Raw genomic sequence first — 288,358 nt, forward strand, 5'->3', positions numbered from 1 at the left:
CAAGTTGTCATGGTCCTGCGTGCATGTGCCAATGTGGCACCTGGGAGCAATAAGCTCCAGCGCAAATTGCACTGGAGTTTATTCAATCACATTAACTGCATGTGTAGATGTTCCCATTGTCACCCAGCTGAAAACCTCATTGTCACCACTGAAGAACCAACAGCAAAAGAGTTAAGAAGAGTCAGGAGCTTGTTGCTATTCAGGAACCTTTTGAGATGCTAGGTCCCTTTTGAGGCAACAAGTCCTTTCTCAAGAGTTTTAGGCATTGCCAGAAAGCCACCTGTTACTTGGGAGTCATTCAAATTCATATTGAAGTAAAACCAAAAAAACCCATATTGTATGTTACCAGCTAACCCCTAGACAGATGTGTTATTTAAGTGCAGTTACAATCTGTGCTGTTAATTTTAAACAGTATATGATCAAAGATCATGTCTGGCTTTGCTTCCCTTCAGGTTCTGGCTCCTGTGTCCATGCCAGACAATTGTGGTTTTTGTCATATGGAAGGGAAAGATTATTTTACATGCTGCCTAAATTTGTTCTTTACAGCACATTAAAACATCTCAGGCAGGCCATCAGAATGAAGTTATCGCATCGTTTATAACAGCAAGTGAATTGCAGCTGTAGGGAAGACAACACAGTGTGAAGTAATAGGGATTTTCCGGCATACATACCACCAAGGCTGAAGACTTAAAATGGCTGAAGCAGAGACTAGAATATGCAAATCCACCAACTACAACACTTTAAGGGGAGGAACACCTGAACATGCCAGCAGTAGCACAAGGGCAGGGGGTGAGGTGACCAGGACACCAACCCCAGGCACTGATCTTGAGGGAGGCTGAAAAAATAGGAGCAGCTGTGCTGTTGGACTGGCTGTCACCATGTTGCTGTCAGTACTATCAGTGAAGCAAGCTGCTCTATGCTTCACTGATGTTCAGGCCACAAAGGAATCGCGTTACACCTCTGCACACCAGCACTCTGAACCCCATATATTCTAAAACAACAGGTTGAGCCAACACATTCATGAGTCTGATTTAAACAGGAGCTTTCCAAAACAATGCACTCGGGGTTCTTTTTAATCACCTGACTCCAAGAGACAGGGCTTTAAAATGAAAATAATAGAGGTAACTACTTAGGTGTTTCTCTGGCTGTTTGAGGACCAGAATTCCAGCTGATGTAAGCAGGCCAGCTCTACTGGTTTCCAAGGTACGGCAACAATTTATACCACCTGCAGAGCTGGGTCTTGATGGGGCAACATAAGAAGCATAATAGTGGCCAATCTGGGATTTTGAGTAGCGGGGTGCAGATGGTGGATGGAGCAGTGCTGACTGTGCCTGTGGTATACCAGGGGTTGGCAAACTTTTACTGAGAGCAGGCTGCCCCTTGGAACCCAGATGTGGCAGCGGGCTGCCAGTTCCCTGCCGCTGCTGCTGCTGCAGCCATGCCTGCTCTGTGGAGAGGTTTGCTGTCTTGCAGCCATAATGCAGTGCTCACTGAAAAATAAGCTGCTGGAAAACATGATGACCAACAATTTAGAGTGGCAATTTCAGCAGCAGAGGGTGCGCAGAAGTGGCAGCAATGTGTGTGGGGAGCAGCCCTCTGCATGAAGTAGCAGGGGATCATTACCATTAATAAAACAGGCTGGATTGGATGGCTGGGGCAGCAGCATGGGATAAGCATGAAAGCAGGTAGGAGTGCAATGGAATCAGCGTATACTAGGGGTGTTCTGCACAGGTCAGGAAATTTGGTGAAGGGTGAGTGGTGGCACTGCTCCCCTGCTGCCAAATCTCCAGTCTCACATAGAGCCCTGGGCCCTGCATGCTGGATCTGACATGCAATTCCAGTGTACCAGGCCAGTGCTGAGCCTCAGTGCCCAATCCCAGTGTGGGGGGCTGGGAAGTGGCAGTCTCAGGCCCCCAGGATCCAATCCCAGAGTGTAGGAGGCTACAGAGGCCAGGTCCCTAGAGCTCATTTGTAGTGCACAGGGTGTGGAAGAAGGTGGTGCTAGGCCCCAGACGGGCCCTGCTCCACACATCTGGCCACTGGGGCCAAAAGATTGAACACCACTGGTGCAGACACCTTTTGTGCCTCAGTTCCTAGTTGCTAAATAGGGGATTGGCTTTAAGCCACACCAAGGAACTGAAGGGGATGTGGGCATATCACTGTACCTCCCCTGGAAGCATGTAGTTTCCACACACTAACATCAAAGTGTGTAAACAGAGCCTTGGTTCACACTGCCTTCTGCCACTATCAGGCTTTATCCAGATTCTTTCTCCCAGTCCCTTTTGCCTGTTTCTCTCTCTCGCTGAGGCCTGGCCTTCCCTTGATTCTCTTGGGAACACCTGGAGAGAAACCCAGATAGCCACTTGATTCCTTTGAGTCTCACTAGGTGAACAGTAGGCTATCATCATCATATACCACAGTCTTATAATATGACTGTCAGTTATCCTAATTCCCAGCAGAACTAGCTCTCAGTTTGGTCCCTTGATCACTCAGGGGAATTATAAGTCCTAGAACGTCTATTAAGAGGTGTTGAGCTGTCAGAGAGAGCAGACTGCCATTTTACTTAACACAGGATCCACGTGTGACAGGCTAGCTGGCAGTGACTTAGCCCAGGGGTTTTGAAAGGGTAAAAGATTGGAGGACTTGGGATTCCCTTTCCTCACCAATCAGGCCCCAGAGACTCACCCTCTGTGTCCCCTGATTGGCTCCTTGGGTCACCTGGAGGGGGATAAAAGGGGCAGCATGACTAAGTCAGTGAGAGACCAGCGAGGGACCACAAGGAAGGAGCTTCAAAAAGCTGGGCCAGGAGTAGTTGCCCCAGAAGCACCTGAAGGAGTGGGACCTGCAGGCAGCAGTTGGACCCTCAGCAGTGCGGCGTGCAGCCGGCAGGAAAGGCTTCCTGCTGGGCTCCAGGATCTCCTACGAGAGGCTGCAGCCAGCAGGAGAGGCTCCCCTGCTCCAGCAAGGATCTGAGCAGCGACCTGAGAGGTTCCCAGCTCGGCTTCCAGCTCCGCCAATAAGAAGCCAGGCAGCTCGACGTGAGGCCGGGGCTCCTGGAAGGCCAAGACCCCTAGCAGTTTGACACAGTCCCAGTACTGGTGGCTGTGTAGTAGAGTTTCTGCCTACCATGTGGGAGATCTGACTTCAAGTTCTACTTGGGGTGAGTGAAGTAACAGGGAAAAATTCTTGTTGCAGTGGAAGGGGGTCATTGTGTTTTCCCTACTTTCTCCCCCTCCAGGTACCAGGCCCTATATTCCTTGTTATTTGACGTTTTGTATTTTGTGCCTTTTATATCTCACCAACCAGTATTGTTTGTTCTGCTGTTTGTGTTTTATATTTTGTTAACCCTGTCTTTTGTCAACTGGATGAATATGTCTATAATTGTAAGTGTCTAACCTTTGTTGAATCCTGCCCAGTCAGGGCATTGTAGTGTCCCCTATAGCCCCTGGTTTATACTGGTTATGTTCCCAGTACTGTTCTCTCATTAAAAGGCATATGGTTAAGTCCCCATTGGTGGTCTGGCTCTGCTCTATAAGGGGAGGAGAGTCCCTACACCTCCCACAGCACTTGTGCACCTGATTTGATCCCTTCAATTGGAGAGGGGGTACCTTTTGGAGTACTGCCCGGGTTACACATACTATGGTCCAGTGTGAGTCCTTAGCCACTACACAGCTTTACAGCACAGTGTGTACCATGATTACTAGAGCTGAGACTACTTGTTTTAGATGATCCATGAACAGAAACCTAATAAGGATCTTTCCAACTGGCAATGAACAGGATGTGGGAAGGCAATTCAAAGTGATTTCTTGAGCCAAACTCAGCCATGGTGCATATCCACTGACTTCAGTGAGCTCAAATCCACCTTGATGTACCTCCACCTCCAGAAGCTGGATTCAAATAAGGTTTAGGTCCCAGGTGAAATAGCTATATTGTAATATTCACAAATTATTGTAACTAATATGATCTAAGACCCTGATGGAGCCAAGTTCACTGTGATGCCAGAAGCTCCTGCCTTCACACCCACTTTTCAAATAACCAAAAGACAAAAGCCCATCTGGCTAGCTGCCTTCTACATTTCCCCACCTCCTGGAAAAGAGCAGCCAATCATAGCTTCTGGGAAAAAATGTTCCAGTAGGATTAGGGAGCAAGGGAGCAGCCGACACCATTCTCAAATGGAGCAGAGAGGTATCCAGGAGAGAGGAGGTTTACTTCTTGTGTGCATCCTTTGAAGGCCCCCTAGTAGCAATGCACCGAGTCTTATACAGAGATTGGCACTAAATTGACTGGATTCTTCATCTAGAAGAACTGTTTTCTAAAATCAACAAATATTACAAATTAACAAAGGAACATGCACTGAATTGTAATCCTCCCTCACTGTGTGCCCAAGAACCATCCCTAGAAGTGATGTTTCAAGGCAGTAGATGTCACAAAGCCTTACATTTGCATCTGTAAAATAGCAAGCAGAACACTTCTCTGGAGAAAAGCCTACCCTAAAACCAAATACATTTGGAGAGTGGGGGAACCTAGATAAGCCATTATTAGCTAAAGAGGAAGAGCAATCCTGAGGTTCTGCCAACTACTGGATGCCAAATTTATATGCTGCTTGAGTACTAGCAGCTGCAGCACCAAGCTGGGGTTAAAATGATCGCACTGTGCTGATTTAGTGTGCAGAACATACTGTACTTATACTGCTATATTTAGAAGGACGCAGAGTGTACGCACTCACACACAAACATGCACGTGCATACTGTACCAAACAAGAGTTTGTGTGGGGCAAAGGTTGCTAAGGGAGAAGACTGCAGCTGAGGTGACTGTGTGCCACAGAATGAGAGACTTTTAAAGAACAGTCAGTAGATATGGCTCAATGTAGGAACTACTAGGTGTGTCTATACATGCGCATTAATGTGCATTAGCCCATTTTAATGTGCATTAAAGCATCACAAAAAGTGCTCTTCCACTAATGTGCAGTAAAATAGACTCATATGCCTTTTACTAGTACCTCACAATGGAGGTTCTAAATGTAATGTGTATTACCAAAAGTCCATTAATGCACGTGTAGACATGCCCACTGAGTAATACTCCATGGTTTACATTGTGCTGGAGGTCAGCCTACATGGCCTTAGAATCTATTTATTTATACAGGAACCTTAAAATGACCAGATTTCTTAGGAATTTGATTCCTGTTGATAACTTATTTTTACCATACTGTCACACTCAGAACACTCCTGGGTAAGGAGGGAAAGGGAATCTGTGGTGTTAAGTTTTCTTGTCTGGTAACATGATTGCTAATAATACTAAATATTAATAATAAACTGTTGTAAGGGTTCCCCTCCATATTTCAGTTGAAGGAGGTAAATTAAGGACAGTTGAAGTATTTTCTTTTAAAAATAATAAATATGGAACTATCTTAGAAACAAGGCACTGAAACAACCTTGGGCAGGGGAGCCCAAGCAATTTAACACTTGAGTATTTTTCTAATAGGCTTTTTAAACAGCACTTTCCAAACCTTCTATTAAGTAGCTCTCTACTGTCCTTGCAAAGGTCTACAGAGCTAATGATAGCTTCCCTAATTGCTACTTCCTTTTGTCTATTAGACAAAGGGAGTCCCATATTTTGTATTATTACTTCATCATTTTAATTGTGCAAAAAGCTTATGCCCATCACAGTATTAATTATAATAAAACAACAACACAGCATATAAAAATAGCAATGTAATATCAGTATCTATTTAGCACTACCATTACATCTGGTGCTTTCCCATGGAAAATTAGGCAAGTTCACTGTCCCAAGTTGCTTGTCAGTGTAAGGCCTTGCCCTAAAAGCCTGGGACATGCTCCTGCTTACTTACTCTGAGTAGGACTATACTCAGCAAATAATTATATCTCCACCTGCTGAGAAACACATTAGACAAGGTGGACAAAACTGGGTCCTGCTGGATTTCACAGGCAGCTGCTTCAGCCTCTTCAATAGCTCAAACTGAGTAGGGCTTAACAGTGGCTTAAAGGCCCCTTGATCTTTCTCACAGTGCAGCATACAATCTGATCCATAAATTATACCCCCATAATTGTGAGACTACAAGGGGAACAAGTTTTAAACATCTGGCCCTCCTGTATGTAAGCGTGCAAATCCAGAACAGACCAAGTTACCATTGCCTGACTCATTCATTTGCACCTTTCATCCTAGTGATATCCTAAATTGAAGAAAAATTCAAATTAAAAATTTAAGCTATTAATACATCTTTGAAAATTGTAGATGAATAAGATTAAGACCAATAGAAGGCTGCTAATCTTGGTATGCTTCTGACATGGGCCCTTTAAGTCACTGTAATACCATGTTCAAAATCAAACATAAATAGGATTTTTTATGAGGGTGTTACTGCTCTTGCTGCACTGAAAGCCATATTACATTTTATGATTACTAGAGCTGAGACTACTTATACCTGAAATGGAAAGCATCCCCACTAGATGATCTTTAGCAAAGCCAGAAAAATAATATTGGACTGGAACCTAATTCTGTGGAAAGTCAAATATAAATGAGATACACAAGTGCATTTCCCCTCCCAAACTTTTCATAGATGTTCAAGTAGCTTGCATGGCAGATAAATTGCATTTTGCAACTTACGTTTTTATGTCTGGCATAGGTCAGGTATACTACGGAGTAGCCACACCATCTCCCTCCCCCTGCTTCTCCCTTTTTGCCAACTAACTGCAACTCCCCTAGATGCACTGAGAGAAAGACAAGTAGTCAGTGGGAACGGCTTCCAAACTGCTAGCCCGGTGTTTGCTCTTTTTTCCTTTGTTTTAGTAGGATTCTCTCTTTTTATTTCCAACTGTCTGTTTTAGCAGAGAGAGAGAAAGAATTCAGCTCCCCCAAATTTCTCCCAAAGAAAAGGTTCTCCAGAGATCAAATCTTTGATGAATCATTTTCCACCACTCTAACATGTCAAATACTCCAGTGATTCACCAGTCATCCAGCTAGTACAGTATGATTCACCTGCAGTAAATGGGAATGATTGCTTCCCAGAAGCACAAGTGTTTGCACTACCACTTAAAGCACATACTTCCCCTTTTTGGATTGGAGCATACCCAGCAGCAGCTGTGTGCTCCTTAGCTCCTAATGATGAACAGTCTCAATTGACCCAGTCCAAGGAACAACAACAAGCAGCTAAAGCTTTGAATTTTAGCTATGAGCAAATTAAAATCAGAGAGTTTGAGATTAGGACAATCTCATATTCTCTAGATGAACAGTGAAAGCTGAAAAGCATGTAGCTCTATTCCTGAGAAGGCATAAAAAAGAAGGACATAGAAGATGGGATGTGAGTTATTTGGAGTATATTGGCAATTCATCACCCTGCAAGTGTAGGATACAGTTCCTCTGAGAGGGAGTATCAGAAATGGAGCTGACATTACATCTAATGAGACTTTTGGTGGCAAACTGATTAAGCTTGTAAGGACACAGGAAGCATGTGAAGCTCAGCCTTGGAAAGCCTCCAACTAGACCCCTTTGACTCATTAAAAGGGGGAGTGAAATTAACTAGGCCCCAGGGCAATAATAAAAAGTTGTAGAAGCAGGAAAGGGTCAATTCATTAAACTCTCCCACTGGAAAGGAACCCCTTAAATTCCTTCCTGGTACTAGCAGTTCAGGGCCTGCTGAGTTCCAGCAGGTGACCTGCAGCCCCCGAGGCCCAGCTTCGAGATCTGGTTCAGACACCATGGAGTGGGTGCCCTCTCGCACCCCAAGAAGTGCCAAAGTGTACATGCAGTGCTTTCTTGTATGCAAAGTGCCTCAGTGGTGGGGTGCATGTGTTGACAGAGTGTGGAAGTCAAAGCACCCTTAACTTGGGGGGGAAGAGAGGGATGGGGAGAGCATCTCCCCATCTGTCCTGAGCCTTGGCTATAATATGGGGAAAAGTCTATCTTCCCCTAGCCATCTGCATCCACTCTCCATGACTTCCTCCATAAATACACACAATCCCCTTCTTCATTTCTACCTTGTAAAACCACATCCCCCATACTTGCAGCTGATAGGAAAGCAGTTTTGGAAGTGTGGAGAGGAAAGAAAATCACACTCTGACTCTTGGCCCTTACAACTTGGAGGAGGGAAGGGCTCAACTGAGTAACTTCACAGGAGGGTCCAGATTTGCTCAAAGCAGCCATGCCAGCTGCAGTTGAGCCATGAAAAGAGGAGGAGTGGAGACACTGGAGTAATAGCCTGTAGGACCCCAAGGGAGGAGGAAGAGACGCAGGCTGCTAAATTGACACCAGCCAAAAGTTGGCCACATTTTCTTTGAGCTGTGTAGGAATAGCTCAGGCAAGTCATATGTAACCATGTTAAAGGAGCCATGAGAAAATAAAACTAAGTGACAGCTGACTCCTGAAGAGTTTGGGGGGGAGGGGGAAAAGGGGGGGAGGAAGGAGACAGAAAGAAAGAAAGATAAAAATATGGGAGGAGGGGCAGTCTGCAACCCAGGAGCCTTCTGCAGCAGCAGATGGAGAGGGAAGTTACTGTTGATTCCTGCAGAGTCAGGGAAGGGAAGAGAGAACATAATAACGAGGTGATCACAGGAATAGAGAACGAGGGGACAGAACAAAGAAACCACAACTGAGCACCAGGAGCTCTTCTGTCAGGTGCTGCTGCTGTGAATGTGACCTGCTGGCTAGATGGAGGCTTCAAGCAGAAGGCCTGTCAAGGAGTCCTGAAAAAAGGGTCAGAGTGAGACTTCAGTGGATGTATTAGAGACAGAGGGGACTTGGGCACAGTTTATTAGCTGAGGAAGGTCAGAGAAGGAGGAATAGGATAGAGTTTCCTGACACTGCAGAATAGGGATTTGTTTGCCTCAGGCCAAGTAGTTCTGTTATGCATGGCTGGAGGGCCACATAACATGGAGAGTCTTACTTCCCTCGCTCTTTTAGTAGGTTTCCTTGAACTGATTATGGGAAGTTGTAACAGATTTTTTAAAGCATTTTCTGCCATTAGTGGTGGTACTGAATGGGCCCAAAGGTGCAGAGGATTACTGTTATGACAAGCTTTCTTGTTATATTTGGCACCCGGGATTAGATCCGGGTAATTGTTAGAATATGTCTCTTCATTTAAGTGGCTGAATCAGTCAATGACCACAGAACAAAGTTAATAAATTAGGGGTCCAGTTCCACCATTTAGCTCATAATAAGAACTGATACAGAGCCACACACTCAGTAGTATCTGGAAGAAGAATCCCCCCGCAGAGGGTTCTTCCCCAAGAGTATCCACTGTGTACCCTGTCATGAACGCGGGCAGCTGACTTCTTCCTCACATCCCCTCTATCCCTTTTGAGGCACTATGTAGTCCCAGGGATTTAGAAACTACAATAGGGCACAGCTATTATGCAGTGCATAAAAGGGGGAAGAAAAGATTCCTTACAACATTACTAGATTCTAGCTTAAAGAGGAATAAATGTTAAATGGATCTTAAATTTGAAGAAAATAATTTTAATATACTCAGGGGAGGGGAAGCCTAAAACAGTCAGATAAGAACTAACTTCCATTGCAATATGAAGTAATAGGAATTGAATGAGGCTTAGCTAACAACCCAATGGCTTCTTTAAGATAGGGGACCTTAATAAAGAAATTTGCTGGATTTGTAATGGCTGCTGGCACATTTAAAGATATGTAGCAGGGCTTTCAAAGCACATGATTTTTGGGAACTAGCATTCAGAGAAAGCAGCCTGATGCTAGAAGCCTTTACAATACATGGAAACGTATCCTGTTTGAACTTGACACGGGCAACAGCCAACCATTTTTGTGGGTTGACAGTGAGTGAAGCATTGCCACAAATGTCACTTTCTCCTACAATGGAAGAGCAAGCTTCATTAGAAATGAGGAGAAGAGCATTATGTCATAGAGTAGGGGTGTCAAAGATATGGCCCACCTGCCAGAGCTGGCCTGTGTGGAGCCTTCGAATGTGGTATGCACTGGCTCTGACCCCATGCGATGCATGGAGCCAGCCTGGTGCACACAGCACATGGGGCTGGTCTGGGAAGTGAGCTATATGAGGTGACCATGACAGAAGAGACCTGTGTGCCAGCTCAGTGTGTGGGGCCAACCCGTGCATCTGATTTGGCAGACAGAGCCAGATGAGTTTTATAAGCCTGCTATAAAGCTAACCTGTCTCTGATTTCTCTAATGAACTACTACTACCTGGTGAACCTGGCCCTTCTAATCAAATATCTGTGGGGTTCACAATCCACTTGTAAGAACTGAGGCCCCACATGTAGTTGTGACTTTGGAAACTACTAGTTCTGTAGTTTTGAACTACTGCCTTGTTTACCCATTCTGTTATTCTAAAGTGTATTGCATTTCCCCTGACTGTATTTTCCCTGACAACCTCTGTACCAGGTTTTTCAAATGTTATGTGATTATAAACATCTGGCAAAATATTTTCCAAAGTGCCTAAGTGACTTATGCTATGTCTATATGGTAAACTCACTGGCCCCAACAGTCTTAATCATGCTGCCCTGCAGAAGCAGTTGAGTTATTGGCTTCCTGCAGTGGGTCTTTTTCTCTGCATCTCTCTTATTTTTAGCAACAGATTTTGACAGCTCTTGCTTTTGTTCTACTACAGAATGATAACAAATTTTGAACCTTGATTTTTTTTTTTCAAAATTACATTCTTGCTTCCTGGTCAGCCTTAATCAGGAGTAAATCATGTCTGTCCTTTCTGTAAAGACCAAGCTTTGCATTTAGAGATAAGACAGAAAGCAATACTGAATATTTACTCATTGACTCCCATCTATTCCAAGAGAGCCTCTGGAAAAGAAGCTGCACTTTCCCCAAAGGATTTCTGATGAATTGAATATATCCAACAATTTCCAAACATAAAGAGAAGGAAGCCTCACAGAACATACATCATTTCCTTGGTTAAAACATGCTATTCACACAGTATTTTTATTAGCTTCTACCAAATGACTCTGGTTCATAACTTGTCCTGTGCCTGCAAATGCTTATGTAGAAGATCTAGTACAAGTATTACTGGGCCCCATTCTTAACTGGGTTTTGGACACCATTGTACAGTAAATATTAAATAAAAACAGTATTAATGTGAAGTCTTGTCAGGGATTACGAACAACTAGAAATATGTAAATGAGACTCCATCTCTTACACTCTCAGAAACTGCTAATGTAATTTTTAAAAAGTGTAACAACTATTGAGTACCTTTTTACAAACTCACTACAAATAAGAAATATATATGTAATGTACTCAGCATTTCACTCTGTTCTACTACTGCCTAATCCAGGCCAGGACTTAGAAAGACCCATTCTGGTCACATCAGGCACCCACTGTGAGAGTCAGTCCTGGATCTAGACAGCTAGGAAAAACTACAGCTTTGGTCTGTGTCCAGCAGCCTAAATAAAAAGTTTCCTTTGCATTCTATGCATTTATTACCAAAGAATCTTCCTTTATACCATGCATATGCACAACAATATCAATGCAAGAGTTGCTGATGCAACATTTGAGTTGCAGTGTTAAAACCTCCAAGCCAGGAAAAAGAAAAATGAAGTCAAATGGATGTTAACTCGGCAAAATTGCTCCCTTTTGTTTCCTGCGATACATCCAGTATTCTCAACCCCAAATAATCATAAAATCATGAGTTAGGCCTCCAAAAAAATTATAAGGTTACCTTAGAAATAATGGGAGTTCTAGTTAAATAAGAAATTTGGGTTTATTTAAATTTAACTCCTGATTTTTGAGCCCTTAGTTTATATTTGGGTTATTTTACATGCTTCTGCCCACAATCATAGGGGCTAGAAACTTGCATAAAAATCTTAGTTTCTAGGGATGAGGTTTTAAGTAAAATATCAAATATGAGATTCAACACACATTGTGAGTTGGCAACATTGTATATCATACAGCAGAAGAAAATATTAATGTACATATTTAATAAAAACAATATTTGGAAATACAACTCATATACAGTCCCTCTGAATTAGTATTTCTGTTGGAAACTTTAATATTTGCATTTTGTACTGCTGTTCAGGTGGTAACATTGATTCTTAATAGAGTTCTACATATTTAGTTTATTTGTGTTTAAGAGAAAAAAAAGACTAGCTTAATACTAGCATTTCATCCATTCCAAACAAGTTTTAAAGTTCCCATCTCTCCCTGGTGAATGACATGGGGAGTAGTGAATTTCTACCATTGTTAATTTCCATGCTGCTAATTGGGCAGAGGCCATTTCCTGCACAATTGGGTCAAATATGACAGCAACAGATTGGCTTTCATTAAGATAGTGAGGTCTTTGTAGTGGAAAAGAAAAAAAAAGAAAGTAGAATCTACAGAATATTGAAGCTGCAGTGAAAACTACGGCCGCCCTTAAGATCAGCATCCAGGCCTCCAACTCCTATTGGGTCTGAAGTTTGCACCTGCGTGAGGATAGATCTGCTCTTAGGACCCTCAGCCATTTTCAGGTATACATGGTATTTCCCCCAGTAGCTATAAGTACTCTAATAATAAAAAAAAAAAAAACCCTAAAAACCCACACAACTTTATATGCACTTCAGTGACACACTGTGATGCCTTATAGAGAAGCTTTTCCCAAAGTAATCCTTGTATCTGATTGGATTGGATGGGGATTTTACATATTGAAACCTCACAAAGGGGATAGTTTGTTAAAACTTTAGCAGGCAAGAAGAGTTATTTTTTGGTCTGTTACAATTGCTTTAATTTACGTTTCTTCTTCAAACCAAATCCTTAGTGGGCACCAGATCCGTGGAAAGTTGGAAACATCACCCATTATTGCAGCAGCGTTTTGGTTTAGGCCGTGAATGATGAAGATTCATGCTCTTTTCAAAAGAGTTTGAGCAAACCCTTATGCTGCAGGGTTTTCATCAATATCTACAATTAGGATTTAAGAAGACAAGAGGGCGATTTCCCTAAAGATACTCGTGCTGACCCCTATCAGAAACAGGATAGTGGACCAGATAAACCATGGATCTGATTCAGCCATGGCAAATTACATAGGCTTGTTAATCAGCTCAGAATTTTCTTTTTCTTTGCCAAAAAATCATCAAAAGACAGCAGTTTAGTCTACCTTCTGATTATTTCACAGTGATCGCTTTCGACTCAGAAAATAGGTGTAGAGAAAATGCTGAGCAAGAACCAAATATGGAAAAAATTTCAGCCCCCAAGTAAATGTTTTGGAAAACTATAAACACAGAGAGTCCTGGTGATATAATGGAACTCTTTTGCTGTTTGAATTATAATAGGAATGATGTGAACGGCATCATCATTAAAGAAATAGATCTGGTGGCCGAGGTTTCTGATAGTAATCTCCAGTTGCAAACCATCTCATTCTGCCTTTCTGCTCCCACTTACTCTCTGCTCCTGTCACCTGCTCTAGCCACCTTCTCCAAAGCTGACAGTGGAGACAGCAGACAAAGGAGGAGGCGCTGGGATGTAGCCATTCCAAACTGCATGTCACACAGTAGCATTAGCTCTTTTGCATTCCCACCGCTGCCCACGATCCCTTTTGTGGAAGTTATTTTACTGCCTCCGTATTTGTTAGTGCATCTCTTCAAACTCCATTCTGTTCAGTGCTCTTCCTTTCCTAGCACTACCTTTTAAAGGTGTTTCTGTGGACTAAATGTTTAGGCTGCCACAAATCTTATCTCTTCGTTGCTGGGTAGACTCATGAAACACACCACACTAATGGCAGACCTACTGGGCCTGCCTTGATGTTCCATTCGTTGGAGCATCATGCTATAGACAAGCCCTGCCAGAGCACACAGCTAGCAGGGAAGGGGTTAAAGGGTTTAATAACAGAGGCCACACAGCAAAGCAGAAGTTAGACACAGCTGCGCCCCTCCCCCATCCTTCCCTTTGCAGCTCCAGTCCTCCCCCTTCCCACTGAAGAGCTCTGCAGTACTGCATTACTCAAGTGCCTCTTTCACCCACTGTGCTCCTGCCCCACTTGTGTGATGTAAAACAATCCTTTTGTTTCCTCTTTAAGACATTAGCCTCAGGGGCCATTATAGGAAAGAAAGGTAGCTGGGGCTCTTTTATCTGAAAGAATCCATTAAGAGTTTTTCCCTGTCCAGTGATCAGCTCACTCCTATGCACTGTTCCATGGTTATCTGCTTACTGCCCTTCAGAAATCTGGCAGTCAGTCCTCCCAAGTGCAAATTCAGTCCTGCCAACCCCAAGTATACAACAGTCATGAGTCAAGCCCCCACAAAGATCAAGTGATTGGTTTTAAAAATATTGAGATGAAAAAGAAATGATAATATATGTAGGGCTCTGTATATTTGCCCCTTTTTTAAGCCCTTAGGCTTCATGGCTTCCAGCTTTTTTCTGTAAAAATGAGGACTAGAACCCTCCTTTTTTTTAACTAAAAGCTGAGATTCTTATGTAATCACATGACTCCGGAAGCTGGGGCTTGAAGAAAAAATGCAAACTACTGCCAGACTCAGAATTAAACTGCAAGAATTGACAACACTGAAACACCAACATATACCAAACCATGACAATGAAAGAAAACAGCCAATGTTGTGCATTCTTTCTTTGTGTCTCATTGATGATTCCCAGACCAGAAATCACTGAGTAAATATTCACTCTGATTCAGCATTCAGTAGTATGAAGCCGATTTGAAATTCCTGTATAAACCTTATGAAGATGTATACGATAAGCCAGGTATTAGAGAGTAGCAATTCTCAAAGTGCATTAAAAAGGGAAATAATAATTATACAAATAGAGCAAATAAAATAATTTTAAATGACTTATTAAGTAAGCCTGTGTTACCCAGGGTGATATTAAGTTCAACTACATTGTACAATAAACACCATAAAGAATATTGGGTGCATATCTTTCAGCTACTATAAATTGTGTGAGCTCCATTGAAGATCTGCTGCTAAGAGAGTAAGCATTAAGGCCAAATTTCAATGGTAGCTACTAAATATGAAGAGAGAAGCTTACTGAAAGCTTCAAAAGCACCCATGTCCATTTAAATCTATGTGCATTTAAATCAGAGAGAGTTAGGTGTTCGGCACTTTTGAATGTTCCATTAAGCACCTGTTTGCATCTTTAGATGTCTTCGTAAAACTGCCCCTTAGAGACGTCTGAGCTATCGAATGCCCTAAAATAGAGGAAGAGATTTGATTAGATTGAATAAATATGAGCAACTGCTGGGCTCACTTGAGAAGGAGAGAAAGAGGGCCAGTGTGTGCATGTGAAGATGAGAAGGGCGAGAGTTTGTGTGAGAGTATGTAAGATTGAGGAGAGCGTGAGTGGGAATGTGCAAGTGTTTTGTTTTTCCCTCACTGAAAACAAAAATCTTTTTAAACTTTCTTCAGAAGCTGCTTTGCATAATACATTTGAGGAGAGACTAGATGGAAACAACTGGAGGTTTCATGTGAATCATCAGAAAATGATCTAACACTGATTAATTATTTAGCCTGTCCTCCAAATTTGTAGCCCAAAATGCACAGTCTGCATGTGTGCAGTGCATTACCTTGTCTCTTTGTCAAAACATTAAGGGAAAGAAATGCCAACAGGCTGAGAGCGGAGGATCACCTAGTGCAGCTTTGAATTGTGGCTCTGGTGCGGAGGGGAGAGAGGGGAAGGAAAACAGGTTTGAGTCATCACAGCTCACGAGTCTCAGGGGAAGTATATAGCGTAGGGTAGGTTCTGTGTACTCGTTTTTTGATGTGGTTGCTTTAAGAAATGCACCTCAAAGAAAAGGATGCTGGGGAAACATGCTTTTTATTCAGAATTTTACTACTGCACACCCCAAAGTGAAGATTTCTGTGCCGGAATGTTGAAAGTTTTGAAACTGATAACAAAAACAAAAGCAAGACAAATATTCCTCCAATTGATAAGGTTGTCACTGTGTTGCTCATTCTGTCTGCCCTGTCCTGACTGCAGTAAACTCTTTAGGATCATTTTTTGCTCTTTTATGGTGAATATAAATGTTTTCCCCACTTACCATATGTTACGCATGTACTCCACTGAAGCCACTGACACAATTATGTTAGGCCGCAGGCAAAGGGAAAGGAATGGCCTCTTCTAACACAGGGGTGGGGGTGGAAACAGTGTGTGTTTAAGGGACAATGTCACTTTCCTCTTAGTCAAGATTCTTTGTCAATTGCAGGGGAAATAATTGACCTCAAGCCACTTCAGTCACAACCAATAGAAAAATGGAACAGTGATGAGTCCAGCTGTTCAAGGGAAGGCAGACAAGAGAGGGGAAAACAAAGGTAGTAGGAACAGAGCTGACATGAAAAATATTTAAAGCTTCATGTTGGAATTCTTGGGTAGCCTAGGAATTTTGCTCTTAAAGGCATATACCTAGCCAAATCTGCAAATTCTGGCCCCAAAGATATATTTTTGAACATTCACTTCAAAAGACCCAAACCAAAACTAATTTGCTTTTAATAAAGTTGCACTGTTAGCAGCATGAACCATTCACTGCATTTAATACTTCTGTTTTTAAAGAGGTTTTCACCAAATCCCCAAACAGAATTTGCTGCCATGCTATGCTGTTCCTTTCTCTGTCCACTTTCATCTTATACACTAGTTCATAAGGCACGCTCCAATTTTACATTATAGGCCAGATTCCGATCTTCATTACCCAACTGCAAATCTGAACCAGTTACATAGATTTAAATGGGGTCAATCTTGATTTTCCTGAATAAAGCTTTTAAAAGAAAGCTAGGACAGCAAAGAAGAAATAAAAAATGCCCTCTCTCAAATTCCATGGTGGGATTACAGTCAGGAGTGGCTTGTTAAAACATATATCATATTCCAAACCACAAGTCATCCCATTTACTAAGATGATCCTGCTTCAATATAGTCTAATCAAGTAAAAATCAATTACGACATTTGATACCACCAGTGTGGTAACACACAAGTACCAAATCAAACAGGATCTCAGCTAGGCCTCAAACAGGAGAATCTACCAACTCCAGATTCAGAGTCGGATCTCTACTGCTGTCAGTCGATGGGGCAGTGTCTGTCCCTCTGCAAAAGAGTTTATGAGAGTGGGGAATTTGAACCTCATTGTGTAAGTGCTGCTCTGGATTTTAATGTTGTGTGAAAGGCAGGAAGGGAGAAGACAAATTGCTCTGGGTCTCTGCACTGGTATAAATAGAAGCAATGAGATAAAATAAAGCAGAGGAATATTCAGACCATATATTGCATGGTAATCAGCAGTTCCCTCCATGACTGCATGGGCCAGGCCAGCACTTGGAGAGCACCCCTCCACCCACCCTAGTATGTGCAAGTGTGTCACTGAACACATTTGAAACATGATGTATCCAGCCATGGGCCCTGTGTGGAAACAGGCGTGTGCTAGTGACTCTGAGAATGAGAACACTAAAGAGATCTAGGATTTGCATCACTACTAGCCCCAAGAATAATGCTTCGTAGTTCTGCAGTGAAGCCCACTCTCTTCCTTACTCTGAGAGCACAATACAAACACTCTTAACAAGAAGTGCCAACTAGAATGTGAAGGAAAATGATGGAAGCCCCACAACTCCAGACTTGATTGACTGGATAAAACATTGAAAATATGAGGTAGAACTGTCTCCTGTGCTGCCACAAGATTAGATGAGAACATGTCTCTTCTACAGCAAGTAAATTATGTACTAAGAGATTGATTATGAATTGTATATAAAACATACCTGGCCTAGGCTCTAGATCAGTAGCATGTAGGCAGTAGGGATAGTGACACTAACACCTGCATAATTATTCAAGACTATATCCCCATACATTCCTTGAAGAAAATAATTTCACTTCTATTTCATTTTCTTTACCCTTACAGGACCTGAACCATAGTCCTTGAAAATCTATGAGGCTCTTCCCAATAATCTGGGTGGATTTGGGGTCAGTCACTAAAATTGTCTGCCTTTTTTTGGCAAGAACTGTCTTTTTGTGATGTGTGGGCACCATGCAAGCCTGATTCTTGGTAAGGTGTTTCTAGGCATTATTTCAATGCAAAAAAAGAAAGAATGAAAATGGTAATAGTAATGACATTCCACATGGCACAGGCAGATGCATAGCATTATGACACGTGTCACCAGGTGGTGCTATTACACACCATCTCCCAAGATCTGTTTCTAGGAAGGAAAGAAAATGTTCAGTCTTAGGGAGACATGCTGTAGGTGGGTTTTATAAAGAAGTATCCCGGGCAGAGGCGTTAACATATTCCTTGGAGAGAGAGCTGTGTGAACAGCAGAAGAGTTTGTCATCTGCTTTTGTCTTCAGTTATAAGTCAGTTCTTGGAAGAGAGTTGTTCTTGCAGAACCAGGCATTAGTGTCAAGGTGGCCATCCTAAAAGAAGAGACAGTTCTGCCTTCTGCTTGACCACTCCTGTCCTAGGACCATTATGTTTATATAACTAGAACATAAGTTACATTACACTATTCCCAAACCCAATGCTGATTTCTCCCTCCGCAGGGAAACTGGCCCATGAGGTCTTGGATATCTGCTATTGATTAGCTGAGGTGTGATGCTGATATGAGAATGAGACAGATACTGGGAAAGGGGGCTACAATAGTTATCTCCACATAAAAATCCGTGCTGCTTTTAAACTCCATCGAGAAAACTAGGAGAGGTAACTGGTGAGGGACAAACAGGAAAAGGAAGGGATAAGCTAGTCTGATTCTCTATTTCTTTTTAGGCTGTGTAATAAATACAATAAAAAGCTACCATATCAGAATGGTGGCATTTTGTACACACTTTACACCGATATGAGTGATGGTACAAGCAGACAGGCAGAGGAAATATGGGCCTAGGGTACAGTTTATTGCCCCAGTGCAGCCTGAGAGATGCATAGCTAACATGCTTAGAAAACATTTTCGTTGTTTATAAGTCCTCCCACTTCATCCAAATGCACAGCAGAGCTGAGCTGAGGCTACAGGGAGAGCCAAGGCCAGACAGACATAAATGCTTCCAATGACTCCTGTGAAACACTATCTCTCATAGCCAGCTGCTCAGTGCCACATGATGTTTGCTAGGCTGAGGGTATTGGCCAGCCCTTTACCCTGCACATCCCTGTCCCCTGAGCTTACTTCACCTGAATGGATTGCAAGCAACAAAAAACAGCAGCCCCGTTCCTGAGCAGCAACATGCTGCCAATATTCTGTGCCAGTCCTACAAAGACAATTCCCCTGTAATCTGTGAATGATCTAACATACTGGGGTAGAAGCACTTGCAAGGAGAAGAGAGAGACTGGGGAATGTGGCCACTGATCTCTTCACTTAAACAAAAACTGTTCTCTCAAACCCATGGAAGGAGGCAACATTACTGTGTTCACAAACAACACGATTAGGGCTCCCTGGAGAAAGTGTTTCTACAACATTCCTGAAAAATGTACTGGTTATGATGGATATTTGCTTATGTTAAAAGTGCACTGGTGAGGACAGATGGTAGAGATGCATAGGGCTATCCTTACCCGAGAAATATATTTGAAAGTATTTGACACCCACATATTCTGAAAGACCAAAACTAATGCCCTTCAAAAACTTCTTTTTTTTTTTGAGCACCAAGACAAAATCCTGTCAGACCTAGTACAGTAATATCTAGACAGGGGCTGACTCTAGAAGAAGCTGGCAAAAACCCTAAGTCAAGTAGCAGAACTCTAACAGGGGGCTGTTGCATGTCTCTAAGATCTCCATCTAGCATGGCACTGTCCCTGGTTTGGGTCTGCTCCCTCCCAACCCTACTCCACTTCTCTTCAGGACTAAGCCCTTAGCTTTCATTTGTCAGCCTCCACTGGCACACATGAGAGGGGGCCATGAAACTGATTTCTGGAACCAAAGAGACTCAGTCTACTATAAAATAGAAGGCTGGAGCTATAATCGACTTGTACAAGTGCTGGAACGAGCACATTAAAGGATTTGTCAGGACCTCCATTAGGAAGTTTTCCAAGGATTTACAGCTAGGCTATAAAACTCTGCACATGGGTGAAACTCAGCCTACCACAGCACAGGAGCAAAACTGTGGTTTTCTCGTTTTTCAGCAAAACTTGATTTAGCCATTTCTTAACCCTCAGATGGCTAACAAAAATATACTTGTCTTCAGCATTATGCACTGGGACAATAACTTTTATTACGGAAAGGGAAAACACATGCTAAATGTAATGGGAGGAGCCTTAAAGAGAATGAATGTTTTTGGGTTCTATATAGCCCACCCAAACCAAATCTTAAAAAGAAATAAAATAATAAATGCTCATCAGCATCATCGCTTCTGTTATGTATTTTATTGGAAGATTTTGTTGTGATATAACAATGTTCAACAGTAATTTTGCATGGCAAGGAATATTATTTTGCTGCCAAGGAGTAGAGAAAAAGTGATTCTCTGCTCTCCATTTCCTTCAGCCTGTGTAGTAAAGAGCTGCTGGCCTATAACAGTAGCAAGTGATTACCTCCCTCATCATGCTAAGTCAGCACTGCTGGCTGTCACAATGAGTGAGAACATAGCCTCTACCTCCTCTACTCACCTGTTCCAGGGAGAGAGTAGCAGGTGCAGACCACCTGCTTCCTTGAGTGCCCCAATCAAAAGTGTAGGTAGCCCACACAGGGGCTTACCCCACCCACTTGTGTGTCTACATGTAAATGCAGAAGAGAAACAGTCTTGTTAAAGGAACATAGTCAATTGGAAAAAAAATCCCACCCTCCTGAAAATGATGTACCTACTCTGCAACAAGTTACCCTGATGGTTACTCAAACGGAAAAAGTATCTTCTCTCTTCTTGTCATTTTATTTCCTTGGTGCATTGGGCTGGAAATATTGCAAAGGCTCCCAAAGGCAAATTACTCACTCAGTTTCCCCTCTTGATTGTGTGGGTCTTTCACTGCAAACTTTAAGAACATAGGAACAATGTATTTATTAAACCACAGAAGTTGAAAAGGAGACATAGGTGCAGCACCTCAAATTATTTTTACATCCTTTCTTTTTAAATGATTCATATTTCAAATATAAAGGATTCTCCTAGACAATTAAACAGCAAAGCACTCGTGGGAGCTATGTCTGCATTATACCCATTTTAGGGAGTCAGTAAACCAAGATACAAAGAGTTTAATTGACTTGCTAAAGCCACAGAGTAAATAGTGTTAGGGAAGTTAACACCAGCTGTAGCCCATTGATTTCACTAAGAGCTTGCAGCCTATTTAATACTTACCTGGCCTTAGGCACCTGGGCTAGGAACTGGTTTTAGTGATCAGAAACTGGTTTTAACTTGTAACAGAACAGAAGTTTAGTGCACATAAACCAGTTTCAAAATGGCTAAAACTGATTTAAGATAAACCAGGTTGAATGTAGTATCAGACTTAACTGATGTAGGTCAAACTGGTTTATGAAACTTCTGTCCCAGATCCCTTACTGGTTCACGTTAAATCACAGTCCCCAGCATCCCAGCATGCTTTCCAGCCCTGGACTAGACTAGGCTGGGCTGGGCTGAGCTCTGCTGTCTGCTCCAGAGAGCAGGGCTGGCCATACCCCTCTGCTCCTTAGCTGGAGCAATGAGGGTTAGCTTGCTGCCCCACCGCAGAAACCCCAACCAGGGTTTGGGGTAAGGGGGGCGGTTAAACTCCCCTTCCCCCAAGCACAGAGCTGTGCTGCCCTGCTGGCTTGCTTACTGCTGGCTGGACTCCAGAACACCTAGAAGCAGGAAGAGGAAGTGATGAGCAACCTTACAGAGTCCTGCTGCTGTGATTGTGAACTGTAAATCCCAGACTCCTCAGGGGAAGCAGGAAGAGGAAGGAAACACACTGCCCATGCTTGCTATGTGCCAGACAGCCATGCTCTAGCGCCCCCCAACTTCTGGTTTGAGTCACTGCAGGCATGTGGCTGCATTTCCTGAATCACACATGAAAGTCTGTTCATTTGCTTATTGGTTCAATCTTTGCAGCTTAGACTAACCTGCAAAGACTGAATCAATTCAGCCTTGGGGTTTTTGATTGTCTGTATTTAGCCTGAGTGAACAAGAAAACACCCTGACCTTTTACTTGCATCATCCTCCATCTTGAATTTTGTTACAGCGTACCATAAACACAGCCAAAATGCTGATGATTCTAAGAAAAATTCAGGATCCATCTGATATAGTGCTATTTTGGACCTGTCCATGTGCTTTTTATTTTTAAAGCATAGAGATCACACAGTGCAGTATCATTCTTCCTTTCTGCTTCGCTTCTGAAAGCTCAGCCCCAGTTTCATTCAGTCAGAAACCGGGGGAGATACTCACCTTATATACTAACTAAATTTCATACAGCCAAAGCATCTCTCTCTTCTTTCCTTTCAAACCTCAGGCTCCTCTTTCTTTACAATATAAAATCTTTTTTGAAATCAAGTTAACAGAGGTCTGGGTTTCCCTTTTAGACATATGAAATGGGGTGGAGGGGTTGCCATAATTGGATCACTTACTGTGTGACTAATCACAGCTGTCTGCAACCACAGTGACTGTGGTTTTAACCTTACTTGGTCATTTGTAAACCACAGTGATGACCCAGCCATCAGCAGTAAGGCAGTCTCTGTTTGAGAGCTCATGGCCCACCCCCAAAGTGTCTGAGGAAGCTCGGCCTGTCCCTTTATTACCTTCAACTACAACTGAAACCAGCTCACTCACAGTGTACCCTGCAGCAAGGCCCAATGATGTGATAGGAAATGATTAGACTTTTACAAACCCACTCCATGCCGGTCCTTCCCTACTGCTTTGTGATAGTTGTTTCTTTTGGTCTGTGCAATGCATTAGACTGCATCAGAGTTTAGCACAATGAGCTCTGAAACCTGCAATGTGTGACCTTTACTAAAAAGAAAAATAAATGTGTCACAGATGGATTCATTGAGTTAATCTCATACTGTGAGAATTCAGATGTGGATCTGAAGTTTAAGGAACTTTAGTTTCATTGTTCTCAATCAGCCCATTACAGAAATGCACAGTCACTTGGTCATTTGTAAACCACCGTGATGACCCACCAGCCTCTCCTTTTTTCTGAAGTTTCATGGGAAGGTGGTACCTTGCTATCTTGTATTTCTATGCAGCAAGGAAGTGCCTGCTAGAGTACAAATGATGGAAGAGATTAAGCTTTGATTCTCTTTATTTGAGCAAGGACAATCCTTAAAGGCCTTTGTTAGTATCTTTGCCCTTAATCACCCAATTGAAAATCTCGGTAGCCCTGTTTTACCAGATGACCCAATGAACATGAATGGGGTTCAGGGTGGTTCAGGGTTCAGGACACATGGGCTGCTAGTGTTTTTCAGGAAGCTCAAATGCTATAAGGCATGTGTGAAATCATTCGCATTTCTATGTCAGAATTTGACAGAGATTAGGTAAGCTTGGGGGTTCCCCTCTGCCTATGCAAATACAGCACATTGTGATCTGGACAGTTATCACTGGTCCTGCTCATTTGGGGCTTGGAGCAAAATTTCTTGAAATAGGGACGGAAGGAAGCAACAAATGGGAAGGAAACTGGTCTGCTCGTGAAATCCAAAACCGGATTGGTAAGAAAAACATCATAAATTATGGATCCCCTGGAGCCGCCAGCAGCCTGTCATTGTGCATGATCTGTCTCCATTGTACTTTTCTGTGTGGGTGAAACTGTTGTAAACTAACACAGGGCAAGCTTTTTCTGCCTAGGATCACTGCCTGCTGCTCGAATAGACCTGTGCCTTCCAGCACAAACACTCCATTGGAAACCAAATGTTTCATGTAACTGATAGTGGCCCCAGTGGATAGGCAAGCCCTTGAAGAGGATGAAGGGGAATGAGAGTTTCAGCTGATCTTGTTCACTGGAGCTTAGTACTGGTAGAGGCACCAGCTGCAAGGACAGGGATGCAGAGTCTCGGAGAGCACAAGGCTGGCTATTGTTCCATAATATGCTGGTTTAAAAGACAAACAGATTATGGTTGTTTAGCAGCAGCAGCAACAGCACAGAACGCCCAGGTTTAGGAGCAGCCATGACTGACTCTAGCTCTGGCTGGTGGAAATCAGGCACGTTGGAGATGAAGTGCTTCCTGGAGAAGGGGGAGGATAGTGACCTCTCACCACGTGGGAACGAGGAGGGGGGGAAAGACATCGTACCAATTATTCCATGGAATGGTATTTACAGTGCACTCAGGGGAGGCCACCTGTCTACCTCCTAACCAGAGAATGCACACACAGTGCCTTCTGGAATGGCAAGGGTTAACGGGATCAAGGTGGGTAGCTGTGGTTCCCAGACTGTGCGTAGAAAGGAGACTTTTAGGACCCCAGCTGTACTAGCTTGCATTTGATGCCAGATGCAGAAGAGGTGGGGAGGGAGAGAAAGAGAACGAGCTCAAGGTCAGATGCTGAGGGGAGGGGGTGGAAGAGGAGGTGGCGTGCAGGGGGGGAAGGGCAGTCCCCACACACAGAGACTCACTCTGTTTTTATTTACTCTCCCTCTTGCATACGCACCCGCACACAGGGACAGTCTCTCATCAGGAAATTTATGAACACACAAATGGAAGGCAGAAGAAAAACCTACTTTGCTCATTCTCTTTCTTCAAAGAGCAGATGTGCTGTGGCCTTGCAAGCCTGAAATCACCCTCCCTCCCCGTTACTTGATTTAGGCTCACAATTTCACGTGTGTGTTCATTACAAAAAGTTTAAGATTAAAATACATACAAATTTCATGGGATTTTTAATTACTAAAACAAAATGTTTACATGATCTGTTCAGGTCCCTCCTGACCCTAGCTACTATGAAACTATGAAAACAAAACAAACCCAACCCATGGTCCTGCAACCCTTGCAATCCCAAGCCTGCAGCCGGATGCTGTTTCATGAGAGCCGAATAGCAAAAGTAACCAGAAACAAAAGCAAGGCTGACTAAGGAGCTATTTGCATGGATGTGCAAAAAATAAACACCCAGCAAAACCAATTTACATCACACGGTCTCCGGGTTAGTCATAAACAGGCATGTGATTTAATAAAGACGGATTTTTCTCAGGATAATGGAACTTTAAAGGCCTCTTAATTTTTTAAGCTACTTTCCTGCTTATTTTCCATTTTTTTTGGCAACATTTCAATTCCTCATGAGAAGGAGGTCTAGTCCTTCATTTCAAATTCAAACGTGACTCTGTGCCAAATTGACCTGCTGTTATTCCCCCTTTCAGCTACTGTAACCAACACCACACAAACAATGAATTATGAGATTAGAGTTACAGAAAAATGGACTCATTCTGCAGATGTTATGTCTGGAACAGGCTGTTCTGTCTAATGTTTGTTGTGTCATCTTCCTCCCCATCCCCCACACCCCCCTCCCCAGCCCCACATTTGCTGGGTAGTAATTTGTGCCATAAGCCTTGTTTTGTGAAGGGTTAATTATCAGCTTCAACCAAAAAGGGAGAGAGAGAGAGAAAGAGAGAGAGAAACCATTTTTGATAAGAGAATAGCCATTGTAATGAATGGAAGAAAGGAAATGTTGACCTGCAATAAAAACAAAATGTAGATCAGGATCATTTTAATAAGAGACATAATAAGAGTTTCCTAGGCAAACTAGACGAGAACTGAGAGGTAGGAGACAGTCTGGTATTTTTCCAAACAAGGAAGTGAGCACTGAAATCCTGGTTGCAGGGATGGGAGGAGAGGATGCCCTCGGAGAGGTCTGGGAGATTTCTTTGTTTTGTTTGTGCTCGGGAAGAGGCGGGGGCTGGGCTGGGCTGGGGCTGGGGCGAGCGCGTGTACATGAGCGAGTGAGTGTGTCTGCATCTGAGTCAGTTTAGTACTGTCAGCTGTTCAGCACTGTAACAGCTGGTACCTGTAGACTAAAATACACTGTGTGTTAGCAGCCACATGATTTAGCAACACAGCATTAAAAATATAATTGCTTATAAAGATGATTAAGATGCTTCCCCATAATAGATCCACAGTGCCAGGCCAGAGATTGGTGCTTCAAAGCTCAGTTAATTTGAGAAAGGATAAAGATATGGGGTGAACTCCTGGAGCAGCTGACGTGGAGAGGAGTTGTCATTGATTTCAGCAGAGCTAGGATTTTGCCCATGGAGTCTGTGAACAAAGTTGAATGAGTTGTGCTGTTTCCGACTTGCTACTCTTATACTCACATTGTATAACCCCTCCCCCCAAAAGTAAATAAATGAACCATTTATACTTTTTTTTAATTCCCAATTTTGAAGCACACAGGATAGAAATAAATGCTTTCTCCATGCAGAGAGTCAGATTGTGCTTTAGGAAAGAGCTCCGACTTTTTTTTTTCAGATGGATAGTGAATTTTTGTTTGTTTGTTTCTAAACAGATGTTTCAAGTTTCAGGTCAACTGAAAATCTGCCAAATTTCCTGTTGAATTTGCTGAATAGTTTTGGCTGAAGGAAAGTTTTGAAAGAGACAGAACGTGTTGTTTCGCGTTTCGAAAAGACAATATTCTGAGCTTTCATTTTTGAAGCTATGCTTACTTTGGAAATTTGCCTGTTCAAAATGGGTTAACATTAAAACAAAATGAAAGTTTGCTTTGATATATTTTCAGTTTAACTAATGAACTGAAAAAAAAAAATCTTCTGTTCACACGGCTCTGCTACTTGTGTTCATGTGGGGACCCTTTCTTCCCCCAGGGCCAACATGGGTTCTCTGTAGCTGTGGTCCTCTAAGAAGGAAATCATAAGACATGGATGTGGGTTGTTTAGGGTTGGAAAGTACGTATGCATCCCCATTGTATCCAGGGAAAGTGTCATAGGAAACTTAGTAGAGACAGAAGATGTATTAGTTTCCCAACAGAACCAGTTCTGGGCTGAGGAATACCTCCCTATTCAGACTCTATCTTTCTCTGCTGTCTCCTTCTCAGCAAGGACAGCGTTATTGACCCCCCTGACTTTTGAGTTTGGCTGAGGCTGGAGTCGGTGCTGCTTGGAGAAAAGGCCCAGCCCATTCAAAGATTTCAGCCCTATGCCTGCCAAAAACGTTCTCCCCTGGTGGCTGCTTTCCCTACTCTCCCACTTCCTGCTGTTGCCAAAACGGCTAGTTTCGTTCCCCTGGAGGCTTGTTCAATTACCCTCAAGGAAAGAGTCACACATACAGGCTGGGTCCATCTAGGTTTATTGTTTGCAAACAGTTCGACCGAGGAGCAGAGAGCTCAAATCAGGGCCGACGATAAGTCCGGCCTGGAATCACATTTTTATAGCTTACATTCAACAGAGTCTTGACGTACTAGAAGTTTATTGGCTGCAGTACCAGTTCCTAATTGTGATGTCTTATCTTGTAGGCTGTACTTAACTAGTTATTGGTTAATGTGACTTATCAGGGTTAGTACGTGCGCACTCAAAGGTAGAATTGCAGCATGCTCAGAAGAAAAGAGCAATTTCAACAAAGTTAGTTAAACTTTAGTAACTTCTTATCTTAACGTAACCTTAAGGCACTGGACAGAGATGATTTCAAAATGCAAGGCAAGCAGTAAGAACCACAGCTTGGACATTAGACCTCCTGATCTTTACACAAAAGGGTCATAAGATGGTCATAAGACACTTCTATCATATGGTTGTTGCTCAAGCATTACTGCAAAATTATGGGGGCTAACGTCTTTTTACTACAACTCCCCCCTCAGATGCTTTCTTACTCTAAATTTTTAATAAGTGTCTGCGATAGCCAATTTCTGATAGTGTACAAACATTTCACGGTTAACAACTGATCGAACAGTCCGTCTCAGAAGGGTCATGATGCATGGTAGCATACAGGGAAGCAAGCAAAGGATTGATACTAACAAGCATAAGGCCATCAACACTCCCTTTATCCAGCCAGTCTGGGGAAGCCAGGATGTGAACCAGTCAAGGTTCCATCCGTTCCATGTCTGGACTGGAACATGTGCTACCTTCTCCATATCATTTGCTAGGTCTTTTATCAATTCACCATTATCATCAATTTCAACACAACAATTGGACAGGTTTAACTTTTTACACACCCCTCCTTCACTGGCAAGTAAATAGTCAAGAGCTAAACGATTCTGCAGCACCGTGGTGCGTATCTGGGTGAGTTGACTTCCAATTAAGCGGAGGGCTGTGGCAGTCTTGTTAGTGACTATCTCTACTACGGCCTGGAGTCTGATAATGCGGTTAGTCAGATAGGTGGGCTCCCTTCCAACCACAACTGGTTCCCAAGTTGCCGGGTCATAATATTGAATGATTCTTTTGGCTGGCCATTCATTATCGCCCCACCGTTGACTCCCTCCTGCGGCTATCTTTTCAAGGGAGGTATCAGTACCACACTTAGCACGATAAAGCCCAGGGTGGATGGTTTGAGTATCATGAGGTGTTGGCTGCACTAGCCAAACGCCAGGAATCAAAGCCCCTAGATAACAGGTCCCAGCCCAATTGGGGGGAAGCTGCCTATATGCCCATCGCCCACAAATCCACCACAGCCCACAGGTTCCATTTACGATGCTAGAACAGAAAAACATTAAAGCCAAGGTTAGTGAACTCCTTTTTAAAGAGTTTTTCGTACCGTTTTGATAATGAGTGCAATTGTAGCCCCAAACTAAAATTTGTTCCTCACCCAGGAGACAAGGGAGGCTTTCAAATGTATCATATGAAGCGTTTGCATGTGTCCAAGCACCTTGGCGAGGGGCAACCTCCTTAGATATCCATGTCTCTTGGCATTGTGACTGTCCCACCCTAAATCCCCCTCCTTGTTGGGAAATACAAATAGATCCTTTAATCTTCGCTACCAAGAGTCTCCCAGAACCATTAAATCATGAGGAGAGATTAAAATCACGATTAAAGCCCCAGTCAGAGATTAGGCCTGTCCTATTGAGGGGAATAGGCAGGAAAGGGACTCCCTCATCACTAGAAACAGGAGTAAGTGCACACAGAAGACAACTGTGGTTAATTAGAGCGCGGGCTGACTCTTTGAGAAGGGCCACCCATACATTTCCCACCCATGGGTTTGCAGGTGGACCTTTAGGTCTTACAGTTTTATTCATGGCGTAATGATAATCTCCTATGCGGATTCCCTGAGGCTCAACCTCGAAGGGAGGATTTGAAGGCCAATCTCTGAGGATTGCCGACCAGAGTTCTGGTTCTGGCTCTATACATACCGGTGTTGGACCAGCACGGAGTGCATACGTTATTATAATTTCTCGACTCAAGCAGCATTTGGAGAGGGTATGCATAGAGGCATTGATTATAGTAGACTTTGAAGCCTCATAGCTAGTCTTATTTAGGGGCTTAAGCTTTATGTCAAAGGGACATTTGCAACAGTCTGGGTGATATCCTTTTGGGTTTGCTATACCTAAAAGGGACATGAGTCCAAAAAAATAGATTAGAGTCCACATTTGTGTAAGCGTAACTTCAGATCTCCTACTGGTTCACTTGTCCACTTGTCGGCTTCTTGTTCCCGGGTGTTGTCAGCTTCCGGAGTGACCACACCCTGGGAGTTGGTGTCCTCCGGATGAAAAGGCTTCACTCTTGAATAGTGGGTCCACTTGTTGCTGTTTGATAAGCGGACAGCCGTGTGCGTAGTTAGCAACACCTGATGGGGTCCTTCCCACTTTTCCGCAAGAGGATCTTTTTTCCACTTCTGTACCAGGACCTGGTCACCCGGTTTGAAGTTGTGGGCTGGTGCATCAAGCGGAAGGCTCTGGAAGGATGCAGCAAACCTGTGTAGAGAAGACAAAACAGACTGCAAGACAGTAACGTGTTTCCAAATTTCAGATTTACCAAGTTCTACAGTAACTAGTTCCCTCCATCCTGCGGGCAAGACCCTGGGAGGCATACCAAACATCAATTCAAAAGGTGATAATTTAATTCCCCTACGTGGTGTACTACGAATACGAGTTAAAGCCAGTGGGAGTGCCTGTGGCCATTTCAAATGATCCTCAATACAAATTTTTGTCAACATAGCCTTCAGTGTCCTATTCATGCGTTCCACCTGGCCTGAACTCTGGGGTCTCCATGGAGCATGGAGTTTCCAAGTGATATCTAAAGCTTTGGACACTTCCTGTACTATTTTCCCCACGAAATGACTGCCTTGATCTGACTCAGTAGACTCAGGTAACAGAAATCTGGGTATTATCTCGTGGAGTAGCACCCGTGCTACTGTAGATGCGGTAGCTGTTCTCGTTGGGTACGCTTCCACCCACCCAGTTAACTGGTCAACTAGTACCAACAGGTAATGGTATCGGCCGGATCTAGGAAGTTCAGCAAAATCAATCTGCCAAGCTTGTCCAGGATATTGAGCCCACGGTCTTCCTCCCATGGGAGCTGGTGGTCTGGCAGATTTTGGATTCACCTTCTGGCAAGTCGGACACTGAGAGACCACTCTCTGGGCATCCAAATAAAGTCCGGGGGCTACCATTTGACAAGTCAACAAATCTCCCATTGCTGTGCTTCCCATGTGAGTGGAAGAAAGCAATCGGTGGAGTATCTCTCCCAGCAGGGCTCGAGGTATCAATACTTTCCCTCCCGGTACGATCCACCATCCCTGTGAATTTTTACTAGCCTTGAGTTCAGCGGCTAGCTTATCTGACCCTGGACCATATTTTACTTCACAATTTTCTAAATAGGAAGACACTTCATGGGCCGTGCCCTGGAACGCTGCCTCTCCTCCTGTTTGTGCTGCCTCTTTAGCTGCCATGTCAGCCTTTGCATTTCCCCTTTTCTGGCGTTCATCTGCAGCCTTGCCATGGGCTCTTACATGTACCACGGCCACCTCCTTTGGTAGCCGGAGGGCTTCCAATAACATTATTATTTGTGGGCCATTGGCAATCTTTTGTCCAGAGGCCGTGATGAATCCCCGCTCTTTCCACAACAACCCATGGGCATGAACAGTGGCAAAGGCATAACGTGAGTCTGTAAAAATGTTTACCCTTTTATCTTTTCCCAATTCTAGTGCACGAGTTAGGGCCACGAGCTCCGCTGCCTGTGCTGACCATGTTGCAGGGAGCTTTTCTTTCCATACCGTTTCTGTCAATGTCACCACAGCACATCCGGTATATCGCACACCCTGTATCACACTGCTCGAACCATCTACAAAGAATTCCTCCTCCGGGTTCTCAATTGGGTCATCGTTCAAATCAGGGCGAATTAGTACTGTCTGTGTCAATACTTCTAAACAGTCATGACCCGGAGGCCCCGGCTTCGGCAGTAGAGTTGCTTGATTTAAGGCAGTGGTGTGCTTAAAGGTAAGACCTGGATTAGATAAAAGGAAGATTTCATATCTCGATTGTCTGGAGAGGTTCAAAAATTTCCCTCCTTCTCCTCCGAGAATCTGGGGAACCCCATGTGGAGTGTGTATCTCCATGTCAACTCCCATAACAATCTTTTGGGCCTCTTCCACGAGGGTAGCAGTGGCGACGACAGCCCTCAAACATGCAGGCCACCCCTTTGCCACCGGGTCTAAGACCTTGGAGTAGTATCCCACTGGTTTCCAAGTTGGACCAACTGGCTGAGTTAAAACTCCTGAAGCTACCCCTTTTTTTTCATGCACATATAGTCTATAGGGCTTGTGCCCATTTGGGATCATTAATGCTGGGGGTCGCAAGAGGGCAGCTTTCAGTAATTCAAATGCATGTTGTTTTTCCTTAGTCCATTTCCAATTTGTGAGACCCTCCTTCATGAGGGACTCATATAGGGGTTTGGCTTTTCCCCCATAATCAGGAATCCACAGTCTACAAAACCCGGTTAAACCTAAGAAAGCTCGCAGCTCTTTAGGGTTCCTGGGAGCAGGCATATCCTGAATTGCTTGAATTCGATCCTTGCTCAGAGCCCGAATCCCCTTCTTAATCTCATATCCCAAAACCTTTGGTTGGCAAATTTGAGCTTTTTCTCTAGACACCTTATACCCTCTCTGTCCCAGGGTATTCAGTAAGGATTCTGTCGCCTTTTTCCCCGTCTGTAAGTCGGGACTTGCTATTAATAAATCATCAACATATTGCAACAGTGCCACTTCGTGGTGTCTCTCTTTCCAGTGCTCCAAATCTTTTTGCAAAGCTGTTCCAAAAATATGAGGAGATGAAGCAAATCCCTGAGGTAACACCGTCCACAACAATTGGGTCTTATAGTATGTATCTGGATCTTCCCATTCAAAGGCAAACAATTTCTGACTATCTTCATGTAGTGGAATAGAGAAGAAAGCATCTTTTAAATCTAGCACAGAGAATACCTCAGCATCCGCTGGAACCTGGGTTAAGATGGTGTGGGGATTTGGGACTGTATGGTGGTCCACTAAAATCTTTTTGTTTATGGCCCTTAAGTCTTGTACCAGCCTAAAAGAGATTCCATCTGCTTTGGGTACACCCAAGATTGGGGTGTTAAAGGGGGATGATCCCTCTGTTAACCACCCATACCTCTTAAATTTTTCAATTAGTGGCTTCAAGCCTATTCGAGTGGCTTTCTTCAGAGGATATTGTTTGACACACACAGGACCTTCTCCTTCCCTCAGGGGAATTTTTACAGGGTGTACATATTTTGCTCAGGCAGGAGTTCCGTCTGCCCATACACAGGGATCCACATTTTCTAAAATCTCAATCCCTTTGGGTTCTGATCTTGTCTCAACTGTCCGTAAAGCCATCTGGTAGTTTGAGCCTTGCTTTACTGGTAATTGCACTACGATTTGATCTTCACGGAAGAAGATTTCCGCTTGCAGTTTTGTTAGCAAATCCCGTCCCAATAGTGCTACTGGACAGGCAGGTGATACTACAAATGCATGCTCCAGCTTATTATTCCCAATCTTCGTGAGGAGGGGCTTATATACAGGCAATCTGATCCGTCTTCCCTCTATCCCTTCTATCGTTACATACTTTCCACTTCCTTTAGCTAAAGGGGGTTTCACAGGAATCATTGAAAAGGTGGCCCCAGTATCCACTAGGGCCTCATAATCTCTGCCACCTACCCTAATCTGTACCATGGGATCCTTTCGGGCGTTTGCCCGTAGGGCGGTGGCCTTGAATCCCTGGACCCTTCAGCTAGAATCTTCTCCCGAGGATTCCGCTAGCATCTGGCGGTCCCCTCGTTGGGTTTCCCTCTTTTTATCCCGTAGCTTAGGACAATCTTTTTTCCAATGTCCTTTTTCCCGGCAATATGCACATTCATCCGGCTGCGGCCGACCTCTTCCTTTCTTCTGCCCCCCCCCTCTGGTTGCCCTTTCCATCCTCCATTGCCATTAGTACTCTTGCTTAAGGCGGCTGCTAGCATGGCCATTTGCTTCTGTCCACGCTTCTCCTCCTTCTTTTCTGCTATTTGATCCCGGTTCCCATAGACTTTATACGCAATTTCCACTAGCTCTGAAAGGGGTTTCCCTGGTCCTCCTTCAACTTTTTGCAACTTCTTCCTTATATCTGGGGCCGCCTGCCCAATAAACAGCATATTCACCATGCGGTGATTTTCTGAAGCCTCAGGGTTTATTTCACTAAATTTCTTAAAGGCATCATACAACCGCTCAAGGAAGGCTGAGGGAGATTCATCCTTTCCTTGGCGGACCTCGCATATCCTGGAGAGGTTTGGTACCCATGGTACTGCCTTACCCAGAGCTTCTACTATAATCCCCAGATATTGACGATTCAGATCTCTCCCTTCCTCTGAGTCGTTATCCCAATTGGGACTCTCAATAGGACATACAGCACGCAGGTCCCCTCCAGGGGCTACTACCCACTCCTCAGCTATCTTATCCGCTACTTCCTGTACCATCCGCCTTTCCTCAGAGGTCAGGAGGGTATGCAGCATCATTTGAACATCAGCCCAGGTAGGACGGTGGGTTTGCCCTACTGACCGAAACAGATTTTGCATCGTATCGGGGTCTTCTCTAAAAGAAGGATTTTGATTCTTCCAATTAAACAAATCTGACATGTGAAAGGGTACGTAAACGAAGGTTGTTCCCCCCCCCTTCTCCTGGAGTCACTACTTGTCTCATGGGACAATTGTAATTGGTGTATTTGGGGTTCTTGTTACGGGTACTCCGGGGGATTTTATCATGCCAGGATTCCACGAGCTTTAATGCTGATTTGAGCTGAGCCAGCCCCTCTGGGAAGCTGTCCATTTCCTCATAAGGGGGAGCTGTTGGTGGGAGATTCTCTGGGTCTTTTCCCTTCTTTTCTCCTGAAACCCCGAGGCCAGTTAGGGGTACTACTGAGGGACTTTCTGACCTCTCCCTGCCCAACAAGTCAGGATCCTCTCAGAATGATGAGGATGATGGTGATGATTCCTGGCTCCTGGAGCTGGGGCTAGAGTCCGTCTGAGATGATGATGGTGACTCCTGACTCCTGGAACTGGGGCTGACAGGTGACTGTGTTCTAACTCTGTGTCCTGGTCCTTGAATCAGATCTCCCTCACTACCAGAATCAGGAAGGACTTGGGCTGTTCTCCCAGTGTCTTTTGCCAATAACATCTTACACATTTTCTTTTTACACTTCTGAACCCATGGGGGAACAGGATTCATTATAGCACTTATCCAACAATCTATATACGGCCACTGATCCCAGTGGCCATCCCGGGTTATCACATTTGAAACTGCATTAGCTAATTTTACATTGTAAGAACCAACTTCCGGCCATCCAACCCCGAAAGTGGGCCATTCCTTCTGACAAAATATAATCAAGTCATCCTTTGTCATTTCTATTCCATAGTCTCCCTTAAATTTACCAAAATTCCTCAGCATGCATCCTAATGGGGAAGCAGAATCTTCTTCTCGGGAGCTACCCGAACCCATTGTGTCTACCAATATACAAATGCACTCAGGTCCCTGTCCACTGAGTCACGAGGTTGCAGCTGAGCCCCCTTGCGTTCGACTCTACCTTGTTGGGCAGAATCGGTGCGGCTAGGCTCAGCTATAGTCTCAGACTTGGTCAGCAGCTCATTTTTCTAAAGGGATTCCCCGGATCCAAAATCCAGACCAATATGCTGGATACCAAAACCAACACTTAAATCCTCAGGGCTCCCCAAATTCACTTAGAGACCATTCAATTGACACAAGGAAAGCGAATACTCACTCTGCTGGACCCCTGGCGCCGTCTCTTCGGACCCACTCAGCCTGGATGACTCGTTCAAAGGAGTGCCTTTGACCTTTCAGGTGCCCGACTCACGGACCCGGGGGTCGTGACGGACTCCAAGATCAGTCTGGTGGCCACTTCACGACTCCCCTTTGCCGATCTCGTCGTGCCCTGAAGTAGTCCAGAGGGCTCCTGGCTGGCTCGCCAAATTGTTGCCAAAACGGCTAGTTTCGTTTCCCTGGAGGCTTGTTCAATTACCCTCAAGGAAAGAGTCACACATACAGGCTGGGTCCATCTAGGTTTATTGTTTGCAAACAGTTCGACCGAGGAGCAGAGAGCTCAAATCAGGGCCGACGATAAGTCCGGCCTGGAATCACATTTTTATAGCTTACATTCAACAGAGTCTTGACGTACTAGAAGTTTATTGGCTGCAGTACCAGTTCCTAATTGTGATGTCTTATCTTGTAGGCTGTACTTAACTAGTTATTGGTTAATGTGACTTATCAGGGTTAGTACGTGCGCACTCAAAGGTAGAATTGCAGCATGCTCAGAAGAAAAGAGCAATTTCAACAAAGTTAGTTAAACTTTAGTAACTTCTTATCTTAACGTAACCTTAAGGCACTGGACAGAGATGATTTCAAAATGCAAGGCAAGCAGTAAGAACCACAGCTTGGACATTAGACCTCCTGATCTTTACACAAAAGGGTCATAAGATGGTCATAAGACACTTCTATCATATGGTTGTTGCTCAAGCATTACTGCAAAATTATGGGGGCTAACGTCTTTTTACTACACTGCTGAATGACACCCAACCAGAGCTACTGCAGGAAACAAGCAGTGCTCCCCTCCCTCTTCCCCTCCCACTTCACTCAGGAATGAGCACCACTTTCACCAAAAGGGAGAGGGCAGAGGAGCAGGCAGAGCTCAGGGAGTCTCCTCGTCCTCTACTCCTCTTCCTGCCCCTCCTGAGACCAGTAAGATGCCTCCTCCATCCCTCGTGCCACTCCTCTGTCCCTGTAACACTCTGCCTGAGGGCTGGGAGGGGAAAGGGGGCCTGATTACAGCCCTCCAACAAATCAGACAGTGGTGGGAAGAACCCTAGGGGCTGCAAGAGGTTGAGAGAGAACTGGTTGGGGGTAGGGATGTGCCAATATAAAGCAGGGTCCCAAATCACCTCTCTCAACAGGCCAGAAGCATTGCCCCCCCGAGTATGTGGGGAGGAGAGGTTTAAAAAAACCCATGAGACAAATGAATAAACACGATGCAATTACAATATATTTGGGGGTCTGAAGGAATCTGTCTCATGACATGTGAACCTGCAGGGCTGGCAGCCCTGCTTCCTGCCAGGCTGGCTGCCATCATGCATTTACACAGCTTCCCTCAGTCCCCAACAGAGCAGCTCTTTGCAGTGTGGCCTATAACCAGAGAACCAGAGGCGCTGTGTATTATGAAGCGAGCAGAGGAAAGGTGAATAGGACACGCACAGCAGGGGGGGCCTGTAACTCTCAGCCACAGCAGAGGACAATCCAATGGTTGCCTTCCCAGGGGAAGCTGGGAAGTTTGGATCAAATGGCATCATTGCTCAAAACAGAGAGTCCTAGGGTCCCAGTGGAAAACCTGAGTATCTCTGAATGGTCATTGGTTAAAAAAGTTCTCAGTTTCCCCTCCTACTAGTCACGCTGCATAGTTCTCTCTGCAAGCGTGACAGTTGCTATTTCGGTGTAACCAAAGAATGAGGAAACAGCAAAAGCCTTACTGGTTGAGTCAGAGGCCAGCAAGGGGAACCACCAGGGAGCTACTAGATCTGCCCATCAATGAGGGTTTTTTGTTTTGCTTTTTAATCTCCAAATCAAAACAGGTGCATGTGAGTGATGGGCTGTTGACTCAGGCTCATTATCTTTACTCTTGGTGCTCATGCTAGCATCAGGCCCTGTTGCACATCAAGTACTGTGTGCTCTTCCTGGACTTCCTTGGAATCAGATGATAACATCAGAGGTTACTGTTGGGATCTGGTCTTTACTGCAAATATTAATACTTGTAAATAAATCCTTCAAATTATCTAGAAGACAGACACTCACATTCTGGGGTGCTACAACTCTTCTAGGTGAAGGTTTAGGGGCCATTTTCTGTTTTGGTGTCATTCTTCTCTCCACTCTACCAGGCACTGCAGTCTCTTTTTTTCTCACAGACAGACCCACGCTGGGATTAAATGGGGGGGGGGGGGGGGAAGGATGAAATCAAACTGCATTCAACAGGCCTAACCTGATACTAGTTAATCAGCTCTCCAAGATCAGTTTCCTTATGAAAATTCAACTCATGACATTCACCTGCTGCATAATGATCACAACTAAATAGCATTTGCTAAATAGCAATTATTAAGATTAGTCAATAACAAACATGGGACAAAAACTCCAGCAGCTTGTGCTCTCATTCCTATGTTCAGCCTTCTTCTCACAGCAGAATACATCCTGGCTTTCACATGGGATCCTATAAGGTTTTGATGCCTCAAAAACAGTTGCAAGATTTATTGGGCCTTTAAATGTAAAGTGCTTCACAGCATTGCCAATCTTAGAGAGCTTTTCCAGATGAGGAAGAAAAACATCTTTAAGGAGTTGGGTATGTGCACAGCTCTGTGTTAACTGAAATAAATCCTACTGTGTGCTCAGAAAAAAAAAAACTTCCACTGCTCAGAGCCATCACAGATTTCCTTCAAATTTGGATTGTTCCTCGTCTCAGTGAGATCTACCAAACAACCTATGTTTAAACAAAATCTGTTTAGCAATGTTGAGTTAGCTATGGACATAATTTGTCATCAGAACATATGGGATAAATGCTTTTGTTGTGTTTCATTAAATATACACAAAACTAAAAGGGAACAGATTTTCTGAAGCTTCACCAGGAAAAAACATCACTTAAGATGAGACCAACCAAGGAGAATTTAAATTGAAAAGGAATTTGAGAAGATTATGAGCAAACGAGGGAAATAGTACATTCCGATTCTACTGGGCCCTACCACTCCAATTCCAACGTATGTGATACAAACCCACTGTTTTGCATAAGTCACGCTCAGATGTCCATTTTCTGATAGATTAGTCTTGAGCACTATTGGGAAATGAAGACTTACAGAAGATGTATATCTAAGGGTCCTTTTTAAATACCCATCTATTTATCTTGCTGCTGCCCCACAACCACCTAATAATTTTACACTCTTGATGAAAATTATATATTTTTTTTTGCACTGTAAGAAGTTAGATATCCAACCATATCCATCAATTGATAAAACCCTGTTTTAAATCTACAGGAGCTGGCATTTGAATTATGATTCAAACTTTTTTTTCACCATATTGAACTCTTCATGGAATTACTTCATGATCTACATACGTCACCTCAATAACTTTGTATTTGGTCTTATCCTTGCTAAATGTAAAGCTTTAATTGCCTGCTATCTGCATTATTTTTATCTAGGTGCCAGCATGCTCATCCCTATCAATCTCAACAATAAACACCTGTTCATCCACTATACATGTAAGTACTCCAGGCATATAACTCCTGGAATATTTCAATTATGTGTTTACTCTCAAAAGATAAGTAGAAAAATGTGCAACACCTTATCAGCTTCTACTGTATGTACAGCATGGGATTCCTCACCAATTTCACTTACCAGATGTCTTGTTCACTTCAGTAAATGAGGGCTAAGGTGGTATCGGCGCTAAGGTACACAGTTGACTGCCCAGAGGTTGCAAGTTTGAGGCCATATAAGACGCACTCATGGCATGGCCCTGTCAGATTCCAACAAATCTATGAATTCTGCTAAACATCTTGTCATGAAAAAGGATGGGTTTCTGTAAATATTGGCTCACCCATTTTTTTTCCATCTCCTGGAGTAGGCATAGTCTCATGCAGCATGGCAGGGCATTTACTGAGACCCTGAGAAATGAAAATACCATTGTGCCCAATTCTTTTTATTGTCACAGCTAAACTGGTGACCAATCTATTGTCTTCATAAGGTCTATCATTTGTAAATTAACAACTATTCCTTTCAGTTTCTCCAAGTACAGCAAACATATCTTTCTAGAGTTCTGCACAGCTGCTGCAAACTTTACACCAACACAAATGTTCAGCTCTGACTAATGCTTTCACACAGTGTAATTTGTGCTGAGTTCCTCTTTTACAAATTTGCGGTGTCCATAACATTTTGTCTGTGTACTGTCACGTACCTATTTACTTTTCAGTAATGGTACAGCAGCAGCTACAGAGTAACAAAATAACCTTCTGCAGCCGATGTCCTTACATTCATCATTGCCATGTCTTATGTCGTGATTTATTTTCTCCAAAAAAGTACTAAAGACATTTTTGTACTCAGAGCCCCAATATTTACTCAGCAGATACAAATATATTACATTTACCTACACATTGGTGTCAATATTAATGTGATCTGGCCTGTAAAGTACCTTTCCTGCTATAGCTAGTGTGTCCGACCTGTTGGTTTTCACTTTTGTCACAAAACAGTTCTAGAATTGCCCTTTTTTAGTAAAACTGTGGGCATAACAAGAATGACCTTAAAAATTATATGGATGTATTTTTGTTTCCTCATATCAAGGAGAGGGGCTGTGCTAACTTTCAATTATTTTATGTTATAATATAAATAGGACTGAATAGTCACCTTTGTCATGACAGGAAGAAATTTGTAGTAGGCAAGTTCCCTTTTCTTTTTCACTTTCCTAACAAAGCATTGGTCAACATAGTTCATTGGAGTATCATGAGCTCCTTTTAAGGGTGCCACTGGGTACCAAGCAATATTAGCTCTGTTAGATATGCAAACAATAAAAACACAGAGATTTCAAATAGGAATCCATAGTGGCAAAATCATTCTGACATGTTGTAGTCTTTCAGCATTTTTTGCAACAAAAGTGTTGCTTTATTATTTTTCCATAGTCAAAAAATGAATGAAAACAACAAGCTGGCATTTTCTGAGGGGTGCCTTGAGTCTAAAAAAGGTGAGAACCAATCCGTTAGTCTTTGTCTGCTTTTCCATATTTCCCATTGACCAAGCTAAAGTTTATTATGATAATAGTAACATAACATTGTAAACATTTTAAAACTACTATTTAAATGTATGTTGTACAGGAAGAACATTTATGTCCACAGGTAACATTGTTAAGGTGTAGCTTTATAGATGGGTAATAACAGAGGTATTGCAGTTCTGTTCTGGATAGTATTATGGAAAAAAAATCTTCCTCTAACATTGTTACAAAGTCATGGGCAAATATTTGGTGCAATATTATTATATTTCAATAGGTCCGTAAGTATCTGTTGTAGATGGATGGATTTCATAGACAGCTATGTGTGTGTATTTTAGGGACAGAACTGTCATGTTCAAATGACAAGAGATGTGTCACACAGCTTATTGGTGGAAAAAAATAGGATTATTTATCCAAAATTATTTTTTCAAAACCTTTGATGAAAAACACCTCACAGTTTTTCAGCCAGTTTCAACATTTTATTGTGGAAACTTTCCGACATTCCCCAAATTTCTATTTGGCCTAGAAATTAAAAAGTGATGTGGCCATATTAGCCTTTACCTCTTGCACTTTGCCCAGGCTCCTCACCATGGAGTGCAATAAAATGGCTCCTGTGATGTCCTTGGTCTTCAGGGAGTTTCCAGAAATGACATGTGTGCTGACATTGAAATAATCTGCAGCCTGAGTCAAGTATGCAAGCTATTGCCGAGGATGCCTGGCAGCGGCAGCCTGCTCTGTGAACTGTTCCGCTCTTGTTTACTCAAATCCTTTTCCTTCCTCTCTTTATCTGAGAACACAGTTTACCATTATGATGACGTTATCTAATAATGATGTGACACAGAAGCATGGGCCAAGGACTATGGTCTTTTTTTCCGAGGTGCTGATTCCAGTCTGCTCAAGAGGAGCTGCAGATACTCAGTACCTCTGAAAACCAGGGTTCTGATCTTTATTTCCTGGTGCCAATCACATGCTGTGCGTCACCGTTAGAGGAGATTATATCCATCATGTAGCAGAAGTCAGTACCCCTGACCTCAGGTTTCTCCTATAAAAGCCATCTTGTCCAGTTTTGGGGTAATTAATGAGGCAGGTTGACGAAGCTTTAGGTACCTCTAACTGCTACACAAGAAGAAACAAAAGTATCCTGATATTATTGAGGGGAGGGACAGAAGAGCCATGAAACAGATCTCTTTCTTCATTCAGGGAACAGGAACGTCTTTGCTTCTAGGAAGCATAGTGAAGTTCTGCATATGTCAGAATTACTCATGCTTACTCATTACAGCTATGCCACAGAAAGGGATTGAACAGAAACGATGCAAGCTAAAGTCTACATCATAGCAGGCAATGGCACAAAAGTACACAAGGGCATGGTAATGGTAACCAGGAAATAGCCTATTTTGATGGGCAGGAGCAAACCTTTGGGAACACTTGCTCTGGTTCTTAAGTTGATATAACCCTCACAAGACTGATACATCACTTTGTAGTTCCTGTATTATTTAGAAGATGACAATTGTTTTTCAACAGATGTAAGAGTTTGCATACAAAGACATTAGCACAACAGAGACATACAAATGCACAACAGAGAAACCACAGAGAGGTAGTAAGCAGTCTTTCTTGGCTAATGTATGCAGCCTCTTACCCTGAAGAAAGTCCGACCAAAGATCACACTGGAAGCGTACCATAAGTGCTACTACTCTCTGCTGAATGATTCTGGACATTCCCTTTGTTTTCCAGAAACTAAGTCCAACAGTTAGGGAGCAATGATTATACAAACACAGTATTGCCAACTCCAAGTGTTTAAAAAATCAAGACTCAGAGTCCCCATATCAAGAGATTTTAATATAATATAATAATGTATTTTATAATTTTGCTTCTGAACTTTTCCAAACTTTTCTCCACTGCAGCCATAAGGGCTAGAAATGCTGTTTCTTTTAAATGAAAGCTGAGATTCTCACATAAAGAAATGTCACCGTCACATATCTTCATGTCTTAAATAAAATACCTAGTATCTCAAGACATCCTCCCTGTCTTACAAAAAAAAAGCTGCTCTGGAGACATTTGCCATGTAGGATACAGAAGTGTTCCACTTAGTTGGTTAGTGGGGTGAAGACAAAAAATGCTGAAGAGGAAAATGATAAAAAAAGTTATGGTGGACATTTATGCAGCATATAGAGATAATTTTGTTCTAGTTAGAGGTTGGTTTATTCCCTGAAGCAAGAAGATGGATATTTCTAATTATTTTAAAATCCCATTTAATATTTCCTTTTTTCTTCTCAGGATTCAGATAAAAGTCCCAATTTTTTTCTGAATTCTGCTAAGAAAGCTGGCATAGTAATATCTTCTGGCAATGAGTTCCACAGACTAATTATGGAGCATGCGAGAAGGCACTTCCTTTTATTAGTTTCTGATTAAATGTTATTGAACAGAATCTTTTGTCTCACATTATGATGAAGGTGGTATCTTTAGATCATTCATTTTACACCCGGGCTTTCTATGTTTGTCTTACTTCTGGACTATCAAATCTTAGGCTACATCTATTTTGCAGACTTGCTGCATGTTCTTGCCTTATGCCAAAGCCATGTAAGGCAATGAAACCCTTTAAATGCGTGTCTAAAGGCATACTGAATCTGTGAGATTCTGCTCACAAGGCATGTTGTGCTTTGACCCCTTCTTCGCATCCACTCTGCAGTGCAAGAGGCAGCAAAAATGCAAGTACCTGAGCTCATGTTCAGATACTTCTCCAGCACCATTTCCACAAGTGTATGATCCTGCCTTTTTCATGCCCTTCCTGTCCTGTGGGTTACATCCCTCAATGTATATATGCTCATCATTTTTCCCTTTGTTTCCACATGGCTTGCTTCCATTTCTACACAGCTCAGTTCAGCATGGCAAAACAGGAACATGTTCACTGCCTGCTGTGCTGCTGGCTGGCTAGAGTTAGAGCTCTGGTTAATCTCTAGTGCGAACATAGCAAGGAATATGATTCATGGAGAAGCACACAAGGGCCGTGTCCAGATGAATGTGGCCATGCAAACACATTCAGCTGTTCTCTGCACTTCAAGGGAGCCGGCGGGGTTTGATCCCTTGATATCCAACATGATATCCAAGAGTCAAAAAAAGAAAAAGGCAGGGTGGTGCTTGCAGGGGCAGCGCGCACTGCTCAAAACCAGAGCCTGGCCAGCTGGAGCCACACACTGGCCGCCAGCCAGGGTCTGAGCAGCAGGATTGTCACTGCTGCAGCCCCAGGAAGGCCCCAGAACCCTAGATAAGGCTGCTGGGTCCAGCCCAGTGCCGGCCCCAGCCTCCCCTACCCCATCTGCGGAAACCTGCCATACACCAGAGGGTGCATGGCACAGGCATTCCTCAGGGACCTTGCGCAGCTGCTAGCTGTCCCCAGGTAACCAAACATCCACGCTCTTGTGGACTCAGCCAAGGTGTCTAACACTTTTAAGCTGGTGCATGTAAAGCTTTCTGAGGCTGCCACTGGAGGAGTTATAGCACAGTAGGGAAATAAGCCCCAGAAACAGGCCATGGAACCAGAAATTGTTATATCCTGCCTTGAATGGGCAGAACAGCAGTGGATAAACTGAGCCTATTAGTAAGCTAAACACATCCACTCCAACCTCTAGGAAATGGACACAAGACAATTACAACCTGGTTCCTTGAGCATGGTGCTAAGAACCCGGATTTGTTTTACTACTAAACGTAGGTCTCTGCAGCACCAGCGGGATATGGCTCATCAGCACAGAATCCAGAAGGCAGATGTGACTAACACGTGAGCACGTGTGAGCCGGGACACATGGAAGCTTTCTCTACTTCCTGTTGCAGTCAGCACCCGTTTCACAACTCTTCTCCATTCTACTTCTTTTGAGTGACTCGAAACGAATGTTGTTCTGCAATGGCAGTTTAATGGAGACAGATTGCAGCCTGTTTTTCTGGAGAGACAGAGAGATGGACCTGATGATGGAACAGGTCTTCCTCCTCTGGGTCTCTGATCTTACATATTTCTGAACTACAGAGAGACAGCCCAGGAGTACTGGAAGGGCAGGGCAGGAACAAGTGCTGTCATTTTTTCCAAACAAACATTTTCCTTTTTGTCCCAGGCTGCCAGGCAGTATTCATGAGTTCCAAATAGATGGTCTCTCCCTCAACTGCCATTACTTATCTCAGCCACTCTACACGCCTGCAGTAAGCAGTACAATTCCTTGATAACAATGCGCTTTAAAGAGCTGCCCTTTCATATAGAGATGGATGTGCTGACTCAGCTACTGGAAAAAAAATCAAGCAAAATGCGGAGGAGGCACAGCAGTTTGTTCACAGCCCCATGCTTGCCTAGACAGGATAAAAAGGGAGGGATTCTGAGGATAGGAAGACATGCCATTAATAAAGCATCCGCTGTACAGCCAGGTTGTGGAATGCTGTGAACTTGAACAACTGAAGGAAAATACTGACAAAGACAGGAAATGCAAAAGGTCATGTTCACACAGCAATACTAATTCAGCTGTCCTGTCCAGAATTTACAGGTATACAAAAGTTACTCAATGTGCAGTGTGCCCATATGAACATTGCTACTGGAACCTCAGGTTTTGCAGTCCCTGACATTTCCTTTAACTCAGTCTTAACTATTGCACATCCAAGATTTTGCTAACATTTCACTGAGCCCCTCTGTCACAAAGAACTGTGCCTTTTTTTTTCAATTGGAAGGAAGTGTGGGTGCTAGCAGTAACATCATTGAGTTTGGCAGGTATGATGAGGACCACAGCATGCAGAGAACCTAAGCCAAGAGGCTTTTTCACACTGGGGAAGTGAACTATATTTTTTAAAAAGCTAGATGTGATTAAACCCCAAAGTATAGATTGCCCATGTATCTTGTACTCGCTGAAGATTGTTCAGTTTACTAAACGAGTGTTACTGTCCAACTACTTTACTATGACTAAAAATCCAGACATTTTTAAAACATGAAATGCATTTTCCCTCCTACCCACATGTGAGGCCTTCATGTGTATTTAGGGGCCTATCTTTAAGTTTGAGGAGTTTAGCAATTATTTTTACTCACTATCAATTGTACCTTTTTAGTATTATCCTGTAACACAGCAACATACATTTAAGTAAGACCTTTAATGAACCTTCAGTGGTAAATAAGAGAGCAGACTAATCATGTGTATTCATCTCCACTGCAGAAAATTGCTGGACTCTATGATCTTCTGAGGTCCCTTCCAGCCCTAATGTCTATGAAATCTAATGTCTATGAATGTACAACATAAGAACAGCGATAGAAGGAATGGTAATATAATGGTAAATACACATTAAGCTTGACTCCAAAGTCACCTGAAACTTAAAAAATGCTCATTATTATGTTTTAAAACAAAGTAGCAAAAAGGCCCAACTCTCATATGAGAGCGACTTGGAAGTTGATTGCAAATAACTAAATGATATGATTAATGGTCGCTGACTGGTTGGGAGATCATTTTTATGGAAGTCAACAGCACATAGCACCTCACGGCATCAGGGCCTGTAAGAACTATACACCACCGAATGTACTTCAGACATTGAATGTGGCCATTATAATTAATAATGGCATTAACTCAAAGCCCTAGTATACTTGGGGCCTTGCCTCCAAGCAATCTTGGTAATCACTTGGGTTCAGAGGAAGAGAACTATTCCACGTGAGAATGTCAAGGTCCATTTATCCAGTGGAGCTCAACATTTCTATTGGCTTGGGCACCTTCATCCCTTTTTGACAGTTGATGAGGTTGATTCTTTTTTTTTTACATCTTTGACAGTTGTGTAGTTGTCTAAAGCAGAGTTGTATCACACTTCTGTTGCCAGAGCATCTCCATAGCAGGTAAAGAACCAAAATCGCAGCAGTCTGGCCTGCATTGGGTACAAATAAAGAGGAGCATAAGCTCATGCAGTAAAAGCATAAACCCTCGTACTCTGACCCTGGCAAAAAAGCAGGATGAAATGATTTCTTTAAAATAGTAAAATTCTGTTGAATTAACTAACTGCAGAACACTTATCACTTTTCAACAAGTCATATGAAGAGCAAACTGGAGGAAGCTCTTATATTTTAATTGAAGTTTTAAGTGTATTTGGTTGCAATAGAGAATACGTATATGCCCTGTTATTGACTTAGATCAGGGTTTGACAACCTACAGCCTGTGGAGTTATGAGATCCAGCCCATGGACAAGAGGCATTTGGCAGTGGGAGACTTCAGCAACAGCTGCCATCTCTGTTTCGCTGCAGGGTGAAGAGGTGGTGGTGGATGGGTCCTAGTCCCCATCTACTTGCCTCTGTCCTGAACTGGGTCAATCTGACCCGTAACCTTAAAAGGTTGCTAGACTGCTGACTGCAAACAGGGCTCCCTAAGCATTTCCCCTGGAGCATGTTGGAGCAGGAAAAGTTCCTAGGAGGAAGACAACTTGTTGAAAGAGATAGAGGGCTGATAAAGTGGAAAGATCCAAAAAAGTCTATTGCAGATGTCAGGAACTGCAGAAAAAGAGGCCATCTCTGGAAGAATGAAAAGATAAACTGAAGGAGCAGAGTGCAAGATTTCCCTACCAGGGGAAGCACACCTTATCTGTGTTTTGTAAGCTGCCACATGAATTTATGGAAGTATATAAAAATTTTACAACATGGAAGGGGCCAGTGCTGTACAAGGAAAGGAAACAGTGGGGAAGGGAATAGAAATAGACTTGATTCATGCAATAGGCTGGAAAAAGACTATGCAGTGTTCAGGGAGCAATTGTGTTTTGAATTTTTAAATTAATGAGGAGCCAGTTAAAACGTTCAGAATCCCAGATTGTGCCAATGTCCATGTGCAATGAATCTCTAGACACCCTAACCTCAGTGCATGTTACAAATACACAACCCAAATCTGTGCATACTAGTTAGGCTAAAAACAGACAGACTGTTGGATTTCTCCTGGGACAAAGCCTTTTATTCTGGGATCCTACAGACATGGAGACCCATTGTCCTACTTTAAATACCTGTGAAGTGCTAAGATAACACCTTTTCCCTAGGGGCCAGTTGGGGCTTACTTGGAGTTAATTGCCATTCAAGTGTGTGTGCATGTGTAAATGACTGTTCCCACCCTCTCCCCCACTTGGTGTCAAAGCCCAGGACAATCTGTTTTTAGCCTTACAGTTGCTCCATCCAGGTGTACTTTATAAAAAGTGGGAAGTTGTACTACATTGTTCAGTGTGTGTGTTTAAACTCATTATTTGGAAAGAGTTTGATTCTATGCTTGGTTCAAGAGAGAACTTCAGTGGCAGGCAAATAGAAACAAAATGATATATTGGAATAACGAATCTGTTTTAAATCTAAGCAGATGTGGGGCAGTGAAGCAGAACAATTTATCACCAGTTTCCTTGGCAATATGGTAGGAATTATAATCCAATATACTGAGGAACTAAATTAATAAAGTTATCCTTTAGGACCCAGATTTCACCATGAAGATGACAAAGAATTATAGCATTATAGAAGAGTTTTGTCTTTGATTTCAGTGGCTTCAGGTTTCACCTAAAGACTCACCTCACCAGTCCTGAAGCAAACATGTTAATGAAGTTACTCATCCTTTCAATTTTCTATGCCCCATTTATGATCCCATTTTCTATGTCCCATTTTTCTGCTGTCTACTCAGTTGTCCCTATGCGCCCAGGTATACAAAGAAACCTTACCCAGCTTTATCCCAACCATGCAGTTGGTCCTACAAAATAAATCACCCCAAAAATCCTTTCCTATAAGCCCAGCACATTTTTTGAACCATCAAATAAATAAATACAAATGTTAATATAGGCTTGCAATACCTCTCCTTGCAAGCAGAGGTATATATACTACCTAATACATTCTATTATCAGCTTTTGGTTTGCTGATGTTTATGACTGCCTCCAAAGCAGTCCATTGAAGAAAATTTTATAGAGCTAAGAAAGCAGGATATGGTAATGTTCATTACTAGTGTAACTTCCCCCTTTCATCCATCACAGTCATAATTAATATTGCAGTATTGGTAAAGGCTGAGATTTAAAGTCATCCTCATGAAATGAATCAGCCCCATTCTTCCTCTTATTTGGAGTTCCTCATTGTGAATATATTCAGAGTGTAATAGGGAGACAATTTATGGGAATGAAATCTCTTTGGAGTCCTATACCCTGCCTTCTACTCTCCCAGGTGATTCTATTATGCCATGTCTTCTCTTCACATTTGTTTAGAGAGCAAACTGAATTTATTTTTTTATGAAACGTTCAACAGATTGCTTCACATGAATCAGTGAAATGGATGCAGGCCTTCTGAAGTTTGGGCTTCAATGCACATGAATGACTTATATCACTCATGTACTATATTGTCAGGCACATGGATAAAATTAATTCCTGTGCAGAGAGCTGTAGCAGTATCTCAGCACCACTAAAGCCTTCCAATAGGGCTTAAGTGGGATTTAAGTTCTGAAAGGGTTGAAGTGCACCCAGCACTTTGAACATGTGAAACTGAGCATGGAGGTGGCATATAGATCTGTGCCAGGCAGTTTCAGTCTAGTAACTGACACAAAATTACTCATGGGGAACCCTCTGATCAACAGGGATTCAGGCTTTCTGCTACCCATGGAAAAACTGAAACCCACCCCCCACAGATTTCCCGCTTTAGCATAGGAAAATGAAGACCTCATTTTAATGGAGAAACCCATGGATTTTGCAGTTTTGCAAAGAGCTCTCTTCAGGCTGGCAGAGTTCCAGCCTGCAAGGGGCTGCAGGGAGCAGGAGGAAGGTGGTGAGGTAGGGGATGCCATGTGCACGTATATGCACATGGTCACCAGGCAGCCTGGAGAGAAGCTCCCACAGGTAAGGAGGGGGCAGGGATTGAGGCTGCTGCCCAGCTGGGTGATGCGTGGGGCCCGGGGCTGCATTGTGTGGTTGCAGGGCTTTGGGACAGCGCCATGGGCAGCTCATTCAGTGAGTGGGTGGGGGAGGCAGTTCCCTGCCCCTGTGTGCACTCCTGGGAGGGCAGGGGGGACCTATGTCCCCCAGATCTGTGTGCAGGGTTGAGATGGGTGGCCTGCTGCATGCTCAGGCTCCCACCTTGCTTCCCTCCCGTGGGGCCTCTGCAGCCCAGCAGGTGCGACCCAGCACTGCAGTGGGGCCATGTGGGGATCTCCTTGCCACTGCAAGCTCTACGCTGCCCTGGTGATGCACCCCTACATGTACCAAAGCAGCAAAAGGTACAACCCTATGCTGTTCCCCCTGCTGCTGCCACACATGTAGGGGATTCCTCATCAGGACAGCTTGGGGCTTGCAGCAGCAAGGAGATCCCCATGCAGCTTTGCTGTTCCCTACCATGCTGGGTCGCACCCACTGAGTTGTGGGGGTCCTGTGGGGAGGGCAGCAGGGTGGGAAACCAAGCCCGCAGTGGGCAGGCAGCTGGGGGAGACCTGCTGCAGCAGCTGCCGCCTCCTGCTGGGGGCAGGGTGTTGTGGACCTGGGTTCCTGGCCATGTGGCCCTAACAGCTGGGGTCCCCCTCTGGCAGGGCTGCAGGGGCTATGGAGAAGGAGTGAAGGGCACCAGCAGGGCCAGAGGGCTGGGGAGGAGTGAGGGGCCTTTCAATTTAATCATGCATTTGGGGGGGTTTCTCAGAGAATTTGTGATTTTTTGTCAGGGAAAACCAGGATCCCTGCTGATCAACTACCAGCATCAGGCAAGGAGCAGTCTACTTAGAGGGGGTTCAGGTAAGCTGAATGGAAGGAAGCAAAGTGTTCCACGAAGCCTATGACAATATGGGAGGCCTAGTATGGGGATTTCAAAGTACTTGTCAGCAGAAAGTTTCTCAGCAGCATCAATGAAAAAGTTTACATCTTCCCATTGCAAGAGCAGGAAAGTTTAGTAGCTAAGATTTATTTGGTCAGGCAGAAGCAATAATTTCCATATCCCAGGGCTTTAAAAGAAGAAGATTTGAGTGCTGTTAACAATCCAAAATGAGACTGCTCTGTTTGGGAAGAGGGGAGAGAAATTGAACAGCTGTAGTATGCAAATTAATTTTGTTTAAACTGGTTTTTTTTAGTTGAGCCTCTAATGTGTGAGTAGAGACCTTGGCAATCAAACTGTTACTTATTCTTCTCACAGGAATTGGAATCTGCGTGTGTTTCCAACACTGGTTTGGTGTGCTTTCTGCACCTGACAGGCCCTCATTGTGACTTTGCAAAGGTGACTAAATTAAGATTTTCAAGCCTGTAGAATTTCTGTCTTCACTACGGAGGAGTTTCTACTATGTATGGGTGTTGAAAATACATAAATGCTCATATGCAACATATGAGCAAAATGCCTCATCTTGATTTAGCTTAAACTCAAAGTAAAATACCAAGTATCATACTGCTAAGTTTGCATAAACTTCACCTTTGTGAAATTATACATGTATTTTATTATCCAGAAAGCTGGAATACAGCTAATTAAAACAGTGAACATCCTCCTAATGTTGTATCCTCAAGTACTGAACTTCTAACCTGACATAAATACATCGCATACTGTAACCTGTTTCTCCTGATTATTAACCTTGAGCATGGCAACCTATAAATCATCAGTGAAACAGCTGGTGCACAGCATTGCCCCAAAGGTGTATGATTACGATCATTTTATATATATCTTGGTATGCAGACATGAAAAATTCATTGAAGAGCTTGGGATTGCGAGACTTATTGTAATGAATTTTCTTAAAAACATAGATCATGTTTAAAATAGTTGTCTGCTCATAATGATGCAGCCATTTATATCTTTTTGAATTACCTAGTCCATACTTCAGCCATTTTCTTAAAGTCAAACATGATTCCAAAACAGATTTACAGCGGTCAGTTTGCCTGCACTCCACAGCAGGGATTTGCATTTTATCTTCATGCTGTTCATTCCCGCAGAGGCCAGAACACGAGCATGCAAAAATGTTAAAGGAACCAAGAGAATGAGTTTTTCTAGGTTACAGAATCCACTAAGGTGTCTTCTGTGGACAATACTGTATGGATTTAATTACTCTATTCAGTAAATTGGGTACTATGGGAATAACAGTACAGATTTACACAAGTCAGGTATCTAAGTCATTTGGAAAATCCTCAGGTCAGTCCTCAGTAATTTATAAAGGAGATAAGCAGACCCTTATATTAATAAAGCAGGAAGCAGGTCCTCCATGATGAGAAACGTAGAATGAGAGCTTTGTTACATACTAATTTTAGGTGGCTCCCAGAGTTCTTAACCCCTGGATTATCCACACGTTATCACCTGAAACTAGTTTTAATCACTCCTTAGGCAGTTTAAAGTTATGCCACTCCAGGGCAGGTTTATCTCTGATTTATGTTACCCGGCTCGTATTCCATTAATGTATGGCCAATCCCCACAGATAAGCCACACAAGTTGCAGGTCTCCAGCATCCCATAATGCAGTGTCCCCTCCCCAACCCTCCTGTTTTATGTGGACACACTTTCCACCCCTTGAACTCTACTAGGGGTAGAGGTGCACTGATACATCGGTCCATATTGTATCAGCACCGATAAAAGGAAAACTGACATTTATCAGCAAATTGGCTTTTTTTGGCTGATGTGGCTGATAATGTCGCCAATAAATGCTGCATGCATGGGTGCAGCCACAGCATGTGTGGGGCCAGGAATGCAGCCTGGCAGTGTGGAGAGCAGCATCCAGTTGGTAAGTTGGTTGTGGAGGAGGGGCTGGGGGGAAGGGAGGGGAGAGTTGTGGGGGGAAGCAGATAGAGGGCCCACAGTGAGGGGAGTGGGGCAGGGTAGGCCTCAGCTGTGAGCAGCTCAGCTGGGGGGGCATGGAGATTGGGGGCAGGCTTCTGCCATCACATGCACCTCTGGGGTGGGGTATATGCTCTCTAGATCTGTGCATGGGGGGGGGGGGGCAGGCAGGCTCCCACTGCAAGCTGGGGCTGGTACTGGGCTCTTCCTGGCAGGGAGGTTGGGCCAGGGCTGTGCTTGGGGTGGGCAATGGTGGCACTGGAAGTGGAGGCTACAGGGTGGGCTACAGCCACCCCAAAATTCACCGTAGCCCTTCCAAACCCCCCTCTCTCAACACTGCTTCCACCCACCCTGAGCACAACCCTGGCCCAACCCCCCAGCCAGAAAAAGCCCAGCAGTGCCCCTGGCTTCGGCCCACAGTGGCAGCCCACCCTCACCCCACACGCAGATCTGGGAGACAGATGTTTCCTGCTGCTGGACACACCCCACAGATGGCATAGGTGGAGGCAACACCCCCTCTCTGCATCCCTTAGATTAGCCACTGACAGCTCCATCCCACACTCTGCCCTCTCCTGGCTGGGCAGAGCATGCCCCAGCCCCACTCCCTCCCTCACTGTGGGAAGCTTGATCTACCCCCCTCCCCCCCATACCCCTTCCTCCTCAACAGACTTACCAGCCCGACAGTGCTCTCTGAGTGCCAGGCTTGCACATTGTCCAATATGGCTCATTAGTAATCAGCCATCGGTATCAGCCCAAAAAATCTTTATTGATGTGCCCCTACTAAAGGGCGGTTCTGGCACCAAGTCAACTCTCCCTTCTGCCCCCAGGGGTGTGACTTTCCCAACCGTAGGGGTGCAACCCCATGCAAACAGCCTGCATAGCACATGCCAGCTAGCTAGGTCACAGGGCAGAGATGCGTCCAGGAGGGGAGGGGGAGAAAACAAGTTAGGGGGCTGGATCAGGTCCCCATGAGCTGAGGCTTCCTTCCTGGGAGAGGGGCAGTAGCTCACCCCAAAAGTGCCTTCCCTCACCACTCCCACCTCCCAGCCACCCCAGGAAGCATGACCAGTACCCCCCACAATCCCAAACATTCCCCACCACTTCCCATCAGATACATCTTTGTGCCTGCAGTAAATCTACTATATTATTTCATGCTGGGTGCTGGTTATATTTGGCAATGAGAAGCTTGTGACTTGCTTCAGATGCATTCTTTACTCTGTGTTCCAGTACTGCCTTTGCCTTTTATAGGAATGCTTTTGCTGTCTGTGCCCAAAGTTGACCTGCTAATGGGAGGTGGCAGAGGCTGGTGGGAGAAGGCCATCTGCTCCATAGCTGGCTTATGTTGGCAATTTACTGGCTTGCAAAATTGACAATTTTTTTGATGCGATGCAAGGGGCTGCATCTCTCCCACCATCTTCCTCCACTGTACAGTCCTTGTCAGGGCATACTTCAGGTGAGACAGCACTGCAAAGGAAGACAGTGTTTGTGTTAATCAGACTAGCCATTCATTGTGCCTTTTTTTTTTTTTTTTAATTATTACATATCCAAGATGCTTCATTATGGGCCCAAGGAATGAGGAAACTTCTGTTTTCCAGAACAGTGTAATTAACCTTCTTCCTTTACCTCAAAGCCCTTTACAAATATGAGGCCCAATTGATAAAGAATTGAAATTAGCCTAGCTTTTGCCCCACCCTGTTCTACAAACATATCACCAAAGGGTTAAAAAAAATAACCATCAGTCTTTCAAAGCCTCAAGAAATGACAAACAACACAGTTACGAAGCAAATTTGTATACAGTTTTTCCCAGACTGAAGTCCTAAAACAAATCTTAAACTGCAGTGGGTCTAGTCTTCTTGCTGCCAGTTAAAGTAAAGGGTAACATATCCTACATTGCATGTTGACTGGCTCCATGACCAGTGCAAATGTCAGTGTAGATTTGCTCTTGCCTATTTGCAGCATGCTTTCTCAAAACCATCTGGTGAGATAAGGACAAAAGCCTTCAAAAAATCCTTGCCACAAGAGCCCTCAGATTATTTTTTCAGGATAACAGACAACAGGTTATCCCAAATAGTGAACAGTAAGAACACAGCAAGAAAGCCTCTATGTCAGGGGTTATCAACCCTTGAGAAGGCCCTTGGGGGTACACATGGGTGGGCAGGGATGGAGCGCCACTACGCACTATCCCACGCTGCCACATAGGCACTGCCTGCCTAGCCAGACACAAGGAAAGCTTGCATGTGACGGCCACGTGCCACCTCCTGTCTCCCGCTTGGTGGCTGGGGGTACACTGCTCTGCGTCCGGCCGCTGGTGGGGTACAATGTTTCCAAAAGTTTGAAAACTGCTGCTTTATGTTATTAATGCATGAAAAACCACTCAAGTCACAGGTGACAGTCTGCTGAGCTGAAAGCAAGAGACCCACACACATTATAGAAACATCATCTGCCCCAAGTCGCTGCCAATCCTATTAGCATTTCAACTGTAAACTTACTTTTGAAGGTGTTTAATAAGTTGTGGGCAAGAAAACCCCATCCTTGCTTTCAGCCTGATCTAGAAGAAAACCTCCTTGAGAGGACTTGAGTTCCTGCAAGGCCTACATCTAAATCCATGTGAAAGACACCCACACCTCTGAAATGCTTCTAGCCAAATGCTAGACACCCACAGCTGCTGCAGCTGCATTTCCTAGTAGCTACTGCCTTAATGAAGCTAAACCAGCTGCATGAAAGACTGGTCAAGGTGAAACAGAAAGGGCACCTAAGGTAACTAACAAATAAGAACCACCCAACAGCAAGTGTTGATGATTAAATAAAAAGATACCCCTTTGCATTTGCCTACCAAGCAGCACAGGATGATTGATTTTCTGCTGTTATAAAGGAGCATAGGATGCCTGCAAAATAGAAGCTGTCCATGGCATGGGAAGAAAAAGCTTTGACGGGTCAAAGTAAAAAAACAGCATGACTGAAATACTGACTCTTTGAAAATGCAAGATAAAATATGCTTCTTTTAGAATGTACGGTCCTTGAGGAATACAGTAGTGAAGATGGCGAGTTGGACATCCCTAAAGTAGTAGCTGGTAGTAAGACAGCTAAAGGGTTACCTTTATCAGCTAAACCTCCTGGGGCACATTCCCAGGGGAAATGTGTTCCCTGGGGATAAACAGCAGCAGCACATATTTGTCCCCAGGGAATGCCACTGCACATGCTCTGTCTGGCACATGGCAAGTTGTCCTGGGGGGGGGCAGGGGAGACTGAGGCCAGCACCTGGGCTAGCCCCAGCAGCCTTACCTGGAGTCCTGGGGGCCTCCTAGGGCTGCAGCAGTGGTGATCCGGGCGTAAAAGTTCTGCCCGGCAGCTGGAGCATGGCTCTGGTCATCCAGGCTCCAGTTTTGGGCAGCATGTACTGCTACTACATGCACTGCCCCAATTTTTTCTGGTGTGGGTTTTTTTGACACCTGAGGGCATGTCCACACATGCAGGCACATGCTCTTGCAGCAGCACTGATAGGAGTGGCACAAATTGGAGTAGGGATTTTTGCCTCGGCACACATGCCTGGACATGCACTTTGGTGTGAGGCAAGTTGTGCCACTTGGGGCAAAATAACCCTGCCCAGCTCCTACCGGATCTGCAGCTGGGAGAACCAAAAAGCCTGGGGTCAGCACCTGTGCTAGCCCCAGCAGTATAAAAACCTGCCCTGGTGAGCAGCTCAGGGCTACTTGCCCTCAGGACCTTGTGAGCAGAGCCTCTGCTTGAGGTTCTGGTTGAATTTCACCCCCACCTTTTTGTTTTTGGTCACTGCATTCATGGCCCCACCAAGTCCCTGGACCAGGAAGGAGGCTCTGGCCAGGAAGCTCCCAGGAGACCGCAGGCCCGCTTTCTTCTCACTTCCGCACACCTCCAGGTGGAGCACCAGTGGGTGGTGTCCACCAGCTCCTTGGATGCCTTTGAGGACCGATGGCTACGGCCCAGGGGGCTTTGCTTGGTGTCCCCCTCAGGAGCGCTTATTTTCACGTTTTGACCCTTTGACCCACACAACACTCCTATCCTGTTTTTTCCCATTAGTTGTCCCAAGTATTTTGTTGTGTCATCCATCCATTGGCCCCATACAATAGGAGCTATTAGTTAGCTGCATGGACCTTAGAGACCATGATAATTCAAATCATGCCCTGCACCACTTCCCCCTTTGTTTTATTTTGATACCTAGATATCCAGGTATCAAATTCTGAGCCCCCACTACAAATATGCAGCGCAGGGAATATTTTTTTGTTCCCAGCGTGCCTCTTGCTGCGTTTCAAACTGGTTTGAGGCACGGCAAGAGGCACATGCAGGCTTGTCTGCGTGCGCCCTGATCTCCCAGTGTCAAAAAACCCCACCACACTGCAAATTAGCAGCATGGTAAATACTTGCAAGTGTGGCGCATGCAGTTTTGTGGTCCTGCAGAGGGGTTTGCAGTGGCACAAACCACACCCCAGGAGCCTACCTTTATTTACAATAAGACTAGTGGGCAATGGAAACAAATTGTCCTGGACTGGTTTATGCTGTGCAACTGAAAACCAGATGAGATTGTGATAAGGGCATTTTTTTTTCTTCCATGATGTAGCTATAAGCTCCCTGGTGGAAGCAGCTGCAGATGAAACCAAAAAGAAAAATAATAGTCCCTTAACACACAGCTGTGCTGTTGCATGGCAGCGTGACTAGTGAGAAAGAAAAGCTGTTAATTGGGAAAGCCACAGAACCTTCCACATTCCACAGCCTTTTAATGTCAAATCTGCCTGATAAGTAGAGACAACAAAAAAGCCTGTTCAGCTTAATGTAATAAGCAAATTTTAAGGGAATGTGAAGCTGTAATATTGCCTTGTATCTTACTATTAAGGAATAACGTGTGTCAGCTTAACTTTTACCTGGGTGCATATTCTAGTCAGGTTCTTCCACTATGCCCAGCCCAGTGGGATCCCAAGTATCTTCCAATGGTACATTAAATTACATGAATTACATACCCATGCCTTGTTTCAGGGGAAAAATGCATAAGGATTTTTGTTTGTCTTTCATGTTGGTCTCGGTACATTTTTATGCACTTTGCACCTTAGAAGGAAAAAGAACAGAAGATGGATTTGAGATCAGGTGAAAGCAAGTTCCACAGTCTTAGTCTGACCTCTCAGAAATTTCTGCCCCCTGCATAGATAACCGTTACCTTTGCTGAAGGCAGCTTCCTCAAGTCAAATGAGAATAAATTACTCAGTCCTGCCTGTAGAATATGAAGTAATCTTGCAGATATCCTAGAACCCAGTCTCTAAAACAGACTGGAAAATAAGAACTGAAATTAAGTTATATGAAGAACCAGCCTAGTGAGAAGTTAATGTGCTAATTGTCATAAACTTCAGTGTTTTGTTTTATATTAGTTCCAGCTCTCTCAGGTAACTGATAGGTTACTGCAGTCCAACCAAAGAGTAATGTAGACCAGTGGTGTTCAACTACTTTGGGCTCGCAGGCTTGGTGAGTGGCATAAGGTTGGTCTACAGGATGGATCTCCTCCAGGGTCAGTCCGTGGGTGTAACCCCATGCACCACCTGGGATTGGTCCAGTCAGATCCAGTGCGCTGGGCCATGTCATTCAGAGTGCAGGGCTCCCCCCAGGATTAGGGATTTGGCAGCCAGGGAGAGATGGCAGTATTAATTGCCACAACTCCATGGGTTGCATGACACTGTGCTGTGGGCCAGACCACCATTGATGTTGCAACCTCTTAGCTAGCAAGCCCTTGTCCCTATAAGAGTCAGCCGTACAACATTCTGTTGAAGTATCATCATTACTCACGTTACAGATTGGAAATTGGAATGAAACACACTGCCTGGCTTGAACCAGGAACTGAAACCTGAGTCTCAGTGCACTGCTTTAATACAAGGCCCACCTGCTTCTATGCAGGCTTGTGGATATGCAACCTCTAGGGAAGTCGCACCTTTTGTCTGCAACTGAAGGATGCTAGAACTACCTTGCTGTCAGTCTTCAACATCCACTGACATGCTAAAATGGAGATCAAAAGATAAATATGCATGGATGGAAAATGAAACCTTACCTGGGAGATACAAAGCTTTCACGTTAAAATTGGTGTGGGGACCATGACAACTGAAAATAAATTCAGTTAAGTTTGACAACTTCCAGAAAACACTGGCAGATGATAGAGAATCTGCAGAGCCCAGCACACTTTGGTGAACTGATTAAGCCATGTAGCAGATGGCAATCTTACTGCAGGTTGAGAAAACAAAAGGTGGTCAGTCTGCTTGGGACGAGTTTGGGAAACTAAGAATGAAAAGGTGCTGCTTCAAAGCTACAATCCAAAATTATAAAATCAGCAGAACTGGTCAAGACTAGTGGAGGTGTAGGCCTTTTATGAAGATTTCCTTCAGTCACGGCTTCCTACTGTGAACAGCTGTCCTGATTGTAATGCAGTAAAATCATAACACACTATTTGTAGGTCTAGAAGGGTAAAACCAGTTGTCTTAATCTCTCCTTTTCTTTACAAGGACACAAAACAGCGGGAATAACCCCCCCCCTCCCCGTTTAAAAATTCTTTTAGATGGTGTTTTGTTCCTATCTATGAAGTATTCAGGAATTGAAGAATAGTGTAACACACTCTCTCATATATCTTTATATAAATCTTCTGAAAACAGGCTGAGTCTTCAGAAGGTAATTCAGGAAAAATATATTTAGAACACATCTTTAAAAGAGCAAACACTGTGTTTTCAGCCCCTTGCTCTATATCTGGGGGGAGGGGAAGGAAGGAGGGATCTGGATGGCACGTGCTTCAGAAAAATTCATATTTTTAAGGGTTTTAGGAAATGCTTCAGGCTGCTCAAAGCCTGCACAGCTGCTCATCAGTGGCCAGCCATGGCTGAAGGAGCAGAAACTATGAATCGTAGAAATATGCCATCTTTGTCTGGTGCAGAACAATGCCTCTGCAGTGAAATACAATGGCCGTCTCTTATTTTCTGCTCACCCTTAGAAAAAAATGGAAGGGATCATGGAGTTGCCTTGCAGGGCCTCTGAGCTGAGTGAGAGAACATTAGCTCTGCAGTCACAGATATGCAAATCCTTTATGACTCCAACAATAGCAGAAAAACCCTGTGGGAGGGGACTGATAGCACAAACACCAGAGCTGGAGTGGACTCCTCACATGCACAAACGACAGGTTTCAGAGTTCCGTAAATCTGCATGTGAAAGGTCAAAGCATCATCCAAGAGCACCAGAGCTGTAAAAAGGAAAAAAAAAACCCACCAGAGCTGCTGACAATTTCCACTTGAAATTTGATATACAACTATTCCTAACCACTGTAAAACAGTATGTCACCCATACTGTTTAACATGCATACGACTTACACATTTTATCAGAAATTTGTGATAAAATCCACACACAGTTCAGTGCTTTTTTCCTACGTTCAATCAATATTCAAATGCTGCACTATAGATTAATGAGCCACATTTGTAAAAAGCTAGTCTCCTTTTTTAATTCATGTGGGGCTGTATTCTTGTTGGTGGGTGCTCCTCAAATGGAATATTTTCAGGTCAATCTGCACACCTGTATTTTGCATAAAATCTGGAAAAGTGAGAGAGATTTTTAAAAAGCATTCCAATGTTAGTTAGATGGAACACTTACTCATGACAAACTTCTAGACCCAGGCACTGAAAGAAAAGGTATTGCTAGTGCAACACCTAGCATCCTGCCACTGTTAGCAGTTCAGGTCTGGCCTGTTACCAATCCTAATGCCAAAATGTGAAGGGTAAAAAGCAAAAAAACAAATGCAAAACACAACCCCTCACCTCCTACCCTCCCCATGCAAAACCAAATAATCATTCTCTGTTCCTGATGTACCCAGTTCTGAAAGTATAGTTCAGCAATTTAGGTTACAGTGTTTACAAAAAAAGGACAGCTTTTACATAAAAATGACCTGACATGAAACGAAGACCAAGTCTGGATATTTACCTGTACACCTTGATTTTGGAGTGAAATACAGGACTGCTTCAAAGACTTTTTGATTTAGCAGGAACACATTTTTCGATTCAGCAGCTGCTATACAATGTACTCATTCAAATAAGCCAAGCTAAAAGAGAAACTATGGCTCTAGCTGAAATGAACTCTCATCTGAGATTTGCACTATGGTAACTATTATTTTTGGAGTTTAGCTACCCTTAAACTTTCAAACAGTTGACTCCATCTAATGTTAAGCATGCACACTTAAAATCTAATCTCTACTTATAAAAGGCCAATCACTCATCTCTCCCAGCACATCTCAGCCAGAAATCTCACACACAAACTCATCTAGCACCTTCTACATAACCAAGCTCAGAAAATTATGACATTATCCAAGTAGCAACCTCCTTACTGAACTGAATCAGGAACATTCCTTAACTTATGCCTTTCAGATCCCACAAGGAAGAGCTGCAGGTTAGAAGAATTGGAGTCATCAGCTGCCCTGCTTCACTAGACCCCAGACCATACAATAAGGATTCAAAGGTCACTGAAGTGCATGCTGTAGATTAACAGAGCTCTAAATGTCAAACCATTTTGTGTGCAATACCAACATTTAATGGGAACCCTAATAGTGCAAAAATAGGTTAAAATGGTTATACTCAAACTCCCCAAAAGGCCCGTTCTTCAAGATGCTTATTTCATGACAATCCGTGATAAAGGTCCCTAAAGGGCAAGACCTGCACCTTGTTCCAAGGAGGAAAATGAAAATTCTGTAGTAAATTTTACAAATAGACAAGTCATAGGATATGACATTGGTATGAAACAGAGACCAAAGCTAATGGGAGATCCCAGAGACCAGTTTTAAGAGGACCTCTTCCATCAGAGAATCTTTCCATCACTTGCAACAGTTTCATTTACAGCTCACATTCATTAAGTTCACAACCAACATGCGAAAGAGTTTAAATATTTTCCATCATCTCATAGTCTGAGCAATTTTGTACCGTCTGCTTAAACAAGAGTGCATATTACACACAGAGACACTAGTGTACACCATTCATTTTTGTGCAAGGCTCAGAAATCACATCCTCCCCTAGTACTGCTATTTGGCTTCAAGTGACCTCCTACAGACCTACAGAAAAGAGATGCTTTAATGGAAATAGAAGTCTACTAAAAGAGGAACACCACTATACTCCCTATATTTAGAACAGTATCTCATACCTCATTAGGGGCAGTCTTTTGTGCAGGTTTAACTAGATTCCTACAACTTTCAGGATTTTTAAAACTTTTTCAACAACTAACAAGTAAAAAAACATTATCTCGTGAAAGCAAAAAGTTTATTTTCATGTAATACAGTTCTTGGACATTAGATGGCAATCCCCCCCACTTCATTTTTTTTAAACTCAGGGCTGTTACCCCTTCCAAAAACAAACCCCTCAAACAAACAAACAAAATCAAGCATCCTGCCCCTCCCCCCATCCTTTCCTTATGGAAGGTAGGTGACTTGCATTTAAAAATGTAGAAAACAAAGATGTTTGAAATTTACTCTTTTGTTTCCTTATGAATGTTTTCATTATTTCTTTTCTTAACATGTTTCAATTTTTCTTTGAAAAAAGAACTAGAGTTACTATATTAGTTATTGCTATAAAATATTTATAGTGAGGTATGAATTGTGTAAATTGAGCTAGTGAACATAACATGCCATGATTCAGGTTTTCCTGTATTGATGTCCACTGTTGGCAGTGACCATAGCAAAATAAGAAATAAGCAGGAGGGTTTTTCTTTTGAGAAGAGAGTATATGCTGGAATTTAAAAAATAAATTCCTATTCTTGCCAATTGAAGAGATATTCCCAAGAGACATCATTATCCTCTGCAAACTTCTTGCAAAATTAAATAAAAATTGATAATTTTATAATGGTAAAAAGAACATGGAAAAAAGGAACCAGCCCATGATTTTTTCAACAAATTAGCTTTTAAGCATTCAAATAATTTCAAAACCTGATAAAAACGAATGTATGACAGGATTTCATGCCCAGGATCAGACTTGTGGCCCTCCAAGTTTGGTATCTAGGTTTTTATGATGGCCTGTGTGTGATGGTATAGAAACAAGCAAGAATAATGCAGCCTAGTCAACTGTTCAGTGATTCGTATAGGGAAAAAATTCCTTCCTGACCTTCATTAACTCTATGATACATTGAAGTGGCAGTACAAGACATTTTGACATAGATTCATCTCTTCATTTAAACAGTGCATGCCCGTGATTCATTCACACAACATTCACTTTCTAATTTTTCATTTTTAATCTATGTTCCCTGTTAACAAAATGCTCTTTTCAAACAACGTTCTTCCCCCTCATACACTCCCCTTCGTTGAATCTGGCCCTTGGAATATTGGTCTAGCCCTTCTGTCAACATGTACCGGAGTTCAGCTAAGTTCCTACCCAGTTAAAATTGTAAAGGCACAGACAATATTACTTTCTCTAAATGAACATGATGAGTGAGTTTTCCACAGGAGATATTTTGGGGAACATTTTCAGAACTGTGCACCAGGTTTTCATCTTTCACTGAAGTTACCTGCCCACAGGAGTAAGAGATCTTATTTTCCATGCACTGCAGTGAAAGACTACCCCTTTAACTTCATGTCAGGGTGGATGTGGATGTGTCCAGGTGACACAGAGTGAAAACAGTAGTTCTCAAATGATACATTATCTCAAATATCAAAGGTCACAAAAAGGTACAAATCGGTAGCTCTCCAGAAGAGGCTTTGGTTTTATAAAAGTGGGTCAGTTTTAGTTTCATGTAGGTTGTTTGACACGGTGGTTTCTGCCATCACAAGCTCTGGTCTACAGGATACCACAGAGCCTTTGTGTCCCTTGCTGACACTACAGCATTGTGTTTTTCTACCCATTAACCAAGGATAAATGACCTAGATATTGTGCCTATTAAAGCCTCATTTTTCTTTTGCCCTTTTGTTCTTTAGTGTACCATATTATCACACGCTGAACACATTTTAAAGTATTCTCAGTCTCACATGCCCTTTTGAGGGAGTAATGCGGGGGGGGGGGGGGAGGGGGAGGGGTGTGCGTTTCCATAGACTTAGCTACAGTGGAATAATGTGAAGGTAATTCAAAATTTTTCTTCCTGTCTAGTCCCTTGAAGACAATCAGTTTAGAGTATTACAAGTGGTAATCTAGTAAAAGAGGATATAGAAGAAACTGTACAAAAAGCCACAATGCTGTATTTGCTTCTATTGCGAATACAAAAAAAATAGAGTGAACACCAGTTATGATTTCCCTAAATACTACATTCTATAATTACATCTCTGCATATCATGGGTCACTTTTATTAAAAGCATCATTACTACAGTTGGCAGCAATTTACATCTTATCTTACATGATAGCAGTTTCCAAAGAAAAAATAAAAAGACATCACAACAAAGAAAAACAATACATTTACAAAGTCATGTCTGTAAACTTCAAGGCTAGTTTAGAGTTGAGGTAATGCTGTTTAGCTTTGTGGCTAAAGTAACAAAGTCCTTTAATTTAAAAAAGGTACCTGATTTTCTTTTTCCTTTATTTTTTTTTCTTTTTTCTTTTTTTTTTTTTTGTTTATACCAGTGCATTACAAGATCACGAGACGATTAAACTGTAGCTTTATCCTGTAAGAACCTTCTCAGTGGGTTAATTTCCAAAAGGTACTCTTCACATTCAACAGCTGCCTTATTATTGCTGTGTCTCAAGACAGAGACATTCACACTATCATGGAGATTGTCAGAGAGAGTGTGTGTGGGTGTGTGCGCGCACTCGAATGTGTGAACTCCCATACAGTCAAAATGATGCGCAAGTACGATATGTAAATTTCATGTATGTAAATTTCATCTTGACCTTCACAGCAAAAAATAAAAATAAAAAAAATTAAATATATAACTTCATACTTCCTTTAAGCAGCACTTCCTTCTATTAGTGCCACTTGATTACAAATTGCTGCTTTTATAATACCAATGGTACCAAAAGAAAAAAAAAAGCAGAGCATTATGTCAATTTCCTTAAAAAGACATGATCACCTCTCAAATTTCATCTCTCCTAGGGATAATAAATAATGCACTGCACAATACTTAATGACCAAGATACCTTTTGACACATCTGTATAACATGACTTGAACTTTTTTTTGCTACACTATGTTACAGAACAGCTTATAAAAACTAAGTATGGACATTAACTGTGAGTGTAAACAGTAGGACTACCACTTGTCGAAAGTTTAAAACACTTTAACTGTAACTGGTACTGGTTATTCATCATTTTCATTGTTTTCTATTTCTTCCCCCCCATCAAGTGAGTCTAATTCTTCACCCTGTGCTATTTCATCTTCTAAAACAGAGGAATCTGCAGTTTTATCAAGGCTCTCCTCTGCATCACTGCCTTCTAGATTCTCTTCATCTTTAAAGGCAGCTCCTTCAGTTTTGTCAGTAGCCTTCTCTTCATTGGAGCCCACTGTATTCTGAAGTCCTGCTAATGCTGGGAAACCAGGCAGTGTCAATCCTCCCAGTCCTGGAGGTAGAAACATAGATGGATAGAACAGGCCAGGAGCCATGGTGGACAACAGGAAAGGATTGAAGGCCAGAGGGTTTGCTGGCAATCCAGTGTTGGTGGTGGCGGTGGTGGTTGTGGCGGTGGCAGCAGTGGTAGTCACAGCAGTAGCAGCACTGACAGATCCATTTGCAGAGTCAGTAGCAGAAACAGTGTCTGTGCTTTTCTCAGAGTCTTTATTCTCCTCTTCATTCTCGCTTTTCTTCTCTTCTACCTTTGAAGTGCCATCTTCAGTTTCTCCTTGACTGGAAGCAGTAGTGGCATTTCCAGTAGTAGCTGTTATTGGATTATTCAACAATCCACCTAGTCCAAACATATTGGGCAATCCTGCCATCCCTGGTAGCATCAGAGGCAGCATGGCAGCCGGGTTTTTAGAATCACCCCCAGCAGCAGCAGCTGTTGCTAGTCCTGGAGGGAAGCCCATGAGACCTGCAAGCTGGAGAGACTGTAGGTTCTGTAGATTCTGAAGGCTTGTGAGGTCCATTCCAGCAAACAGACTGTTCATTAGCAGTGGGTTGATTCCCGAAGTTGAAGCTACAGCGGCAGCTGCTGCAGCTGCTTTGGCAATTTCACTTTTTGGCCTTCTTCCTCTTCTGCTTGCTCCTTCCTCTCTCACGACTGGTCCTGTGAGAAGACGGTCAAACATGGACTCTGGAACAAAACCCTGGACAAAAGGGGTGCAGAACAGATTTTCTGTCAGTAAACTTCTAGTTTTAAAGCAGTACCTGTTGCTTATACAATTTCAGTACTTGGTAACGAGCCTACAGATCTGGTAGGACCCGTGAGAAAAAGAGCGTATAATTCCTTTCCAAATCTTCTAAACTGTTTATTCAAAGAAGTACCAGTTGCAGATTTTGTGAACGAATAATGGTTAGCTCCTAATACGAACGCTGGCAACTGGTAGAAAACAGAACTAAATGAACTCCAAAGAGTACTTATTCATATATTCTCTATGACAGGACAAAATATGCTAAACAGAATCAGACCTGTAAATACACATATTTCAAACTGCTTGCCAAACTCAATTAAAATAAAGGAAAACATCAATTACATGCTGGTCACTGTTTTTCTATTTATATTGAACTACTGGAGATCAGTTGAACGATATTCTACTTTTTCTATAAGGTACGTGGGTATTTGCAAAACTACTTCCTCTGCTCTGGAGAGATCTTATAAAATGTAGAGCTGTAAAAGTTAAACTCCTTAGTTCTGATCAATAATGATACTCTCATTAAAAAATTCCATTCCTTACATGGATGTGACGAAGCTTCTGATTCATATTCACGTACTGGCAAAGACTGGCATCTAGCAAGCTTCTATGTTATATGAATATGAAAACCTGAATACATAATGAATGCTTAGGATTGCCTTGTTATTGGTAGCACTCTCCTGTCTGCTGCAGTTACACCTGCAGCAGCCCTGTATCATCTCCTCCCTAGTGTTGGGAAATCCATTCTGCCACTAACATTTCCTTAGTTGAAAACAAGCTGCAAATTTAAGGCTTGATAATGAATGCTTACATGGAAAGTTTTCCCAAAAAGGATTCAGAGCTGTGTATCAGTCTTAAATGGAACATGTCCTACAAATAAAGTACTTACAGACTGCTTAACAATATCAGTCCAATCTGGAGCAACAGCAAATTCAGGATTTTCTTCCAGCCACCTTGGCAGGTCTTTCATGGGGGGGGCCATGGCTCCACCCATCTAATTAGAAACATTAATGCCATATAAATAAATATTTATATGCACATATTTTATATAGAGCATTTCCATTTTATTTTCTAAGAGTTGACTTCTAATACATTTCAGAAATGACTAAGAGATACTGCCTTATGGTACTAGAATTGGAAGATATTGTATTCAGATAGTTAAGACTCAAGTTGAGCCCATAAGGAAAAAAGTTAGCTAAATATTCAGTATGAAAAACTTCAGAAAATTGCAAGAAATATAACAAATTGTTCACCCAGCTTTAGCTACTGGTTTGTACAATAGACGAAGGACACAGATCAAGAAGGCTTGCAGATAAATGGCTCATCCTCTCAAGATTAAACCCTTTTTAAAAGCAACTTCGGCATGGAATCCTTACTTTTGGGTTACAAGAAATGTTCTGAAACAACTCTAGGAGAAGAACTCAGAACTGATTTGCTTAAGTTTTACCTTCTTTCCATTTCGTTTATTTACAACGGGTACCCTTTCTTCTCCTGTCAAGGTGTTTATATCCAGTTTATTAGGGTTTCGACATCTGTGTCGTTTTTGCTTCGGCTTCTGAAATGGGGAAAACAGCACATCTGCACTCTTCTGAAAGGAAAAAATAAAATATATTGCATTGGCTTGTCAGTTTTTGGTTAAAAGAAATAGGTATAAACCATGCATCAACCTATTGCAACAAAGACTTTGGCCCAATACCTCTCAAATTCTCTCTCATGAGAAGGAAGAGTTCTACATACTGTAGTTTGATGCATCTTTTCCAACATATAAGTGAAATGTGTATATAAAACAAAGTTAAAACAACATTCCAGTGCCCCATGAATGAAGATCTGATCCATGATCCAGTGAAATTGACCAGAAAGCTCCTGCTAGCATCAATTAGATTATGATCATAACCTAAATGAGTAAGCTCAACCTTGAAAGCCTCTAAAATTAGAAAAAAAATCTTTAAAAAACAAACAAACAAAACAACTAAACAAACCCTTAAAGCCAAACCAATTTGAAATTTACTGAAGTTCTATATAGCATCTACTTACTGGTACATAACTTGGCATATCAACAGTGTAAGTAGGATGCAATTTAAGCCATTCGACTAAATCCTTGTTCTTAGGGGCATCTTCCCCAACCAGCCTGGTCCCATCCTCCAAGTTAATTACAGGGATGCGAGTGTCTGGATCCAGTTGTCCAGGAGATGGAATGTTCCTTACTGATGGGGTCTCCATATCTTCATCAAATGCTTTGGTCACTTCTGCATCCTCCTACAAAAAAAAGTTGATGCTGGTGTGAATTCTTATGACTAGAGAAGCAAGTCCCCAAACTGACTAGTAAAGAATCAGAACTGACCTATCTGGGAATCTCACTAGACATGTGGTTTAAATCCATTTTACCACGTAAAGCAATATTGCTACATTAAAGTAACTTAATGTGTAACCAGAAAGCCAGCTGTTACTAGGATAGATTATCTTTCTTATTTAGTTAATATTTATTAAAAACCTTAAAACTGGATGTCTATTTTATTATAGGACCTGAAGGGTTTTTGTGAAAAATTCTTTTTTTTTTTGTAAAGAGCAATATGCTGTACAAAACTCAGTTGCCAGAATGCAACTGTCACCTGTTCAGATTAAAAGTGTTTTATTTAATCTGAGAAACATTTTGGTCAAAAAAGCAGCAAACGTGTCCCTGACTGAACGGAGACTGACTGAATTACTAAGAGCAGCAAATTTCTACAGTCCCTTGGTGTATGACAATAGCACTTTAAACTGTGGGTCTCGTAATGGAAACAAAAAGAACAAAATCAAAAGAACAAAAAGGAAACCTAGGTTGTTGACTTACTACAGTCAGTGATGTCCGTTTGTTGCTCATAAACAACAGATCGAGTCCTTCCACATTTTTCCTCCTTCCTCTCCTCCTCTTCATGGGTGGTTCTCCATCCATTAAAGAGCCATTTAGCAGATGCCTTGTAGGTGTGCGTGAAAGACCTGCTTGCAGCATCTCCATTTGAGTTTTAAAGGCATCAGATACAGGTGTGGAGACATTAGGCAAGATAAACTTTGAAGTAACAGATGAAAAATTTGAGGTAGAACTTGTTGCCTCATGTGAGGCCTTTGATAAATCTACAACTTTTTCCTGTCCATTTTCTGAGACCACCTGAGACTCTCGTAACTGGGCAACCATTTCCATAAGATTTCTCCTCTTGGCAGCTCTCTCAGCCTCGATTTCAATCTTTCTCCGCCTCCTTCTCCGCTGACGTGGAACTGATAAATTGAGTGCATCTTCCTAATGAAAAATGAGCTTTTTAAATTACTAACATCTGTATTAGGTGTAATGAATGGAGGGAGGGCAGCAAGGGAAATGCTGCACTTAGCAACAAGGGGGTGGAGGGGTTGGGGGAGGAGAAGGGAAAAGAAACTGTATAAACAGAAAGGCCTCATTTCCTATCCCCACCCTTCCAAAAAACAATGTAATGCCTGTTGGGCTAGTCTTTTCCCCACTCTTATCTAAACATTAAATGAGCTCTTCCCTTTTCTATGACATACCAGAGAGAAGCAAACTTGCCTTTGATAACTGAGGAGAAGCAGTGATATCTTCACTGCCACTGATGCTAGCTTGACCAACCATGGAGAGTTCTGCAAAGCTCCTTTTCTGCAGAGGGCTGTCCACAGTTGTTGGAGTATACCCAGGTATGAGCCCCTGGAAATCAAACATCTGGCGTCTATTTACTGGCCACTTCCCTTTCAGCACTGCTTCACAGATGTTGTCTAATCGGTTGATCATTACTCGGTCCTGGATAAAGGAAGGTACATAAAAGAACCTTTGGTGTGAAAAGTAGTCATTTAAACTCAGAATAAACACAGCTATGCAGTCTAGCCTGCAAAACCTCAAAAAATATGAAAAATATGGAACAGAATGCTTCCGAGCTAGAAGAGAAACTGGGTGTTTTAATTATGGTGAAAAAGACTGATGCAAGGCAGAAATATTCTAGGAGTAAATGCACGTTTACAGGGAGCTGTCATTATTGTTTGCATATTGCTAAATTTTAATTGTTCAGCAAAATCAACAGTTAGGACAGGAGAAATAAAACATCTGAAATCCATGTCTTAAAGCCCTGGTACTTCAGATCTACAGGCTGGATCTGCAATTCTGTCCCGGGAAGTGGTTCCTCATTAGCGTCACTATTAATAAATTTCAACATTATGAAATGGGCACCAACCTGGGGACATCTAATGAATGTCAATTTTCATTCCACACCCATTATCACTTCAAATTTCATTGAAGCATGTACATTAAAAAATTCTAATTACAGTTCTTAGTCTACTTAGACTGAATTTACACAGATTAAGGGGTTTTTTTGTACCATGAACCATTTGGTAAAGCTTTTTGAACCTGACAACAGAAGATTTAATGTAATTAATGTTTCTTAAGTTTACCACGGAGATAACACAGCTCAATTCTTTCACTTCAATACTTAATAATTTTCTGTTCTAGCCTGTTTGAAATAGTAGGAACTTTAGAACGAGAGAAATACTAGCTATTATGGAAAAAGGATCATCCTTTAGTTTCCTGAACAGAAGAACAGTGCAAAAGGCACAAACAAATCTCAGCAGCTGCACAGACTGCTTCCTTTCCCCAGGAATAAGCCTATTAGAGCAAGTTTTTCCACCCCCCTAAACCAGATGGCCCTGTTATGGTGATTAGTAAGCTTAAGACTATTACTATGTTATTTCTCTCCCTACCCCCTTTTTTTCCAAAAGAGAAACTAAATTATATCTGGATATATTACAAAGTCACTGTTTCATAGTTTTTATGAATGTTTCCTATTAAACAATTTTCTGCATTGTTACAGAATTAAAACATAGGCTAAAACTATCCAAAACTGCTGCTTATGTTTATAGGAAACCTTAATACAATTACATCTGTCAACATTACATAATAGCTCTTTCATGTAGGTCGTTAGTACTCCCTCTCTCTGCAATCCTCCCTCTCCAAAATAAAAGGTGATCTTATAAAGCCTCCGCTTCTAACACTGCAGGCCACTCTGCAGATGAAGTTCATAACTCAAGATAATAAATTTGCTTCTATCAACAAAGCATGAGGCTGTTGACATATAAGCACATATACTGCAAGGAATATAATGTCTGTTGGTAGTCTATGTCTGCCCAAGAGTCCTCATTGTGATGCCACTCCTGTTTTTCCACCTTTCTAAGAAATCATGTTGGAAAATATTTAATGAAATTTCTAGGGCTTCATTATGCTGTTAATAAAAAGCACCTCATATAGCACCAAAATATAACCTGAAAAAATGAGTAACTTTACTAATTCTATTTAAAGGATACATGCTCTTATATCCTGAACCAACCTTAGGCCAAAAAGAAAAGGCAAATGTTCTTTCATGAAGCAGCTGAGCCACTGAAGGGTCTCCATCCTCCATATAAAATCCATCACGGGTTTCATCCCTTGCAGTGCTCATGGATGCATTGCTTTCTTCATCAAAATTCTTACCCTGAGAAACTGCTCCTGCTGCGAAACAACAATCACCAGGCATTAACTACAAACAGACCAGTCATTCTCACTCAAACTTTGGTTGAAATGTGGAATTAAAAATAATAATTAGTTGAGAAAGGGCCACTTCATTTTCTTATTTAAACAGTGCAACCCTAGTCTTACTTATCATCCTGTAACTTCAGGGCAGAGGCAACATTTGATATAAGCAATATACTTCTTCAGAGGAGCTTTCTAGGAAAACTTAATAGAAAACTATTAAATTATTATGCTACAAAAGGTTGAACAAAAACAGGTGGTATCAATCTCTGGATGTTTCAGAAAAATAAAAGTGGGATTTAGTATGACATTTTGCTAACTGCTCCAGAGAAAGGCAGGCACACTGCTGCTGAAAGATACATACATAAAACACCTGAGACATGGTACCTCCTAGTAATTTAGACATTTGCTGAATAATTGTTCAGACAGATTGTTGGGCCTTCTACTGGGCTTTGGCGGTACACAGAGGCTGTTTTATTTTGTCAATTGGCTGTGTGGATTCACCTGCTATGCAGACAGGGCTGTTGCAGCCACTCTTTGTACTACCATATCTGAGCACCTAGCACTCAGGGTTGTGGGCAGGGCTGGGAAGCCACTTTGTGATACCAACCTTCAGCTGGCATAATGGATTCCTGTATGCCATTTATCAGTGGGTACAGCTTGGAACAGCTGTGAGGCTAATGTTAACTGTTGGTCAAATCAGTTCTGTATGTATGTATTACCTTCAGGTTGGGAGGACTCTTCTGATTTATCATCATCATCAAGTTTTTCCTCTTCGTCCTCTTCTGAACCTTTTTCAGAAATAGATTTTGGATCTATGTCTGTACTCATTTCTATATCTTTCAATTCACATTTAACAAGACCAGGCTCAGCCTCAGCATCACACTCCTGCTTAGTGTCCTTTTCTGCAGTGTCAGTCTCCTCTTTAATATCAGACTTTTCTTTGGCTGCTGGATTTTCAGATGTCTCAACTTTAGACTCTGTTTGTTCTGTAGTCTTTTCATCTTGTACTGGTGTGGATGGAATAACAGATGGTGTTTGACTGCAGCCAGCACCCAGTGGGTTTAGAGAAGACACAGTACTTGCATTTCCTGCCCCTCTATTTTGAGCAAAGTTTTTATGGGCCTCAAGGAAAGAGAGCTCAGGGTCATTCAGGATGTGATAATCTGTCCTACTGACTCCATGTTTAGCAGCACCAATCAGTAAGTCTTTGTCATGTTTACCACACTCCCACCACTCTGGCAGATCCAAGCTTGGCTGGCAGAGTTTTAGCCTCTCTCCCAATTGAGGGTGATGAAGAACCTGCTCGCGGATTTTCCGTAACAGTTCTATGCGATATAAAGTTCTAGAAGCACGCTCCTCTGTAATTGGCTCAATCATGGTAGAAAGATCAGGTGGTTCTGCAACAACATTGGATTTTTATTATTTAAAAGTAGATAAATATCAGATTTGTTTTTTAAACTTACATTAGTTATCTAATCAAGTTGCAACACTTTGAGTATCTTAACAAAACTAGCTAAACATGTGAATTATTCCTGCGAGTAAACTTACCATCATCTGGCTTGACTGGCATTCGGCATACCCGCCTGCACATATTCACAAAACTACTAAAGTATTTCTCCAGACTTTCATCAGACTTCTTATCAAGCCTGGCAAAGGCTCTGAACTGATTCCAGTCAAACTGATGTTTTATGGGGTCAAAGATAATCCCAAAAGTAGACACTACACGGTAAAAATCTGCTTCTTCTCTTCTTGTCCACCTAGTGAGGAAAAATTAAGGCAATTACAAAAGCATCTGGCCATCATTTAGATTGTCCCAAACAATCCAAAATTTCAAGTACTGTTTCAAAAAAACCCTGAAGCAATGGTAAGACGCTTTTCATCAGTACTCAATTGGGATTTAGGGGAAATAAATCTTGGGAAACTCACTTTTGACGTTTTTCAGTTATTATAGCTTCTCTTTCTGCTTCTAGTGCTCGCACTTCCTCTCGAGGCCGACGTCTCCGTCGGTCAGTCTTCATTAGTGCCTCTTGCCTCATTTGTTGCCTTTTATAACTGCGCTGATAGGCAGTAATGAGGCGACGCAGACGGGTAGTCAGGGTTGAAGTATTGGGCCAGTAGAGCTGGCCTAACTCGGCATTGCATTCATTGTGCTTGCCTAGAGAATAAAAAAGTATTTGTGTACTGTCAAGATAATATCAGGCATTTCAAAGATTTTATGACTAGTACAAGAGTCTGATTTCATCCAGTAAGAAAGTATGCTTTGTTACCCTGGGAGTGAAATACATTCATGTTGTTGTTAACAATTTTTGTTTGAAATGAAGTATGGCTAGAATTATTAAAAATTATCTTAAAGTAATAAAAGTACTCAGACTTGCATAGTCAACTGCCTTCCTCTTATTTTTGTCATTCCTGGGTCATTCCTGACTTTGATGTCATGACATCCTTGTATTACAGAGTCAAGGTATTGAAATATATTATTAAATTTATTTTGTTCCTTGAGGAAACACTTCAGTTTATAATTTCCCATCTTCTTATTTTCTGTTACACTGGCTAAGTTTTCTCCATACTGAAACATATATCCTAAGTCATCACAAGATTATCTCACTGAAAAACATCAATAACTATATTAATATTTGAAACATCCAGGACTTCAACCTATTTACACATAAATCCCACTATGTAATCAAGCAAGATTTGTGGATAACATACTATTACTGAAAAGATCTAAAGTAGAAAAATGGAGCTAAAATCTTAATGCAAATGTATCCAAAAAGAGCAAGCTCTCTCCTAACATATTGGCACCAGTATGAATAATCATATTAAACAGAGTTCACATCAGCACATTTCATAAAGCCTTACTTGTCCTGTGGATATCTATAGTTTCTTCTTTATCCTCTGGAGGAGAGTTTGCAAATTCCTTTGGGGAAGATAAGAGAATTATTTTAGTTTTAGATTTCAACTGTGCTTCATCTCTTTAAAGGACAAAAGGCCATCTCCCAAAAAACTGGTAATGAGGTATTGCCAAGTATATTGCTGGCAGCAGGTGATCTTTTATTATAAAATATTTACAGATAAACAGTGTGTCAATGATGACTGTGCACATGTATTAGTATGTTGAGATGCTTACATCAATTTCATCCTTGAAAGGAGTTCTGGTTGGTTTATATTCTGGATCTTCATCCTCTCTGTCAAATTCTCCTCTAAAAAAAAAAAAAAATCAAAACAACAAGAACTATAAAAGCACATTGCTGAGAGATTTCAATAAGCTCAAGAGGAAAAAAAACCCAACAAGGATATCAAGGATGTGGGGGACAGAAAGAATTATGCATCCCTTTACAGCGATGTGTTGGGATAAATGAATAGATTAAGTTCAACTCTGTGTATGCGACTTGAGATACTATTAGCTCAAAATACTTTTGTACCATATTAGCTATGAACTCACCACCTAGTATCCTCATGTCAGATGTAAGCACAGTACAATAAGTAGAAGTCATGCCAATATTTACAACACCGACAACGTTTATTAAAATTTTTTTAAATGTCCTTCTTACCCATCACCACCATCTGCTAACATGTCTGTCCCTCTCTGTTCAGCAGCTATGGCCTTGGCATCAGGCATACCAACCCGTTCCAGAAAGCACAGTGCAGGGTCAGCTCTCATAGAATTGTATTTTTCATAGCCTGCACTCAGAAGGAAGAAAAGAAATCATATTACAACTGCAAATACAGTGACTTATTCTCTAAAAGACAAAAGGTACACATTTTACTTTCATGAAAAAAATTAAAAGCAGCACAAACTTTTCCTCAACATAATTCTGATTTTAAAGGAATTATTTTATAAGGGACACCTGTTCTTAGAAACAATTCATTTATTCCACTAAGGTCAAGTATTTTCTTTGGTAATTTCACCAATATAAAAGCAACATGAAGATCTCTCTACTAAATAGCAGATGATAAATGGAAGGAGATTTTCAGGACTCTTTTTTGACACCCAGTTTTATGAGACATAGGAGAAGCTTCTTAATGGTTACTTTATGACCTTTACAGTAGTTTGCCACATTCATGGCCCCTCCCCTGCCCCCTGCTGGAACTCACATTGTAAGCTGAACCCCCCCCCCACCCGCTGTATACATGGGTTATACGTAAGGCCAGCAAACCTGTCTTATTAGGTTTAGGATGATGCATGTCAGTAAGATGACACTGTTTCCTCTATGGTTTTCAAGCTGCTGTTTGCTTTTTTACTGCCCAAGTTGACTAGATGGAAAATGGCAGATCCCAACAGTGCACTGCAGGAAAATGATTTTTAGACTAGACTTGCCTCAGTTGAGCCCACAAAACAGAGCTGCTGTACATAGGCAGAACAGCACAATTCAATTAGGATTTGTACTACAACACACTGCTCCTAACTGCTGTAGAGCCTCAAGCCAAACTGTAATCATGAAAGGTTTTATAAGCCATCATTCTCCCCTTTAGTCAGGCTGGGCTGCTGAGAATACCTCTGCGACCTCCAGAGAATTGGGATTATAATCAGGAATCGCTCACTGTATATATCATGCCAGCTCTGCATCCCCAGCCTTTCAAAGTTAACAAGGCTGCATCCCACTCAAGGGAGCCGGGAGTTCTCAGCACTGACATTTGTGAAATATTGCTTGGAACAAAGCCCAGGAGGCACTTGTACAGATTAATAGCAGAGGTTAAGCCCACCGTCCACTTTGACACTGGTTGGCAGAGTTAGCAAGTGAAGCCGTGCTGGAAGCAAAGTTTATGGCGATCTATAGTCCTGTTTGGCTATTATTAAAACAAATATGGTTTTGTTTTATTTACAGCCAAGAAAGTAATGCTTTCTTCTCAAATGTTCTGCAAACATTTAAAAACAGCATCTGATATTTACGACTCATATTAGATTTTTTAATACAGAAAAAAAAACAAACCAGGAGCTACCAGCCAACAGTTCTTTGGAACAATACTTGTTAATATTATGACTGAATAGTTCTACACAGAAAAAGCCTTACAACTGAGTTTTGCTCAGACTGAGACATTACTCACCATGTTTGAACACTCCAATTAAAAGGGACTTATCAGCTTCCTTATCCCACCAGTCTGTAGGAACTTCAGCGTGGAATGGCTCAGGTATCCATATATCTACCTCACTGTCAAGAAAAGTTTATTTTTTCTGAAAAAGTACTGTCGAAGGACAAGTCACTACACTTATGCATTAAACCCAAGTGCTTAAAACCATTTAGAAAACATTCATTTTTGGGAACAAATCACCAAAAAAGTTAAAAATAATCAAGATACTCAAAAAAATATTAGTGGTAAAAACATCTTACATTATTTTGCAGGTGGCAAGTCTAGTGACTGCAGAAATGCAATCCATTTAAGTCTTTTAATATTATGCCCCCCCCCCACAAATGTTGTAAACAGAAGATGAATAATCCTTCAGTATTGGCAAAATTTCAGAAGCCCATTTTGTCACTCCACTCCACCCCCGCCCCTCAAAGAAAGCCTATCGGGTATGCTTAATGATTAATAAAGTTGCTGGAAAACAGAGCTGAACTGAAGGATTATGAAGGTCTTTTAAATGCTACACAGTACAGTATGCTCATTTTATGCGATTCATTATAATGAAGCAAAGAATAAACCTATACTTGCACTAACCTTGAGTCAGCACCCTCTAAGATCTTGTCTGCTTGGTCCCCTATAACTTCTTGTCTTAGATAGTACAGCATGCGGACACGCAGCAGGACCCTGGAGAGGAAGGCAGAGGGGGGAAAAAGTTCTTAACTTCAGGCCTGTTTGCCAACAGTGGCTTTTGGCAGCTGCTGCTGTTCATCCATCATCCTGCCAAGGCTGATTAGCCATGCTGTATGGTAGGCTTGAAGCGTGACAGATGGTGGCACATAATCACCTCTGTGTGGTGCTTTCTGCTGGCTTCCAACAGGCCTGCCTGGCAACCGCTTACACTGCACAGAGAGGGATCGAGCTCAGCCCAACCCAGGCGCATTTCATTTAGTTCTACCTAGTGCAGCTTGTGAAGTTTAGACACGTACTCTACCACTGCCTCTGAAGTATTGAAGCAAGTTTGTAAACAACTGAGCAGATGGCTTTCAGTAACTGTTCTGCTTCATTATCTCATAAAATTTCCTCAGCTGCTGCCTTAATACCATTTTTGGAAGCACATCAGAAGTTGTAGGAATAAACGAGATATAAAATCTGGTTTTACTACCTTACAATAAACCCTCAATATGGAATGTCAGGTTTTTCAGATTATACAACTTTTTGCTTCCGAGAATGGAAAAAAAATCCCCCCTTTTCCCTTAGGAAATATTAACTATTTTTACTCTTTCCAATTCAAACCACTATTTTTTTTAACCTGTGCACCTACATAAGTGCTAACAGCAAGTGGAAACTTTTATTGTTTAGGTTTATTCAGTCTTATTTCTGAAACACTGCAGATATTTTTGGAACTGTTATCAAGTGTTCAGTCAAAGCTGAAACCGGCAGGTGGGAGAATGGCAGGGGCTAGATTTTCAAAGGTGGTTGGGAAATCATTCTTTGCGGCAAAATATCTACCTGAAAAATCATGCTCCAATACATTTACCCAATTAGGGCACCCCCTGCTGCCTAATTAATGAAGTAACATCAGTGCTGACTAGGATGGACTGTTCAGCCCACCCTCTTAGCTAAATCTAAAGTCATCACAGCAACTGTTGAACTGCTGCTGCCCCTGAAGCAATGATGGGGACCAGAGAGGCAGCTATCTGGTCAACAGGCTGCCATGAAAAATTCAAACAATTGTTAATTTTGAGAACATATCTCCAGGATTTTGGAGCAACAGCAAAGACCTGGATTTGAGCGGGTTGCTCAAATAATCCTTGGAAAAGCAGCAGGGGTGAAGGAATTTGAGAACGTGTCACATCCAGAACTCACAACACAGGTATCAGACAGTTTCCAAACACATTTGCCTTTGTACATAAGATGTCCTGGAACCAGTAAGGTTCCCCTACCATGTGCATGATGATGTAGATGCACATCATGCAGGGAATATAACTTTTCAAAGACCACTTAACCATGTCAAATAGTAGGTATGGACTACTGTTGTTACATCCAGCCTAATAAGGGGAAGAGAGAAGCTACCACGGGGATGATGCAAGCTCTCTCAGCTTTACTCAGGGTACCACTTTTAAAAATCCTCCTTTTAAAATCCCCATACATCAGAATGGCATGAATTTGTTCCACAAATACATAAAGGCACAGCTCCTTATAAAACTGGTTGATGCTGCTATATCAGCCCTGCTACCCCAGCATCTACTGGAAGGGTCATTCATATTAGCAGTTAACTTTCCTGCCCTCTCCTCCATTTCACTGGGCTAAACTTAGGAACAAGGGACTGGAAGGGCCTTCTTGGGCCATCCTGTCCAACCAGCAACATGTAACCTCGACACTGCTTTGAGGTTTTATGGATCCGAGAAACAAAGTGGGGGGGAGGAAGGAGAAGAAGTGGCACTGAAAAATGCCCCTGAAGACTGTTGAAATGCAAAACTCAAGAACTCTTGGTTCAGAGATGATACCTTTTATTAGACCAACTAAGAAATCGCAAAAAAAAATTCTTTTTCTGCAAGCTTTCGTGCACACATGCCCACCATCAGGTGGAGGGAAAATTAAAGATAGTAAGAGGTCCCCATAGGTAGGAAATAAATAAAAGTTTATTTCTTACCTATGGGGACTTCTTACCATCTTTAATTGCATATTTTCAAGATAAATTTCTTCTTTAGCTTGGTTAACACCTTGAGAACAACTGATAACCTTGCAGGCCTTTTCTCCTCACTACTCTATACTTCATATCAGCATATCCAAGTTATTCTTTTTCATACCAATTATTTCTTTTTTAATAGCTTGACAGCCATAGTAAGACATGCTCATTAAAATTATGAGTACACTTCAATAGAAGAATGTTACATTTATAGGGTATACACATTCAAGAACATAAGAAATGTTGTACTGGGTCAGATCCAATATCTAACCCAGACTGGTGTCTAGCCCAGTATCCTGTCTCTGACAGTGGCAGAAGTAGATGCTATAGAGGAAGTACATTGGACCAGATATCTCTAGAGTGATCTATCCCTTCCCTGGCATCCACCATTATAAGTTTAGTTATAAGTTATAGATACCACAGGAAATAGGTCCATCCATTCTGTTCAAAAGCAGTTAATAAATCTATTATCCATAAGTTTATCCAGTCCCTTTTTTGAACATGACTGTCATCTGCTTCCACCACTGCCTGTGGCAATGAATTCCACAAGTTAACTACACATTGTACAAAAAATACATATTATGAATATAACCACATAAAAATTGTGAAGTATTCTGGGGTAGACATAGGTCTATGATGTCTGCTCTAAGTCTGCATATTCTGCTATAAGTCTGGGACATGTTAAGCATAGCCAAGATGTTTAGAACTAGCATACAATAAAAAGAAAAGGATACAAAATACCCTAAGATACTATTAAACAATACATATAGTACTGTCATATATTGTTTTTAAGTAAATATGTACACAGGTACAAAACCAAATGGGGCAGCCTCTTCTACAAAGGGCTTACAGTTCAATACAAACCTAGAAAAGCTAGATTGGGGTCATGAGTCAGGTAACGGAAGATGTGGTGTTTCAGTAAGACACACAAGATCAGAATTCTTAGAAGAAATAGGTTCTAAAAAGGGATTAAAAGAAAAGAGATTACTTGGTGGACAAAAATGGAACAGAGGACAAACCTGAGAAGGGGCAAGAGGAGCAATAAAGAGAGAGGTTTGGGTACAATATACAGTGCAAGATGAAGAATAGGAAAAAGTAAGAAGAGATTATGTGGGGGTAAGATCAGATGAAGTCTTAAAGCTAGGCACTATCCAGTTTATTTGGTGTGACATGGCAAGCACCTAAACAATGGATGAAAGAAAGGACTAGTGGCATGAACATGAGTTTAAGAGACCAAAAAGGAAGTCAAGGAAAGGGAAAAGGAATTTGGGAAAATAAATTAGCAAGAATGAGAAGACACTCTAGATTTGAATGCTTTGGCTATAAAATGCCTTAGAAGACAGGAATATAGTGCCCCTGGCTTTGTCAAATAGTATATTTTACCAAGTAAGAAACAACATTCATTATTTCCCCCCCCCCTTTTTTTTTTTGCTGAAATGTATTTTTTGAAGTCAATCGTTCATAAAAAATTTACAACCAGGTAACCACCCACATTTCAGATGCTTTATCACAAGTTAATGATAATAAAGTATTTGTAGCTCCTGCTACATGGTCCAATAACTGTTTTGAATATACCCAAATGCCTGTTTTAGGTGTATATTAAGAAGTATAAACTAACTTAATACTTACTTATTACAGTGATGTTTGAGATGCTTCTTATAGCTGTCCTCTTGAAACAAGATATCTGGGTTACAGCTTGCCAGCCAATCTGCATCTTGCAGCACTGGCTGTGAATTCTGGGCTTTTACTTTCTTGCCTTTCCTTCCTCTGGGCACTGGTGCAGATAGACCTATGAAACATCCCCCAAACACTTCTCAGTCTGAATTGTAAAAGCCTGATCTCAAAGTGCAGTAAAAAACAGCCATAAAAAAAAAACAAAACAAATATCACAGCTACCACCCCTGGGATGAAGAGCTACAACCAACCATTTAGTACAGGGAACTGTATTTTCCAAAGTCTGTGGAAACTGTAGAGCAAGTTCATCTCTAAAGAATGCAATTACCAAACAGGGACTCTCACCGGAATAATAATCTAAAATTCCTGTGTCTTATGAAAACTACCAGGAGATCTAACAAGCGGCCTGAACAGGCTCAGGTCATTCATGTCTTGTTTGAAAGACAACTGCTCCAGCACTCTTTTAATGCTGTACCAGAATATTTGTTCAATACTAAGAGGAAGAGTGCTACTCTGAATTGACAGTGCTTTGTACAGCCCATAAGGTATTCACTAGAGGTCTCCCAAACAAAACTAACCCACCCTTACTCTGACTTGCTTATCTAATCTGATCATATCACAGCAAAGTCAGTCTGCCTACAGTTTAAAAGAAATCTGTAGTGTGACTTCAACAAGAGTCCTCTGTCCCAGAGCACTATCATTCAATTGTGGTATGCTTACCAGAATGGTTAACCAAGGCTCGTGTTTGCCCATCTGCAGTTGGAGTGATCAGATCCCAGATGAAACTCTTGATATTTTCATCCCCTTTGTAGTGATTAAGACAATATACCAAGATAGTCCGGCAGATGGTTTCCACATCTTGTTCTGTTAGCTGACGTTTATAGCGCCCATGTGAGAGGATGTCAGTCCACCGACCCCAACTACAAAAAAAATATGTTCAGTACATAGCTGTAGCACTGGAATTTCCATTCATTTTAACCCCTGGGTGCTAGGCAGGTTGGGAGCTCCTGTCTTAGCACTAAAGTATTTTCCATTTGTAGGTCATGTCAGGGAATGGTGCGCTTCCAACTACAGCACCAAAGAGTTAAGAATGTTTATTTTACAGAGCAGGCAATAGGTTCACTGCTCATAAAAGTTGCACTTGAACTATACTGGAAATAATGAAGTACACATGTTTAACACTAAATGTTGCCAGTCATTTATGAATAGGGAATACAATCCTAGAGTGCTTCTGTAATAATGAGATTTTTGGATCAGTTTGACCTTGAAATGCATTATTGGTAATAAGCACAAGCAAACTTCTAAAAAGAATGGGAGAGGGGTGAAGGGTTGGAGGGGGGGTGAGGACATGAACAAGGAAAAAAACATGAACAAGCAAAAAAGAAAAAAAAGAATGCATAGTGACTCTGAAGCCCACCACGAGGACAGCCAAATATAACTGTCTGCCTGCAAAGACACAAAAGCTAAAGCTGGATGAGCTAATGAAAGAGAACAATTAAGCATCCAATGCATCCACCAGAGAAACAGGAATCCAGGGTTCTACTAGGTGGTGCCAAAGCAATCGAGCTCAGGTCTAAGGAAAGAGTCTAAGCTGCTTGTTAATTTCCAAACCAGGCCTGTCTTTGTGCTTCAATTCCCTTATGCCTTAAAGATCTCCAAAACATTTTAAATGGTAAAATATAAGGCTCTTGGGGATTCAAGATGTACCTTGGAAACAGAATGTATACAAATTTCAGCTACCTTTCTCTAGTCACAGAACTGCACTTACCCATAAACCAAAAGGTTTTTCTCTACCCTAAAACATTCGCTCCTTGCATAACCCTGTGACTTGTCCTGAGGTCTTCGGGGCTTTGTGCTGGGCTTTTCTTCTGAATCACTTTCCAGGTCTGAGAACTCCATCAGTTCATCCTCCTTCACTGCACTGTAAAGCCTGGTTTGCTTTCTTACTCTTGGTGTATCAATAACTAGGTTGTTCTAAAATGAAAGCAAGCAAAAAGGAACATATAAATTCAAAATCAAAAGTTCTCTTTGAACAAATCAGGAACTTGTTCAAAGTGCTCACCCTTCCATTTAAAGCGTCAATATCCAGCTCAGCTTTCTTAGCCCACTTCTGCCAAAAATTAGGGTCATCCAAGGAAATATCTGTCCTGTTTCCAGATGCAACAAAACTAGCCTAGTGAGCATGAAAACACATACATTAGCTTCACTACTGTATGCCATCATGAACAGCTTTTCATTTTCACTGTAAGAGCAATGACAATTTATTTTTTAAATAAAAGGTTAAGCCCCCAGAAACAAACAGATGTTGGAGGAAAAGGAACACCATGATTTTCTAATGTGACATTTTACACAGAAAAAATAAAACTAAATCAATGGGGAAGGTAGATTTACTGCTACTTTCATTCATCAGGTCATATTTTTTTTTCTTTAAGTGTTAATGCTCACCTTTGCAAAAGTTGAGCCTTTTCCTTCAGACTCAATAGTAATTGTGTGTGTTCGCCTTAAGAGAATCTGGTCAATGTCTTCTTCACAGAACTTGGAACCTTCATCCTCCTCATCCATAAGAGCACCATAAGCCCCCTTTCTCAGGAGATCTTCTATCTCTTTTTTAGAAAGTTGCTGTACCTGTATTTTAAAGACGATATAAAGTCTTCTTTGATATCCATCATAATTTAATACTAATAGCATAATCTAACCATTCTTGATGTTCTTTAGAGATGACTGCAACAAGTGTGAATGTTTTATACTTGACTGACAGAACAACACTTTGTAAATTTAGGCCTTAAAGTACTAATTAAATGGCAAACAAAGTTCTTAGCTTAATCTATTCTGAAGCTAATTGAAATATTCAACCAGAAAAGCCATGTCCTTCACCAGAAAGGACAGTAAGCAAAAATGTGCTCTACAATGTGAACCTTTGGAAATGTGAATAAATCCATTCTCACCCCATTTGTAGCATTTTCTCTTCCACTCATAGACTGGAGTACAGCTTTATCAAGGCCAAGTTTTAAGCTAGCTTTGTCAAACATTTCTCTTTCATAAGAGTTCCTTGTTATCAACCTGTAGATCTTCACTGATTTGCTCTGTCCTATTCTGTGACATCGGGCTTGGGCCTAAGAAACACAAAATAGGATCTTCAGTTACAATTAGCATAAAGAAAACAAGGGTTATAGATAACGTAAGACTATTTCTTCTAAATTCTTGAAAATGCTAACATTTAAATTCTAAGCTTAACGCATTTTCTAAAGGCCAATAACAGCCCTAACTCTTAGAAAAGTATATGGTAGAAAGATGAAATTCAGTAATAATTGCCTCTTTCAATATTACCTGGAGGTCATTCTGGGGGTTCCAGTCTGAATCAAAGATGATGCAGGTATCAGCAGCAGTAAGATTAATGCCCAAACCTCCTGCCCTTGTACACAGCAGGAAAACAAACCTATCAGAATCAGGTCTAGAAAACCTGTCAATAGCTGCCTGGCGAAGATTGCCTCTTACTCGGCCATCAATTCGCTCATATGGGTACCTGAAATAAAGATTATAAAGACAATTTTACACCAATGGTTTACTATACCTTATCATTGTACCAATTAGTTTTTAAAAGGAACTCAATAATGATTACAGCACAATTACAGCAAAGTATAGAGTAAGTGTTTTTAATCAACTAGATGCATCAGTGAAGGACATACTGCACACACTTCCTCTGAGCAATTTCCATTGGAGAAAGAACTGTTATCCAAAAGAATGAAATAAACCATCAAACTATGGCTAGATATTCTTACACTAAATATCAGGAAAAAAGCCTAGCTGAACAATTAACTAGAAGGTGGAATATTAGCATACTACATGAGAGGCACCTGTACACCCATAAGAAATAACAAACTCTTCGTAATTAAAGGCGTGCATTTTCCTTTCATCGGATCATTCAACAAATTCAAGTACTTAAGTTTCATCTTTTTACAATACAGATTGCTCACAGGTTAAATATTGTGGTCACTGAGGGAAAAACAATGCATTCAGAATTGTATTATATTGTTGCTCTCACCGTCTTTGAATGAGGTAGTCTTCCAGTATGTCCAAGCAGCGCACCATCTGGGAAAAGATAAGCACCCTGTGGCCACCAGCCTTCAGTTTTGGCAGCAGCTTGTCAATCAGTACTAGCTTGCCAGCAGCCTGGATCATTGCCTGGAGCTGAAAATCTGGAGAGTCGGCATTGTGTGTTTCTTTAAACTCTTCCAAAATTTTCTCTTCAGCACCTGCAAAGATTGGACAGCAATACATGAATACTGTAAAGGTTTTATTAATAAAACAATGAGCCTGCCTTCAATACCCTATGCAAGGTACAAGAATGTCTTAAGCATTATATGCATAAACATTTATACACGTTCATTAGCTAAGTTAGCACTAAACACACACGTACACAAAACCAAACAAATGAACAACAAGGGATTTAAGCTTTCAGCAGGAAAAAAAAAACAAAAAACAAAAACCTAGGAAGAGAACCTTTCTAAATAAAAATACAGCAAGGGGGGGAAAAACCCCTAGGAAAAAAAAACCCAAACCCTTTCTATATAAAAGAATACTGAATGAGAGTGATGTATGAATTTTAAGAAATTACCAGGACAGAATTTGTTGCAGAAAGCAGTAGACCAGATTCTAACTAAACAAATTTTATTACATATTTAAGGGAGAGGAAAAGCTATTTTAACAAACTAACTCAAAAGCAAAAGACTGGCCCACTCTGACATTACAGCATGAAGAAGTCTAAATAGGACTTTTTTTTTTTTTTTTTTTTTTTTTTTTACATTAAAGCTTAAAATATATGATTAAAGGCCTGCTTCTGCCACTATGCCAAAGTCCAGACAATGGAAAAGCCAATTTTTCATTGGAAAATTAAAGAGCAAGGAATAGAAGGTAAACTGCACTTATTTTTTCCTGCTTGCTTAGTTTGAAGCTATCCAATACTCAAGGTTCTTTTAGAATTAGCCAACAGTCTTACAGCATGTTTTTCATCTAACGCTATTATGGGTTTAAAAAGAACAAAAGCTTATAGATTATTCTGTTTAACCCCAGGACATTAACTGAATGGGCAGCAGTTCAAGCTTCCTTATAACACCTGTTTAATTTTGCCTTGGCCTGGAAGGTCATGAAGCTTCGTGTCCATTATCTCCTTGGCCTGTTTTCTGAGACTACCAGAAAGAGTGCCATTTAGAATAAGGAGTTTGCTATGTTGACACCCTCCATTCCATGGAGTACTAGACAGACCACTACAAGCATCTTGGATATTTCTGGCTGGCAAAAATGGTAATGCATCACTAGGGATCCAGATTTTCCATTTCCCATGGAAAAACAGAGAAAACTGCGGATTTCCCATTTTTATCAGGGAAAATGCGGATTTTCCCTTTTAGAAGAGAAACCTGCAGATTTCCCCCTCTTGCAAAGAGCTCTGCAGGCTAGCAGATGTCCAGCCTGCAAGAGATGTTTACAAAAAGGGCGGGGAAACCTTCAACCTTGCCAGGACCAGAAGGGAGAGGGGGGAAGGGCGGGGCCGACATGCACTTACTGGAGGCTGCTTCAGGCTCACTCTTCTTGCTAGAGGTAAGTGGGGCTTGGGGGTTGCAGGGAGATCTGCAGCCAGCCAGGCACTCTGACTGGCAGGGGGTTTGCAGCCTCCCCGCTTCTGGCCAGAGTACTTAGCCGAGAATGGTGGGGGTTTGCAGCCGGCCATCTGCAAATGGGAGTGTCCAGCTGGCTGCAAACCTCCCCGCTCCCTCAGCCCCCAGTAAGCTTGGGCACTCCCCAGCCAGGCACTCCAGCCAGGAGAGGGGTTGCAGCCTGCCTGCTCCTAGCCGGAGTACTCGGTTGGCTACAAACCCCGCCTCCCAGCCAGAGTGTCTGGCTGGGGAGTGCCCAAGCTGGCTGGGGAGGTTTGCAGCTGGCCGAGCACTCCAGCCGGGGGTCGGGGGGGGAGGGGTTGCAGACTTCCCTGCTCCCTCAGCCCCCAGCCAACTTGGGCACTCTCTGCCTGGGAGGGGGGCATCGCAGCTGGCCAGGCAGTCCGTCCAGGAGCGAGGAGACTGCAAATCCTCCCTCCCCTGGCCAGAGTGCCTAGCCAGCTACAAACCCTGGGTCACAAACACTGCACTCCCCACCCTGCTGCCCTCCCCAGGCCCTCTAGAGCACAGCGTGTTCATGCATGAAAGCTGCCTGCCACTGCAAGCTCTGCACTGCCCTGGCCACACTTCCTCTGTGTGCACAGGGGCAGTGCACACCCACCCTGCCCCCACCCCCACACAGATCTGCTGTGGGCAGGTCCCTCCTGCCCCCTGGGACTGCATGCTGCCACTGGAAGTTGGCCCCGCTTGAGGCTGCAGCAGGTGGGGGAGCTGGCTCGTGCTCCTGCTGTAACAGCCGCTGCCTTCCATTGGGGGCAGAGGGGTGCAGACCTAGGTCCCTGGCCCCATAGCCATGGTGGCTGGGGGGCAGGAGTGAGGGACACCAGCAGGGCTGTGGGGGGCATTTAATTTTAACCACAGATTTTGGGATTTTTTAATCAGATAATTTGTTATTTTTTTATCACAGAAAACTAGGATCCCTGTGCATCACACAGCAGTTTTCAATTAGTTTTCAAGTAAAACCATGCATGAAAAATAAATAGCTTTTCTGAAATTCTTCAGAGCACTGACTATTTATTTCTGAAATTTTGGTCAAGATCAAGTTTTTTAAATATTCCAGTGGTGTACAGTGGCCATATTTTATATTTTTTCTTGAACAATGCAAGTGAGGGTTAGGCAGGGAGCCAACTGCTACACTACAACCTCGCCCACATTCCCTTCCTAAACTGCCCTGGGAGGCAGGTCTCTCTCTCTCACTCATGCACACACATCAGCTGTCTGATCACCAGTTTGATACGTGTCTGTAGTAACTTGAACTGTCTTACCTAGATACCATCCCAGATCAAGTAAGAATAAGAACTGAATAAGTAGATTACCAGAACGTCTGACAGCTCTATATTAAGCAAGGATACAGTACATGTAAAGGAATTCAGACCAGGTTATCAGGATGGGAGAGTTATAAGTCAGCATACCCACACAATCATGACTAACAAAACTGACAAAAAACTCAGCCACAAACATAAATGTAAAATTGTGCACGAGAGAATAAACAGAAGCATGTAACTGAACTATTTCCTACCAGGATATCACTGCTCAGCTCATTGTTGATCCTTATGGCCATACATATTCAAATGTATGGCAATTCATGAAGTAGCATAACAAACACAAGCAGGACTAGTAGAATTCGATGCATGCTTAAGTCTGATCTGCAAGAAGAACCCTTTCTCACTTTTTGTTAACTATGTAGTAGTATTTAGGTAAGGGTGACTACTACAGGAGTCAACTTCTCCATTGAGCGCATACTCCAAGTATGCGGTGGGTTTCCAGATAGTTTACATATGGCACTCTAGCTAATCCATGGATAGGCAAAATCTGGCCCGCCAATTAACTGCCATGACCCTGCCCACACCAGCTCCATGCCCACCAATACCCACTACCCTGGCCCGAGCCAGCATGTACAGCTTCCTGGCAAGGCTGCTTCAGTTGCTCGGCAGTCACCGAGGTACTGCTCAGCTCCCTTCACCTCCAGCGGCTCCTCCTCCTGGCCTTGCTGCACTGCTCCCAGCAGCAGGTAGCATGGGAAACCGGTGACAGCCATGAGCACGCATGCCGGGAACCACACACCCAGCTAGGTGGGGGGGGATGGGGCAGGACAGGGGGGGGATACTGAAGCTGGGCGGCTCCTGCCCCAGTGCACAGGGCTCCAGCTCAGTCTCCTGGCTGTTTTCTACCCCTTCCACACACCCAGCATGATAAGCAGTCACCTGCAGGCAGCCAAGTGGGTGGAAGGCAGCTGGAGTGGCAGGAAGGCAGCCAGAGCAGCAGGAAGGCAGCCAGAGCAGCATAGCAGGAGGAGCTGCTGTAGGCAGGGGGAGCCAAGCAGTACCTAGGCAGCAGAGAGAGCAGCTCTGCCAGGTAGCTGTGCATGCTGGCTAGGGCCGGGGCCAGGGTGGTGCTATCAGCAGGTGTGTTGTGGATATAGGCAGGAGCACAGTGCAGGCTGCCCCAGGCAGGAGTGGGTGACACTCAGCCCCATGCAGACTGCGGCAGGAGCAGCGGACCACACCTGCACCATACCGCCCAAGAAAGCTTTGCTGGATGCACCCCCACTTTCCCTTTCCTTCTACCCCCAGTTGACTCTGGGACCTAGCACATGGGGAGCACCCCCTACATATGTGCACAATTACCCCCTCCCCACACACCCCATGTTCCACCCCCCCCCCAACACACAATATGGAAAAAGTAAGACTAAGACTTTGTTTTGAGCTATCATGCAATTGCCTCTATATACAACTCCCCTCCTCCAAAATCGGGACTTTTAAAAAAATAAATTAAAATACGTTATAGCAGATGTTTGATTTTTAGTATATGATTTGCTTTTCATCTACAATTTGTTAAAATTATATCTTCCAAAAGATTTTGTGCACAACCCTTGACAGCTCACCAAAACTTGTTAAGTGGCTCTCCAGCTAAAATAATTGCCCACCCTTAGCTAATCCCACACAGTTTTTCTTTGCTCAATTGTAAAACCCAAATTTCTATTATTGAATGAGCAAAGCAAACATGTAAACCTCAGCATTAATATATCTAAGTTACATACGAACCATAACAGAAAGCCAACCACACCATAGCAAGTCTCAATGCAAATCCTAGTAACTAGGGAACTTCAAACAATTCATAATTTGTTCTGGATAACACCTACTGCCATAACAGTCTCTTGTACCTATGCAACCCCGCCCCCACCCCCAATATATTTTACTAATTAAGTCAGTATTCACTCCAATCAAGACTTTTTATAGGGAGCAAAAGAGGAGGAAGGGACTGGATGTGTGGACAGTCAGTTGGACTACTACATTTTTACTCCCTGCAGTCAAGAATGACTTCCAGACACACAAGAGGTCGCGAAGGAAAAAGCCTTTCCATATGCCCCCACAACACTGCAGCTAAGACCAGCACAGAGCCACTCCCTGCTGCTATTTCTCAGAATCAGGGAAGAGGCATGATCTCTGAGTCCTTGAGAATGGTTACTAAGGAAAGCCCAGTGCTCTAGCTCCTAGAAAAACAAAAGATGTTGCTTTGAGACTACACAAAATGTGGCCACTCCCTCCAAGAAGAGTAATCAAAAGAATTTCTGCTGAGTACTACATAGGCGCAGCCAACCAAGAAGCCATAAGAATAACCATGTGGCATTCACCAATCATTTTGCACCACATAGCCTATCAATCAAAGCACAGTGAAAAGCTTCAAGACTTCCAGATGATATTCCACATAATGCAGAATATGTAAAACAAGTTTGGTAAGTTGGTATCAAATAAAAATCACATGCAGTACTACATGCCTGCAAAGACTTCTATGAACTCAAAAACTCAAGTGCACAATTTTCATTAAACATTAAATGCTACTGAAGTAAATGCAAGTCTGGGAGAATTTCACCCAATAACCTAGAAACCAATGATACCTGCACTAATGCAATGAAATGCAAAAATATGAAAAAAATTGCCAGCTGTTTTCTTTTATAATGCTGAGATCTTGCTAGTGCAAAAACTGTTTTTCCAAAGAATTGTGATGCAAAGTTGCTGTGCTGTCATTATAATTCTTTTTGAAGAGCTTGCAATGAGCTTGTCACCATTTTAAGTACAAATAGGTTATTACAGAATAAAAGCTCAAGAAATTATAAAAGACTTTCTTTCCTAGAATGACAAATTTCTTTCCTAGTATCAAAATTTATTTTGATATTTCATCTCTAAAATTTTTCGAAGTCTGAGGCTTGTTCAATCAGCATTGTCATGAAATCTGAGTCAGGCCAAAGCATCCAAACAAAATCCCTTGGGAGAATGTTTTAATAATATTTTTAAGCATTTGTGGTTTTTCTCATTTACCTTCTGGTTTTTAATTTTATAAAGGTACATATTTTCCACATTTCTGGGGGGGCCTAGAAACTTTGATTTGAAAAAAAATAGTGGATATTCTCTCCTACAGCTACCTGACTCCAAAAGATGAAGCTTTAAGGAAGCCACCAAATGTCATAAGACTCATAAAATAAAATGAAGTTACAAGTGTAGACAATGCTGATGCATTATTTCAAAACTCAATTTATTAAATTAAATACCAGCACAAACAGTTCCATATCCTGAACAGGCCGATCTATTTTCTGGTAATATCATTTACATACTTGCTCAAAGAAAGTCTATAATAAATTCTGAAGAGTTCCTAGCACTAGTGTTGCATATGAAACGATTGAAAAATGGTCCTCAAACTAGGGAGTTACTGTAACACAGCATGTATGATAAACTATTGAGAGAAAGTAAACAGGTGGTTACTAGGCAGGAAACTAGTAGGATGGAACTGGATTTATGAAGTTGGAAAAGAAGGTAGGCTTAAATTTGGTTAACATGCATTGTAGTTCAATTAACTGCATTTATCTTTCTCTTCTCAGATGGTATTAAAGGCTATACTGGTCCTTCATTTAGCACTTACTACACTTGGTCCTGATCTAAAGAGCAATGCTACACTGAAAGACAAGTAACAAGTATTTTTTTAGTTAGCTGTTACTGGCTGCCCTAACTGTTAATCTGAAATAAAGACATAGGAGCATAAGAAACCATAAAAACCTGATAATACTCTCATTTCTCAGTCTATCAGGACTAGAAATCTTTTGACAGACCTATACAAATGATTTTATGGCTAATACCTTTTTCTAAGCAGCAATCCAAGACTCAGACCCAAGACTTACTTTAAAGAGAAAGTTGTCACTATGCTGGCTTTCATAGATTGTGCAAAAAAGTATTATCCTTCCCCATCCATCCACATTGGTTTTAAGGGAATTCGATGAAAAGGAGAAGAACTGCAGGATACATACTGAAACCGAATATACTGAACTGCTTCATAGTCATTTTGAGAAAGTGGAGAAAAATGCTGACCTACCATTAATAAGATATGGATGATTGCAGCATTTTCTAAGTTCCATCATAGTGTTCAGAAGATTAGGTACGTTAGCTTGGCCACCACCCTTAGAGAGAAATGTGAAATTCTTTTCAAGAATAGCACGATAGTATTTCTTCTGAATATTTGTCAGCTCAACTTCAATGATGGTTTCTTCTTTTGGAGCCAGGTTCTTTTCTACATCCTCCTTGAGACGTCTTAACATCATTGGCTTCAAAATAGCTTGGAGTTTTTGCACCTGGAACACACACATGTTTATTTATTGACAGGAATAGCAAAGTTTCAAATATTAAGTTTTTGATTCTCAAAAGAATACTGCACCACCTTCAATTTTAAGGAGCAACTGATTGTCATACCCTAATCCTAAAAGAACATGGATCTCTAAAATTCCCTTCTCTCCACAGCTCAAAAGTAGCAGCATTAACATTTCTTAGAGTCAACTAATGATTGAATTTGCCTTGGGTAGCCTAGGGGATACACACTATTAAAGTTTAAAAAAATGAAACAGTACCGTATTATTTCTGTTCAGCAGTATTTTTCTCAGGTGAGATTATGTTTCTGATGTTATGAAATAAGTCTCACTTGGATCAAAATTTCCCAAGCAGGAATCATCATTTCACATCAGCCATGACAGCTGGGTGAAACAGAAGAAGTGTGCCTGAAGACAAACTGATAATGTTTCAGATTTTTTTTTCCTGGGGTTGGAAAGATCCCTTTTCTCATTTCCATTAAAATTCCCCCAAATCAGCCAAATTCTAAGCCTCTGAAAAAAAAATCTCAATCTGTACAAACTCACGATGGGTTTGCTGAAGGCTGGCAGATGAATTCGCTTTAGACCGTTTGCAATGTCTTAGCACACAAAACTCAAAGCTTCAGGGCTTGGTAACAGTACATACAATCACTCTTCCAGAAGGAACTCTCCTAGGAGTGATTTAACCTTGGTAGCTCCCAGGTTATTTTCCTCATGGAGCACCCATTTTTACTCCGGGAGAAAAAGCCTGAACATCTGTATACTTTTGGTTTCTTCTGGGAGGACAGTGACTTTCCCAGCAGAAACTGAAAGCCTGTACAAGACCTAAGATGACCTTGCAATTCCTCCTCTCATTTACTGGGGGCCCACTCTAGTGCAGAGCACTAAAAGTGAGAGTGGGATGACAGTCTTTCCTGTTTTGTCCATTATGTCTAACAAACCAGCATGAAGGCCAACTTTTTTGGCAGGTGTGCCACTAATTAGTCTTACACCCTCCTTAAGTGCATCTACACGTGCAATTAATGCAACGCAATAAATTCCAGAGTGTTTTGAATCGGAGTAAACTGCTCCCAGGCACAGCATCTACTCGTGCACCCAGCACAGTAGCAATTTGAGCTGGGGTAGTGCAGGCCCCTGGCTGGTCTGACTGGGTTCAATTTACAGCCCTGCTCAGTGTCTACACATGAGTTTTGGTACCATAAAGTATTCTGCCGTAAGACAGTACTGTCTGCGACAATACAATCTTACGGTGGAATTAATTAGTTTATTGTGCCCTAATACCGGTGCACGTGTACACTGTGATGCTTTATTGTGGAACTGATTAGTCTACTCTGTACTAAAGCGCATATGTAGATGCATCCCAAGTGCCACTCTGATCCCCTTCTCTTCCCAATCTGCTGCTGTGCTTTCTGCCCTGTGCTCCCTGTCTGATATGTTGCTCTACTTTCTGCCCTATTTACCTACCACTGTGTTGTCTATCCCCTCCCCAGTCAGCCTCTGTGTGGCATGTGGCAATCTGTGCCACAAGCTGACCACTCCTGCTGCAGATTTAAAAAAGTAAGGTTCATGACAAGGGGGAAACAAGAAGGGGGAGATTAAATCACTAGTTCACATTCCCCTCTATTATTTGTATTAGAACCCAGGAGTCACCTTTAAACATTCCTTTGCTATCTAACAACAGCTAGGGAATCCATTGGTGAAGTGATGTTTCTTGTTCCCCTCTAGTGGTTTTTCCAAGCAGAAGAAACTAAGTTTAACTGATATAGGACTATGTTGTGTATCCAAAGGTTACAACTCTTATGTGATTGAGAGAAATTATTATTTCCAGTGATATAATTTTTTTCTCAGTTTCTTCTTTCTTAAAACAAGGTACTTAAAGCTATGTTACAAGGAAGAAATACAGGTCAAAGTCAAGCACTCAACTGTTAAATGCTTTGAAGAAAAACTGAGATCAGATCCTATGGAATGAAACAGTACATAATAATATGATTAAAACAATCATATGTGGATATACACAAATAGATCAAGTTAAGGTAGCATTCATAACACCTTGTGTTTCTGGCATTTCCTAATTTTTGAGTACTTGATTTAGCCATCGTAGCATGATTTTAATAGGACAGCACTGAAGAAATAATTTCTGAATAAAGAACAGAAAGAATTTTCTCCTTACTGAGTTATATTACTTCTTAACCTGGGTAAAACAGGTTCCCGCCCCCACTGGAGCCAACAGCAAAACTTTCATTTGTATCAAGGGAAGCAACTGTCCTCTCTCCTGTTAGAAGCACTCAAGGGACTGTCAAGTGAAAACCTAGTCAGTCTAAACAAATAAGTGAAAAAATTAAAAAACATTCTTTCATACTACATCTGTACTGATCCCTGTGCCAATTGTTTGTACAATCTCCTTATACAAAATATTTGTATCTTCCAGTTACTGACCGACTGGCTGAACAGCAGATAGATTTTTTTTTTTACTAGACAATGTGTTGTCAAATATATAAAACAAGCTTTTTTTTAATCTCCACTTTTCCAGTTCTAAACACACTAAGAATTACTTGTAATAGCAGGAAATAACATTCAGACTCAGTAGCATGGTTAAATTGACATTCTCCCTAAACAGGGAAAGAAGAGTGTGCATGAGTAATTACCTGTTCTTCAGTTTTCAGATCACCAAACTCTTGCATGAATGTGGTTTCTGAAGGGAAGCGAGCTGGTTCCAAGAAATGAAGTAAGCTAAACAGCTCTTCTACAGTGTTCTGTAATGGGGTACCAGTAAGCAGCACCTTGTGTTCCTGCAAGAATAAAACAGTTGCCTAGAAATAAAATCTATGAAGGTTCATTTTCAAAGCATGTCTCTGCTTGTTGTTTTTCTCAAGAGTTGTTTCAATAAATTCTTTAACTGCCTCTTTATGGCTCATCAGAAAATCTTTATGACATTCAACACTGTGGCCTTCCTCCCATAGCACACTGGGATACGACTCCAAATCATTATTGTCAACTTATTACCAAAGTCCGCTGACCAACCAGCCTGCTGCCACTCGGAATTTGCCCCCACTATCCATGTGCCTCCATAAATCAGATGGACTTTTGGACTAGACAAATACAACAGGAATTAACACCTCCACTTTCCCCACCCTCCCAAGTACACAACAGAAGTCTTTGATATGCTGCATTAAACAGTGCATGTAGAATGATTTACTTTCTCTCTAGGAACAGACAATTGCTGCATGTACTAGGACCAGCCTCCTGCCTCCACTCCAGCTCCTCAGGGTGACCTCCTCCTCATCTATCTGCTATGCCTTGATAGAACTGTATTTGATATTTGGAAGCTGTTCCCCAGAGTCCCGGAGTATCCACTGGCTCCCTATTTGGCCTAGCCTTCTGTGCTGTGCTGGACTGTTTGGTGTCTGCCTTGTGGCCATGGATCCCAAAACCCACTACCCCCAGCTCTGTACCCCACTGGCACCTGCTCCTCTGACTGATCAGGCCCTACTGGTCCTGTCAGTGCCTTCAGGCACCAACCTACCCTAGTGCTGTAATTGTGGCCCTCTTAGCTCAAACTGCCCTAAAGAATCTAGTTGTGGCCTCCAGCCACCCCCACTACTATTATGCCCATGCCTTGCAGTTGTTACGCCAGATTCATTTCTTTGGGCCCTCTGGTCCTGTTCATCAGGCCGCCCCCCAGGCACAAGGTCTGGCAAGGCTCAATCTATTTCCCTAGGCCCTGACCCTACTTGGATTCACTTCGCTGGACCCATGTGTCAGACCACCCGGCCCTTGACCTTTTTGGCCTTACACTGTCCCTGGGCCCATGGTCCTGTTCTGGATTCATCCTGTTTCAAGCTGAAGCCCCTCACCCCAGGCTTTTGCCCTTGGTCTCCACCTGCCTCTGGGCCCCTTACCCTGACTTGGCTGCAGCCCCTCCCAGACTCCAGCTTCACCAGACAACCCAAAGCTGAGACAGCTGAAGTCTATATCCAGCCCTCAGCCCTCGAGTCCCTGACCCAGGTTAGGCTGCTATCACAAAATACCCCACCAGGAACCTCCCATGGCCGCCATCCTCCCCTACAGCCACAATTCGGTCCTCTGCTCAAACACAAAACACAAACAGTAACCCACCAGGCTCTAACAATCTTATACCCTAACCTAAACCCACCAGTCTCTGCTTGTTGCAAAATCCCTCTAGGTTCCAGCTTCTCTGCAGCTAGTCCTGCAGGCAAGAGCTCCTTCTCTTCAACAGAGCAAGGCCTGACTGCCTGTTCTGGCTCACGGCTGAGCTTTTATTTCCCTGAGTACCTCCTACTTCTGGTCTCATGCCCCCCCACTCAGCTCCTTACTGAGCCTAGGTGTTCTTTCTTTAGCTCAGTGAGCTGCCTGCTCCTCTCTGCTGCAGCTTGCACAACTGAGTTGCTTACTTAGTAGCTAGCCTAAGCTCAGTTGCCCCCATCAGAATGCAGCTCTAGCCTGCTGTTCTCCCCTCTCAAAGTAGCAGGGCCTTTGGTCCCTGTTAAACTGCCCCAAAGCATTCCTATAACAGAATTTTATTTCTCATTTTAAAAGTAACACATTCTGCATTATTCCTGTAGTCCTAGAAAGGGCAGTTAAAAAAAAAAATGGGGCAGGTTTGTTAAGTCTCAAGACCTGCTGGGTAAACATTTGTTTGTATACAGATCCTATGGCTGTTTAAAAGCAGACCTTGTTTTATTAAATATATAAATATATATATATTAACTGAAACCAGGAGGTAGTACTGCCAGGGTGTAGACAGTGAAAAAGGAAGGAAGATGTGGCAAAGTGGCTGACATATACAGTACAGCCTATGGGAAAAGTTAAGGTGGAAACACAAGTACAGAAAGAAGTAGGATGGAGCAGCAGGAATAAATTTTAAAGTTATGTATTGCTTAAGCAATACAAGACAACCAACTTTTTAAAACAGATTTTATTTAGGTTTTGTGAATTAATGGGAAAGACCATACTTATTTGTTTGTCACATTAATGCCATGAAGCCCATCTAAGCTGAGGCCCTAGTGCAGAGGTTCCCAACCCCTGGGCCGCAGCCTGGTATCGGGCTGCAAAGGTTTGGCTGATGGACCAGAAGTCCGCAAGTGACCGGCATTCTGTGGACCGGCAATGATGAGGAAACCCTTTTAGTATAAAAAAAGGATTGGCTGCCAGTCCGCAATATGCTGGGTCACTTCTGGTCTGCAGTATGCTGGTCTGCAGTTTGTCAGTCTGCAGTCACTTCTGGTCCGCAGTCTAACAAGGTTAGAAACCACTGCCCTAGCATGTCAGGAACTGAACAACAACAACAACAACAACAAAAAAAAAAAAAAAAAAAAAAAAAGAGGCCTGCTCCAAAAATATTAGTTTAAATAGACAACACAGTCAGAAAGAGAAATAAAGTGCCATTAATCTCACATTATAAATGGGAAATGAAAGCACAGAGATATAATAAGTGACTTGCCCAAGTGCAAACAGGAATTTTGTACTAGAGCAGAAGTTGAAACAAGATGCCCCAAGTCCCACTCAACTGCCACAACTATAAGGCCATTCTTCTTCCTCTGGTAACTTATCTAATAAATAACGTCTTTATACAACAGTTTATAAATATACATTGATTAAGCTTCATGTCCTCTGGGAGGAAGGTCAGAAGTGACCTACAAGGAAAAAATTAAAAAAAAAAACTGGTTTGCACACATTAAATTTTGTATTTTTTTATATTAACAAATAAAAAATTACTTCTGTTTCTTGTTGGAAGACAATGTTCAATTCTGGAGTCTAATCTACTACTCATTCCTCTTATGTTTTAAGGAATCCAAAGTAGAAGATAAAACTGTATTTTTATAGTTAAAAAACAAAAAATCCCCCAAAACAAGCCCTCCACATACTATACTATACATACACATAAATGGTATCTAGCTTGACCATGTTCTAAAGCTTATATGCATTTAAAAACAAACAACTGTCAATGTTTAAATAGTGCAAAGAGTTAAAAAAATAATATGAAATGAAAGCAAAGTTACGAATCAAAGGCAAAGATTTCTCTGGATTCTCTCTTTGAAGGAAAGATTTGTTTTCAAGATTTAAGGAGGGAATCAGAGAAGTATTCAGCACTTCAACACTCCCAGTTTAGAGATGTGTCCATATGACTGTCTAGAAAGTCCTTTAAAGAGTTCTCATAAAATTCTCTTAATAGAGTGAGCTGATTAACTGGAAGACAGGAAAAAAGAATTAAATATTTTGAAGATGGTACAGACCAGGACAATTTTAAGTATAGGAAAACCAAAAAAAACACCCACTGACCAGGTCCATCATCTTGAGTCCTTCCAAGAGCTTGCAATTTCTGTTCTTTAGTCTGTGAGCTTCATCAATTACCACACAACGCCACGGAATGTTTCGCAGCTCAGGGCAGTCAGTCAAAATCATTTCAAATGTAGTGATGATGGCATGAAACTTGTAGGACCCCTTTATCACACGACCCTAAGTGAACAGCAGTTATTATAGTGGGAAACCTTACCAATGAACAAAGAAGGTAAAAGTTCAGTTTTCTCAAACTCTTGTTATATTTCAAAAAGTACAAAGATGTGTGTAATGAGCAAACCATTTAAAGTTAATCCAGTCCTTGATGTTGGCAATATGACAGAGGAATGCAAACACTGTCTATGGCTTTATACTGGCTGTTATACTTATTTATTTTTGCCCAAGAAAGGACCAGGGTCAGTGCATGACTGTAGGATCTGTGCATAGTATTTACAAACCTATTACTACACAAATACTTTAGTAGAAACATTTCTTGTTACTATAAATCCCACTGTAGAGATACACAAACTTCATATATGCACATTAAGATGAGGGGGAGGGGTTGTGCCGATTAATGCTCCCACACAAGAACAAAGGCTGAAACAACCACTACTCCCTCCCAATTCAAAACCAGTATTTCTTTGAAGAGGAAGGACTGGTTATGGGATCCACACTGACTATGTCATCAAAGAACCACAGTTACTGTACAGTACGTAACTGAGATCAGTTTTCTATTTTGAGTCAGCTGGATGCCATGGTAGGTGACTGGTATATATAATTCATCCTTGGTTGGTGGGAATGAAGCAGCTTCAAATAAAATGAATGGCAGCAGACACAGCTGCCACGTCAAGGACATAACACTTAACAGACATCAATGGTTTGCATCATGATACTACTGCCTTTAAGGATCTAAAATACTAAGACATTCCTGAAGCAGACTAAAGATGCTGTATATCAAGCCTCCCTTCATCTTTGGACTAAGCAGCTCACCATTTTTCAGAACAGCTGGATGTGCAGCTGTGGTTCAGTCCACTTAGAAATTCTGTGATGAAATGGAGTGTCTTTTGACAAGCCACCAGACTAATGGTGAATAGAAATTCTGTGATGAAATGGAGCAGCCTTTTGATAAGCCAAAAACCTAACGTCTTGTCCAAGTAATAGAGTTTAACTCTGGAATGTAACTTCGTCTCCTCTAGCATCAATATGCCATTGGAAGGAGACCAATATGTTAACCAACTGATTTATGTTAAACTCTGACTACTTCAGGGCTCCACACAGGGCTGGACTTCCAGCAGTTATATAGGGATAACCAGCCATAAGGGCTCAGAACTTGCACTAGGGTAATGACTGTTAAAAAAGTAAAATAAAATACTTGTTTTATGGGTAAATTGTTGTACTGATCAATCAAACAGTGACTCAAATAAGCTCTATGAGCCAGGAAAGGATAATGTTGAGAATCTTCAATATAGCTGAGTCTAATAGATGGGCAAATATGCAGGAAGCCCTTGAGAAATGTTAATTCTATCAGATTTGTGAAGTTTAAGCACAGCTGTGTTAGAGGGCATGACAAGTCAAATATTGCTGCAATGTGGATTTGGGAAGAACTAAATGCCAATCCAGCTTGTTCCAAGTACAGCCTGTAGTTGACGTTCTGTGGTACTACAGTTTCACCTAGGTTCAGATTATATTGACTTTCCTATATATAACATGATTTTTATTTGGATTTGATTTTCCTAATACACTGTTTCCTTCTTTGTGTAAGGATTGTGTGAATGCTAAAAATCAATGTGCTGAGCTAGGAGAGTCTATGGATCTGAATACAAAAAACTGGCTATGGACTATCACTTGTGTCCACATTGCGAGACGAATGGAAGATAAAAAATGGACACACAAAATGGCACACAGTCTGCCAGCCCAAAATTGCCTCCACTAGTAAGCAGCTATAAAGATCACCTTTATCTCGTCAGATCTGACCTCACGTGACCCTGTAGATAATCACTCAGAAATGGGTAAGATGAGCAATTAGCAGGCCTGATACCTATTTTTGCAGAAGAAATCTGATAAGGCACCATCTTGGAAACAGAAGCTCAATTGCTGGATGACATCCTGAGTTCTGTCAGATCCAGCACATGTTCTCCCACTGCTGAAATACTGGCTGGACGACTGACATCTGCAACAACTGCTTAAGGTTGTTACCATGTGCCTGCCTATGAAATGTGTCGTCAGAAGATGGAGGGACAATGGGGTTAAATCTTATGGCGGTGACTCGTGGATTCTAAGCACAGAAGAAATGACAGAGTACTTCCTTGCTTGTTGATGTACAGCACCGTGAATATGTCATTTGCCAAGGCCTGCAGTACCCAAAGAAAGGAAAGCATATAGACTCAAACACATGACTCCAAGCTTTAGCATGTTTATAAAGATCATCCTGAAACAAGGTGCCATGCATCCACTGATGGGACAGATGGTCACCATAATCTGTCCCTGAGGCATTTCTGTCGAGGAAGAGGAATAAGATGTTCTTTCAAACAAGTCCAGCTGCCTTGTCCTTAGAAGCACTTTAACATGACTTTGTTGCACCAAACTTTGTCAGAGAATCAAACAATTTATTAAAGGCAACCATAATCCTGGCAACTATAAAAGCTTTTTATTTAAAAGTTCTCCAGTACTGGTACTAGTGATAACGAAGCTCCCTCAAATAGGTGATAAAGACAAAATAATTTCTTTGTTGCAAAAGGTTATTATTCCTGCTCTGTTTACCCAGATCTGCTCTGAGTTCTGGATCTTCTTCCTCTCATGGTATCTAGCCAGAGACACAAATTCTTGCTTGAATATAGAGTGAACTCATAAAGGCTTCTGAGGGGAGAATACAGCGGGCCCAACAGGGAAAGGTATTATGTCGCAGGCTTCTGGCTGCCTCGTTATGGAGCAGACCAGTGCCATTCCTGCAACAAAGCTATACAGGAGTCTAGACGGAAGCTGCCAGGCTTTTTAATGAGTTGACCACAAAACTCTGAGAAGCAGCATTTCTACTCAAAGGTGGTGAAAAGGTACGTCCCAGGAGTGAGGAAGAAGAGCAGACCTTTCTTTGACTTTTCTTTTGAAATATGGTGCTACTGGCAGCCTAGCAGTAGCATTGACTGGACATATTCAGTCCAGATGAACTGATATTCTGAAGGTTTCATGAAGAGTTTGGTGAAATTTAGCCAAAGCTGAAAAAAGAAAGTTGGACATATGCCAGGTTCCATTTTGTTTTCATTGGCAATATTAGAGAACTGAAGGAAAACTGTAGCTATCTCATTTTTATGCCACTCTTTTGGGAGCATGAGGTGGCAAAGGCACCTGTACAGTGCTAAGAGGAAAAGATGATTAAAAACAATCAAGTCTTGCATGCATGAAGTTCAAGCACACTACTGTGGGATCACACAGACACATTTGAATGACCACCGTTATTACAGTTATTTGGTACCAAACATTTTTTTCCTTTTAAAGCTGAACTATAATTCTGAAAACTGAAAATCACATTAGATCATTCAGAGTCATTCTTGAAAAGGATCAATCCAATTGCCTCTTTCACTTCCTGTTTAATATAGATCACAGTACTTTTCTAAATTTATTCCTGTTTGAAATAGAGCTTTCTTTGACGACAACATCCCACCTAGATTTTGGAAGTTTCTAGTGATAGAGAATCCATCACAATCCTTGCCAAGTTATTTCAATAGTTAACTACTTTAATGATTAAATATTTGGACCTTAGTTCTAGTCTGAAGTTATTTAGCCTCAGTTTCCAGGCATTAGATATTTGTCTATTAAACTGAAAAACCCCTATTACCACATTCCTTTTTTCATATAGGTAATTTTAGACCAATCGAGTTCTCTCAGCCTCCTTTTTCATTAGCGAAATAGATGATGCCCCTTAACAGTCTTAGACTAACTTTGATCCTAGATGTATGAGCTTACATTCAACTGCACTGCAAGAGTTGTCATTTGCATGTTCCATTTTTATCAAGTGATCCAACTTGGGCTATATCTGTGAAATGTCCTCTTCATTGTTTATCATCAGCCCAATCTTTGTGTCCTCAGCACACTTGATCAGCAACGATTGCAAGTTTTCTTCCGTGTCACTGATAAGCATGTTAGGTAGCCTAGGGCCAACTGATGCCTTCCAGAACCTGCACTGGAAATGTACTTCTCAATGACTATTCCTCATTTACAATTACATTGAGACTGATTGGTTACAATGCTTTTAATCCATTTCATTTTTCCCATATTTGCTTTTTAGAATTTGAGGTTATTAATCGAAGTGTCATGTGGTACAAAATCAAAGTCAAATGACTTATGGAAAGTCTATAACATCAACAATATAGCCTTAATCCACCCAAGCTGAAATATCATCAGAAAAAGAAATCAAGCTAATTTGACCAGATATTTTCCATAAATGCATGGTGATTGGCATTAACTATAAACTGGCATCCTATTATTCAGAAAACAAGTATAATTTTAATATCCTTGTAATATCTTAAAACTGTCTTGCAAACATCATTAACTTCTATAGAGTCAGCACTCAAGACTTGCTAGTTCACTGGCTATTAAACCAAACAAACTATCTTCTGGGAAATGTAGCCTCACACCAATTTTGTATAATAATGGAATGAACGTAGACAGATTTGTCAAAAATTAAGAGGGCAGTAACTGAACTATGCTATCTCCATCATGCTTCAGCATACAGAAAGATGAACCGGATTTTCAGAATTAGTACTTCAGTGCACTCTGAGTAACTACAGCATTATGTTCTAAAAATATTGCTTTGTTGCTTCTTGTACAAAAAAGGTCTCAAATATTTTTATTTCTAGCATGAACTATTCACCTATCCACATTTTGCTGCATGTACTAGAATTACCAAGATCATAGTCATGCACTGATTCCAAGAAAAGTCATACAATTCACAAAAGTTAATAATGAAATTGACAAACCATATTTTGAAAAGTTATGAAATATGATCTATTGCTAGAGCTGTGTAAAATGCGTAGCAGTTTATGTATAGATATAATTAAAGAAGCCTCCCCATTGAGCTGCTCTTTCCCAGTTCTCTGTAAAAAGTGCAAACCTCGTGCAAGTTACTGATATAGTTACATGGCCCTTCTTCATTTTCAGACAATTCCTGGTTATTACTATAAAAAGAGAGCACTGTTGTCATATAACATAGGTATTCGCCACTGGCTGGAATCTACTCTCTACCAGCAGAAAGTATCTAATTAATTATCATAATACATAGAACCCTGTACAATACAATGTTGTTAATTTATCCTAGATTACAACTTTAAAAATAAAAAAAATAAAAATCAAAGCCAGATTTTACCTGTGGATCTTTGAAGTACATTTCATACAACTGAATTGTCCGCCGGCTGGCTTGACTCCCATGATACACAACCACGTTCAACTCTGTCCAGGTGCGGAACTCCCTTTCCCAGTTGGGAATTGTTGACAATGGTGCAATAACCAAGAAAGGACCATGGATTCCTTTCAAATATATCTCATAGAGAAATGTAATGGACTGGATAGTTTTTCCCAACCCCATTTCATCTGCTAAAATGCAGTTTCGTCTGAAAATAATAATAAAATGCCTTATGGTTCTATTCCAAACATGGGTACTACAGAACAAAGATATCTATAAAGTTAAAATCTGCATGATTTTAGATTACTAAACCAGCATGGATTTATGCTAGAAAGAAATCATACCGTCTCAAAGTTATGGTCAACTAGTATCATCTATGGATGCATTAGAAGCATTCCAGCTGCACATGTTTTATTTCTCTGTAAAACTCTCTCTCAAGGCTATTATTATGACTAAATTATACAAATTAATATAATCAAATAAAATATTAAGTAAAAAAAATATAAATAAAACCAATGTTTTATCGTCGTACATAATTTAAGCAAGATAAATAAAAAGACTTTAAACAATTTTAAAAATCTCATTGTAACATATGAACATTAAATTTAAATGATAAAATCTATTCTAAAGCAGTACTTCTCCAATAAAATTAATTTACGTACGTGTTGTACCAATTGAAAAGAAGCCAGTTTACTCCCTCCAACTGGTATTCCCTGAGTTTGTTATTGTTTTTATACTCCCTGGAACTCTCCGATTTCTTCCAGTCATCAGCAGGAGGTCGCTCCTGTTTCAAATACAGAAAATCCCATTAGTGGTTTCTGAAAAACCACATTACTTTGCTATTTTCAAATAAAATCTTCTGTACAGAGCCAATTCTTACCACACGCTCCATTTCTGGCTCCCTAGACATCAGTTTCTCAAATTCTTCGATCTTAGCCTGGTCTATGTCTTGCTTTAGCTCCCAAGTGCTGTCTTCATAAGGAAGTGAACACCACTTCACCAGATAATGAGTCACAGGCTTTGTTTAATTAATAGTTAAGAAAGAAGATTTTATTAATTTAAAACAAGAAAAGATTCAAGTTTAAAAGGAAAGCTGGAGTACTGAACAATACATATTCTAGATACAAATTTGTAAGACTTAACATTTAAAAAGAAATGTGATAAGCAATAACAGCTCCTATCTCAGCAATTAATGATGTAAAATTTTAATGAAGGAGATGAAAGTTCACCATCAAGACAAGTAGCAAAGTGAAATTTTAGACCACCAAAATTTTAGAATAAAAATCAAGCTGCCTTTACAGGTATGAAAGTTCCTTTACCACACATTTATACAGTGAGCTGTATTCTTACAGTCAATGTGCGATCAGAAACTTCCCAGCAGTCAACCCACTATCATTAAAACAGCAGCTGTCAATAGGAAACACCATCATTCACAGATGCAGCAAAACTGAAACAGCAATAGGTGCGACTAAAAGCCTTTAATTCTCCTCAAAAACAGAATGGCTTAGTGGAATTTGCTCAGAACACAACCATGTAAGCAAATCTTGCTCAGGGGAAGAGGTCATAACAAGCAAGGGACAGGCAATTTAAATACTCATACAATGACAATAAAATAGGATTAACAAAATGCCCATTTCTTTTGGAGAGGGTGAATTAGAAGGTGGGATCATCATATTTAAATAAATCATTACGCAAAGTCTGTAACTTCAATTTTCCTTAAATCTAGCTTTTCTAAGTGAACATGAATTATTAACATTAAGAAGTTAGTTACTGCATTATGTTAAAGGGGGGGAGCAAAACTTTCTTGTATGCAAGAAAAAACCTTTATCTTTTGTAAATTCCTTTTTTTTTTTTTTTAATTTGCTATTTTCATTTAGAGGGTTATCATATGAAGATAGTCATGTTGCATAAAATATAGATACATTTAAGTTAACAAACATACAGATGGCAAGAGCTTAGGAAAAATATTGTGTATTCTGAATACTAAAAAGCAGATGACCCCTAAAATCTTAGATCCAGGAATTTAGACGATGTGTATATATGGTTTCTTGTCATAATATTCTCCATCAACACTTTCAACTGGGTTAAAACACAACATTGCCAACAAAATCATTAATATTTAGAAAGACAGATAACTAAAGACTGAAGATGCACTGATAGTTTCCTTTACCTCTCCATTATCATCTGTGCTATGTGAAATGTCCATGATTCGATCAACTTCCACATAATCTGGATTAAAAAGCTCGTCATCAATCTATTTAAGAACAGCCAATGGAAAAAAGGAGAAAAAGCAATCTTTTATTAGCACTTCTTTTGAGAAGAAATATATTTTTCACTAGTCAATAATATTTTAGGTCATAATGACATAAAATTTATATTTGGCAAACTTCAACATGTTAATTGAAATGCTACAATTCAGCAAGATCATTCCCCGTGAGGAAATCAGACTTCTTAGACTTTGTTAACTGGGCCTCTTAATTACTGTGTGAAACCTTTTACTGTGAGAGAATGTTTAAGAATATTTTAAATGAAGTGTGAAATTACAATTCACTAATGAGCAATCGAAAAGGCTTGTGGCATGCAATACATTTAGCATTCTTGAAAACTACAGCTTGCAATAAAGAAATTAGAGCCATGTACACTGTGCCATTAGATTATCATAACTACAGTTGTCTGACTACTTTATTAACAAGAGATAATTATTCCAAAAATGGGAATCAAACCAAAAATCTCCCCCTCTTCACTCATCCTAAAGTTCACAATTTGGTGGAAGTCCCTCTTCCATTCAGTAAATTGTACTTGCTGGTATGCGTGCAAAATAGTTAGAAATTATAGAGCAATGAATAAAAAGCTATTTGACTGACTGTGGATAGTGGAGACGGAGGGCAAAAAAAAAGAACAGATCAGTAATAATGTATATGAATATTTGATTAGTTAAAACACAAAAAACAACCCCCGCCCCCACACAAAAACCCAAAACAAAACCCTGCAATCATCTGTTAAGCAGACAGGACAGGATGATTCACTTAAAAACAAGAGCAGCAAAAAGTGGCCTAGTCAAGGAAGAATAGTCTTATAGGTAAGATGCATAAAAGTTTATGCATTATATTAGTAATATACTATATTAGTCAAATTTCAACTTAGTTTCAAAAAGTTTGACAAGTTATATGGGTTTTTTGTTTGTTTTTTTTTTACTATTCATTTAATCCAATTGCTCCTTAGTTATTAGAATTTCCTGATACAATTTATTCTTTACAGCTATCTTCCAACTTTCTTTTCTTATCCCAAAAGAAACTTGAGATGTTTTGACCTAGAGTTCATAGATGTTCATACATACTCTTTACCTTTAAAATTGTAGAATTTTGGTAAGTTTTACACAAAGATCCTTGTTTACTTATTTGGTCAGAATCCAATAATGATTTTTTATGTAAGTTTCCTATTTGCTACAGGCCTTGCTTAACTTGAACTACTATAATAAATAAAATGTGTAAACCAGAGTATGTCACTAACTCTTTTTGGCCTAAAATAACCCAATTTTGCTGAAAGATAAGCTTTCACAGAGATAGGTAAAAGTCAGGAAAATCTAACCTTTTTATTGGCTGCACCCCAACTGCGCTAGGGCTTGTGTCTAAGTGAAATTAAATTGAGGATCAAAAGCTCAGAATCCCTAGTGGGCAGTAGTCCATATCAGTAAAATGCTATGCATTTTTCTGGCATAATTGGCTGCTCAGGGGAGAGATGCGATACAGAATCTGAAGAGGACTTGTACTCAGCCCTAGATACAGCGGTCTTTTCAAGTCACTACAGATAGCTAAAAGTAGGGCTCTCAAGTCCAGGCTTGCATTATATTCAAAATTCTAAACTCTATGCATGAACACAAACTGCTAACTTTAGAAACAAAAGCCATAAATTTATAAGGGAACCACCCCATTTTTTATTATACAGAGTTTTTGTGCTTTCTCCTTTGGGTGCTTTAAATAGCGAGTCTGTCCCATTTTCACATTCAGAAGTCCACATTAAATTGTGAGAAGTCCCTTACAACAACCAAGCAACAGGAAGACAAAGAAACGTCCTGTTTACAAAAGTGAGCAATTAACCATTTAGCAGTAAGTAAGAACCAGCAGGAAAGAATAAACTGAGAAGATGATTTACTTTGTATAACTGAACTTGAAAGCCTCTAAATTTAGCCCATGAACATTTTTACCCTGGGATGAAAGCTCATTTTATATCAACCACATGTTCAAAATCTTGTGCATATGTAAGATATATCAGAATATCCCTTTAAAAAAAAATCTACAATTCTAAATCTAAATCAGTCATACCTCTGAAAGGAACTTATTCTGGCCCTGCTTTGCCTTAAACCGCTTAATCTTTTGCTGAATTCTCTTGTCTTTGTCCAGGTCTTCCACAGATGCCCACTGACAATGAAGATAAGAGCTAAAAGATGGAATATAGAAAAGCTTGTTCAAAACAATACATGTCCACATGTTTTTACTGCATGCATTCCAGCTTTCCCACTACTACCCCTCAAATCTTCACAAATTGATTCATATGTTTCTTCCTTTCTCAAAAATAATAATCTACAATTCCCTGTAAAGTAATAAAAATAGTTTAACAAAATCATCACTGGAAAAAGTGCTATATAAACATTAAACATACATTTAATGGTACGTTATATTAGGCAATTTTCTTAGCACTGTATTATCTGGAATCTGAGCTACCACCTTTTTCATTAAATGAAATGTTAATGAATTACCTTTACTGACAGCAAAGGCACTTACCAGCTCATAATACTGCTGGTCAGAAAAAGAAATCAATATAACCCATATATACATACCACACATATAGTCCGAGTCAGAGTTGTGAATACAGTTTTTATTGGGAGCATTCAGAATGCTTCAAAACACATCGCATAAAATTCACTATTTTACATTCAAAAGTAGAACTGAATTTAAATTCATTGATGGTATCTAAAAATACCCTTAAATCCATCACTTTCTACACTGCATATTTCCAATGTAACTAATTAGAAGCCCTGTGCAAGTCAATTAACCCTAACTATATGGCAACATTAGTTATACTTCAGGGATATTCAACAGTTCATAGTTTAAGCCTATCACATTTTTTAAAGATTTAATATTCTGTTGCCATAAATCTACCATTAAGTTGTTTTTATTTTAAGATTTTTATTTTTTATTTTTTTTAATAAAAAGGTCCTCATGATATTACAGTTACTATTAAGTAACTTAGAAGCTTTTATCACACATGGTTAAAGTAAAAAAATTCAAGTTAAATTAAACAAAATAAAGAGGATTCAAGCTATCAGCATGATGTAAAATCAACATGATACAAAAGGCACAAAACAAGCTGCACGTGTAAATGGAAGTCAAATACCCTCAAATTAACTATAATGTGAAACAGTTCTTAAATGAATTTTACCCTTTTAATTTAATAGGTTTCCCCAATTCTTTGTCTCTTCTCTAAAAAGGTGCATCAGCCGACAGTTTGTCCATGGTGTATACAAATTCAGCACACCAATGGCTCTCAAGTTTTTTAGAATCAGGGCACCCCTCCATTGCTCTTTTGAATATGGTGATACCCTGGGTTGAAAACCATTGTTGGAGCTGCCCCAGCAATTCTCAAAAGAGTGACGCCACCTCCAGGTACAACTGCCTGCTGCACAGCCAGACAGGGAAGGCCTGCAGCACATGCATGCTCTCACTAGGATTCTTTGATTAGCCGAAAGCAGGCAGAAGAACAAGCTTGTGCTGCAATCCTTACTGGTCCAGTCCTGCACATGTTCTCCTGGAAAGAGGCACATGGGATATGTGATCTGTCCTACGTGCCTCTGTTTCCAGGAGAAGCATCTGTGGGGGAGGAAGGGTAGGGGCACAGGGCCTGGAAAAGCTGCAACCCAAGCCAGCTCCCCTACCTGCTTTAGGTTTATCAGAGAACTCTAGTGCAGAAGTGTTTGCCCATGCCACAGTCTTGCATGCAGGGCAGTTTTTCCTGGCTTCTATGGCAGTGGAAACAACACCTGGACTGCTCACAGCATCCCATTGGGAACCACTGTAGTACACTATAGCTCAGGGCCCAAGTAGCATTATAATGTTTCTGTTGCCCACACTGGAGCTGCAAAATGTAACTGCCAGCAAGACTGCTGAAAACAATTGATTTAGGAGTCAAATAAAACATTTTGTTGTACACTCACCTTGTTTTTAAAGGAATATTAGAAATAACTAATTTTGATGAGCAAGACATTTATTCCCTGTTGTCTACTATTTATCTGCTTTTTTGTCATAGGCATTAATAATTCTTAAAGCAGGATGATAATGGTATGTCACATTCAAACTGCAATTGTTAACAAGTATTTAGAACATATAGACACACGTTTAAAGAAAAAAGTTATAGTTTACTTACAAGTTTTTGTACTTTACATAAAATTCCTCTAGTTCCACCTCCTCTCCATTCTCCATCTGTAATAAAATAAATTTTAAATTGTGTATATAACTATAATTTGTAGCAATTAAAATCATTTCAAGCTAAAACGCAGAAGGTTTCCCCAAAGCAGCACTGATTAAGAAGAGTGAGAATGTGTGTGCGTGGGGGGGGGGGGGGCAAGGGTGGGACAGAAGATGTGTCTGAAGGGAAGTGGGGGAAAGTATACGGGTAAGGAGTTTCCTCTATCAGCTTACCCAAGTACATACTAGTATATACTGCACTGCTTACTACAACTTCCAAGACATGAATCATTTTAACTCCTCCCTAACCACATGCAGCTTCATTCACAACCTCACCCCAAATCTGGCTTTCTGCCAAACCCACAGTGTTAAGTAGAAGCCAAGTGTACCATTTTCTCAGGCAGCAGCCAATTAGCAACTGCACTCCTGAATACCATATGTATTATTTTTGGCTGGCTCATGGCAACTTTACATTGTGGGTTTTGTAATGTTTTAAAATAGAGTTTTAATGGGGGTTTATGCTTCCATATAGTTAATAACTCTAAACAAGAAGTCATATAAAACTAAACCTTATACTTCTGTTATAATTTTAGTGCATCACTGTTCATGGTTTTAGTTTTACTCAATGGTGCAATTAAATTCGTTCAGGCAAGATGTCTCATATACAGAGCAGCCAAATTAAATTAACACCCCTAAAAAAAAAACTACATTTAAAAGCAAGGTTAAAGTTGTGATACAAACCAGCACAACCAAGGGTATTCACTGCTGAGGGTCAAGACAGCCCTTAACCCATCCCAGTACTGTAGAACATATGGCAGTAATTCAACAAAGCATTATTCCTGAACCTCACAATAGGACAAACTAGGCACAGTGCCTCAGCCTCAAAGTTAGAATTTAGTTCATGTCACAAATTAAATTAAGTCATCTTTGCTGCATTAACACACTGCAGAAACACTACAGAATTTTCAAAATCAATGCATGTGGCACAGGTAACCAGAGTCAGCAGAGGGATTCTGTGCAGAGCATTATTTGCAGAAGTACATACACCTATTTTCCTACTAAAGGTCCTTCATTCTCCTCTGCTCTCAAATCTCAGAGAACAGATTTTTAACATACTTACAGAAAAAAGACTATCTGGATACTAGAATCTCATATCTGTCAAATACCCATATTAGCAATATTCCATTAGGTAGGTAATTCTATCTTTGCTGCTGCTGCTCCAAGTTCTGTTTTAGTTCACAGATTTTTTTAATCCCATTTCTCCCAGTACTCCCATGCTCTTCCAAGGGAGAAATGTATTCCTTTCCCAGCCCACACTCCCTGTGCTTTGGTCATGGAAAGAAAGTAACAGTGCCCTCTACCAAGATCACTGTGGGGGAGCTATTCTTGATGCTATTTCCAGCTTGGTTCCCATTTAGAAGAACAATAACCCTAACCTAGGGAGCAAGTCCCTAGGGGTCAGTCACTCATGAAGACACCTCCAGTGGGGATACCTGAATATTGCCATGGTTTTTCACAGAAGAAAAGAGTGATTATCCCTGAATCCAATATTCACACTTAGAGGAGCAAAGTGAAGTATGAGCAAATCTGAATCTAGTCTGCACCACTATGCCTAACCAATCATTTAGAAGAGCACTTCCTAGCAAACAAACAAACAAATTAGGGTTTACTCTTTGTTGTCTAACCTCTTGATTTTATTTAAGGGCAACAATCATTTTAAAAGCAATTGGTAAATTTAATATAAAAAAAATCCTGACTAAGCATAAAATTTGTAGCACCAGAATGTAATACTACATCATTACCTAGTAGACTACCAAACCAGTTAGAACTGTATTTATTACACAGCATTCTACAAACCTCATTTCTAAATGACCCTTTAAACTAAACACTTTGGGGAAAAAATTGGTTAATGATTATTAGATAGTTATTTTATCTGTAGTCCTTACATTAATAAAAAACAAACCACCTTTTACAGAGGTAGGCAAAGCTGTAATCTGTATGCTTCTTCCCATTGAAACCCCCGCCACAAGCTTGCCAATATATTAACACATGACCAATTCAAAACCAAAATATGCATGTGGTAGAACTGCTCACTAAAGTGTGATCCTGAACTCTGTCATGATTTATTAAAAAATGTCAGATTAAGTATATTGTTTATATGCTATATATACACATATATACATATGCATGCATGCATGCATACATACATACATGTTTCTCAAGGTAGGGTGATTAAAGAGATGAACCCTAAAATAGTACATATCAGGTTTGGAAATTAAGGGTATATAGGACAGATGAGGCACTAAGGAGGCAACTTAGGTTACAATCTTAGCAGAGAGGCCTGAATTGACAAAATGATTGAACTGTATGCCACAGAATGATTCAGGTGACCACTTCCTCCAAATGAAGATTAAAAAAAAAAAACATACTAGTGAAGCACCTTGGGTAAATTTCCATTGCCACAGTATAGGAACAGAAACATTTGCTGATAAAATAATTTAATTTACTCAGAAAGAGAACTTTCAAAAATAATTGAATGCTAGGCAAATGGTCAGTACAATGGCAAATAAAATTCATTGGTGACAAAAACAAAGTAAGGCAGACTGATAAGAATAATTTTAACTATTCATACACATCACTGGATTCTAAGTAAAGCCATTTCACAAAAGATGTGGGAATTGTGGAAAGCTCAATAAAAACATCTGTTCATCTTATATTAGCAGAAGAAATAAAAAAGGTTGTGTCAAGAGTTGAAAGAACATGCTGAACATATAATGCCTTCCAATAAATGTACATTTTTATCTTTAATAATATATTCAGTTCCAGTCATTCTAATCTCAAGAAGATGCAGCAGGAAGAGGGATCCCAAAATGGGTGGAAAAATGATTACAGCCATGGAAGACAAAATAAAATGATCAGAACTGCATGTAGAGAGAAGACACGACAGACATAACCAAATTACTACATAAAATATCTAGGCTAATTTATTTTCTTTGTTTCCCTTCTATTATAGAAGCATTCAGTGCAAGAAAAATAATGAATTTAAAATGGATAAGAGGAAATAATTTCTATACCTGAAGGATAAAGATTAATGTAATCACATGTATTTTACAATTTGTTATCTATAGATTTGAAAAGAATTAGTTTCAAGTCCAATGTCATAGGCTTCTTAAAACAGACATATGTGTATGTGTACACACACGTGTGTGTACGCGCAAGATGCATATATTATTTGGCAGCCCCCAGACCATATTCAAAGTACTGTGTCAAAAACAGTATAATTCTATGACAAGGGGCTGTTCCAAAAGAAATGTCATTAACTAATGTCCTTTGCTTGGACAAAGTCTTTGTTACACTCTAATTTGCTGAAAGGTTTCCCAGTGAAACCTTTTCTCATGTTTGTTTTATGTATCGGTCCTGAACTCACCAATTTTACTTTGATTACTAATCTAGCAACCATGGTTTTGATGACGTTAGCATACAAGAGAGCTCTAATAAAAGCACAGTTGGGTACTTCAGATGTTTAATATTAAGCATTCTCAAATCCATTTTTTGGGATAGGTAGCAGGGCTGGGATGGAAGAAAAGGGAAAGAGGAGAGACACCCCTCAAACCTGCAAATGCAATCCATAAAAAACATTAAAGGAAGAGCTCAAAATAGAGCTTGCCTCCAGCAGAGCTTGCAATCAAAGACATGCAGGCAGCAGACCAACCACTTCCCACAAACGGCAGCAAAATACGCACTCCCCATGGGTAATCACACCTTTGTTTGCAGGGAAGAGGAAGAAGAGAAGAATAATTGGTGCAAAACTGCCTCCAACGTAAAGACATTTATGATGAGACCACATTCTCTCTCGCTTCATGGACCATCAGGACAACTAATTACTACATTTTGATTACATTAAGTTTATCTGAAAAATAAGGTTATAATTTGAAATAAGTAATACAGTTATGCACTATAATAAATCAAGAAGATATATGCTGTGAAGACTAAAGGACGAGGCCAATAAAGAAATTCAGCCAAATATAGGCTTATGAAATGCGATAGGGTTATGTTAAAGGCCAGTAGTAAGGGTCAATAAAACATTAAAACATGCTAAAACACTTCAGCAATGAAGGCAAAGTTTTTCTTCTCTGTTTTTGGAGTAAGCACTCCTGGGTAAATATCATGTTATTAAGTGAGGATGGATTTCAGCATTATATTTCTATGAAATATAAATTGAACTTTGGCACCAAACCTACAGCATAAACACAAGTAAAACAGAATATTTTTTGAAACTATAATCAAGCTTAGAGGCTCATTACATCAGCCCATTTCCAGGAGAACAGAAATTATTCAAGGCAACCTAACAGTTTGGAATTAGTGTTTTACTTTGCTATACAAAACAGTCATGTTCTGAAGTAATGCAGGGATCCTGATTTGCCTAGTCAGAGAACTGATCGTGCAACTGACATACTGTGGCTGGGGGATTTGAGGAGATGTGCGATAACTTCACAAGATCTTTTGCCAGCACCTACCATGGCAGCGTCAAACATTTATGTGAGTGGTTGTGTATAATCACACGTACATTGATTTTGCTGGCTGTGTGGGGAAAAGGTATAAAAACGAAAAAATAAAACCTGCCCAAAATCTTAATACAAAAGTCAAAGATTTAAAACATGCAATTCAAGACCAGGGCATCTTTCATTTCATAATCAGCCCAAAATCTGTTACTCAAAAGTGAAAAGCAGAGTAATTCTGCTGTGCTGTGGAGGTAAAATTCCTTATTTGTACATTTATAGAAAATTATATGAAATGGGTGACGAGCATTAGGTTATGTGCATATTCATTCATCTACAATACAAACAAATCACAATATGTATGCATGCTGACATGCGTGTGCACAATCCCTTCCCCACACACACTCATCTAAACACATTTTAGGGAATCCTCCTCTCCTCAGGTTGGGAACATTAAAAGCATTTTGAAAATGAAAAATAAAAGCTAAACATGGGTAATATACTCCTCTGTTAATGAAAAAAATATTACCTTTTTCTTTACCGAACGGCTACTCATAATTTTTTCTACTACAGGACCTTCCGCATCAGCAGATTCCTACAAGACAAATATTGTATAACCATTACAAAAGTGAAGATTGTGTTTGCTCTTTATAAGTTCTCTTTAATTTCTTTAACACTCTCTAACAGTATTCCATCATGATGAGAGTTCAATTGCATGACATTTTTTTTTTTACTAGGTGGACTGAGGTACTCAACTGCATTGTATGCTTTCTTAAATCCAGTGGAATTTATGTTCTTTGTACAGCAAGAGGCTAACTATACTCTTCATCTACATATGTAATGAGAATGAACTGTACAAACGATGCACTCTGAGCCAAAGATGTGGGGTGTTTTTGTTATTTAATTATATAGGAAAAGTAACTGGCCACAAAGTTGAACATGCCTTCAGTAGCCCTATGTTCTGAAAGCCAGAAGATGTTCCAGTTAATAATGTAAAGAAACAGTGTCTATGTGACAGCTGTCAAAAATATGTTGGTCCCCACCATTAAAGCTGCAGGAAAACATACCATTCCTCTTCTGCAAGAGACATTTAACAATGGAGATCACATACTACATTTCAAAGAGCTTAACACAGCACAAATTGCCAAATGAAGGACCAAAAAGCATGTATACATTCACCAATAGATTGTCAGTTAGTTAAGTGAAGTAGTACTATGAAAAGAGCACTACAAAACAATAAGATTGTTACAACAGTCATTCCTACATTATTACCCTTCATTTTATTCAAACTATTTTATCCATCATTTACATTGCACGGAGAATAAAGTGTACCCTGCTGGGTACTACAAGGCAGTAATTTCATAAAGGGGTTCTTATGGTGCCTAGCAGCAGGAGACAAGCTTGAGTGGTTTATTAAAGTCATAGAAGCCAGACCACTGAATTCACAGAGGTAAATTCAGTCTCCTTACAGTCTAGTTTCAGGCTTCAACTTAGCAGAGACCATTAATTTAACCAAATTGTATCAAATTACATATTGTAAGCTTGTAAAAAAAAATCATGAATGAACGTAGCTTTTAAAGAACCTAAACAACTAATTTTGCTTTGTACAGTGAGCCAAATTTAAATGAAACTCCTTGTGGGAGGAAGGTGGGGAATGAGGTGGGAGGGGCAACACTTATCATTTTTAACTACTTAGATTTAATTGGTTGGCTATCCATATTTGGAATGCTAAACTGACCTGCTGCTCTGACTGAGAAGTATTGGAAGGGGAGTCTCTTCCAGCAGCATCCGCATCATCCGCTTCCTCATCTGAAATCTTAAACTCCAGGTCTTCTGTGTAACGCTTTCTCTTAACCTGCCGGCTAGAGCGCCTCTTCTAAAAAGAAACCATTGATTTTCTTTGTAAGCAAAGTTGGAATGAAGAATAAACAAGAACAGTGCATCTTTACTGTTTTCAAATGTACTAGTACTTTAAAAAAAAATAATTACATGAAACACCCTGATACTGGCTCTAAAATTAAAATGGTACTTTCATACTAAGTTCCTTCTTTTTAGGAGCCTAGACTGGGGGTTGATGAGGAGGAAAGGAAAGCAATTAAATGGTTGTTCTTGAACTGGACAGTTTATTTTTTTGAACCAAATGCACTTTTTGCTCTTTCCATGGAGTTCTGTAGGTTTTTCTCAACATAATTTTTTTTGCGGGGAAAAATCATTTCCCTCCTTAGAGGGCGTGTCTACATGTATATTTAAGCATTGATGCTACCCCTCTATCAGTACATTTTTTAAGAATCAAGTTATGAGAGTTACTCTGAAACTATAAGAAAGTCAGTAGCTGGATACTTGATAATGGATACCACTTGGCAATTTCACACCTTCATTTCCATAATCACTGAAGGGAAAACATCAATTTTCCTTTGGCTCAATAGGTAGGACTACTACTAATTCTGAGCGCCAAATCTCTTCCATTTCCTTAACAGAAAGGATGCCTATCAAGTTAAGAATAATCCTTCATTTGAAGTTTATTTACTTGGTTGGCTTCCTGTTTCCTGTAATGTCCAATGGGCTTTGCAATTTTTATGTATTTTTGCCAAGACTGAGCATGCATGCATGTATACGCTTTCAGTTTAACGTTTCCTTATTAAAAAACTGATTTGCAAGTGGGAAGGCAACTAGTCAGAGAACTGCTATGGAGACTAGCATTCATAGTTATGCTTTCATTATGGAAACATTTACTTATTGTAGTGCCTAATACAAATGCAACCAGACTACTCTTTCCCTACCCCTTCTATTCCCTGAAATACACACACATACACACACTCTTATAGGAGGGGTTTTTTGGTTTTTGCTTTTAAATTGTTGCATAGGCACCTTACAGTTATTATGAGGGTTTGATACTAAGAATAAAATAAAAAACTTCCTCATTTTTTATTAAATTGGATAATTTATAAAAGTGATCATGTACAAGCCTACTGTTAAACTTATTAAAAAAAACCCCACTTGAACAAGAAAGTAAAGTTACCTTGAGTAAATATAAGTCAGCATAGGAAAATATACAGTGTAAGCAAGCAAAACAATGTTAAAAGCACAAATGAAATTTCTCACTGTTACAAGAATTAATGCTTATTGCCAAGTATATCCTCTTGTATCATTTGCCAAAAGAAAAAACAAGAAGTCCTAATTATTAAAGTTCTCTCTCAGACTAGATTAAAAAGAAGTTTTTATCCCATTAGTTCTCAAACTGCAAATACCATAAAGATAGGTGTCAATACACTGCTATTATAGAAACTGGTCAGCAAAAAACACTGTCCCGAGACTCCTCTTAAAGTATCTTTGCATCAGGAACACGTGCTAAATTCCGCCATTAACCAGGTTAAAAGGAGCACTTGGCATATAATTAAAAATGTACCAATAAGTTATGCTAATGACATACTTCTATATCCATGCTTCTGTTTCAGAGTACATTATCCCAAGATGATATTGTTATAGAGGAGTGCCATCAGAAAAGTAACTATTGTTGGTTTTTAAACTTAAATTCTTACATGTTACTTTTAATCATAATAAATTCTATGAGCTTTGTGGTGAAACTTGGCGAAAGGGAAGTCATGAACTGTGGCAGGCACTAAAGCAGTGGGGCCAAACTTTTTGATGGGTGTGTCACAAATTAGCCTTACACCCTTCCGGAGGACCGCTGATTCTCTTCCCCTGCTTCATCTGTTGCTATGCTTTCTGCTGCCTGTCCCCTCCCCAACGTGCAACATGCCACACACAGAGACTACCTTTGCCGCTTGCGGCACCCCTGCCACAAGTTCGCCACCCCTTCACTAAAGGACCACTGACTGACAGCTTTTCCATTCTATATCATGTCTTTTTGGTGACATCACAGAATGCTATAGTCTTGGTATTGCTGTTGAGGGAAGCTACTTAAATTCTGAAGGGAACTTACTTGGGACTCTTGAAGTAGGCGACTTAACAGTCCTAGAGATCAACGCCTTCTATCCACTAAACAAAATACAGTACGTGCAGCAGCAATACAAGCTGCCCCTACATTCAATTCACTCTCTCTCCTTTGCCATGCTCATTCCTAACATACAGAGCTCATCAAGAAAAAAGAACTAAATAAGCATCTCAAAGTTAGGTTACATTAAGGCTTTTCATTATAAATATAAAACAAGATTAGATAACCCAGACTCAAAATGTAGTATGGGGACTGAAACTAAAAAAAAAAAAATGTGCAAGTCACCTGTATGTATACAGAGCTGGCAAACTAATAAAACAAAGATGCAAACCAGGAAAGTTTCTTTTAATAAACAATTTACCACTAGGATCTCCAATTCTCACCTTTCTTGGTATACTTCTCCAGCCAACAAAGAAAAAAAAATAAAAGCTTCTCTATAACAAAGGTGAAGTGACTGTTTGTGTGTTACATACATATAAGATTACCAAGTGTTAAATAATTAGGGCCTGAATATCAGAATGATGGTATTACCTGAACACCTGGATCATCATCGTCTTCATGAGGAGATGCTGGTGGTGTTTTTTCCAAATCTGAGTTTTCTGAACCTTCCTTTCCCTTGTTGACCTTTTTCTTCACAGCATTAGTTTCTGAGTCAGATTTCTTGTTACTAAAATTAAGATATATCTGATCAATGCTTGAGTCAAATGTATTTTAAGAAAAGTGTACCATGATATGGTCAAACAACAAAAACATTTTTATTATTGGTTTTTTCATTATTTTAATTCCTTTGCCTTATGCAAGGAACTAAAGTACATCAATGACTTCAATCATTTTAACATAGTACTGCACTTCCCTTGTCAAGGTCAATCTGCTGATCTGGCCTGTCCTTAATCTTGGATGTACTGAGTAGCACACTTGGCAAGAATCTGAAATGGGAGACTAAAATAAGAATCAGACTAGCAGTCTAACCATTAGTCGAACACCCTAATACACAGGAGGGAAGGTACCACATGAACTTTTCTTGAAACAAATGCAAGCCAAACAGTTAGCTGAGCCGAGCCAGAAGAATTTGCCAAAACCTCTGAATGAATGAGATCATCCTCCATTTTATACTGCACTTCCAGTGTTGTTCCTCAGAAAACTAAGATAAGATAGCAGATTTCATTTCCACTCTCAGAACCGATATACCCACTCAGTCGCTACAACCAAAATTTGCAGGTGTTGATTAATTTGTGCAGACACAATTAATTACATTTCATTTGGCCACCCCAGATTTGTAGAGCCCACAACAGCCAGACAGATTATTTTCCCAAATTGCTCCATTTCCCATTTATTCTCTGCCCATATATTCCAATGATTTTCCTTAAAAAGAAAAAAAAATGCCAGTAGCCTACAAACCCAAACTAATATTCTGGAAGAAAGAGTGATGAGGGGGTTCCCCCCTTGAATTGTCAATCTCTAATTGTATTTAAAACACTGTATATAACATATATTTATTGTATTTAAAACACTGTATATAACATATATTTAAAGCTACTAGCTGGCAAAGGAGACATGCATCAAAACACAAGTTTAGATTAGAGACCCCGTATTCAAACTGTATACAAAGATCTGGAATATATATGTAATTTGACATATATAATGATATATATCACACTTGTAAAATGAAACAAATTAAAAACTGAGGAAAAGTTTTAAAGGAATTGTAAAATGTACTCATCTCCAAAGCTTTACGTAGGTTGGGGGGGGGGGGGGTTAGGTGCTCAACCAACCTCCTGATTATTGCTTATTTGACAAACTCTTTGGGCTGGTTTGTTTGTTTTTAGAGTTGCAAACATTTTTGCTAAAACATTCATAGGGTGTCTCTTAGCATAGAATTACATGTTGGTATTTGACAAACGAAACATTTAAATAGCCAAACCCTATCCCAGGCACTTCTGAACAGCTTCATTTTTCAATACTATATCTGAACCCATTCCAAATTTTGGTTTTAAATTTTGGTTTTAAAAAGACAAAACCCTCCAAAAATCTTTATAATTCTAAACCCCGTGAACCTCCAAAACAAAAGTCAGCCTTAAACTTATTGTGATAAATAAGCATATTGAAATGAAAGCTCATTTGCGGAGCTAAATCTTAAAATGTAGTTATACAATGTTTTGACTAGTTGCCTTTTCCCTCTGTTTAATGCGTTTTACATGTAAAAACAATGTTCAAAAGATGTTTAATGTTTACATTTAAGCATGCTGGGAGCTTTAAAAATACAGTTAAAAATCACAGCAAAATTCTAGGGCACAATAATATAGCTCAGCTAAAACCCTGTCAGTGCTCTGAAAAGTTTGATTCAATTGAAAGAGCCACATAAGACAAATCATTTAAAAAATAATAATAATCTACACAACAGTTCCCCTTCCAACCATCTTAGTGTGTATGCTACACATGGACAGAAGTCTCCCCTACTATGAGGCTCCATTTCCAGCATTTATTTCCGCTCTAACTGCCACAAATTATACAATACTACAGCTGAACACTGGGCCCCTTTCCTTTCATCTGCACGCCAAGAGCAATCAGATTACCCTGGTAACCAGCGGTCACATGACCAGCACCTGCTCTTTTGGCTGGATGCCACTGACTAAAGCCATCTGCTTCTCTCAATCAGCTTTCAAACATTCTCAACACCTGCGCTGCAGCGTTTTGTGGTTTCTTTTATCAAATCAGTGCAAAACTGCTTCCAAAACTTTACATATTTCTCAAATTTGTTTAAATCAAAGGTAAGCCTGTCAGGGATTTGAACCACTGCCAGGTAAAGTGAGTTGACAGGCTAGTGCTTTTCACTGGTGACCTCTATAAATCAGAGCAAAGCATACAATTAAATTTAGTAGTAGTTACTGTGCCCTGGGTGCACTATCACATATGAATAACAGGCTTAATGTCTTGAAGAATAACATAGCCTAGGTTTGATAAAATACCAATTTGCTGAAAGGCAGGAAAGTGCTAATGATTGTCTGTCTGCCCCTCCGAAGAATGCTCTATGGAATGTCCACAATTGTTTGAGTCATACAGCATCTCCAAGTGCTTATCACACAGAAAGATTCAGACAAAGAACTTGCAACCAAGTGAGGTACTTGTAGCAGATCTAACTGCACAAAGATTTCTTTCTAAACTCTATCAGACCTTTCCCAGGTAGTAAAAATAGGGGATTTGAGCTAAACACCTTCATCTCTGCCTTTGCTGACCTACGTGTACTAGATGTGCTTTAAACTACCAAATCTTGCAGGAACAGAGATATGTAACCAAGTACTTTGGGCAGTATTTTAAACTGCCCTCAGGCAATATCAGTGCAATGCAAGTATACACACCAAGTACTATGGATATAGGGAAATAATCTGAATTGGTCCACAGAGAATTTTTCTTAATCTCCTATGTTTAGCTTTAATGAACAAATAATAACTTTTTAACTGCAATTTAAAAAAGCTAGTGATCTAGAGCTTTCTTCACACAAAGGAAAAAAGGTTAAAAGAAAAAGCCACTGCAACAAGGCTCTACAGTACACGAAGATCTGCATCCAGGTTCTTCATGCCGTAGGCCCAGTAGGATTAGACTTCACCTGGTAGGTCTGAACATCAGCTTCCTGCAGCTGTCAACAATTCTGCTTTGCTCTCTACTTTTGTTTAGAACTGCTAAGCAACCCTTATAACCCCACAGTAAGTACCTAGCTAAATACACTTTACTAGTCAATCAAACAAAACCATTTGGCATTTATGTAGTTAAGACAGAGATGATTAAAATTAGTGGCTAATACAAATTTAGGTACGTAAAATGTATTGTAGAAAACTAAACACCTTAAGTGCTTGCATTTGTATGTTATAACATCTAATACATACTTGATAGGTTTTTCCTAACTTTTTTGGAACATGTGGAAAGCACTATAATAAAATGCAAGGTAACTGTATACAGACAAATTGTGTACTTCAGTCATAGCCACTACTTGGTTCCTAGCATCAAGCCATCAGCCTAGTGCAAATTAAATTTGAAAAAAATAAAACAAAACCACAATTTACTCCAAAAAACAGACCATTTATGAGAGATGTCATCAGATAGTTATATTGTTTGCAATCTGGGTATCCAAAATGGACTTCTTGTTTTACATTCTTAACCCTTGGGGCAACACAGTATGCTGTCCAAAGGGAATCGCACTAGGACCACAACCCACAGAATGGCACAGGAAGAAAAAAAAAAAAATAAGGAAAAATGAGGGCATGGGAACAAAAAAAAAAAAGAGTAAGCAGGATAACAGGGAAAAAAGAAGAAAGAACTAAAAGTCTGAGACAAGAATGCAGTTCTACAAAACAGCGCTTTGTGTCATTTTGACAACCAGCAGCCCAAAGGAGTTAGGTCAAGCATTCGGACCTGGGAAAGCTGAATCACCTCATTTAAAAGTATCAAAAAACGTGTCATCTTCCACAAGACTGAATGAGGAGGGCAACAGCTCTTCTCATATTAATATTGTTGTGTTTTTTACTCTGCTCTGGGATAACAACCAGATATGTTAATTAGCATAATTTTAAAAGGGCCACCAGCGCACTGATTGCATGGATGCTTTTACACAGTGGTCTAAAAAGTTCCCAAGATGAATAACTCCAACCATTAAACCGCTCATCTTTTTTCCCCCATTTAATTTCATTATCCTTCACACAAATTTCTGATATAAGGTCTGCGGTAAAAGGCAATACTCAATATAGTATGCCCATCCACCTGCTCCTAACAAATAGACCTAGCAGCCCACCGTGCCCAGCAACTGAGTTCAACTGCCCATTCCACCTGAACAGCAGAGCAGAGAAGTGGCACACCAACTGGGCTTACCACATTCTCATTCTCTGATATCCTCAAGAACATCAAATGATTCTTGCAACTGGTTTGCTGTGTTTATACTTGAAGGCAGAACTAAAAACAGGCAAAATGGAGACCCAAAATGGAGACCCCTTAGTTTTGGTGGGAATGGGAGAAGAAAATGTTTGCTTTTATCCTCTGTTGATGAGAAGATGTTGCACTACCATTTCCCATTCCAGCAGCTTTCATGTGCAGGTGCTGGGGGCTCAGGAGGAGTGGAACTTAATCTCAGAAAGCAGCAAGAAAGATGCACACAATTCAACATTTAAGGTGTTACAAAAGATGGTGATCCCCCAGCAAGCTATGAGAAGCTCAGAGTATAGAAAACTCAAAAGATTCTTTTAATGCACCCAGCTGGAGGCTGTTCTCATTTTTGTTATAGTTTGTTTAAAAGGTTTAGACTTCCCCCTAGCAAACAGGCAGTAGGATAAAATACATATATGAAATACCCTGTATTACAAGTTCTCTTGACATACAGCTTTTCGAAGCAGTACAAATGCAAATGAGTCAGGAATCTGTTTGCTCCTTTTCAGACATAATTTATCAATTGTACCTGTGTTCACCAAAGTCATTCTCTACAGTTTTGAACCATGTTTCAAATGGATCAAGAAAACAACTAGATAGATGGCACAAAATCTTACAGGATCCTTTTAAGAAAAGCTGCATGGATCTAGGCTAAAAATACTGGACAACATAGAAAGATACATTTCTCATTTCTTCTCCTTCCTCAAGTTAAAGGGAGTTTTCCTCAGAGGTAAGAAACTTTCTTACAACTCCTCTAAAATACTGGAACTGAGGAACTTTCTCCACAGTCCGGGGTGAAGCAGTGTGAAGACTCCTCTAGAGTAACCTAAGCCTTTTCAGAGATTTATACAGTTAATATGTAATAAATAAATAAACAAATTGAAGGAGGGAAACAAACTTATTTTCAGCCTGGTAGCTCAGCAAATTATTGATAGAGAAACAGGTAGCAGAGTTTAGCTTTGGTGCTGCACATAATTCTTGGTACGTGGGCAGTTAATTCCATGAAGCAGACTTCTGTTTTGTCATCTGCAGTTTTATTTGTAGTAAAATATGTGCAAACTCTCCACAGTGCTCCCTTTAACTCCATTTCTTCCAGCTGCCATTTGCACATCTTTTCCTATTGCTGTTAGGGCCATGCTATTCCAAGTTTCATTACATCGAGCTAATGGATAGACTAGCTTTCCAAAGACACCAACTCTACACTGACATTTGTTAGCAAAGTGTTTTGAAGTTCACTACATTTCTGTGGTGTTACTATACCAGAAGTACTATAATGTAAATTTCTGTTGTCCTCTTTGTTTACCATTCAGTTAAGGTGCACCTCTGCCAAGTCAGTGAGGCAGGTTATACATTTCTATGAGGCTTGTCCCAAAGTAAAGGCAGAGTATTCTTTTTTAATAAAACACTTCCATGGTCAATAAAATGATCATGTCATCTTATTAAAAAAAAAATACATATTCATTTAAATAATCTGGCACTTTGCATATTTCATCATTTTATACTTGAATACAATTCACATTTTCCTATCCTTTTGGTTTGAGTGGGGTGGGGGGGCTGTTTTATTTCCCCTTGTACTACTTGAATCAACTTTTATGATGATTCTGAAAGGAACTACTTTTTTCCTGAGATTATGTACATACCCACATTTCTCTGTTTTTTCAATCCTCTCTTCCATCCCTTAGAAAAATGGATTTTAATATTGAGTAAAGTTAGCTTATTATACGATGAAAATAGCCAATATCACATTAGCATTTTATAACACAAAACCACCAAGAATGATACTCAATGCTCAGAATCAAACTACTGTAGAACTATAAACACTAGTGCTAAAGTAATCCAAACACTTTGTTACTTGTACCACCACAAATTCTGTCTACATGATTGTGCAATTCAGAATTTACACTTAGTTGCATACATTTTAGACATCTCTGATTTTGTGCTGTTACGTCCTTCCTAGTGACAGCACCATGAAATCTTCACGTGTCAATAACGATTCCTTTAAGCAGGGAGAATACTGACCTCAGATTAATAGTTCAGGGGTTGAATCCTGTTAAAATCCTGGCTCAGTTACCTATATGTCACTAGGCAGATTCTTTAATCTGTGGTATTGCCCCAAAATCATAGGCAAAATTATTTTGACAGAAGTTATATTCTTTAGCAACATGTCCCCCAATAAGTTACCAGGTCTATCTTCCTTATAAATCTGCTTGAGTACATGGGTTGGAAAGATGACTTGCAATGGCAAGTCTAGTCTGTAACTATGAATGTACTCTTTTCCTAAGCCATACATAAGCAAGTCCTAGTGGCTGTTAATATTCCCCAGTTCATGTTTCTCACAGAACAGAAAGTAACAGGTAGTAACTAAGAGAAGTACCAATGATTTAAACTCTCCAGTTACAGACGGCATGTCTACACATGCTATTAATGGGCAGCAAACTGCAGAGCTTACTGCTCCACAGTTTATTGCTCCCAGGAAGCTCCCAGGTGCACGGTTTACACGTGCGCCCAGAGAAGGGCACACTGAGTTGGGTAACAGCAGCCCCAGCTGGCAGGGCATTCATGGGGTCAGCCTGCCAGTCTAGGACTGTTCTGACTGGGCTCAATGTGCTGCAGAGGGGCTGGCTGGGGCACAAGGTGCTTCAGTGCAGATCTAGCTAACAGGCAGCCTCATGCACAAGCCAGCCGGCTCAGAGTCTACACATGCGCTGCTGTGTACAAAAAACCCCCTCTGCAGCAGGGTAGGATTTGTACTTACAAGTCCTACCCTGCTGCGGAGTTCATTAGTTTCATGCACCCTAATAAGGGTGCACATGTAGATGCTGAGATGTTTACTGCACAGTTAATTAGTCAACTGTGCAGTAAATCTTGAGCAGAAGGTTGCAAAAGAAGCGAGAACAAAGCCTCTCCTTTACACATTTAAAAGGAGCAATATGTTCTCTGGAAGGAAAGGCTACTTTCCCACCACCACAGTTAGTCCCATTACTTAGACTTGGGGTGACCTGCAAGGCTTTGTTAGGTATAGCTATGCAGAGCCTGGTAGATTCTGCAGCCTGGTATGAATCACAATTAATAGAAATCTAAAAATCATGGGCGACTGGTGCCTCCTGAGTCTGGGGGGGCACCAGATCACCGACCGGGGCGGGGGGAGGGCGGTGTCCCCCAGTGGCTGATCACCAAGCCAACAGTGAAACTGGAAGTGCACTTCCACTGGCACTTCCGGTTTCGCAGCTGGGTTTCCAGGGGGTGCATGGCCAATCTCACCCTCTACATGTCTTCAATGTTAAAAATTTATTTTTTTTAAATGAATTCTTGTTAGCCTTAGTTTAATTAAGCTAGACTTCACTGTATTTGTTAAAATAATATTAATAGCATTCAGTTAATAAGTTGTGCAGTTAAAGTGTACTTTTAGAATAAAATATCATGTCTTCCTCTTCTGATGCAAAAGCTGTTGTTAGGAGTATGTTATGCAAGTGGTCAAAATAAAAGATCAACACTCCCCTTCTGGTTTTAAAAATCTATGAATGTTTTCCCCTATACAAACAATTAACCTGTTTAGGTAGCTGAGACAAGTACTGTTTCTAAAAACAATAGTTTGAGATCTGGTTTAAATTCACCACATACATTCAAGTAGAATCTACTGTATGCTGTAACTAGAATGTTACTGTTTGCATAAACTGATCAGTAGATTTCAACAATCCAGAACATAACATAAATATTTATTTTTGCCTCATTATATAAGCAGATATAACCATCAAGTTTACACAGATTCTTCAATAAGTACTTCCTCTGCTTTCTGTCCAGAGAAACTATCCCTCTTATTAGAAGAAAGTCATATCTTGCTACTTGAGCTTCATGTACTCATAAAGCTGTATCAACATATTAAGAAGTAGTCTAACTTTGTAGAATAAACACAAAGCTGATTTGTTAATTGCAATTTTTAAAGCCCTAATACAAATCACAAACTGATTCAGATTAACCAGGTCTGGCTGTGCTTCCATCTGGAAGTTATATTTTCTAACGTTGGCCACATCTTGAAAAACAGATTCAGATGTTTGGAACAGGTTCAGAACAGTTGTAAGAAATTTTAAAGTACAAATGAAAAAAATCAGTTTTAATGCTTTTCCCCTCCTTAGTTCTCCTTTCCGAAAGAACATTTGTATTCATACTTGCATGTGTCTGTATGTGAACGAGATGCTTTGGAACCCCAGGTTCTTGTTATTTATAAACACGCCATTTGATCTCCCTCATGCTGCCTAGTAAGATTTTAACTTTGCCCCTTACAAAAATATCACAATAACAGAGTGAGATACTTAATTTTTCTGTTCCAAATCATAAAACAGGGTTGTGAGATCAGATCAACAAAGGTTTGCTTTATTTTGGTGGGAGGGGGAGGTTTGGTATTGGAGATTTTTTCCTTTTACTTAGGAGCTCAATTTTTTACTAAAATAATCAAATCAAATAATTAATGTGAATATAGTTACATAAAAATGCCATATAGTTTATGGGACATAGTATATACTGCTATCCCAGTATAAATGTGTCCATATGAAGGTGCTATACCATTTTAACTATGCAGGCAGAATTCATTGCTAAAGTGGCATGTCTAGACAAGGCTTTAGTAAAAACAGTTCTTTAGACCTACCTCCCATTTAAGTTAAGCTTGTATTACTGCTGATAACAGAAGTTGGTAACCTGTTTAAGTGTGATCCTAACGTGACTGCATTTCTTAATGCTCAAATTAGTACGACAAACACCATTGATGATAATAAAAGGAGTCAGTTGCAAAATCCAATAGATCCAGTGATTTTGAAGGGTTAAAAAAGCAAAATTAACTACCTTGACTTTGACCTCTCCACCCATTTAAATTAATTGCAAATCAATAAATTGGGAATCTGAGCAAACATATCTGGAAATTCCTTAGCAATATTAGAGTAGATAACTGCAAGCCAAGAAAATGGGATTTTTTTCCTTTCTTCTTTCAGTATGGATTTTTAAGACCGCACAGATATATATAGTACATTATTTTTGCTTGAATACAAACCCACAACACATTGTAAAGATATTTTCTGACATACCTTGTCTTTTTGCTGGTCTTGGGTTTTGGTGTGGCATTTTTTGCTTTCTTTTCCTTTGGCTCTTTGGGGGTCTTGGGGGTTTTGGGTGTCTTGGGTTCCTTAGGCTCCTTCTTTTCCTTGGGTTCCTTAGGATCCTTCGGCTCTTTTTTTGCCTTGGGCTTTTTCTTTTTCTTTTTTTCTTCTTGTGAGCAATCCGCTGAGTTCCTGGTTAGATCCTGGCTGTCAAGACCACTAGGAAAATCTTCCTTACCAAAACCTTTACTGGGACCCTCTGCAACTATGTGATTATTTTTCTTTTTCTTCTTCTTTTGCTGTGGCTGCTGCTCAATCGATGGCAGATAATCATCGCTTTTCACTAGCTGGGTATTCGGTCCACTAACCTGAGTCATATCCGGCACTGGTTTCTCTAAAAAGGGTTCCGATGGAGAATGCTAAGAGATAGAAATAGATATTAAATTAGTAACTCATAATGAAGAAAATCTCTGATCTCTTTAAGACTGCTTGCTTAAAAAGAGAATTTGTTGAGTTACTTTGGGGTAACAGATCATGAGGGAGATAGGAAAACAGAAGAAGTTAACCTGTACCATTTCAAAACAATATTATACAGTGAAATACAAATATTCCTACATTGTGATTAACACTGTGGCAGGATATTTTTAAAGTACCATCTATAGCAAATATAAAATTAATTTGCACTAAAATGCAAACCCATAAAAAAATCCAACATATTAAAGTAAAAGTTGAATTCAAAAGTAAAAAAAATAAAGATGCCCAATTCAAGATTTTTCTATATTCTGGTAACAATTCTTTTTTTAACATAATCTGGGTCAAGTGATTTTTAGCTACGTGGACCTTGTGTTATCTGGGAACAATTGTTAAGGTTCACTTCTATGTATGCAATAGGAAAATTAAAAGGGCATAGGCTCAGGGCAAATTTGTACCGACAGTCATGATCTCTGCCAACATACCAGGGGCCTTCAGAGTTTGAACGGTGAGCTGTTACAGTTCAAGCTAAAGAATCAAAACCTGATAGCTAGGGCTGTAACAAGTTTGTATCCTCTGAACAGAGCACAGCACAGTGAAGGACCTAAAACAAATGCAAGTGAATTACACATGCATCCATGCTAAGCATTCAGTTTCAAGCACACACAGAGCACTATGTTCTTGCCCGAAAGCGTTGATGCACTTATGCATTGTTGCACCTATCCCAAAGTTTCTAGAATCAAGTGTACAAGCTCTATTTGCAACCACACTCATTTTCAGTTCAGTTTCACTGAATACTTCAAATGGTGCTGTCCCACAGTGTCTATTTTAACAAACAGCACCTGGATGTTGATAGTGCCCTCATCCCACTGCTTTAACCTTGGCCTGTGAGGGTGTTCTTGGGGGTTTTGTAAGCATATTGTGCCTGGTAGTTGTGCAAGAAAAGTAGCTCATGCAGTTTTAAGAATAGATTAGATAAAAACTTGTATGGGATGCTTTTGATGATGATCCTGCCTTGAACAGGAGGTTATGACCTCCTGAGACCTACTTTTCCTAGATCTCTACACTAGCAAGGAACACTCAATCCAGATGCTCACTCGTGTTCTGCACTCAATCCAGATGCTGTAGCAGACTCAGTAACTTCCATCTACTTACTCCCTGTCTGCTAACAGGGACTTCAGCTTAAATAGCCCAAAACTTTCATGATACTGTCAAAGATGTTAGGTGCCCTATCACTATTTTTATCATGTGTAAAATTGCATACTTTGTTGTGAACCTTTCCTTATTTTCTTTTATTTACTTAAACTGTTTCTTGCTTTTATCTCCCCTGAGGAGGGGGAATGAGATAAAAGGCCAAATTCCAGATAGTGGAGATCCCCATTCCAGCTTCCACTTCTACATGCCAATCTAACATGGTATCCAGTCAATGGGGCTTCCCAGATGTCCACAAATTTGGCAGCAGGGGAATGGCAATTGCTTACCACCATTCCCCCACAACAACAAGTGTTCAGACCCAGAGAGACCCCTGTGGGCTATGGTCTGGATCTGGCCTTCAGGCTGGGGGTTGAGCAGCCCTCGACTAATGTGTGTGTATATAATATGGGTAAATGTGTATCCAAGCAGTGCTGTTTTATTTATTATACATGCACTGCAGCTTTTCAGCAGCTGTCCCCTTAATGGCCTACCAGTGATGCAATTTCACCAGTAACAACAGCTGAAACACTAGAGTAGACCTGTGCAGGCAGCTTTCCCACAGCACAGACATACAGTAATATACCCAGTACACAATTAACATTGCTACCAGTGGAACTGTGCCCTTGCACATTTTCAATGGAAGCTGAAAATTCTTGTCACAGATGAAACCCCCACCAGTAATGGTACTAAGTGCTTCTGTTGCATAAGCAGCAACAGCAAACCCACAGTATATCACTTTCTTTTAACTTACTCAGGAAAACCTTGAACATCAGTAACTAGGCAGTGAAGCTCTTTCTGAAGAGATGGGGAGAAGACTGGACTGGAAGATGGAAGATCTATGTTCTATTTTTGCATAAAAGTCAGCGATTAACTGTGAGACTCGGGGACAATTCACCTTTCATTTGTGTTTCTATTTCCTCTGACACCTTTCTCTAATAAACTGTAAAAAGTGTTTCTTCATAAATGTTTGTACAACGGAGCTCCGATATTCCCTATGATCTCTAGGTTCTATTACAACTGCTAAATCGAAAGAAAGATTTTCTGTTACAGTACAAAGAGGGTGGAGGGAGAAATGGGAGACAAAAATAAATTATATAATTTCCTTCCTGTCTGAGAAAATTCAGGGGGATGGTATGAAATTTAAAACACCTTAGAAGTCAACTGCACAAAGTTTGGCATGCCTAAGCATAGTCCAGACCTGAGATCCAGTTTCCTGCTTCTAAAAGACCAATAACATGGCCAGAGCAACAGATACATCTGAAAATGGGAAAGCAACCTGAAAATACAATTACATAGCAGTAAGTTTTTCCCCACTGAACCATTACCTCAACCATCTTTGAAACTGGCTTCAGCCCTGAACTCAAAAAAAAAAAAAAAAAAAAAAAAAAAAATCCAAGTTCACAATTACTATAATTAGATATTCTTATTATTAGGAGTCTACTTAACTTGAGGCAAGACAAAGCCATTTTCACACCTTGGTTGCAGTACAAAGAGCTGATTTTGCGGGGATTTCCTCACAGCCCCACCCCTTGCCACTGATCAGTGGAAGGGCACTGGCATTGCATTTAACGTCTTATAAGATAGTGCTGAAACGCTTTCACGTCACTGACTGGCGCTTTCACTTAGTCTATGTCAATAGCAGACAGTAACTCTAAATCACATGATCTACAGCTGCAGCAATTGTCCTGCTGTCTTTGTATTGCAGTAAGCATTGAGACATTCTAAAACAGTGTATTATATGAATAGTATGTTGGGTGGGTTTTTGGTTGATTTTGTGGGAAGTTGTGGCCAAAGCAGTATTTCCTGGCAATTGCAGACAACACAATTTTTTGCGGTTTCCACGAAAATCGACATACCACAAATTAAGTAGACCCCTACTTATTATCAACCAATCTTTCAAAACCTTTCTGAATTTTTGGTTTCACTAACACCGAGTCAATGAGTTCCACGGTTTAAATCACATGGTGTGTGAAAATAAATGTTTCCTTTCATCAGTTTTGAATTAGCCATCTTTAATTCAGCTGAATGTCTCCTTGTTTTTTGTTTGAGACAGAACAGATTGACCTTCCCATATCATTTGCTTTTACATATCTGTCTCGTATTTCATCTTATTTCTCTCCTTTTAAAAAAGATATACCCCCTGCTTGTTATGCAGCACATTTTACCCATACCTTTCAAAGGATAAATCTTAATGTTATTGATCTTCATGGGATATTTTTCCATGAAAATTATTTTCATTACCCTTCTCCGAACCCCTTCTACTTCTGCAATATTCTCTGAGATGGATCAACCATGCCATACTACACATAGCATTCCAGATGAGACATCCCTTCAAGTTACATAATAGCATTATAAGACTCTCTGTAACATTCTCCATTCCATTCCTTTTGCATCCTAAAATCTTACTGGCTTATTTTTTCAAACTGCAGATGCACAAGGAGTCAAAATTGTCACTGAACTGTGCAAAGCAACATCTCAGTCCCTTTCCTGAGCTGAAACAGTTAATTTAGATCCCTGTCAATTAGCTGAGTTAGCTTCTACTGCAAGGTATAGAAGTAGTTTTAATATCCCCTCTACTATGTGTTGCAGTTAGGTGTTTTGGTAGGCACCCCCTGCCTTTTACTTTCCTAGCGGACTGGGCCAGAGCAGATGGTCCAGGATTCTCTAAAAGATCTGACCTTTCCATATCACTACTATGAACTTGGCTCCTTAAGAAAAGGAAGATGACTCAGTTTGGATAGCACTGAAGATGCCTAAGTACTTGAAATTAGCTCTCATATTTCCTTGTCAATTCTTATGCCATTTCACTGCATTTTTGCACCATTCCTGATCTGCAGAATTAAACTCTATTACGTCACTTCTATCTGTAGGTACTTGCATACCACTTACAGCATTTAGATTTAAACTACTTAATGGAACATGTTTAAAAACTGTGTTGTGGGGCACTTCACTGCCCCGCTCCTAGAGAGGGGAAAACTGCTGGGGGAAAAGCCCTAGAAGGGATAATGAGCGCAGCTGTGAGTTGCCAGGGCAACCCCAGATAGATTAACTCACACCTGACGGCAGTCAGCTGGTAATGTAGGGCAGGGCCTGGCTCCTATAAAGCCTAGAACCAAGGCTAGGGTGGGAGTTCGCTACCAGCAGCCAGAGGGGCAGGAGCTAGGATGTGAGTACTGCTCGAGCAGACTGAAGGGTGGTGGCGGCTCTGGGACGTGGAAGTTATGTTGTTACAGCTAGACGGCCTTAAGTTAAGTTATAGCCAGGAAGCTTGTGGTTTGCTTTGTTAGTGTTGGTGTTTATTACACTGGTGGCAAGGGTGAGGCTATAAGGGGTTGGAGGAGACCTCATAGGGACCCCCAGAGGGGTGGGGCCCCTAGCGCCAGAGAGGGCGCAGTATTCTCAGGAGGGGAACCCCAGCGGTGTGGGAGTCCCGGTGCCAGTGAGAGCGCGGCATTGTTAGGGAGCCCCAGCAGGGGCACAGCGAGCCCCAGAGAGGGGGTGGCATTATTAAGGAGCCCAGCGGGGGCACAGCAAGCACCAGAGAAGGGGCGATAGTATCAGGAAGCCCGGCGCGGGCATGTAAGGACCCAGAGAAGGGGGACTATTGAGAAGCCCGAGACGGGCGTAGCGAGCCCAGCTGTAGACTAGTACAGCAATAGGGGCAGGGTACTGTGGTGGACCCCGACAGAAGGAGTTAGCAGTACAGCACCCCAGGAGAAGGGCAAGGTGCTGCGGTGGTCCCCGGCAAAAGGGGATAGCGGCACGGCGAGCCTGGATAAGAGAGGGTAGCCGTGCGGTGAGCCTAAAGGATCAGAGACTCAGTAGAAAGTCCCATAGTGGGCTAGATTATTTTAGAGAAGGCCCAGAGGGGGCTCAATGGGAGTCCCCTTGAGGGGCCTTATATTAGAGAAGGCCCAGGAGTGGGCTAGACCACAGAGGAGGCCCAGGGGAGCGGGCGTGTATTTCGACAGACCAACGTCCAGTACATCTGCGAGGCTTGGTGCGTGGTATTAGGGGTTGGTAGGAGCCACACATAGCCCATAAGGCTAGGGTGCCTGGAACGCACCACCCAGTGTACAGGGAGACCCCCAGTGGGTCCAGGAGAACACGGGGACGGAGGTCCCAGCTAACTGTGCCTAGGAGACGTAAGGCAGCCTCCCAGTTTAACTCGAGATCAAAGATGTGGCGGGTGAGAATCTGAGGGTGCCCTTGGGCCGACTTGGCACAGAGAGGGGGCCTCAAGGAGATCACGGCCCTCCTGGAGGACCCCGCCGTGACAAACTGTTATTTGAATGAAAATTATTTTTAAAGAATCGTTTCTATTGGTCTTGATATTTTGCAGGAGCTGTTTATAAGACCTACCCTTTACGGCCAAATTGGGTCATAATTCTCCAACCCTCTTTATCCTTAATGCCTTGGAAAGGGCTAAGATCGCAATCATAATTTTAACTTTCCAACTTCACATCAAGACATTAAGATCAGTCGTCTCATATTACTCATGACCTACTACACCCTTGAAAACCACAATGAACTTATGCATCAACACAGATATTCAGGTTTGTTAGACTCTACTCTACCTCAGAAAGCTCTTGCACAAGAATAATTCACTCACTTGGCATTAAAAGGTATGATACTTGTACATCATGTATAGATTATATGTATGAAAATGGAAACCAATCTTTTTAGAAAATTAGTTCCACTTCCTATTCCTGAGATCAAATTGCATGAATTAAAAAAAAGCCATCCCAATTCAAATAAAATACCTGACATTTAAATATTTCATATTAGAAGGTATCATTAACCACAAAAGTACTTATTAATAGAACAGCCCTAGGTCTGCCCTAATTAGTTCTCATTTATTTTTGTCCCAAATGGAAAAAAAAATAAAACATATTATTGTCATCTAACTATGCTCTCTTTCAGTTTTGTATTTTAGAATTTGTTACTTAGTTATGATCTTGCACATTTTTATACTTTTCTTTTCCAAGTATATATGACACAGGCTACTTTTTGGGCACAGTTTGTCTTTATTTTTGCACCTTTTTAAAAACTGTATATTCCTGACAGCCCCACATTGCTCCCTAGTGTGAAGCTGTGTAGGAGCAACATAAACCTAGTAAGAGACAGAGATTGGAAGCTGTCTGAAAGGCACATTTCTCTACTCTGTAACAGTTGCCTGCCATTTCTTAGGAGGGGAGGATATGGGAGGGAAGACAAGGAAGCAGGGCAGGCTTTGACTGGTAAATATTAGTTTAAGCCTGCCACAGGGACTTATTTCAAATAGTACTACTTTTTAAATCTACACAGGATTAACTCTAGTTACAGGGTCACAATTTCTAATGAGAGAACCCCATTTTCCATTTACAAAATTCAGATACAGATTTTAACAAATTTTTTTTTTTGTTAAATCCCACGCTATCTGTATACTATAACATACAAATCATTTTTTCCTGCTGCTTTTAGTAATAAATGGGGCCATAATTTAGCAGGTTGATACAGAATTTAATCTTCATGGGGGAAGAACTCAGTAAAGATTAAACAAATGGGCATTAATCCTGTTTGATATGCAGCAGAATTATTTTTGGTATTATCTGAAACAAGGTGAAAAAGGTGCTCAGAAATATTGGAGTGTTTACTAGACCCACATCTCCTTAAATCTTTTAGAGAAAAGCTGTTTTTGTAAACATTTAACAAAGAACAGATGGCCTGTTTTAATCATGTGAAAAAAAAAAAACAACAACCTGGAGCTCACATTAATACTCCTACAACAGACTACTGGGTCTAGTCACCTCCCTAACCAACAACATGGTACAGTCTTCAGTAATACCATTTAATTTTACAATGGACATTTTCTCATCAATACCCATTGCTTGACAGTTAATCAATGCTATTAACATGCAGTATCACGGTGCAGGACACTCCTAAAAAAACATCTTGTATAACAGAGCAAATGTGGAGACTGTCAAGTCTTCCAAAACATGCTTTGCACAAATGATTACTTTCTGAAATAACCTGTTGAGCTACAAGTTACTTTTGGTGCCAATATTTTTTTTGTAAAAAAATTAAAAGCTAGCCACGCTTCAACGAATTTCATATTGAAAATATGGCATTCAAGAAATTTCTTTTGACACGTAACACCTCATCTCTCTGGAGAGGATATTTATTTTTAATTTGCAGAGACACATAAAACTGCGAAGATTCAATACATTAAAAATAAAGATGGTTGCACTTCATGGATGTTTACACATTTAGATTCAAATTCATTTTCCACTGCTCAAAAAGATAGATGGCTCAAATGAGGCCTGTTATGTAAAGTAGCAAGATGGACAGGATATAGAATTAATCCAATGAGGGTTAATGTGGGGGGAAGGGAGTTAAGGAGGAAAGACTCTTTTTGTTGCTTGAACAAAATTGAACCAGCATGAACTACACTTAAGGACTAATAGCAGATGAGTGTCAGTTCCGTAAAAAGAAAAGAATCTCGAGCCATTACCGAGCTTTGCAGTTCTGAAGTCAGAACAGCAAAGCATGACTCAGCTAGAGTATTCTGTCAAATATAAACAGCAACTTAAATTACAACTAGCACTACAGCTGTGAAAACCTATTCTAATGTACATCAGATGCATTCCCAAACTACCTGTACCTTTGAACACTCAGAATCAGACTTACTGCAATCACATTTTATTTAAAGTTTCCAGAATCTCAGTTTGTTAACAGTGTTATATAATAGGAGAGTAAAGGCCCAGTTAGTCCATTTTGGTTCTAAAATCTCAGCTGCACCCAACACTGTCCCCTAATTCATGGAACAACTGATCCAGTTCCAACATTTTTTTTTTTTTAGTTCAGGCAAGTGCCTAGTGAATACTTTCCTGTCAGAAGTATGAATCTGTAAAGTTTTATCTCCATCTAAAATGATGAGAAAAGGAGCAAACGGCAGTAGTGACTGAAGACTGAGACTTTGTTTTAGAAAGGGGAAAGGATGAGCAAAGTATTAGAAAGGAGATGGTGGGGTGGGCTGGGGACTGTGGCATTGACACCTACAGAGTCAAATGGGTCGCTAACTGGCTGGAGGGCTGCACCCAGAGAGTGGTGGTGGATGGGTCATTTTTGACTTGGAGGGATGTGGGTAGTGGGGTCCCCCAGGGCTCGGTCCTTGGGCCCGCTCTGTTCAACATCTTCATCAGTGACTTGGATGAGGGGGTAAAAAGCACCCTGTTCAAATTTGCAGATGACACTAAGATGTGGGGGGATGTGGGCACGCTAGAAGGGAGAAATAGGCTGCAATTGGACTTAGACAGGTTACAGGGGTGGGTGGATGAGAACAGGATGGATTTCAACACTGACAAGTGCAAGGTGCTGCACCTGGGGAGGAAGAACCAGCAGCAGACCTACAGGCTGGGGAACTCTCTTCTTGTCAGTGCAGAGGCAGAAAAGGATCTTGGAGTCATTATTGATGCCAAAATGAACATGGGCCGACAGCGTGGGGATGCGGCCAGGAAGGCCAACCGTACCTTGTCATGCATCCACAGATGCATCTAGAACAGGTCCAAGGAGGTGATCCTTCCCCTCTATGTGGCACTCGTCAGGCTGCAGTTGAAGTACTGCGTCCAATTCTGGGCGCCACACTTCAGGAGGGATGTGGACAGTATTGAAAGGGTCCAGAGGAGGGCCACCCGCATGATCAGGGGGCAGCAGGGCAGGCCCTACGAGGAGAGGCTATGGGACCTGAACCTGTTCAGCCTCCAAAAGAGAAGGCTGAGGGGGGGATCTAGTGGCCTGTTACAAACTAGTCAGAGGGGACCAGCAGGTATTGGGGGAGTCCCTGTTCCCCCGAGCACTACCAGGACTGACTAGAAATAACAGTCACAAGCTGGCAGAGAGTAGATTCAGGCTGGACATCAGGAGGTGCTACTTCACTGTCAGGGCGGCTAGGATCTGCAACCAACTTCCAAGAGAAGTGGTGCTGGCTCCTACCCTGGGGGTCTTTAAGAGGATGCTAGATGAACACCTTGCTGGGGTCATTTGATCACAGTGCTCTTTCCTGCCATGGCAGGGGATTGGACTTGAAGATCTGTCAAGTTCCCTTCCGACCTTACAAATTATGAAACTATGATGCTTCTCAAGCAAATCCCTGGACGTCATTCTCCTGTTGTACTCGGCCTTGGTGAGGCCGCAGCTGGAGTACTGCGTCCAGTTTTGGGCTCTACAATTCAAAAAGGATGTGGAGAAGCTTGAGAGAGTGCAGAGAAGAGCCACGCACATGATCAGAGGTCAGGAAAACAGACCTTATGATGACAGGCTGAGAGCTATGGGACTCTTCAGCCTGGAAAAGCGCAGGCTCAGGGGTGATCTGTTGGCCACCTATATTTATCAGGGGTGACCACCAATGTCCGGGGGGAACGATTGTTCACCAGGGCACCCCAAGGGATGATGAGGTCAAACGGTTATAAGTTACTTCAAGGCCGTTTCAGGCTGGACATAAGGAAGAACTTCTTTACTGTCTGAGCCCCCAAGGTCTGGAATAGCCTGCCATCGGAGGTGGTTCAAGCACCTACATTGAACACCTTCAAGAGTAAATTGGATGTTTATCTTGCTGGGATCCTACGACCCCAGCTGACTTCCTGCCCCTGGGGCAGAGGGATGGACTCGGTGATCTTCTGAGGTCCCTTCCAGCCCTAATGTCTATGAAATCTATGAAATGAAACTATGCGATAGCTGCCACATATCTAGAAAACAGAGCTCTGCATAATGCTTTGGTCAATCCCACACTCGAGCTACATGGCAAGGTCATCAGAGAGATAAAACTCTCTCACATAGAATATGCCCCCACCATACCCCCCAGCCTGAATCCTTTCATTAGCTTCTCATCTCTTACTGCATTAAATGCAAGCTCCTAATCTTCACCTACCTCTATAACATGGAGCATGACTTCTTCCCTGCATGCCTTCTTGTTTCCCCTTACTCTGCTATGCACTCAACAGGTTCTACCTATAACATCCTACCTGTTCTTTTTAGCCTTGAAGCGCTCTTGGCATCAGCACTTCTATCACACGGCTCACTACATCTGGGAAATTTGCCTTGTCTATACTAGCAGAAATAGTACCTGCAATAGTACTGGTAGTATCAGTAAAAACACTAGGGTAGACAGACTGCTGCTGTGCCACAAAAGCCTTGCTCTATTACTCCTACAGCTGCACCATTTCTGGAATGTAGGTAAAAGTTTTTCTACTGTAGAAACAGCTTCATGATCTCCCTTAAGCATGTTATTTCTTTATATTTCTCTTCATAACTACCTCTAGCACGTTTTCCATCCATCTCATCAATGATGGGATGGAATCTTTTAACCAATTTTAAACTGTAAGGTCTTTGGGCAGTGCTATTTAGACTCCACAGCTTGTAAATACTTAGCAGCAATGGAGTATCCAGTAACATCAAGTACAGGGTAGGTACCATGGGGATAGTTACTACTAAAATATTTAAAACACCCTGGCATGAAAAACATTTGATTGTATGAAATACACCCATGTTTAAATGGGTCACATTTGCAAAACAGAGAGAGACAAAAAAAATTTTTCTTATAAAGAACATCTCTCTCAAATACACACACACACACACACACACACACTTTAAAAGAAGAAAGTATTAAAAACTGTTTGTACAAGCACTAATGTTCTTCACACTTCTCTCTGAACTATTATAACAAATTTTCTTCTACCCTCCAAACCTGCCCAAGACTAGCAGAGTTTATTCAGATAAAAGATTATGGGAGGAAGTAAAACTGAAATAGAAAAGTGCTGACTTAATGTAATCCAATATACTGCAATTACACTAGGAAAAAAAAATAGGAATTTCAAGTTGGCTGGACCTAATGATCTATAAGGTCCCTTCTAGCCCCTAACAACTATGAAACTAAGAAATGTCCTGATGATCAGTTGAGAATGATTGAGAGAGTCAAATCTTTGGTGTTGGAGCCAGCGAACCACAAGATGCATACATTCACTTACTCATTTAGTGGTGAAGATATCACTCAGTCATGGTTTAAAGACAAGGTAGCCTCAATAAATTAAAGTGCTACGTGACAAAACAAAAAAGTTGGTAATGCACCCATTATTCTACTAGCAACCAGTAGGAAGAATCAAAGAAATAAATTACATTAACTAATGCCTACTCAAACAAACAAGTATCCTGTTATATTTTATAGTATAGTTGCTTTGGTAACTGTTTTGATGCTTGCCTGGAGTAAGAGAAAATTTACCTAAATTGTATTCTGTGAACCAGTGGTAGACTGCTGAGCAGTGAGCATTTAATGATGGTTCATTAACAGCTGACTTGCCACATGACATTGGCACTCCTTGTTTGCTGATGAAAGGATAAGAATTAGGGTCAACTCTCAAAAAGGACAAGAGCTTTCCACACCACAGATAGCCAACTACCATTTTTTAAAATTTCTTTTTCTCACATAAGCAGGTGCTGCGGGAGTGATTTTACACGCGTGCAAATGGGACATTCTGCATTCAGTCCACAAGACAGTTACTACTTGATATCATTCATTTTGCTAAGTGATAAACAATATGAAAGCATTAAGGACTCTTGAAATACATAATAGTGGCAGATCACTGCTAAAGTGAGACTGTCTATAAACCTTATCAATACACATCATGACCGACATGCAAGTACTGAATTCACAGCACCAATCCCAGCTCACCATCCCATCCACCAAATTTGACACTAAATGCATTTTTCTCACACCTAGCCTACAGTCAGTCACTTCAAGACAAATCCCTGACGGTCCCAGACAGAATGATGGAACAGATGCATTTTAGTAGTCTGTGGGTTAAGATGTAGAAATATACAAACATATTGATGAAATTTTATTCAAGACCTTTACATATGTTTGCCTGAAGGCATCATATGCACATTAAGCAACAGGAGGTTAAAGGATGGGCACATTAAAAGCAGTGTGATGTAAAACTAGTCCATCGTTACTTTTTACCTCAAATTTCTTTCAAGTATGACTTAAACCTATGTTGTATGTTTAAAAATAGCTTTAGATATCATTTTCCTTAAAGTAAGCCAGACTTTTTTGCTGCTCCAACAAAGGAATAAAAAAGAAGGTTAACACTCCAAGGTAATTCCATCAGTTCAGACAACATCCATGAACTCTAGGTACTTTATTCTCAACTTAATTTACAACTGAAATTATCTAACTCCTATTAGGTAATGAAAGTCATCTGTGTGAGATTTCATCCAGAAAAATGAGAAGAGGATCCCATCTATTCAACTTGATGCATGGTTGGTTTTTAAAAACATTTAGTATTGGTATTTAGATGTACAATTCCTCTAAACAATAACTGAACATTTTATAGTAAACTAAAGCTAAATTCTTTATCCTATACTTGCCATATATTGTTCCATTATAGCACAGAAAAGTCAGAATGTTCTTTCATCAGAGCTACTTGCTCTTCTCCACCCTCGCTTGTCCTGTCTAAACAGGGTCGCTGTTGCAGATCTTGGCTGTCCACTGGCTTCAGGTCATATGTATCTTCGTCTTTCAACTTCTCTCTCATGTCCCTCTCCATCTCATCTTCAGTCTTCCTCTTTCTTTTCTCCCTGGTAGTACCATTCTGGTAACTTCTTTTCCCATGTATTCTCATCATAGCCACTTGTTATGGCCACTTTTTGAAGCAAAAAAGCTCCTTGGGAAAGATTAGAATTACACTGTTGGTTTTTTTTTTTTCACATTCTTCTCCATCTCCCCATTGTAAAAATATGTTCTTCCACGGTAAGTACCGACTTTCTAGTGTGCAAAAATGCAGTCCATTTTAGAGGAGAAAGTTTTCAGCATCACGTTCATAGTTTTGACAAGATAGTACAGTCCCATCCCAGGTTTCCTGGATTTTCTTTTAGGAACTAACAATATTGACTTGGTATGCTCAACAGTTTTACAGGCAAGCTATTGTAATAAATATCTTCTAGGCCCCCATCTGTAAAACAGGAATATCACCTACTTGACTGATGTATTGTGAAGTTCTCTCTTTAAACAGTTTTGAAATATTTAAATGAATGATACTTTAATATTAAATGCTTGGACTATAGATTGTGTTAATTAAATAGCTTCAAAATTTCGTTCATAGAAAATGATACCATTCACAAGTGAGATTATGGAATTATAGATGATCGATACTAGGATTTTATTCAGTTTATATGAATTTTTAATTTAATTCATGTTCATTTAACAAGCTCCCAAAACTGCAACTAAGAATTGAGATAGGCCAAACATGCACTATTACAGATAATTTTTCTGCTACCATCTCTTCTTTAGGTCCTAGACTTGCTAAAAATGACTTCCTTTTGAGAAAGTCTGAACATCAATAATACATTAACATACAGGTGTAGTAACAAATGTTTATGCCATTTACTGGGCCACTGGAAACAGAGTATGCACAGATCACACAGAACATTTCATAAGGCTTGCCAATTAGAACACCTGCAGGTCACTGTATAAAAAAGAGCAAGGCTTCTTTTTTCAAAAATATAAATGTATCATGCATTCTAAAACCCAAGGTGTAGAGAAATCTGTTGATAAAAGATAATCTAAAGTTCTCCTCTGCCTTCCAAAGTGAATCAAACACACATTTAAAAACTTTACTGAGAGCAGCATTCCATTTCCCTGGAACTCCTCATAAAACTTTACTAGTGGTGAAGCAGACAGTTTAAGATTTTTTTAAAAAGAGGATAATCACATCCTACAGAGTTATTCCAGTTGGAGCTACATATAAATTAAATAGTTAATAGCTGGAGTTTCATATAAACTCTTAAAGGGTCAAAAAGTGTTATTTAAAAATCAGTAACAGATTAAGTGTTGGGTAGATGAGCAACTGATATAGCTGTTCAGACATGAGCAAGGGTAGTATTTTAGAACCAAAGAGTTTGTATTTATTTATTATAAAATAATATTAATATAAAATAAATAAAACTGGTTCTAAAATACTACCCTTGCTCATACCTGCTTGACATAGATCTATCTATGCTGTTGGACTATATATTGATATCTACAGATAGATATCTATAGGTAGATATATAGTCACCTATACATACACCTGCAAAATTTTTAGGACAGCAGAAATTACACGTGGTTAGGGCTGTGTAAAACTTCTATTACACCAAGTTTACATAACTTTTTTGAATGGCATTTCCCTGGTTTTGGCAAGATTTTGAAATTTAGCAGAGGCAAGTCCCACAGTCAGATTGCTGACAATGAAAAACAGTTCACGTGAAGCTGTCACCCAAAAAAGAGAGTTTCACTGGTTGTTGTTGGTCTGAGACCAGAAGCCAGCAACATTCTATTATTCTGTTTCTACCCATGTGGTGTCTCATATCACACAAGGAGCAAATGGTAGAAGCCCAAACTCTAGATATGACAGCCAGAAATATATTCTTCTCTTCTTGCTTCACTCCCAAGATGTAAGCTTACAAAAAGCAGAAAAGAAGTTTGAAAATCCAACACAGAAAACCTGAATGCTGTTCTTTTAGCACACTGCACTCCCTACCAAAAACAGACTTTCAACTGGCATGTTTTTGTCTTGGGCTATCTTTTCTGTACTAGGTACTGTTTCAGCATGCTATATTACACTATTTTTTCCAGTGACCTATTCACAAGGATAACAGGCTTTTCCAGGCACCAGTTAACAATGAGTTTTACAGCTCAAGTGGCAGAGAACTGTGCTATGGGGCAGGATGTTGGGCGTTCAAATCCTGATTAGAACAACTAAAATGAGGGTCTTGATAAGACTTGCAGTTTTAAACGTCTACCTGAAAGATACTTAAATTATGTAGGTTTCACTGTCAAGCAGCTGAAAATGAGAAACTGCCAGAACTATGGTCACCTATGAAACCTGCTTTGTTTCTTTATAGATGCATTAAGATACACACTCTAGATTTATATGATCATGTACTTCTCTCATAACCCCTAGGATCACTATTTCATTCAATGAACAGGATGGGTGGTTCTCAGGGAATAATTTGATTTCTGTAAACAAGTCTTATTTTTAGGACCTCTAATTCATTCCCCCTTGAAGCTGGAAGAAGCATACTGGAAGAAACAGGAGATTTCACATCTTGATGATAGGAAGGTGAATGCCACCCAGGAGAATGCAAGCCCTTCCTCTACCACAGGCTCTTAAGTATGATGCTTTTATAGTTACTTAAATAAAACTTCTGCACAAGGTCACTAACTGTCTATAGTACCTCTGGCCAGATCTTGAAAAAGTACTAAGCAGTCAAAGTAAATGGAAACTACAGCTATTTGGCATTTCTGTATTGAATGCTGTGTAGACTGGAGAAACACATACACAAGGTTAAACATCAACTGTTTCACTGTGTGGCCTTATGCAAATCATTGCATTTCTGCCACAGGTTCCCCACCTGTAAAATGTGAAGAAGAGTTATTATCATCTTGTAGAGGAGTTGAGATGAATTAATTACTGTCTGTAAGTCTCTTAGATGCTATTGTAATGACTGCAATAGAAGCAATCACATAGCAGTTAATTGATTATTCAGAATAGGGTTTGGTTGTTATACAATGAATAAGTCATACGGCTATATGCTAAATGAAAATAGGCATATAAAAATGCTTAAGTCCCTGAATGAGGATACTACGATCATATGAATAAAGTTTGCATCCTAATGCAACCTAAGAAACGTCAGCATTTAACTTGAATGCTTGACCATGACACAATTCTTTTAACAAAATTCTATCTATCTAAATGAATGCATATTTACAGATACCTTGTGCAATTTGAGTCGAGTTTCCCTCAGCTTCCCTTCTTCCTCTGTCTCCCTCCTCCCCCCATCAGTTTTAGTCCTTGAACACTCACACCGCTGGATTATAGTAGATACAAATAATAAAGGAAAAAAGTCTAACCAACAACCAGGTAGGTATTTTTTTTATGCATACAAACAAGATGGATAGCATGTGGTTAAGCACAGTTACATCTTCCTGAGATGTCCTCATTACATATCTCTTCCAGAGACATTTTACCTTGTTTGTTCACAGCGATATGAATAATTAATGAGTGTGACACATTGGTGTAATAAAAAAACAGAAGAACAAAGTAGCTTTCAACATTTGAACATTTAACCTTCACTGTGTTCTTGGAATTTCCTCTTTGCTTTGATTTTTTTCCCTCATTGCAACAGTTCCAGTGTCCACCTTTTCTACAAATCTCAAGCAAGGAATACAGAAAAAGATCAACTGTATCGTTTCAATACTTACCCAGGAACATGTTCAATAACTAATTTCTCTGTAAGGTCCTGACTTTAATATAGGGAGGTCATATCAAAGATGCATATTTTCCCAGGAGTAACTGAGAAGTCCTCAGAAGGTAGTTAAAATATAATAGAAAAATGCTGTTTTTAATTGAAGGGAGCCAGAAAAAAAGGAATGCAGAATGAAAATCTAATTCCTTGTGAGAAGATTTTATCATGTGTTGATTTTAAATAAGGTCTTAAATACACAGGACAAGCAGCTAATTCTGGAAAGCACACACGGTTTATTCAATGTAAAAAAAACTTGCCAACCTTTTAAGTCAAGTGGTTTATCAACCAGTAAAAATGTAGGGGCAAAAGATACAATATATCTTCAACAGTGATATGTTTTACATCAATGATATCTATTTTATGAGATAAAAGTACTAAAGCTTTAATGGTAGCAATTAAAAAAGCCAAGAGTTTGAGTGGCTCAACAGTTAAGTCATAGACCTTTTTACCTATAATGGTTTCCATTATTGCCCTGAACTCAATTTGGGGGTGGGTATAGGGAAAGGATTGTTTTAAAAGATAGTTGTGAAATAAGGTATCTTTTAAGCATGTTGCAGTTTCAGCTCAAATTGCAGGGTCACTTAATTTGTAGCGAATCAAATGGATATTTGGACTCCTGTTTAAAAAAAAAAACTGCACTGAAAGGTATAACATGCTTGACAAAATAAAATTCCTTCAAGTGATAATAGACTTTATAAATCATTAAGATGACAAACCTATAACCATTTAAACTGCCATTTCATGTATACAAATCAAATAAGACTTTGGAGCCCGGGATCTCTCTGATGGCTAGGCACACAGACTATAAATTTGCAACATAATCAGATTTTTTTAAATCATCTTGGAAAATAACTTTTTGTGCGCAAAAATATGCAGTTTGCATATAGTTGAATAAAGAGTACAAATATTTGGAAAAAAGAAATACAAGTCTGGTCTGGAAAAGTGCATAGGAAACCATCTTTGAATATCAAAATTAAGTCAACAATATTGTTCAAGACCTGCAGGTTACTTAGCAATTACACTAAAATAGGACCATCTTTGGAAAAAAAACGTAATGCTAGAACTAAGAAATGCCACTTATAAGCAGTGTTTATAGGCTGATTGCTTTTCTAACATTAATCTGTAGTAATGAATCCTCCTAATATCCATGGACATAGGAAGAAGGTAGGTATTATTCCTATTTTCAATCCAGAAAGTCAGACATAGAAAGGTTACCTAACTTGCATGGCATTATAGCTTATGAAAATCAGAAAATGAATTAAAATACAAGAAATCCTAGCTTCTTATTCTTTTCTCAGATTCAACACAACTCACCACCTCTCTAATTAGCATGTAATTTTTTTTTAATGAATTAAGTAATATCTTCTCTTTTCTAATGTCTTCATAGCATGTCCATTTTTTTTTTCATTTTCACCTGTGAACAATGAACTACAGAACCAAAATTTTGCCTAGTTGCAAGAAGGTTTTCCCTGACAATTCCGCTTTTGAGTGGGGGAGCAAAAAAGAAGGAATCTAGCTGCAAAACTGCACTCTGGCAATGTTTCAGTTTTCTCCCATTTAGTTAAGACTAAACAAAACAAAACAAAAAACCCCATTCCTCTTCTAAAGTGGTCAGACCTGATCTCCACAATAAAAAAGGTCTGAAACAACAAATTTAAAACGTCCAGATTATTTTTAATTCCTTTAAAAATAAAAAAAAAAGAGGGGGAAACTATAAAATCATGTTTAAAACCACTATCATTTAATTACTCCTACTACTCCTGATTACTAAAATTTCTTCCCTCACAATGGTCACCTACATAGTTTGGAGTTCTCCACAACAGCTCATTTAGTTAGCTTTGGGTGCCCCAGAATTGAGGCTGCAAAGCTGTCTTGTAAAACCACTCTCCATCTTGTAAAGTCACTCTCCATCAAGAGTGTGTGCTACTTTCTCAGAACACTAACAGAACACAACAGACCACACTTGCTTTTCTAAGAACATGATGCATTTTGTTAGGTGCTCTGTTCTGCTGGAAGTTTGTATAAATTTGTATAACAATAGCACAGAATAGATACTATGACAAGTGCAAGTTTTTTTCCCTCTGTATCACTAGTTATACAATTAAAAGATATCAAAGTTAAGGAGTTAATCACTGGGAAGACAAGGCCACAAGTAAATTATTTTTATGAAAGTACTAGCTGGGAATCAGGCATCTAAACAACAGCATTTTTAAGATCACTGCACTGTTTGTAGTTGCTTTATATAACTGCACAGAACAAGCATCTTTATTTTTCATTTAAGCACTAATTGTAGTTGAAAGAATGAGTCTGAGTGTTGATAGATATATCAACTTTTGTAATACAAAGATTTCAAATATCAGTATTTACATATTTTTACATTAAAATAGCATTATTTTTTATTGTGCATGCACTGATTTATAAAGGTCTTGGAATAGATTAAAAGTGAGTGGTACACTGCAATAATATTTTTTGTTACCAAGAGGAGAACAATTAACAACATACAAATAAATGCATAGCAAAAATCACTTTACAGCACCAAAGAAAATATATTACAAAACAGGACAGTAGCCTGCTACTTTTAAAAAAAGTACTAAAAATACTTAAAGTAAATTATTTTGAAATTTGAGCATCCAAGGAATTTCTATCCAGAGTGAAACCCTAGTCAGAGCTATCAGTCTGGGACCAGAGACGAATGGATTTGTAGCTAAAGCACAGGACATCTCTACCAGACTATGCAACCTTGGACATACTGAACCTTCATGCCACTTTAAAGGAACAGAGGGAGGTAGTTAACAATGTTAGTCTGAAGTCAAGTAGAAGGCAGAGTAGATTTGTACCTGACTGAGAGAGACAAAGTATTGGACAGACAGGCCAACAGATGGAAAGGCCTATAAAGTGCAAATCAACCTGGTCTTCCACTTCAAATGTCTCACTTACTTCTCCAAGTTGTTACTGATACTTGTAATACTCAGATCTCCTGACAAAATATACTATAGAAATACGATGTCCACAGCAAATTAAACTGGTCTTTCTCCAGAAGGCTTACTAATATGGTAAGTCAGCCTGGCACTAGCTTTTGAAAAGACTGCAAATTTTTGTTTCCATAGTTTCTGCAAAAAATTCTAAACTACACAGAAAGTTATGCTACTGTTTCTTTCAGGCCTAAGCACAGACATTACTACCTCTTAATCCCAAAGAAACAAAGCAAGGAAATAACACATGCTGTTACTTTTAAGACTAACTAACGAATCACTAAAGGTATAGACAGATGTGCATTTGAACCCGAATCCCAAGTCCATTTCAACATTGCGCAGACATGTGACTCCCTACCATAGAGCATTTCAAAGTGGCCACAAAGGCATGCAGGACCCCTTGCATGCCTTTTGGCCTCCAGCATTTCTGAGGACAGCCAGCACACAGGAGAGTGCTCACTGGCTGCTGGCCTCACTTCTCCTTCAAATCGCTTCACCTGTGGGAGTAGCAGAGCACTAGGGTATGCCAGGCCTGCTGGTGTGTGCAGATTTTTCAGAAAGCACCTCAAAAGATATTCCATTTTTCTAGGGTCAGTTGTGAAGTGTTTCTTTGGCTGTGAACATCTGCACCCTTCCTGTTTGGAGCGCTTGAAGCATTCAGAACACGTGTACCTATGGCCTAACTTGCTAAAACCTAAAAGGGATCTGGGAAAACTGCCCGGAACAAGTCACTGTCATTCAGCTTTACAGTCAGGTTAAGCTTTCTAGTGCAAAAACACTCAAGAGCATAATTTCAGTTATTTTGAAGCAAGATTTCCATTCAGCTTGGAAGAACAAGAAGTTCCAGTTGATGCATGTGAAATACTTAACCCAAACAAGTTTGCTGGTAAACAAACATGAAAATTTACCTATTCCAGATTCTTCTTGGTGCAGAAAGGTATGAACTTTCCAAAAGCCTTTTCCAATATTTTATCAACTTAACCATGATAAATAGCTCCCTGCCCCCACTGCCACCATTCACCACTCCACGCCACTTCCCCGCCGCCGCCATTCACCACTCCGTGCCAACACCACATGCCGCCAGTTTCGCGGCCGGCCGTCTGCACCCCCCACACCCCCCTGCATCTGGAAGGGGGTGAACTCCAGAAGTGGTACCCACCAAAAGGGGCACATTCCTTAAAAAAGGTTGAAAACCCCTGATCTATAGCAGAAGTTTTCAACCCTTTTCAACAAGTGTACCCCCAGCAGCCCCCACTTTAGTCTGTGTACCCCCAGAGGAGGAGGTGGCAAGCAGACGAACACCAAGTGGGGGGGAGGGGCCAGATGTGGAGCAGGGGCATGGCGAGTGGCGGAACAGCAGTAGTGCAGCATGTGGCCCTGCTCTCTAGGCAGGGGCACAGGATGGCGGTGCTCCATTCCTACCTGGCCCTGTGCACCCCCTAGGACCTTTCAAAGTACCCCAGAGGTATGCGTATCCCAGGTTGACAACCCCTGATATATAGGACAGACTATATGCATTCTAAATGGTTTTTACAACATAGAAGACATGCTCAAAAATTATTTAAAAAGACATCTTTTTGACTGTCAATGCTCAATTTAGTAAATGAAAGTACATTCTTAATAACATACTGAAGTAATTTTTAGACAGATGATGTTAGATTACCATCTTGTTCCAAATATCAGCATAAACCTACTCTGGTAAGGAGTGCTTAATTAGCTGTAGCCATTTTCTATTGAACCCTACTGAACATCAAGGCTAGGGACAGAAGTTATACATAAACTGGTTTAAGTGATCAGAAACTGGGTTAAACCTGTAACAGAACATAAGTTCAGTGCACATAAGCCAGTTTCAAAATGGCCGAACCTGATTTAAGATAAAACCTGGCTGAATGTAGTATCAGACTTAACTGATTTGGGTCAAACCTCAGTTCACTTGAGGCTACTACCACAGCTGGTCACATCCTCCCACCCCTGGTACAGGTGCCCTGCAGCCAAGGGCATGCTGTAGTGCCCTGCAGCTTCTGGCCTGAGCCACTGGAGGAATGTGCCTGCATTTCCTAAGTTAAAAGTGAATGTCTATTCACCTGCAAATTGCAGGTTAGTCTAACCTGCATAGATTGAACCAAAGACTGAATCAATTCAGGCTCTAGCTTTTTGTATGTCTGTCCCTAGCCCAAAGGACATCTGGCACAGTTAATATTAGTTAATCAACTGATTATTGTTTCTATTATTAGTATCCACTGATTATTGTTTTTATTATATGTCATCATTACTGACTGAGTATTAGCATTAGTCTTCAGATACATATCAACTGTGGGTACCCCTGCTTATTTCTTCACTAAGCAAAGTGCAGGTACCATATTACTGGCAGAAAGTTTGGCCAGGCATTGTACTTGCATGCTTTAGCTTATATAGAATGTATGTTGCACAGAAGTGTTTTGGAGAGCAACTTTGGGACTTGATTTTCTCTATTTACAGGTTTTTCTATAGCACTTGTTAGTGAAGTACTGAATACCTTACAAACATTAGGTACAGAAATATCTCCCTTTTGTGGATATGAACCTGAAGCAGAGCTAAGTTTAAGTGATTTACGAACAATCACTCAGCATCTGTGTACCAGACATACAAATAAAAACCAAATCTCCTGAATCCTAGCCCTGTATTTTGACCACAAAGTTGTATTTCTTCAAGTCTTTCTGGAAGATCTCTCAGGAGGAGAGCAGAAAGGAAGACGTTTAAATCTTAAGGAAACATAAATCTCAATTTACAAACATTTATTTGACCTTAACTGTAATTCCAGTTCATGATCTCTCCCATTTGCAATGCCCCATTGACAAATTAACTATGAGTACATAAAGACTCTAAATATTTGCTGACTCAAACTTTAAAATGTTGCCTTATTTGAGGCAATGATATACATATGCCATACATTTGTGTAAGAAAGCAAGATCAACTTTTAGTAAACCTAAATTTCAAATAAAAAAAATGAGCTGTGTTCATATTATTTATAAACTACACATTATATTGAGCAACAATTGGATGATATATAGCAAAGTTTTTTCCAAAAATAAAGACAACACACTCCATATCAATCAGCCCTCACAAGAGGGGAAAATTTCATTATCATCAGAGTCCAACTGGGCCAAAAAGATATTGGATACCAGAACACAAGTGGATACAGGGCCATCTGGAGAGATAGGTGGGAAGGACAATGGAAAAACAAAGTTCACGCTGACAACTAAATATCAGGAAGTATTCTGAAACTCCATTTGCTGCATTTTTTTTACCTTACAAGAATATTACAAGTTAGGCCTGCAGAAAGTATTAGCTAAGGAGGGTCATTGTATTCTTTGGGTTACAAGAGTTAACATACTTCAAACCACATTCAGTGGTCTTTAAAATTCACTAGCTGACATTTTTGGTAATTAGATTTTAAAATTATGACAAAAATTTACTCAAGAGCCTTGGAAAAAAAATCACCTTTATAAGTAAACATGCATTGTTTTTAGAATTCTTTCATGCTGAAAATAAAATTCTGGATTTGAATTTCTATAAAGACTCATTTTAAACAAAATTTAAAAGTTCTACATTTTCACTCATCTAGCTGAATCTTTAAGCTTTTATTTCAGTATTTTTACATTGGTGCTGCAAAAGTCACATAGTAAGCCATATGCGCTATTAAAGCACAGCAGGTACCACACTCCAAAAGCTAAACTTTTGTGCATCCTAAAACTGAAAGTTAACTGAGGTTGTACACAACACTAAAACATTAAGATTTGTAGACATGCAATTTCCACTATAAAACATGGCTTCATACAAGTGTGCCAAAAATCCTAAATGGCCTTAAAACTCTCATGCATTCACTACAACAGGGAGTTTCTGTCCCCTCCTTTCCTCCTCAAGGTAACTGAAATTGGTAGAAGTGGAGGGCAAATGAAAGGATGCAGTTACATGGAGTCTAGTGCCCTTTTCACCTTCCCCTGCAAAGCTGGATGAAACAGTTTTTTCCTTCCTGCAGCATCTGTTTGCATCAAGGAAGAAAAATTGGCAGTGATTAAAGGGAAGAGGAGGAGCTACAGAACCAGCAGGAAGAAGCTTCTTCCCAGCCAGCTCTTGTAGATCAGAAGACCGTAGCACTCCTGGAGTGCTCCCAGCTCCTAGTTTACACAACATGTGGGGGTCCTGTAAGCAAATGCCAACTTCCTGTTCCTTGGATCCACCCCTAAATACACAGTACCTTCCAAAGAAGTAACTGAGTATAGCATTACTAATAAAAATTGGCAAATGCACAACATAATTTGGTTTATCAGGCATAGAAGCTAGACTTTGAAGATAAGAGTTTTGATAATTTGGGTGCTTCCTTAGCAAATTACAATTGCCATTTGTGTCACTTCATTCCCGTTTAAATGTTGTCCCCTTTTATATCTATCTTGTACAGAAACTGAATGCTATAACTAGCATGCATAAAATGATATATTTAGGTCAGTCAAATGCAACAGTTAGGTACACACAGTGAGTTCTAATGGCCTGCAGGCCTGTGCTCAGACCACTTAAATTTTAGTCAGAAGACTACTTGCACCTTACTTTAGATAATTCAGAAGTATTTTTCTTCTTTTAAAAGGAAGTCTCCATCTCCCTACTCCTATCCTGCACAGCTTGTAAGAAATGCAAGCTGTGCAAGATGTAAAGATCACATCATAGTAGCTAAGGGTTAATTTCTGTGCAAATATTCATACTGCATTTACTCAAATCCAAGACAAGGTTTTTTTCTCCATTCAACGTGCCCCTCGTTTTGGATTCAAGTATAATATGGGGGAGAGCCACCTGCCTCCCTCATTTCTCTCCCCACCCCCACCATATCTGCCCCTTCTCCACTCCCCACAACTTACCATTCAACACTGCTCCAGCCTGGGGCATGGAGTGCAGGGTAACTTTGGCCCCAGCTCAGTCCAGCTGTGAAGCAGTGGCAGCTCGGACATCCACAGCTGCCCCCAGTGCAACCACAGCTGCATGGCTGGGCTGGGGGGCAAAGCTACCCTGTGCTCCATGCTGGAATGGGGCCAAAGCCATGTTTGACAGTAAACAGTGGGGTGAGCAGAAGCTGAAGGGGCAGGCAGGCACCTTAGAGGGAGGGAAGGGGAAGGAGGAAGAAACCAGTGAAGGGAACAAAAAACAGGGGTCAAGCTATCTGCCCCCATCCCCATTTCTTAACCTCCTATCTGCCCCCCCCCCCCCCGCCATGCTGCTTTCCACTGGTATTGGAAGAATGACCTTCCAATAATTAGATTCTATATGTGGAAAATTATGACATTTATAATGCTTCCATGTATAGAATATAATTATTGAGGGGTCATCTTAAATTCAGAGTCATCTTGGATTCAGATAAATGTGGTAAATCTTCACCATGGCATTTACTTAAAAAAATGGCTTAAGAAAAGTCTGTATTATTGTTTTAAAAACAAAGGTGCTCTGCTGAAGCAGTAGTTGTTTTTAGTATGCAGTGAGACTGGTCTTAAAGACTGAGATCCTATCATAGCATCTTTTTCTGCACCCTAGCTCACAATGCATTCATTCATACCAATCCAACAAAACCATGCAAGTTTCAGTTGCTAAAGGGACACTCTTCCCCTCATTAATAATAAAGCAGGTGGAAATATATCAGTTGTAAAAGATCATTCCCTTCAAAAGGAAAATAATTTCTGAAGTTGGATGCTAGCTAAATGCAATATTTAACACATGGGTGTGCGGGCCGGGAGCGGTCCGAGGCCCTCGGGGGCGCGCGGCGGGTCGCGGAATGCAGGCCGGCGGACTAGAATTAGGCACGGACGTGTAGCGGTTGATTAAAGATTATTTTACTTACACCGTAGATGATCGCGGTGCAGGCAGAAAAACTTGCTTGAGTTGCAGTTACAGACAGGAAACAAAACAAAACTCGAACCTGCAGGGCACGAGAGTACGTCGCAATGGGTTTTCGGTGACGGGAAGATAAGCCTGCAGGACTCGAACCCGGACAGAGCTCTGGATACACTCACACGAAGTTTGCTAGGCTCCGTGGAACTTGTGCGCAGGGAAAGGGTTCGTCGAGGGATCGTTTGGTGACGGGGAGAGGCCAGAGGTTGATCAGACCCCTATAGCCTTCTTAAGGTACACGCTGGGTCCGATAGGCTCCGCAGCGCTTACAGTTCTTCACAAGACGTGAAGTCCTCCTCCTCCAGATGGTTGTGGAGTCCTCCCTTGCGGGGTTCTCCTTGGAGTTCTCCAACTTGGGCGGAAACCGCTCAAGCCTCTTATACGGCTAGCAAGCCAATCGCTAGCCACCACGTAGGAATAATCTAGAACTGGCCAATAGTGGGACACAAATTTGCATGCGGGTGGCGGGAACTCCTTTGCACCGGGGTTTTCTCTTTGTAACTGAGAAATGCACCCTGCAAAGAAAGCTCCTCGTGGCGGGAAATAATTTAGCAGTGCCAAAGCGTGCACACACAAAATCACACCCTTGGGTTGTGACAATGGGAACTTGTTTGCAATGATACAGTCTGTAAATTAGTAAGTCTTCACATCTCAGAGAATCGTCTCTTCCATTCCACTTGGATCACCCTCAGAAATGAAGAAAGTACATCCTTTTCAGAAAACTGAACGTTTGCAGTAAGTTCCTCTTCATATGAAACCTACAAAGAAGAAACTTCTACCTTTTTTGGAACAAGTTCATTACAAAGCACTGATGATAATTATGCAGGAAAGAAAAATAAGGTAGCAATGGTATAAAAGTAAAAGAAGAGTAAAGAAAAAAATTTAAAGAATCTGCAGCAACAGCACACATTAAACTTCTGTTTAGCATGTCCTGCTTTTTGAGGGATTTCCAGCATACCAGGAGCATCCTCTCCCCCCCCCCAATCCAATCCTAACTGGTATACTGGATCATTTTTTCCTATTACAGCGGTTAGTTTTGGTATAACTAAATTTAAAATATGCAGAAACCTTTTATTTTTTCTATAACTTTCATGGATAATGCCATGTAGAAGAGGTAATAACAAAAAGCCTCTGCACAAGCAGTCATTAAGTTCACCAGAAGGAATTGATCCTTCCAATCAAGTCTGTCATGCCCTCTGCAAGAGATGGAAATATTTAAGTATAAATTAATCAAAGACATAATTATCCTTCTGTAACTAAAACAGCAATGATCTTAATAAAAAACCCCCAAACATTATTTGGCATAGCACTTCAGAAGGAGAATTTCTAGCACTTATGAAGAATGTCATTTGTTTGTTGAGTTACAAGAGCTGCTAGTGCAGCATCATTTGAATAACAATACAGTTGAGCTCTATCTGCAAGAGTCTTTAGAAGTATTCCCCTATTTAAATTGTGTGCTGCTGTTGTTTTTTTTTTAAATAATAACAGCAACATTTCTTGGAAAAGCTCAAACTTTTTTGGGGAAAAAAAAGTGTCTGTCAGCGTTTTTTGTTTCTTAGTAATATTTTACTAATGCATAAAGATGCCACGAGAAGAATACTGGTAGTTTGAATATACATTTAAGGGAAATTTGTGTTGTGGATTCCTTGTCAACAACATTCAACCCGGGAGGACAGAAAAGCTGGGTTTGTTCCCGAGAGCTGTGAACCTCCTGATATTTAGTATCTTTTTCTTGAGGTCCCAATGCCTGAAAGTCAAGTTCACTTTAGAGTTCCATGTTTCATTAAAAAAAAAGGTTTCTAACCTTCATTACTTTTGTAGAGAAATGGTTGGAAATGTTAAATGTGCATTCTAGAGATTTCCAACAGAAAGCAAGTAAGAACAGTGCATGCGGGCATTTTTTTCCCCGAGAGAGCTAGGAACAGTCTCAGGATTTTGTTTGCGTTTGGGTCATTGTAATAGAGCAAATGATACAACTATTTACCTACTGATTATATACTCATCAATCATGTACACTGTGATGAAGCACTGAGCAAGATAAAGAAAATGGGACTTAAAAAAAAAAAATCAAAAACCCAGACACAGCTTTAACTTGATTTTATTATGTACAGAAAAGGTTAAGAGGGGACAAAAAAGTTGAAGTTAGATAGCATAGCAGCAACAAAGTATAAGGCCAGGTAACAGTACTGTCAACAATAAGAAGGCCGGGTAGAGGTGTATTTTATAGACTAACTGAATCAGAGATGCATGAGCTCAGCTCACTTCATCCAGTGCATTGGCTGGGATGATATAGGTAGGGATGGTTCTGCTTTGAGCAGGGAGTTGGACTAAATAACCTCCTGAGGTCCCTTCCAACCCTAGATTTCTATGATGATTCTATGAAAGTGTGCACAACTAAGGTTTTATTTCGTTTTTCACAGCTAAGAAACTAAGGGACACATTTGACTCCAAATTGTAGATCTCTATAGGAAAAAAGAACTAAATATTTGCAGATGGTATGTTAAAACGTTGGTATAAGCAGCAATTTGCTCCTAAGCCAAACATTAAAACTACCCATGAGATGTATTTTCATATGTTCGCCTGTTTTGATAGTTTTGTAGAATTACTAACCGAGTGTTTTTCTCAACTGGCAATCTTCTAATTCTTTTCTCCCTTGCAGTGAAGCCGCATCAAATTTCTCCAGACTGATGTCACAAATTCAGTCTTACTGCATGCTGCAGGTAAAGAACGTGAATTTGTAGAAGCAAAAACCACCTCATATACGCTGCTTATCATGATGTTTAAATTAGAATGGCTTGGGGAACATTTTCTGAAGGTCAGTTAAAGTTGAAGTGTTTCTTTTTAAAATAACTTTTGTGGCTTTATGACCATTTTAATCATGTTAATATGTCCCTTCCAACTGTTATTTCAAAAGCTACATTAATTTGGGAGGGAGGTGGGGGAGAAGGGCGAGGACCAAAGGTCAAGTGCTGCTTTGACCCACTGAACTCAGCATCTGCATGTTTCTCCCTCAAGTGGAGACTAACAAAAAAAAAAAAAAAAAACTCCCATAAAAAGCAGGCTATGGAGGAGCCCAGATCCCAAAGTACGGGGAATTTGGATATATTCACCTTTAGAAGGAGGGTAGGAGAAATTTATAGAAATTCACAGTACCTCAAACCAGAATGCAAAAATGCACCTGCCTTAAAATAGGAAGTTCATATTCATTTTATACAAATTGATGCCCCACAAATTTTTAGAGGACTATTTTTTGTTGCTTTTTTTCATGTTTCAAGAAAGGATGGCATATGATTATCAAATTTTAAATCCAAGTCATATTTTACTAGGATTGTCCACATATTTTAAAGATCAAATACCTCTCCTATTCACACCAATCTTCCATTATATTTAGTTCAGCTGCTGGCCACACAGACATTGAGATGTGCATTAAAATACCAGATTTCAGTTTAGAAAATAGACTTTTGCAGTTCTGAAAAAACATAAAAATAGAAAGAAAAGATTTATATTCATGTCCAAAAGACAACAAACTTGTTGCTTTTACAAGACTAGAATGGTAGACCAAGAGCTCTGATCTGAACCACTTAGTACATAAAATGCCAAATAGCACGATCATTTACAAAGTTAAGTAATTATATAAATAACAATCATCCAATAATTGCTTTTTAAAAATTCATTGTTCTAAAGATTCTTAGCTTCACTATTCCAGAAAAAAATCCAGACCAGCTTTTCAAACTGTCCACAATCAACACATTAGCCTCTAAGAACAGGTCAGATGACTCTACAGCCTACCAAATCAGCATGCTGTTGTGGACTTGTATTTTTATGCTAATACTGCAAACTGGCTTCAGCCAGCTTCATGAACAGATAATTTAATGGCACAAATTACTTTCATCCAGTCAACTTATGGCACCTGAGGGGGCAGAATGCTCCTAACAAGGTTTCTCACCAAAATCAGTTGTACCTCCTCAACTCCATTTTTTATAAACAAAGACTTTAGCCCAAGGGCATATACACTCAAGAGCCAGTCTCTAATCTCTTATTTAGATGAATGTATATATAGTCTTCTTTATTCCCTTTGAAATAGGGGAGGGTAAACTTTACATGCGGAGTTAAATCCCAAGATGCCCTCACTGAAAAATGCAAACAATTCTTACGGGGCTATACATTTTTCCTAATTATTCATAAACATGCTACAGTTTTATAGCTTGAGCTTTTATATTTTTTCCATAAAAGGAAATAATTGGCATCAATATATTATGTGAAAGAATACTATCAAAACAAAGAGAAGATATCTTGCCAATATAACTTAAGAAAATGTCAAATATCTTCCATGCTCTTACAACTGAAAACAGCTGAATCTAATTGTTTTTCTTTGATATTTTTTTTTATTCAATTCAAATTTTATTTTGGTCTATTCCTCATCCAAATGTAAAACACGGTACCTCTTTAAATCCTTTTAAACAAGTTACCATTCTCACATACTTTCTTCTGTGCTCATCTTGCTCCCAGGTCGTACAGATATTCTTTAATTTCCAGTTCTGGTGGAATAATTTTCCTCCAGTGCTGCTGACTGGCAGGGACTTAGTTTCCTGAATCAATTCTGGCGTGGCAGCTAGCAGAGAGCAGGGGTTACTGCTGAAAGTTTATTTTAATTTAACACACTGAAAAAAATACAGCCAAAGTTGGGTAGGAAGGGAAGGAGAGAATAGTACATGCACACATTTTGGCTGATGTGGGCTCTCAATGAAAACATGCAGCTGGCTTCAGCAGAAAGACATGGAAGTTTTCCCACGGTCAGTCTTCATACCCAAACCAGTAGAGAATTTTCTGAATGGCCAGAATTTGCCCCATCCCTCATTTTGACTTCAGGTCTAATGAAACATTTGAGGGAAGGTTGGGGAGGGAAGACAGCTAAGACTGCAACCACCAACTACTGCTTTCTGCTATCTGTTGTGGTAGAATGGTACCTAGTATACTGCCACTTATTGCCAGCAGCATCATGCACTGCTAAGTGAGCCGGCAAAAAAATGGCAGGTGAACTTCAATGTTGGCAAGTGCAAGAAAATGCACATGGGGAAAAAATACCTCAATTAATACATACACAGTCCTGGGTTCTGAACTAGCTGTTATGACTCGGGGAAGAGACTTTGGATTCACTGTAGACAGCTCTCTCAAAACATCAGCTCAGTGTGCCATGGCTACCACAAAGCCAGAAAAAAATGTTGGGCATCATTAACATTGGAAATGAAAACAGAACAGAGTACATTGTCATGCCATTGTATAAATCCATGGTGTGCCCACCTCTTAAATACTGTATACAGTTGTGCAAATCACATTTGAAAAAAATGGCACAGTCCTTTTCTGTTTTCCAGAACTGAAAAAGGTAGGGAGAAGGGTAACCAAAACAATCAGGGGTATGGAGCAGTTGCCAAACCAAGAGAAACAAAAAAGGCTAGGGCTCTTCAGTCTGGCAAGGAGAAGGCTTGGGGTGGGGGATATGATAAGTCTATGAAATTATGAAGGGTGTGGACAAAATGAATAGGGAGCTGTTATTCCCCAAGTCCTAGAATACTAGAACTAGCAGGCACCCACTAAAATTAGCAAGAAACAGGTTTAAAACTAATGAGAAGTACTTTTTATGCAACAGTTAACTTGTGGAATTCATTGCCACAGGAGGTAGTAGAGGCAGAGAACAAAGCCAGGTTTAAAAAGGAACTAGACAAATTAATGGATAATAGATCTATTAATAGCTGTTGAACAGAATGTTTGGAAATGTTTCCACTGGCATCCCTAAACAATAATGGTGGATGCCAGTGAGGGAAATGAGCAGGGGATGGATCACTCTAGATATGTCTGGTTCAGTGCTCTCCCTAAAGAAACTCCACTTCTGCCATGGTTGGGAGACAGAATACTGGGTCAGACAGACCATTGATCTGACCCAGTATGGCACTTCTTACATTAGCTTCTGTACCAGAAATAGGTAGATCAAAAACAAAAAAACCCCAAAACCTTAAAATCCCATTTTTAAAAAGCATACAATGAAAAAACTACAGACATGCTGGAGCAGAAAAGTAAATACTTGATCTTTTTTCTCTAAGCAGTAGGACATTGCTTAAACTAAATATTTAATAATGAAAAAGCCCGGGTTTTTAATCTTATGGGCTCACCATATGGCTAAACAAAATATTAAGTTTGGTAGACAAATCCAAGGATAAATGGTGATGTAAATAATGGATCAGTAAGGTGACATGACTGTCACTTTTCCAGCTACAGCCCTACCCTCACACCATAAAAATTAAGCCAGTAGGTAAATACAACATTTAATCTTCCCAGCATGCAAATTACATAAACCTATTTGCTCTTTCTGGTGTATAACTGACTATAAACCAGACTTGGGGAAATCATCATATTCTAAGCAGCACAGATTGAATATTCCTTTTTATTCAGATATAGCCAGTCCAATCACAGGCTATTAAAGGTTGAGACTTCAACACACAAATATTAACAAGAATAGATGCATCACCAGGGCTATTGTGATGAGTCAAAAGTCTATATTCTTGTAGCCCTGAACCCAAGAAGCAGGGACAATAATATTCTTCTGCCAGTTGTACTGTTGCATTCAACTAGTGATTATAGTCAGCTACCTGAAATTGATGTTATTACAAACCCATAGATAATCAGTACAACGCATCGAACTAGGAACACTGCATTAGCACTTCACGCAGATACCATCAGATAGTAATGAAGCACCTTGATAAGTATTCCTAATAATGTTATAGTGTTTATCATAGCATTCCTCAAATTTAATTTCCTGACATTTGTGCAGCCTCCATGACCTGTTCCTCAATGGATTCCTATGCTCAACTACTACAGTATAGATCACTGAGTGCTCATGAAACATGATTAGTCTTAAATATTGTCTGTCGAAGTCTTCAAATTATTCATTACTGTTATGCAAAGTTTTATATCATACCTCTCTCAGCACATCCAAATCCTGATGAAGAGGAGCCTCTACACCCACTCTATCACCACCCTCTTTGACTACAGTGGTACCAATTACAGCAGTGACTTGTGATATGAACAGCTGCCTGCAAGGAACTGAATTGAAACCTACAACTTATTCCCAATAAGCCAAAGAGCTATTTACAATCTCCTGATCTGGTCTAGATTTCAATGGGTGACCTAGAATGATAAGGATTCTTAGACCATTGTCACAGTCTCGAAGACAAGAGACTGTGTTGGCAGTTTTAAACAAGAAAAGGTGTTTACAACTCTAGAGTGCTATAAATTTTAAATTGGCTCTTACATTATAGAGAAGGTAAAAAATTATTACCCTTCCTGTTAAAGTATCTGTATAGAAGTTACCCATTTTACCATAAGCATCATAATCAAGATAAAACCAGATTATAAACAGTGAGAATATTACTGAAATGTTCTTCACTAATTTCTAAGTTGTACAATGATCCCTCATTTTTTCTGATGAGGTATTTCAGTATAACAAAAATAGAAAAGTTGCTTTAAAAAAACCCATGCTTTCATGAATTCCAGTTTCTAGTCAAAGAAAGAAGCAGGCCATATGAGATCAACAGATACAAATACAAGCTAGTTCTGTATTTCTTAGTTACTTTTAAAGCAAAAGAACAAGAACATTCATATATCTGAAGGCACCCTTATCAGGGTAAGTATGGCATGACAACCCAAGCCAAGCCAAGCCAAGCCAAGCCAAGCTGCATACTACATCTCTCAATACTTGTTGCATTGGTTAATGGATAATTATGTTAAAAGAATTATAGCTCATTAAGAAACTGTTTTCTTCTATTTTAAAATTTACTCAAATTATTAAAAACTACATTTTCTACTGAAGAGTGAATCTGTCTAGCCACAAAGTGCTTGATCTATACCATATGACCTTAATTTACACCTAACAGCTATTTGCATTTATTTCACTTATTTTTAATGAATTAATCAACTTTCATCATTGTCACCTCTTTCCAGGTATGTATATACAGTTTAGGACCACTGATCAACTGAGGTATATTTAAAAACTAGGGATCTACCAAATTCACAGCAGAAGTAGAGTGCATGGCAGCTCCTTTAATCTTGCATGTTCCCCCATGTGCATCTCACCCCTTTTCCCCGCTATCTTCCCACCCGCTCTGGGAGGGCCTCACCACTTAGCAGAGGGCCCTGCTACCCCCTCATGATCAGAAGGGAAACTAAAACCATGGTTTTAAACATGGTGCTGTGTTTGCCTCCCTGCCAGTCAGCAACAAGCCGGCAGGGCCACCTGGGGCCCCTTAGACAATCAGCGGTGGGAGGCACCATATTTAAAACCGCAGTTTTCACCTTCCTGCTAAAGAGCGATCTGCAAGCAGGGCCCCTTCACCAATCAGAGCGGGGTGGCGGGAGCGCACAAAGGAACCTGCAAGATTAAAGGAGCCACAGTGCGCCCCACTTCTGCTGCTGTGCATTCAGTAGGTCCCTCTTTATAACCCTTTTTTTTGTTTTGGGGGGGGGAGAGGGAGGGAAGAGAAGGAGGAGAAATGTCTTTTTGTTTACCACAGCCAGAATGGCCATTTCAAGGTTAACAAACAGTGAACAATCTCTCTAAAGCATATCTGGGAACATTTTCCCACTCATATGCTATTATTTGTTTGTTGGGGTTTTTTTTAGATTTATATCCCACCCTACTCAAAGGTTCAGAAGTGCTGTGTAGACTTTTTACATTAAAGCCAGCATAGTTTCCAAACCCCTTTCCAAGCATGATACTGTTAAAAACCTGTAACTGACATTCCATCAAAAAGAAACACCAAATAAGTTCTAGAATTACGATTACAACAGTTTTAATAAAACAATGATCATTCAGTGCAATTTAATAATGGAATGTCATCTAACCTTCTTCCCACCTAAAACGTCCATTTGTGACAGATATTCACTTGATAGTTTTTCTGGCCATTTTCCACCCATTCTTTTTCATTCCATCTCTTCTTTATTCCTTTGCTCATCTTCCAATATGTTCTTGAGAGTATACTTTCCAATTTTGATTCTTGATTTTTTCTTCCTACCATCTCCAAGCCCATATTCTTTTCTCTGCTTCTTGCATTTTGTCCTTACTCCCCATCTCTCCTCCTCTATAATTATGATTGCTTCTTTTTTGTCTCACAGGACCATTTCTTTTCAATACAAACTTTCCACCTCTCTTCACAGGACTCCTCCCTCCTTATTCCCATTCACGGTTTCACCTACCCTAGGATTTGTCCCAAATTCCCCCCCTTCCCAGTTTCTCTTCATCCCCAGAGAATGTGGGAGCCTCCCCCAGCTGCTGAGTGGCTGCATCCCACCACTCCTTGCCAGCTGCCTCTTTCCAGTATATGCATCTGATTCCCAAATCCATCCCATGCTGTGCTGAGTAGCTAACTGAAGCAGCCGGCAGGCAGTAATGGAAGTGACTGCTGAGCAGCTGCTTTCCATACAGTCCTGGGACACTGGCTGGGACAGCTATTTAGATGATTTATTGAGCTTATTGTCTCATTGTACCCTTATGACCGCATTCCAACAATTAGCTCCAAATAGTTATGAGTAGAACTACTTGAGATTATTTTCTGATATATAATCAGTGGCTAAAAAAAAATGGAATCTATACTTCTATGGCCCCTTTAACACCTATACAATCAACACCAAAACTGTTCATTTGATGAGGGCACTTTAAACCAAGAGAAAACTTGAGGTATGCAAGTGTATATATGCCTAGTCAAACCTGCTAAGTTGGGCTGTAAAACTCAGAGAATCTCAAGAGTTGCTATGCTTCCAGCCTCTGGAATAGAAAAACGCATACAGCGGCCGTACTGGGGCCTGTACGGCACTGTCCGCATGGCCCGGGGCAGTTGCCCTGATTTGCCAACCCCCTAGAGACAGCGCTGTGGAACAGTTCTATTTTAAGTGGAATGGGAAATTGGGAGACCAAATAAAATCCGAATTGTGTTCCACTCATCCAAACCTTGAATGTGGGCTAGGATTGGGGGCTAGGATTGATATCTGCTCTTATTTTAGCTACACCAGGTTGCTCATCTCTAGTTACCAGGGGTGCCATTTAGTGCTAGGGCATGTGAATTTTGTATGCCATATCTGAATAAACTAAGTAGGACAAATTCATAATATGGACTTTCCTACAGAAAATGTGAAAATCCTTAAGAGTACCGTGAAAGTTTAGATGCAAACTTTCAACTTTTCCTTGACAGATTCACCATAACAAAACAATTATTATATTCAAGATAAGTTGATACTTACTGTTTAAATATATTGCAGATTTATCTTATTAAAACTATCAGAAGAGCACAGGCAAAACAAAGTTTGGGTAAGACATTGCAAATTAATAAAATTAAGTAAAACAGGAGAGTTACATCACCCTCAATGGCCACAGGCAGAATCATTAATGTAGAGCAGAAACCTGTCTCAAAAGTTGAAAATTGTATTTATTATTTTAAAAATTTTCTTTCTGCTGGACATGACTTACCTGAAGGACAGGCACTTTCTGTGGTGTACTTTGTGGTGACTGATGAAGCTGTGCCCAAGGCTGATGATGTGGATGTGGTGGTGGCGGCGGCGAAGACTGATGATGTATCCCTGGATGAGGCTGCATGGGAGGACAGGTTGGCATTTGCTGTTGGAAAGACTGCTGCTGACTAGGATGCTGCTGGCCAGATATCAGTCGTTCTTGTATTGCTTGTGGATCTGCAAGGCCAACACCTGGACAACCATTTGGTCTCATGTGCCCACCCATCTCCCGTGGTGTTGAAGACATACCCATAAATGGACGACTTTGTTGCATGTTTCGGGGGCCCATATTCCTCTGTCCAATTCCCATGGCACCAGGGGGCTGGTGTGACGGTTGAGGATGGGGTATATTTGGATAACTGCCAACTTCCATTGGTATTCCAGCACTACCAGGCCTAACCTGTGGAGGAGGGGTACTTGCTGGATTACTCATTGCTTTCATAGGTGACATGGGAGGTGGAGAGGCATAAGTTCCCTGAGGCTGTGAAGGGTGCATAGTTTGTGTGTTCATTTGGTTAAGTGAGCCACTAGGGTGAATGGGCTGCTGGTGCATTAGTCCTTGACCACTGTTCGATGGAAATCCTACAGCATTTGGGTATCTTGGTACAGATTGATTCATTGGAGTGTTATTTGTAAGGCCTAAATTCTGATTCATCCCTGTATTATTAACTAATCCCTGATTTAGGTTACTGTAAGGATAGCGAGAATACTGCCCTGAGTTGTTTATAGTAGGTGAGGGTACCGTCTGGCTCCGAGAACTAAAATTAAGTGTTTGTGGCCTAACAGCACCCTGCTGGGGGGGATTAGGGGAGAATCTGGGACTGTGGGCTACTGATTCTCCATGGAGAGCAGTGGGGGGATGGTGGTGAAATTGCTGGACTGAGTGTCGTAAAGAAGGTGCCATGCTGGGATTTTGCTGGGGCACATGAGACAAGTGGCCAGGTCCTGAGGTGGCAATAAAAGGATTTCCCTGATTAAGGCCTTCTTGGCCTTGAGAGAACTGGTTCATCCTCTGCTGCTGTGGCTGACCATGCTGTTGCATTGAAAAATCACCACGAGCCATGTAGTTTCCCATTTGCTGCATGTGCTGAGGATGGCCTTGTCCAGGGGGTCCCGAAGGTGTTTGTGGTGGCTGTGTAGGTTGTTGCTGCTGCTGCTGCTGGTATGGTGCTCTTATCTGGTCTGGCACCTGAACTGCCCGTGGTCCCCACATGGAACCACTGTCTACAAATGGTTGCCCATGTCTTTCATTCTGCATGCTAGGATAGACTCCCATCTGACCACCAGTGCCACTGCCATGAGGAACCTGAGGAACTGGAGGGTTGTGGTACTGTGAATGAGGAGATGCTATACCATTCCCAGGGGCATTACTCATCATTCTGTTAGGCTGATCCATCAGATGCATTTTTTGCTGTTCATATTGATTATAGTGATCAAAGTGGGTTAACTTTGCTTGATTTTGATTTGTAGGAGGATGGTGAAGAGAGGACTGTAAAGAAGGAAATCCTTGATCCATGGGTATTTGCTGACCCATGGGATTTACTGTATTTTCAGGATATCCACATTCTCCAAGACCTTCCAACCCTTCACTAAAGATATTACCATCTTCTCCAAACAGACTCATCATTCCAGGATCTGCCATCTTTTTTCAGCACAAAGCTCCTAAGAGCTACAACTAGAATGCTAGTCTGTGCTTCACCTCACCGAGGTGCTTGTTCTCAAAGCCTTTAATCCTAACTAATCTCCTTCATGTCATTCCATAATTCCTTAATTCTTTTGGACCATGCAGTGTCAGGCAAAGTCGGGTTGCCAGTCCTAGAAGAAAGAAAAAAAAAAAAAGAAATTTGAAACAAATAATAAAGCTGTCAGATAATATAAAACATACACCTAATAGCGTCAGAAAATACTAGCTAGTTTCATTTCCTGTATTTTAAAATATATTTTAAAATCTATTTCAGTTTAAGAAAGTCATTAACTTCAAGCAGAAGCTTTATTATGATAGGGAGTTAGGGAACAAGCAAAACACCAACCTTAACCTTAAATTAATCTATTCACTACACTTCCTAGTGTTCCATTCTTGGATGGAACAGAACAAAAGAACACAACATGCAGCAGCAGCAGCTGCCACAGCAGGCAGGCAGATGTATGAATATAGCCAAGCAGCCCATCTGCCGAACTAAAGCCCTGAAAATGCTGTAGTTACCAACAGCATGTCCTTAACCTGATTCCCCTGAGCAGTGTAATCAGATGAGCAAGCAGCAGCATCAAGGCCTATGATAAGCTGAAGTTAGTTAAATAGACAACAGGATTGTTCAAACACCTGAAGTGTTGACCGTTTTGAAACCTACAGATTTATAGAACTGTACATTTACGGAAAAATTACAGAGGAGGTTCCTTGGGTAAATCTGATATCTTTTATTAGACCAACTCAAATGGTGTCCAAAAGAAGCTTGTCTGCCTATGTCCTTAGACCAACATGGCTACAACCTATACCCCCGGAAAAATTTCATGCATTTTACTCATACAAATATAGGTCACAACTGGCTACTACAATACGAGAGCAAAATGATATAGCTTTTCAGTTAGAAGTCAGATTTCTAAATATCCATTGTTTTACTCGCATTGCACATCAAATCTATATCACATTTTGCCCGTTGACAACAAAGGAAATTCAGTAATTGGGGTTCATTATTCACCTTCAAGCAAACTGATTACCTGTAACATAACTGTGTATATTTGTGTATACATATGAAAATGCTTCCAAAGACAGCACTGGAATCTGCTAGAAGCATTCTCAAATTAAACATAAAACTCCAACACAGAACTGCTATGGTTTAAGAATTTAAACAAGTCATATAATATGCATCAGCCAAATAGTAGTTTTGGGGGAAAGGTCCATCAGTAGGTATTGAATATGGTAGACAGGAGTGCAGCCTCGGAGTCAGAGCTTCCTATACATCCGAATGCTGAAAGCTGTAAATGGGAGAGGATCAGGGTGTGAAACACTTTGCACATGCTCTGTTCAACCTCCTCTGGAGCATCCATGCTCTGCCTCAGACACAGAATACTAGGCTTGCTGGACCAATAGTCTGACCCACTAAATGACAGTTCTTAAGTGTAAGTGCACATAAGAAGAACAAAAGAAAGTAACAGGTCACTACATTTAAAGAAAATTGTTTAAGGAAGTTCCCATTTGTTAAGATAGTCACATAGGTCAGATTAATTTTAGGAGGGCATGAACGACATTTTCTTAAGTATGGTCTGCAAACAAGATTGTGCCTGTTTTGCTTTGATAAAGAGTAGACCTAAACAAAAGTCTAGCCCAACACTTTTTGCTCTTAAAATTCAGGTCCTGTCACTTACCCCAACAGTTAAGACTACACAGTAACTGTAACCAAAATAACTATTTCACACCTGGAGTTATTTTGTTATCATTCCAGTTGAAAAAAATCTATGTTTGAAGTGATCAAAACAGTTTGAGAACAACAACAACAAAACCCCTACCAAACCATTTCTATAAACTCCTATTTAGACTACATTGAAGTACAATATTTTGCAAAAGAACAAGTTTCAACATCCTTGTCTTCTTATTAGCCTGCCTGCTAGCATTACGCATCCTCTGACCAACACATTTCCCCAGCAAAAACATGGAATATTTCAGTAAGAAAAAGCATCAGCAGATTTCTTTCATTTATCTTTAAAACACTTTTCAGAGTTCCATATGCATCGTAAAGCAGCTAAACTTAGAACAGGTCCTATTTTGTATGATATTCTTTGTCTACCTTTAAACCCTGATCTAAGCAATGCTATCACCTAATCATCTAAATTGTTTATGGCAAATTTCTTAAGTCTCACATATATTTCCGTACTGAAATTCCATCTAGGTGTCCAAGTTACAATACAGGTTTTATTTGAAATTTCAAAATTAAAAAAAAATGGTAGAATATTTAAAATATTAACAAAAACTTAATGTGAAAGAAATTCCAATGGAGCAGGGGCCTTTCTTCACTGGTACAGTCTGGTGGCTGCTGAAATAAACCAGGCTAAACCGAGACTGTGAATATTAACCGTGTGTAGGGCAATCCCTCCAGTGGTTTAAGGCCATTTTAGCAGCTCTTACACTATGCTACTCCAAGTTCTTGATGCATGTTAATTGGGCATCGTTCTTTAGTCTCCAAATAGCTCATTAGTCTCTTCACAAGAAGCTGAGAAACCCAGAGTTCCAGGGAAGCCTTAAAAAAAAAAAAAAAAAGGTTTACAGCCACCAGTGTTTCCTAACCACCTTCTGGTTGGCCAAACACCTTCTAAACTGGCCTAACCACCTTCTAAGCTGGCCAAACACAGCTTAGGTAAAACAGAATATAGCTCAACCTGCCCAATCATCTAACCCTTCAGGTATTACAAAGTTCATTTGTTCATCCATGTGTCATTTAAGAAACAATTTTGCTTGTTAAATTCACAATGCAGACAGAATCTTTTATAAAGAGTTTGGGATAATAGAACTGAAGTTTACAAATAATAATTCTCACTTTATTAACCTGCATGGCTTTTCCATATCTCCAGAAATAGGGGTTCAATTGCATAAAAGATTAAAGTTTGAACTATATTGCCTATCTTATAGTCAGTGACCTGCCAAGGAAATTCAAGTAGGCTCCAGCCACCAGTAGTAGCAAAGTCAGTTCCATTCAGCTGGTGGTCAGTGTTTGCTCCAATTGCCATGGAAACTGGTAAAAATAATAAGAAATTTTGTTTAATGATTTAAAATCACCTTATTTCTTCACATTTGACTCCAGTTTCTATAGAAAGTAGCTTGGAAAGGCCACATTAGCTAGCAGGCAGTCAGAAGCTAAACTAAGTACCCTAATTTTCAGATTACAGAATGCATGCCGTAAACTAGGAACCCATTTGGCTTCTCAATTATGTTGTACTTTAAATTGTATCGTATCATTTAAAAGTTACACTGTAAACAAGCAAGCTTAAAAATCTTATAAAAATAGTATAATTAGTAAAAACAAAAATATACTTTTAATAATATATTATGCATTTTCATCTTCAACAACAAAATCAGAATTACTTTCAAGCTGTTCAAACTACAACGCTTGGCTTCCAAACACTGCATGAGAACATTTGTTTAAAGGGAAGCATTTTAAATAAAAAAATTAAATGTATATATTTGTAAAATTAATTTGAATGTGAGTGTGGCCCCCACTGAAGCAATAGTTTTGCTATCTTTAAACCACTTCATTTATACTACTTTTTAAATGAAAACAACATCTTAGAAAAGAAGTTAAGAAATTAATTTCTCTTAGGTTTTTGTCTCTCTCAGTAAAACAAATTTCTTATAAATTCAGAGGGGCTACTTACATGAAATGCTCTTGCAGTAAACCAGCACTGTTCAATTGGTGGCCCATGAGCCACATGTAGCCTTCAAGGGATTAAGTTGTGGTCCCCAGGCTACTGCTTGGCTGCCAATCCCTATCACTTCAGCTACAACAGCGGCCAGAGTCTTCCGGCTGCCCCTCCCTCCTCCTGCTTCCACGTTCTGTGCCACCCCAGGGGTTGGTGCACAGTATAGCATGGCATGGTGAGCTCAGGGTGAGGTCATGGCTGTGCCATGCAATTATCACCAAAGATTAAGAATATTAGCCAGGGAAAGCGTGTAAAAAAAGAAAAAGAAAAAAGCAGCTCAGTGACTTTAGGAAACCAGGAAGCTGCAATTTCAAGGTGTGCATGGGTACATATTAGAGCACAGGAGGGTGAGGGAAGAGATGGAAAAAAAAAATGTATAGAAAGTTTAACTCTTACTTTTAAATAAAACCATGCTCTAAAACAATCCAAGTTTCCCAATTTTTTTTCCAAGAAAGAATAAAACTTAAGTGACAAAGTTCACCACCTGAATAGAATGAACAGATGCATTACTAACAGATCCTAATGATCAGTGCAAAATTCATTATACTAGAGACCATTTGCGAAGACTAAAAATTTCAATATTCCACATGACTATCAGAAAGTTGTGGTACATTTAAGTGGTGTGAAAAATTCTTGGCATAAGAAGCTGATACTGTTTATGTGTATGGCACTTCTTGACTGCTGTCACATTCCAAACTGTCTTAATATTGAGTGCACTACTTCTTTATAAAAACAGGCTAGTTCATCTTTCTATTAATAACATAAAACTGAATTGGGCATAAGACAGACTTAGGTTCGTTAAGCAGGAAATGCTTAGCACCTTTAACAACCACGTAATTAGGGTTTTGAGGGGAGGTTGCACCTAATACCAGTTATATCTGCACAATGTTTAGCTGCATTGTATAGCTAAACCAAAAGTCTGAAGTCAGTGTTTGGGTTTGTGCCTTCAAAAAATAATAATAAAAAGGCCTTATTTATATCTAGACTTAATTCTGTTTTGCAGGCATTTCACCCTCAAATCTTTGTTTTTCTCTCCCATTTTGAACTAGTAGGAATGTCTCATCTTGTTCTCCCTGTTTTTTCCTCCAAGAACACAAATTAAAGTGGGAGACCTTTTGCAGCCTTCAGTTATAAAAAGCTGCTGATCTTCAGAAAAGATATTTGTGAAATATTCATTTGAAGGGTTTAACTTAAATAATGTTTATGTTGTACACTAAATGAAAAGTCTTAGTTTTACTCTCAATTGTGATGTCTAAATTTTAACAGTTCTCCAGGACTGAACGTCTAATAGGAAACCATTAAGCCATTTTACTCCTCTTCACATAATTATCCTGCTATAAATCGGCTGAATTACATAGTCAAAATATTTTGGGGAATACATCTTGACAACACTGCAGTATGCATTAAATGCATTATGCATTTAGATGTTAACACAAGGAAACCCGAAACAAACATTACATATGTAATGTAGGCAAGTTAAACTGAAACTACATTTTTAATTGATTCATAAATTGTAGAGTCGGAAGGGACCACAATGGATCATCGTGTCCAACCCCCTGCCCCTGGCAGGAAAGAGGACCGAGGTCAGATGACCCCAGCCAGTGTAGCCAATATATATATTATTAGTGAACTATTTGGAAAGATTACCAGCTATTTGACCGAGCTGAACAACAGATGCCTGCCCCTCTCTTCCAAGTTAATGTTATCCTGAAAGAATACCTCTAGCCACAACAGTGAAAATGGATACATGAATTCCCCTAAAAATGGTATGGTCTTGGAACCCTGTTCAGAGCCTCCATCTTTCCAACCAGTCTCTGGCTACTAGAGATCTACTAAAATTTGAAAGATCCTGCCATATTTGACAACAGGTGTCAAACGCCATCTTTTCAACCCCCCAATAAGAATTTAAAACCTTTGCCTCCTTTATGTTCCTCTCGTATTACAGGAGAACCCCACTGTAACAAAGAGGATTCTTTCTTTAGGTCACTGGACACAGACAGCACTTGCTCTTGGTTCTCTTAAACCCCAAACTATATGGCTATAGAAATAGACTACGTCCTAGCATTTTTCCACAAGTTATTCGTAAAGTCTGGTCCACGTAGGACTGGAAGGAAGTGGTGACTACAATACAGGCTGAATAATCGTAACAGCTCAACAAGCCTTCATCAGAGAGAACAAACAACCTAGAACTTACAGCTGTTACTGAACTATGAATTTTCTACACCAAAAGAAAAAAAGTTCTCAACAACACCTAAGGGAGTCATGAGGATTATCTGAAACATTCCATGTCAAAAAAGACAGATTTTCTAAACATGCACTCCATGCTTCTATCACAAATAGTCTAAGCAATATCTTCCCATTGCTTTAGTCTAAGCAATGTCTTTGTCCATTGATCTTTCTCAAGATCAGCTAAAAAGAGATTAATTTTGAACAGCAGGAGGAGTAGGATTTCATCGGGAGCTGCTCAGATTTAGATGTTCATTAAACTAATGACGCTCCCCAACACATTTCCTGCCTGTTCAGTTGTTCTGCTTTCTGTTTCCTACTTTGCGCTCACTGTTTGATGTGCTGCTCTGCTTTCCGCTCCCTCCCTGATCTGTCAGGGGAGTTGCTTCCTCTCCTAGGCTGCTGCATGCCATAAGCAGAGGCTGCCTATGCTACTTGTGGCATACATGCCACAGAGATTGGCAATCCCTCCATTAAACATTGTTCTCAAATGCCTCAAATAAAACCAATTTACTAATCTGGACAGAACTAAAACTGGATTGCACTCTGGTATTAAGCTTCAAAAATTTATACCATAAAACTATTTAAAAATACCTTAAAATTCCAGACAATATGAAGTCCTCTCCCCACATTTGCAACTCAAATCAACTGAAAGGATTTTGGTAGGTATTTCCCACATGAAAATTAACAGAAAAAAATATTATCTCCTAAAAATAGGAATTTCATAGGTTTGGAGCATGTGAAAATGGAAATGGGCCTAAGTTTTCATAGTCCTAACTAACACATAATCAGAAACTGCTATATTCTAATGAAAGTTTTTGACAACAAAACCAAGTCTATGTTCTGGGCAGGCTGGATGAAGATAATCTAAAAACCTATGTTTACAATTCCTTAAGACTGCCAAAAGACACTGCATATCAAAACAAGGATGATATTTCCCCCTCAACTGGGAAGGTCAATTGCTTAGAAACCTTGTCTGCCTCAACAGCTACCATGGCCTATACTTTAAAAAACTATAAGAAATTACTTGGTTCAGTGTTGCACGGCCAAAATTTTACTAACTTTAAGTGAGACTTAAGTATCCAAGTCACTTTTGTAAACAGGAGTTGGCCATCTCAGTCACGTAGGGCAAGATCTAGAGATCTAGATCTAGGTGTCTCTAAATTAGGTGTTACAATGCCTCAAAATGAGGCTTCTTTGGGTTAGGGCAGTAAAAAAGCAGTGCCTAATCTCCCTACAGTGAAGGGGGAGAACCAAGAACCTCCAAAGGCTGATCTAGATTGCCCAGATCCTGAGCAGAGAACTATCTAAATGGAGCCAATAGAAAGAATTAATTACAGGAGTACAATTAAACCTCCACCTTTCAGGTTCAGGGAACAGAGAAAAGAACTGTTTATGGATTTCATGTTAGACATCAACTGAATAAAAACAAAGAATCCTGACAGCAGAAATTAGAAGCAATTATCCCAGTATTAGAGTACGAAGTCACAGTCCTGTTGGCTGTTCTCTTCTTCCCTCATGATGTCAATGTTGGCTACCTTGTGGCCCAGCTTCAACAGGAGGGATGAAGAGCACTGCCTCAAGAATATTCTATAGCCTAGTGGTTAGGACAGAGGTGGGATATATTTGAATACCCTCAGACCAAGGAAGTACTCACATTTCCCAATCCCTGGCCTAGCACTGTAATACCTGGCTATTACACAGAACGTAGGCACCAGCACCACTACCAGATTTTTTTTTTTTTTTTTTAAACAAAGTCACCGGGATTGCTATTCTTCATACCAAACAGCATCTTTGGTGTGCACTGAGCATATTCAGAGTGCTTAACAGATTGGCCCCTTCCACGGACTTAGAATTTAGACACCACTCTGTCTCTGAGCTACAATGGATCTTGGGCAGCAGTTGGGTATCTAGCTGCTTGTACAAATGGAGCCTTGGCGCACATGAAAAAGCCTCTCTGGATATATGTAGTGTAAAAGGGAGACACATTTTAAGCCCTCATCAATGTGTGGGCCTCCAAAGTCAGGCAGCAGCCAAGCAGGGTTTCCTGGTCTCTTTTTGCACCCTGAATTAGTCTAAAGGCTGTCCAGACTGAACTGTCCAACTTAAAGGAGTCTGGGGGCATATGTCCTATGGGCCATGCCAGCAGGAGCCACAAGCTCCATGGGACACACCAGAGCAGAGCATGGTCATTGTCCCCCAGCCTGCATGCCCTCAGCACTGTACCCTGACCTCACCCTGAGCTCCCCACTCTGTGTTGTGCCCTTAAGGCAGACGCAGAATGTAGCAGCTAGTGGAAGCCAGAGGAGTGGAGGAATAGAGGGGGTGATGGCCGGGTGGGAGCCCGGGGGCCACAGCTTAATCCCTCACAGGCTGCATACTGTCCACAGGCTGCCAGTTGGACAGGTCAGGTTTACATTCCTCTGGTGCCTCCCTGGATCTCACCTTTTGGCTTTGCAGTGCTCAGACAAGCAATGCCTGGACACCTTTAAAAATATGGACCTTGGTAGTCCATGTTCCTAAAGTAACTGGTGTTCAATGAAAGACAATAGTAAGTGCAATAAGCAGGTTCACATAACATGCCAGTGTCATCTTCTAGTACAGAAGAATGAACTAATAGATGAATAAATGTGTCACCTGGCTGAGCTAATGTTACTAGAAATATACACTGTTGTAGCTCTCAAACAGTGCACTACACAATCAAGCTAAAGTTTTGATACTGAGGTTTAGAATATAATTTCAGGATTTGTAAGAGACGCTATTAGTACTCAGTAGGGCTGTGTGATGCTTCAGTCCCTGACTTGATTGGCGGAGATTCGGCCCGATTCGGTGGCCGAATCTCTAATTCCAAATTGAATCAGGGGGCCCTTTAATCTCTCTGAATCAAATCAGAACCCTCTGAATTGATTCAGAGAGATTCAGCAATTCAGACATAGATACAACTTTAAATGTCTTTTCTACATACCCTGAGGTACCAGACATGGCTTGTGAATGCTGCGATGCTGGGGCAGACGGTGCATCCCACAGGAGCGCAGGGAGGTCCCCCAGCATGCTCGGCATCAGACCCAGAAGTGGACCAGAAGCACTTTTGGTCCACTTCCAGGTTTGCCACCAAACATGCAGGGGGGTCTCCTGCACTCCTGTGGGGTGCTCCATCCGCCACACTATTGCAGTGTTCATGAGCCACGCCTGGTACCTTGAGGTATGTAGAAAAAAAACGTTTACAGCTGTGTCTATGTCCGAATTGCTGCTTCTCCAAATCAGCATCGAATCTGCAGATTTGGATTTGGCTGAAGCGAATAAGGGACAGTGATTTGAATCAACGAATCGAATCACTGTCCCCGATTCAGGCCAAATCTGAATCGAATAGGGCCCACTTTGCACACCTCTAGTACTCAGCTATTTTCTTTAAAAAGTCTTCACAACTTGGATTTTACAGCAATCCTTCGCCACATGAATTTTTTAATATTAAAATACTAGTTCTCGACCAACTAGACTGTTATCCTGAAAGACATATAATTTTAATATCCACTAGAAATACTTAGCAATATCCATCCATATCATCTTGGAAATATCAAAATAAATCCAACATTAGTTCAGAATATTTAAAGCTTTATTTATCAAAATAGGATCTCTGTTTTAAGTAACAGAGAAATTCATTTGTTATGATAAAATAGCAGTATTTTCACACAATAGGATGGCCTCAAAGACTACTGAAATACTTGACAGCTACAGAGAGATTATTATTTATGTAATGTAGTTAAGTACCTACAATGTGGAACAGTAGGTGAACTATATCAAACACCACTTTACCTCAAAGAGAGAGGTTAGAAAAAGTGCTTTGAAGATAAAACTTGACTTGTGATTGTCACAACCCAAGGGTGTGATTTTTTGTTTGTGTGCGCTTCAGCACTGCTAAATTATTTTCCCGCCGTTTGTAGCTTTCTTTGCAGGGTGCATTTCTTTTCTGCAGCTAAGAAATGCACGTTGCAAGGAGTTCCCGCCATTTGTATTTAAATTCGTGCCCCACTATTGGTCAGTTCTAAATTATTCCTACGTGGCGGCTAGCGATTGGCTTGCTAGCCGTATAAGAGGCTTGAGTGGTTTCCGCCCAAGTTGGAGGACTCCACGAACATCAGGAGGAGGAGACTTCATGTCTCATGAGGATCTCTAAGCGCTGCAGAGCCTATTGGAACCAGCGAGAATATCAAGAAGGCAACAGGGGTCTGACCAGCCTCTCGCCTCTCCCCGTCGCTGAACGATCCCTTGACGTACCCTTCCCTGTGTGCAAAAGTTCCACGGAGCCTAGCAAACTTCGTGTGAGTGGATTGTGAGTGAATCCAGAGCTCTGTCTGAGTCCTTAAACTGGGACTTAAGCGAAGTATTCCTGGAAGTTTTCCAGCCTGCACCGTGACCATCTACGGTGTAAGTAAACAATCTTAAACAACCATTAAGCGCCCGTGCCCAATTCTTGCGTGCCGCCTGCCTTCCCCGACCCGGCGTGTCTGGGCTGCTGGCCACAGCCCGCCTCGCGAAAAAAGGGCCTCGGACTGCTCCCGGCCCGCACAGTGATGTTCAAGTTAAGCAACTAACTCTGCAAGTAAGCACTTACACTTACAGGCTGTTTTCCACAGCACTGAACACCTGCTAACTCTCTGGGTCATTGTTCAAATATCTGCCGGTATGAAAAAAAAAAAGTGATATTCTTGTGTTTGAGAGAGTCATTGCTTATATTTTATGCATGTAGCATCATGGGATAGCAAGTGAAATACTTTCCAGATGCTTTTATAAAAAGTGCGTGCACTAGCTAGAGAATATGCTGCCTATTTTCATCGATTCTACACCAACATGCTCGCTTCAGGGAACATGACTAAATGTGGTTCCTTCTTGCAACTCATTTACTTCTTGGGTGTTCAGAATTCTGGAAAGTCAGGCTAGCTATTCAACACAATGTAAGACCATAGCTCTACGTTCCTACTTTGAAAACAGCCACACTTTAGTCACCGAAATACCTACCTCTTATAATTACCTGCACATTTTCCATCTGTACTCTATTCTTAGCATGTTAAAGATGATCTCAATTAAGGTAGTTTTAACCAAGTTGGACTTGGTCTGGTTTGACTTTCAATGTAAGCTGGACACCCAGACACCTAAAACTACATTTACACCAGAAATACTTTTCTGGAGGTATTACCCTGGCAGATTGCTTGGAGAGTCAGAGTTGGGATGGAAGGAGGTCTCAGGAGGTCATCTAGTCCAACCCCCTATCAGAGACAGGTTCATCCCTGTCCAAGCCATCCTATGCAAAACCTTTGTCTAACCTCCTAGCAAAACAACAGAGTCAACCCAGACACAACACAAGACAGAACACCCTTATCTGCCACAGGTAAATCAGGGAGCCCACAGCAGCCAACATCCTGCTTCTCCAAAGGTTAAAATACACTGAAGAGATCTCAGGGAAGAGGGTCATGGCTCCCCCACTATAAAGGAAGGCACAAACCCCCATAGTCCATACCAATCTGACTATGAGGTAGAACGCTTTCCTGACCCTAAATATGGCAATTGGTCTGACCCCGAGTGGAAGGGCAAGACTCTCTAGCCAGGAAACTTTGGATTGAAATCCCATGCCACAAAAGCTGTTCATTGTTCTGATTATACATAAAAACTATCCCCCCCCCCCCCCCCCGGAAAATAAACTATACCGGTAAACATACAGTTTTGCTAGTTTAACTATCTATAAAACAGAGGCTTCTAGCAGCACGGCTGTCAGTTGAAAATCACTCTTTTTCCTCTCTGACATGACCATTCCAGCGATGCTCTGCAGCAAACGTGTAAGTTTACATCACTTCTGAAAAATCAGACTTCAGATGTTTTTGAAAAGTTTATCCCAAATACATTTTAAGTCTGCCAAGCTATACTGGTGTTTGTGCGTCAGGATGTGCACATTTACTGTTTTAGCAAATGCAGCAGTGAAGTTAACTCAAGACAAAAATCCCACGAAAAATTATTTTGGGGAAAGAGAAAGGGAGGACAGGTAGCAGTGTGGAATATGCAAGGGGTTATGAAAAGACTGACTTTACATAGATCAGGACTACTTTATATGCGACGAGAAAAAGTGATTATATGTTAAATCCTCAGAGCTAAATTTACATTTTGTAAATATTTTAGAGCAATTTAGTTAATATATATTGACATGAAGATGCATTCAGTTAAGAACTCTATTGGCAAGTCAACTGACTGTCTTACAAGACTGAAGATGGGTATGGGATGTTCAAGGGAAAAGAATTTTGGTCTCCCTTCTCCCAAGTTGCTCTTAAATAAGTGTTCATACATTGCATATTTCAGGTCACTGAAAACACCAACACCACGCTACATAGTTTACAATTACACAGATTTATGAAAGTTGTTCATGTTTCATCTGCTGTGAATCAGATTATGCTTTATTTCCTTATTACATCAAATATTTGGCATGACATTTTCTTTTACAGAGGCAACCATGGGCACAAAAGCTTCAGAATATTTGGCAGCTTGTTGCTGTCAAGCAGCTGATGCGAGAATGACCAGCTAGTAGTTCAATCAGTGCCACACATTCGAAAACAATATCCTACGTCATTCAAGTTCATGGAAACTTTGTGTCAAATCTTCCAAGCAAAACAATTTACAGTGCTACTATGATGCAAACAGTTTGAGGGCTTCCCAGAACAAAACGTATCCCTATTTTGAACGACATTCCTTCTTCCAGTTAACATAACACATCAACTAGAGTCCAAAACGTAACCCAAACATGAAACACTGCTAGTTTTATATCAATAGCTATATCACTATCTAAGATATACCATGCAGTCTTTTCTTTTCAGTCTAGAAAGAAGCTATGATTATAACCTTCTAAAGAAAAAACTAAAAATGTAAAGATGTTAAGTCAGTCATAAATTGCTTCCCCATTTAAGTACATTAAAACCCCAAAACATGATTTTTTTTGTGGGGATGAGAACCCTTCTGTTTCAGTATGATATAGCCTGTAATTTTAAAAGGCCTTTTTGGTCAGATGACAACCTTCTACCTCAAGAGGACTTTAAAATGCAAATGGAGGAAGGAGAAGGTTTGTTTAAGAACAATTCAAGATAAGAAGGGGAAACAAGATCACTTACGAACAGTTCACAAATTATATGTTAAAAAAAAAAAGGTGCGTGTGTTAGGAATGCTATTTTGCAAATAACTCTGAAGGCGAATAGTGGAAGTTTTATACAAAATTATTTTTCACGCGCTTGAAATTTAAAGACCAAATAATCTGAAGAATCAAAAACAGTAGCAAAATTTGTTAATCCCACTCCACTAATTTCAGTACTTAATTAAAGCCACTTATTTGATGCATAGCTATGTGAGGATAATCCAAACAACAAAAAGACTGAATAAGGTGGGAGCAGAGGTGTCAGGAGGGAAGAGTTATATTGTTGCCATCAGCCATCAAGCTATCCCCTAGCAATTACATTCCCTTATAAAGCTGACACTACAACAGTGGAGGATTCAAGAGGTGGGGCCAATGGCAACATGCTGAGGCACTGAAAAAACACCAAGCACAACTGATTACTCTTGTTAAGGGCCAGCTTTTTGTACGGTTACTACAGTTGTCACTGATTAACTAACAGATCTGGCAATTTCCTACATTCTTTTGCATTTAAAAAGGATCGGAGAGGCTTAAAGTCATCCCCTTTCATATTCTAGAAGTTTAAGACTGCACCCTGTCTTGACCATGTTATGAGGGGCCCCTGTTCAAACAAGCTCTTCTTATACACCATGGCTCTTCCACTCTCCCTCCCTCCCCCGCCCCCTTTGGCAGGGCTGCAGCTGAAAATAATTTATCTGTTCGCTCTGCAAGAGCACAGCATATGTGATTGGGAGGGAAACGTATCCATCATGAATAAACTTGAGCACAAAGACAGGCTGAGTGTCACAGGATACAAAAGGGCAGAGGTCACAACAGTAAGCTGGAGGGTTTGTGCAGGGCTGTGGCTGTTAATGCATGGCTGCTTCATTCATTTTTGGCATGCAGAACAAATATTAGGCAAGAGCATTTCAAGTTTACAATATATATTATAGGAGGTAAACAGATTTTTTTTTTAAATTGGCAAAATACAGAAGTCAATAAAATGACAATAGGACTGATTCGCAACTAGAATTTTTAAGCTACACTTTAACAAATGCTATTGTGGAAAATGGCATTAATACATTTTACAATTCTCACATTTAGGCATAAATAACTCAGGTGGATAACAGCTGAAGAATAATTTTCCATAGTTTCTAAACTAATGTAATATAAATTATTTATTTTTACATCTTCCAAAGGGATTTCATCAATTCATTAAAAAAGTTAATTTAAAAAAAAAAATGCTTATTGCTAGCCACTAAATTCTCAGGAGTTTAAAGGAAGACAGAAACTATATTGCACCTTACCTGTTCTAAATTGACATAGTCTTCATTCATTTTTATGAAGTTTGAGAAACCACTTGATGAAATTAGTCAACTAATACTACACATGGTATATTTGTCCATAAGCATTTTACAATAATTTCAATTTATGATTTGTAGTTGAAAATCATTTTCTTGTGCATGTGTTCTTCATAAACAGCTGCAGATTACAGTCTGCATTTTTACAGGAACCACATATCCACATTCATTTTGGGGAAGATAAATACACTTTGTACATTAAAAGTGGAAAGCTGGCCAAGGTTTTCATGGAACTCATCACCACACACATTTTATGAATATGGAACAAAATGGTAGCTCTTCTTTATGCGTTATACATCTAGTGAGGCAACTCATCTATCATTTTTAACATTAGCTTGTATTCAATCTTTGGTGCTGGACAAATTATTGGCATCAATAAATTTAACACTTGCCTTGCAACTTCAGTAAGATTTACATGCTACATTAAATGTATGTCTTCAGAATGAATATGAACTGAAAAAAAAGTTACAAAAGGAGTTTTCATAAATTGTCATAAAAATCAAGTTATAAGCCACACTGGTTATTACCAAATGAATCATGCACAAATGAGCTATGTACCAGTTCTTTTATTATAATAAATGGCCTCACAGGTATTTTGGACCAAAAAAAAAAAAAAAAAAAAAAAAAAAAACCTATAAAAAACATGGTTAAATCTTTGCCCAGACCCCTGTCCATTTTAAATATTAAACTACTTCACCAAGTAAAAAGTTAAGACTACTGTGTAAAGATTTTTTTTTAAGTTAATACAACTATCACATTCTAGGGCACAGTCCAAATCACAAGTTCGACAGACATTGGGGACCAATCTATTACAAGATTATTAATGTGATGTTGTGTTACATATAGCAAAAAGCCCAAAACATGGTGGAACTGCTCTTCCCACAACTATTCAGTTTAGAGCAGTGGTACTCAACCTGTAGCCCATAGGCCAGATCCAGCTAACAAGGCAATGTCTTCCAGCCTGCAGGGCTCCCAGGGGTCAGAAAATTTGGCAGCACAGGAGTGGTGGCAGCATTCAATTGATTTACTCTTGCCACCTTGGAAGAAACTTCCAAACACACAGGGAGCCACAAAAGCCAGATGACATAATCCTATGTGTTCATCAAAGTTACCAACTGTCCAAAAAATTATGGACAGGCCAGAAAAAAAAAAGACTAAAAGCACTTATCTTTAAAAGTCTCTCTCGCTTTTTTTTTTTTTTAAGAGCTATTAAAAACAAAAAACAAAACAAAAAGACTCCTAAGAAGCTGTGAGGTTGATTTAAAACCCACCATTAGAATAAGGCTAGATGTAAGTACTGATGGGCAAACAGAGCAAAGCAGTGCCAACTTGCATCTAAGTTTCAGTGGGAGCTCTCTGTCAGGATGTTGTGGCCCATGGGAGCCTTCATAGCACCTTCCCTCAACCAGCCATGTGCTGCCACTAACAGCTGCTTGCCTTCAAAGTAGGCAGGGTCACATGTCTTTTTAAACCCCAAAATTTGAACCCAATTCTTGTTACAACTGTCCAGGGCCTGGCAGAAAAGTTACATTTACATAATGTAAAACACATCAGTAAAAAAATTGGGTGTCAGTAAAATAACTTTCTTGGATTGGTAACCCTGGTGCTCCCTCTCCAGCATATGGCTGGATGCAGCCTGTGGTGTTGTACCTGTGCATTCCCTCCATACCATTCATCTAGCTCACAGGGCCAGAAGGCTGAGCACCACTGATCTGAGTTACTTCACAGTTTTGTAAGCATTATATTACCATGCAAATGCCATAGGTTTAAACAAAGATTAAACAAGTAAGTTTATCACAGACTGTTAGATCTCAACAGTAGTATGTGGTTATATAGAAAACACGAGTTTTGCTACACAACCAAATCTCATTATAATTTCTGAACACGTACTTGGTATTTCAGAATCCATGACTAAAGTTACTAATCTGCACTGATGAACTAACTGCTTGAACTGTCTACAAGAGATACCACCATTAGTAAGACAAGTGGCTCCAACTTTTCCCAGTTTCTAGTCTAGAGCTTTTGCAGCATCCATAACTAAACAGAACTCTACCTACAAATTCACTTCAGATCTCCCTTATTCTGGGATCACTGATGTTGATAAGCAGTTGGATACAGATCAGGTGAGGATTGGGCATTTATAGATTTGTATGAAAAAAAGACAGGCTTAGCTAGCCACAATAGACAGCCTTCCATAATTCATAAATCAGAAATAAAAACAAACTGCCTGAAGAACACATCTCTTCATTAGACAGTTTCTGGTCAGAGTTCATTTTGGTGCCCCCCTTTCTGGTTAAAGAACTAGTCTGAATGTTTAATGTTCCATAAAACAGCCAAGACAGACAAGGTTCCTTCGGTGAATTTGGTATCTTTTATTAGACCAACCCAAATAGTTGGAGAATAGTTATTAAGCAAGCTTTTGGGTTCAAAAACCCTTTGTCAGGCTAAGGAAGTTTCAGCAGTTGGTGTGTGCTCTTCCTGGATGGCAAGAAAAGTAAAGAAGCCAGGGGCTGGGCTGGGGAGTCAGTTGCCAGGCAGATTATAATGTGTCAAAAATCCATTGTCTATGTTTAGTCTATGATCTCAAGTATCCAGGAGGTTGATGAAATGGAGCTCATAGGCTGGTCTCTGGGAAGTGTTGTGTAAGTTTCCCTTGAGGATCAAGACCGAGAGATTGGAGAGAGAGTGGCCCTCCAGTGAGAAATGTGCCCCCACAGGTAATTGGGTATTTCTGTCTTTGAAAGATTTCTGGTGTGCGTTCATTCTGGTGTGCAGTTGTTGTTTGGTCTCTCCTACATATTTTCCATCAGGGCATTTGGTGCATTGGATGAGGTATACTACATTCCTGGAGGTGCAGCTGTAAGATCCAGGAATGCTGATGGCTCTGTTGTGGGGTGTAGTAATAGTGGGGGTGGTGATGTGTTGGCAAGTTTTGCATTTCTTGTCCTGGCACGGTCTGGATCCTTTTGGTGTGTTCTGGGCTTGAGGAAGTTTGCTTCTGGTGATCAGGTTAGCGAGGTTCGGTACTTGTTTGAAGGCTAGGGTGGGTGGCTCCGGGAAGATCTTTTTAAGAATAGGGTCTCTTTCTAGTATGGGTTGCAGTTGTTTGAGGATTTTCCGTACAGGTTCAAGGGATGGGTGATGCGTCATAACCAGTGGTGTGCGATTTGTGGGGGGTTTTCTTCTGTACTGCAGCAGTTCTTCACGTGGTATCCAAGTGGCTCTTTCAAACATGCTATCTACCTCTCTGGAGGAGTGTCCTTGTTGGGTGAAAGCCTTTTTAAGATTGGCAAGGTGGCAATCCCAGTTGTTCTCTTCAGTACACATGCGGTGGTATCTGAGGGCTTGGCTGTATATCACAGCTTTTTTGGTGTGTTTAGGGTGATTGTTGGTTCTATGCAGATATGTATGTTGGTCTGTGGGTTTCTTGTATAACGTGGTCTGTCTTTTATCATTTTGGGTACTGATCATCGTGTCTAAAAAAGAGATGCTGGTGCTGGAGTATTCTAAAACCTACACCCATAAAACAGTCAAAGCATTCATAGTCTATTCTAGTCCACGAGAAAGCTGGTGGAACGGGAGTTGGTGCTCCCAAATAAATATAGTATTAACTTCCAAATGGACTCCATAGTGCATGGCATGTTAAAAAAAATAGAAAAGAAAGCATCTTTTCCAGTAGGGGGAAGTGAAGATATAATAAACCTTTGATGGTAAACCTCACTATTCTTTCAAAAAAAGTAACTCTGAAAAACCTGGAGGTAGCATGGATACCTGATATCTAGAGGCATTCACAAATGTATGTAATCATTGGGAAACTACTTATCTTCATCAGCATGAACTAAAAACCTGTCAAGAATGGAGGATAGGTTAGCCCTTGCTGAGCTTCTGTGCTCTAACAGCTAGACTGCTACCAAAACCTAAACTAGTTAGCTTGCTTGTCTACACAACACCACAACACAGACATACACCCTTAGGCTGAAGGTATTGCTGTCAAAGTTCAAGAGGCTGCGGAAGCATCAACTCAAGCAGCTAAAATTTGCTTCTAGGTTTCACAAGCAGAATAGAAAGCTAAACTACTGCAAGTTTCACAGGCACACAGATCTTTAGTTTTTCTAATTCATTATTAGTGTCAGACTTCCTAAAGTATTTTACTGTATGCAAGTAAAACCAAACTCGCTTAGAACACAGCACCTTTTTACTCTGAGCAGAAAGACTTGAGTCTTTTGAAACGCAGCTTACTGTAAGAGAGGTCACAAGTGCCATCGTCATGTTCTTATTACATCAAGATGCAATGTGGTGGCAGAATAGCTGCAACAGTTGAAGCAACTTGTAACAGCTCCACAGATGTAGGTTTGAACCCTACTCTGGCAACATTTGTAAGTGTGGGTCATTCAAGACCAAGAATCAAAGGCAGCTGAATGTGATGTCAGACCCATCACACCCAAATGTGGATATGGAAGCTGGTCTGCATTAACCATGCTAGCCTTTGGGCCACTATTTTGGGAAGGATCTTTGATTTATTACCTCAGGACTTTTTCATCATGCCAACACAGAAACAAGCAGATTGCTTTACCACCACTCTGAGCTGGCCGAATAGCATGCAGATTGAGAAAAAAGGGAAGCAGCTTTTCTGTCCCTCAGTTGAGGAAACACCCCACTGGAATTAGTGACAGATGGTTTAGGTTTTGAGTGACACTGAGGCTGTATAAGGAAATATAAGCTAGTCCTACAGGTAGAACTCTGTTAATTCTGCTGATGTTTGCAAAGCTCACTGTCCCAAAGTAGTACATGTTCCACAGCAGCTAGCTAGAAGTAGTAAACTAAAGCAAAAGTTTATTTTTAATAAATTAAATAGTCTTAAGAACCTGAAGGTACAGTGGTTAACCAAGTGTCTAATAAAAAAAAACACTTATTGCCATCAAAAAAAAAAAAAAAAAGCTTCTATGCTCTTTTATTTAAAGGTTTAGAGATTTATTCATAATAAAACAACATACCTTATATAGGCCTTCTTATATGCTTGCCATTATTTTATCTGATCATCTAAGATGCTCACCCCAGGAAACTTCTCATTATAACATGTCCAAAAGTCTTGAGATCTGTGCAACTTAAATATTTCCAAAGTATGAACCTCTCTCTACATTTAAATATGAATCATGGGATACAGGTGGGAAATAAGAAATGACAGTTTCAAAGAGGAATGTACTAGGGATGTAAAAGGTTAAACAGTAATTATATTTATACTATTTAACATTTACTGTTTACCTCCTGCTTGGTGCTGCTGGGTAAGGGGCTGTGGTAGGGGCTGCCCAGGAGATGGTAGAGATCCAGACTGCAGCAGGGAGGTAACTAGCTGTTACCTGGGGGAACAGAGCTGGGCAAAGTTGTGTGGTAGAACTGGCAGGGCTTAAATAGGAGTGAGCACAGTGATGGTGGTGCCAGAGGGGTGAGCTGAATGGTATGCCCTGCCCCTCCCCTCATAGCACCCACAGAGGCTCCTGCCTGCCAAGATAGATGCACCATACCCAGGCAGTGCTCCAGCCTACAGGCACCCAGAGACCTGAGTGGCACCCTCCCTCTCACCCACCCCCAGACTCCAACAGCTACCAATCGGCAAGGACCCATAGCAAATCTCCCAGCCTGTGGCCATGTGGCAGACTGATATGCTGCACAGGATTGCTCCTGAGACATCCACCTGTCTGGGAAAGGATTTTATGTGCTTTGGATTTAGATGGTAATGGAGTCAGTCCCACTTTCAGTTCAAGCATTATTTAATTTGTAGATTCCTTTTCTCTTAACATAGCAGTTGCTCCAGGACAGCCTTACTGAGTCAGGTGATACTTTAGGTTACTGTTAAGATATCACCACATCAGATACAAGAAGCCACTTCCAATTGATACCATAGTAGTAACAAGTATAGTTATGTTACCTTTGCCAGTCAGTTTAAGAATTCACTATCTTTGCACTACTGTTTACATAAGGAAACCTCCCACCTTTTCAGTCTTAGCATAAATGCTCAGCTATAAATGCTCAGTGATCTCATGGCTCCCCTCCCCCCCACCCCCTTTATACACTTATTGTTGCCAAAATACCTCTGGGGAAAAATGCATTGGTGGGGGCCAGACATATGGATAAATATCATGCTGCCAGTATCATGTTTTGCAGGGAATGTCTATGACTGAGTGGAAAACCAATTCTTATTACACAACAAAGCATCTTATTTATCATTCTGGCCAGTAGTCAACCTGGGTGGCCCATTACTGCTCTGTCCTGAATCTTTCACCAGCCACAGTCTATGCATCAGAGCTAACAGATACACTATCCATCTGCATGGGTTGAGGAACTTCTAAGAAGTCACTTTAACCAGCTACAAAATCCTAGTCTTGGTGGCATTTTAGGATTATGTTTGACCTAGAATTATCAGAAGTAGACAGGTGCCATTAGAACAAAGTATTTGCAAAGTCTTAATATGATATTAATTCAGCTAGCGGCACATTTTAATAAATCTATTTCCCTCCATTTATGAGATGAAGTCCTGTCAGCCTTAAGGATGAATATATGCTCTGAAGCAACTTCTGTGGAGGCAAAAAATCTGATCTAGATGCCTCAAGTCTTCTCTTTTTGGAGGAAAAGATTAAAGAAGATCATAAAGGTTGTAGTAAGGCAGCTCCAGCACTAGCTAGAGTTCTCTACTTTTGTTTCAGGCCTTCTTATAGTATTGAGACTTAACTGGCTAATATCTGCATCCATCTAGTACTAGATCAATATCCTTATAAAGTGTCAAAATGAGTATGTCCAAGCTGCCTTCAAACGTTCTTGGCTGGCTGTGAGGTAAGAATATGCTTTCAGATCCTAACAGGGTTAGACCAACTCACTGAAGTGGCTCCATTCTTTTTTTGGGCAAACATTAATTAAGACAGGGCAAAGGCATGAAGGAGATCTCTTATCCAAGGTTCAATAAGATTCTATTGTTGATGATGTACGCAATGTATGCTAGGAGGGCTTCAATATATAACCTAACCTGTTTTGGATCGTCACCAAATTAAACAATCTCCCAGAAGGGAAAGAGGAGGCATAGGCTGCTACCCTTGTCAACCCTACTTCACACGCATTTCACAAGAGTGAGATCAAAGATGCATCTTTTATCTAATTCAGTCAGATTTTCATGATTGTTCAGTGTTGAGGAGATGGTGCTTACGTGGTTACTGACTCCAAAAAGAAGAGACTTCAATTTAAAAAAAAGCTTTTTTTTTTTTTTAAACACAATTTCCCCTTTTTGTAAAAAAATAAAAAATAAAGAAGCGTGGGGGAGGTCTTTTGTGAAACAGAAATCACTGGACACATTTTTTCATTCCACCCAGGAAGAGCACACACCAAATGCTGAAACGTCCTTAGCCTGACAAAGGGTTTTTGAACCCGAAAGCTTGCTTAATGACTTTTCTCCAACTATTTGGGTTGGTCTAATAAAAGATATCAAATTCACCCAAGGAACCTTGTCTGGATACATTTTATGTACTTTTGATAGTTCTCAAAGATTTGTTTGGTTCACAGTAACCTATTATAAATATTCTTTTCTCCTGTGCAGAAAATAACCTGTTTTCAGAAGATGGGGGGGGGGGGGGGGAGATGGATGACACACACCTTTACAAAATCTAGTGTTCTTATCTTTATGGATCTCCAAAGTTGCAAGGAATGTCAATGTTGGTTGAAGGTATGTATGCAAGGATCTGTCCCACATGACCGGAATTCTCAAACTCTTTGACAGCATAGCTCATATCTCAGTAGCACATCTGTGAACCACATTCTCTTACCATAATAATAAAACTGTACATTTGGAAATGTAATATGGGTGTAGCTATCTTAATGCAATTTAGCATCTATAAAGCAGGAGTGCCAGCTCTTCATAGGATATAGGCATACTGTAGATCAGAGTTACTAAGATTATCAACATGCTTAGGCTATATTGTAAGATGCAATATAAATAACTTTTCATTTATAAATAAGTGTGTGTAATATTTTTTTCCTTATTACCCATGGGGGGGGGGGGGGCGGGACTTATCTGTTTAACCTTAACATACCAGACACCTGATGAAGCAGCAGTCGCAACTAAGACAAACAGATCTTACAACAGAGGCCTAAAGTAGACTGCAGTATTCCTAGAATTTTTTCTCAAGTTGCAGCCAAACAAACAAACAAACAAAAAAAGTTTAGCAAAGACTTTCCTTAAATAAGCTAGAAGAAAGCAAGTAGTAAATGTTTGTTGCATCACAAGACAGAAAAGACGCATAGAGGGTTTTCTCCCATGACATCTGTTGGGTACTGCTGCCTTTGAATTTTGTTAGAAGCATCCAAGCAGTCTGAATTAGTAGACAGGGGTATAAAAAAAACCGGATTACTGTCCCAAAATGAGACAGGGACTTCAAACTATTCACTGAACTTATTTTTGCAGTTCTACAGGAAAAAATGGTGATAGCCATTTCATTTTTCCACAGTAAAAACAGATTCCACTGCCGCCAAGAGCCTCTGTCCAGTCTCAAGTACTGCCAGACTTCTTTAGTATCTCGCCCACAATTTTTCCCAGTAATACTCCAGTCATCCTTCTAGATTACTCCCTCTTGTGTCTTTGGACTAATTTTCCATCTCTACCAAACAAACTTATTGATTTTTATCTTTAAAATATTTTTATGTCCTAATCTTTTTATACCTGGCTACTTTTTAAAATGTCAACTACCACTTTCACTCGCCAAATGTTACCAGCTTTCCATCACTCAGTCAGCTTCCCCTCCTCCCTGCTTACTCCCTTGCCATATTGCCTTTCATACCTCTCAAACCCTAGTAGCTGATTATGGCTAAACAGATGGTGAGCCATACAACTACTACCTATTATGAAACACAAGCTTATTCCATTGGTGTGTCTCATCTTCAACTGAAGCTTAATCCACTTGCAACAGGTGATACTGACATCTCCTTGTGACAGAGATTCTGGATCTCCAAGATTTTCCTCTTACTGCATATTAGCATTGCTCCAGTATTAATCATTAAAATATATCTGAATTGAAGCAGGATCCCATAGGAAATCTCAGTGTTCTTTGAGAATGTAGCATTAACTGTCATGCAACTGGCCAGTCCTCAGAGCTTTGTATTGCTGGACTATCCCAGTAAAACTTGGGTGCATGTGTCCCATATAATCCAGGAAAAAGTTACTTTGGCTCTGATTTTTCAAGTCACCAGAAGCCCAACTATACATAAAAATATGATTCACCTCAACTGACTTTACAACTGAACAGGTAGAAGTCAAACTGTTCTTCAACATACAACCACAATAACTACACAAAATTCTAAAATACTTTCCGCTCCCTAAGATCTGCTCTAAAGAACAACAAGCACATCCTTGTTAAGTTATAACAGTAGAGTTATAGCTATCAGATTGACCTGAGCACAGAGGCCCATATTTTCCAAGGCAGCTAGTGATTTTGAGTGCCTCAACCTGACATATTCTATGAACCCAAGGACACAACCATTTATACCAGCATAGTTTACATTGATTCTGAATGCCAAGGTAAATTATGCTGGGAATCGGGGCATCAGCCAACTCTTCTAGCATAGCTACTTGCAGAAAGTACCACCAAAGCGCTGGAAGAGCAGGTAATAGCTTGTATACGTAGCTACCCTGGGAGAGCTCCAAACAAATCACACATGCACCATTTCCCCCCACCCCCAATTTTCCTAGTGTTTTTTTCAGGGTAATTCCAAAATAGATTCAGTCACATCATTGCACTATAGGACTGTATGCCATGTGTCCACCCCTTGTTTATACCAGTGTAAACATGTCAAATTCCAAACACTTATTTTCTAAAGGCCAGATGTTCAGAGCCTTCTGAAAGCCAGGCACCTTTGAGGGATCTCAAGTCAAGGCTCTAAAACCACTAGTCATTCTGCAAAATAATGTCCATATTTAATCAATTATCTATCACCTGTCCCCCATAATCTTACTATCAAACAAACCAATAGTCATAAGTAAAACTGAATAAAACCAGCCCCCTTCCTCCCCCCCCAGGTGAAACACCATAAATATCATCACTCAAAAACACAGAGACTGCCATGGCTTCCATTTGTCACCATGTTAAGAAAAGTATATAGGTCTTGGAAATAAACATTAACCCTTTATTTAAAATAAATTTTAAAAATGGGAGATACCCCTCACCCCCCCCAAAAAATATCAGAGGATATGGACATATTTAAAAATAAAATACATTTTATAATACTGAAATGGATTTACTTAAAGTAGGGCTGTCCAACTTCTGAAGGGCCTGCAGCCACACAGGCCATACGTCACAGTGCATCATGCTGTGGGCAAAGCCCCTCACCACCACGCCACACAAAGAGTGACTGCCTGTTGCACCCTGCCATTACTCTTGCACCCTGAATGCCACACCACATGGACTCCCCCTCTACTGCACCACGCCAACTATGCCCACAAGCTACCTGGTTGAAGCCTTTCTTAACCCTGCAAGCTATGCATTCCTGTCTCATTCCCTCAAGATGTGTGTGAGGGGGAAGAGGTAGAGAAGGGAGGCAAGAAAAACTGGACAAGGGAAGGGAAGCTTACAGTAGACTCCAGCAGCAGCAGGAGAGGAATGGGAGAAGCAGTGCCTAGACCAGGAACCTTCCTGCCACAGGTTAACCCCTCAGTGAGTTGCATGCGACCTGCGGGCTATAGGATGTCTGCTGGTAGCCCTGACTTAAAGCACAGGAAATGTTGCAACTGACCCTTTAAGAGTGAACAGTTACAATAAGGAAACAGAAAGGTGCATATTTCCTATGTCAACCTGACTGACAAGTGACCACACCAATGACAGACAATTCAATGGGCCAAACATAGATAGATAATGACAGTTTTGCAGAGCTCAAATGAATGGAACCAATTCAAGTATGGTTCCAGTTGGAAATGTAGAATAAAAACGGTACCTTATTGCTCTATTGTGTGTGTAGTCAATTAGATTATTATAGTGCCAATTTCTTGTGTTTTCACACTTGCTACTACTACAGGACCAAAGTAACTTTAGAGATTTAGATTCTTTTTTGGTTTGATGCATCAACAAAATCATTAACAAACTTCTAAAAGGTAGGACCAAATTCTACCCTCACTTATTCCTGTGCAACTCAATGGAAGAAAGTCACAGCTGAACAACTCCATTAAAAAAAAAAAAAAAAAAAAAAAGTCTAAAATTGGCAGAATTTGGACTTAGAAGTCCATTACTAGTTATGGCCAAAGGCTGGCAAGAAAATGGCTTGGACCTGCAGATTCCAAGCACGTGTGCAGTGCTAACTGTTAGGCAAAACACATTTTGTTTGTAAATGATCAAGTTTTACATGGGATTATACAGGAAGAGCAAATATTAGACCTGCATTTTTAGTTGTTTTTAAAGTGTGGTGCTTCTACAAAAATAAGTCGTCTTTGGAAAGCAGAAAATAGTATCCAGGTTGCAATTAAACAAAAAAGTACTGAAGGGACATTAATAACTTTTAGAAAGATTAAAATTTTTAGAAATTCAGTTTCAGAATTCTATCTTTATAAAATATTTAATCTACAAAGATTTTTCCATTCTTCTCATTTGCAAGAGTTTTTCCCCAAACATGGAAAAACTGAAGTATGGGGGAAGCCAATACAGTGAAACTAAACACGAATAAAAAATATAAATAAACAAACAAGCCATTGAAAAGCAGAATTTTTTTTTAATAATTTTAGTTCTAGCAATTGTGGTATTAATTTTAACTAATGTAGATACCGAGGTTTCGGATAAATTGGATCTTTAAATTGGTGTTCTCATAAAATAAGCTGTACAAGGTTGGTAGTTGGGGCATAATGATGAAGAGTACTGTATTAATATTCCAAGTAGGACTAGCATATAATACAATTATGAAACCACAAGTGCCACATAAAGAGGACATTGCCAAAATGCAGATCTGTATAAATCCAGGAAGTGGCCATTTTCCTCCTTGACTACAATTACTTGGCTAGTCAACATCCACTGAGTGAGATCCAAAGGAGAGAGAGCTCTACAGCTAACTACAGGCCTCACAGCATGGCAGCGGTATGAAGCAACAGGGACAGAAGTAGGATCCTCAAGCTGCCATAGAGATGTTTAATCAGAATCAAGCTCTACAGCTTGTGAGCAACACGTCAGTGCCTGTCACAGCTGTGTACTGCCTCTTGCCAGTTGTATTGTTCCTTGCAAAAACAAAGATTCAGCCTCTTCTGTTGTTATTGCCTATCCTTGCTCTTGCAAGCACACAAAATGGATTCTTAAATCAGTTAACACTGTCACATCGGTCCCACATCACCAAGGAACTAAGCGTGGTACATATCTGGAGGTTTTATTTGGGTCTCTATGGTGCATGATAAAGATCTCAAAAACAACTGTAAAAAGACATTTTAATATACCTGCAAACAAACCTGCAGGCTATAGAGAAGTTAACAGCAGACATCCACAGAATTCCTTGAGAATAATTTTTATTGTATCCTCCCCGCTAAGTCAAGGCTTTGAGGTTGTAAAGGGAATCAATGTTCAATTAGTTTTTTTCTGAAAATTTTGCAAGGTTCAATGATCAAAGTACTATCCAGTCCTCAAAAATTCTCTCCAGAGACCAGGGTGAGGCATCAGTCCTACCAGATGATTCTGCAACACCAAGAACAGTTGAGGAGAAGGAGAACACAAGGTTTTATGGGTAAAGAAAATATTACAGGCTTCTCCCTTCTCTGCAGCTTTGGAAGAGTGGGGGGAAAAAAAGAGACATTTTCTACACACAGCCACTCTACTGTATGCTCAATGGAGGACACGCCAGGCAGGATAAGGAAACAAGAGGCATAGGCTGAATAATTTAAGGTCTCCCAAACCTTCCTTTCAGTAGACCAGGATGTGGTGGGAGAAACAGAACTCCACTCCATGAAAGGAAGCTTTGGGCTGGGGAAAAAAAGAGATAGAATGGCAGGCCTAGACAGAACCCAGCAAGAGTTTGAGAGGGTTGGAGGGGGTAGCAGAAGCAACTATTGCTATTCCTCCTTCCTTAGTGATGAAAAAAATAGGGAAGTATAAACTCAGAAAGGTACTGATATAAAATGGAAAGTAAAGACAACACTAAGTATAATGAGGAGTCAAGTAAGAAAAAAAGTGAATGGAGGAATGGAGAAAGACTGAACAAAGTTTAGACTGCAGTAGAGCAGAGACCACAGTATCAATGAATTAAACAAGAAAATACAATAGGGAAAATATAGGTATGGTAAAGCAACCCAAAGAGAAAGAGGAAAGAAATCAAGAATTCTTGAAGAGTGAAAGAAAAGTCTTTTAAAAAAGGAAAATCAGGTAGAGAAAAGAGGTACTAAAAGAAAGAAAAACTACAGTCAAGCAAAGGTAAAATAAGACAAAATAATTCACTCACAATACAAATATTCCACAGCAGAAAGTTCAGTGCCAGCAGTAGGATACATACATAGGACATAAGGTAAAACATACTTTCATGTTACGTGGTGACTATCCCTAATGTTTGGAGCGTCAGTTCCTCAAGTTTAACCACTATAAAGGGACACAAATGGGCTGCACAACATAGGGATTCATCCTAGTTGGAGTAAGAGAGCTGTTTGAGATTAGAAAGCACCTCATTTTGGAGCAGTCTGGGAAGCGGTACCAGAACTAGAGAAAGGAACTGGGTAGAAGCAGGAAGACACACAAGCACTGACCAAAGTAAAACCCCCTGAGAGTTAAGTACAACAAAGGAATAGATAGGTTCATTGCATCAGAAGTACATTAGAAAACTTGATTCAGTGAAAGATTTCTTCTAAAATAGCCTCAGGTGAATGAAGGAGCAGAAACTGCAGCTGAATCACAAGTAAAACACCAGTCTTGACAGTTGACAAGCATATCAAGTTCACTTAGATGAAGTGAACTTTCAGAAAATGTTGACTCTCATAAACAAACAAAGTTGTTGTTTAACTGCCCTGCCACCTACAAATAATAAAGTTTGGAAATAGACTGCAGCAGCTGTGATTTCAACATTCACATCATAAAAGTAAGTTCTGTGACCTGTACTCATTATTTAATCTGCCAGTATACTATGTCCCAGCCCTAAATAATGCCCCTCATTCTGCTATTTGACTCCAGTCCCAACACAAGATATTCTGAGGACAAGTTAACAAACTTTAACTTGGTAACTTATACACCGAGCAATATTTATTTGTTTATGAGGGAAGTTTTATATATAACAGATTTACATTTCTTAATTGAATCAGTACTAAAATATTGGTCTTCCTACCAAAAACATTGAAATTCTGGATATTTTCACCATCGAACAGAATTAAAAGTACTGAACTCTACGTGATGGCATAATGCTAAGGACAACTTCAGGTAAGAATATTTTTGCATTTCCTTTTTCGAATTTCAGTAAAAGTATATTACAGTCTGTCTTAACAAGCAAAGGAAGACCATGTCCTTGGTCTTCCTTTGCTTACTCGGTTCTTAAAGCCCTTGATGAAAAAAGTATACCAGGAAGAGTTAGCATAAGATACTGAGAGGATCAATCCCCATAGGTGGGAGAAGGAGAGGGAGGAGAGGGAGAGGGAAGAAGAGAAGGAGAGAGGGAGAAAAAAAAGGAGAGACTATTGTGAGCTCAAGCTAAAAAAAAAAAAAAGGTAAGGAAACTTCTTTGGCTTGAGCCTCCTTGATCACGTACTTGTCTGAAGTTGAGAACACCCTTTCCTCACTCCCTGTATTCATATAATTGACACCTTTACATAAAAGTAAGATTTTTCAAATGTTCAGTTTTGAGGCTGTTTGTGAGAAGAGCTACTTTTAAATATATCTTACTTACCTGAAACTGCTTTATTTCTTGAGCTGGCCATTACCAGCCTATTTTGTAGATATGGTAGGACAAATTCCTTCCTGTCTGAAAGTTTCCATGGTAATAAGAGTCCCCGTTAGTACATCCACAGTGGTCTTCGGCTGGCCAAACAGGCAGCCTTTGTACTGCAAAGCTACCTCTTTGTATTCCTCTGTGCTGATCCTACACATACCACTGTAAAAGTATATACTAGTAAAGGCAGAGTAAAACCAATTCACATTGGTTTCACACTACTGCTGCTTATACCATTGAACAGATGTGGCCCTCTGGGAGATTCTCCTTCTGAAGAATTTCCAGAGGTTGAGGAGAGCGTGGGATTTCTATGGACTTGTCTATATTAGGCAGTTTTGCCACTTTAGCTATTCCAGCTTATAATGAGGCAAACTCCTATTCATGTGAGCACAATTATAAAGGCACCTTTTTAATCAACATATCTATACCAGTTTAAAAAAAGAGAGACGGGGAGAAAAAGAAAATCCTAAACAACAGATGTGTCAGTCCCAAGATGCAATATTTCAAATCTCATTTTATGAATGAAAAAATTAACACACACAAGGACCAACCCCCCCACCAACCCCAGAAAAATGGAAATTGTAAAATTGTTTAAAATAAATGAAGTATCTACCATGAACCTTATAACACCACAACCGACATGTAGATGATGTCTTCACAAAAAAATTGTTTAGTTTATACCATTTTTTCAAACAAATTGTAATCCTAAAATATATGTTTAAGTCCTGCTACTAGTAAACCATTTATACACACATGCCCACATGCACCCACAGAGGAATTTTCAGATTTCAATAATATTCAGATTAGGAAGAATTCTTTTCCTGCATTATCATCTCTGCAAGTCTCTACCATAGAAGCTGTATGTCCTACAATTAAGGCAACAAAACCTTTCAGATTAAATCCATTCTAAAACACACGCTCAATTCTCATCCAATAGCAACACAGCCTACAACCAATAAGAAACAAATCTCAGTTGTCTATCAGTTCTCTTTTCTGTCAACCCTTCATTTCAGCACTGTAACTACATGATAGTTTGTTTACTTAGTGCCGAGGTGGGCAAAATATGGCCCACAGGCCGGATCCAGCTTGCCAATTGATTTTATCTGGCCCACGGGTGGATGGCAGCACCATGTGGAAGGCCATGGGCCACCTGCACTTAGACCCCTGCCTTTCTTGGCAAGCAGCAACTCCAACCTCTGCTGGAGCTGTGGGGGATGCTGGGTGTCAGCCTGCGAGATGAAGCAGGACCTGCAGGGACAGACTCCATCTGCCATGCATTGCTGGTGATGCTGGGCAGAAGCATCCCCACCCAGCCACCCAACATCATGCAGCACCAGCACAGGCCAGAGCGGTAGCTGTTGCCTGCGCCTCCCACCAACAGAGGGGGAGGCCTGAGTATGGCTCACCCAGAACGTGCTGCACAGTACTGGGCAGCCAGGGCTGCTTCCACCCAATGTTTATGGCACCTGACAGATGCAGTCCAGCCTCCAGAGCCTGCAGGGCTAGACTGCATCTCCCAGGTGCCATGGGGGAGGCAGGGGGTGGAGGCAGCCCCACCTGCCCAGCACTATGTGGTAGGCCCTGGGACAGCCACGCTCAGGCCCTGGCAGCTCCAGCTGCCTCATGGTGGGGGGCAGTGCTGCTTCTGCCCAGCAGCCACAGTAGCCCACAAAAGCTCAGCTTCTCCAGCCCCTGCCTGTGGAGATGGAGCCTGGCCATGGGCCTCCATGCTGTCCCACCCTGCCCTACCATCAGGGCTGCTGGGAACCACAAAGTGGGGAGGATACATACATGGCCAGAAGCCCTGATGTGGGTGGGACATCATGGAAGCCTGTGGCCAGGCTCCATCTCCACCAGCTGGTGCCACTCTAAAGATGAATGAATGTGAAAAAAAAATAATGGATCTCACTCAGCTTCCCATCTTCAGAGACATTTCTTCAGAAAAAAAGTGAATTTCTTTACACGTTAAATCATTTTAAAATAAGGACCTAACCCAACCCCTAAACGATTCTGTCCTCAATGGTGGGCTGCTCTGTACATTGCTCTTAGTTCCTACCCTAACCATCAGTTTGGATGCTTGGAGAATTTGGAATGGCAGGCTCATTGGGGACTTGGCTAAATGGAGCTGTGTAATCCTAGTTACCCAGAAGGTACACAAAGTCAGTGTAAAAGTAAACAAACAAACAAACCAACCCCCAAAACTGTGCCTTAAAAAGTTCTTAAAGTCTTCCAAAGATATATTCAAATACCACAACACCCCGTTATAAAAAAGAAGTCAATATGTAATGGTTCGTTCAACTGTTCATGTCAAATACATTAGCATAGTTTAAGAAGGGAAAATAGTCCTAAAAAGGTTAAATGCAGAAGAAATTTTTGGTTGGGAGGTTTATGTAACCAGTTGTAGAAGCAAGCATTATTACCCAACTTCAGAAAGTCATTACATTGCTAATGGAACACTCTTGATGCCAAGATTCCAGTGTTTCACAAGTCACCCTTTCTATCAGGATTTGCCCAACTGCCAGTTACCAAGCAACATTCCATATGAGAGATACCACTATGAGAAAATGTGGAATGAAGTAATGAACAGAATTAGAAGTGGTGACACAATCCAGCTTGTAAATAAGGACAGGAATAAACTTCAAAGATTTTCTCCTGAACTCTCCACCCAACAGGAAAAAGTGTATGCAAGACTGATAACAGTCTAATATCCTCAACAGTAAGGTAGAAGAAGAAGTTTTATAAGTCTGACCACAGGATGCAGTTCCAAAAATGAATAATTGATCAACAATAAAAGAAAACTTCCTTTAAGAACCCTCCACTTGTAGGCCGTCCATCTATTTAGCAAACAAACCGGTAGATATACTCACTATATAGTCAGATGTGGTACAACTTAGACAATTTTCATTGTAGACTGCAATACTCATTATGAATAAGTACATGAAAATCAGATTTTGTACTGATTGTGGGATAACTAAACATAAGATGTACTGTAAACTAGAATACCTCTCTCATGTACTCGCACCCCCTTTTGAAGTCAAAGTCATCAAATGACAAAAGATTTCATTACTGCCCTGTACTGTCAGGAACCAATATTAATTATTATTTGAATTAACCTCTGAGCCACAATTTTCATCAGTACTCAGTAAAGACAGGGACAATTTCTAATTACATACTACCCTTATTATAAGTCACTAGGCTGTAAAGCTCCATCTGTGGAGACTGCTACCCTTTGCTCTGGAAGTGCTTTGGACTCCACTATGAATATTTTGGTATCATCCACCTAACAATGTATTGAATACAAGTAACTCCCCAATAACTTACAAGTGTTTTCAGAGATACCACACTATGTAGGTTCTAGGTGTAACATACCAAATAACTGGTAAAGTGCAATATGTACAATACAGTGAGTTGAAGCAAGGAAAGCCTTAATTTTCTTGCTGTATACATCAGAACTTTACAGATACATTGCAAAGCAAAAAAAAAAAAAGTATGAAAGAAAACTTTGTGTATTTAACTTGTCCCTCAGCCCTTGCAAGTCACAAAATCCTTCTGGTAATTCCCACTTCAACTACATGCCAGAATATGTAAGAGTTACAAAATAAACAGAGCAAGTTGCAGAAAGCACAACGCACTACTTAACCTGTACAGTGAATAAGCCCAAGGTCTGTCAAAAACAGTTTGTGACCAGGTAAATTGAAGACTCTATTGTTAAGAATATGCACACAGGGAAGAATTTAAGTTGTACAAATAGTGTATTTTATTATTTCTAGACTACATCAGCCCCTGTTTCAAACAGACTACATAGTAAAACTTGTAGTAAGAGACTAATAAGGGTGCAAAATCAGTCAGTCATTCAAAAACACGGTATTACGAGTCCACATGCAATGAGAATTAAATCTCTTTGCATGCGTGGATAATACGTATTCACCCAGAGTATTCTTGCTTCATTCTGTGCACTTGATGGATAGTACTCATTGAATGAATCTACCATGGTGTAGCAAATAAGACTACTGTGTGTAGGGCCTTTACCTTACCTGTAAAAATTAGAGGGTGTAAAAAGACTCACAAATAAATGGATTTCAGTAAGAGAAGGACTGTCTTGTTGGTATCCAGCTGAATGTCACTCAGGCATGCCAACTCTGCCCAGATTTCTTAGAAATCTTAGAAAACTTTCAAAGATGGCTTTCCATTCTGCCTGCTCCTGATCATCAGGGTTCTGGGTTTTCTGTTTTCCATAGAAAAACAGAGAAAATGTGGACTTCTCCTTTTAGCAGAGAAACCTGCGGATTCCCTGCTTTTGCAAAGAGCTCTGCAGGCTGGTTGAGCTCCAGCCTGCAAGAGTTATTTGCAAACAGGGCAGGAAACCCCCAGCCCTGCCTGGAGGGAGAGGGGGAGGGGAAGGTCAGGGCCTGAGGCTCTCAATCAGCCACAGCTCCAGGCTCAGCTTCACTCTTCCCTCCTGGAGCCTGGGGTAAGTGGGGCTTGCAGGGGGCTGGGGACCCCCCAGGAGCCAGACCTATCCCCACCCGAGCAGGCAGCAAAAGTGGGTGAGCCAGCTTCATGCTGCTTCTGCTGCAGCTGCCTGCTGTTGAGGGCAGGGAGCTGCAGACTTGGGTCCCTGACCCAATAGCCCTGGCAGCAGGGGGCCCCCTCTGGCAGGGCTGGGAGCAGGGGCTGTGGGTGGGGGCAAGAGGCATGAGTAGGATGGAGGGCTGTTGCGGGGGCAGTGATGGTCACCAGCAGGGCTGGAGGAAGCATGGGGGGGGGGGGAGGGGAGGCACACACCAGCAAGGCTAGGGAGGGCTACAGGGGCTTTTAAAAATTGTAATAAAGGTTTTTGTGGTCTCTATCAGAGAATTTGCATTTTTTTTATCAGAAAAAAACAGTATCCCTGCTGATCATCCTGAGCACTTAGCACTCATGAGTACAGCTCAGCTCTGAAAGTTGTGAATACTCAAATTTTCTGGCACAGGGCTGAATATCTGGAGAACCACCACAGGTCAAGAGCTAGAAGACTGAAATTCCTAAACCTAGACCTGCCATTGATTCAAATACCTAGTCTAAAGGCAAGTCATTTCTCCTTTGCCTCAGTTTTTTCATTTGTTAAGTAACAATGCAGTTACTTTCCTCTCAGAACTGTAAAGCAAAAATCATATTTATAAAGGTAGCCAGATACTATAGCAGTTAGCACCTTAGAAGAAAAACATGAAGCAAACAATTTGACTTTTGGTACAAGGGTGTCATGATGTACTATAAATAAAGAATGGGCCAGTCACTGAATGGCGCAGTTTTAATATTTTTAAAAATACTGAATAATTGCCTCATTCCCTGAACACAGGTCTGCCTGGTGCTTGGGAAGATGTCTGTAGACAACATATTATATTGTCATGAAGTAAAAGACTACAATATGCACATGACATGAGGTGACAGAATTAGGCTGTGAACAACTTATAACTTTAGGCTGCAGCATGTGCTTTAGGTTTTATAGAAGACTAGATTTTTAATGTAAGGACTTCTATAAACTCTAATTATGTACTTCAACCCATCTTGGTTCTTTAACAGTTCTGCCAGTCTGAATATCATGTACATCTAGATCAACTTTCTTGGCATCATATCTCAGATGCCCATGAGTAGCAAGAAGTTACTTTAAAGAATATTTTAAACTTTTTATTGTAGCTATAGCTTTTCAAATATCTGTCTGGAGTGAAGCTTTTGACTAGATTTCATAGATATGGTCTGGAAAAATAAGATTACGATGTAAAGCTTGAAAAATAATTCTGGAACTACAATTTTGTCTTTTTTGTTTAGACTGAATCATTTTACATTATCTCAAAGTAACTCTGGTTCACTTGCTGATTACATGTAATAGGCAACAACAGACATGTCCTATAGTGTAATTAGGCTAGGAATCACACAAGCATGCACACACACATTTAGGAAATATTAATTTTTGTTCTCTTACACAATTTCCTTCAAATCTATTGCTTCCTGTTTTAAGTTGCCTTTTCTTATGTACCAAGCTGCTTTGTTCATGAACTATATGTACCTCTGTTTGTATATGGGCACTGTTGTTAGATATTTAATAATAATAATAATAATAATAATAATAGAGAAATGTAGCCTGCTACAACAGCAGCCAGACAGAAGAAAAGCCAATTTCACTAGTAATAAGAGTTCCAGCTACTTATTTAACGAACCTTCTGCTAGAGCTAACACCACTATATGTGGTCAGACCTATCACCTTTGCCTTAAATCAAATCAGCTCACCTGCAAAACAGACTAAATTAATGCAATACTATGGGAAAAGTAGAAACCAATCCAAGAGTAGTCATCTAGAGATAGCTATTAAATTGGAACGTGCGCACAGAGAGGTCAAGCTGCAAGAGACTAGCAAGTGTAGATGGAAGAGGAACCAACAAAACACAATAAAAATCTTATGTTTAAATACACTTTTCTAAAGCATTTTGATTTATAAAACATGAATACACTTACCTGCTAAAAGGCTGCTAAAGAAAAAAAACAAAAAACAAAACAGTTCCCACCCCTCTCAGTAGATTCCACACACAATTTTGATGTGAGAATGTATACAATTCTTCCTTCTATTTGGAAGGTGAAGCACACATGGTTTTTCATAGGCACTTCCAGTCCAGAGGTCCTCAATTTCATACTGACCTGAACTACTGTCTGCTAAACTACAAACAATCCCTTCCCCTATACTCTGGGTGCAGTAACTGCAAGCATCAAGGGCACAAATCAGTCCTGAATGGCAGCTTTTTCGTACTACTTTTTGCAGTCATTTCTGCTACCTCTGCATTTTCTTCAGTACGAGTTTTGGAACATTTCTTTAATACTAAAGGGTTTAAATATAGGGATTTAATGGCTGCTCCACTGGAAAAAGTTTTCAGATTAACATTGCACCCTGTACATAGCAATTTTTCCAGTCTCCCCAGCTTGCTCATAAAACTGATGTTTGGCCTGGATAGTTTTATCTTACCAGGCAATGAAGCAAGTGCCTTGTTATGTTTTCAGGCATTTCTGACCCTTCAAACTTAGACATAATCCATTTGTTAGGGAAAGGAAGAGGTAAATTGAAGGCTGGGGCCCAAACCTGCTAACTGTAATGGACTAATTAGAAACTGCAACTCCAATAACTTCATTTCTTTTTTTCCCTGCCATTCCTTGAAAAGCTGACCATGTAAAAACGGTTCACCTCAGATCTCCAGTTAAATGGTCAGGCAGAATGTTTCAGATGAAGTCACTAAAGAAAAATGGATAAAACAGTGAGATTAGAAGATGACACTTTTTAAGAGTAGAGTGAGCTTTGGTATTACAGACCTACTAAAGAAGGAGCAGCCTTTACCCTACAATTAATTGCAAGAACAGAACAAGAAAACAGCAGCCTAAGCATAGGCAAGAAAAACCAGGGTGAATTCTCAGGTTCATGTGCTTTTAGTTCAGATATAAGAGTTGCCTCCAGACAACAGGAATTTATTTTTAAAAAGCCCAAATCCTCATTTCTTCTCCCCTGCACTAAAACCCAGCCACTGACCAAATTCTTATTCCTAGAAGAGGGGGTTTTAGTGATGAGTAATGTGACTAATCTAGCGCTCCCAATCTCATCTGCCTGTCTGTCTCAGTCATATCAATAGTTATATCTGGGAGAGGGAGGATGGGGAAGAGAGAGAAGGGGAAATAAATCCAGAATAGTTCACACGTACTTTCCACATGACATTCCCAACAACTTGTGGTTTTAGCCAAATGAGAAAAACTTCAGTCTCCCTGAAGAATTGCAACTAGAAAGAATGAATTTGCACCTAACCTGTAAAAACCCCCACACATTATACTGTGCACTTTGGAAAGACTAGCTGTGTTACCCTACCAAGATTGCCCATGTACCACAACTAAAAACATTTACAGAAATACTGCTACACATGCATTTAGGTACCAAGCACCTACATATTACGTACACCAGGGTTGTCAAATTCACCCCAGGCCGTGGGCCAGATCCAAACCACAGGGGCTCCTCCTGGGCTGGAACCCTGGAGTGGCATTCAGGCAGCAGCATAGATCCAACAGCGTGCAGCAGCATGGAGCCACATTTCTGCAGCACCAAGACAGAGGCATGTGTCCAAGGAGCCAGGGAAGTGGGGTGGCATGGAGCTCTGGCCAGACAGCAGCACGGAACTGGGGGCATGCTGTGACAGCCAAGTTCAGCCACAGCTCTGCACTACCACCTACTCCTGGCTTTCCGCAGATGTATGCCCCAGCTCTGCACCACATGAATACTATTCCATGCAACCACATGCCCCCAGATCCACACTGCTATACACCCCTGGCATGGCCAACTAGCCAGAGCTCCACATCGCTGGGCAGTGACATGGACCTAGAGGCTTGCAGCTGCATGGAGCTGCATTTATGCAACTACACATGCCCAGCTCTGTGCTGCAACATCAGCAGCACAGAGCTGATGGGCAGTGCCATCAGGTAGGCTGGATGCAACGTTTCTGTGGGCCAAATCTGGCCACGGGCCATGTTTGACATCCTTGACATGTACACACACGTGCATGGGTGCACACCCACCCACACCCTTTTAAGGAAAGACCAAAGTTTAAATTCCTCCCATTTGCTTACAACTGGAATTGCAAATGTTAATAACATTATCTTTTTGTATTTCCAATCTATCTTGTACAGAGCTCCCAATATCAAACACCCTTTAAGAAACCTGATGTATCTGGTGTCTCATCCACAAAAGATTAGGATTTACACAGCAGTTATTGAGTGCAAAATCTCCCAACAGACAGAAGCACTATTAGGCACCCATACCCTAGCTTTGTTTACACCCTTGGACATTTTTTCTACTTAAATTGCCAACACCCACCTTTAGAATCCATCAGGGGCTAGGGGAGGGGAGCAGAGTTACAGCATCTAATTTACCATTCCTTTATAAAGTGCAAAAAATCTAAGTTTATGCTATTTTCCACACAGAAACTAAAAGTTGCCATCTTCAACAAGGACTATAAATGATGCTTAATGACCAGTTAAGGGTTGTTATGCTTTCTGATGGATTTACCCTGTTAGCCTGTAAGAACTTCCACAACAGTTGTATTATACCAACTGCGTAACTGTTGCCCAGACAAAATCCATTCTCCCTTCCACCAAGAATGCTTTAACCTTTTCTGCTGCTCCTATTTTAAGCCATCTAGAATTTTAAACTAGGTATCTCCCCTCCTTCCACAGACACACCTCTGATAATAATATCAAGACCTTCATACTTTCCTACTGCCTACAACATTCACCAGCTCCATCACTGGGTAAATTTCAGCCCACATGCCTTAAATATATTTATGTTCTACAGTTGTTGTTCCACGATCATAAACACAAGGTACTACAAAACATGTTCTGTGTGCTAGACCCCTTACTACGAACTCCTGAGTTTTCGTTTCTACCAACATCCAAGACAGTGTCGATTGGCAAAAGCTCCCTTCCCCATGACCCAGAACTGCACTTTGCCTTTACCTTACATTACTTTCAGTTATTTTTATTTTAAGGAGTGAACAAAATTGATTCCTTCCAAACATGACAGACTATTTATGATAGTATCTACAAGTCAAAGTAGAATTGATTAAAAAGTGAAGAGACAAAATAATTTGTTACAGTAGAGCAAAGTGTGCTTCTTCACTAAGGAATTCTAAAAAACCAGTCGCATCCTATCAAACCAATCAAAAGTTTGTTCCGTTTTGGCCACCTTATGTCACGAAGGGCAGACAAATTGGAAAGAGTATAGTTGAGAACAGCTAACGTTATTAGAGGTCTAGGAAGCATGACTTACCAGACAAGGTTGGTAGATCTGTGACCGTCTAGTCTGGAGTGACCATTTGATAATGGTCTTCAAAAAAGATTAAAAAAAAAAAAAGCTTGTTATAAAGAGCATGATGATAGGTTATCCTATACGGCCACAAGGGATAGATTAAGAAGTAATGGTCTTAAACAGCACCAAGTGAAATTTAGGTTGTTTATTACGAAGTTGTTAAGGATTGGAGCAGGCGACTTCCAGAGGCTGTGGAATCTCCATCCTTGGAGTTTTTAAGAGAGCATTAGGGAAACACTTGGCTGGGATGGTTTACACAGGGATGATCCTGCCTAAGAGATGACCTCCTGAGGTTCGTTCCAGTCCCATTTTTCAATGATTACCAAAGGGTCCCAGAACACGTCACAATGTTTACATAGCAATCACTTTCCCCATTAGTGAAGTACAGCTCCTCATAACGTATGGTTGCACTTATACCAGTTTTGTTTTTCCCACAATTTTTTTGAAAAAGCAGGAAGCATTTTCTGAAGTCTTTATTACTAATGCTCCCAAATCCATTAAAATAAATAAATGAAATGGCAGTAAACCCTTGAGAGTTCATACTTTGCATTTTGATTTTGGTTACTATAGTTTTCCAGTCTGAGGTACCTTTTGGCTAGGTTAAAATAAAACCCTATAGCAGTCACTATTTTATAACACTTTTTGGAAAACTATATATTGTAAAGCCTGGGTGGCCAACCTACAGTACACATGTCACAAGTCACATAGGGTAGCCTGGGTGTGTGGCACTCATCAGGTCCAGAATGGGGCAGAGCACAAAGGCAGAGAGGGCATGGAGGAGAAGCAGAGCAGCAGATTGTGCAGGAGAAGAAAAATCAGTAGCATTCATGGAGGCCACAAGACTTAGCGTGTAGCACATCTGCCAAAAAGATTGGCCCCTGTTGTTGTAAAGCATGCCAAGTTCCTCTGGGGGAAAAAAAAAAAAAAAAAGGAAAATCATATAGCTACATACAGCTAGATAAACTCAATTGTTCCACCAAGCCTTCAAGTACTAGAGATTTTTATTCAGGATTGTATTATAACATTATATATATCTAGATAAGATGAAGGGCCCTGTTTTAGGAGACCTTGGTTCTAAACAATTAAATAAAATAAATCTATGTTAATGCAATGCTATGGTTGAATTTTTCACATATAAAGCCAGGAAAATCAAAGTTATGGTTCCCATGATAACCACAACTTGATTCCCTTGCACATTTGTATTATTTATGTTATATGTTGAGACAAATGTATGCGTCATAGCCAATTTACAGTCGCTGTGGGAATCATAACTGAATTTCTCATCTTTGGCATGTATTTTATGGTTGAGATTTTATACAATACGCACATACTTTGGTTTGGTTCTTTTCTGAAAATGGTAAATTCACGTTACGTTTTTCATGCTATATACTCCAGCAAATACAGCATCCTACAGAGAGCATAATATGTGCAGCAGAAGGACAGAACAGTACAGAAGCAGATAAATTCACAGCCACACCCTCCAAATTGTTTTCCATAAGCGATGAATATGCAGGGACACTGGCACATATTACCCATTTTAGTCAGTTTTCAAAGTATTTCAATGTGCAATGCTTTAGTTACATGTGTCTGTCTATAGACCCATTCTTTAACGTGATGCTGAAATACCGGGCAATTCATATTCTGCAAGAATAAACCAAATGGTTTGGCCGATAACCCAAATGCTGGCGAGAACGTTGAAGACAGTCCCCCATAAAGAAAAGTAAGACCCTGATGAGTCTGAAGTCTTTTTAATAAGATACTGAAAGAATGCAAGAGAAAAAAATCACTACATATAAGCTGGTAAAAAAAAAAAACCCCAAAAAAACAAAGACAACAAAATTTTCCTACAATAGATTTAAAAAACTAGTTACACCCTTTAAAAGGGGTGTATACATGTTGTTTAAGTCATTGTTTGGCTTAGATAAAAGACCCTCCAATTTAAAGTACTTTTCAAAGTTTTAAATGCTTTCTTTATACGATGGGGCTTAAAGCATTTTATATTATGTTCATGAACTGATGATGGGAAGTGAACATGCGAAGGAGATGGACAAAACAGGAAGAACTTATAAGGATGGATTTCATTTGAAGTTCCTAGCTTTTATATTGTGTCACAAATATAACCAACTTGTGCATTTAGTGCATTAACCAATATACTATTAAGCAATATACTATTATGGCTAAAGACACATACCATTTTCATTTTGCACCTTTATTTCTATGAAGCTCCATTTCAATATAAGCTTCAATGCTCCAAAGATGCAACTAAGATTGTCATACTTAAGAGCATTGTAGCAAAAATGAAACAGGGACACCTGAAGGCATAAATACTGTGCCCAGGTACAATTTTGCCATTTATTTCCAGTCTCTAAAGGATTATGTGGAAGGATTATCTGTAAGAAGTTAGTCAAGTTTGAGAACAAACTTCAAAACAAGGTTTTTATGGTCTAGTTATAATCCCTTAGGAAAGGAGAAGGGAGTAGGCCTTATAAAGGAAATGCTGACAGTCAAATGCAATAGCATGAGCAGTACTCGTTGTCTAGACACTACCAAATACACATACTAGTTCTCTGGTTTGATTTATTCCAAGACCAAAACAAAAAATTATAGATTACATTATAGGTTAAGTTATAGGATGTTAAATGATTTGAAAAACAAAATTTTCCTCAAAAAGTGTCTAAAGGCAAAAGAATTCAAAGTTTCACTTAAAAACAAAAATTAAAAGTATGGAAATGGAGTGAGAGGCACCAGCCAGCAACCTCCCCAACCCATGAACTGGAACAACACAGCTCTGGCTTGATGTGGGCTAGATGACTTCTGTGATATATCAGTGGCAGGGGTCTCTGCCTGCATCCACACCAGGGCCAGGCAGCTGAGAGCTGTGCCCTTGTCACAGCTGCTTCTTCCCCTGCCCCCTAGCCTTCCCTGGGCTGCAGCATGGGCACAGGCCCCAGCTGAAGGAGGCTCTATGGCAGGGCTGGACGCTTGGAAACTGCATTCACACTGCTGTTCCCCCCTCCCCCACCACCACCACTGCAGAAGCAGCAGCAGCAGAATGCAGCTTTCAATTGCCCAGCCCTGACAAAGTTCCCTACCAGCTGGGGCCTGTGCCCTCACCACAGCCAGGTGGAGAAGCAGCAGTGACAAGGGCACAGCTGGAAGGTGCCCAGCCCCAGCACAGCTCCCCATTCCATAGCCCCAACATAGGTGCAGGAATGGGCAAAAAAAGCCCCGGGTCTCTGTGGGCCAGGTTCAGTAGCTCCACAGGCCAGATCTGGCATGTGAGCCGTATGTTGCCAACCCCTGGAGTAAGATATGCAAACCCCTTCATTATACATATTTGCCTTTTTCTCATTCCCAAAAGCATGGCCTGATAGTTTGGCTTCCTATTGTTATAAGCAACACTTAAGATGACCACAATAAAAGATTATTATTAAGGTAAAGTCAAGCAGTTGGAGAAAATATAAGAATTAGATGGCAAATGCAATTTTAATTCAGCCCTTCTGTGCATTACCATGATCTTGCCCAATATTGCCAGCTGGGTGGCAGGACCAGAAATAGAAATAAGCTTCACTAGGTCCCAGTCCAGTACCTCAAGAAAACATCCCGCCTTTCTGCAGCCTTCCACCTCTTTCACTGTCCATATTGTAAATCGAATGAGGCAAAACTCCTGTAGATCTGCACATGAAGGAAGAACAAAGTGGAATGGTTTCTTTACTTTTAGTGTTTTCTAATTTAAAGTGCTTGAATTTACAATGGTAACTTATTTAATAAGTATTACATAGAACACCATTTAGAAAGAGAAATCACATGAAACGATCAAGGATTATTAGAGTTTGAATCCAGGACCTTTACAACAACATATCTAGCACTTCAGCTAGAGTAGTAACTAGGAACAAAACTAGGCAATTTTCCTTTCTGGACCAGCCATTGGGAGGTAAACAGTACACAAACTGTATGTATTCACAACAATTGTGTAAGGTCTGTAAGCCATATAATAGTGGCATGGTTTATACAACTATTTTCTTTGCAATAATAGAATGTTATAAGAAATTCTGGGTTGTATTCATTACTGTGAAATGCAGTGTAAACTCTTTAGATAATCACAACCACAGATTTGATGCATTTGTTCTAAAAGCAAAATGGCTGTGAATAATATGGAAGATCCAAGGCTCAAACACAGATGCATCTTCAGCTCCCATTGAAGTGACCTTTTGCAACCTCTCACCTGGCTGATCTGTAAAATGGGGCAATAACTGCCTACCACCCAAATTAGAGGGTATGAGGCCCTGCTTGACAACCACTGTGAAATGCACAGGATTATTAATACAAGTAGAAGAACATGTGGCTTCCAGCCCACCACCACTTCTCTTAAGGCACATGTCCTCAGAACCATACTATCTGGTCTGACATTACTCCAGCAAGCACAGGGTTATCCAACTGCTGGTCTGGGGACTTAATGTGCTGCTGCCCCCAGCTCCTACCGCCACTTCTTTCTCCAGCTGCTGCTGCAGCCAGTTTCTAGGCTTCCCACCATCAAGAGCTTTTGCCTCCTGCTCCTGTTACAGGGGGCATGGCAAGGGTAGCCATACATGCCGGTTTGGCTGGGACAGTCCCGGTCAGTTGGTGAAAATGGAAACAAAAGACCCAGAATTACAGGGGCATGGGGGCAGTCTGGAAGAGAGGAGAACCAGCACTATGCACTGGAGTGCCACCCCTGTTGCTGTGTGGAAGCAATAGGGGTGGACTGGAACATTGTTCAGCCCAGTCTGCCCTCTGCCTCCAGCTGCTGCTCAAGAGGAGCTGGACCAGGCACATGCCTACTCCAGCCTGCCTGCCTTGTTCCTGCATAGCAACAGTGGTGCCTGCCTGCCTGCCTGGTGCACCATGCTGCTCCGCCTTCCCGTGGACAGTGCCCCATGCCCCTGCCTGCCTGGAGCAGCACTGGGGGTGTGGAAATGTTCTAGATTTCTTAAAAATAATAGTTACTTAGTATGGCAGCACCCAGAGCCAGGGCAGCCCATAGCATAGTAGAGCAGTATCAAGGTTCAACTTAGAATTTGAATAGCCCTGCTCTAGTAAGTTTGAATGAACTTGTGTAAGTGAAGAATGATAAGCATATAACCTCACCAAACACACGTGTACATTTTCTAAGGACAGTAACATTCACTTCTGACTCGAAGACTGTCCCTCTGACAAATTATAAAGTCCCCCCCTCCCCCCGACGAGCTTTCCCCCTTGCAGTTAGAGAAACTACCAATTTTCCCATAACCTTATTCTCAGTAATGGTTTATGCCACTTTTGCTAAGACTGTTATAAAACATTTGGCCTGAGGCAAACAACAAATATAGAAAATTTCAATTAAAAAAAAAAAATGAATAAATCAAGAAATGCAAGGGGGGAAAAGGAGTTTTGTAGTAGAATGTATTATATAAAGTTAAACCATCACTGCTTTTAATTGGTGGCTATCTACAACAACCGAGTCAGATTAAAATATCTTTACGTTATGTCCACTTTATGGAGGGGAAAATGATGAAATTTTGCTATACATAGTTTCCTGTGGCTGGGTGTTTTTCCAGAGAGACACTTTTTTTTTTTTTTTTAATTATGAACTCACAAATAGTAGCAGGGAAGTCAAAAGATTTTCAAAAGTGTTCATTATTGAACTGATAACACATACTTAATGTTACTACACGTTAATGAAGCATAATTAACACTTGTAAAGCATTAAGAACGTTTCATGAAAGGTGCTATGTAAATAACAAGTATTATTAACCCCAGTGTGCCAGATCTGAAAATACATTCTGATGAACTTGGTAACACCAGTTTGGAGAAGAACTGAAGTTTCTAACATCCAGGCATCTATCTGTCCAGTCCACAAGACCAAACTGACTTGTTTTTCACAAGACTTACACGGACTGGCCAAACATTAGCCTCAGTGACTCTTGCACGCTTTTCAGAGGAAAGGCATCAAATTTATTCACTGAAGACTCAATTTCTACTTTTAGTTCTGGCTTAGGACATAAAATTTAGGACTATGTAGTACTCTCTATTCAGACCTTCCACTGAAGTCAGAGAGTACTGTGGACAAAGGTAAAGGCTAGCATATCATTTTCACACAGAACCTTATTTTCTCATACATAACACAGTCCCCGATAACACACACATCTTATTTTTGCAGAGCAGAATGTAGAAAAAGAGATTTTTTTCCCCCTAGACTGGGAAACAGTGTCCAGGAAGTACAACATCACAGGACACAGTGTAGGTGAGGCAGAAGGAACTTTGTGGCATGGCAGGAAGCTTCTGCTACCTCATCCAGACCGTCTCTTGGGGTGCCACACTTCCTGGACACTGTTTCCAGGATGACTTCACACAAGGTCAGACTCCAGACTCTTGCAAGAACAGTAGCAAGACTGTTAGTTCTTTACTGTAAGTAGTTATTTTTTATAAGTTCCTGTAACTAGTATTTCCACATCACAAGCCTCATCTAGACATTCATCTACCAGTAGCTCATTTGCTGCTTCAGGCACAGGCTACAGTGCTCAGCCAATAAATAGCTACACCTGCCAAGAGGATCAACACAGGACTGCACCCATTCAGTTTCCTGAGCCAAACAAGCAGCAACGATCTTGGCAGTGGCATGTCATGTACAATGTCCAGGCTTCTTTTCCAGCAAAACATACAGCTTCCCCATTTAATGCATGGAGACCAATTTTGGCAGACTGATTTCAGGGGAAAAGGTGCACATGCATGGGAGAAAATATGGCAATTCACATCTTAATCTTAACTCACATCAAATCAAATAACTCATATTCAGCATTGAATAATAGGAACACTCAACATTTATTATGTCTGCCATTTTTTTCCTTCTTCCCCATTCTTTCCTTAGCATTTCTTGAAAAAAGTTCCCACCTAATATGATTCACACCCTCTCCCCACCTCATTCCATCCACTAACCCAAATAAATGGTTTATATCAGGGACGGCCAACTCACAACATGCATGCTACAAGTGGCATGTGCAACCACTTTGCTTAGCACATGGCAGATCAAGCAGAAAGGAGAAAGAGCAAAGCAGCAGATTGGAAAGGGAGGAGAGAGCAGAGTAGATCAGGCAGAGGAAAAGCGATCGGAAGGGCATTAGGGGAGTGGTGGGGCTTACTTTGTGACATCTACTAAAAAGATTGCCCACCACTCATGTATATCAAATCATTATTAGGTTGTACAGATAACATCCCAATCAGATTAATGAGGAATGGAGGAAAGTTGGTACTCAAGTCACTGTTGCAAGCTCTATGAAGACTTGTAACATTACCACTGTATTTATTGCTTTACACTTGAAAGACTTTCACCACAACTAGGAAGGCTACATATATTCCATTTTTTAAAAAGGGGAAAAAAACCCAAAACCAATTAATTCTGTAGAATCTGAGCATGTCATGCAGGCCACAAACATATCAAGCAGACTAGATATGGTCCCGGATTTAGATGTTTTACAGCTGTATTTTAGGTTTATAAAAGCCCGTTAGATTTGAACACACAGTTCCTAATGTAAACAAGCTGGTTTTATTAACTACAGCATTCGCTCTGAATACACACAACGTTAGTCAGTCACCAGTTCTCCCTGGATCCAACACCAGCAACTTGTAACTCCTAATGCAAGACACTGATGACAATCAAAAACACATTATGAAAGAGTTTCTAAGCTAAAATGTCATTAGGACTCATCTCAAACACATTTTTGCCTGCTTTTCTGGAATGCTTAGAACAAATTCTCCCCCACCATAAAAAACCATCACATACATAAAACTTTGGGGTTTTTTTTTTGGGGGGGGGGGGGAAGGGGGAGTTGGGAAAGAGGATCAAGAGAGAGAAAAGAAAGTCCAAGCAGTCTTGATAAAAAGCAAAAAAACAAATAAATAGCTTAAGTTTAATCTACTGAGAAAGGTTTATATATACCAGGGGTTGGCAACATTTTTGGGCAGAGTGCCAAAAACACCAGCAACTCCGACTTGTAAGATGTTGGCATGCCAGGAGCAGGCAGTGGGGACTCGATCCTTGTTGTGGCAGTGCATCCCTGGCCCCTTCCCACCATCTGCCCCAAGGCACATGTGCCAAGCAAAATGCCTTCACATGTCACACTATGGCACCCATGCCAGGGGTTGTCTACCTTGATCTATGATATTATCAGTTGATATAGCTTTACAAAATTGCTGCTTGCCATTGATTGAAGATCTATTTTTTGTACTTCTCTCACTGCCCATTTAGAATGGTCATGAACTTTCTCAGCAGTGTGGGATCCTTCAATAGGGGTAGCCAGAGTACAATATAAAGCTTCAAAACTCCTGAAAGCAATTTATGTAAGATGCTCATTCCTTACTTGAATGATGCATAAATACATTTAAGTATAAACTGTCAGTTTCTATTACCCTGGAGAACAATGACTAAATAATATTAGAACTGCTCAGTTAGAGTCACTGTTGTTTTACTTCTCCCAATGTCATCTTTTTCACCATTGTTAGCCTAAGGAACATAATAAGGATCATTACTATGCTAGATTTGTTCCAGCACAATAAAGTTTTAGTCTATAACACTAGGAAATAGTTTGAGTCAGTTATATAAGCCTGATTAGACCATGCTGTGAAGTTTTACAGAAAACAAATTATTCCTACATTTATTTGGGGTTTTTTGTCTAATTAAATCTCAATATATTAGGCAATACACAGGTGTGAATTATTGAGACCATAATAATTAGTCTCTAATTTGATAAAATGTCTCGTATTCAGGTTGACTTGCAGGCTTGAAGAGTCCTGCGGAGAATGTGTGGTTTGCCAAAAAATATATTGCAAAGAAAGGATTCAAATGTGTGGAGAGGGGGATGAGAAAGAATGGAATCTGCTACATTCTGCAACAAAGTAATACTGAAGATTAAATACTTAAAAGTGTATCATCTCTGACAAGTCCTTTTATACAATTTCTAAATCTTCATTTCCCCCCCATTCTTCTGCCATAAGAAAGATGGTATGAAAATGACAATGTATGTCTAACTTGATATCAAGCACTTTTATGCTAAGAAGCTGGGTCATAAATTAATTTGTTAAAATATGATGGCTTAAGTTAGTATCAGACAAAATTCAAAAGACCATGTACTCGCAGCTTTATGTTCACCTACAAAGCAAAGGACAGATTCTGATTCACATGACTTACCTACATGATGATACTCATTGGGAAGATATCCAACAGCCTTCAGCCATGCTAAAAGCTACAGAACTATTTATCATTGTAAAAGTATCATAGCATAATCTAGGCATTAAATTTTGTAAACAAGAGTTTAAGCACTCATATTCTCAGTGCATGGGAAGCTTTTGCAGTAGCTGATAGATTAACATTCAGGGTTTCTTCCTTTTGTACAAGATGAAGTAGTTAGAGGATAATGCATTTAGAGAAAAAAAATCTTCTGCAGATATCCTAAGTGGAAAAATTGGCAATGCATAAAAAAAAGGCTACTAACAAATTAGCTACCAGTAAACCTAAAGACAAGGGTTAAGATGGCCACAAACTTCACAGAAGACTGCATCACTGAGGAAAGTTACTAAGGAACAATTTCTGATCAACATCCTTGAAATTTTCTCCTTTGTGCAAGGAAAATGTTCTCTTTTGAAGCTTCCTTCACTATTTAAGTTACAAAAAGGTGTCATATACATTCTCTTAAAACCCCAGAGAAAAAATCTGGGGGTAGGTAACAAGACAATGTGACAAGTTATGTTGCCATATCCCAGTGACAGTTTAACCTGGATGTCCAGTACCTAGGTTTCCTGATCAGTGATTTCTCTCAGTGGATGGATCTGCTTTACTCTGTCACAAACTGCCTACTGTGGATATGCCATTTCACTTGAGAAGGAAGAAGTCAACATGTATCAAACATATCACTCCCCCGGCAGAACTGGATCGATTACAGCAGCAAACGGGCAGCTCAGCTGCAGGAGTCCTTGACTTGCTATTCACTCTGATGAAGTTCAAGGCATGCAACTGCAACCAGTCATATACCTTGAGGCACCTCCAGTTACCTTCTTTTTATTAGGATAGTGCTTTCTTAAGGGAAGAGAGAGCTCTGTCCAAAAATCCTATGTATACCTTCACCATTCTATCTTAGCCACCAAGACAAAGGGATTTTTTTGCTCTGTGGAAGCTCACAGGTAAGACTTTTCATGTTAAAAAGTTCTGCTTCCACCCTTTTTTTGAAGAAATTACTTTCATCTGGTACTTTACCCAACATACTAACCTACTGGTGCTCCCCTTTTCTTTAAAAAAAAAAAAAAAAGCCTCAACACTAACTCATCTGCCTTTTCAAAATTCTGAGAAAAATCTGCCTCCTCATATTTCAGGCCATTTAATAAGTTTTAAAAGTAATTTAATTTACACATAATAAAAAAAAACCAACATGCATGCATTTTTTTCTATCTTTGGATTCTTCTCTTGTCTCCTTAAACTCAAAAGATCATTTAATACCTCTGAATCTGGGAGTACCCCCATACAACTCCAAGGCAGGAACAATAATCCTGTCATGGATCTGCCACTGTTTAAATCCCTTCCAACATCAGTGATACTTCCACGAAGGCTCCTCCCTTTCAGATGCTATAAGGATCAAATCTGACCCTCTGGTCTCCCTCCTATACCATTACTAAGATTCAGGGGGCAGGGACAACAGAATGCTTTCTTTGGCCAAATAAAGTTCCAGCAGCAGCTCGAAACTGGTGGGGATTCTTTTAAATGTTGCTTCCTCTGCTGTGACAGCAGTGAAACTTACGAATTATTTCATTGCCAGTGCTCCAACTACACCTTTATGGAGAAGCAAAATGGAAGTGGAGCCTTGTGAGGAGCAAGAAAGGAGTAAAGATAAGATGACACTTTGTTTGTTCATGCTATCTCCCCACCTAAGATAGAGAGAGTCAACTAAGTAAGGAAACAAAAGTGAAGCCAACTTCTCTCCCTCTAGGAGCCAGGTGAATATAGCAAATATGGTAACACCCAGCATATAGAGTATATATTAAAATATAGCAGATACATAGTAACAAAGCTAACACAAAGTAAGCAGCTTAGAAGCTTAAATCAAGTTATTTAGGAACTAACAAGAAGTGCCACGCCTGAATCTTAATGGTTAGGGTTTCTTAAGACAAGAATTTGACTCTAAGCAAAGGCCTCCTCAAAAGAACTTTAAATTATTGGGTGTATTGGGAAATAGTGTTCTAGACTTGAACAAATGGCTTGAATGGCACAGGTCAGCTGTGGGCAGTAACGAGAAGTGAACCAAGGTTGAGACACAGGTCCCTTAACCAGAGTGTACAAGCAAGAGAGAGACATCTAACCAGTGGCTAGCAGTAAAGCAAAAGCATCTTCCAGCTGATAGCATAAGGGAGACACAACCCCTACTTCCAGTCCAGGCCAAGAATAGACTAGGATCAGAGGCTAAAAACTATTCATCCAGTCCAGGAGAAGTACCAATAACAGCAGAACCTCAAATAGCCACCAAAATTACCAAGGGAGAGTCAGAGATGGCTAAAGACTGCAACTGTCATATTCCTAAACCTTGTTCCACGCTACAATATATTCATCTTAAGTTATCAGGAGAGTTGCAACTATATGTGCATAGGGCAGTCTATATATTGTACATCAAATACTAAAGAAAAAGGAGTAAGTCTCTCATCCAAGAGCTCCACACATTTCTCAACTTTCAGCCTTTTGACAGGCATGCTCTCAAACCCCAGCAAGTGCAGGGATTTTGATAGGATGGAATGAAGTTATGAGCTAAGTTGCTAACCAGAACACACACCTTAGAACTCACCTCCTCATTTGTTTAGGACAGAGGTCAGCAACCTATAGCCCCAAAGCTGAATCCAGCCTGCAAAGAGGTTGGATCCAACCCAGGGATGACCAACTCAACCTGAGGTGGCATAGAGGATCAGGCAGCATACAGCTGCACCAAGTTGCCTGTCCCCGCCACAGCAACTCTCCTTGCTTCTCTCTCTGCCTGGAGAAATCATACAAATGATATCATGAATCTCTCTTCTGATCATCTCATTTTTCTCCTTTTGACATATTATACTATACAGATACCTTGACACATGAAAAGCACCCATTTTTGTCCTCTCTCTCTCTCTGTACCCATCTTTGCCAACTAAACTTGTAGACGTCTGAAATTCTATCAGGTTAGTGGATTACCAAGTCAAATCTTGATGACAAACAGCATTTTCAAAGACAAAGCTACCTTCAACTCCAAACTTCCCTTAGCTGAAGCTGTGAAGAGCTGAAATCTCCTCTTCTCACACACTGATCATGCCACTTCTAGGTCCAAACTAATATTTTATCCATTAGGGCCTCCATTATCTCTTTTAGAACATTCTTATTTACCTGTTTCTTTTGCCCCCGCTGCCTCAGCTTCCAGTTGGGTAGGTTATGGCATTTCCAGAAGGCACTTCCCTGTATTCTTCTCACAAACGATGTCCAAAGTCTGTTAACACCTAAAAGTTGAATCTCCCCACAACACTATTCATGAACAGACTGCCCTCATGAAAATATTCTTCAGACTTACTCCAGCCTCTTATCTACTTGGTCTCAATTACCATCTGTCCCATTGCTTTTACTCTCTTACTACACCTCTGCCCCAGAAAGTTTCAGTCATCTGTGTAAGCACCTTCTCTGCACCTCCAGTCATCTTCCTCATCCTTCTTGTATTCTACATAATTGCTTCAATTGTATTTGAAATATCATCTGAATATATCCTTTTCCTACCTCTTACAATAGAGAGGAAAAATACAACTGAAATTTATTTCAACTCTAAAGGTTACTGGAATAGAAGTTTCTTAGAAAGTACAAAATAAAAGTCTGCATCACAACATTAAGGTGTAAAACATCTTTCATATCCAAAGATGCATAAAGGATCTGAAGTACACTGAGGTGACCAAGCTGAGACAGGCAATCTAGCCTCAACAACATGTCCCAGCTCTCTGGATCAGCCTCTGAGTTCTAATACGGAGCCTCAATGCCATTACTTCTTTTCATTTGGAACAAAATGCTGCTTACATCTTTAACAAAAGGTAAAAGTTATTAGAAGCTGAGGTGCTTGTTTACTTTTTGCAACACATCTTAAATAGTTGAGGCTAGCAAAAAATTCAATGCCATTAAACAAACAAACAAACAAACAAAAAAGTATAAAACAGGAAGGAAGGCTGACAAAACACTTTTGAATGAAAGCACATGAGGAGAAGTTACAGTCTTAGAGCTAAACCCCTGCAGAAAGAGAACAGAGAAAGGGGGAAGGGAAAAGGGGGTGGGGAGGTATTTCAGGTACATTTGAAAAGGAGAAGCATATTTAAGGAAAACTGCCATTCTGATTTCTACCTATATAAGATGTTTACCTAGCTCCGTTTTAGAAAACATTTACTATTCCACTCTTGCCATTACACCCAAATCAGTTTCACAAAAACTAAAGTAGTTTTTTTTTTCTTCAGACAATTCCAACACAATAGCTACATAAGGCAATATACTTTCAAATATGACTATTAGAAAATAATTTAATAGACAGCTACCTGTTGAAATCACAGCAAAAAATTGTGAGCTTAAAGGAACAGCTTAAAATGCCTCAATAATACAAAGAACTAGACGTTTTCTCCAAATTATTCACCACTAGATTCTCTGGCAAGCTAGCTATTCTCAGGCAGGTAACTTGTAATCATAGAAACAACACAGTAGACCCATATTTAAATGAACGCTGCACAAAATAACCTTTAGGATAAAGATTATATATGGCAAAACTTAAATTTTCCTCTCAGAACCATTAGGAAGAAGGCAGACATTTTGGCTGCACTGACTTTTTCCAGACAATTGATTCTTGAAGTTATTTATTCCCCACCATTCCCCTCAAGGCCCTCTCGTCACAGCAATTGTCTCTATGTCAGAGGAAGGTTGGAAGCAGCTCCCTCCAAAGCCAGACAACACCACACCCAAAATAGCTAAGGGGGTCCCTACAAAGCAAAGCGCTCCCTACATCATGCTAGGACTGGACTGTGGTCAGTGCCTGTATGCCAGTCAGCTTTCTAAGTATGTGTTGTGCCCCTACTAAACTAGTTTATTATTTAATTAGTGGGTTTTTGCTGATTTTTTTTCACTTTTAGATTAAGATGGATTATTGAGTTTCATTGCTTTGGATTTTTAATGTTTCCAAGTTTGTTTGTTTTCTTGAAGTACACTATTTAATATAAAAAAGGAGATGGCAGAAACCAACATGTTCAGGAACAGTAACCAAACAGTATCTATGAAATTAAAGAGGCCAGAAGCTTAGGGATCATCAACCCTGACTGGCTTTTTCTAGATGCATGTTTACATCCTTAAAAATGTCACACATTGGAGGCTAAGAGTAATCCGCTTTTGTGTACTTAAGAATATCCGTAAGAGCTTTGTTGTCATATTCAGACTTGGACTACATGCTCTAGGTCACAGAATTTTTTTATGGCATTCATATTTGGAAAACTGAGTTTGAGTTAAGTGGAAACTTTGCATTTAGGTTACAAGCAATGAGTGAACACCAGTAAAATAAGAACTACTAAAAGTTACAGTTAGAATCTATGGACAGAGAGAAAGATTCTTTATTCAAGGTTTAGTACCTTCTCAGAAATGTCATTAAACAAATATTAAAAACATGCTATATATTCCAAAATTGCTACCCCACAATAAGATTAAGATAACTATTTTACAAAAGTATCCTAGAACCAGATTAGTTCTACTTAGAATAAAGTTTTCCTCCTCATCTTTAGGTTTGCCAAAATGCTAGATATCAACTCAAATATGAGCACAGATGACACCACAAAAATAACTTACATTAAGTATCCTGTTCACACAAGCACGACTAGTTGGGAAGCAGAGGATGAATGAAAAAGTTGGTGGCTACTATAAAGATGGGCTAACTAGCTGAAGCAGATTAAAATAATTGTCTTTCACCTTAAGAAAACCAGAATACAAAACTTGTCTGCAAACAAGAATTTAGCCAATTTAACTACATCAGTTTAGAAAATGATTCAACAGACAAGGCCTAAGTTGTAAAAATAAATAATAAAAAAGAGCGTCTACTCATCTCATTCATGTTCACTATGGTCATCACTAAACAATGTCACAATCCATGGCAATTTATTCAGAGGAACTAAACAGGAATGAGTTTGCAAGTCAGGGCTGAAGTATATCTGCAGAGACTGGGGGAACTTGCCATGCAACTGCCCAGGCCAGACAGGGTCCACACAATTTCACTTCTTAACACTTAGCATACAGGCACACAAAGCAGCTGCCACAAGGTAAACTTACTGGGAAGTAGCTGTTGGACTGTAACTGCTCAAGCACACAATCTTACACTATGGTAAATGCGAAGTAGCTTACCCATTAGTAAAAGCACAGCTAGTTACCTCACATCTACCATGAGTAAGAAAGTAAGTTATCAAAGAGACTTCATGTGACAAGTTCCCAACCTACCTTACCTTCCAGTAAGTAATGTAAGTGCCCATATTCTAAATTCACCCATTCAAACCCCATTCAGCAGATTTTAAAAGCCTTCCTTCTGGAAAATAATTGATAGATACACAACCAACAGGAAGCCAGAAATAAGACAAATATAGAATTCGAGATGCTTACTTGTTTGTTCCTCCCACCACCACCTTCAGTCCTTTTCTCTGCCCCTAAACACTGTCAATATCTAATCTAGAGAATAGGAGTCATTATAGGACACCAAGCCCAGGCCAATCTAAAGAACCTTGATACAAACTTTAGAAGATTGTTTTAAAATAACTAGATGTACAAATCATGAAAATAAATTAAGGCCTTTTCCCTCTATACAAATGATCCTGTTTTTGACTCATGCCGTCTCCCAACAGAAAACTGTCCTAAGATAAAAGGGCCTAAGCCATTTCCTGTTTGAACTTATAAAGTTTAGGGCCTTCTTTGCAGCAACATATTTTACACTGCTACAGAGCTTCTTTCTGGCACCTTGCGTCTATAAAATGGTATAACATGCACAGCCAAAATCAGCCCGTATAAATTTGTATGCTAGAGTGGCTGGTACCTTCACATATGCTATAATCAAACTTGTTAAAATATAAAAATGCACCATATTTCACAACTGCTTGAAAATGTTAGATATACATATATATTTTTAAAATGTTACTTGTAGTATTTACTCATCATAGGTCAAAGCTTCAATGTTTGGATGAAAACTGGCATGCACACACTTTGGAAAAGTTAGAATACATGATAAAGCCTGCGTGTGCAATAGGAAAATATTGCAAGGCCTTTTTAGAACCAATGTTACACATCTGCATGTGAACTGATGTTCAAATAAAAGATATTAAAACCATATTAAAATGTAGTCCCCTATTCTTGGAATGTTCCTCCTTTCGGTAGGCAAGATTTGAGTATTTTATTCTAGGATAGTATTTCCACTATATCATTCATTCTCTTACAAACAACTCTCTTTTTTGAGATCTCCTTCCCAAGCTTATACTAGTAAGCTTTCATCAAACCACTGAATTAATAGCGGAACAGATAATAAAATGAGACGTGTGTTCTACATTTAAGACTGAGCAAGTTTTTTCCATTGTTTAAACAAACTAATTTGAATTAAAAAAAAAAACCCTAAAAGGCTTATTACAGTGTTAGATATCCTGTTAGAAACTTAGTCCAGTGTGATTATCCCATTAGTAAATATTAAATTTTATTTTAAGCATTTTGGTTGAGAGGGTTTTAAATGCCTATAAAATGTTTTGGGAAGGTTTAAGGCACTTAAGTAAATGTTAATCCAGACAGACTTTATTTTGGTGTCATCTATTTGTATAAAAATAACGATTTTGTTCTCCTAAACCAGTCTTTCAAATAGTTTTTCTCTGAGAATGTTAACTCGCCTCAAAGTAGATGTTGAGACTACTCCCCCCATCAGAAAAAAGTTGAACACCAGACTAAAAGAAAAGCGTTATCTGTACAAACCTTTTCACATTTTGAACACCATCCCAACATGTCAAGACAAAACAAGTAACAACCTCACTTTGTTCTAGTAGCTTAAATATATAAATTTTAACAACCTTATTGTGCCAATCACCTGTTACAAACCTCAGAAACAAATGGTTAATTTCCCCTTTAATGCAGGTTATTTAGAAGAACACAATAAGCATTTTTCAAGATTTTTTTTTTAATTGCAATTCCCCCTTAAAACAAGCCGTAACCCCAAACGTCTCGTTACAGTTAAGTTCATCAACTACTTCGCTGTCTAGCATGTGTTAATAGAGAACAACGTCATATTGCAAACGAAAAAAAATTGTTGGAAACTTTGGATGAAGAAACTAGAGAACTCAGAAGTTGCCCTCTGCAGTGCCTGGCGATGTTGAGGAGAGTTCTACAACGTGCCCCAAGCATCCAGCTACATTTAGCTTTCAGCCTTTTTTTATTATCATTGTCAATGAATGGGCTCCAGTCAAATTAAAGCTGCCATTTTAGGTTAAAGACTAGAGAGCCTCTGTTGTGCAACAGCAAGACAAAAAAAAAGAAAAAAAAAAAAACACTCCAAGCAACAGACGTTCTCCTTGGGAAAGGACAGATTTCAACTTTCAGAAAATAATAATAATCATAAATAACAATAACAATAATAATAATAATAATAATAAAGACCGGTCACACTTTCTCTTAATTTAATAGGAATTATATACGGATACTCACACATTACCGCAAACTAACGGGATTTATAATGGGGATAAATCAGCTAGCCATGCTGCTAAGGTCATAGTCATTAAGATTTTTTTCCCCGTCGTTAGAACGGATGATCTGTGAGGAAATGAACAGAAACATTTTTTGTTCAACTTGCTGGCTCACCCCCCACTCCCAGCCCCACACGCTCGGGAGAAAAGACCTGAGCAGCGCATCCCCTGCTGCCCCCCCAGCCGGGAAAGCCATCTTCTAGTGCCAGCCCCGCTCCCGCCCGCTTGGATGAAAGTAAAATGCTGCCGATGCCTGGGAAGAAACTTAGTGCGCGGGGGCCCGGCTCAGGTCCCCCCGCGCCACGGGGGGAGGGGCGGGGCGGGGCGGGGCGGGGGGAGCCTCTCGGAGCTGGAGGCGCCCTCAGGACCTCCCCGGAGGAAAACAAAAGGCCAAAAGTGGGGTAAGTGCGCGGAGAGTTGCGTGGCGCATCTCCCCCGCTCCCGAGAGAGGGAGGGGGCAGTCCCCGGGCATCGCTACTTCTCTTTTGTCCATTGTTCTGCGCTTTCTTTCTGTCTGTTTTTTTTTGTTTGGTTTTTTTTTTAACTCCTCGGAGCCGGGCCGCGAGCGGCGTGCGAGGGGCGCCGGCCGCCCCCCGGCCCGGCCCGGCCCCGGCCCCGCGCCGCCCAGCCGGGGCTGGGGGTGCCCCGCCGCGCGGGAGGGGGTGTCCCCTGGAGAGGATCAATGAAGGCAACGTCATGATGGCTGCTCATTGCCTGCGGCTCCGTCTCCCTGAGACTCACCAACAACCTTCCCTCCCCCCTCCCCCGCGCGCTCACACTCACACTCACTCATTCACACACACACACCCGGGCACCGGCCGCCCCCATTACCCCCAGCGCCGCGGGATCGGGCACCCACGCCCCGCACAACCAGCCCCCGCTACCCGGCCCGGCCGCACCTCGTTCCGTGCCGGGGACCGGCCCCAGCCCATGTGCGCGGGGAGCCCCGCTCCGCCTCCCGCGTCCGCGCCCGCTCCCGGCCCGCGCGGAGTTGCCCGGTGGGGGACAGCTGCTATTATGCCGCCGCCACCGGCACCAGCGCCCCCCCCTCGCCGCCCTTTCTCCCCAGCCCGGCCCGGCCCCATGTGCCCGGGGCAGCTGCTCACTTTGTTCGCGCGTGTTGCGGGGCCGGGCGGGCTCCCCGGCACGCACGCACTTCCCGCAACTTTTCGCGGCCGCGCGGAGCGGGGAAGTGCCCCGCGGAGCCCGGCCCCGCCCGGGGCGGCGGCGGCAGCGCTGACACCGCGCCCCCCCGCGCGGCGCGGTGCGGCGCGGCCCGGCCCGGGGTCACTCACTCACTCACCGGCGGGGCGCGGGGGCCCGGCGGGCGGGGTCCGTGCGGGCAGGGCCGGCGCCGGCTCCTTTGTGTAATTGCACTCGATCCAAGTTTAATCCGATAGTTCCCGAGCGCGTCCGCAGCAGCCGCGCAGCGAGCGAGCGAGCGAGCAAGACACCAGCCGCGGCGGCGGCAGCAGCCAGCCAGGCGGTGCCGCGGCTGCCACCGCCCCCCGCCCCCTGCTCCCCCCGCCCTCCGCCACGGCGCCCCCGCCCCTCCCCCTCCCCGGGGGCCAGCGCCCGCACGCCCCGCCCCTCGCGTCATCGCCCCGCCCCGCATAATTTATGCAAGAATCCAGCCCTGCCGGGGGGGGGGAGGAACGTGGGGTCACTCGCTTCCCCCCGCCCCGCCGTGGCCACCGGCGCTCGCCCCGCACCGGACCCCCCCGCTCCCCCCTGCACAGGCTGAGCCCGGGGCCGCTCGCCCACGGGGCAGCAGGCAGGCGGGGAGCACAGGATGCTCATTGTTCCCTGGGCTCCTGCCGGGGCCGCACGTGGGAAACTCCGCCAAAGTCGCTGCCAACTTGCAAGGAAACGTCCTGTTCCCCGCTCGCGGCGCCGGCGACTCCCCGCGGGGAAGAGGCTTCGACATTGAGGGGGGGAAAAAAAGTGAAACTCTCTGGAGGGGCCGTGTTGTGTGTGTATCGTGTGTGTGTGTGTGCGTGCGTGCGTGTCCCCGGGCTCGGCCGGCCCTAGGCGCCGCCGCACACGGCCGGAGCCGCGCGGGTTGAAGCGGCCCTTTGTGAACCCGCTGCCTCCTCCCGGCTCTCGCCTCCCGGGACCTGCAGAGCCCAGTCCCCGCCCCACGCCCGCGGCGGTTTCTTTTCCTTTCCTTCCCCGTCCAGCCCGGAGGCCCCCCAGGAGCCTCCCGCATCCCTCCCGGGTTCAGCCCTGCCGCCGCGGGGGGCAGCTCCCAGCCCGCACCCACCAAGCGCCCCCCGCCCACGCCAGGGTGCGAGTGCCTGTCCCCCGGGAAGCTGCCCGTGAGCGCGGCTTGTGCCCCGGGGACACTTCGTGAAGGGATCTGGCCAGGAAGTCCACTCGGAAGTGGCCTCGGGGCTGGGGCAGGGGACACGGGGTGCGGAGCCAGTTCCTCGCTCCAGCCCCATCCCCAGACACCTGGGCTGAGGGCTCGTTGCTGCCGGGCCGGTCCCTCCCACGGCGAAACCTGCGCGGGGTGCCGCGAGGATGCGCCCCACCCGCCCGCCCTCCTCCGCGCAGAGCCAGCCCGGGAGCCGGCCTTGAGCTGGGGGCATCAGGTCCTCAGTGGCTCCCCTCCCCTCCCCGGCAGTGAAGCTCCACTGATCCGTGTGACAAAAGCTTCTCGCTGCCTGCTGCAACCGTTGCGGGGGGAATCATTCAGTCTCGGGCTTTTTCTGGAGGAGAATACAACAAACCAAAACAAACCCAAGCGGGTACGTGAATTGTGGAGGACAACGTGCGGCCACCTCGGGCCTATGCGGGCTCCTTTCCTCTTCCTGTGTGAACGCGGCATCCATGGAGTGCCCTTCCCGAGGGCCGGAGGGAGGAGGGGGAAGGGTCAGCTTGTGGAGGTGGCTGCTGCTCCCTCCAGGGCTGGAGGTGGGGAGGAGCTACGGGCTGAGGCTCATCTCTGCCTGGGAATCGGGAGGGCTGATTTTTGTCCCACGGTTTGAGCAGAGAAATGCATTTCAAAGCTGGTAGCTCAGCACACTGCTGTGGGCTCCTGCAAGGGCATTTCTCCTGTCCATAAAGTTGAAAAAACAAACAAAAAACAACCCAGCAACTTGAAACTTAGTTAAAAAGGGGGTAAAAAAAAGAAATTTAAAGTAGTTTCTGCTATGAAAGCAGCTCGGCCATTTTTTTGGTGGTTGTTACAATCATATATCTCTATTTTTAACCCTCCTGGCCTTGTGTTAAAGTCTCACAACCAGAGGACACTGACTTACCAGCTGCCTGTTCTAGAGAAAACTGAAACTGATTGCGCAAAGTGTTGACAAATGCACGGAGTAAACAGGCTGAAAAAAGGAAGAGAAGGAGGTGGGTATCTTCGGAGGTATCAGTGAGCTTCCCCAGCTCTTCAGCAACGCTTGAGAGTCAGGCTGGAAGTTCCCTGGCTTTCAAAGAGACCAGACCTGTCCTGGGAGAGGCAGGCAAAAATCATTCTGAGAACAACCGCCAGAGCCTTAGTGCTCCCCCTTGAACATTTTGTTTCAGTTTCCTGATTAGCAGAAAACAAGAGTTCACAAAGTTCGGAGCGTAACAGAATATCTGGAGTGAGACCAGGGGAGAAATATAGAAGCATTGCAAAATATCACCTCCTTATTAACTGTCCGGGAAGGCAGAGGCATATATATGCAGGAACTCGGTCAAATGCTGTATTAAGAGAAGCTGATCTACAGGTATTGGAATCACCCCTTCACAAAGGTTCTGGGGCAGATCCTCAGCTACCATAAATTGTTGATTTCTAGCACTTTGTGTCCTGGCATGTTATACTAACTGGGTTTTTACTGGCTCTTCAAAGCTGAATGGGATTCTCCAAACATTCTCCAGTGGTAGAGGAAACTGAAACTGTACAAGGCACTTTCCTATAAACAGGAGAGTCATGGCCACTTCCCAAATCCTCATCCACAACAGGAAGTGGAAAATTGGGAGAAATATTTCAACAATCAGAGGCAGGACCAGCACATCCTGAACTAGAACACAATTACACTTGTGCTTCTAGGCAATATAGGTATGAAAGGAATGAGTATTACAACATCTGCAGAAATGGTTTGGGCCCATAACCCTCATTTGAAAACTATTGAGGTTGCCACCAAAGAGAAACTCATAATCTCCAAAGTCACCAAGAGAAACAATAGAGCTCGATAAAAAAGAAAGGAAGCAGCAGCACTGAAGCTGGCTGGAGCTGGATCCCACAGTAATATCTTAACGAAATCACCAGTGATTGAGAAGAGTGGTAACTCATGCAAATTCACTTGTGCTGTGTAGAAGAACTGCATAATCCTTGAAAGATAAGGAACCACTTGGCAAGAGAAGCAAGATCATTAAGCAGGTTAAAGAAAGTTGTCATTCAGCAGAAGGGACTGGAAAATTTCATCGGGTAGTAGTTCAGGGAGTCAGATGTGAATACAAGTGAATTCCCTTATTTTACCAGACTGGTACCATTCCAGGAAAAGGGAAAGTTTTGTACACATCTGAGCAAATCCATCAGACAAAGTCATAAGTAACCTGTTAGAGAAAACGTTAACGTAATTTCTAAACTAAGAAGTTGAGATCAGTGAAGGGCCTTTAGACCTGTTCTAAGTGTCAGCGTTGTAAAATGCAAATGACTTCCCATCACGTGAAAATACATGGGGGAGGTTAGATTCCATAGGCTTTGATGAACTCGTATCTGTTTTAAAAGGAAGATTTAGTGAAATATGATATTCAGGTCTAGGCACCATCACATCAGAGGAGGACAGCATGATAACGTACAACACTGATGTATACAGAACCAAAACATCAGTTGTATGCAGTCAGGCCACAAGGCCTCACGGGTTTATGTCTGATTTCCTACAACAGTTAAAAATACTCCAGGAATCTTAAGTGGTTGAGAAGTGCCTGTACAAAGAACTCAGCTGTATGGGACTAAATAGGCACATCTGCTTGAGGAAGATACAACTCAAATACAATTGCCTCTTCAACACCAGGCATTGCCAAGAACTGAGTCACATTTGGAGGTTTCATGATACCACCTACCTTAGCTCACACACCTCTCTGTGTCCTCTGTTGAAGGCTTCTCAGCTGTGGTGTTGGGCCTTGGTGCCTCTACAAATGACATTGTGCACAGATATTGCAAACCTTAATGTCTTCCTGTTTGAAAGCCTCTCTCTTTCTCTCTCGACAAGGTGAAACGTGAAGGCTCCATCTCTTTCAATCATGGCTGAGCTGTGTGTTGAGGCAGATGCCTCTGAAGCAGACCATGCTGGCATGTGGTTCAGACTTGAGTGTCATTTGGAGGTCTCCACAGATCTCAGGTGCTTCATTCTTCTCACTGAAAATGTTTCCTAAATGAAGGAAGACCCCAATGCTGCCCTCAAACTTCTCTTCACTTTTGAATATCCCTTCAATTACATTGAAAAGAAAAGAGGAGGGGAATGGAAAATACCTTCCATTTCCCAAGTGACAGCACCAACAGGGTTTCTTAAGGATTTTGGAGGCCTAGGCACAGTGTTGATTGGGAACCTCTCTGCATTTAATCACATGACACCTTGTGCCTGAGTGTACATATGAGCAAATTTGGTGTTTCACATATTTGGATTTTGATGCATTTGCGCACTGTGTACTTTGGTTCTTTCTTCATTTTACACCCCTGAACACCTGTACCCTATATGAAGGTGCACATTGCACACGTACATGTTCCAACATTGGCTGATGGGTTTGGGGGGCCCTTCCAAACTAAGAACCTTAGTCCCAGGGGCCATACCTAAAGATGGCATTTGGTACCCCCAAAAAAGATGGGGAACTTGACACTCAAAGATAAATGCCAAGGCAATGGAAGCATTGTGGCAAGAGGAGACAAGGTCAGAGAGACATTAATGATGTATGAGGAGTGAAAGAAAAATCATCACCTGAGAAAAATGATGAAGTAAACAACCTGAAATGCATTGAAAATAATCTATGATTACTATAATACATGAACTCCTGTGAGAAATAAGTTTTTCTTGCCTCAGGAAGGCACCAACAACTCAGTAACATCAGCTACAAGGTAGCATCAGAAACACCAGTGCTGTGAGGAAGCCACCTTGAACCACCAGGGAATGAAAAGAAAATCAATCAGAGGAAGTGCTGTTTAGGCAAAAGCTAGGGTGGCAAGGGTGGCAAGAGCTGGAACTGGCTCAAAAGGTTTCAGCTCTAACAGGGAACTTCTAAAATAAAGGCTGAATGGTTAGCAAAGTTTTGCAGTGGCAGGCCAGATCATCCTAGCTCGAGTCTTACCCAGCTGCTGCTTCTGCTTCTGATTCTCCTGGCCACCTGGCTCTCAACTGTCTAGTGTGGGGCCGAGCAGCTGGAGGGCTTTGTTTGGGCCATATTATTGAACAGTAGGGAGAAGCAGTGGCAGCAGCAGTAGCCAGTGGCTGTATATTGTGGACCTTAGGCAACCCTAGAGTGCGAGCAGTCAGTCCTCCAATAAGGCTTACTGGCCTGTTCTATAAATTCTCCTAGTGCCAGGAGTTCATTGTGTCCCTTGTTAGGAAATTTTGATCCAAAATCAGGAACATAATTAGTCTATGGAGAGATACTATTTTCCTTCTTAAATTTCCATTATAGTAATCTTCACTCACAGAGCAGAGATAAAATTCTGGAGGGGATGGTAGGTGCTCTATTGCCTCCCTAGCCAAATTACAGGAACAGCGTTCACAAAACACACTCCTTTGCATGCATCTGCTTAACTAAAGTGACTAAAGAAACAAGGCAAACCTGGGTGTCCAGCTAAAAGACAAAGTTGCAAACACCAAGGTGGATTTGTAGAAATACAGTCTGACATAGTGGAAGTATGCAAGACTCATTAGCATGGGAGGTTTAAACATGTAGAAAGATGTGACTTCTAACTCTCAATCATCCCAAATTATTTGCTTGAATACTCTCTTTCTTTTCTCCCAGGCAATCCCCAAAAACATAACATCCAGCATGTAAATCGTGAATTGGATCTTAAGACTGGGATATGGACACCTGCTCTTGAAGATTTCCAGGGTAGCCTGTTCCAATGTTTAACTATCGTCACATTAGTCCTTCCTAATCTCCAACCTAAATTTCCCCTGCTGCAGTTTGAGGCCCTTGCTCCTAGTTCTGTCCCCTACAACCACAGAGAAAAGACTGTCTCAGTCCCCTTTTATAATCCCCTTGATATTTGAAGATTGTTATCAAATCCCACCCCCCAGTCTTGTCTTCTTAAGACTAAACAGTTCTACTTCTTTCAGCTTTTTCTCATAAATCCTGTTTCTCAGGCCCCTAATAATTTTGTCACTCTCTAATCTGTCCACCTCTTTCTTAAAGCATGGGGCCCAAAACTGGACACAGTACTCCAAGTGGGGCCTCCTGAATGCGGAATAGAGCAGAAGCATCACTGCCCTGGATTTGTATGAGACACTCCTGTTAATACAACCCAGTATGCTTTTGTCTTTTTTTTTCTTTTTGTAATAAGAGCACACAGTTGGCTTATATTCAGCTTATGGTTCATTTGAACCCCCAGGTCCTTCTCTGCTTCACAGCCTAGCCAATCATTCCCCAGTCTGTATTTGTGCATGCAATTATTCCATCCCAAGTGCAGGATATCCTTTATGTCAAACAAAAAGCTCTATCTCCAGCCTTTCTAAAAGACTATCTGAGAGCAACCGTATAAGTGTTAACACTAAACCCAGGGAGGACTGAAAAGGTACTCAGGAAAAATTACAGTGGGGAGGATTTAAAGAAAAGTTTTAAAGGGATATAAAGTCTCAGGCGCTGGAGCATAAAGCATCCTCATGAGGAGATGGGGAGGTTTCTTCCTTCAAGAGCAGATCATTCTATAATTGGCTACCATTATTTTTTGGTACCTGTTATTACTAAAAACAGGATACTAGATTAGATAGGTTATTGGTCTGATCAGGGGTAGTACCTATGAAGAAAGAAGCACTTAAGAGAAACATATTTCCTCTACAATAGTGGTTTTCAAATTATTTTAGCTGTGTATCCCTTTATCAGAAAAATATTGCTCCTATACTTCCTACACCTGACTCAGTTCTTAGGCAGAATGTTGACCACTATGTTAATGCACACCAACACTATTGTACATTATGTGTTGACCGGTCAGAAACTCCACTACTATTATTAAAATATAGGCACATGCCCCACGTGCCTGTTTTTATTCCAGGGCTGTGTTTACATGAGTCACTAACTGTGCAGTTGTTACCGCGCAGTCATTTAGTACTTGCATATCCATGAACTATGATGCGACACTAGAGGTACTGCACAGTCAGCAGCTCATGTGGGTGCAGCCCAAAATGCCCAAATAGCAGGATCAAAAAATAAATGAAAGACCTTTCATCTATTTTAGACTTCCCCTTCATGTAGATTGCACACCTTCGTGTAAGGCTCAAACCTAGCTACGGCCATCTATGTTTCTCATCTTCATTTTGATCGCTGCAATTAATTAGACCCAAGAATGAAGTCACATACCATATACAAATTCTAACTGGTAAAAAAAATAAATCTATTTTCTTAAGGCTGTGTTAAGGAGGTCAGTTTGGTGCTTTCTTGTTAACATCAGCTCCCTATTGAGTGTAAATTTCAATTCAAGGGATTTCTGCCCTAATATTCAAAGTTTTCTACAGACTGGAATTACCTGAAAGATCACCCCTACCTTGCCTTCTGCCTCACTTCTAACTCTGCCATCAAGGCTTCCCATCACAGCTTTCATTGAAACGCTGGAAAATTCAGCTACTAGGAGAGGGGGTGCTCATATACGGCAGAGAAAATGTTGACAGGAATTGGACCTAGACTATGGAACGCTCTGCCACAGGAGGCAAGTCTGATTGTGGAGTTCACCATTTAAAAAATAAATGCCATTTTTTTACTCAGCTTTCCTTCAATAAAGACATTACAAAGAACAGACTACATGGACTAGAGAGGAAGAACAAGGTGTTGACATTATTGTTCCTCTTTAAAATACTCAAAGGGCACTCAGAAACTGTACTCATAGGTGGCATATCGATATCTTGATGAGCAGATAGAGTGCTTTTTTAGAGAAAGAAGTATAAGTTGATAGCATCCTTAAGTGGTTATAACTCAATCTTCTTTTTAACTAGCTGTTTCAAGTGATAGTTTTTTCAATGTGTGCCTACTAAAACTGTTACTTCAGAAAGCTAGTAAGGAATTTTCTTTTTAAACAAATGAACATACATAGTTTTCCATGTATTTTTAATAAACTTCATAAAATGCCCATCAACAGAAAGATACATTGTCTTGTGGTAGCAGAGTTGGATGTGATTACTTTCTCACTAGCCCTTCTCAGACCCTGAAAGTGAATCAAGCAATGAGAGAGGGAACACAGGAGGGTGAAGTATGTTACCTCACACTTGTCATTCAGGGCTATTTTATTTTTCTCATTGAATTAAAGTCCACTTCATCCCTACCGTATAGACTCATAGAAATGTAAGGCTGGAATGACTCTCAAGAGGCTATCCAGTCCAGCCCACTGCACAAAGGCAGGATCAAGTATATCTAGAACATCCCTGACATATGCTTATTTAACCTATTCTTAAAAACCTCCGGTGAAGGGAGATTATGGAAGCAGCCTAAGCAGCCTGTTCCAGTATTTTATTAATTAGAAAGCATTCCCGAATATCCAATTTAAACCATCTTCACTGCATATTAAGTTGATTTCTTCTTTTCCTTGAACAAGAAAAACAATTTATCACAGCCCTTTTTATAACAACCTGTTATTTACTGGAGGATTGTTATGTTCACTCCTTAGTCTCCTCTTTTCCAAAAGAAAAAACAACCAGTTTCTTCAACCTTTCCTCATAAATCATAGCTTCTTATTCTTGTTGCTCTTGTCTGCAGTCTCTCTATATCTGTTTTAAAGGTGGTCTCTAAAAAACTGGACACTGCTGGACAGTGTCAAATAAAGAAGAATTTACTTCTGTTTCTACAAATGACAATCTGATTAATACATTCCAGAATAAGATTATCTTTTTTGAAATTTGATCATTTTATAGGCTCATATTTAGTTTATGAGCCTACAATATGACCACTATAAACCCAGTTGTATCTCTGTTTAGCCAGTTATTTCAAATTTTGTATTTGCGCATTTAATTTTTCCTCCTTTAGTGTAGCACTTTATACTAATCTTTATTGAATTTCATCATGTTGATTTTAAATCATCTCTCAAATTTAAGATTCTTTTTGAATTATTATCCTGTTCTCCAGAATACCTGCAACTGCTCCAAGCTTGGTATCATTGGTAAATTTTGTAAGTATACCATTGTATGCTATTCTGTATTCTTTTGCTCTCGTCATTACTAAAGTATCTGTACATCTGTCGCACATCAGTTGTTCTTTTACCTTTTCTCAAGGAGGAGTAAGCGTATTGTCTGGGTATGGATATGTGCATGCACATGTATGCACACTTTCAAGTGTTGTTATGCATTCATATTAGAAAAGGCTAGTTTAAGGAAATGTATCCTGTATTTGGGAATAGAAGGTGATGGGTTTTTTAATGGCTTTTGATTCCTATGGGAATCTGTTCCAGAGGCCCAAAGTGGAACTTGGGAAAATGGTCTTCTATACAGGCACTGTCTGCTTTTACTACAGAGTTCTGCCGTGTCTGAATAGTAAACTTGTTGACTGTGGTCTTCATCTTAGAGGGTTACTTGGTCTTTTAGAACTCCATTGAGCATCCTGAACATAAGGACTAAGACCTTGAACTTGATATCCAATAGGAAGTCAAAATAGTAAGTAGAAGATAAGTCTAATGCTTTCATAGTAACCTCTGCTGCTGAAAAGATTGTCTGCATCCATAATAGTAGTTTATTAAGCTCTGGAGCTGCTGAAAAAATTTAATTTGGAACATAGTAGTCACAACACACAAGGACATGGAAGGTCTATCTGTCCTGAACAAAGCACAATGGGCAAATTCTCCATGCTAGCTCCAGAAGTGGAAGCACTAGAGCTACACTAGCATCACTTTGTATCTTAAGACAATTAACAGAGCCAGTTCTTTGTTGCCTTTCAGGAAAGCATATTATTCCATGCCTGGTGCTAAACTAACGTGCCTCCGCTGCTTAGGAGTTAGGGGTACAGCCTCGGAATCAGAACTTCCTAGATCTTAAATGCTGGAGGACAAGTGGGAGAGGAACAGGGGGAAAACCCTGGTTATACTCAGTTTGCTTTCTCTTTCAGCATTCACACTGCCACTGTGGGTGCATCTACACAAGATGCTTTACTGCACATTAGACTAATTTAATGCACAGCAAAGTGTCACTGTCTACGTGTGTGTGTCAATTAGTTCACATTAAATTAGTTTAATACACCATTTGCTAGTACCAATACATGCAGGCACTAGAAAAACAGTGCATTAACTAATGCACTGAAGCTCATGTGTAGATGCTGGTCAGGAGCAATTTGCTCCTGGTCAGCCCAGGCAGCAGGGGGTCACAACTGCTGTCTGGCTATTCCCTGATCTCTGCAGGGTAGGGGAAGCTGTCTTGGCTGCATGGCAGCTCCCTTCTTTCTGCAGGATCAGGGCCAGCCCCAATTGTTGCCCCACTGGAGCCTAGGCCTGATCCCAGTGCATCCTGCTAGCTCAGGGCTGGCATCCAGGGGAGCCTGGAGCTCCCTTCGGCTACTGCAGGGGGGCAAAGCAGGGCAGGAACAGCTCTGGATTGAACTGCTCCTGTCAGGAGCAAATTTGTATTTGACAGGTGCATGTTCAGATGCATGCCTGGATACAGTTCAGTGTGCCTGGATTTTCTGCATTCATTGCATGTGTAGATATACGCTGTGTGATATAGGATACTGAGCAAGATGGACCTATGGTCTCACCCAGTAAGTGGCAGTTCTTATGCTTCTAGTTCCAGAGTTAGCATGGACAGGAGCATGGAATACCCTTTCATGGTGTTGCCTACCAAAATTACCTGTGTAATTTTCACAGTTTCTCTCAGAACTAGGAGCAGTAGTATAAATATTATACCTAGATTTGGATGTCTTGCATGGTAGTTAATAGCAGGAAAAGTAAAACCAATGTTTTGCTTTTTATTACAGGTTTATATAGGTTATTTTAAACCCATTCAAAGTACTTCTGAAAATCTTTACCTGGCTGGATATCATCATACCCCGTCAGTCATCATAATACTTCAAGCTTTTTCATAATAAAAAAAAATACAGAAAGGAATCAGCAGAGAAAAATACCCAGATAATTTCAGTTGGTTGGTTAATAATTCCTCCTTTTCTCCGTTTTACAGTTGAGAGCCCCAAAGAAGAGGAATTAATGTCTTCAACACCTCTTTGCAAATCATGGCTTGGTTCCAAGGTGACAGGAAAAATCATTGTTAAAGCCAAGATTAGAACTCGAAGCATTCCGATTCAAGAGTGTTTACTTAAATCAACAGGCCACACCAATCTTTCATGGTAATAGGTAGCCTACAGTCTGTGCAGGAGTACTGGGTACCAGCCTATATTAATATACAAAGAGTACGACAAATGTATTAACAGTGAAAAATGTTTTATTTCCTTCTAAAGTTACAGCTACAATTTATTGCACATCATTACAAGTGAAACATAAAGTGACTACAATCACTTTCAAAATAAAACACTGAAATTATTGTTTTGGACATTTTAATTGAACATTTTACTCTTGTCACTTAATTTTTAAAAGATAGTTTAACAATAGGTAGTCAGCCACAATCGGCATTCTTACTATTTTTCAAATGACATTTCTCCAGTACAATAAGAACAATATTGAAAATATACAGACTTTATTCCTCTTTGAAATCCCTCTCTCCTCATTTGTCTTGTGCATTGATGACCAACCTTCAGCCTTATCTCTGAAGAGGTGTACAGCTCTGTTGCACTGAAAAACTGCATGGAAACCTGCCAGAAGCTAGAAATCCAACTTTAATTTGCATAAGTCACTTCCATATTTTATATGAAAAGCAATTGTGCACAACTATAATATTTGCTTTTACTTCCTTAACAGTTGAACAGAAGTTGCCTGGTGTTTGAGTTAATCAACAATAAAACTATATGGCTGATCAGCTTCATCTTCATCCTTTGACTGTGAAGGTGGGAGTGGCTGTCTGTTTAATTTTATGATAATATAGGTCATATTTAGCTCTTAAGGAGCATGATCAGTATGAATGCCTTGTACAGTGCCAATTTAAAGGAATGGAACAGAAGTTCTCTTGTGATTTTATATAATTAAAATGAAACCTACAACATTTTAGTATGGAAAGTAGTACCTATGTTAAGATTGGCTGTAAGGAAACAGAATTTTACTTTAACTTATTTTATAATAGTAGTGGTAACTGTTGAACGCTACTTTGTATCTTAAGACAATGAACACAGAGCTCATTCTTATTCAATACACATGTTTCTGCATGGTTTACAGGACAATGGATCAGTTTAATCTTTGCTATAGTAACTTATTCAACTTGCACTTAGAGGGCCACACCAGGGATGAATTTTGGCCAATTTTTTTTTATTTTCCCTGTCAGAACATTCTGCACAATTCTGCTATTTTTTAAACATGTAACTGACAATGCATAGCTTTGCTTTTCACAAAAACAGAAAAAATATGTTTTTAGAAAGTGTATTAAAATTATGTTTAAACAAACTGCACACCTATTCAAAGATCTACACAAAAGTTGTTGAAAACTACATTTAATTCTGCATATTTCTTTTGATTTTCTTAAATATCAGCTAAAATACTTTTGTTAAGGCATAACAAAAGTTTTGGATGATGCTGTAAGTAAGTCTTGAAAGGGAACTAGTGATAGCAGTGAATCAATTAAAATATAGCCAAGCATCATCATATTTTGGTCAAGTGGCCCTATGTTTGTTAAATTTGTAATTTAAAATATCTCCTAAACTCAGTTCTTGAATCCCTGAAGAATTATCATCTCAGGGAAGAGAGTGGAGCAGGAGAAGGCCTATGTCTACCTGGTGCCACTTTTTATGGGCATCATTGACATCAACTAGCCAATCCAGGTGCCCATAAATGCCGGGAAGGCCAATACTAGTCCTCCGAAAAGATATGAGGTAAATTTTTTCTTGAGACTGTGAAGAAAGAGAAGGGAGGGAAACAAAGAGGGGATGTGTTCAAACCAAAAAGCCAGAAGATGATTTTCACTGAATGTTTTTAAAAGATTTGAGAAAGGCAAGCTGAGACTCAAGATCAGAGAAGAAGAGCCTAATAGCTGAGACACAAAATAACAGTTGTTGTTTAGGAGGCTTTTTTATTTATTAATTTTGCCACACTGTGTTCGGGAGGCTTATAATGAACTTTTCCAGAATCTTCTACCATCAAAGCAAACAGCAGAGATGCTGGAAAATTTTGGTAATTTTTAAAATGTTCCCCTTCAAAATACCATACAAAATTCAAACAGCTCATAAATTACAATAAGAATTTGAAATTAATCCTCTCAGAGATTTTTAAAAAATAGCTGTGATCCCTTTTAAAATGAAAAGCCAGGTCCAGCTTTAAGTATGGTAACACTTCTGCTCCAAATTGATATAAAGTGAAGGGGGAAACTCCCCCAAATTTGGGGCCTTATCATGGAAACTCTTGCTCCCATACCTAAAGTTCATTTGCATGACTTCACTGAAACTACTGAGTAGCAGTACACATGGTAGTTTTTGCAAGATCAAGGCCTTGTTTTGTACAACACAATCAAGGTAATTTCTACAAGGTCAGAAAGCTGTAATGAGAGGAAGTGAAATCCTGGCCAGTTATATCTGGAATCAATTAAGTGTTTTCTGCATTTTTCAGATGCTGCTTGTCCTTCTATTAAGCGTCAGCTCAACCAATTCAAGTTACTAGCAAAATAACAACTGGACAATACATATGACACACTATCTTCATTTCAAAATTGGCTGTAATACAAAATAAGGACTGGGAGGAAAACTTGTCAAAAATTTGATTTTAAAGTGAACCTGTTTTCCCCCTTAAATTATTAACTGGCCAACAATCTCATGGACGGGCTGGCATAATTTCAGGTTCTACACAACTTGTTTTGGGTGTTGTATACTTGTATGAAAAGCAAATGAAAAGTGAAGAGGTGTTCAAGCTAACAGGTTACCCTGAGTCAACTCTGTTGCTTTGTACTTTCAACCAACATGTTGGGATACACGTTTGGAACAAAGTAAAATCTTACTGGATTTTTCATATTTGATGAATTCAAGCTGACACAAAGTCTAGCACTAGCCAACTGGATTCATTCTGGAGAATGAGCCCTATTCAATGAAAAATAAACCTTACAGAATCCTTCCTCCCTACAGCCCTTTTCCCACAATTTAACATTACTAAAGTTAAACAAGCCTTGTGTAAAAAGATACCATATTGTAAGTCAGATTCAGGGACATAGAATAAGATTTTAGTTAAATTCACAGGAAAAATGGATTAATTAGTATTGGAAGCTAGAACCAGTAAAAAAAAAAAAATCCAAAACAGGAAATGGATTTTTTAGGGACAAAAATTCCATTTTGGCCTTCTTTCTGTCTTCTGTTAGTTTTTTGACAAAATTTTAAGTTTTTAAATTTAATTTTCAGAAAAATCTTACTGTCTTTCACTTCTTCCCTCTTTCATATGAGAAAAAAGCCAAATGGAGCATTTCCCCTCCATTGAAACATATTTAAAATTGTTAAAAGCTAAGCATTTTGACTTTAAATATATTCAGACAAAATAAGATTAATTAAATCTGTTCAACAAAAAAAAAAATCTTCCTTCCCTTTTTTATAAATAAACTTTATGCTACTAGGAATTAGTACTTATATGACTGTGTCCCACAGTCTTCAGATGAGCAAAACCCCCATGGGAGTTTTCTCTGAATACATAGCATAGAATCTTTCATTTAGTAACAAGGTAATTCTGAAGGAAAAAATAGAATTGCCCACAAAAAGTGGGTATTATAAACATTAAAGGAAAATTAAGGAAGGAATTAAAATGTCCAAAAGGACTGTAAGGAAGGAATTAAAATGTCCTTCAGAGTCTGAAAAAGTAGACCTCCAAATAAGCTTGTATAGTTCTGTATTGTGTACTTCCGTGTTACCATGTGCATGAGAGAAAGCCAGCTGTTGCCATGGTTATTATAGTACAGTAGAGTCAGATCTCATACAGACTGTACTGTAATGGAGAAGAGACTCACCTTTGACCTGCCTCCTTGCAACCCAGCCTCAACTGGGTGACATTCTTCAAGGGTAGTATGGTTACTGCGCTTTCTGACAAGGGATCTCGGGCCATGCCCACAAGAATGGGTTAATCCCTAACAAGTCAAGCTGTCTTTTCTCAGCCTCTTAAAAAACTATGAACGCATGACATGGTTTAGGTTTACCCCAGCAGCAACAAATTCACCCTAAGACCAATTATGGCTAAAATTGTCATGCTTTCAATGCTTGCCTTAACTTAATGCAGAGCCTGTTTGTTTCCCCTGCTTTCAGATGTGCAACCTACTTATTTGTATGTACCTGCCACACAATGATTTGCTCCAGCTTTATGCTTCAACCTTTGCCTCTCTGTTCACGTGTTTAGACCTCAGTTTCTAAGACAACATCTTTTTAGAGAGATATATATTATTTAGGAAAAAATATTCCCTCCCCTGGGAAATGTAACATTTTTGCATTCTTTCAGAGCATGTTTCCAAGGAAAACCCAAAGAAGCAACATACCCTGTATGTGAACTTGGCTCGCAGACTGCAATATTCAACCTGCCTCCTTGACTTACTGGTTTTTATATATGTATAAAACACTAAGGTGTATGGATTTACATAAATAAACCATGGTATCAGCATTATCACAGCAGCTCTCACATGTTCCTAACAGGCTTGTGCCCCATTGTGCTGGCCACTATATAAATATATTAAAAAAGATGCTGTCCCAGTATGGCCTAGGAGTCAGGTACTCAACTCCCATCAAAACTCACTGGAATTTGGGAGCTTAATTCCTTCAGACTCCTCCAGATCAAACTGGGATCAGGTTGTCTTCTAATATATCTCCATGCAGTGTTAGCACAGTAAGGCCCAGTTCTTAAATAGCTTCTAAAACTTTTAACATAGAGAAGATAGGAAACAATATGTTTTACTGTCTAATTAGGTAGGTTGTAGTTGACAATACGAGACAGATTTAGCAACTCACTCTAACAGTAGCAGCTTCTATTTTTTCCTTTAATGACTTAGGACATGGTCCGCATGGGAGACAACAGCATCACTGCAGTCTGTTATTAAACTGAGGTAAAAAGACTTTTTGAAAATAAGTATGTTTGCATTTGTTTTATTTAGAAATAGTTTTTGGGACTGGGTTTGCCGTTACAGAGCAGGGTTTGTGACAATTATGCAAACAGCAGTGGAGACACCAGAATCAGCAGCTGTAGAGGAGGCTTGTTGTAGGAAGGACTGAATATTTTGAATCAAGGGAAGCAAGGCAACCTCGAACACAGGGGATTTGGGAGTCAGCCTCATGACGGAGCTGTGACAGTTTGCGTGAAAAGAAACGTTTCGACACCAGCCCCAAGACTTTCAACCATGTCTTTCAAACCCTGGCACAAAGGGGGGAGGGGGGGGGAGTGCGTTTGCAGCTGCCTTCAAAACTAGCTGCAAACGGAGAGGTCCCCACCCCACCAGGTGGAATCAAAGTGTGCAGGGCTGCCTGGGGGACTTCAGCCAAGTATCCCAGCAGGAAAATACAGCCCACAGTATAATACACATACAATACTCTTACATCAAACAAAAGGGATACCGGTACACATAAATAAGCCATGGTATCCCCATTCTCACAGCAGCTCTCGCACATTTCTAACAGGTTTGTGCCCCATTGTGCTAACCCCAGCGAGGAAAGCTGCAGGAGGGAAACCTGGGGGAGGGACAGCGGTGAAGACAGGCCCTTACGCAGGGCATCCCGAGGGCCAGACATAAAGCAGAGCCCAGCGCCTTTATAAGCGGGGGAAAGGTGGAGGGATCCGACACAGACATGGGACAGGCCTAGCCCCGGCTAGCCCCAGCTCTTAGGATCCCATGAGGAAGAAAAAAAAGAGTCGGAGGCTTTGCCCTTCCTGCCAGCGTCTCCCGCAGCTCCTCTCCCCCCCCCGGGGCTGTGCACAGCCCCGCGACCCCCTGCCCCCTCGTCCCCGGAGAAATCCCACGCCCCTCCCCTCTCCTCTCCTCCCCCCCGCCCAGATAACACACGCGCGCGGTCACGCACTCATCCCCCCGCGGCTCCTCACCTCCCCGCGCCCCGGGATTCCATCCCCCTGCCCAACGTTCCACTCCGCCTGTGACGCCACCGTGACAGGGCTTTCCTTTCCCTGACGGCGATTTCCCGGCGGCGCCGATTGGCTGCGGCTGCCGACCAATGGCAAGGGCGCCACCCCTCCCCCAGTTCCCCTCCTCCTCCAGCCGGTGCTGGGCTGGCTCGGCGCGGGCAGGTTGGCCGGTCCCCGGGGAGGGGGCGGCAGCGCGGAGGTGGGGGAGGGGGCAGCAGCCGGCACCAGGTGGCCCGGGGCTCGCCCCGTAAATGCACGAAGAGCGCCGCACCACCAACGAAAGCCACGGCGGCGGCCGGGGCACGGAAAAGCTCGGCCGGCCGCGTGCCCTCTGCCCTGGGGCGGGACAATGGAGCCGCGCCGCCGCCGGCCGGGAGCGGGGCACGGGGCGTCAACAAAGCCTCCTGAGCGGCTCCGCGCGGGATACGCACACGTGGGGGGCCGCGCGGGAAGGGCCGAGGAAGGCTCCCCCCGGGGCGGGTGGACGCGGCCGGCTCCGCTCGGCTGCCCTGCGGGAGTCCCTGCGGCCGGGGACAGGTCGGGCTGCTCAGCCTCCCCGGGGCCAGAGGAGGGAGGCCCGGCCCGGCCCGGCCCGGCCGCGAGGCGACTTCCCGGCGGGGCTGACAACACACAACTGCGGCGGGGGGAGAGCAGCTGCCCTGCACAGACGGGCGGGAGCGGGGACGGCAAACGGAAGCAGTGACGAGGATGATTTTCCTTTGTCCTGCGTCTGACTTTCCCCTCTTGAAAGTGAGGGACAGCCGCTGGGTGGAACCAGCGAGGAGGAGAGGAAGGGTAAGGGCCGCGGCTCTATGCCGGCTTCTTTCTGCCCCCTCCCTGAGGAAGACCTCGGGGCTGGCACGACGTCCTTCTTGCCACCCTCGCAGCCGGGCCGGGCCTCCAGCCACGCACCTCGGGAGCAGCTCAAGCCCCCGCCTCTGTTGAAGGCCCCCCCCGAGTGCCTCGGCAGAGCCCAAGGACAACTTGAGACCTCCAGCACCTGAGGGGCAGCTGCGTGGCCAACAGGTCACAGAGAACAGCATGTCATAGCTGACACCAGTCCTTGCCTAAATAAAGGAAAGATCTGGTGCTTTGAAATGGCTCTGCTCTTAGGTTGACTTTCTACTCCCCCCAGAACAAAAGACAGACAAGGTTCTTTGGATAAACGTCATATCTTTTATTAGATCAGCTAAGTAGCTAGAAAAATGGTTCTTTGCAAGCTTTGGGACACAAGTACCCTTCTCCAGGCACGGAGAGCCCGCTGGCATGTGGAACATGTTCTCCTGGCTCTGCCTTATGTCTAGCATGGCTACAACCAACACCCACTTTGAGAACAGCACAGTCCCCTTGCCTGAAGGGTGACTGTGTCCAAAAGCTTGCCAAGAACTTTTTGCCAACTACTCAGTTGGTCTAATAAAAAAAAATCACGTCTACTCAAAGAAGCTTGCCTGCCTGCGTCCTCAGACCAACACTGCTACAACCAAAACCCAGCACTTTGAGAATGGCACTTTTATGGCTTCCAAGTGAGGCCAAAAGTGGAAGGAGAACAAGGAAGAGATGCTGCTGAGTTATCAATGGGAGTAGGCCTTTGCAATAGGAACAAATATAGCCTTAGCTCATGGTAAAGACTGAGGAGATGGCTCATCTGGTTCATTTTGCCAAGTAGGTATGTTTGACATTCTCTTTCATAGCAAAAAAGGCTCTGATTTGGGTTGAATATTTTTGAGAGCACCATTAAACATCAAGACTGTGAAACAGACAGCAGAGGTCGGGGTAAAGAATCCTCCATCCTGTCTGGGTTAGCAGGTTTGGAATTAACAGCACCTTGAAGTGATACTTGAATTTGAGCTTGTAGGAAAGAGAAAACATCCCAACAAACTCTTGAAAGGTAGATCCATGCCCCTGAAAGGGAGGTCAGGTCCTTTGCAGTACCCCGGCCACCTCTGAAAAGTCCAAACCTTGGAACCAAGATTCAGCATTAGACATGACTACGATTGAAGGCATTTATCCATGTGGAGTGTCAGCGGGTGACTCAAATCTTTTCTCTTATTGGGGACCCATTTTTCCACCAGATGCAGTCTTTTCATAGGTTTGCAAAAGAATAATGCCTCTATTAACTGGTCCACTCTGTTTCACTGTTCTTATTGAACATGGTGTTATTTGCTGCCACTACTACCAGGAAGTAAGGGATAGGGTGAGTATATAGGTGCCTATTACTGCTTGGGAAGATATTTTTCCTACCTTTTTGGCAGTAGGGTGCCAAGAAGCATGGGTTCGCCACCTTGTCTGTGTTAGATCCATAATTCCCTTGTTAATGGGCCCAGATCCTTGAATGGGTCTGATAGGGCATGGGGTAAGCGAAAGTCCCTTAAAATGTCTTCTCTTTCCTTCTTTGAAAGACAAGAAGGAAGAGAGTTGGCAGAGCAGGAAGACGCACAACATTTTTCAAAGTTCAAGAGGCATAGGAACAGGAGGAAAAACAAAACAGGTGTGGTTTCTATACCCTATACTACCAGAAAGAAAAACAGAGTCATAATCGTCTCTGTCATTAAGCATACTTTTTTGTAAAGTGAGAAGGATGCACAAGCTTTATTGTAGATGATTTCTCTCAGAAAACTTCTAGATACAGATTAGAAAGCAAAAGCTGGTTTGAACTCAGAATAAAACTATAAACAAAACTGTGGTTTAAATAAAGTCACATGTAAACTATTAGTACAAAAGAAAATCCACAAGGGCAAAACAGCTGTCTAGCAAAGTCAACAAAGAGATGTGGAGGAAGGAAAGCAGATGGAATGGTAGCTTCTGCTTAGTGTCATCCCCAAACTTGAGATTTTTTCAGTGGTAGCAGAGCCAGTTTCACTCTACACCAGGGGTGCTCAACCTTTCGCCCACAGACGGACTAAACGTGGCCTGTGGGCTCCCCATGGGTTAAGAAATTTGGCAGTAGGGGAGCAGTGATAGTTCATACTGCCACCCCTCCCTGCTGCCAAAATCCCAAGCCCCAAGGAGCAGGTCTGAGCCAGACTGACTCTCCCCCTTCCTCCTGCACAGCCAGATCAGGACTGGAATACGCCTCCTCCCCTCTGCATGGCTAGGTTGAAGCCAAGATGCACTCCCTTGGGACAGACCAAGTCCTTTTTTCCTCCCCCAGGGCCTGGGCCAATGCCTTTGCCTCTGTGCAGCTGGGGCCAGGCCACACTCCCTTCCTCCCACAGGTTTGGGCCACACCCTCTTCCCCTGAGCAGTTGGATCAGGCTGGGCTGTCCCCATTTCCCACCTCACAGCCAGATGGCACCACACAGCATCCACCCCAGGCACCAGATTGGTCCACTAGGTGGATCAAGCTTGCAGAGGGACCAGGCACGACCCATCCAGTCCATCAGCTAAAAAGGTTGAGCAATAGTGTTCCAAAATCTCCTTGAACTTTTTATTCTCTCTTCTACAAAGCTGAAAAACATGGGATCTCAGTTACAGGTTATAGAAGTGGTGTTTCATATGACAGGTGGAGAGCCATTCAGAGCTAGGACACTAAACTTCAGAGAGTGAGGACCCACCAAAAACAAACTGATACGTGATGAAAGGACAAGCATACAGATGGAGCAAAGGAATACAAGAAAAATATAGAGTTTTGAGAACTGAGACTGGATTTGAAACAAGTGTTCAATTAGATTCTTATTTTTCCCAGAATGTAGCTGTGATTCCTTGCACATAGCTCCACCTCTATGGGAGGTATTAATGTAAACGCTTATGGAACATAATCCATTTTCTGGGTTGGGGTGGTATAATGTACTTGATGCAATTTGCCAGGCTCTAAAGGTCCCTCCTCATTTCTTTGCATTATGGGAAACCCAGAAACATGGAACGAGTAGTGAGAACACAGGTTTTGATCCAGTGGTTTACTCCAGAGGACAGTAATGACACTTCTGATACAAAATATTTGCTTTATACACTTGGCATCTTCTCTCAGGGTCCTTTTTACTTTACCTTTGCAGGTTCATGTCATCCCTATGGGAAGTACTGAGGGTGCTCAGAGGTTAATTAATACTAGAGAAGGCGGGGCACGATAGCAGTTTAGACACTAACAGGTTCAACAAGTCATAAATAAGCTTTTGTAGGCAGCACTATATACTCCATCAGATACTACTTCTTCAGGTAACAGCCAATTTGGCCAGGTGCTGCCTAAAAAGGATTTAATTGTGTAATGGGACCCAAGGAACTTTGTCCTGGATCCCCATAATCACACATCCTGCTATCCAGATGTTCAAGATTTCATTGCATGTTTGCTGGGGCATAGGCAGCTGAGCACTGGGGAGCTCCACACCACATGTTCAAATTAAAAACACAATACAGCCCAAGTAAAGTGTGATGGAAACCGGCCACAAAGATGGTCCACATTTAATTTAATGTGAAACATCTTTCTAGCTGGTTTACCATTTTTATCATATAATAAATTGCTTGAATGTATGGTATATTACAATTTATCATGATTAACATGTTAATCATGACAGAAGTAGTGTTTGCCAGTGACCTAAGGTTCCATGCTGCCCCGACTTCAGACAACCATCACCATCTTTCTCTAATATTGAAGTGGTGTATTTACTTGAATCTAGGATGAGCTTCCCCCTCCCCTCCCCTCCCCTCCCCTCCCATCAGCATAGGGAGAAAAGCCTGTCTTAAATTTGCATACAAAGTGTGGGGCTGGGGGAGTGGCAGGAGGCTGGTGCAGCTCTGACTCTGGCTCAGCCCAGGTCAGGGCCAGAGTTGAACCCACAACAGCCTCCTGCAGCCTCTCCACCTGACCCTTGCAGCCACTGTTCTCTCTGCTGTAGTGCTGGAGGGGATTGGGGGGGGAGGGGAAGGATTCAAGACAACCTTCCAATAATTTGATTCTGTATCTGGAAAGTTATAACACATTTATAAGTTTTCCATATATAGAATCTAATTATTGGGGGATTGTCTTAAATTCAGGGTTGATTTAGATTCCAGTAAATATAAATATTTACTATATTTTAAGCTGTCCTAATACAATTTAATACATGCAAACAATAACAGGCAGCATTTTGTGACCAATCAGCCTTCAGCAGATCATTTGTAGTCCATAATCAACAGCTGGAAGCCAGCTGTCTTAGAACAATATATTATTTGGAGGCAGTGGTTGGGTGGGTTAACAAGGAGATATTTAACTGTACGGTGGAAAGACAAATCATTACAGTTCTAGTAAAATCTTATTATAAGCACTTTTGACTTATAATAAACTAAGGTAGCAGTCAATGTCCCAGCAATACTGATAGACACTCCCACAACTTAAAGCAAGATGGAAGATGCGCAAGAAATTGTTTGCTGTGAAATAGACAATAGGAAACATATTTGTGATTTTAAGTTCCGTGACCAACACTTTGACTATTTATGAATTCATATATTTGCGTAACCTACTTCACCTGCTTCCTTAAAGGAATACATTTAAGGGATCTTGTTAGGTCTTGCACTCTGCTGGATGTCACCTGGGGTGTAACAGCTCCTATTTCACTTCTGCAGTTTATCCAGAGTTCAATATACACACTAGAACTTTTAGCATAGGTATTTTTTGTAATCAACTGATTTTCCAGTTTCTAAGAGCACAAGGTTTAGTTGAATGTGTTTAGCAAGAATTCAGTGGTAATGTGGTTAAAAAACTTTTTCAGGAAGCTGTTAGATTGGTGTTTCTAGCCACACTGCTACAGACAGCCTACACCTCTGAGTTTGATATACCATGGCACTTTGTTTCCATTAATTAGCATAATCATAGATAGATATGTTACAGTGTTTCCACTGCTACAATTCTCTAAATCAGTCTCAATTTTTTTATCATCCTTAATGCAAGACCCTATGCTTCAGCCTTGAATGCTTTTAATTACTAGTTGAAAAAAAAAACCAAAAACATGTCAACATATCTCTAAAATAAGAGTTTAAAAATTATTCTGACTGCAGGTTTGTATAAACTCCAGTCCTGCAATGTCTCTTGGTGTTCAGCATTATACAGAAGCACATATAAATTAATTTCTAAGTGAGCCCAAGTGTTCCGCATGCACTTGACTATGAACAAATATACAGTAAACCGATTTAGCTATGCGGTAATTTTCAATCATTATTGTTCCAATTCTCTGCCAGCACTTTTCCCCTTCTATCAGATTCTGATAGTTGATCAGTATTTACATTTTCATTGGAGTGGCAAATTAAGGTTTACTGAAGTACCATGTGAGTAATCTCATGAGGTTCAATAAGGACAAGTGTGAAGTCCTGCACTTAGGATGAAAGAAACCTATGCACTGCTACAGGTTTGGGATAAGCAGTAGTTCTGCAGAAAAGGACCTGGGGGTTACCGTGGACAGTAAGATGGACATGAGCAGTGTGCCCTTGTTGCCAGGGCAGCCAACAGCATACCTGGGCTGCATTAATAGAAGCATTACCAGCAGATCAAGGGAATTATTCCCCTCTATTCTGCACTGGTGAGGAATCTGGAGTACAGGCAGTCCTCAGACTTATGACACAGGTGGTTCCTGAAAACTATGTCTTAAGTTGAAATGTCATAACTCTGAACCAATTTCCCCATAGGAACGTTATGAATGGGAGATTGGTTCCTGAACCAAGGCCCGATACCCTATTTTCACCAAAAGTGACCCAGAATGTTGTACTCAATCAATTATAGATGAGTAATATAGCTACATTAATTTATTTATATTGTAAATAGCAATCATATTGATTTGGGAGGACTTCTTTGGGGTGACTTTGCTGGACTTTTTGAAGGGTTCTTGGCTGAAGTCCTCTCAGGAGTCTTGTCTGCTTTCTTAAAGGAAGTGTCCAAGGAAGTTTGGACAGATGTTCTTCAGGGAGATGGGCGACACAGCGAACTTGTTCACTGGCATGGCATGGCATCAGATCAAGCATTGTAAAGTCTAAAATGATGTCAGAAAGTTGAAACAGGGTGTCAGTTTATAAATATTGTGCCATTCATTGCAGCTCAAAACATCTTAAGTCGAGGACTGCCTGTACCGTGTTCAGATTCAGGCTCCCCACTACAGAAAGGATGTGGACAAATTGGAGAGTCCAGTGGAAGGCAACAAAAATGGTTAGAAGGCTGGGGCACATGACTTCTGAGAAGAGGTTGAGGGAACTGCGCTTATTTAGTCTGGAGAAGACAGAGATGGGATTTGATAAGAGTCTTGAACTACCTGAAGCGTTGTTCCAAAGGGGATGGAGCAAGACTGTTCTCAGTGGTGACAGATAGAACAAGGAGCAATGGTCTCAAGTTGCAGCAATGGATCTTTAGGTTGTATATTAGGGAAAACTCTCACACTAGGAGGGTGGTGAAACACTCGAATGGGTTACCTAGAGAGGTGGTGGAAACCCCATCCGTGGAGGTTTTTAAGGCCTGGCTCAACAAAGCCCTGGCTAGAATGATCTAGTTGGGGATGGTCCTGTTTTGAGCAGAGGGTTGGACTAGATGACCTCCTGAGATCCCTTCCAACCCTAATTTTGTTTTATTTTATTATCTTTTCTTCAGCATCGATGCATTTAACAATATATCTCCCTTTTCTTTCCTGTTCATTGACTAATTTGAGTGATCTTTCACTCTAGAGATGACCTGTTACATCTATAACTTCTGTGAAAAGTTTCTTCTCAGATCCTGTGGTCTGATCTTTTCTTCAGCTTCAGAAGTAAGTTTAACTGCAGTGGTGTACTCTAATGCTTCTGTGGTATCCACCTTCTTTATAAAAGCCTAATTTCAAACAGACCAATTATGTCCTCTCCTGCATCTAAATTTAATCTCTCCAGTTTCTCTTTAAAGAATAAATCAAAGAATATGTAATACCCTGTGTGTTTAAAATTAACAAGTCAATTATAGTTGCCTTAGTTTCTTGATCTGCACTCTTTGGCTTATTTTCCAATATACTGTATACTGACTGCATCCTCAGAAACAGCACCTCTTTCTCTCCACCCTCCCCCAATTCCATTCAATTCAATCCACAGTTATAGGCTGGAGAGCTGAAGGGGTATCAGTAAGCTTACCAAATTGCATCAAGTACACCAGTACTTCCCTACCCATTCATAAGTGTTTACATCAGTGGCTTTTCCTTAGTCACTGTGGGAGACCCCATGTATACTGTGGAAAAATAGAGACCAATTAATTTAGCATGTTAATGCAGGGCTGTTCAACTTCAAAGTGGACCTGGACCACATACAGCAATGGTCACATGGCCCAAGCCACACACTGCAGGGGCTGCACACCATGCAGACTCCCAGGACCCCTGCCACATGCAACCCCTTTGCTGCGTGAGCATCCCCCTTTTTATAAGAACCCCTCATTCCCTTTGCTACTGGCATGCGAGCAGAATGAGCCTACTCCCTCCTTGCCACTGTGCGAGAGCACCTTATGTCTGCCTTATATCCAACATGGCTACAACCAACACCCACTTTGAGAACAGCAGACTCCCCATGCCTGAAGAAGGGTGACTGTGCCCGAAAACTTGCCAAGAACTTCTTTCCAACTGCTCAGTTTGTCTAACAAAAAAATATCACGTCTACTCAAAGAATCTTGCCTGCCTGTGTCCTTAGACCAACACTGCTACAACCAAAAACCCAGCACTTTGAGAACAGCACTTTTATGGCTTCTAAGTAAGGCCAAAAGTGGAAGGACAACAAGGAACAGATGCTGCTGACTTTTCAAACAAGAGTAGGCCTTTGCAATAGGAACAAAACTAGGAAACAATAGAGCTTTAGCTCATGGTATGGACTGAGGAGATGGCCTTAACTACCCATACCCACCCCCATCACTGCTGTGATGGATGCTGATTGTTTTTTTGCTGGTGGGTGCTTCTACTTAACACCCCCCCCCCAAAAAAAAAAGAGTTAAACCCCCCCAAAACCCAGCCCCTTAATTTAAACTTGGCACATTCCCGCACTGAGCCCCATGCACGCCCAGAAGAGGCAGTGCATTAGTTCAACCTGGCTCTGGCACCAGCATCTGTAAAGATTGGGTGTTTTTTTTTTTTGGGGGGGGGGGGGGGGGGTTGGGGCTTTTATGTAATAGCTGATTGGATCAGCTTCAGCTAAAAGCACCAAAAAGCCCTGCTGAAGCACACATTCTTTACAGACACTGCAGAGCTGGGTTGAAGCAATGCACTGCTTCTTCCTGTAAAGTGAAAAACATCTGCAAGTAGCCTGCAGCCGTGGCTTGTGGGCACTGAGCACCTGCTAATTTTTTTCAGTGGGTGCTTCAGCACCGGAGCACCCATGGAATTGGTGCTTATGGTGCAGGCAATCAAAGCACACCCACATATTGAGAACATCATTTTTACAATGGATAAGAACAGACGCATGCAAGATTGATAGATGTAAAGTACAATGGTACGAGAGCTTCGGGGTGTGTTGATTATCTGATATAGACAATCTAGTTAAGAAAACAATGCTAGATTTCCCCCTCCCCTTAGTGTGACTTTTTTAGCTAATAATTTAGGAAGAAAATTATTTATCTGTCAAATCTGATATTTGATCAAATAAGTTTTTTTTTTCCTAGAGCATGCTTTATCTGTAATACCTACTGCCAAGTTAAGTTGCAACCAAGGGTGCAATTTTAAAATTAACTATATATAAACACAGAATATTGATGTCCTTATTTAGATTCCTTATTTCCCTTGATAGCTACATATCCCTTCAGATAAGCCTGGTTGCCTAGTGATTCTTAACCAGGGTGCCACAGAGTGCACCAGCCTTGAGATCCTTTCAGGGGTGCCCCAGTGCCATACAATGTTAGCACTGTTAGTTGTGAATCATGTTTGCACAGGATATTCACAGGAATTTCAAATAAAAAGTTATGGTGTTAAAAATATTTTGACCTGTTGCGATTTTTCCGAATTCTTTGCAGTAGAAAACTTGCTCTGTTATTCTCCCTTATCAAAAGAACAAGTGAAAACTAAGAGCTAGCATTTTATGAGGGATGCATTGAGTCAAAAAGTTGAGAACCACTGGCCTAGCATCTCAGATTTATCTTCTCCAGCTTGGATTACCTGCAATAAAATTGTCAAACTGAGCAGGAACACTTTTCATCTGGGAAAGCAGGGAATGAACTTCTGACTTAGCCCTGCCTTTACTGGAGGGGGAATAGGATAATATGCTGTAATTGGTTTTCCACGTTTGCCAAGAGTCTGTTTCCTCTTATCAGCCACAATATTTAACATAGGTCTTGTAATAGCTCCAAAAATAATAAAATCTGTCCTAAGAATAAAAGCGATAGATCCATGCAACATGCTGCTTTTTGTCATGGTCTTGGTTTTGTTACATTCTGTTACTAGTTTTTATTACCTAATGTTGTGGTTTCTTTCATATGGAGCACCCTAGTAAAGGCATTTCATCGGCTATTTATACAGCAGCTACATGGATTATTTACAAACTGAGATTTTAGTACTACAATAAAACAAATTACTACTGTATACTGTTAAAGTTACAGTGTAGCTGTATGGCAGATGAACTGTAATTTAGCAAGGACCAATGGAAATAAGAACTTTCTAAGAATAGTATAGGTGTTTATAGTTTTATGTATAATCCTTTACAACTAGTATTTAGTAAAAGCCTACACTAAAAACTCAAACAAAACCATGATATTTCCATTATTGGCATGAAAAAACTAAATAGAAGAAAGTCTCTCCATGTAAACAATGATATGCAAAGGAAACAAACCCAGGCAGTGCTTCATCTATAACAGGACTAGGAAGAGAGAAGTGCATTAATTCCCTTCTCTCCATTTTTATTAGAATATAGGGTATATTCTGTACAATTGTGGGTATAATTAATCTCTAGTGGTAAAGTTACAGAACACTTACTTTGGGTGGTGGGATTCCAGCTGCCTGACTCATGCAAATCAGCTAGTTTTGGTACCTCCATCTCCTGGACATTGGTATTACTTTTTATAAATCACACAGAAAGTACGTTTCTCAGAAGCACTGAAGAACTGGAAGCAGAGGTATAGGAATACAAATAGGACAAAAGCTCTTGAAGTGCAAGGTAAGATAAAGAATTTATTTATTTTGCCTGGTGAAGAAACAGGAGGGAATTGGGTGGCAAAGCAGAGATAGAAGAATAAGAACAGAATAAAGACAAGGAACAGGACAGAAAATATGACAGAAGAAACTGGCTTGTCTCCTCTACATCCAAGAAGAATGGAAGAGAGACATCGCAGCTAGGTACAAACATCAAAACATCAGAGGTGGAATCAATGCAAGTTTCTCTAAGTAGTGTAGTTTAGATCGGTAGAAAACAGAACACACATTCACCCAGGGGTGGGCAGCAAATCTTAGACCAGGTTCTGCCATTTTTAAACCTGTCTGTGCACTGAACTTCTGTTCTGTTACAGGTATAGACCAGTTTCTGGTCACTTATATCAGTTAAAGTGTAATGTTTGTACCTGGCCTGAGGGAGGTTAAGATACCCACTCATTTGAATTAAAAAGCTTCTGGCATAAATCAAATTTTCCAACCATTTTCTAGGAGAAAATATTAACCCAATTAATTTATTTAGATTTCTCTTCTCTCTTATATTCAACTTAAATTATAACTAAGCTAGTGTTAGTGTTCTACAAAAGAAATTGGAATCCAGGATAATAGATCTTTAAGTGTGAGTTTGCTGCTCCAACTTCCATAGTTCAAGATTACTATAGACAAGAATGGGGTTTTTTTGGCCTAAAACTAACATGACAGTAACTTAATATCAACCCTGTGCCTTCAGACAGGGGTAACAAGAACTGGGAAGCCACATTATGTTTACAAATTAAAAACAAAAATCATATGGAAGAGCTGGCTCTTGGGAATGAAGTAAGATATTAGTTGCAAGTGATCAGAGTTGTACTGTCATCACTACAGCCTACAAATACATATTTTAACATATACCTAAATGTAATTTTTTTTTAAGTTTGATTTTACTCTCCATTACAAATAGACTGGAACCAGAACTAAGTGCCATGCAAAAAAGCACTTTGTCATGAATGCCTCTTCATGGCCATCTATCTCTACCAGTGGAAATGTCTCAGAAATGTCCACCAGTAGGAATGTTTACAGGAACAGGAGCATTAAAGACATTCAGCCTACAGCTGTTACCTTCTCCCCAGGTCTCTGCACCTTCACCTAGTGAGGTGATCCCAAGTCTGGGAAAGGCTTGGGAAGCAGTCACTGCTCTACTCCCAGTCTCCATGGGGGAAGACTCCCATGACACATTCCCACAAGTGTGCATGTGCATTTCCCTGGGAACAAGTAGCAGCAGCATATAGTTATGCAGTTGCCCCTGCACATGTGCTCTGACATGCAGCAAATTGCCCCAGGTGGGGTAAGAGAGGCTGGGGCCAGGCCTTACCCAGGGTCCTGAGGGCCTCTTGGGGCTGTAGCAGTGGCGATTTGGGTGCATGGAGCCTGGCTGGCAGCTGAGTGTAGCTCTGGCTGGCCAGGTTCTGGTTTTAGGCAGCACACGCTGCAGCCATGTGCACCACCCTGTATTTTATTTTTTTAAGATAATGGGATTTCTGGTATTATGCTTCTCTAACTTTCCACATAAAAATTAATAGCTACTGAACTGTATGAAGAGAAAAAAAAACATTCACCCCTGCAAAGTTTAAACAGATATTAAGTAATTTATAAGCAACTTTTTGGGAAAATGTGTAAATCACAGGTTTCAGCATTTTCAAGGTAAATAAATCTGTTGAGAAAAAGTTCTTATATACAGTTGTATACAGTTTACTAAAAGCAAGAGCTATTAAATATTGGTATTAATACTAACTCTTATGACAGTATCTACTGATAAACTACATTATAGCAACAAGAGAACATGAGTATCACGTGCCAATGGGGGGAAAATGCCATGACATTGTATAAGTTTACATAATATTTCTAATGAAGTCATATGTTCTCCCTTGCACATCATACTTAACTCTTTTGAAAGTGAACTGTAGAGGTCCAGAAAATTCAGTCAACTGATTTTCAAGATACTTGCAACATTCACAATTTCCAACTTTATTTTTTTTGCTTGTTTAAACCCCCAAAATCCAGATTACACAGATATCATTTTTACAAGCAAATAAGGGGAATAAGTGTACATGTGGAATAAATTATTTTGAGTAACTTTAGGCAATTTCTTTTCTTAGCAATTCAGTAGGTGATCTGTTCACACATTCACACTCTACTCCAACAAAACCAAGACAGTGTCGCTTACTTTACCAGACTAGAAATTTTAATCTGATATCAACATTTACGAGAACCAGAATTACTGAAACCTCTGGAATTACAATAGTGTAAAACCTTTGAGAGAAGACTGAGTTTCTCAGTCTTATTGCGTAGATAATCCCCTTCTACAATAGACAAGATGCTTACCATATATTTAGGATTACAAGTTTTCACCAAAAGAATTTATCAGATTATTGTGAAAACAGTAACCAATCTTCTGGAATTTCCCTAGAAATGATATATAGAGAATCTTAAAACAAACAAACAAACAAACAAACAAACAAAACACTTGAGAACACATCACCCTAGGTTTACCATTTTTGTTCAACAGTTATATATCTTACTGCAAGTAGGCAGAGGGAGAAGATCACAACATGCATGACGATACACCTTGATATGACTTTTCTATTGTTGGTAGTAGGTTTTTTTTTTTTTTTTTTTATATACACAGCAGCTGTTCTGGTCTCTTGTGTACAATGAAATATTCAAATTCCATGGCCAACAAGTAATTCCTTGGCCATAAAAATGCAATCAGTTAGGGCATCTAAAATGCAACAAAGAAACTAGATATTACCGCAGTCATTAAGGTGTAACTGAAGTTGCTTAACTAACTGGAGATACAGGATTACTGTAACTGTGGTAAGGAAACATGGCATGTAAAAAGTGACTGCTCCTTTCACCCAAAACAGATACATATAGGATATTAGAACTTGCTTCAAGCATTACATTCACACTAACCTGGTTTCTAAGGCAGGCAAAAAACGACACCTGGGAGAAAGTAACGCTGGTTATGCATTAGCTCCTCCTTGCAAATACTGGTGTATTCAGATAACAGCCTGTAAGCAGTGTGTTCTTCAACACTGCTACTTCATTCCTCCACAGTAGAAGGCATATTGGCATGGTCAAAGTTGAGATTTTATTCTAAAATCAGCAGACTTTTGAAATGTAATTATAGCACTGGTCTGAAAAGGTACGGTCGGTTCTCTGCTGTAACAGCATTACTATGTCTCCGATTTTCTAAAATGAGTCCTTTCAGCAACTGACATGATTTCTCAGAGGCTTCTCTAGTCCAAACCCACTACCTACCACTTATGTAATATGTGAGATTCTCTTCCCCACCCCCTAAGGATATGGATCTGCCAGATAAAAATAATTTCCTATTCTTAAAACTTTTTATACTGATAATTGCTATGGCTTAGGAAGGTTGGAACCATTTCCACAATGGCTTGAGGTTTGCTAGAGAGAGTCCCAAGACTATAACGTTACCTCTGCAGCACTGCTGCCCCTGACATACCAAAGCAGATCCACTTAGCTCAAGCAGGGTAGGCAAGCTGTGTGGTAGACTGCCAAGCAGACCTGGTTTTCATTCTTAAATGTCATGAGATCACTTAGGTATCTCACTGAATACCTCCATTATCCAAAAATAATTCATTAGAATGGACTCAAGAGGCTACAATAATCATCTTCAGGCTTCTACACTAAGGTTAGAAGGTTAGCACTTTCTTTTTCTGCTTTATAAATGCTTAATGTTTTACGTAGCTTTGATCGCAAATTATGGTATATTATAAACAATTAAAATTCATAACTGTGGTATAAGTGTGGAGGTACATGTCTCAAAAGCTTAAGTAGCTGAGAATGCAGTTGAAGGATATAATGTAGTGTAAACTGCAATTTTAATTCTTTTACAATCCTAAAGGGACAAGAAAGATATTGGTACTATTTGTGCCCTATGGATAAACTTCCTTTATAAAAAGAGCAAAAGACCCCAAATATTTTTAAAACTTTATTTAATCTCAGACCCATTGCTATGTTACACTTCTTAAATTAAGGTTTATTCACTTCTGAAGTCAATGTTCCCATTTGTAGCTTGACTGTAAAGTGAGATGAAATGAGAGATGACTCTATGTCCCCGAAATCTGTCTCAGTTGGTCCAGTAAGACAAAACTGTAGTTAAAATTCATTTCTTCAGGGAGACATACAGACCATGATCTAATGTCACCCCTTTATTTATGAATTAGATATAAATATGAAGAATTAAAAGTTCATTTTTGTTCATTTGCAGTCAAACTGACACTGAATATTCTGCACTTTAACCAATATAATACTTAAACAGAGGATTTTATTTTGCACTGTTTTACCATGTCATTATGAGCATCACCTCTCCCTCCCTTCCTTACATCACCACTATAATAAGTACCAAACCATTTCCAGTTTTGGCTTTTATCAAGATTTTCCATCTGGAAGATTTTATTGTCACACCCCCTTCACAATTGACAAGATGCTTACCATATATTTAGGATTACAAGTTTTCACCAAAAGAAAAACTTTACACAGTCACTGTACATCTAGGTTGGAAAAACAACCCCCAAAAAACAACACCCCTCCAACTGTCCTGCATGAAAAATATGCCTAGAAATAAAGTGTAAACAAGGAGTGGGGAAACAACATTATTTTAAGAAAAAAAAAATCAAAATCTTCATAATGTGCCACTTTAAATGGGTATCAATTCCTCCTATATTTTTCAATCATCATTCTCAGTTTTTACCTACAGTATTCATTAAGGCAAACAGCTAATCCGTTTTTGAAGAGGTGCTGTGGAAATTGTGAACAAACAGCAAACATTTGGCATTAAAATAGGTAATACACATGTAGCCTCTAGTAATATACATTAAGCATTTTTTTCTTGGACTTCAGGATAATGACAGAAGATAAACATGCTAACAATGTCAAAAAGGTTTAAAATTCAGCGTCCAAGCAATTTCTAATAATGCTCCTGTAGTTTTCAAGCTCTAAATAGTATAGAATTTATGCAAATGCATTAAAGAATTCTAGCTTGGCAAATACACCCAAGCAGGTTATTAAACTATATATACAGAAAGTAAATGATAAATACAGAATTAAAAGAGTCCTTTCTGCTTCTCTTTATAGCCTTGAAAATTGACAAAAACTTGAGGACAGCTCTACGATATTAAACATTAGGTAACCACAGCAGCTGGGAAACCTAACTACACAAACTGATTAAAATACTCAGATGACTTTGTAGTGTTTAATACAATTCAGTTCGTAGTCAAGGGCACAAGACAACATTTAACAAAAATAATCACATCAATTGACCTAGAAATCAAATGTAAATAGATATGAATACAATCTCCAAAATCTGTCTCTTAAGTGAACATTAACCATTTATTCAAAGTTATACAAGAATTTGAAGGATAAAGTCTTCTCCTGCAACATGAAACCAACTTACAATAGTTTCATGTGTCAGTTGAGCTGGAGTGGGGGAGGGTGAAAGAACAAGTTAGTAGGCCCCATTCAGGCAGCTAGAAAGTAAAAATAGGCTCAACAGCAGCCTCCACCAGCTTGTTGTCCTCCCTGATTGCCTGCAAGTGTTGCATTAGTAGCAGCATGTTGAGGGCCAATTTTAATTCCATTTGCCTGAAATAAGAAAAAGTTGAATACAGAGTATAATTACTTTAGGCCATTTTAATATGCTAAAAGCACTGAAATAAGTTAGGTTCCTAAACAAAAATAAATGATCTAAAACAAGTTCTCTGTTCATTTTTGTGTGCAATAAGCCACAGCAAAATTCTATTAAAAAATATGCCTGGTATCAATTAAGGAAGTAAAATGGGGGGGAGGGAGGGAGGGGGCAGGGGAAAGAGGGAGATGCTTTCCTTCTTGTTTCCTTTATCTCCATTTCATTTCTGTAAAACAGTTCTGTATTTGAAAGTAAGAAAACAATCATTCAGCAAAAGTATTATTTACCTATAATTACATATAAGAAAAAGGCTTTTTAAATGCTTTTGTTAGAAACATATACTAAGAAAGAAAAGAAAAAAAAAAAGAAAATAAAAGGAAACAGAGAAAGAACATTTTAAAGTAGAAAGGAAGATAGATTCAAACCTCGACTGGTTTAATACAATGTAAAACTTTTCCTCTTTAGACAGCATTTCTTTCCATGTTGAATCAGCTGTACAGGCTAAGGGCATACGAGTGTTCTGTGTCATCAATAATTTCTATGATCCCCAAAGACATGGCTACTCGCCAAGAACCCACACACAGCGCAGCTCTTTCATTCATCAAACTCACACTTATATCTTAACCCTCACTCCCTCAAGTGGATTTTACCTAAAAATACAGCACTTTGAGAAAAGTAATACAGTAGCTTCAGAAATTAAGCTCTTAAGGAAACTTTGCGTCACAGTAAATCTCAGATTTATAGTGCTTGGCAGTTGTTCTGCAACAGTAGTAGCCTTGGGGTTTCTGGCACTAGCTCAGTATTGACAGCAGCTGATGTGGTTTCTTTTCGCTCTTTGACTCCTCTTTAATAAAAAGCATGCCCTATGGCTCATTGGTTTTGCCCCCTCTGGGCTGGTAGCAACTTCTTGAGGAATCAAGGAGCCAGACCTGGCATTAAGCCAAATAAATAGCACGGACTGTTGGCTCTTGACAGCATATTGCAATCAAAGCTCCATAAGGCACAGTAAAGCAGTCAGCTACTATATGCAACTCGACAGATACAATGAGCATGCCTTTTCAGAGGCCCTGATTACCATCCAATCTATATAGCATCAGTCTCTAAGTGAACAGCATCTCCTTAAAACCAACTCAAGATTATATGGCACATTAACCCTGAAGAATCTGAACTCTGAACAAATTGGATGAAAAATGTTAATGAGAATTTACAAACAGATACTTCTGAGAAACTGGAGTTTTGTTTTCAGAACCAATGCGTAAGGGTAAAGTTCTCTTTAGTCACAAGCCATTTAGTGCAACCAGCTGGGGTATTACTGAAACTCTGCAATGACATCTTGCTGATGTCTACTGTTACCCTAATTATATGTAATGTTTTACTTTGTAAACTTGTATGATAAGCAAGGGGCAGGTGGAACAATTTAATGCAGTTCTGTCACTTCCCTTACCAATTCCCAACATAGCAACATTGTAGTGACTGTCATTCTTATTCAGATATGTCAGACTGACAGCCCTGGAAAATGAATATCCTTATTCACAGGATTGGTATGGAATGGCTAGTGGCTGTGCAGAATTCCCTGTCGTCCTGTTAACATGTTTTAGCTTAGGACCTTGATGGGAAAGCTTAAGGGTGAAAGAAGTTTGTGTACCAAAGACGTCTTCAACTGTCAACAAGTGTGTCAAGCGCTAATCATTCAGAAGTCTTGTGGCAGAGGCTTTGAACAGGGGGTTGGGACAAGATCACTTCCTGAGGTCCCTTCCAACCCTTTCTATGATTCTATGATAGCTTTTATTAGATCAACTAGATATCTGCAAAATATGGCATTACTGATGTGAATACTAGTTCACTGAGAATTTGACTCATCCCACCAACGTATTTTACAAGAAGGTAGTGCAGGGGGGCACCTGGGAAACTAACTTGGTTAGAGGCATAAGTTTTCATAGGCAACGGCCAGCGTCATTAGATGCTACAAATAGGCTAATTATTCCTCAAATTTCACAAACATACAAACAAATTTCACAAACATACTGAAGAGCTATTATTTTAGATGATAGTAACCTGTTTTAAATTCAAACCAGCAATTTAACGACTTCATAACTTCCAAGCTATCCAAGGCCCTCTATTGCAAAACAATATGATGTGCTTGAGAACTGAAGGATTAGAGCATAAATTTTCTGTGGTTCAACATACAAAGGTTGAGTTGAGTTGAGTTCCAGCATTTGTTTGGTATGAAACCAAAACAGGCCATCATTAGCTTTACTTTGAGCAATTTGTATAGACAAAGTAAAGTAGCTAATATTTTACTCCTTGTAGAATCCAGTCACCTAAACCAGGATTTTTCAGTCATACTTTATACAATTCTTTCCAGTCTCCCTCCCCACCATCCCAATACTGGACAGCTCATGCAGTACATCTGGCACATTAACACGGTCTCCCCATTTACACAGTGGAAAATTATCTTTGAAAGCAGATGACACCATATGGAGAAGTGGATGAAAGTGGATTTTCTTCTCTCTTTTGAGGATTTATATGATTTTGTGATGCTTCATGGATGGATAGGGTCACTTATTTTAATCCATTTTCATCACAATAGCAGACAATTTTATGTCAAAAGGGATCTACAAATATTCTATAATAATGTGTTTGGGTTTTCAGTTAGAATTTTGTGATAAAACTTGTTCTACTGGATAATCCAAGCTCTTGTGAAAAAAAAGCAATGCTCTTGGAAAAAAAACCTGAACAAGAGTATGCTATCAGAATATGGTAAAAAAATTACCTCATTATTGATATCAAAGACTCCTTCTTGGATTTTCTCATAGATTTCCTTTGCAGTATTAATAAATGCCTACAATAAAAAAGGAAGTTTAGATCAATTTTGAGACAAAACAAATGGATACAATATGCTATTTAAAGTAGAAAAATATATATATAAACACATGAAAAGTCCAACCCTGATCTCACCGACTTCAATGGGAATCTACCACTGACCTCAACAGCAATAGGAATGAAGATGAGGTATAGTAACTCGCCTGAAGAAGCATCAATCACAGCCCACAAACACTGGTATTTTATAACAACAGCATCTGTATTATAAAAGCTGCTGTCCAATCATTACTAAGGAAAGTGGGTTTTAAAATATAAATTACTCTTAAATACTTTATTTCTGGCTCTTATGGATAATGTGGCAGATGGTTCTCCCCACCCTGAATATCTTTGTATCTTTGTAATATGTCACTCTAGATTAGAGTGCTTAGCAACATAAAACCACAGGGTACTTATGATGATGTTGATGTAAGGATGCTCTCTCTGTTAGACAAAACCTTATGCCATCATTTAATATTCACCTAATTTTAAGAATTTATCCTCTTTAATTAATCTTGTACATGCAAAGCTAGACAACTGGTTGAACAGTAAAAACAAAAGATGTAGGCTTTCAGAGAACTTAACTTTAAATTCAGAGGAAAGATTTGCCCAATAGTACATTTAAGGCCAAGCTAACATATTGTTAACTATAAGGATGTTAGTAGAGAAGGACTAGTTATCAATATCGAGATACAAAAAAAAAAAAAAAAAAAAAAAAAAAAAAAAAAAAAATCTTATCTTTTATTTTGCTTTATAGGTCAAGTAACTCCTAATAGGCAATATATAATTTAAGGCTTGATTGACAATAGTTAATATCTATACTCAATACTACAAACAAAAAAATCTCATCTTGAAATACTCTCCCTGTATAGTCAGACAAGACATGCTATTTTCTGCAGAAGTCCACCACATCTGATATGGATCTAATTCAAATATAAAAAAGTAAACAGGGTTCACAGAGAGGAACAAATCATACCTTTCCTCATTTCTACAGTGGAAGCATTTGACTGCTGAACTTGCCACCAGAGCTTTGTTTCCTAATTAACAGGACTGATATGTTTTCACCTTTAAAGGCCTTACAGCTCCCCAGAGTAATCAATCTACTGCAGCTCAATTACTGCACCAAGCACACACCACAGTCAGTGAAGGAGACTTGAACGACTGCGGCAGGAGTGGAAAGATATGAATATGCATAAACTCTAAGTGGGTGATCGAATCATCACAGAGGGTCATGAGAATTTGCAGCAAAATAATGAGAAGAATTAATCATTGCAGATTCACAAGGCACTTAGGAAGTGAGTACGTTTTTCAAACGTGTGTTAGAGTTGAGGAAAAAAATTGGCTTTCAGCCAACTACAAATTGATTCACACTCCTCAGAAATTAAAGTTCTCCATATAAAGAGGGCGGAACCCCTCCCCTACACCAACCCCCAAACTTATCTTTGCTCCTGATAGCACACCATTTATTGCAACATCCATATACATTTGACTAATTGAAAACTATGGTCAAAACTTCAGAATTAACACAGCTGGAATCTTTTATATGGATATTCACTTGCTCCCATTAGAGAAGAACATTAAGCAGAACCATGAAGTCCTGAAAATGTGTTATGATAACTTCACATAAACAAGCACTTAACAATTGGCATGTACAACACAGTCCTAGAATTCATTACTGAGCATGCCTACTTCTTACAGTTGTTAACTTTATATTTAAGTCAAAGAAAAGCTATTAGAGAGTTTCCAGCTATTAGTTTCCAGCCAAAGCTTTATTTTAGACACAGAAAAATGTGTGTTTATGGCAATGACATTAACTAAGACTTCTACCTAGGTTAAAAGTGTAAATCACTGTACTGAATTTGGATGGACTATCTCTGTGCTTAACTTATTCAGCCCAAGCTTAAGTACTTCACTGAACTACTGGTCTTGTTCCAAAAATAAGGAACAATTAAATTTTAATCAATCAATTATCTTTAAAAAAGCAAGTCACAGATTAACAGCTTGTTATTATGGTTCTGAAACACCAATTATTAGTACTAAAGCAGTTGTAGGCTGACATGTTACACTGGGAAATAACTAATTCAATCTATAATCTATAATTCAATTAAAAAGTTTTGATTTCTCAGAAGAAAAATATTTGTTAAAATATACCGTAACATGTATCCTCATTGGTACTGATTCAGAAGGAAAATTACTAGTCAGTTATGAAAGTGAAAAAATGTCTTACCCAGCAGTTAAAAAAAAAACCCCAAACCCTAATTTTTGTGTGGGTTCTGACAAATTCATATTTAAACTAAGATATACTTCAAAGCAAAAAAGGTAGTTTCTAGCGCACACATTGCTACAAGAATTGGAAACTCAAATACATACAATGCTTACTGAAAATTTCACATCCAAATAAATTCAATACAATCATTATCTAGAGCATGGGTGACCAAGATATGTCCCACAGAGCCACGTCATCTGGCTTGTGGGGCTCCCCATAGGTCTGGAAATTTGGGGGGAGCAGTGGCAGTATTAACTGCTGTGGTTCCCCAAAGGCACAGCAATTAACACTGCCTTCGCTTGTCCTGCCACCAAATTTCTGGCCTTGCGCACCAAGTCTGGCCTGCAGACAAGCTCCACAAATGCGTTGGGCACCTACTTATCTTGGGGACCAATACAATAAAATATACTGCGCTACACACAAGGGAAAAATGGGTTAATATGCTTTACAAGTAATGAACTCCCCTTTCTATTACCTTGGAAATTCATATCTGGATAAGTAACATTGCCTATATCCGTCTTTGTACTCACGTCAAGAATACATCCAGAGAAATTATTTTGTTTAAAACATTTGATATGGACTCAGATAATCTGGGTTCTAGCCATGACTTTACCACAGGTTAAACACATTGGGCAAATCACTTCTTAGTGGTTCACTTTTCCTATTTATAAAAGTAAGGATAATGGCACCTCTCTGCCTCTGAAGCTTGTTGCAATGATGAACCTTTTAATGAGGGTCTCTGCAATAACTATAAGGATGATTACTGTTGCAAAGCTAATAATTAAATGAATTATTATTGATTTTTAAAGGTCCATGAACACAATAATGGAAAAGTATTTATATTTCTGTTTTCATTTAATGAAAAGAACACTTCCTCTGCTGAAAACTCAAAAATGTAACAATGACATTTTCTGTTCATGTAACATGCTGCCATCTGGTGGTCATATTCAAACCGCATCACTGGAAATCTGAATGAACTGGCTGGTCAACTATCTGCAATACCATCACATTTATATCTTAAATGCTACAGTATTAGATGCAACAATGAAAAAATGTAAAAGTAAGTTACAAAATGCCAGCCAGACAAATATGACTTTTAGCCATATTTAGTTAAGATCTTAAATTAGTTAATTCCTGGAGTTACATTTCTCACCTTTCCCCCTCCCTCCATTAAATATTAAGATAAAACAGAGATGCTGTGGTATTAATGTATGACTAACTAAAGGGTGTGCTTCAGATAGTCACTGAAGCCAAATATATTTTCAGGTGGAAAATAGAGAAAAAATATAGCAAACTTGCATAGTTGTTGTCATTCATTATACCTGGTTAGTAGTACTACAACAAAATTCTTTTAAAGAGAATACCGACTTGTTAATAAGCCTGAAATGGTTTCTTTGATACAACTCAGATTCAAAACACTTTTAAGTCAGACCTTGCAATGAATTCTTGGTGGCTTGCCCTAGATCTGGAAACCTGACCTGACCAAGAGCTGGGGACCCAAACATTTACACACACTGCCTCACTGCTCTGTTTTCCAGTGGGGATGTGCAAGCTTCAGGTCCTTGGTCCTGGGGAAATCTGCCTGGAAGAATTCCAGGACTCAACTCAGGAACAGCTAGCCATGCAAGCATTTCTAGGTTCTTTACTATGGAGTCTAAAAAACATGATCAGCTAAGGGCTTGTCTCCTGACTCTGTAACAAGGAGCCTGAAAGCCCCAAGAACTTCAGCTGGAGCCAGGGTCCCCAGAACTTCCATGCCTCCTGTTTGCAGGACTGGAACAGGCTTCAGGATCTCTGGAGAGGCTGTTCTGGAAAAAAACTTTGCAACTTCCCAGTGAAACAGACATTTCTGCCAGTTTCACCACAATGTTCTCTCACCATTGAAAAAGATATGAATATCTATTTTAGTGAGGAGCTGCAAGGATCTGGGAGGTTGGCAGTACAGCACAATTAAAAAAAAAAACCCCAAAGAAATTAAATTTAAAAAATCTCCATAAAACTGTACACTCTGCTATTTAGCCAGTTCTAGTCTTCACAAATTTCCAATCCTCCCATAGTTTAAAAAGTACCATCCCATATTCAAGTCTTACATTTAAAACACCTAACATTACACTCTCAATTACACAAAACCCTCATGTTAAGTAGAATTTCACTAGCAAAATTAATACGTTGAATAGCTGTTCCCCTCTGATTAACATTTAAAAACAAAATCAGACAAATAAGCATATCTTAGAAGAACAGTATAATATGCTTTGAAAAAAGGTTTACATTAGGGAAAGGCTGAGTTCTAATAAGAATTTAGTCTAGTTAAAAGGCGTCTTTAAAAAAAAAGGTTTGAATCAGTTCTGAGTTGTCGTGTAGGCCACCTTACCTTTCATTTATGATTGAATATTATCCCTGTAGAAACCATACACGAATTGCTTACACGGATAATTAATATTATAAAAGATATTTTTCTAATGAGATATTTTTAGCATCCTCTAATGCAATTTAACAGCAGGAAACAAAGATCAGCATCACGTGACCAGTCAGTTCTCATACACCAGACCCGGTGCTCTAAAGACCAAATTGTGAACTGTTGGGTTTAATCTATTCTGAGATTTCATTGTAAATATCAAATCCACTATTAAGTCACTGTATTAATACACCACTGTGTTTAGAAGTCATAGTTCTAGTGGACTTAAGTCTGGACTTGGAACATCTGAAGCTACTAAAGTGTATACCCTTGATGGCAAATGTGGGACTTCTACAAATGGATAGCTGTAATGATCAATAAAGCCTCATTAATCTAAGGCTGTGCACAGGGCTAGGAAACCCATCTCATACAATGAACAAAAATGCCCACAAAAACAAACCACCAGAAGCCACACCAGAATACATCTAGCCTAGTGGCTCTCAACCCATTTAGACTCAAGGTACCTCTCAAAAGACTTGAGGTCCCCCTCAGATATTGCCAGCTCTTAGTTTTCTAAGAAAACCTATATGAGGTTAGAGATGGTGATTTCACAGATGAGATGAAACTGCATGTAGACATGAGCACTTATGTTGCAAAATTGAAGGCAAAATTCAAGAGGATGAGGAAGGTTAGAGGACAATGATGACTCAACTGTTCTTAATTAAAAGATATAAACACTAAAGAATGGGTTCATAATCCTAAAGGTGTCAACTGAAGAAAACCAAGATATTGATTCTTTGTGGGAAGATACCAGAATGCTACCTAGAGCAATGGTTCTCAATCTGTTTAAATTTAAGGCACCCCTCAGACAATGCCATTTCACTCATTCTTGGATTACAGAAAAAAAATTAAACCATTTTTCTATTGCAAAGAACTTCAAAAGACCATAACAGGTCAAAATATTTTTGATACCATGGATTTCTATTTGAAATTTCTAGATTGAATCTTATGAATCATGCACCAGTGTTTGCACATCTAACAGTGCTAATGTTAAGTGGCACCCCATAGCATGTTGCTAAAAGAGGAGAAAACTCAAGTAAGTGACAAAAAGAATACAGAGCTTTAGGCAGCTCCCCATCTTTTTCAATGGTCACTCCCTTTCTGAATTTGCAGTGCCATTTTGGGTCACTTTCTGGTCCAAGCCTCACTGTTGTAATCAAACTTCTGTGAATCTTGCAACCCCATTTATTACAACCCCCCCCCCCCCCCCCCCAAATGAATGGATGATAGGCAGAACATTTTCAGGATATCTTAAAATGAACCAAGTGAATGACCAAATAGAAACATATATCAAATGCCTACTACTAGAGCTCGTTATAGAATCATGAAACATTACAATGGCATAAGTTAGAAAAGCCAGCAGTAACCATAATACTGGAGATGCAGTTGGAGAGGATAACATTATTGAAGAGATGTTTAAAGCAAGTAACAACACAGCCCTCCAGATCATCTTTTAAAATAGAACATGGAATGAAAAAAAAATCCAGTACAATAGAAAGAGGGTTTACAGTAAAATTGCCAAAGAAGTGTGACTTTGCCAACTGGAATAACTAGAGAGAAATCACATTATTTTCAGCATCTAGGAAAATTACCGGCCAGAATGATGTTGCATGTATCAAAAAACAAACTGATCTCAAGTTGGGAAGAGTGAAGAAGGCAGCCTTTGAGTCATATTTTTTTTCCCCATGGGTATGGTGTACTAGCCACTTCTTGCAATAATCATAAGATCTTTGATAGACTATGCAGAGGCTACCTTAAAAAAATTGTAGCATACTTTGGAATATTAGTAAAAAATAAGCCAAATTAGATTTATATAACACTGAATGTGCAATCAGAGACTGTGATCAGTCAGTCAGTGACAGAGTAAAGCAAGAGTTCACCCTGGTCACTGACTAGATTTTGAAGGAAGTAACCATAGAATGCAACTGAATAATTTCAGGAACAAAAGGTAACAGCCATTTGATTGATCTTGATATTACTAGTGATACTGCCTTGCAAGGGCAGGGAGAACGGAAGGGAAAAAAGGGAAAACCAGGAAACTTTCTAGATTCCTCCCCCCGCCCAAGTTCATGAGAGTAGTGAGGGAGAGAGTGTGGCTGGGGCTGGGCACAGGACAGAGCCGCAAGCAGCTTGTCCAGGGGGCACAGGGGCTCCCATGACTGCATACACGCCTGGGGGAGCCATGGGTGGCACATGGCCTCTGGATCTGTGCGTGGAGCAAGGGCAGGCTGCTGCTGCGGGCTAGGGCCAGGGGCAGTGCTGGGCTTTTCCTAAACAGAGAGAGATGGGTCAGGGCTGTGCTCGGTGCGGGTGGCAGCACTGGGAGAGGGAGACCCCTGTAGCTCTCCCCAGGTGCCACCGTCACCCAGGTGGAGCACAAAACCCCTCAGTGGGAAGAGCTTGGCACCACCCAAAGTCCTAGCCCACAGCAGCAGCCTACCCTCACCTCACGCACAGATCCAGGGGGCATATGTCCCTCATGGCTCCCCCAGGGGTGCATGCAGCCGTGGGAGCCTCCCCACCTATGAACCAATCGCAGGTCTGTTCCACACACAGCCCCACTGCCTCCCTCACTGCAGGGGCCTTGACTGTCCCTTCCCTCCTCCCCAAAAGACTTATCAGCCTGATGCTGCTCTACAAACTGCTGAGCTGACCACGTACATGCTGCATCTGTGCATGCATGCGGCATTTACTGGTGACATTATTGGCCAAATAAGCCAAAAAAAAAAGATTGCCGATAACGTCAATTTTCCTTTATCAGTGCCCATAGATATGGACTGATGCATCTGCGCACCTCTAATGACTATAACATGACGACCTTGAAAAACTTTATGTAGGACAAGAAAAAAAGAAGTCCAACCATCAACGTGGCATTCAAAACCTTGAACAGACCTGGACACCAGGAATAAATGGTAGAAACTGGCGTTATACCCCTGAGAGCATGGCACGATACAGGAAAAAGACCTCTAGAACTCTACACTTCCCTGTTGCATAAGAATTTAGTATGCAGAAATAACTTAACACCAAAACTCTCTCCCTTACTTTTGGAGACTTCAATACCCATGCTGGTCACTTAGGCCTTCATATTTTATGAAGCGAACAACAACATTAGGTCCTGAAGTTTTAAATTTATTCACCAACCATGTTCTGCATTGAGAACTCCTGAATGTTCCTCTGCATGCGACCCTGCCAATGTACTTCAAATCTGACCAAATCTCTCTTACTCCCAGCTTCATTAACCTGATGTGGTATTGGTGTACATTTCTTTTTCCTTTTTTAAAAACAAGGTAAAACAGTGCACCACCAGGCAACTGACTAGTGCTTAGGCTGTTCTAATAGCCAACCCATTTGTACATCCACATTTATGCCAGTCTTTATAAAGTAGCAAAAGCTACTGTGTTGTCAAAGTCTGCTTTTAAATATTTTTTCCGTTTTTAAATTGACAAAAGGCACACACAATAACACTTTAGTCCCCCCCCCCCTTTTTTTGTGTGCCTAAGTTAGAATTTTTGTGTTTTAAACTAAAGGCTCAATGTGTCCGCTTCCAAGTATTTCTTAAGCTGCATAAATATAATTTATATAAAGGTTGCCTACATAATTTGTGGGGTGGGGGAGGCTTCAGTACTATGGATCAAGCCCCCAATTTGGGAAGTCAACCACACTTATTTCTATATTACTAAATGGGAAGGTGTCTCAGATAAGAGGAAGGCATCCTCTGCACAGAAGACATGCAGAACCACTTTGTAGATGATATATTGGCTTGTGGCACAGTTATGGTGTGCCAGCTTGGTTCAATAATCAGTTTGGAAATGTATTTGATAAATACATAGATTGGCAATGAGAATGGTGTATATCTGCTCAGCAACTTATTTTAATGTGAATTAACTGAGGTTGTAACAATCCAACAGACATAAGAAATCACAGAAGTTAAATATTACAGGTTTATTAAGTCAGGTCTGTTCCCTTGGTCAGTGCAGAATCCAAGTTTAGGAGGGGGAGGAGGGGGGGTACTATTCCAAACTTTCTTTTCCCCAGTCATTAGGATTCTACCAATTCCTGTGGAAAATTAATCTAAAAGTCACCACTAAGATAAGTGCTCCCACAAGGTGGCCTACATTTCTTTTGCTTAATTTAATCTCATTAATTCCAGCTGGATCACCTTAAAAAAGTTTCTCACCCTGCTTGGTGCTTACATCATTCAAAATACCTGTAGACTGTCCTATCACCCTTAAGTAAACAGAAATTTTGAGTTTAGAGGGCTTACTGGATCTGTCCTTTAGATCTTTATAATTCCTTTTTTTTTAATTAATACCTTCAGGTCAGTAATCTCTTTTTTGGACACCTTCAAATTTTTTGATGTCTCTTTAGTGCTGTGTTTCTAACAAAGTACTTGTTCTGGGTACCCAATCTCAATAATGCTTTGTGGAAGCACTATATTTACCTCCCTTGCCTATGATGTGACAACTTTTGTTTATGTAGCTCAAAGCAGCACAGACTGCTCATACTTCATCAATTAAAAAAAACAACCAAAAACTGACCTGTTTTCATACCTTGTGTACACTTCTGTACATACTTCCCTTTAGTAGTTCCTGAATCTATTATCTTGTTTTCATAAACCAGTCAAAAGTTGTAGTATTCCCTGCCCACATTTTTTACTTCTCTAGGTCCTTTTAATTATTTTCCACTCACACCGTACCTTAATTTGGCATTGTTTGCAAATATCATTAAAATAGAAGTTTATCATTTTTATGAAACAGGATAATTTCCAGCAATTTCTAAAGATTTCCCAAAAAAATCAATATATTCATAACAATCAGGAACTCTCTTAATTCTCCCCAGCCCAAGAGACAAGCACCTAGAGCAATATATTGTCAATGAGCAAAATACATCAACCCCCATCAAGATGGAATCCAAGGATGAGGAAGTAGAAGGATTGTGGGTTAGGCTACATGGGGGGCAAGGAGAAAGGGATTTGGTGGTAGGGGTCTGCTACAGACCCCCACATCATGGGGAAGAAAGAGATTCGGGGCTCCTGAGGCAACTCTTGGAGACCATAAAAGCTAAAGAGGCGGTAGTCATGGGGGACCTAAACTACCCGGACATTTGCTGGGAGTCACAGACAGCAAAGTCCCACCGCTCACGCAGGTTTCTAACCTGTGTACAGGACCTCCATCTGACACAGGAGGTACATGGTCCCACTAGGGGGAATGCCATACTGGATCTGGTAATGGCAATGGGGGATGACATGGTAGGGGACCTCCAGATCGGTAGCCATCTGGGGGACAGTGATCACCTAATAATAGAATTCACCATAAGATGTCGAGTGGGTAAGGTAACTAGTAGGGTGAAAGTGCTAGACTTTAGGAAGGCTGATCTCAATGAACTCAGGCGATTAGTCAAGGATGCACTGCAGAGTAGGAGTTTTGAAGTGATGGGAGCCCAAGAAGGGTGGCTGTGCCTTAAGGAAACGATCCTTCGGGCACAAAGCAAGACGATCCCCGAGCGAGGCAAAAGAGGGAAAGGGGCCAGGAGGCTTCCCTGGGTGACCACAGAAATCCAGGGCAGCCTAAGGGCCAAAAGGGGAGCACAAAAAAAGTGGAAACAGGAAGAGATCACTAAAGACGAATATACCTCCTCTGCTTGTGCTTGTAGGGAGGCAGTTAGGCGGGCCAAAGCTACCATGGAGCTGAGGATGGCAACCCAAGTAAAAGACAATAAGAAATTGTTTTTTAGATATATAGGGAGTAAAAGGAAGGCCCAGAGAGGAATAGGACCCCTGCTAAATGGGCAGAAACAATTGGTGACAGACAGGGGGGACAAGGCTGAACTCCTCAACGAGTTCTTTGCCTCAGTGTTCCTAAGTGAGGGACACAACAAGTCTCTCACTGGGGTTGTAGAGAGGCAGCAGCAAGGCGCCAGACTTCCATGCGTAGATCCTGAGATGGTGCAGAGTCACTTGGAAGAACTGGATGCCTTTAAGTCGGCAGGCCTGGATGAGCTCCATCCGAGGGTGCAGAAGGCACTGGCTGACATCATTGCAGAGCCACTGGCGGGAATATTTGAACGCTCGTGGTGCACGGGCCAAGTCCCAGAGGACTGGAAAAGGGCTAATGTGGTCCCCATTTTCAAAAAGGGGAGGAAGGAGGACCCGGGCAACTATAGGCCGGTCAGTCTCACCTCCATCCTTGGTAAAGTCTTTGAAAAAATTATCAAGGTTCACATTTGTGACAGCCCAGCAGGGCAAATTATGCTGAGGGGAAACCAGCACGGATTCGTGGCAGGCAGATCGTGCCTGACCAATCTAGTCTCTTTTTATGACCAGGTTATGAAACGCCTGGACACAGGAGGAGGGGTGGATGTCGTATACTTAGACTTCAGGAAGGCCTTCGATACGGTACCCCACCCCATACTGGTGAACAAGTTAAGAGGCTGTGACGTGGATGACTACACAGCCCGGTGGGTGGCGAATTGGCTAGAGGGTCGCACCCAGACAGTCATGGTGGATGGGTCAGTCTCGACCTGGAAGAGTGTGGGCAGTGGGGTCCCGCAGGGCTCGGTCCTTGGACCGATACTCTTTAATGTCTTCATCAGTGACTTGGACGAGGGAGTGAAATGTACTCTGTCCAAGTTTGCAGATGACACAAAGCTATGGGGAGAAATGGACACGCCGGAGGGCAGGGAACAGCTGCAGGCAGACCTGGACAGGTTGGACAAGTGGGCAGAAAACAACAGGATGCAGTTCAACAAGGAGAAATGCAAAGTGCTGCACCTAGGGAGGAAAAACATCCAGCACGCCTACAGCCTAGGGAATGACCTGCTGGGTGGCACGGAAGTGGAAAGGGATCTTGGAGTCCTAGTGGACTCCAAGATGAACATGAGTCAGCAGTGTGACGAAGCCATCAAAAAAGCCAATGGCACTTTATCGTGCATCAGCAGATGCATGACGAATAGGTCCAAGGAAGTGATACTTCCCCTCTATCGGGCGCTGGTCAGACCGCAGTTGGAGTACTGCATGCAATTCTGGGTGCCACACTTCAAGAAGGATGCGGATAACCTGGAGAGGGTCCAGAGAAGGGCCACTCATATGGTTAAGGGCCTACAGACCAAGCCCTACGAGGAGAGACTAGAGAAACTGGACCTTTTCAGCCTCCGCAAGAGAAGGTTGAGAGGCGACCTTGTGGCTGCCTATAAGTTCATCACAGGGGCAAAGAAGGGAATTGGTGAGTATTTATTCACCAAGGCGCCCCCGGGGGTTACAAGAAATAATGGCCACAAGCTAGCAGAGAGCAGATTTAGATTGGACATTAGGAAGAACTTCTTCACAGTTAGTGGCCGAGGTCTGGAACGGGCTCCCAAGGGAGGTGGTGCTCTCCCCTACCCTGGGGGTCTTCAAGAGGAGGTTAGATAAGCATCTAGCTGGGGTCATCTAGACCCAGCACTCTTTCCTGCTTAATGCAGGGGGTTGGACTCGATGATCTATTGAGGTCCCTTCCGATCCTAACATCTATGAATCTATGAATCTTGACCAAAGAGAATTACCTAATTCTGAAGAACCCTGACAGATGTTAATTTAAATCGCACAACGGGATCTAATCCCAGATTGTGTTTGCCAGGGCAAAGGGGTCCCAAAATGGAGACCCAGTACCAGATCCAGCTGATCGGCGGGATTGGACATGTGTCCCAAACCCATGGGCTGCCCCAAGTGCCACCCTGTAAGGCAAGCTCTGCAGCTTTAAATGTCCTGGTGTTTGGGCTGCACTGCATGCCTTTCAAGGGGCAGGAGGTGGATGTGTCTAGGACCCAGGGCTGTCTCTAGGTCCAGGACACAGTAGACCAGGCAGGATGAAGCCCCCTGCCCAGGACACAGCTGCACCATGACCTGTTAAAGGTGCAACCCACAAGCTGGGACATCTAAAAGTTGTAAGGCCTATATGCATCATGTAGCTTTAAAATGTCCCAGCATGTGGGCAGACAATGTCCTTTGGGTAAATCTTGCGTCTTTTATTAGACGAACTAAAATAGTTGGAAATTCTCCTTTGCAAGCTTTTGGGTAAAAACACTGTTCTTCAGGCAGAGGGAGTGTCACAGCTACAACCAACACCCCAGCATGTGGGCTGCACTGTGAGCATTTTAATGGAAAGGGGAGCCCCAGATCTTGGGCTCCCCCTGAACCTGCAATGTTCACAGGATGCACATGCAGCTGGGCTGCACATGGTCCAAAGTAGTCCTATTTTGGAAAAGTTTCCCAGTCTCAGACTCTTACTCTAACATCATGTCACACCCTGAAATTAAGTGTGATATGAAGCACTGATGAAAGGGACCAATCATGGGGCAGCCCCCGGATCCAGGAAGCAGATGACACCATCCCTTGAAAAGCATACACCCTAGCTGATACACCAGAATATATACAGTTGCAGGAAGTAGCACTATTTAGTGAACATGATCCATCTTACCACCTAGTGCTATCTTAATTCTGTTTATGTAACTAAGGGTTTTTCCTTAAAGCTCCACTCTTGAAATTAGGAGGCACATGTGGAGGCAGCCTGGTTTAAAGTTTGTATCTAACTTCCCTAGACTAGACAAATGGCACTTCTGCTGATGCTTCTGGGAGCAAGGTAGTTAAGGGGTCTTTTTAGCTTCCCTGAGGTGAAGTAGTTTTGCTTTGTGTTTCTCTCTCATAATAAGAGGTGCATTAGTTAGGGCACAACTAGAAAGGTATTTTTCAACAGTACGTAAGGGATGCCAAAATCGAAATGAACAGTCATTACAGTGTGCTAGCTAACACAAAAAACCCTAACAAAAGGAGAGGTAAATGGTAAAGTTAGTTAAAACTCTCTTCCAGTATTTTATATGGGGCTTTTCTTCTGGGGGAGGGGGGGGGGGAGGAGAGCAGAAGGGAAGCAGACATTTTTGATTTTGGAATATTTCAGAATTGGAGGCATCCCCCTCTGTACTCCACCAATACATGTTTACTAGGCATGCTATGAAAGGTAGAAATTAAAGTCGATCCATATATATTTGTAGAAAACCATCATGGCACAAAGGGTAATCTCTACATTCTCAGTAACTTAAGACAACCTACACTACACTGTACAAACAGTTTTTAAATTAAAATTAATATTAGGGTTTCAAGTAATTTTAAAAAGGGATGAGTAACAGAATTCAAAATGGTGCATGTAAAAGAATGTGGAATTTAAACGCATAAGCATTAAAGGACAGCAACTTAAAATCAACCATTCTATTAAAAGATTATCAACAGAAATGTTAATTACCTCCTCTACATTAGAAGCAGTTTTGGCAGAAGTCTCCATAAAGATGAGTCCATGCTCTCGCGCAAATGCTTCACCTTCTTCTTTTCTCACTTCTCTTCTAGATTCTAAATCACTAAGATGACAAAGCAAGAGAGTTACTTACTTGAATGAGACTATACTGCAAGTAGTAACCTTTAGAGATGCTTCTAGTCATGTCACATTCATTTGCATCTCATCAAGGGAGCCATTCATACTTGTTAGAATCTTTATTTGAAGTCAAATTAGTAGAAGTACAGCACCAATACCATAAGGGATACTCTTGGCTAGGTACAGAAATTATACGTTAGCACGTATAAGCGTTTGGAAACCAGCCTAAACCTGTAGCAGAACAGAAATTCAGCACTCATGGACTAGTTTCAAAATGACAGAACCCAGTTTAAAACAGACCTGGATGGATGCAGTATCCGATTTAATCATTTTATATTAGACCGGTTTATTGAATTTCTGTTCCAGATCCCCTCCCAACTCAAGTAAGGTTGCAGTCCCCCAACATCTTAGAATGCTTTGCGGTCCCCTGCTAACCCTCCCTTTCAGTGCAGGTGGGCTAGTCTGCAGCAGTGCTTTTCTGCTCTGGCTGAGCCAGGTTGGTTCTATCCCTGGGCTGTCGTGGAGCTGAGGCAGCAAAGCCTCTGCTCCCCAGCCTGCATCTTACCTGCACCTGTCAGCCAGGTGGGGTAGTGGGGGGGGGAGGCAGGGAGGCAGAGGAACAGAACCCCCCACCCTGGGGGGGTTTCCCCCCTAAGCTGGGGTCTGCACAGCTGGCAGGAGTCCTGCACTAAGGGGGTTTTTGCCTGGCCAGAATGGGCTGCGCAGCCTCCTCCCTCCCCCTGCAAGTCACTGCCTCTGACTTGCAAGGGGGGTGGGAACAGAAAAAAGCCCACAACCTTGGTCCCAGTCCATCCCTCGCCCACCCCCACCCCCAAGCTGGGTGGCTGCCCAGCTGAGGGGAACCCCAGAGCTGGGGGTTCGCCTAGCTGGGGGAAACCCAATGCTGTGGGGTCTCTCCCCCACACCTGGTCAGGCTGCACAGCTCTTCCCCCCATGAGTCATTACCTCTGACCTGCAATGAGGGGGAGGGGAGAAGGAAAGGGAGAGGGTTGGGGAATGGAGCACCCTGCCCTGGTCCTAGCCCCCTGGACCTGGGGTCTCTGGGACAGCGCCCTGCTTGGGGGAGAGCCCCATGGCATGGGGCTTCTCCCAGCTGTGCAGACCCCAGCTTGGAAGTGTTAGAACCAGGGCAGGGGGCTCCATTTCCACACCCCCCCACAGGTCAGAGGCACTGACTTGCAGGGGCAGGGCTGTACAGTGTGACCCAGCCAGGCAGGGGGAAAGCCCCCATCACATGGGTTTCCCCAAGCTGTGCAGACCCCAGCTTGGTGGGACTGGGACTAGGGGTGGGGGCTCAATTCCTGACTTCTCCCCCCACCCTCCAGGTCAAATGCACCAACTCATGGGGGTGGAGCTGCGCAACCTATACCAGCTGGGCAGGGGGAAAGCCCCCACCATATGGGCTCTTCCCAGCTGTGCAGACCCCAGATTGGAGGGGCTGGTACTAGGGCAGGGGCCTTTACTGCCCCCCCCCTCCACTGCCACAAGGCTGGGGAGAGATTCTGTGTTGGCTCCCTCCTGCCTCCCCCTGAAAGTAGGGGGTTGGCGGCATGTGTCGGACAGGCAACCATGGATGGCCCCAGCTTGGCTGGGGTCAGCTGCTCTTGGCAACATCTGATAGGCTGGGATGTGTGTGGGAGTGCCTCCCACTTTCTGGCCTCAGCCAGTACAGGCATCTGCCTGCCTCCCCCTACCAAAGAGCGAATGCAAGTTCCATTCGTTAATGGTAGAGGTGCACAGATACGTTGGTCCCATATCAGATCGGCACCGATATAATGAAAATTGACAGTATCAGCAGTTGACTTTTTTTGGCTGATGTGGCTGAATGTCACCAATAAATGTCCCCATGCATGTGCGCAGCTACAGTCTCAGTACAGCATGCAGACTGCCAGGAGCGCAGCCCAGCAGCATCCTGCTGGTAAATCTGTTGTGGGGGAAGAGGCAGAGGGAGGGAAGGGGTGTGGGGGGCAGATTGAGGCCCCCATGGTGAGGGAGACAGCGAGAGTGAGGCTGAGGCTAGTGCTATACAGCCAGGATGGGGTGCAGGATGGAGCCACAAGCAGCTCGTCTGGGAGGTTGTGTGCCCCTGGATCTGTGCAGGGGTAAGGGCAGGCTGCTGCTGTAGGCTTGGGCTGGTTCTTCCTGGTGGGGAGCTGCACTGGACTGTGCTTAGGGAAGGCAGTGGCAGGGCTGAGAGGTGAAGTTGGGGGGGGCTACAGTGAATTTTTGGGTGGCTGCAACCCTCCCCCGTAGCCCCCTCTCCCAGCACTGCCACCACCTGCCTCAAACGCAGCCCAGCCCCCACCAGGAAGAGCCCAGCACCGCCCTGGCCCCAGCCCACAGTGGCAGCCTGCCCTCCCCCAGATGCAGATCTGGGGGCACACGCCCCCCATGCCCGCCTGGGGTACACACAGCGGTGGGAGCTGCCCCCACCCTGACAAGCCACTTGTGGCTCCATCCATCCTAAGCCTGTCCTGGCTGGGCAGAGCCTGGCCTCAACCCTACTCCCTACCCCATCATGGGGGCCATGATCTGCACCCCGCCTGCCCCTTACCCCACAACAGACTTACCAGCCGGACACCACTTTCCAAGTTGCCAGGTCGCATATCGGTTATCGAATCAGTATCAGCCAATATGGCTCCTTAAAAATCAGCCATCGGTATCAGCCCCAAAGTTCTCTATTGGTGTACCCCTAGTTAGTGGTGGAATTGATGCAGCTTAGAGAAACCTGCACAGATTATATCAACCTCAGGCTTTCTGACAGTCTGTACTTGTTCCTTATTACACCTATTTTTAGCCATCAGTGCTATCGGACTCAGAACTTCAACCTGGTGCCTACCTGAAACCCCACATTAATTGTGTTACAATTTATAAGATGCCACATGTACAAGCTATATATGGCATGATAAAATAGCAAACCAACCACAAAGATGTTCAACATGTAATGTAGCACACACATTCATTTGCACGTGCATGTTAATGCCCTAAGGTGCATGCCCTCTGACAGACTGCAGTGCTCTTTTTCCACAGGTGCTGAGTGTGTGTGTGCGTGCGTGCGTGTGGGGGGGGGGAGGGGGCGGGCAGCAGGGGCGGCAATGAGTGGAAGTTACCTATTAGAATCAGCTATCTTTCCTGTTTAATATGCTATTATCAGTTTAAAACCTTACTGAGTGTAGGTCAATAAACTTCTGTTTTTTTAAAGAATAATAAGTTTTGTTTCTTATTTTGCATGTAGTAATCCCACACTGAAAGACAAAGTTTGCGAGTAAATAAAAAGCTACATTGTGTGTGTAGATGCGAGTGTGGCAGGGAAGGGGCACCAGGGAAGAGGAAGATTAAACATAAGCATCTTCCCTGTTTTGGTACTGTCATTGTAAATATGACAAAGTACCAAATGGGCTCTGTCCATTACATAAATTTTACAGTTTACAATAAAACTGCAATTAAATAATCCTGAACTATAGTCTTAGGGATCCTTCACAATTTTCAAAGCAATTTTTAAAATTAGCAATACAAAACTGTTAGTAGCATATACCGTATTTCCTGAGATACAAGATGAGGTTCCCCACCCACCCAATCAGCATGGGGAAAGAGCCCCTATGTCTTATATTTGCAAACAAGAAAATCTCATTAAATTCAATGTCTGTCATTAAACTGCTGCCAAAAGCAGCATGTGCTCACTAACAGAAACCAACTATGAAGCTGATTAAATGCAGCCAACAGTTAGGACACGTATAACCAATGTGTCCCATACTGGGAAAACATACTGATGGGCAAGAGGGCTGCCTGACTCCCCCCTCCCATCTTGATCTGTTTTCCCTGATGTAGCAATGGTAGAGGGACAAATTCAAGGCAAACTTCCAATAATTAGATTCTATCTGGAAAATATATAGAAAGCTTATAAATCTTCCATATATAGAATCTAATTAGAGAAGAGGTAGTCTTACATTCAGTATAATCTTATATTGGAGTAAATATGGCAATTCCTCCAAAATCAGTACCCACAAAATGGGGGTGTATGTTTTAAGTGGGGAAGCTGTTTTCTTCACTGGAAAAGAAGCACTCCTAGAGACACTGTGCATGTCACGTAGTTGCCAAGATGACTGATACTTGTATCTGCTCAGCAAGCCAATGGGGCAGAATCTTGTGTTAACCTTCCCATACCTGCAGCTCTTGGCTACACTGTACTTTGTGTCCAAAGCAGCAAGTGAGCTGTTGGCACTATTTTGATGAGGTTTGTGATGTGGAAATGACACTATTTACATAGCAGTGGTTCTCAACCTGTGGTCTGTGGACCCCTGGGGGTCTGCAGACTACTCTAAGGCAGGGGTTTTCAGCCCCCCTTTTAGTAAGTGTACCTCCGAGGGGGTGGGGGGAAGGTGGCAAGCGGCTGGATGCGGGGTTGCAGGGAGGAGGTGGCTTTCTGTCCCTGCGTACCTCCTGGGACCTTTTTAAGTACCCCCAGGGGTATGCATACCCCTGGTTGACAACCCCTGCTCTAAGGGGTCTGTGAAAGATGACCATGATCAAAGGTATGTGGATATCCACACTTAAAATTCAAAGGGGTCTGCACCTCAATTCAAAATTTGTTAGGGTCCGCAAATGAAAAAAGGTTGAAAACCAGTGATTTACGGTAAAGAAGTAACAGTCTTGAGTCTGCCTTTTGCAAGAGGCTTAATTCTGTTCAACAAAGTCCTCCTGGAGACAGTGCAGCACCACAAGAGAGATTCTGCCACACTTAAAAGTTCCTGAGGCCACACACTGTTTCCAGGACTTATTCTGTCACACAATTGGCCATGACTCCAGAAAAATCCTTTTCCCCGCCCCCTACATTCTATTCTGGTCTTCCAAAAATAAGGTGCATGTTTTATTAAGGCAGGCTTGTCCAACATATGGCCCGAGGACCGCCATACGGCCTGCCAAGGCATTTTCTGTGGCCTGCGGTGCTGCGACGGGAAATGAAAGTAAACACTGTTTACTTTCGTTCCCACCCCTTATCCCTCCCCCGCCCCTCCGCAGCTTCCTAATGGCTGCTGAAGGGCTGGGGAAGGGACCAGGTTCCCACACGCACTGCATCAGCTTGACACTGCTGACGCGGTGCGTGTGGGAGGAGTAGCAGCCAGCAGCGAAAGTGCAGGTCATCGGTGCAGCGCGGGGCAGTCCCGGGCAGATCTTGCACTGGCCAGCACCGCAGGTGACAAGCGGAGCCCGGCCGGGCATACGCGGGGCGAGGGGAGTGGGGACGAAACCCCCCCAGATCCTCCCCAGTCACCTTCCCCTGAGCTAAATCGCCACTTACACCTGGCTCTGCCCCTTGGGGTTGCGGCTGGGGAGAAGGAGGCATCATCCCAGGGCCCCCGTGCCTGCCCCGCTCCACACTCACCTGCGTGGTTCATCTTCCCAGCAGCAGGTGGAGAAGCTGCAGCTGGGGGCTGCCTGGGCACTGCCCTGGGCCTGGCTCGCAGGTCCCCGTGTGAGCGCACTGCGCTGGCCCAAGCTCGCTGTGCTGCCTCCGCTTCCTCCTCTTCCCTTCCAGGCAGAGCAAGCTCCCCCCCCCGCCCTTTTTTTTTTTTTGCTGGCTCCAGGCTGGGTCCTTTAAGCCCTGTGCCGGGGGCAGTCCACACTGCATTGGCAGGGAAGGGGTGGCACAGTGAGGTGCGGGGATGAGCATGTGAGCGTGAAACATGGCTGCCCAGCTAGCAGCGGGGCTATGTCCCCAGGCGGGATGCTGAAGAGCCTGCGCAGGGGTGCCACATGCATGTGTGCACTCGTGAGGAGGAAGCACAAGGTCACACTCGCGCTTTCCTCCTCCTCCATGGGAGCCAGGGGCGAGGAGGGAGGCGGGGTCCATGCACGTGGCCGTGTGTGAAGACTGGGGTCTTCATCTCCGATGGAGCCGGGCAGCGTCCTGAGGCGCTGCTTCTCCTCCTTCTCCTCTCTGCTGCTGCTGGAGGCCAACAGACCTCCACAGCCAACAGCTCCTCCATGGCTTCCTCTGCCTGGTGCTGTACGCCCAGGTATCCCAGGGCAAGACTGCATTATGCTTCTTTCATTCATTGAGAAGTGAGTAGAAGGGCAAGTGTTTATTTTAGTCAAGCATTTGGTATTATTTCATTCTTGCTTTTATATTGTTTTTATTTTGGATTTTAAATCACATTTCCAGACCCATTGCATTGTCACTTCCTGCAACTTCACTGGTGTCAAAGGTCACGTGACATCACTTCCTGATATGATACCACTTCCTGTGAGGTCTTTGAATATGGCTCACTGGCGCAGTGGGTGATAAAAAGTTCATGATCCAGCCCCACATTCAAAAAGGTTGGACACCCCTGTATAAAGGGATGTGATGTACGTGAGAAGATGTCCTCACTGGAGAGGGAGAGACTTCTATTGCACTTTGTGGAATATGCTACTATACCAGTAGAAGGCATTATCTGTATTTCTGACATAAGTACCTGTTCTTCTCCTTTTTCTACCTCAAGTAATTTTCCCAGCTACAAGAACTCTGACAGATAAAAATTACTGTGATTAATACATTGTCATTGTTACACCATTTGCTTTAAAGACTAGAATTCTAAAAAAGTGAAGGTTTGGTTTTTGAAAAAAACCTGTTTTTGATTCAGAAGTATAAAATAATAATTCTAAAATAAGTTATGCAATCTGTAAAATGAAAATTGTATTTAAACAACTGGAGTTCTACGGCTTGACATAAATAACTTCAGAATGAAAACTAATGGATCGCATACTCAGTCCTGTGTTAGAGCATGCATATTTATCAGAATTACAAACAAATACATTCAAAATGTTCATTATCATTTAACAGCAAAGAGAAAAAACATCCTCCTCTCCCCTCAGGAGGAGAATTGGGGGTTCCTTTCTAGCTTGGGACAAAGAGAAATGGGAAATAGACAAACTGATATGGTACTAATATCCAATGTACACAAAGTGAATGCTTAATTTGCCACAAAATATGCAATTTCCTTCAGTGTCATTTTTTATTGTCTCACAGCAGTGTAAGAAGTGTAACCACTTCAGTTATTTATCAAAATCTCATTTAAGTAAAGCAAGTCCTACTTTTATATCTCATTCATCTTCAACTGTTGCAAGTTTGATTAATTAGCCTTCTTCCTGTAAGCCACACAGTTATTTTCTAGATCATACGCAATATGAAACTTTTGGCAAATTTTACAACTACTTTATTTCAGCATACGTTAAAAGTTGAACTGATATGGAAATTATAGATATAAATATAGACAAATATAGATATATGTGTCTCAGGATAGAAGTGGCTGGTCTGTCATATAAATAAATGATAGATCCATGGCAAAGAGGCTGCTATTTCAAACTGCAATGTCTTTGTTGTGATGGGATAAATTTAATGTGTGGCACCCTTTGATAGACTCAAAGCACCCCCAGAAAATGCCAGTCCTTCATTTTCATTTGTTTTTTTGGCTACAGAAAAATAATAGAACAATCCTGCTGCTCCTGACTGCTCAGAAAGACCACAACAGGTCAGAATGCACTTAACACTCTAGATTCCTATTTGAATCTCTAGGTTTATCTTGTGTATTATGTTTGTTGGTAGCACTGTGCAGCACCCTTGAAAGGACTTCATGGAACCCCAGGGTGCTATGTCACCCTGGATGAGAATCACTATCTTAGACCCTCCACTATCCCACAGTGCTCTGGTTTCCCTGCTATGGGAGAGGGTGGGAGGGAGAGCAGTTGGCTCTTTGACAGCCTGACCAGCCTGGAACTGTCAGGGAGACTCGCAAGCTGCCCTGCCCCTGCTGCCATCAGGTATCAATGGAGCAAGGCAGCCATGGCAGCAAGGTGGCAGAACCTCTCCTCCCCATCCTAGTGAGTCTTTTCTGCCCAGAAAAGCTTGAATGCAATCTTGTTCCCATTGCTGTTATATTGCTATTGGAATGGGGCAGCTTTGGCAGGGGGTGGCAATGCCCTCCCTTGCCTAGTCACCCCTTGTCAACCTGGGGCATCTTGCAAGCAGCACTTTAAATTTTCTGGTGTGATGGCAGCTTGGGACCAGGGAGCTATTTTCTGGTCCTAGATTGCCTACAAGCCCTCTGAAGTGTCTGCACTCTGCCCACACTTCTAGAACTTTAAAGAGTCTGGGACTGGAAAGTGCTCCCTGCCCCAGGCTCCTGGCATGCCCTTTAAAGTGCTGAGGGCAGGGCGAGCCAGTTAACATGGGGCCCTGTTGTTCCCATGTTTTGAGAACCCCATAGGGCTTTTAACATTTGGCTCCCAAAGCTCTTTATTTTGTTTTAAAGTGCTGCACATTTTTAGTACTACCAAAATAATGTCTAGAGGTGGCCTACCTGACCTACAAATGTTACATTTTACACAAGGTATGATCCTTTTAAATTTGTGGAGTAAATATGTTGATGAAAAGAATCATACAGTATGTCATTTACTAGAATATGTTTTGAATGAACAGTGAAGAAGAAAAAAGGTGGTCTTTTCCCCTCCACAACTTGGAGAAAATAGTATCCACCATTGGCATGAATATACACAAATGTATAAACTGCACACAGCAGCATGCTCTCCACAGTTCTGCTCCCTCTTCCCCCAAAGGAGGCTGCCAGAGGACCAAGACCCCCCCCCCCACTAGTACACTCCATAGAGCGCACACATGTAACAGGAAACACTTCATTTTGAAGCATTTCTAAATACTTGTTGCTTCTCCCAGGGGTTTTAGGGTTTTTTGGGGGAGTGTTTCATAGTGCATGTATGTATAGCTGTCTGCTTACCCTCCAAAATGCTTCTGTTACATCTGTTCAGAACTTAATAAACAGAGTGTAACATTTAGTGTTCCATGTTTTCAGTTTTTATTTAAAAAAACTGGGAATTTTTCAGTGTTTATTTTCCAAACAAAAACTGGGTTGAAATGGGGATAAAAGGAAGAAAAGGGGGGAAGGGGGGGAAATCGGTTTAAATCAGGGAAAATAATAATACACTCCCATGGCGGTGAGGGAGGGAGGGAGGAAGGCTGGGACCAGGAAAGGGGTAGGGGAAGGGGCACAGCACAGCCCGTCAGCTGCTTCTGGGGCTGCAGCAGGGAGCAAAGCAGAGGGAACTGTCAGTGGGTGTGGGGTGGGGGGGTACAGCTCTTGCTGCTATGTGCACCCTGGGAGGGCTGCAGGCTGGGGGGTTGTGCCAGGCTCTTCCTGTGGGGCACGTGTCCCCAGATCTGAACACAGGACAAGAGCAGACTGCTGCTGCAGGCTGAGGCCAGCAGTGGCACCAGGCTCTTCCTGGTGCTCTGGGCAGGCAGCAGCCTTCTTTTGTCCAGCGTGCACATCCAGGGGCACATGCCCCCCAGAACAGGCCAGTGCAGCACCCCAGCCCTCCTGGGGTGCACGTAGCAGCAACAGCCACAACCTCCCTGCCCTGCACTGTCTTACAGTTCCCTCCGTAGCTGGAGTCGGCCGTTCCCAGGGCCACTGCAGCAGGGGCTGGGGTGAGTGGGAACAAGCGGAGCCCTGGGGGGGTGTGGGGAGCAGTGCAGCTTGTCCCTGCTCACCCCAGCCCCTGCTGCAGCAGCCCCAGGAGCGGCTGATGCCAGCTGCCTGCAGCTGCTGGGCAGTGCTTCACCCCAAACCTCCCGGGGCACTACTTATCCCCACTCACCCCAAACCCTGATGCAGCAGCCCTGGAAGCAGCCAACACCACCTGCCTCCACCATTGCATGGCGCAACCCAGGGACTGGTGGGAGTGGCGCGTACTCTAATGCGGAAGTGGGGGGAGGGGAGACCTGATCCTGACCTCTCCCACCCCATCGGGGTCAGAGCCAGGAGCCCTGTGCCCCTGGGCAGTGGCTCCAGCCCCGCCGGCACATGCGGAGCAGCCTGGTGCAGCACCCACCATAGGGAGCGGGGCCAGGCTCTCCTGCCTGCCCCCCTGGCAGGGCTTGCAGCTCCCAGTGCCCAGGGTAGGGCTTTAGCTGGAGCTGTCGGGGTGCAGCTGGGATCTACCTGCCCTGGAAAGCAACTCCTGCAGCCCCGCCCGGAGTCAGAGCTGGAAGTCCCACACCCCCCCAGGCAGTTGCTCCAGCCACCCTCCCCACTCTCAGGGAACCAGCACTTTTAGCTTACCAGCACCCCCAGCCATTCCCCACTCATGCCAGTTGACAGGGATTTTACTGTATCTGGTAAAATTGAGTGAACTGAAAAATGGGTGTAAATCAGTAAAAACAGGTATAAAAATCAGTAAAAACCAAATAACTTAAAAAAATATCAGGGAATTTATCAGTGAAAAACTGTACAAACTGAAAATGCAGAATACTAAACATATTAGAACCAAACATATAATAGAACATTGTCTTTTTTAATTAAAATCCCTGAAGTATCTAGATGAAGCATGCGTGTACACAGTTAAATCATGTATGACGTTGATTACATTTATATAATTTTTGGAAAAGAATTTTTAGCATACAACTATTGCAATAATTTTTAGTCTTTGATGAACATAAAATATTATCCAAACCACTATGCAATAATGCTTTAGAACTTAAACTTGCAGGCTTCTGCATTTCATAAAGGATTATTGTTACCTTTTATTTCCAATAAGCATAATGACCATGTTGGAGTTGGAATGCTGGCGAGCGTCTTCTAACCAGGTTGTCAAGTGGTTGAACGTGTCCCTCCTGATAAGAGCAAGTATGAGCAAAAATGAAAACTAAGAGCTGTGCTTCAAAAAAGAACCATTTGTCAAATGTTATAACACATGCATTCCTGTCCTCTGTCATCTGCTTTTGTGGTAGGTTTTAACATTTAAGTTCACATGGAAGCCAGTACTCGGGAAGTATAAATCAAGTCTCGTACAACTGACAATATCAGACAGAGCATTAAAACCCTTGCTTCAAATTAACTGATAAGTTTTGATTGACTTCAATGAACCCAAGACTCTCTCAAAAGTCTTTAAGATGCCACCCTGCCCTGTGTTCTGCCTGGCTTCACACTAACAAGCTAACTACTTCTCTCAAAATTCTCTAGCAAGGAGTCCAGCATTTCATAAAAATAAAACACTTTAATGCTATTTTATTAAAAGCACATTGCACATCTTGCCATGCTGAATCTTGAATGTCCTGAATGGCAGAATGTGAGATTTTTGGCACCTGGGCTAAAATTTCTCAGATCCCATTGTGCACTTAAATTAACATCAGCAGCCTATCTAGTAATCTGAAATACTTTTCTATTAGCAAAAGTAATAGGTAATAGCAAAGTAAAAAGCCTATGAGGATCACACATGGTCAAAAGTCACTACAAGTCTAGATGCGAAACGAACATACATGCACACAGACTTGCTTCTGAAAGCCTGTGAAAAAGTGTTTGTGCGTATAGAGTACAGTTCAGATTCTGATAATGAGTGGATGATTTTATTAAGCGAGATTTGAGTAAGTGGTGGAATATGCCTGTAGTACAACACTTTTTGGCATTTGGTCTTGGATTTTGATGCTGATATATGGCTGAGTTTATTATGCGAGATTATAGTAGGCAGCAGACAGTGCTATTTATTTGTATATTTAACTTAATGAAGAATTCCTGTTTGAATTTTGCTATATATTGTAGATTGCTGCTTAATTTTCATTTTGCTATAAAAACAGCATTTGTCATATCTCACACTTCCTTTTCTTACCTATTAGGTTCATGAAGCTTTTACTGCCAATCTCCCCTCTGCCTGCTGGGATGTTACAAGTTTAAAGGCAAATGAGGAACAGACACTGATCAGGGATATAAGTGAAGCTATCTACAAAGATAATGTCTGAAGTTCAGCTTTGAGGGTTTTTTTGTAGTATCTTATTCTTAAACCTTTGACTGCGGAGAGACTTAGCCTGCAAAGTTCAGGGCTCAGAGTCCTTCCTAGAAGTTAGTGCTTCTCAGCAGCTAGACTTCTAGCTCATGACCAGGGATCCTAGTTTTCCACTGGGAAACCGAGCAAAAATCTCTTAAACCCCCTCCCCCACAAAAAGCTGAGCTTTTCCACGAGTAAAATAAAATGCATAGGGTCTTACTAAAAGCACAGCAGAAGTGAGAAACATGCAGGGTATCAGCACCTTTATTCTAACTCTTTTTGCTGCAATCCCCTCTCCTATCAGCCCAATGCTTTGCCACTAATCGGTGCAAGGCAAAAACCGTGGCAGAAACACGGTATTTGTCCCTCGCCGATTAGAAGTGAGGCATGAGGCCAATGGGGCCCAACTGCCAATCAGTGGTGGGGGGAGGGCAAAAGGCAAATTCTGTGGTTTTCCGCAGGAAACAGATTTCAAGGATCTCTGCTCATGACTCAGTATGATCAGCTCTCTTATCACTGAAGCATGTCTGCTGGTAACAGGGACAGGGAACAGGTAGACAAACAGCAATGAACAGGGAAATAAGGCACTGTAGATTGTTGACTTCATCTTAAAATGAGCAAGTTTGTTACCATGCAAGTCTAAAATTTCATTACCACAAAACTTTTTTTGATTTCATGGGACACCAAACAGATTTCAAGTGACACCACTTCATTAAGAACAAACAAAAAGTCTGCATGTAATAAGAATTTCTAAATATCCTAAATTATTATTTTTAAAAAATCACATTCATATAGTAGATAAACAGTACTATAATAAAGATCATTCTATAACAGTACTATAGTGCAGTCTCTCTCAACTTGTGGGTTGTGAGCCAAATGGGGGTCGCAAGAATATATGAAAGGGTTGTGGACAAACTGTAAAAATGGATCAACAAACTTTAAAAATTGATTCTCTTTTAAAGAAGTATGGGAAACCGTAGCTTTTTCCTTGCAAGCTGTCAAAGTTCCAGCCTGCAAGCAGCTGCTTGGGGTCCCCCAGGCTCCACAGACCCACCCCCCCCACCCGATCATGCCCCACACACTGGAGGGCTGGGATTTGGGGGCAGCAGGTTGGGAGTGAGGGCACTGGGTTGGGACTGGCCACTGATGTTTACAAATGGGTCCTGGTACAAAAAAGGTTGAGAAAAACGGTCCACTGCTATAGTGGAAACCATTCTTCCAGTCCCCTATTTTTAGATGATCCATTTTCCTGAAACAGTCACATTTTAGGCAAGGTTGATTTCTCTTTAAAAAGAAATATATTTTAGAATCTTGACAAAAAAAGGTTCCACTACTTGCAGTGTAAGGCTTCTGGCAGACACTATATGGCTCATGCAATTAGTATGTTATTTGTGCAATAAATGCTAATGTACCACACATTCAATCAATTTATCTTGCAATAAAAATGAGAACCTAGCCATAAAGATATTCCATATTTAAAGGAACATCTTTGTGGCTGGTTTGTATGGTGCTTTAATTTGAATGTATAGCATGTTAAAACTGCACTGTGAAACCCAATGCTGTGAGCAGGGACTAATAGCAAGCTGTATGATGTGGCTGTAAAGGCCCAGGTGTGCAATGGGAACTCAGAAGT

The 288,358-nt window shown here is 41.2% G+C and overlaps 2 protein-coding genes across 5 annotated transcripts in view; both read right to left on the reverse strand.

Annotated features, from left to right (window-relative positions):
• Positions 1-62,819: 62,819 nt before the first annotated feature.
• Positions 62,820-224,371, reverse strand: CHD7 (chromodomain helicase DNA binding protein 7). 4 transcript variants are annotated; one of them, XM_059724055.1, is made up of 40 exons: positions 224,190-224,371; positions 222,849-222,953; positions 208,698-208,783; positions 164,156-166,011; positions 127,766-128,196; positions 118,311-118,446; positions 115,563-115,700; positions 114,354-114,419; positions 109,285-109,340; positions 107,187-107,301; positions 105,035-105,118; positions 103,745-103,882; positions 103,527-103,648; positions 102,829-103,072; positions 97,473-97,649; positions 93,818-93,961; positions 90,905-91,160; positions 83,911-84,121; positions 83,196-83,391; positions 82,814-82,981; positions 82,314-82,493; positions 81,931-82,041; positions 81,637-81,842; positions 80,589-80,788; positions 79,824-79,983; positions 76,100-76,189; positions 75,488-75,591; positions 73,993-74,122; positions 73,569-73,641; positions 73,301-73,358; positions 72,368-72,596; positions 71,990-72,198; positions 71,161-71,838; positions 70,257-70,417; positions 68,456-68,683; positions 67,733-68,176; positions 66,937-67,158; positions 66,350-66,490; positions 65,792-65,896; positions 62,820-64,857 (listed from the first exon to the last, which is right to left on the reverse strand). In XM_059724055.1, exons 4-40 carry the CDS (start codon positions 165,836-165,838, stop codon positions 63,895-63,897), a joined length of 9,057 nt encoding a protein of 3,018 aa, XP_059580038.1. In that variant the 5' UTR covers positions 165,839-166,011; positions 208,698-208,783; positions 222,849-222,953; positions 224,190-224,371; the 3' UTR covers positions 62,820-63,894. The 4 variants fall into 4 exon arrangements, with proteins under 4 accessions (XP_059580038.1, XP_059580039.1, XP_059580037.1 ...); XM_059724056.1 differs by lacking the exon at positions 208,698-208,783 and having other exon boundaries at positions 66,350-66,487; XM_059724054.1 differs by lacking the exon at positions 208,698-208,783.
• A 29,826-nt stretch (positions 224,372-254,197) lies between these two features.
• The window catches only part of RAB2A (RAB2A, member RAS oncogene family), an 82,863-nt gene continuing 48,702 nt past the window's right edge, over positions 254,198-288,358 (reverse strand). The window contains exons 5-8 of the mRNA XM_006270725.3: positions 285,485-285,577; positions 274,765-274,876; positions 260,686-260,754; positions 254,198-257,869 (exon numbers count right to left, since the gene is read on the reverse strand). Of these exons, the coding sequence (XP_006270787.1) occupies positions 257,774-257,869; positions 260,686-260,754; positions 274,765-274,876; positions 285,485-285,577 (370 nt within the window). The 3' untranslated portion in view covers positions 254,198-257,773. The remainder of the gene's footprint in view (positions 257,870-260,685; positions 260,755-274,764; positions 274,877-285,484; positions 285,578-288,358) is intronic.

This window comes from Alligator mississippiensis, chromosome 3 (genome assembly GCF_030867095.1).
Source record: "Alligator mississippiensis isolate rAllMis1 chromosome 3, rAllMis1, whole genome shotgun sequence".
NCBI classification, from domain to species: Eukaryota; Metazoa; Chordata; order Crocodylia; family Alligatoridae; genus Alligator; species Alligator mississippiensis.

What these genes read in the sequence shown, in the direction of transcription:
- CHD7 (XM_059724054.1), bottom strand. Translation starts at nt 165,838, where the DNA reads ATGGCAGATCCTGGAATGATGAGTCTGTTTGGAGAAGATGGTAATATC. An exon ending in CTTCTCAGTCAGAGCAGCAG is followed by an intron (nt 114,420 to 115,562) that starts GTCAGTTTAGCA and finishes TTTGTCTTGTAG; the next exon opens with GAATCTGCTGATGCGGAAGG. An exon ending in TTAGAGGGTGCTGACTCAAG is followed by an intron (nt 75,592 to 76,099) that starts GTTAGTGCAAGT and finishes TTTTCTTGACAG; the next exon opens with TGAGGTAGATATATGGATAC.